General features: G+C 42.2%; 4 protein-coding genes and 1 long non-coding RNA gene across 7 annotated transcripts; 3 read left to right on the top strand and 2 right to left on the bottom strand.

The window, feature by feature from the left end:
- The first annotated feature begins 92,627 nt into the window (after window positions 1-92,627).
- On the top strand, window positions 92,628-218,610 carry LOC125715611 (H(+)/Cl(-) exchange transporter 7-like). Its single transcript, XM_048987377.1, has 16 exons — window positions 92,628-92,683; window positions 211,429-211,493; window positions 211,586-211,702; window positions 213,236-213,290; window positions 213,412-213,472; window positions 213,802-213,943; window positions 214,047-214,140; window positions 214,871-215,049; window positions 215,829-215,880; window positions 215,985-216,112; window positions 216,538-216,623; window positions 216,746-216,878; window positions 216,973-217,032; window positions 217,309-217,485; window positions 217,589-217,669; window positions 217,898-218,610. Exons 2-16 carry the CDS (start codon window positions 211,476-211,478, stop codon window positions 217,982-217,984), a joined length of 1,470 nt encoding a protein of 489 aa, XP_048843334.1. The 5' UTR covers window positions 92,628-92,683; window positions 211,429-211,475; the 3' UTR covers window positions 217,985-218,610.
- LOC125715751 (uncharacterized) lies at window positions 152,451-163,895 on the bottom strand. The gene is made up of 4 exons (XR_007384167.1): window positions 163,554-163,895; window positions 153,648-153,998; window positions 152,983-153,102; window positions 152,451-152,495 (listed from the first exon to the last, which is right to left on the bottom strand). It is a non-coding gene; the product is annotated as an uncharacterized LOC125715751 (long non-coding RNA).
- A 15,345-nt stretch (window positions 218,611-233,955) lies between the features above and the next one.
- On the top strand, window positions 233,956-243,405 carry LOC125715622 (splicing factor U2AF 65 kDa subunit-like). 3 transcript variants are annotated; one of them, XM_048987386.1, is made up of 11 exons: window positions 233,956-234,113; window positions 234,305-234,337; window positions 236,079-236,253; window positions 236,601-236,704; window positions 236,953-237,104; window positions 237,455-237,571; window positions 237,659-237,797; window positions 239,027-239,106; window positions 242,041-242,163; window positions 242,255-242,341; window positions 242,528-243,405. In XM_048987386.1, exons 1-11 carry the CDS (start codon window positions 234,065-234,067, stop codon window positions 242,903-242,905), a joined length of 1,437 nt encoding a protein of 478 aa, XP_048843343.1. In that variant the 5' UTR covers window positions 233,956-234,064; the 3' UTR covers window positions 242,906-243,405. The 3 variants fall into 3 exon arrangements, with proteins under 3 accessions (XP_048843343.1, XP_048843351.1, XP_048843359.1); XM_048987394.1 differs by lacking the exon at window positions 234,305-234,337; XM_048987402.1 differs by lacking the exons at window positions 234,305-234,337; window positions 236,079-236,253; window positions 236,601-236,704.
- An 11,391-nt stretch (window positions 243,406-254,796) lies between these two features.
- On the bottom strand, window positions 254,797-257,474 carry LOC125715682 (uncharacterized). The gene is made up of 4 exons (XM_048987505.1): window positions 257,281-257,474; window positions 256,020-256,133; window positions 255,683-255,890; window positions 254,797-255,307 (listed from the first exon to the last, which is right to left on the bottom strand). Exons 1-4 carry the CDS (start codon window positions 257,454-257,456, stop codon window positions 254,843-254,845), a joined length of 963 nt encoding a protein of 320 aa, XP_048843462.1. The 5' UTR covers window positions 257,457-257,474; the 3' UTR covers window positions 254,797-254,842.
- On the top strand, window positions 257,448-261,915 carry LOC125715675 (coiled-coil domain-containing protein 106-like). Its single transcript, XM_048987491.1, has 6 exons — window positions 257,448-257,890; window positions 258,620-258,673; window positions 259,410-259,448; window positions 259,697-259,834; window positions 260,007-260,228; window positions 261,458-261,915. The coding sequence occupies exons 1-6, from the start codon at window positions 257,563-257,565 to the stop codon at window positions 261,766-261,768; spliced, it is 1,092 nt and encodes a 363-aa protein (XP_048843448.1). The 5' UTR covers window positions 257,448-257,562; the 3' UTR covers window positions 261,769-261,915.
- The last annotated feature ends 26,443 nt before the right edge of the window (window positions 261,916-288,358 follow it).

Raw genomic sequence — 288,358 nt, 5'->3', positions numbered from 1 at the left:
AAGTGTCACACAACCGGGGTGACATGCCTTGCCTGCTTGTGGGATGAGGAAGACTCAGGGACTGGAAATGGGATTAAAACTGAAGATGTGCTCATTCCTTTGTGTATTTACAAATTTTCCTTCCGTCAGACATGAGGAGTTTGCTGCTATATTTGGCACTAATAGAGATTCTGATGCTGCTATTTTTATTGTCTATTAGTTTGTTATTATTTACAAGTTCTGTTGTGTTTTTGCATTTTTCTCTTCTGGTTAATTAACTGCTGTCTGTTTGCTGTGAAGTATGAGTGTGGTGAGTAAGACTCAGGGACTGGAAGTGGGATTACAACTAAAGATAACATGCTTATTCCTTTTTGTATTGTTTACAAATTTCCTTCCGTCAAACATGAGGAGTTTGCTGCTATATTGTGCACTAACAGAGATTCTGATGCTGCTATTTTTATTGTTTATAAATGTGTTATTGTTTCCAAGTTGAGTATTCAATAAATGCTAAATTGAGAAATTTTGTGTATCGTTTGTTATTATTAGTGTGATATTTTACCATGCAAATAGAGGGGAAAACGTCCAATTATCGGCCAAAAAAAATCAGCAGCATATATCGGCCATCGCCTGACCCTTGACTTGAAAAACCCATATCGGTCGACCTCTAGTAACAGTACATTCTGTCCAATTCATCCATCGAGTTAAGTCACACACCCACTTGAGGGGGCACTCCGGCAGACGTGAGGATGGGGATGTTCTTTCCGCTATAACATCCACTGCAGAAGTACATCTCGCTCCTGTTCACAGGGCTTACTTCAATGATGAAGCAGGGCTGGTTGTCTGGACAAGAAGTTGTCCTGCTGCTGGGTCTCGGTGCCGTTTTTCCACCTAAGCTTGAAGGTGGAAATGTGTTCCAACTTGGTCCCTGGGACTGCAGCATAGCCAAACATCGCGAGCAGCGTCGGCCACACCCACCACCAGAACCATCACACCGTCCTATACACATAAAGAAGAACTAAAACATAGAGTGTTGTGACAATCTATGCGTTAATGTTTGGCAGCATAGGTGATTCATTAAAATTATACCGAAGAATGGAAAATGTGATATTTAGAATATTTTTTGCCATTTAGTAGCTAATTTAAGCACTTACCCAATGCCTCAATTTGTTTTAGGTCAGTAATGTCTGAGCCAAAAGAATGAATGTATGAATTTAATACAATTCACCCACTCCCACCCACACACAAATCTGAAATTCAATTTAAGACACTTCTTAAACATTAGTGCATTAACAAAAAAGGAAAATCTTAAGAGATTCAGTAGGATTTTCTATGTTAGACTTAAGCTAATAGTTCAATAGTTTTTACATATTTCAATATACCAATTTGACTTTAATGTTGAAACAGATGCTAAAACATGGAATAATTTCATAACTAGAGAAACATGTTATTCACAAACACTAGCAAAGGTAGCTTATAGTTAAGCTTACTTAAGTCAGCAAGTCAGGCTACAGTGTGTAAGAATAGTCGTAAACGATAATTTGTCTCAGTCTTACATGACAGAATAAGTAAACAGAAAATATAAAATGGCTGAAACAGCGTCATTAACGCCAGCTACAGTAGAGGCGCAGAAAAGGTGTCATGACTGAAGTATTCCCAAACTCTGGAAGACCGTATGCGAGCCTTTTTTGCCGCGTGTTTCTCCAGAGGCTCCGGAGCTCCGCTGGTTGACACAGCCATGTTGGTTCATGTGCAGGGGGACGAGCGGCAAATTTCTTTTTTGCAGGGTGGTAGGTGATGTCTCATTAATATTTATGAGAGAAGTGCTACATGATTGGCCAGTGCATGCCTTACAAAATGGTGCGGCACTGCATCCAAGCCTGCGGCACTCAGAGTCACAAATACAGTGGAAACCATTTGTAGTAATTACGTCTGTCTGGCTGATTTCCAACTAATTGATATTTGTATATTTATTACATGAATATAAGGTAATATAAGGTAATAGAAGAGGTATTTAATGGTTTTCCATCTGAGGAATTTGCAAAAAACTGCAGTGCATGATGGGTCGGACCTAAAGGCTGCCTTAACGTCCTCATCTGTATGACGACATACATCAAGACTAGGAAGGTGCATAATGTTCATGTCTGGTTGCGTTTGTTGGTCCAGAAAGTAATTCAATTTCGCCATGTAGGTTACGTTCTTAAAAACTGCTTGGATATAGCCCGATTATATGCTGTGGGCCTTTTAATTTCTTTGTTTACCAGGTAGGCTACCTTCTTTAAACTGCGTTTTGTTAGACTACATATTTAGGGAGGTCTTTATAAATTTATAGTAGTCTTCATAAATATGTACATAGTTTAGCCTAACCCAGCCACTTAAGGGAGAAAGCCAGCTCAACTAGGTGTCGGTCCCAAGCCCGGATTAATGGGGAGGGTTGGCGTCAAGAAATAAAGAGACTGTATCTTCACTGCATGACTGATGTCAAAATGTGTGAAATATGTGGTTGTATTAATAAATGCATTAAAGTAGGTTAATGATTCTGTGCTGTCTAAATTGTATAGAAAATTTCTACGTATAGCCAAACAAATCTCCTCCTGTTTGAAAAGGCATAGAAAAAGCAATTTAGCCACTAAAACTTTACAGTTTTTGTGAGGGACAGTCGAATTCTCTCGTTTCTCTCGTCAAGTTTTTTTGTGATCCTGCACCTACACTTTGCCGGCCCCAGGAGGATGGGCTCCCCCTTTGAGTTTGGTCCCTCCCAAGGTTTCTTCCTTCTTGGGAGTTTTTCCATGCTATCGGCGCCTATGGCTTACTCACTGGGGGCTTTGGGTGGGCATGATATAAAGCAAAGCATTTTCCCTCCCAGTTTCCTCCTCTGGTCCACATTGCAGGACCATCAGCCATCAGAAACAGCCAGACGGTCTCCTTCAGCTTCTTTAGTGTCCTTGGAAGCCAAGGCAGTTTTAGGTCTGAGAAGAGGTTTATCAGAAGGACACATATTACGTCGTTTGTCCTGAAATGTAACATGGGGAGGAAAAGTTAAGCGGTTTAGTCAGATTGGAGTCGTTTATTCAGCAGTGGCAGCGCCAGTGACTTAATGCTACAGGTGCTATAGGGGAGTGAGATTATTTAGACCGGGTGCTTTAGCTTTTCAGCTTATGTAGATGGTGTATAGAAGCACACAGCACGATAAGCTACAGCATGGATAAAATAGGATAAAATATGAAATTCTAACGTCTAGCTCACAGAGCCTCTATGTGTACTTTGAAGAAAAAATACACTACAAGTATGCTGTAAAAACCGCAAAAATGTCTTACACAATATACAGATTTTACAGATAGTTAAAGAAAAAATGAAACCAATATTTTGGGGGTGCTGTGGGGGTACTATGGTCATTGGAGGAGGAGCTAGAGCCCCCCCCCCCAAGCTTTTCCTTGGTGCTGCCACTGTTGTTCAGATTAAAAGTAACATTGTCATTAATAAACAGTACTCTGATCAAATTTTTGCATGTACAAACACAATCAAAGTTTAACCACATGTTTAGACACAATTCACACACCTGTTACATTTCCATAATGCTAAGACTCTCTACACTTACTTCATCCACTTTCTTGTTTGGTACACAGTCATTTGATGGATGTGTAAGATCATTACCAGACCGTCTGCTGCAAACTCTACAGTTAATGAATGGCTGCAAAAACACACAGACACACAAAAACAGTATTTAAAGAGTGGTGGGCAATAAATACAGTGAGAGAAGGTGTAGTAAAGATATATCTAATGATTTAAGGCAGAGCTGCTGGAGTGCAGGGTTTAATGACACAGAACAATTTTAGAGGAAAGAGCTTCCAAAGCAGGGTCACCATAAGGCTATATTATACAAAGCAAGTTCATCTAAAAGTATGAACAACAAATCCCGTTTAACTGAACACTGCTCTGTATTAAAATACTGTCCTCCGATCAAGCTAAGTGGTCCTGTAGTTCACTATTTAAAGAGGTAAATTTAAAGGGTAATTCACACTGCACATCTACCCTGCTCTGACCAGGTTTAATTACTGGCTTTCTAATTAAAACAAGAGTTAAGTCCTGCCCTTTCACCACAAAACACCACACTGCCATTTAAGGCTGATTTCAACAATGAGTTTTAGTTAACCTGGCTCGATTGAGTTAACTCTGGGTATGTAAAACCCGCTTTGTAGTACAGCCCACAGGTCTTTAAATAAGGCCAGCTAGGGTTCATAGCTCGAAGCATAATCTACAGGTCACCCCTCAGATGATTAGCATTTGCTTCTGCCTGGTAATCCAGCCTTTAAGCCTGTAAACCTACTAAAATTTGAGAATAAGGTGAAGGAACTGGCTCTTTGAGGCCACCTATGTATTTGTTACTTTATTGTTGGCTAACTTTCCCCCGCAGGGCATCAAAAAAGTTAACATGAACCTAAATTAATTTGCTAACTGATATGTCCAATGCTCACAGTCACAGTGACTCTTTACTTACCCTCTTGTCCATGAAAATACAGTCAGCCCGATGGTCTGTTGCAGTTGACTTTGGACATTTTGTTGCTCTCAAGAGAATCTCAATGTCAATGTATTCACTGCTGATCTAAATCACATAAACACGTTATATACAAAATTGCCTACAACTGTTTTAAAGGCAATATAACAAACAATAATCACCCAAAAAATGGCAAACTGTCACAGACTTGACTGCAGCAGATTCAGAGAGAAACTGTGAGAAGGTAAAATTGACCAGGGCTGAGATATACAACCATCACTTTCATTGTGAAGAGACATTAAGCATCATATGCATTGAAATTAAAACATCAAAATCAATGTGATACTCATTAGTTCAGCTTGCAGATGATGAAAGTTTCACACTTTTGTAAACACTTTCTCAGCAGTTACCTTCGGACGGCCCTGGATGTTATAGAAATTCATGTGCTGACGGGTTCCTTGATGAGCATTTTCGACTGCGAGTTTAATGGCCGTCTTGTGAGTGCAGGGAGACTGTGGTAATCTTGCTGGGCCTCTGTGGAGATAAGCAGAGCTCCATAAGCCAAAACCAGAAGCAGCAGGCGGGTCATCTTCCTCTCAGCTTTGAAGGGAGAAGCAGGACTGAGGACACTGATCTGTGGTCCCCTTATCCAGCACGTCCAGGGGCGTGTCCTTCACTCGAAACAAACAGACCTTTGAACAACATTGGAAAACTCTTCAGGATGAATTGAGGCAGGTGGTCAAGTGGGTTTATTGTTATTTCAGCAATATACACAGTACACAGTGAAAGGAAACATTGTTCCTCCTGGACCACGGTGCAACACAAAGAAGAAAAACAGAAACAACACAAGATGACACAAGTGCGGGCAAGATAGAACTATACAGAGTGAAAGGAGCACAAACAGAGGGAGAAAGTGCAAGATAAACACAAGAGCAACAATACAATACTACAGGACAAGACAGCGCAGTCAAGAACACAGAGTGCAGCCAGAGCTAACCTGAATAGGGGCATCAAGGTTGCCAGGCAGGCAGAGAAACAGAAAATAGAGGTCTACTTCACATACAACAACCCACAGTGGGTGTGGCAGGGAATACAACACATTACAAACTTCAAAGGCAACAACACCGTCACTGTTAACAGCAACGCCCTTTTAGCAAAGGAGCTAAACAGCTTCTTTGCTCGTCTGGAGGAACACAGAGCAGACATAGCCACACTGCCCCCTCCCCCAATCTCCAGCACTCACAGACTCCCTCTGCAGGAACACCACGCGAGAAGGCACATTGCATCTCTAGGTGTGTGGAGTTTAAGACAAGGCAAGTGATGCTACGATAATATAATTCCTTGGTAAGACCCCACCTAGAATATTGTGTGCGGGTTTGGTTACCATACCTTAAGAAGGACATTGCTGCCTTGGAAAAGGTGCAACGTAGGGCAACGAGAATGATTCCTGGTCTTAGAGGAATGTCTAATGAGGAGAGGTTAGCTGAGCTGAATCTGTTTAGCCTCGAGCAAAGGAGACTAAGGGGGGACATAATCCAGGTGTTTAAGATTCTAACAGGTCTGGATGCTGTTCAGCCAAATGGCTATTTCAATGTTAGTTTAAATACCAGAACTCGTGGCCATAAGTGGAAATTAGCTGGAGAACATTTTAAAACGAATTTGATGAAGCATTTCTGTACACAGCGTGTAGTTAGAGTATGGAATAGTCTTCCTGTTATTGTAACACAAGCTAAAACCCTGGGTTCTTTTAAATCAGAGCTAGATAAGATTTTTGAGCTATTAGCTAAGTTCTCCTCAAAGGAGCTTGATGGGCCGAATGGCCTCCTCTCATTTGTAAATCTCTTTGGTTCTTATGAGTCAGCTTACAGAGATGAGGTCCAGAAACTGATAGGTTGGAGTTCAGCAAACAATTTGGCACTAAACAGCACAAAGACAAAGGAATCACTGACTTCAGGAAGGATGGAGGCGACACTGGCCTGCCTAGATGGATGGATGGATGTTTTTATTGACATTGTAAGTACAATGAGATTTAGTTTGGAACGCGCCAGCAGCTACACAGGATATTTACAATTATATAGATTGTGAGGCATAAAATAAGGTGTGAGTAATATAACATAACGACATAATATAAGTAATCATTAATTAATCATTACAGATGGTATGAGGTGTGAACCGCTAGGCTGCTATGGCATGTTTGGTATCAAACCGATGGAAAATCACTCCAGTTTCCAAATCTGGTCAGTGGTTACCACGAAAGTGAATATATCAAAAGTTACACCAGCCTAACGAAAATCATCAATACAAGGGAAATCACTCTGGTCATAAATCTCAAAAGGACTGATACAGACCCCCTTCCGAAAGCCCGCCAAATGGATGGTCAGCCATTGGTCCAGGAGTCGAATTCCTGGTCACTCCTATTCACGAACTTTACACTATAAAACCTGGCACCTCAGAACAAAGCCAGGAGAGGAGAAACAGAAGGGAGGAGAAAACAAAAGACCATCAGCACGAAGAGAGGCAGAGAACATCAGCCCAAGAGAAGAGAAGCCCACAAGAAGCCCTCCTGAAGCCTATCAGTGAAGACCCAGCTGGACAGAGAACTGCAACCAAGCCCAAGCTTCACCAGGAGAGGGAATCAGAGGGGCTCCACTCCAACAACCGCTGCAAACACCGCGCCTCCCTGAGTGCCATCACCCATCAGCTCATCAGCCTCCGCAACCAACTGCCAAGACCCCCCCCCCCCCCACTCTGCAACCAAGTAAACAAACTTCCTTTCATTTATAACAACCTAAACTCCTATTCACCTGCTATATTACTTTAGGACAGTATTTCCACAAATTGCTTGCTTTGCAGAACAGTATTTTCCCTTTTAAGGTTACTCATTTGAAATCTGGTCATTGCATTTTCATGATTACATTGTTTGTGTCCACTCCGTTATTTCGTGTTTATTGTTTGTTAGGTGTAATGTCTGTCTTATGTTAGTTATAGGAATAAATGCATGTCTTTTACACAACTTCAGCCTCCGTTCATTGAGTGCTCACAAGAATCCCTGCCTGTGCGATCTACGCTCTGAAACCTCAAATTCGCCTGAAATATCGCGAGACTCTCTCTCATTGGCCGTGAGGGGAGCTTCGCTACCGATCGTTTACATTACCTGGTGACGCAGCTCGTTGGACAAGCCTTCTATTCTAACCCAGGTTATTACGTGATACTGGTTATTAATGAGTTCCATTTAAGTCACACATTAACAGACTCACGGTGTTTCGCAATTGAGTTTGAGCCGACCATTCAGCATAAAAATTGGTTAATAATCACAAGGCACAAGGTTTAAACTTATTCTGAGCACACAATTTAAACTTTTTATGACCGAACGTGCAGTGAAGAAGCGCTACTGTCAACTGGTTGCAAAAGTCGCACTCATGGCAATCTGAAGGCATTTAAGCGGGATCATATGGGCTTATTATAGTTATTTTTATTTCTATTATTAGTAGTTATATTATTTTGTTTTATTTTCGGTGATTTCATTGTAGTTCTTTCGTATTAAACTGCAGTAAACTTTAACCCTATGTCTGACGAGATTCTCAGATGTAGCGCTTTGTTTCCAGGTTCAATTCGGACGAGTGTCTCCGTTTCTATATATCCTGGGAGAGATCTCTCTATTAGCGAACGGGAATACTTGTTATGAGGTTCTAACCTAAATTATGTTGCGCTTGGACATAAGACCGATAGCTTAGTTACCTATCAGGATCATACTCGTATGTGTGTGCCTGCTTTAGACAAAGCAAGTTTAACACAACTTTGCGCTGTGAGCCAAGTGTGTGTCATTTAGAAATTGGGAGTCTCCTGTGCTTGAGACCCGCCGTGGTTAAGCACCATTTGCGACGAGATATAGTGCACTCACAATTTAAATCTGTCGCCGTAACGCGTGCGCCGTCTCGCTTCAGTAATTGTTTTAAGGGGTGATGACGAAGATGACGAATTTACTTTCCTGAAGAGGAGCAGGATGGGTCACGCGTTCTGTAAGATTTGTCTCCCACGGGGAAGGAACGATGTCAGTCGGCATGAAAAATCCAAGTCATTAGTGAATGACAGAGCCGCATGAGTGAACATGAAAAATTAATAGAAAATAAATGACAAATGGTTATTTTATATTTTATATATTTTATATATTTATATTTATATTTATATTATATTTTATATAATTTATATTATTTTATATTTCCTGTCTTAAAATGTAAGGGATACACGTGGTCATTTCCGTTGTTTCCTGTTTCCTGCGAGAGTGATACTGACTGCTAGCGCGCGAACTTTGAAACCATAGATATCACCTAAATAATAATTCGAGTTAAGTCATTGGGAAAAAGCTTCGCAAGATTAATAATCCTCCAAAATAAATAAATAAAATTTCCCAGACCCCGACGGATTAATCACCTACGCAAGTACCGACCCACGATCTTCGTTCAATTAAGAAGGTGCTTCCAGCCTTACAGCCTCAGTTTACGTAAGTACAACGCCATGTCTACTGTTCCGTGTTCTGAGTGTAATATGTTTAGCTATTCTTCTCCAGTCATTAGCGGTATTTATACATGTGAGAAGTGTCAGTTAGTCGCTAGACTGACGGAGAAGATTGTAGTGTTAGAGGGACGTATCCGGACGTTACATAACATTCAGGAGAATGAGAGTTTTATTGACTCAGTATTAGCGGCTCCGGATATGTCCGCGATAGCCAGTAAGTCTCCCCCTGCTCCGGCAGCAGAGCCTTCGCAGCAAGGCGAGTGGGTGACGACCCGGCGGCATAGTCGCAAATCCAAACCAAACTTACACCGGCACCATTCGCCTATCCGCGTTTCCAACAGGTTCTCCCCACTCAGTGAAACTCCCACTGAGACGCCTGTTGAAAGTGCTCTAATAATTGGTGATTCTATTCTAAGAAACGTGAGAGTAGCGACTCCAGCGACCATTGTAAATTGTCTCCCGGGTGCCAGAGCGACCGACATCTCGGCAAATTTAAAAGTGCTGGCTAAAAGTAAACGTAAATACTCTCAGATAGTTATCCACGTCGGCACTAATGATGTCCGATTGAGGCAATCGGAGATCACAAAGGCAAATTTTAAAGAGGTGTGCAACATTGCGAAGAAGATGTGTGTGTCAGTAACGTGCTCTGTCCAGACTAAAAACTCAAGTCCAGACTAAAAACACACCTGTTTAGTTTAGCGTATAGGGACACTAGTTCTAGCCCTAGCTAACTCTTCACTCCCAGGCAGACCTGTAGTGTGAGGTGTAGAGCTGGGTGGGGATCGGTGCCATTGGCTTTGGATGAACTGGATTGTCAGTGCTGTCACTCTAGCTTTGCAATCTCTTGTGGAACTGGAGTGCTGACATTTCAGGGACTCCCCATGCCGGCATTCCCACTTGCCTCTCCCTCCTACTGATGCTGCCATAGCCATATCTGCCGGAGCTTGCAGATTGCACTTCATATTGTACTCACCTAGCTTTTAGCACTGCCAATAGCCTCCTCTACTATGCCTAATTGTACATTTTATTTCCCCTACTCCTCCTGGGGGTGATGCCTGGAGACCTCAATCTATCAAGATATCCAGCACACCCGACCACCACCAGTGACGTCCCTGCATCCAGCTCGCCGTTCTGATCTTCCATGTATGACCCGCTGCCTTACCTCTGGTTGCCTGGCAATTGGAAGAAGACTCGGCTTCGGCATTGGCTTATCTTCCTTGCTCTCCTCTCTCTATTTGACTATCCCTGCCGGCCCCTGGAGGATGGGCTTCCCCTTTGAGTCTGGTCCCTCTCAAGGTTTCTTCCTTCTAGGGAGTTTTTCCTTGCCACTGTCGCCTATGGCTTACTCACTGGGGGCTTTGGGTGAGGATACTGTAAAGCGCTTTGAGACAATGTAATGTTGTGATAATGCGCTATATAAAAATAAATTTGTTTGTTTGTTGTTGTTGATACTGGAGCCTGGTTGCGGTGGTGGGATGGCTCACGGCGGGTGCCGGAAAATTTCCTTTATTTTCAAATCCAAACCTTGACAGGTATGCTGCTGTTCCAAATCATGGGTGCATGTTACAAGTGCGGAACATATTTTAACTTAGTACTAACTTAGCATCATATTTGATCTGATTCGACTTAATATCCCAGGTTTCCATCTCTCATGCATCTGGTGTGACGTGTTTTCAGACTCTCAGGCTGGCGCAAAGAAATCTTACGGGAATTGAACGTCTCACTCCGGCCAGCTGACCAAAGTTCGGTAACCTTGGTATTGTGTGTAGGAGATTCGCTATAACTATAATTTCGTTCTCCATTTACATGCCCGTAGTGTCTTTAAGTGTTATGTAGTTTTGCCTGAAACGCAAAAATAAAACAAAGCAATTAAAGCCGATCAGTGGCTCAAATTGTGCTGTAGCGATTGAAGAACTTTTGTCGGAAGTTGGATTCGAACCCACGCCTTACTTGGGAGAACAGACTACCAGAATAGAGTAGGTTAAGTCCAGCCTTGGCTTCCAAGCTGACGTTTTTCTACATATGTGCTTGTGTATCATGGACAGTAAGAGGGGGCAGGCAAGGAGAGAATTTCTCTCTTTGGGGATCAATAGAGTGTTGTTATTATAACGTCTAAAAAGTATGATGGTCTGTCGATAAATCAATAACAATATCAATGAAGTCAATGTTTATCTAAAGGAATCAGAATTCAGGAAAAGCCAGGGGCCGGACCGAGTGTAGGGGGCGTGGCCAGAGACAGCCTGCTGACTGTTCCAAATCATGGGTGCATGTTACAAGTCCGGAACATATTTTAACTTAGTACTAACTTAGCATCATATTTGATCTGATTCGACTGAATATCCCAGGTTTCCATCTCTCATGCATCTGGTGTGACGTGTTTTCAGACTCTCAGGCTGGCGCAAAGAAATCTTACGGGAATTGAACGTCTCACTCCGGTCAGCTGACCAAAGTTGGTAACCTTGGTATTGTGTGTAGGAGATTCGGTATAACTATAATTTCGTTCTCCATTTACATGCCCGTAGTGTCTTTAACCGGCTGCACAAACTGGATCCGCCTCCATTACGACACAACTTTGCCCTTATTGGCTTAAGAATTTAGTCACATACATGACGTATATCTGCTATTTCTCCCGAGAAGCAGGTAAAGCAGTGGTAACTGCTTTGTAGTTAATTTACCTGGTAAAATTAAGTTTAAATAAATGATATAAATACTGTAATAGTACTCGTGAGCTTTGTTTATTTGTTATTAGTTATTGTAATGTTGCGCTGCTTTATTTGTTTAATCGTCTAGTCTGTGGAGACATTCAAGTTAATCAAATAAGAATTGCACTGTACACTGTACATGACCATAAAAACTTTGTATCCTTGAAATAAATGTTTTTGATCTTTTCCTTGGCAGTTATCTTTTTACACAGGGCCTCTATGTACACGATAGTTTTTTTTTTCACGACTAACAGTATGGATCAGGAGTTGGTTATTGTAAAAGAAGTAATGTGCATGCAGGTGATATTTGTATAGATTTATCCACACCCTTGTAGCAGTGCTGCCATTGCAGTCAGATCTCGCAAACTAGGAGTATTAGTTGTCTTTATTTCTCTTTATTTCTTGACGCCAACCCTCTCCATTAATCCGGGCTTGGGACTGGCACCTACCTGAGCTGGCTTGCTCCCTTAAGTGGCTGGGTTAGGCTAAACTATATATATATATTTACCAAGACTACAATAAAACATCTCGAAATGTGTAGTCTAGCAAAACGCAGTTTAAAGAAGGTAGCCTACCTGGCGAAATTGCAAACAAATTAAGGGCGTTAGGCAGCCTTTATATCCTACCCATCATGCACTGCAGTTTTTTGCTAATTCCTCAAATGGAAAACTGTCCATCCATCCATCCATCCATTTTCCAAACCGCTTATCCTACTGGATCGCGGGGGGTCTGGAGCCTATCCCGGAAGCAATGGGCACGAGACAGGGAACAACTCAGGATGGCGGGCCAGCCCATCGCAGGGCACACTCACACACTATTCACTCACGCATACACTCCTATGGGCAATTTAGCAACTCCAATTAGCCTCAGCATGTTTTTTGACTGTGGGGGAAACCAGAGTACCCGGAGGAAACCCCACGATGACATGGGTAGAACATGCAAACTCCACACACATGTGACCCAGGTGGAGACTCGAACCCGGGCCCTAGAGGTGTGAGGCAACAGTGCTAACCACTGCACCACCATGCTGCCCCCTAAATGGAAAACCATTAAATACAAAAGGAAAACAAAAGTGCTGTAAGACTGTATACTTATGTGTATGTTAGTAAAGGCTGTAGCTGACACAACGGACCCCACTAATTAGAAAGGGGTAATTGTACACATGTGGCATCCAGTATGTTCTTCTATAACAGTTTTAAAAAAAAAAAAAAAACTCACATTACACAAATTGGCACTATCAAAACGAGGATTATGGGGAAAATGGGGACTGTGATGGAGATTACATACACGTAGGCATGGTATTTAGTTTTTTTAATCTGGTCACCTTCCAGAGTAATTGTAAACTAAAACCATCTTCACCCTATTTGATTCTTTATAAATGGACAATCAGTCGTGCAGTAAATGGGGGTATAGAGAGACACAGAGCTTGTCTAACAAGAAACCCTGGGAAGCTAACATTAATAGGGTGGGTATGGATAGCAAAACCATTGATACAGATTACAGATTTATATCTCACCTGAACCCTGGCGGGCTCCGTGCCAATAGGGGTTGGGATTAGGGTTAGTTAACTTAAGTAGTAATATTGATGTGTATATTCTCCTATTCTCCAGTCAGTGAATCGTGAAACGTAATGTTAATATGTTTCTATACCTATATGTTCTGCTTAAAAACCCATAAAGGCAAGCACAGTGTTTAGACATTCTGTTACTTAGACTAGTAAACACTAAGATCCTTCAGCTTTCAATTAACCTGACACAACAGTCTAAACAACAAATGTGTGCCATGTCATTTGTCATCTTTACATCTTGTATCCTTTATATGGTAATTGGATTTTCAAGGTGGAATTGCAGGTCGATCATTTTAAGGATCTAGATGTAAACCTCCCTGGTGTTGCTTTAATATTTTTTTTGCACAATTTGCTTCACACACTTCCTCCAGCAGAGAAGCTTACAATACTACACCCCACCAAATGACTGGATGATGCCTTTTTATTTAAGGTCTGGCTGTGAGCCTCGATTACCGATACACTATCTTCAGGCTCCTGCCGGGATCAGTCAGTATGGTGGACCTTTGGAGGAATGGGTACAAAACCATCAGGAAAGTTTGCAGGTGCTTCAAGAGTATGTGAAGGCTTAGTTGGAGGAACAAGCCACACCACGAAATCGGAAACACAATGAGTTGGTTAATGATTAGGGGTTTGATGAAGGTCAGCTGGTGTGTTTGCGGAACCATGTTCGAGGTAAAATACAGGATCATTGGGATGCCTGTTTGTATATGGTAGTTCGGTGTCCCCAAGATCAGGGTGCAGTTTACTCTGCAACTCCAATGGAGGGGGACGGGGTTGTCCGTCAAGTTCACCGAACAGAGTTGCGTCCAGTACCACAGGGGGTTGTTATGTCAGGGGAAGATGTTCTGGTAATGTCTCCTGAGTCTGGGTTGCCCACAGGGGCAACAGAAATGGAATCGGATGAGGACTCTGTGATTTTACGGGGACAGGGCTGGTGGGAGGGGTCGCAATAGAGCATCCACAAGTAGGCCTCGTATAATGGAGGAGGTTATGTCCCCCCCGAGGTGTAGAGACCAGTTAAACGTTCGGTGAGGTCCACCACTGGTCATCATACCAACCCTTATAAGTTACCACGGTCAGTGAATGATCGTTCGGTTGGGGAGGAAGACCAGTGGTTTGGGGATAGAATTCTTAGCTGTGATCGTTGGGTCATCAATTTCATTTTGGGGGATGGATTGTAGCCAGGCAATTATAGGCAGGTATAGGAACTGCAGTTCGGACTGGAGGCATAGCCGGGGCGAGATGGCTGTGCATGTTCCGATGGTAGGGCATATTGGCAAAGGAGCAGGCACGGGAAAGACAGGCAGGGTCCTGATAGATTTGGTGGAGCATCGGCGGGCATATTGAATTTGCAGTGTAGCAGCCTTTCTGTTTGCTTGTTTCAGGGGTGAACAATCTTATCCGCAAAGGGCCGGTGTGTATGCAGGTTTTCGCTGCAACTCCCTAATTAGATTTCTAATTAGAGGACTGATTAGCTGAAGAGTCCTCATACCTGGTTTTGAAGAGCTGACCTAAAGGTTACCCCAAAAACCTGTTTTTTTTTTGTTTGAATGGGGCAGTGAGTCATGGGGTAAACTACTGTTCTTTAGGGGTTTTCAAGGTGGAATTACGGGTCGATAATTTTAAGGATCAGGTTGTAAACCTCCCTGGTGTTGCTTTAATATGTTTTATCTGAGGTTGTATCGTGTATTATCAAGCCAGCCGGCTTAGTGGCCTCGGGAGCGGGGTTTAGTGGGAGCAGCTGGCTAGTTTTATTTTCTTTTTTGTTTGTGTCTTTTTCTTTGTTGTATGTATATTTTGGGTTCATTATTAGGCAGGCTGGGCCTTTTGGCACCTGTAGTCTGGGTGCTGGATTGCCCATAGGGGTCTTTTTTATTGCTGTGATTTGCTGTGTCATTCACTAGTGTGATTTGTGCTGGATGTGTTTTTAAGGTTGTGCTGTGGCGTGTACCTGAGCAAACTTTGGGCAACCTGTTCTCTTGTTGGCTTTATTGACAAAGGGTGGATTAGTCTAATTACGGCCTGCTACAAATAGCTGCATATAACGTATAAAAAAAATCACCTTATGGGTGCTCCGTAGGGTAGCAAGATCTTGAGTTTTTTTTACAGTACTCGGGTACGTTTTAAAATTTTCGACCAATCAGCAAACATTATTCTGACAGCATAGCTGGGAAACCAATGAAAAGTGAGTGCAACGTTCTAGAACTTGACTTCGGGTTGACGCTCCCTATAAAAGAGCTGGGTACTGCTTCAAGGCGTTCAGTTGGCGCTACCTCCTGATAGAGTAGCACTGTACGGCTCTTGTTCCGTAAAACAACATCAAAAGGATGAAAAAAAAAAACAATATTTAAAGAAGACGAAAAAAATCAATTTTTAAAGAAGACGAAAAAAACATCGTCTAAAAAAATAAGCCAAAAAAATAATATCCGAAGAAGGAAAAACATGCAAAGTAAAAAAAAACAAACAAAAATAAAAAACAATATCCAACGAAGAAGGAAAAAAACATCCAAAGGGAGAAAAGAAGAACTGAAGGGCCAACGAGGTAGGAGGAAATACAAATTTCGTTTCAGCACCGTTGGAGTGCCAAGCCGTGAAAAGCATTTGGCCAGAAGACAAGGTAAGTGTTGTATCTGTTATTTTAAAACAGCGCTTTTCAAAATGCTGCTTTATAATCGTTTGAGATCGTTAGCCAGTGTGACAGCTGAAGGCTTTTTGAGTTTACCAACATAAAGTTTTATTTCTGTATTAGGACATTGTCAGGAACAATGATGTGTTCATCGCTATGATGTGGTCAAAAAGCGATGCATTGAATCTTAGAAACATTTGTGATTTTTCAAACGATGCTTTTCCTTTTATTTAATCAGTAAAATTTCCATCGGTTTTATATAGTGCCCCTTGAAATATGTCTTTAGCTCATTTTCCGGGCATTTTACTAGAATGCATCCTGAGAAATACACAAGCTCTGCTGCATTTCCGTGCCTCGATGTTTAGTGCCGAGTATAATTGTTGCAGTTGCCTTTTATATATTCCATGAGACCTGTTGGTACCAAGAGAAGTGTGAGACTGTCAGGGTGAATTTATCATACAATCGCACGCATAAATACCTGAGGGTTGCCAGTCCTTTTGCGTTGTTACAGGAGGACTAGAGCTGACGAGTGTGTTTCTACACACTATCAAGGGCATTGTAGTACAGTTTTCTCAGGTGGGAGAATGCTGCCGATCTCCTATTTGACAATACAGCCCTTGATATATTAGAATATTACAGAACTAGAAGCCTTTTGCAAGGAAGAATGTGAGAAAATCCCAAGTACAAGAACTGAAAGCCTTTCAGCTGGCTATAAGAAGCGCTTGTAAGCTGTGATATCTGGCAGAGGAGGTGTTACTAAGTACTGATTACGTAGGGTGCCCAAACTTTTGCAGAGTGCCATAATAATGTTTTTATTTTGTAATTTTGTTCAATTTATGGCATAAAAAGTAACTATTCATCAATGTTTGCTGAAAATATTGTGTATTTTCCCCCCAGTTCCTAAAGAGACTGTATTAACTGATATTGTTGCTTTTGTAATTGAAAAGATGTTATTTGTCAAGGGGTGCCAAACCTTTGCATAAGACTGTACACAGTGTGTGTATGTGTTTATGTGAGTGTGTGTCTGTGTGTGTGTGTGTATATATATATATGTGTGTGTGTGTATATATTTCTGTATATGCATGTGTATATATATATTTATATATAGTTCACACACATTCAAACTTATTTGAATACACATTCAAAATTATTTTTATTATTATTATTTTCGTTTTTTTTTTTTTTGTGTGTTTTAAAATTTTTTATTTTTGCAATGGAAATAAAAATAAAGCAGTCCTCCGTAGAGGAGGGGTGGTGGAGGGAATATATATATATATATACATATATATAAAATAATTGTCACACAACTGGGGTGACATGCCTTTCCTGCTCACCCAATTTTAGTGCACTTTAGTTATGCATAATGACCTTCTAGTCTCGATACACCCATATATATATATGTATATATATATATAGTTTTTTTTGTTTTTTTTTTTGCAATAGACAATAAAAATAACGCAGTTCTCCATAAAGGAGGGATGGTGGATGGAATATATATATACATATATATAAAATAATTGTCACACAACCTGGGTGACATGCCTTGCCTGCTCACCCAGTTTTAGTGCACCTTAGTTATTCATAATGACCATCTAGTCTCGATACACCCATAAATATATATGTATATATATATAGTTTTTTTTGTATTTTTTTTTGCAATAGAAAATAAAAATAACGCAGTTCTCCATAAAGGAGGGATGGTGGATGGAATATATATATACATATATATAAAATAATTGTCACACAACTTGGGTGACATGCCTTGCCTGCTCACCCAATTTTAGTGCAACTTAGTTATCCATAATGACCAACTAGTCTCGATACACCCATATATATATATATATGTACATATATATATATAGTTTTTTTATTAGCAATAGAAAAGAAAAATAACGCAGTTCTCCGTAAAGGAGGGATGGTGGATGGAATATATATATATATATATATATATATATACATTTATATAAAATAATTGTCACACAACCTGGGTGACATGCCTTGCCTGCTCACCCAATTTTAGTGCACCTTAGTTATCCATACTGACCATCTAGTCTCGACACACCCATATATATATATATATATATATATATATATATATATATATATGTATATATATAGATATTTTTTCTTTTTCTTGTGTTTTTTTTTCGCAATGGATATTAAAAATAAAGCAGTCCTCCGTAAAGGAGGGGTGGTGGAGGGAATATATATATACATATATATATAAAATAATTGTCACACAACCTGGGTGACATGCCTTGCCTGCTCACCCAATTTTAGTGCAACTTAGTTATCCATAATGACCAACTAGTCTCGATACACCCATATATATATATATATATATGTACATATATATAGTTTTTTTATTAGCAATAGAAAAGAAAAATAACGCAGTTCTCCGTAAAGGAGGGATGGTGGATGGAATATATATATATATATATATATATATATATACATTTATATAAAATAATTGTCACACAACCTGGGTGACATGCCTTGCCTGCTCACCCAATTTTAGTGCACTTTAGTTATCCATACTGACCATCTAGTCTCGACACACCCATATATATATATATATATATATATATATATATATATATATATGTATATATATATAGATATTTTTTCTTTTTCTTGTGTTTTTTTTTCGCAATGGATATTAAAAATAAAGCAGTCCTCCGTAAAGGAGGGGTGGTGGAGGGAATATATATATACATATATATATAAAATAATTGTCACACAACCTGGGTGACATGCCTTGCCTGCTCACCCAATTTTAGTGCAACTTAGTTATCCATAATGACCAACTAGTCTCGATACACCCATATATATATATATATATATGTACATATATATAGTTTTTTTATTAGCAATAGAAAAGAAAAATAACGCAGTTCTCCGTAAAGGAGGGATGGTGGATGGAATATATATATATATATATATATATATATATATATATACATTTATATAAAATAATTGTCACACAACCTGGGTGACATGCCTTGCCTGCTCACCCAATTTTAGTGCACTTTAGTTATCCATACTGACCATCTAGTCTCGACACACCCATATATATATATATATATATATATATATATATATATATATATATATATATATATATATATATATATATGTATATATATATAGATATTTTTTCTTTTTCTTGTGTTTTTTTTTCGCAATGGATATTAAAAATAAAGCAGTCCTCCGTAAAGGAGGGATGGTGGATGGAATATATATATAAAATAATTGTCACACAACCGGGGTGACATGCCTTGCCTGCTCACCCAATTTTAGTGCACCTTAGTTATTCATAATGACCATCTAGTCTCGATACACCCATAAATATATATGTATATATATATAGTTTTTTTATTAGCAATAGAAAAGAAAAATAACGCAGTTCTCCGTAAAGGAGGGATGGTGGATGGAATATATATATATATATATATACATTTATATAAAATAATTGTCACACAACCTGGGTGACATGCCTTGCCTGCTCACCCAATTTTAGTGCACTTTAGTTATCCATACTGACCATCTAGTCTCGACACACCCATATATATATATATATATATATATATATATATATATATATATATATGTATATATATATAGATATTTTTTCTTTTTCTTGTGTTTTTTTTTCGCAATGGATATTAAAAATAAAGCAGTCCTCCGTAAAGGAGGGATGGTGGATGGAATATATATATAAAATAATTGTCACACAACCGGGGTGACATGCCTTGCCTGCTCACCCAATTTTAGTGCACCTTAGTTATTCATAATGACCATCTAGTCTCGATACACCCATAAATATATATGTATATATATAGTTTTTTTATTAGCAATAGACAATAAAAATAACGCAGTTCTCCGTAAAGGAGGGATGGTGGATGGAATATGTATATGCATATATATAAAATAATTGTCACACAACCTGGGTGACATGCCTTGCCTGCTCACCCAATTTTAGTGCACCTCAGTTATCCATACTGACCATCTAGTCTCGACACACCCATATATATATATATATATATATATATATATATGTATATATATAGATATTTTTTCTTTTTCTTGTGTTTTTTTTTCGCAATGGATATTAAAAATAAAGCAGTCCTCCGTAAAGGAGGGGTGGTGGAGGGAATATATATATACATTTATATAAAATAATTGTCACACAACTGGGGTGACATGCCTTGCCTGCTCACCCAATTTTAGTGCACCTTAGTTATCCATAATGACCAACTAGTCTCGATACACCCATAAATATATATGTGTGTATATATATATATATATATAGTTTTTTTGTGTTTTTTTTTTGCAATAGACAATAAAAATAACGCAGTTCTCCATAAAGGAGGGATAGTGGATGGAATATATATATACATATATATAAAATAATTGTCACACAACCTGGGTGACATGCCTTGCCTGCTCACCCAATTTTAGTGCACCTTAGTTATCCATACTGACCATCTAGTCTCGATACACCCATATATATATATATATATATATGTACATATATATAGTTTTTTTATTAGCAATAGAAAAGAAAAATAACGCAGTTCTCCGTAAAGGAGGGATGGTGGATGGAATATATACATACATATATATAAAATAATTGTCACACAACCTGGGTGACATGCCTTGCCTGCTCACCCAATTTTAGTGCAACTTAGTTATCCATAATGACCAACTAGTCTCGATACACCCATAAATATATATGTATATATATAGTTTTTTTTTTTTCGCAATGGACAATAAAAATAACGCAGTTCTCCGTAAAGGAGGGATGGTGGATGGAATATATATATAAAATAATTGTCACACAACCGGGGTGACATGCCTTGCCTGCTCACCCAATTTTAGTGCACCTTAGTTATTCATAATGACCATCTAGTCTCGATACACCCATAAATATATATGTATATATATGTATTGTTTTTTTTTTTTTTTTTTTTTGCAATAGACAATAAAAATAGCGCGGTTCTCCATAAAGGAGGGATGGTGGATGGAATATATATATACATATATATAAAATAATTGTCACACAACCTGGGTGACATGCCTTGCCTGCTCACCCAATTTTAGTGCAACTTAGTTATCCATAATGACCAACTAGTCTCGATACACCCATATATATATATATGTACATATATATAGTTTTTTTATTAGCAATAGAAAAGAAAAATAACACAGTTCTCCGTAAAGGAGGGATGGTGGATGGAATATATATATATATATATATATATATATATATATATATATATATATATATATATATATATATATATATATATACATTTATATAAAATAATTGTCACACAACCTGGGTGACATGCCTTGCCTGCTCACCCAATTTTATCGCACTTTAGTTATCCATACTGACCATCTAGTCTCGACACACCCATATATATATATATATATATATATATATGTATATATATAGATATTTTTTCTTTTTCTTGTGTTTTTTTTTCGCAATGGATATTAAAAATAAAGCAGTCCTCCGTAAAGGAGGGATGGTGGATGGAATATATATATAAAATAATTGTCACACAACCGGTGTCACGATCCGGAAATACTGGAGACGGCGATCGTGCGGGAAACAGGCAAGGGAAACCAGGTACGGGGAATAACGGGGTTTTATTGGAGTAACGGGGACTAGGGAACATCGGACAGGGACTAGCAAACATCCACAATGACGGACAAGGGTAACAGGCAAGACCAGGACTTAAAACAGGACAAGACTAAGCAAAGTAATCAGACAAGGCTGGAGACAATCAGGGACGCACACGCGGGTAATCAGGGGGCGTGGCACACACGAGGAGCCGACGAGCCGGGTCATGACAGAACCCCCCCCCAAAGGCGCGCTTCACCGGGCGCGCCAGGGAGGAGGCGACGAACGGGACACAGGAACCGGGACCGAGAAAAGAACAAAACTAACGAGAGACCGGAAACAGGACAGAGGCACAAAACATAGCGAGAGACAGAACGTAAGACACGACTCGACACAGGACCGGGAAAGCGGAGAGACAGACCAGGAAGGGAGAGATAGGAGGGACAGGCGGGACACTAGGAGCGGGAGTGCAAGGAGGGAACATCGGGAAACGAGGAGCAGGAAAGGGCGGAACAGACGGGCGAGGAACAAAAGCAGACGGGGCAAAGACATGAGGTACGAAGGCAGAGGCATAGGGCGAGAAGGAGGGGGTACCAAGGGGAGCCCGAGGGAGCCCCAGCGGGCGACGGGAGGCAGCCGGAGGGGCCGCAGGCGGCCGGGAGGCCGGAGCCGGAGGGGACCCCGGAGGGGCCGAGGAGACAGGGCGAGGGACCCGCGGAGGGGCCAGGGAGGGAGCAGGAGGGAGCACCAGGGAAGGGGACGAGGGAGTAGGAAGGGGCCAGGGCGAAGGCCCGGAGGAGGGGGGAGCCGCAGCAGGCGGCGACGTCCGGGAAAGGGCCGGAGGTAAGGGCCCCGCAGGCGACCGAGGAGCCGCCGTCGGGGAACCCCCAGGCGACCGACCAGGACCCAGAGAGGGGAGCGAGGCAGGGCGACGAGGCACCGGAGAGGGACCTGCAGGCGACAGCCGACCCGGAGGGCCAGGACCCGCAGGCGCCAACCGAGCCCCAGCGCAGGCGAGGGAGGGCGAGCCAGGGGGCAGGGCGGGCGGGACCCCAGCCCTGCGTCTGTGTCCCCTTCCCCTGCGGGACACAGACAAGCCGACCCTGGTTCGGGGTCGATCTCGCCGGGGCGAGGGACTAGGGGTTACGAGTTCTGTCCCCGAGGGGTCCCATTCCAGCTCCTCCACCTCCGAAGAGGGAGGAGCCAAGATGGAGTTGTCCAGGACCACCTCGGGGACTAGGACAGGGACTGGAGCTGCTGCAGGCGGAGGGGGCGCCTCTGGAGCTGCTGCAGGCGGAGGGGGCGCCTCTGGAGCTGCTGCAGGCGGAGGGGGCGCCTCTGGAGCTGCTGCATGCCGCCGGGGCGCCGGGACAGGAACACGGTCAGGTCGCCGGGGCGCCGGGACAGGAACACGGTCAGGCCGCGGGGGGGGCGCCTGCCCGGGAACTGGAGCGCGGTCAGGAACTGGAGCGCGGTCAGGAACTGGAGCGCGGTCAGGAACTGGAGCGCGGTCAGGAACTGGAGCGCGGTCAGGAACTGGAGCGCGGTCAGGAACTGGAGGTGGCTGCAGTGGGGGCGCCGGCCCGGGAGCTGCAGCAGGCGGCTGCAGAGGGGGCGCCTGCCCTGGAGCTGCAGGTGGCTGCAGTGGGGGCACCTGCCCTGGAGCTGCAGCAGGTGGCTGCAGTGGGGGCGCCTGCCCGGGAGCTGCAGCAGGCGGCTGCAGAGGGGGTGCCTCTGCAGGAACTGGAGCGCGGTCAGGAACTGGAGCGCGGTCAGGAACTGGAGCGCGGTCAGGAACTGGAGCGCGGTCAGGAACTGGAGCGCGGTCAGGAACTGGAGGTAGCTGCAGTGGGGGCGCCGGCCCGGGAGCTGCAGCAGGCGGCTGCAGAGGGGGCGCCTGCCCTGGAGCTGCAGGTGGCTGCAGTGGGGGCACCTGCCCTGGAGCTGCAGCAGGTGGCTGCAGTGGGGGTGCCTGCCCGGGAGCTGCAGCAGGCGGCTGCAGAGGGGGTGCCTCTGCAGGAACTGGAGCACGGTCAGGAACTGGAGGTGGCTGCAGTGGGGGCGCCGGCCCGGGAGCTGCAGCAGGCGGCTGCAGAGGGGGCGCCTGCCCTGGAGCTGCAGGTGGCTGCAGAGGGGGCACCTGCCCTGGAGCTGCAGCAGGTGGCTGCAGTGGGGGCGCCTGCCCGGGAGCTGCAGCAGGCGGCTGCAGAGGGGGTGCCTCTGCAGGAACTGGAGCACGGTCAGGAACTGGAGGCAGTGGGGGCGCCTGCTCTGGAGCTGCAGGCTGCTGCAGTGGGGGCGCCTGCCCTGGAGCTGCAGGCGGAGGGGGCGCTTCCGGAGCTCTCCGGAGCTTGATCAGCCTCCGGAGGTCTTCAGCCATCCTCTCCAGATCCGAATACGGGGATTCTGGAGTGAAAGAGGCGAAATCCTGCCCCAGTTGCACTGCGAGCTTTTCCCCCTCCGGAGGGCCCTGTGGGGCCGGTTCTCCCATCACCCTCCAATACAGTCCTTGGAGGGTGAAGTACCTGTCAGCGAGGATCATGGGTGGCGGCGGCAGCGAAGACGGCTGCGCAGGCGGCGGCGGCCGCACGGGAACGGGGTCCGCCGGCAATGGCGGCCGCACGGGAGCGGTGTCCGCCGGCAATGGAGGCCGCACGGGAGCGGTGTCCGCCGGCAATGGCGGCCGCACGGGAGCGGGGTCCGCCGGCAATGACGGAGGGAGGTCCTCCGTACGGGCGATCGCCGTTCTCCTCCGTCTCCCTCGCAGGCGCCTGGCGGTTGCGGGAGGCGGCGCGATGTCCGTAAAAACGGACGGTGGAAAAAAGGCTTCTGGCTCCGGGTAGTGGAAGGGCTCCTCGTCCTCGTCCTCACTTGAGAGCCAGTACTTCCACGCAGGATCGGGGACGCGTGTGGTCGGCCCCCGGGCTGGAGGTAGGGCAGGTACCTCCCTCTCGTCCTCCGCCGGAAGCCAAAGCCTGGAGAGCGAGCAGGCGCCGAGAGAGATCGGCTCTTGAGGGAGCCTCTTCCTTCCTCTCTGCTTCTTCTTTAGGTCCGTCATTCTGTCACGATCCGGAAATACTGGAGACGGCGATCGTGCGGGAAACAGGCAAGGGAAACCAGGTACGGGGAATAACGGGGTTTTATTGGAGTAACGGGGACTAGGGAACATCGGACAGGGACTAGCAAACATCCACAATGACGGACAAGGGTAACAGGCAAGACCAGGACTTAAAACAGGACAAGACTAAGCAAAGTAATCAGACAAGGCTGGAGACAATCAGGGACGCACACGCGGGTAATCAGGGGGCGTGGCACACACGAGGAGCCGACGAGCCGGGTCATGACAACCGGGGTGACATGCCTTGCCTGCTCACCCAATTTTAGTGCACCTTAGTTATTCATAATGACCATCTAGTCTCGATACACCCATAAATATATATGTATATATATATAGTTTTTTTATTAGCAATAGAAAAGAAAAATAACGCAGTTCTCCGTAAAGGAGGGATGGTGGATGGAATATATATATATATATATATATATATATATATATATATATATATATATACATTTATATAAAATAATTGTCACACAACCTGGGTGACATGCCTTGCCTGCTCACCCAATTTTAGTGCACTTTAGTTATCCAGAATGACCATCTAGTCTCGATACACCCATGAATATATATGTATATATATATATATATATATATATATATATATAGTTTTTCTGTTTTTTTTTTGCAATAGACAATAAAAATAACGCAGTTCTCCATAAAGGAGGGATGGTGGATGGAATATGTATATGCATATATATAAAATAATTGTCACACAACCTGGGTGACATGCCTTGCCTGCTCACCCAATTTTAGTGCACCTTAGTTATCCATACTGACCATCTAGTCTCGATACACCCATATATATATATATATATATATATGTGTATATATATATATATATATATATATATATATATATATAGTTTTTTTATTTTTTTCGTAATGGACAATAAAAATAACGCAGTTCTCCGTAAAGGAGGGATGGTGGATGGAATATGTATATATATATATACATTTATATAAAATAATTGTCACACAACCTGGGTGACATGCCTTGCCTGCTCACCCAGTTTTAGTGCACCTTAGTTATCCATACTGACCATCTAGTCTCGATACACCCATAAATATATATACTGAACAAAAATATAAACGCAACACTCTTGTTTCTGCTCCCATTTTTCATGAGATGGACTTAAAGACCTACAATTCATTCCAGATACACAATATTACCATTTCTCTCAAACATTTCTCACAAATCAGTCTAAATGTGTGATAGTGAGCACTTCTGCTTTGCTGAGATAATCCATCCCACCTCACAGGTGTGCCACATCAAGATGCTGATCTGACATCATGGGTAGTGCACAGGTGTACCTTATACTGCCCACAATAAATGGCCACCCTGGAATGTGCAGTTTTTTGCTTTATTGGGGGTCTGGGGACTCAGAACCGGTCAGTATCTGGTGTGACCACCATTTGCCTCATACAATGCAACACATCTTCTTCGCATAGAGTTTATCAGATTGTCAATTGTGGCCTGTGGAATGTTGGTCCACTCCTCTTCAATGGCTGTGCGAAGTTGTTGGATATTAGTGGGAACTGGTACACGCTGTCGTATACGCCGGTCAAGCACATCCCAAACATGCTCAACGGGTGACATGTCCGGTGAGTATGCTGGCCATGCAAGAACTGGGACATTTTCAGCTTCCAAGAACTGTGTACAGATCCTTGCAACATGGGGCCGTGCATCATCTGTCTGAGTGGCTGGTCTCAGACGATCTTGGAGGTGAACCTGCTGGATGTGGAGGTCCTGGGCTGGTGTGGTTACACGTGGTCTGCGGTTGTGAGGCCGGTTGGATGTACTGCCATATTCTCTGAAACGCCTTTGGAGACGGCTTATGGTTGAGAAATGAACATTCAATGCACGAGCAACAGATCTGGTTGACATTCCTGCTGTCAGCATGCCAATTGCACGCTCCCTCAATGCTTGTGGCATCTGTGGCATTTTGCTGTGAGACAAAACTGCACATTCCAGGGTGGCCTTTTATTGTGGGCAGTATAAGGTACACCTGTGCACTACCCATGATGTCAGATCAGCATCTTGATGTGGCACACCTGTGAGGTGGGATGGATTATCTCAGCAAAGCAGAAGTGCTCACTATCACACATTTAGACTGATTTGTGAGAAATGTTTGAGAGAAATGGTAATATTGTGTATCTGGAATGAATTGTAGATCTTTAAGTCCATCTCATGAAAAATGGGAGCAAAAACAAAAGTGTTGCGTTTATATTTTTGTTCAGTGTATGTATATGTATACATATAGTTTTTTTTGTGTTTGTGAAAACGGGTCTTTAATCGGGGAAACGGAGCGGGTAGAGCAGGACGGAACGCAGGCATTGACAAACTACAATGACGGACAGGGCAAACAGGTAAGACCAGGACTTAAAATAGGTCATGACTAATCAAAGTAATCGGGCAAAGCAGGAGACGATCAGGGAAGCACACGTGGGTAATCAGGGGGCGTGGCACACACGAGGAGCGGACAAGCCGGGCATATATGTATATCTATATAAAACCTCATTAATGAGGGACAGGGAACAGAACGGACAGACAGAACTGGCACAGGGGAAGGAGCCAGGACAAGACTTGACATAAGACAGGAAAGGCAGAGAAACAGATCAGAAAGGGGGACACGGAGGGAACAGGCAGGACAAAAGGACCGGGAGTGAACGAAGGGAACATTGGGGAAAGAGGAGCAGAAGCCAGAGGGACGAGGGACAAAGAGAGGAGGGACAGAGACAGGAGGAACAAAGCGAGGGGGAGCAGAGGCAGGAGGGACAAAGACGGGAGGCCAGGGAGAGAAGGAGGGGGAACCAAGAGGAGCCCGAGGGAGACCCAGCGGGCGACGGGAGGCAGCCGGAAGGGCTGCAGGCGGCCGGGAGGCCGGAGCCGGAGGGGCCGAGGAGACGGGGTGAGGGACAGACGCAGGGACGAAGGAGGGAGTCGGAGGGGAGACCAGGGAAGGGGACGAAGGAGCTGGAAGGGACCCTGGCGAGGGCAAGGAGAGAGGGGGAGCCGCAGCAGACGGCGACGTCCTCCGACACGCCAGAGCGGGAGGACCAGCAGGCGAATGAGGAGCCGCCGTCGGGGGGCCCGCAGGCAACCGATAAGACGCCGGAGGAGGGACCGAGGCAGGGCGACGAGGCCGCGGAGGGGGACCCGCAGACGACAGCCGACCCGGAGGGCCAGGACCCGCAGGTGCCGACCAAGCCCTAGCGCCGGCGAGGGAGGGCGAGCCAGGGGGCTGGGCGGGTGGGACCCCAGCCGTGCGTCTGTGTCCTCTCCCCTTATGGGACACAGACATAAGGACCTGCGGCCGGGGTCGGGCTCGTCGGGGTGAGGGTACCAGAGTCACAGGGGGAGAAGGGACTGGAGTGGGGCCAGGGACTGGAGCTGCAGGCTGCAGAGGGGGCGCCTGCCCGGGAGCTGCAGGCAGGGAAAGCGCCTCGGACGTGGGCGCGGTAGCTGCAGGCAGCGGAGACGGCTGCTCGGGCTCTGGGGCCGCAGGGGGCACTTATTTTATTATATAAAATAAGTGTCACACAACCGGGGTGACATGCCTTGCCTGCTTGTGGGATGAGGAAGACTCAGGGACTGGAAATGGGATTAAAACTGAAGATGTGCTCATTCCTTTGTGTATTTACAAATTTTCCTTCCGTCAGACATGAGGAGTTTGCTGCTATATTTGGCACTAATAGAGATTCTGATGCTGCTATTTTTATTGTCTATTAGTTTGTTATTATTTACAAGTTCTGTTGTGTTTTTGCATTTTTCTCTTCTGGTTAATTAACTGCTGTCTGTTTGCTGTGAAGTATGAGTGTGGTGAGTAAGACTCAGGGACTGGAAGTGGGATTACAACTAAAGATAACATGCTTATTCCTTTTTGTATTGTTTACAAATTTCCTTCCGTCAAACATGAGGAGTTTGCTGCTATATTGTGCACTAACAGAGATTCTGATGCTGCTATTTTTATTGTTTATAAATGTGTTATTGTTTCCAAGTTGAGTATTCAATAAATGCTAAATTGAGAAATTTTGTGTATCGTTTGTTATTATTAGTGTGATATTTTACCATGCAAATAGAGGGGAAAACGTCCAATTATCGGCCAAAAAAAATCAGCAGCATATATCGGCCATCGCCTGACCCTTGACTTGAAAAACCCATATCGGTCGACCTCTAGTAACAGTACATTCTGTCCAATTCATCCATCGAGTTAAGTCACACACCCACTTGAGGGGGCACTCCGGCAGACGTGAGGATGGGGATGTTCTTTCCGCTATAACATCCACTGCAGAAGTACATCTCGCTCCTGTTCACAGGGCTTACTTCAATGATGAAGCAGGGCTGGTTGTCTGGACAAGAAGTTGTCCTGCTGCTGGGTCTCGGTGCCGTTTTTCCACCTAAGCTTGAAGGTGGAAATGTGTTCCAACTTGGTCCCTGGGACTGCAGCATAGCCAAACATCGCGAGCAGCGTCGGCCACACCCACCACCAGAACCATCACACCGTCCTATACACATAAAGAAGAACTAAAACATAGAGTGTTGTGACAATCTATGCGTTAATGTTTGGCAGCATAGGTGATTCATTAAAATTATACCGAAGAATGGAAAATGTGATATTTAGAATATTTTTTGCCATTTAGTAGCTAATTTAAGCACTTACCCAATGCCTCAATTTGTTTTAGGTCAGTAATGTCTGAGCCAAAAGAATGAATGTATGAATTTAATACAATTCACCCACTCCCACCCACACACAAATCTGAAATTCAATTTAAGACACTTCTTAAACATTAGTGCATTAACAAAAAAGGAAAATCTTAAGAGATTCAGTAGGATTTTCTATGTTAGACTTAAGCTAATAGTTCAATAGTTTTTACATATTTCAATATACCAATTTGACTTTAATGTTGAAACAGATGCTAAAACATGGAATAATTTCATAACTAGAGAAACATGTTATTCACAAACACTAGCAAAGGTAGCTTATAGTTAAGCTTACTTAAGTCAGCAAGTCAGGCTACAGTGTGTAAGAATAGTCGTAAACGATAATTTGTCTCAGTCTTACATGACAGAATAAGTAAACAGAAAATATAAAATGGCTGAAACAGCGTCATTAACGCCAGCTACAGTAGAGGCGCAGAAAAGGTGTCATGACTGAAGTATTCCCAAACTCTGGAAGACCGTATGCGAGCCTTTTTTGCCGCGTGTTTCTCCAGAGGCTCCGGAGCTCCGCTGGTTGACACAGCCATGTTGGTTCATGTGCAGGGGGACGAGCGGCAAATTTCTTTTTTGCAGGGTGGTAGGTGATGTCTCATTAATATTTATTAATTTACTTACAAAATGGTGCGGCACTGCATCCAAGCCTGCGGCACTCAGAGTCACAAATACAGTGGAAACCATTTGTAGTAATTACGTCTGTCTGGCTGATTTCCAACTAATTGATATTTGTATATTTATTACATGAATATAAGGTAATATAAGGTAATAGAAGAGGTATTTAATGGTTTTCCATCTGAGGAATTTGCAAAAAACTGCAGTGCATGATGGGTCGGACCTAAAGGCTGCCTTAACGTCCTCATCTGTATGACGACATACATCAAGACTAGGAAGGTGCATAATGTTCATGTCTGGTTGCGTTTGTTGGTCCAGAAAGTAATTCAATTTCGCCATGTAGGTTACGTTCTTAAAAACTGCTTGGATATAGCCCGATTATATGCTGTGGGCCTTTTAATTTCTTTGTTTACCAGGTAGGCTACCTTCTTTAAACTGCGTTTTGTTAGACTACATATTTAGGGAGGTCTTTATAAATTTATAGTAGTCTTCATAAATATGTACATAGTTTAGCCTAACCCAGCCACTTAAGGGAGAAAGCCAGCTCAACTAGGTGTCGGTCCCAAGCCCGGATTAATGGGGAGGGTTGGCGTCAAGAAATAAAGAGACTGTATCTTCACTGCATGACTGATGTCAAAATGTGTGAAATATGTGGTTGTATTAATAAATGCATTAAAGTAGGTTAATGATTCTGTGCTGTCTAAATTGTATAGAAAATTTCTACGTATAGCCAAACAAATCTCCTCCTGTTTGAAAAGGCATAGAAAAAGCAATTTAGCCACTAAAACTTTACAGTTTTTGTGAGGGACAGTCGAATTCTCTCGTTTCTCTCGTCAAGTTTTTTTGTGATCCTGCACCTACACTTTGCCGGCCCCAGGAGGATGGGCTCCCCCTTTGAGTTTGGTCCCTCCCAAGGTTTCTTCCTTCTTGGGAGTTTTTCCATGCTATCGGCGCCTATGGCTTACTCACTGGGGGCTTTGGGTGGGCATGATATAAAGCAAAGCATTTTCCCTCCCAGTTTCCTCCTCTGGTCCACATTGCAGGACCATCAGCCATCAGAAACAGCCAGACGGTCTCCTTCAGCTTCTTTAGTGTCCTTGGAAGCCAAGGCAGTTTTAGGTCTGAGAAGAGGTTTATCAGAAGGACACATATTACGTCGTTTGTCCTGAAATGTAACATGGGGAGGAAAAGTTAAGCGGTTTAGTCAGATTGGAGTCGTTTATTCAGCAGTGGCAGCGCCAGTGACTTAATGCTACAGGTGCTATAGGGGAGTGAGATTATTTAGACCGGGTGCTTTAGCTTTTCAGCTTATGTAGATGGTGTATAGAAGCACACAGCACGATAAGCTACAGCATGGATAAAATAGGATAAAATATGAAATTCTAACGTCTAGCTCACAGAGCCTCTATGTGTACTTTGAAGAAAAAATACACTACAAGTATGCTGTAAAAACCGCAAAAATGTCTTACACAATATACAGATTTTACAGATAGTTAAAGAAAAAATGAAACCAATATTTTGGGGGTGCTGTGGGGGTACTATGGTCATTGGAGGAGGAGCTAGAGCCCCCCCCCCAAGCTTTTCCTTGGTGCTGCCACTGTTGTTCAGATTAAAAGTAACATTGTCATTAATAAACAGTACTCTGATCAAATTTTTGCATGTACAAACACAATCAAAGTTTAACCACATGTTTAGACACAATTCACACACCTGTTACATTTCCATAATGCTAAGACTCTCTACACTTACTTCATCCACTTTCTTGTTTGGTACACAGTCATTTGATGGATGTGTAAGATCATTACCAGACCGTCTGCTGCAAACTCTACAGTTAATGAATGGCTGCAAAAACACACAGACACACAAAAACAGTATTTAAAGAGTGGTGGGCAATAAATACAGTGAGAGAAGGTGTAGTAAAGATATATCTAATGATTTAAGGCAGAGCTGCTGGAGTGCAGGGTTTAATGACACAGAACAATTTTAGAGGAAAGAGCTTCCAAAGCAGGGTCACCATAAGGCTATATTATACAAAGCAAGTTCATCTAAAAGTATGAACAACAAATCCCGTTTAACTGAACACTGCTCTGTATTAAAATACTGTCCTCCGATCAAGCTAAGTGGTCCTGTAGTTCACTATTTAAAGAGGTAAATTTAAAGGGTAATTCACACTGCACATCTACCCTGCTCTGACCAGGTTTAATTACTGGCTTTCTAATTAAAACAAGAGTTAAGTCCTGCCCTTTCACCACAAAACACCACACTGCCATTTAAGGCTGATTTCAACAATGAGTTTTAGTTAACCTGGCTCGATTGAGTTAACTCTGGGTATGTAAAACCCGCTTTGTAGTACAGCCCACAGGTCTTTAAATAAGGCCAGCTAGGGTTCATAGCTCGAAGCATAATCTACAGGTCACCCCTCAGATGATTAGCATTTGCTTCTGCCTGGTAATCCAGCCTTTAAGCCTGTAAACCTACTAAAATTTGAGAATAAGGTGAAGGAACTGGCTCTTTGAGGCCACCTATGTATTTGTTACTTTATTGTTGGCTAACTTTCCCCCGCAGGGCATCAAAAAAGTTAACATGAACCTAAATTAATTTGCTAACTGATATGTCCAATGCTCACAGTCACAGTGACTCTTTACTTACCCTCTTGTCCATGAAAATACAGTCAGCCCGATGGTCTGTTGCAGTTGACTTTGGACATTTTGTTGCTCTCAAGAGAATCTCAATGTCAATGTATTCACTGCTGATCTAAATCACATAAACACGTTATATACAAAATTGCCTACAACTGTTTTAAAGGCAATATAACAAACAATAATCACCCAAAAAATGGCAAACTGTCACAGACTTGACTGCAGCAGATTCAGAGAGAAACTGTGAGAAGGTAAAATTGACCAGGGCTGAGATATACAACCATCACTTTCATTGTGAAGAGACATTAAGCATCATATGCATTGAAATTAAAACATCAAAATCAATGTGATACTCATTAGTTCAGCTTGCAGATGATGAAAGTTTCACACTTTTGTAAACACTTTCTCAGCAGTTACCTTCGGACGGCCCTGGATGTTATAGAAATTCATGTGCTGACGGGTTCCTTGATGAGCATTTTCGACTGCGAGTTTAATGGCCGTCTTGTGAGTGCAGGGAGACTGTGGTAATCTTGCTGGGCCTCTGTGGAGATAAGCAGAGCTCCATAAGCCAAAACCAGAAGCAGCAGGCGGGTCATCTTCCTCTCAGCTTTGAAGGGAGAAGCAGGACTGAGGACACTGATCTGTGGTCCCCTTATCCAGCACGTCCAGGGGCGTGTCCTTCACTCGAAACAAACAGACCTTTGAACAACATTGGAAAACTCTTCAGGATGAATTGAGGCAGGTGGTCAAGTGGGTTTATTGTTATTTCAGCAATATACACAGTACACAGTGAAAGGAAACATTGTTCCTCCTGGACCACGGTGCAACACAAAGAAGAAAAACAGAAACAACACAAGATGACACAAGTGCGGGCAAGATAGAACTATACAGAGTGAAAGGAGCACAAACAGAGGGAGAAAGTGCAAGATAAACACAAGAGCAACAATACAATACTACAGGACAAGACAGCGCAGTCAAGAACACAGAGTGCAGCCAGAGCTAACCTGAATAGGGGCATCAAGGTTGCCAGGCAGGCAGAGAAACAGAAAATAGAGGTCTACTTCACATACAACAACCCACAGTGGGTGTGGCAGGGAATACAACACATTACAAACTTCAAAGGCAACAACACCGTCACTGTTAACAGCAACGCCCTTTTAGCAAAGGAGCTAAACAGCTTCTTTGCTCGTCTGGAGGAACACAGAGCAGACATAGCCACACTGCCCCCTCCCCCAATCTCCAGCACTCACAGACTCCCTCTGCAGGAACACCACGCGAGAAGGCACATTGCATCTCTAGGTGTGTGGAGTTTAAGACAAGGCAAGTGATGCTACGATAATATAATTCCTTGGTAAGACCCCACCTAGAATATTGTGTGCGGGTTTGGTTACCATACCTTAAGAAGGACATTGCTGCCTTGGAAAAGGTGCAACGTAGGGCAACGAGAATGATTCCTGGTCTTAGAGGAATGTCTAATGAGGAGAGGTTAGCTGAGCTGAATCTGTTTAGCCTCGAGCAAAGGAGACTAAGGGGGGACATAATCCAGGTGTTTAAGATTCTAACAGGTCTGGATGCTGTTCAGCCAAATGGCTATTTCAATGTTAGTTTAAATACCAGAACTCGTGGCCATAAGTGGAAATTAGCTGGAGAACATTTTAAAACGAATTTGATGAAGCATTTCTGTACACAGCGTGTAGTTAGAGTATGGAATAGTCTTCCTGTTATTGTAACACAAGCTAAAACCCTGGGTTCTTTTAAATCAGAGCTAGATAAGATTTTTGAGCTATTAGCTAAGTTCTCCTCAAAGGAGCTTGATGGGCCGAATGGCCTCCTCTCATTTGTAAATCTCTTTGGTTCTTATGAGTCAGCTTACAGAGATGAGGTCCAGAAACTGATAGGTTGGAGTTCAGCAAACAATTTGGCACTAAACAGCACAAAGACAAAGGAATCACTGACTTCAGGAAGGATGGAGGCGACACTGGCCTGCCTAGATGGATGGATGGATGTTTTTATTGACATTGTAAGTACAATGAGATTTAGTTTGGAACGCGCCAGCAGCTACACAGTATATTTACAATTATATAGATTGTGAGGCATAAAATAAGGTGTGAGTAATATAACATAACGACATAATATAAGTAATCATTAATTAATCATTACAGATGGTATGAGGTGTGAACCGCTAGGCTGCTATGGCATGTTTGGTATCAAACCGATGGAAAATCACTCCAGTTTCCAAATCTGGTCAGTGGTTACCACGAAAGTGAATATATCAAAAGTTACACCAGCCTAACGAAAATCATCAATACAAGGGAAATCACTCTGGTCATAAATCTCAAAAGGACTGATACAGACCCCCTTCCGAAAGCCCGCCAAATGGATGGTCAGCCATTGGTCCAGGAGTCGAATTCCTGGTCACTCCTATTCACGAACTTTACACTATAAAACCTGGCACCTCAGAACAAAGCCAGGAGAGGAGAAACAGAAGGGAGGAGAAAACAAAAGACCATCAGCACGAAGAGAGGCAGAGAACATCAGCCCAAGAGAAGAGAAGCCCACAAGAAGCCCTCCTGAAGCCTATCAGTGAAGACCCAGCTGGACAGAGAACTGCAACCAAGCCCAAGCTTCACCAGGAGAGGGAATCAGAGGGGCTCCACTCCAACAACCGCTGCAAACACCGCGCCTCCCTGAGTGCCATCACCCATCAGCTCATCAGCCTCCGCAACCAACTGCCAAGACCCCCCCCCCCCCCACTCTGCAACCAAGTAAACAAACTTCCTTTCATTTATAACAACCTAAACTCCTATTCACCTGCTATATTACTTTAGGACAGTATTTCCACAAATTGCTTGCTTTGCAGAACAGTATTTTCCCTTTTAAGGTTACTCATTTTAAATCTGGTCATTGCATTTTCATGATTACATTGTTTGTGTCCACTCCGTTATTTCGTGTTTATTGTTTGTTAGGTGTAATGTCTGTCTTATGTTAGTTATAGGAATAAATGCATGTCTTTTACACAACTTCAGCCTCCGTTCATTGAGTGCTCACAAGAATCCCTGCCTGTGCGATCTACGCTCTGAAACCTCAAATTCGCCTGAAATATCGCGAGACTCTCTCTCATTGGCCGTGAGGGGAGCTTCGCTACCGATCGTTTACATTACCTGGTGACGCAGCTCGTTGGACAAGCCTTCTATTCTAACCCAGGTTATTACGTGATACTGGTTATTAATGAGTTCCATTTAAGTCACACATTAACAGACTCACGGTGTTTCGCAATTGAGTTTGAGCCGACCATTCAGCATAAAAATTGGTTAATAATCACAAGGCACAAGGTTTAAACTTATTCTGAGCACACAATTTAAACTTTTTATGACCGAACGTGCAGTGAAGAAGCGCTACTGTCAACTGGTTGCAAAAGTCGCACTCATGGCAATCTGAAGGCATTTAAGCGGGATCATATGGGCTTATTATAGTTATTTTTATTTCTATTATTAGTAGTTATATTATTTTGTTTTATTTTCGGTGATTTCATTGTAGTTCTTTCGTATTAAACTGCAGTAAACTTTAACCCTATGTCTGACGAGATTCTCAGATGTAGCGCTTTGTTTCCAGGTTCAATTCGGACGAGTGTCTCCGTTTCTATATATCCTGGGAGAGATCTCTCTATTAGCGAACGGGAATACTTGTTATGAGGTTCTAACCTAAATTATGTTGCGCTTGGACATAAGACCGATAGCTTAGTTACCTATCAGGATCATACTCGTATGTGTGTGCCTGCTTTAGACAAAGCAAGTTTAACACAACTTTGCGCTGTGAGCCAAGTGTGTGTCATTTAGAAATTGGGAGTCTCCTGTGCTTGAGACCCGCCGTGGTTAAGCACCATTTGCGACGAGATATAGTGCACTCACAATTTAAATCTGTCGCCGTAACGCGTGCGCCGTCTCGCTTCAGTAATTGTTTTAAGGGGTGATGACGAAGATGACGAATTTACTTTCCTGAAGAGGAGCAGGATGGGTCACGCGTTCTGTAAGATTTGTCTCCCACGGGGAAGGAACGATGTCAGTCGGCATGAAAAATCCAAGTCATTAGTGAATGACAGAGCCGCATGAGTGAACATGAAAAATTAATAGAAAATAAATGACAAATGGTTATTTTATATTTTATATATTTTATATATTTATATTTATATTATATTTTATATAATTTATATTATTTTATATTTCCTGTCTTAAAATGTAAGGGATACACGTGGTCATTTCCGTTGTTTCCTGTTTCCTGCGAGAGTGATACTGACTGCTAGCGCGCGAACTTTGAAACCATAGATATCACCTAAATAATAATTCGAGTTAAGTCATTGGGAAAAAGCTTCGCAAGATTAATAATCCTCCAAAATAAATAAATAAAATTTCCCAGACCCCGACGGATTAATCACCTACGCAAGTACCGACCCACGATCTTCGTTCAATTAAGAAGGTGCTTCCAGCCTTACAGCCTCAGTTTACGTAAGTACAACGCCATGTCTACTGTTCCGTGTTCTGAGTGTAATATGTTTAGCTATTCTTCTCCAGTCATTAGCGGTATTTATACATGTGAGAAGTGTCAGTTAGTCGCTAGACTGACGGAGAAGATTGTAGTGTTAGAGGGACGTATCCGGACGTTACATAACATTCAGGAGAATGAGAGTTTTATTGACTCAGTATTAGCGGCTCCGGATATGTCCGCGATAGCCAGTAAGTCTCCCCCTGCTCCGGCAGCAGAGCCTTCGCAGCAAGGCGAGTGGGTGACGACCCGGCGGCATAGTCGCAAATCCAAACCAAACTTACACCGGCACCATTCGCCTATCCGCGTTTCCAACAGGTTCTCCCCACTCAGTGAAACTCCCACTGAGACGCCTGTTGAAAGTGCTCTAATAATTGGTGATTCTATTCTAAGAAACGTGAGAGTAGCGACTCCAGCGACCATTGTAAATTGTCTCCCGGGTGCCAGAGCGACCGACATCTCGGCAAATTTAAAAGTGCTGGCTAAAAGTAAACGTAAATACTCTCAGATAGTTATCCACGTCGGCACTAATGATGTCCGATTGAGGCAATCGGAGATCACAAAGGCAAATTTTAAAGAGGTGTGCAACATTGCGAAGAAGATGTGTGTGTCAGTAACGTGCTCTGTCCAGACTAAAAACTCAAGTCCAGACTAAAAACACACCTGTTTAGTTTAGCGTATAGGGACACTAGTTCTAGCCCTAGCTAACTCTTCACTCCCAGGCAGACCTGTAGTGTGAGGTGTAGAGCTGGGTGGGGATCGGTGCCATTGGCTTTGGATGAACTGGATTGTCAGTGCTGTCACTCTAGCTTTGCAATCTCTTGTGGAACTGGAGTGCTGACATTTCAGGGACTCCCCATGCCGGCATTCCCACTTGCCTCTCCCTCCTACTGATGCTGCCATAGCCATATCTGCCGGAGCTTGCAGATTGCACTTCATATTGTACTCACCTAGCTTTTAGCACTGCCAATAGCCTCCTCTACTATGCCTAATTGTACATTTTATTTCCCCTACTCCTCCTGGGGGTGATGCCTGGAGACCTCAATCTATCAAGATATCCAGCACACCCGACCACCACCAGTGACGTCCCTGCATCCAGCTCGCCGTTCTGATCTTCCATGTATGACCCGCTGCCTTACCTCTGGTTGCCTGGCAATTGGAAGAAGACTCGGCTTCGGCATTGGCTTATCTTCCTTGCTCTCCTCTCTCTATTTGACTATCCCTGCCGGCCCCTGGAGGATGGGCTTCCCCTTTGAGTCTGGTCCCTCTCAAGGTTTCTTCCTTCTAGGGAGTTTTTCCTTGCCACTGTCGCCTATGGCTTACTCACTGGGGGCTTTGGGTGAGGATACTGTAAAGCGCTTTGAGACAATGTAATGTTGTGATAATGCGCTATATAAAAATAAATTTGTTTGTTTGTTGTTGTTGATACTGGAGCCTGGTTGCGGTGGTGGGATGGCTCACGGCGGGTGCCGGAAAATTTCCTTTATTTTCAAATCCAAACCTTGACAGGTATGCTGCTGTTCCAAATCATGGGTGCATGTTACAAGTGCGGAACATATTTTAACTTAGTACTAACTTAGCATCATATTTGATCTGATTCGACTGAATATCCCAGGTTTCCATCTCTCATGCATCTGGTGTGACGTGTTTTCAGACTCTCAGGCTGGCGCAAAGAAATCTTACGGGAATTGAACGTCTCACTCCGGCCAGCTGACCAAAGTTCGGTAACCTTGGTATTGTGTGTAGGAGATTCGCTATAACTATAATTTCGTTCTCCATTTACATGCCCGTAGTGTCTTTAAGTGTTATGTAGTTTTGCCTGAAACGCAAAAATAAAACAAAGCAATTAAAGCCGTAAGTGGCTCAAATTGTGCTGTAGCGATTGAAGAACTTTTGTCGGAAGTTGGATTCGAACCCACGCCTTACTTGGGAGAACAGAATACCAGAATAGAGTAGGTTAAGTCCAGCCTTGGCTTCCAAGCTGACGTTTTTCTACATATGTGCTTGTGTATCATGGACAGTAAGAGGGGGCAGGCAAGGAGAGAATTTCTCTCTTTGGGGATCAATAGAGTGTTGTTATTATAACGTCTAAAAAGTATGATGGTCTGTCGATAAATCAATAAGAAAATAAATGAAGTCGTTTTCGCGAACACGCTGGAAAAGCCAGGGGCCGGACCGACTGTAGGGGGCGTGGCCAGAGACAGCCTGCTGACCATAGCTGTCAAGTCTCCCGTTTTGGCCGGGAAACTACCGTATTTTACTTCTCTTTCCCGCCGTCCTCCCGTATTAGTATTTTCCCGTAAATCTCCCTTATATTATATAGTTGCTGGATAGTGTAGTGGTAAGATCGCCGCCTTTCACACGGGAGACCGGGGTTCGAATCCCGGTTGTGGCCAAAAATATATTTTATATATTTTATATATTTTATATATTTTATATATTTATATTTATATTTATATTATATTTTATATAATATATATATCATCATCCCCACATTCCGAGATTGGGTACCAAGCCCCATATATATTAGTAGGCTGAATACAAGAGCAGCTGACCTGAGAAATAAGAAATAAGCTAAGCTGGAAACCTGGACCCTCCGACCAAGAATGCGTGAAGTACCCTCAGAAGGTCTACTAGAAGATGTACGTAGAAGACTACTACAGATCAGCTGATCTACACCACAGCAACAGTGATCCTTGAGCTGGAGCCGGACCGTCTTTGAAGACTCCGTAAATCTCCGTATAATAATATATATCTACGGTAACGAGAAAGGAGAAAGCAGAGAACAAGAACAAGATTTGTAAATGTAAGATTTGAAGGACCCGGCATGAAAAATAGAATAGTTCTCGTCATTAGTGAACATGTGTCTCGTCATTGTGTATCATGGACAGTAAGAGGGGGATCAATAGAGTGTTGTTATTATAACGTCTAAAAAGTATGATGGTCTGTCGATAAATCAATCAGATAAATAATGAAGTCGTTTTCGCGAACACGCTGGAAAAGCCAGGGGCCGGACCGACTGTAGGGGGCGTGGCCAGAGACAGCCATCTCAGGCTGTCAAGTCTCCCGTTTTGGCCGGGAAACTACCGTATTTTACTTCTCTTTCCCGCCGTCCTCCCGTATTAGTATTTTCCCGTAAATCTCCCTTATATTATATAGTTGCTGGATAGTGTAGTGGTAAGATCGCCGCCTTTCACACGGTAGACCGGGGTTCGAATCCCGGTTGTGGCCAAAAATATATTTTATATATTTTATATATTTATATTTATATTTATATTATATTTTACATAATTTATATTATTTTATATTTCCTGTCTTAAAATGTAAGGGATACTGGAGCCTGGTTGCGGTGGTGGGATGGCTCACAGCGGGTGCCGGAAAATTTAGAATAGTTCTCGTCATTAGTGAATGACAGAGTGAACATGAAAAACATGAAAAATTAATAGAACTTAATTACTGATTCGACTGATTCGACTAATCGATTAATATATATATATTATTATTATTTATTTATTTATATATATTTTATATATTTAAATTTATATTCATATTATATTTTATATAATTTATATTCCTGTCTTAAAATGTAAGGGATACTGGAGCCTGGTTGCGGAAAATTTCCTTTATTTTCAAATCCAAACCTTGACAGGTATGCTGCTGTTCCAAATCATGGGTGCATGTTACAAGTGCGGAACATATTTTAACTTAGTACTAACTTAGCATCATATTTGATCTGATTCGACTGAATATCCCAGGTTTCCATCTCTCATGCATCTGGTGTGACGTGTTTTCAGACTCTCAGGCTGGCGCAAAGAAATCTTACGGGAATTGAACGTCTCACTCCGGCCAGCTGACCAAAGTTGGTAACCTTGGTATTGTGTGTAGGAGATTCGCTATAACTATAATTTCGTTCTCCATTTACATGCCCGTAGTGTCTTTAAGTGTTATGTAGTTTTGCCTGAAACGCAAAAATAAAACAAAGCAATTAAAGCCGATCAGTGGCTCAAATTGTGCTGTAGCGATTGAAGAACTTTTGTCGGAAGTTGGATTCGAACCCACGCCTTACTTGGGAGAACAGAATACCAGAATAGAGTAGGTTAAGTCCAGCCTTGGCTTCCAAGCTGACGTTTTTCTACATATGTGCTTGTGTATCATGGACAGTAAGAGGGGGCAGGCAAGGAGAGAATTTCTCTCTTTGGGGATCAATAGAGTGTTGTTATTATAACGTCTAAAAAGTATGATGGTCTGTCGATAAATCAATAACAATATCAATGAAGTCAATGTTTATCTAAAGGAATCAGAATTCAGGAAAAGCCAGGGGCCGGACCGAGTGTAGGGGGCGTGGCCAGAGACAGCCTGCTGACTGTTCCAAATCATGGGTGCATGTTACAAGTCCGGAACATATTTTAACTTAGTACTAACTTAGCATCATATTTGATCTGATTCGACTGAATATCCCAGGTTTCCATCTCTCATGCATCTGGTGTGACGTGTTTTCAGACTCTCAGGCTGGCGCAAAGAAATCTTACGGGAATTGAACGTCTCACTCCGGTCAGCTGACCAAAGTTGGTAACCTTGGTATTGTGTGTAGGAGATTCGGTATAACTATAATTTCGTTCTCCATTTACATGCCCGTAGTGTCTTTAACCGGCTGCACAAACTGGATCCGCCTCCATTACGACACAACTTTGCCCTTATTGGCTTAAGAATTTAGTCACATACATGACGTATATCTGCTATTTCTCCCGAGAAGCAGGTAAAGCAGTGGTAACTGCTTTGTAGTTAATTTACCTGGTAAAATTAAGTTTAAATAAATGATATAAATACTGTAATAGTACTCGTGAGCTTTGTTTATTTGTTATTAGTTATTGTAATGTTGCGCTGCTTTATTTGTTTAATCGTCTAGTCTGTGGAGACATTCAAGTTAATCAAATAAGAATTGCACTGTACACTGTACATGACCATAAAAACTTTGTATCCTTGAAATAAATGTTTTTGATCTTTTCCTTGGCAGTTATCTTTTTACACAGGGCCTCTATGTACACGATAGTTTTTTTTTTCACGACTAACAGTATGGATCAGGAGTTGGTTATTGTAAAAGAAGTAATGTGCATGCAGGTGATATTTGTATAGATTTATCCACACCCTTGTAGCAGTGCTGCCATTGCAGTCAGATCTCGCAAACTAGGAGTATTAGTTGTCTTTATTTCTCTTTATTTCTTGACGCCAACCCTCTCCATTAATCCGGGCTTGGGACTGGCACCTACCTGAGCTGGCTTGCTCCCTTAAGTGGCTGGGTTAGGCTAAACTATATATATATATTTACCAAGACTACAATAAAACATCTCGAAATGTGTAGTCTAGCAAAACGCAGTTTAAAGAAGGTAGCCTACCTGGCGAAATTGCAAACAAATTAAGGGCGTTAGGCAGCCTTTATATCCTACCCATCATGCACTGCAGTTTTTTGCTAATTCCTCAAATGGAAAACTGTCCATCCATCCATCCATTTTCCAAACCGCTTATCCTACTGGATCGCGGGGGGTCTGGAGCCTATCCCGGAAGCAATGGGCACGAGACAGGGAACAACTCAGGATGGCGGGCCAGCCCATCGCAGGGCACACTCACACACTATTCACTCACGCATACACTCCTATGGGCAATTTAGCAACTCCAATTAGCCTCAGCATGTTTTTGGACTGTGGGGGAAACCAGAGTACCCGGAGGAAACCCCACGATGACATGGGTAGAACATGCAAACTCCACACACATGTGACCCAGGTGGAGACTCGAACCCGGGCCCTAGAGGTGTGAGGCAACAGTGCTAACCACTGCACCACCATGCTGCCCCCTAAATGGAAAACCATTAAATACAAAAGGAAAACAAAAGTGCTGTAAGACTGTATACTTATGTGTATGTTAGTAAAGGCTGTAGCTGACACAACGGACCCCACTAATTAGAAAGGGGTAATTGTACACATGTGGCATCCAGTATGTTCTTCTATAACAGTTTTTAAAAAAAAAAAAAAACTCACATTACACAAATTGGCACTATCAAAACGAGGATTATGGGGAAAATGGGGACTGTGATGGAGATTACATACACGTAGGCATGGTATTTAGTTTTTTTTAATCTGGTCACCTTCCAGAGTAATTGTAAACTAAAACCATCTTCACCCTATTTGATTCTTTATAAATGGACAATCAGTCGTGCAGTAAATGGGGGTATAGAGAGACACAGAGCTTGTCTAACAAGAAACCCTGGGAAGCTAACATTAATAGGGTGGGTATGGATAGCAAAACCATTGATACAGATTACAGATTTATATCTCACCTGAACCCTGGCGGGCTCCGTGCCAATAGGGGTTGGGATTAGGGTTAGTTAACTTAAGTAGTAATATTGATGTGTATATTCTCCTATTCTCCAGTCAGTGAATCGTGAAACGTAATGTTAATATGTTTCTATACCTATATGTTCTGCTTAAAAACCCATAAAGGCAAGCACAGTGTTTAGACATTCTGTTACTTAGACTAGTAAACACTAAGATCCTTCAGCTTTCAATTAACCTGACACAACAGTCTAAACAACAAATGTGTGCCATGTCATTTGTCATCTTTACATCTTGTATCCTTTATATGGTAATTGGATTTTCAAGGTGGAATTGCAGGTCGATCATTTTAAGGATCTAGATGTAAACCTCCCTGGTGTTGCTTTAATATTTTTTTTGCACAATTTGCTTCACACACTTCCTCCAGCAGAGAAGCTTACAATACTACACCCCACCAAATGACTGGATGATGCCTTTTTATTTAAGGTCTGGCTGTGAGCCTCGATTACCGATACACTATCTTCAGGCTCCTGCCGGGATCAGTCAGTATGGTGGACCTTTGGAGGAATGGGTACAAAACCATCAGGAAAGTTTGCAGGTGCTTCAAGAGTATGTGAAGGCTTAGTTGGAGGAACAAGCCACACCACGAAATCGGAAACACAATGAGTTGGTTAATGATTAGGGGTTTGATGAAGGTCAGCTGGTGTGTTTGCGGAACCATGTTCGAGGTAAAATACAGGATCATTGGGATGCCTGTTTGTATATGGTAGTTCGGTGTCCCCAAGATCAGGGTGCAGTTTACTCTGCAACTCCAATGGAGGGGGACGGGGTTGTCCGTCAAGTTCACCGAACAGAGTTGCGTCCAGTACCACAGGGGGTTGTTATGTCAGGGGAAGATGTTCTGGTAATGTCTCCTGAGTCTGGGTTGCCCACAGGGGCAACAGAAATGGAATCGGATGAGGACTCTGTGATTTTACGGGGACAGGGCTGGTGGGAGGGGTCGCAATAGAGCATCCACAAGTAGGCCTCGTATAATGGAGGAGGTTATGTCCCCCCCGAGGTGTAGAGACCAGTTAAACGTTCGGTGAGGTCCACCACTGGTCATCATACCAACCCTTATAAGTTACCACGGTCAGTGAATGATCGTTCGGTTGGGGAGGAAGACCAGTGGTTTGGGGATAGAATTCTTAGCTGTGATCGTTGGGTCATCAATTTCATTTTGGGGGATGGATTGTAGCCAGGCAATTATAGGCAGGTATAGGAACTGCAGTTCGGACTGGAGGCATAGCCGGGGCGAGATGGCTGTGCATGTTCCGATGGTAGGGCATATTGGCAAAGGAGCAGGCACGGGAAAGACAGGCAGGGTCCTGATAGATTTGGTGGAGCATCGGCGGGCATATTGAATTTGCAGTGTAGCAGCCTTTCTGTTTGCTTGTTTCAGGGGTGAACAATCTTATCCGCAAAGGGCCGGTGTGTATGCAGGTTTTCGCTGCAACTCCCTAATTAGATTTCTAATTAGAGGACTGATTAGCTGAAGAGTCCTCATACCTGGTTTTGAAGAGCTGACCTAAAGGTTACCCCAAAAACCTGTTTTTTTTTGTTTGAATGGGGCAGTGAGTCATGGGGTAAACTACTGTTCTTTAGGGGTTTTCAAGGTGGAATTACGGGTCGATAATTTTAAGGATCAGGTTGTAAACCTCCCTGGTGTTGCTTTAATATGTTTTATCTGAGGTTGTATCGTGTATTATCAAGCCAGCCGGCTTAGTGGCCTCGGGAGCGGGGTTTAGTGGGAGCAGCTGGCTAGTTTTATTTTCTTTTTTGTTTGTGTCTTTTTCTTTGTTGTATGTATATTTTGGGTTCATTATTAGGCAGGCTGGGCCTTTTGGCACCTGTAGTCTGGGTGCTGGATTGCCCATAGGGGTCTTTTTTATTGCTGTGATTTGCTGTGTCATTCACTAGTGTGATTTGTGCTGGATGTGTTTTTAAGGTTGTGCTGTGGCGTGTACCTGAGCAAACTTTGGGCAACCTGTTCTCTTGTTGGCTTTATTGACAAAGGGTGGATTAGTCTAATTACGGCCTGCTACAAATAGCTGCATATAACGTATAAAAAAAATCACCTTATGGGTGCAAGATAGGGTAGCAAGATCTTGAGTTTTTTTTACAGTACTCGGGTACGTTTTAAAATTTTCGACCAATCAGCAAACATTATTCTGACAGCATAGCTGGGAAACCAATGAAAAGTGAGTGCAACGTTCTAGAACTTGACTTCGGGTTGACGCTCCCTATAAAAGAGCTGGGTACTGCTTCAAGGCGTTCAGTTGGCGCTACCTCCTGATAGAGTAGCACTGTACGGCTCTTGTTCCGTAAAACAACATCAAAAGGATGAAAAAAAAACAATATTTAAAGAAGACGAAAAAAATCAATTTTTAAAGAAGACGAAAAAAACATCGTCTAAAAAAATAAGCCAAAAAAATAATATCCGAAGAAGGAAAAACATGCAAAGTAAAAAAAAACAAACAAAAATAAAAAACAATATCCAACGAAGAAGGAAAAAAACATCCAAAGGGAGAAAAGAAGAACTGAAGGGCCAACGAGGTAGGAGGAAATACAAATTTCGTTTCAGCACCGTTGGAGTGCCAAGCCGTGAAAAGCATTTGGCCAGAAGACAAGGTAAGTGTTGTATCTGTTATTTTAAAACAGCGCTTTTCAAAATGCTGCTTTATAATCGTTTGAGATCGTTAGCCAGTGTGACAGCTGAAGGCTTTTTGAGTTTACCAACATAAAGTTTTATTTCTGTATTAGGACATTGTCAGGAACAATGATGTGTTCATCGCTATGATGTGGTCAAAAAGCGATGCATTGAATCTTAGAAACATTTGTGATTTTTCAAACGATGCTTTTCCTTTTATTTAATCAGTAAAATTTCCATCGGTTTTATATAGTGCCCCTTGAAATATGTCTTTAGCTCATTTTCCGGGCATTTTACTAGAATGCATCCTGAGAAATACACAAGCTCTGCTGCATTTCCGTGCCTCGATGTTTAGTGCCGAGTATAATTGTTGCAGTTGCCTTTTATATATTCCATGAGACCTGTTGGTACCAAGAGAAGTGTGAGACTGTCAGGGTGAATTTATCATACAATCGCACGCATAAATACCTGAGGGTTGCCAGTCCTTTTGCGTTGTTACAGGAGGACTAGAGCTGACGAGTGTGTTTCTACACACTATCAAGGGCATTGTAGTACAGTTTTCTCAGGTGGGAGAATGCTGCCGATCTCCTATTTGACAATACAGCCCTTGATATATTAGAATATTACAGAACTAGAAGCCTTTTGCAAGGAAGAATGTGAGAAAATCCCAAGTACAAGAACTGAAAGCCTTTCAGCTGGCTATAAGAAGCGCTTGTAAGCTGTGATATCTGGCAGAGGAGGTGTTACTAAGTACTGATTACGTAGGGTGCCCAAACTTTTGCAGAGTGCCATAATAATGTTTTTATTTTGTAATTTTGTTCAATTTATGGCATAAAAAGTAACTATTCATCAATGTTTGCTGAAAATATTGTGTATTTTTCCCCCAGTTCCTAAAGAGACTGTATTAACTGATATTGTTGCTTTTGTAATTGAAAAGATGTTATTTGTCAAGGGGTGCCAAACCTTTGCATAAGACTGTACACAGTGTGTGTATGTGTTTATGTGAGTGTGTGTCTGTGTGTGTGTGTGTATATATATATATGTGTGTGTGTGTATATATTTCTGTATATGCATGTGTATATATATATTTATATATAGTTCACACACATTCAAACTTATTTGAATACACATTCAAAATTATTTTTATTATTATTATTTTCGTTTTTTTTTTTTTTGTGTTTTAAAATTTTTTATTTTTGCAATGGAAATAAAAATAAAGCAGTCCTCCGTAGAGGAGGGGTGGTGGAGGGAATATATATATATATATACATATATATAAAATAATTGTCACACAACTGGGGTGACATGCCTTTCCTGCTCACCCAATTTTAGTGCACTTTAGTTATGCATATTGACCTTCTAGTCTCGATACACCCATAAATATATATGTATATATATATATAGTTTTTTTTGTTTTTTTTTTTGCAATAGACAATAAAAATAACGCAGTTCTCCATAAAGGAGGGATGGTGGATGGAATATATATATACATATATATAAAATAATTGTCACACAACCTGGGTGACATGCCTTGCCTGCTCACCCAGTTTTAGTGCACCTTAGTTATTCATAATGACCATCTAGTCTCGATACACCCATAAATATATATGTATATATATATAGTTTTTTTTGTTTTTTTTTTTGCAATAGACAATAAAAATAACGCAGTTCTCCATAAAGGAGGGATGGTGGATGGAATATATATATACATATATATAAAATAATTGTCACACAACTTGGGTGACATGCCTTGCCTGCTCACCCAATTTTAGTGCAACTTAGTTATCCATAATGACCAACTAGTCTCGATACACCCATATATATATATATATGTACATATATATATAGTTTTTTTATTAGCAATAGAAAAGAAAAATAACGCAGTTCTCCGTAAAGGAGGGATGGTGGATGGAATATATATATATATATATATATATATATATATATATACATTTATATAAAATAATTGTCACACAACCTGGGTGACATGCCTTGCCTGCTCACCCAATTTTAGTGCACCTTAGTTATCCATACTGACCATCTAGTCTCGACACACCCATATATATATATATATATATATATATATATATATATATATATATATATATATATATATATATATGTATATATATAGATATTTTTTCTTTTTCTTGTGTTTTTTTTTCGCAATGGATATTAAAAATAAAGCAGTCCTCCGTAAAGGAGGGGTGGTGGAGGGAATATATATATACATATATATATAAAATAATTGTCACACAACCTGGGTGACATGCCTTGCCTGCTCACCCAATTTTAGTGCAACTTAGTTATCCATAATGACCAACTAGTCTCGATACACCCATATATATATATATATATATGTACATATATATAGTTTTTTTATTAGCAATAGAAAAGAAAAATAACGCAGTTCTCCGTAAAGGAGGGATGGTGGATGGAACATATATATATATATATATATATATATATATATATATATACATTTATATAAAATAATTGTCACACAACCTGGGTGACATGCCTTGCCTGCTCACCCAATTTTAGTGCACTTTAGTTATCCATACTGACCATCTAGTCTCGACACACCCATATATATATATATATATATATATATATATATATATATATATATATATATATATATATATATATGTATATATATATAGATATTTTTTCTTTTTCTTGTGTTTTTTTTTCGCAATGGATATTAAAAATAAAGCAGTCCTCCGTAAAGGAGGGGTGGTGGAGGGAATATATATATACATATATATATAAAATAATTGTCACACAACCTGGGTGACATGCCTTGCCTGCTCACCCAATTTTAGTGCAACTTAGTTATCCATAATGACCAACTAGTCTCGATACACCCATATATATATATATATATATATATATGTACATATATATAGTTTTTTTATTAGCAATAGAAAAGAAAAATAACGCAGTTCTCCGTAAAGGAGGGATGGTGGATGGAATATATATATATAAATATATATATATATATATATATATATATATATATATATATATACATTTATATAAAATAATTGTCACACAACCTGGGTGACATGCCTTGCCTGCTCACCCAATTTTAGTGCACTTTAGTTATCCATACTGACCATCTAGTCTCGACACAATCATATATATATATATATATATATATATATATATATATATATATATATATATATATGTATATATATATAGATATTTTTTCTTTTTCTTGTGTTTTTTTTTCGCAATGGATATTAAAAATAAAGCAGTCCTCCGTAAAGGAGGGATGGTGGATGGAATATATATATAAAATAATTGTCACACAACCGGGGTGACATGCCTTGCCTGCTCACCCAATTTTAGTGCACCTTAGTTATTCATAATGACCATCTAGTCTCGATACACCCATAAATATATATGTATATATATATAGTTTTTTTATTAGCAATAGAAAAGAAAAATAACGCAGTTCTCCGTAAAGGAGGGATGGTGGATGGAATATATATATATATATATATATACATTTATATAAAATAATTGTCACACAACCTGGGTGACATGCCTTGCCTGCTCACCCAATTTTAGTGCACTTTAGTTATCCATAATGACCATCTAGTCTCGATACACCCATGAATATATATGTATATATATATATATATATATATATATATATATATATATATATATATATATATATAGTTTTTCTGTTTTTTTTTTGCAATAGACAATAAAAATAACGCAGTTCTCCGTAAAGGAGGGATGGTGGATGGAATATGTATATGCATATATATAAAATAATTGTCACACAACCTGGGTGACATGCCTTGCCTGCTCACCCAATTTTAGTGCACCTCAGTTATCCATACTGACCATCTAGTCTCGACACACCCATGTATATATATAGATATTTTTTCTTTTTCTTGTGTTTTTTTTTCGCAATGGATATTAAAAATAAAGCAGTCCTCCGTAAAGGAGGGGTGGTGGAGGGAATATATATATACATTTATATAAAATAATTGTCACACAACTGGGGTGACATGCCTTGCCTGCTCACCCAATTTTAGTGCACCTTAGTTATCCATAATGACCAACTAGTCTCGATACACCCATAAATATATATGTGTATATATATATATATATATATAGTTTTTTTGTGTTTTTTTTTTGCAATAGACAATAAAAATAACGCAGTTCTCCATAAAGGAGGGATAGTGGATGGAATATATATATACATATATATAAAATAATTGTCACACAACCTGGGTGACATGCCTTGCCTGCTCACCCAATTTTAGTGCACCTTAGTTATCCATACTGACCATCTAGTCTCGATACACCCATATATATATATATATATATGTACATATATATAGTTTTTTTATTAGCAATAGAAAAGAAAAATAACGCAGTTCTCCGTAAAGGAGGGATGGTGGATGGAATATATATATAAAATAATTGTCACACAACCGGGGTGACATGCCTTGCCTGCTCACCCAATTTTAGTGCACCTTAGTTATTCATAATGACCATCTAGTCTCGATACACCCATAAATATATATGTATATATATGTATTGTTTTTTTTTTTTTTTTTTTTTGCAATAGACAATAAAAATAGCGCAGTTCTCCATAAAGGAGGGATGGTGGATGGAATATATATATACATATATATAAAATAATTGTCACACAACCTGGGTGACATGCCTTGCCTGCTCACCCAATTTTAGTGCACTTTAGTTATCCAGAATGACCATCTAGTCTCGATACACCCATGAATATATATGTATATATATATATATATATATATATATATATATATATATATATAGTTTTTCTGTTTTTTTTTTGCAATAGACAATAAAAATAACGCAGTTCTCCATAAAGGAGGGATGGTGGATGGAATATGTATATGCATATATATAAAATAATTGTCACACAACCTGGGTGACATGCCTTGCCTGCTCACCCAATTTTAGTGCACCTTAGTTATCCATACTGACCATCTAGTCTCGATACACCCATATATATATATATATATATATATATATATATATATATATATATATGTACATATATATAGTTTTTTTATTAGCAATAGAAAAGAAAAATAACGCAGTTCTCCGTAAAGGAGGGATGGTGGATGGAATATATATATATATATATATACATTTATATAAAATAATTGTCACACAACCTGGGTGACATGCCTTGCCTGCTCACCCAGTTTTAGTGCACCTTAGTTATCCATAATGACCATCTAGTCTCGATACACCCATAAATATATATGTATATATATATATATATATATATATATTTTTTTTTTTTTTTTTTTCGTAATGGACAATAAAAATAACGCAGTTCTCCGTAAAGGAGGGATGGTGGATGGAATATATATATACATATATACATTTATATAAAATAATTGTCACACAACCTGGGTGACATGCCTTGCCTGCTCACCCAGTTTTAGTGCACCTTAGTTATCCATACTGACCATCTAGTCTCGATACACCCATAAATATATATACTGAACAAAAATATAAACGCAACACTCTTGTTTCTGCTCCCATTTTTCATGAGATGGACTTAAAGACCTACAATTCATTCCAGATACACAATATTACCATTTCTCTCAAACATTTCTCACAAATCAGTCTAAATGTGTGATAGTGAGCACTTCTGCTTTGCTGAGATAATCCATCCCACCTCACAGGTGTGCCACATCAAGATGCTGATCTGACATCATGGGTAGTGCACAGGTGTACCTTATACTGCCCACAATAAAAGGCCACCCTGGAATGTGCAGTTTTTTGCTTTATTGGGGGTCTGGGGACTCAGAACCGGTCAGTATCTGGTGTGACCACCATTTGCCTCATACAATGCAACACATCTTCTTCGCATAGAGTTTATCAGATTGTCAATTGTGGCCTGTGGAATGTTGGTCCACTCCTCTTCAATGGCTGTGCGAAGTTGTTGGATATTAGTGGGAACTGGTACACGCTGTCGTATACGCCGGTCAAGCACATCCCAAACATGCTCAACGGGTGACATGTCCGGTGAGTATGCTGGCCATGCAAGAACTGGGACATTTTCAGCTTCCAAGAACTGTGTACAGATCCTTGCAACATGGGGCCGTGCATCATCTGTCTGAGTGGCTGGTCTCAGACGATCTTGGAGGTGAACCTGCTGGATGTGGAGGTCCTGGGCTGGTGTGGTTACACGTGGTCTGCGGTTGTGAGGCCGGTTGGATGTACTGCCATATTCTCTGAAACGCCTTTGGAGACGGCTTATGGTTGAGAAATGAACATTCAATGCACGAGCAACAGATCTGGTTGACATTCCTGCTGTCAGCATGCCAATTGCACGCTCCCTCAATGCTTGTGGCATCTGTGGCATTTTGCTGTGAGACAAAACTGCACATTCCAGGGTGGCCTTTTATTGTGGGCAGTATAAGGTACACCTGTGCACTACCCATGATGTCAGATCAGCATCTTGATGTGGCACACCTGTGAGGTGGGATGGATTATCTCAGCAAAGCAGAAGTGCTCACTATCACACATTTAGACTGATTTGTGAGAAATGTTTGAGAGAAATGGTAATATTGTGTATCTGGAATGAATTGTAGATCTTTAAGTCCATCTCATGAAAAATGGGAGCAAAAACAAAAGTGTTGCGTTTATATTTTTGTTCAGTGTATGTATATGTATACATATAGTTTTTTTTGTGTTTGTGAAAACGGGTCTTTAATCGGGGAAACGGAGCGGGTAGAGCAGGACGGAACGCAGGCATTGACAAACTACAATGACGGACAGGGCAAACAGGTAAGACCAGGACTTAAAATAGGTCATGACTAATCAAAGTAATCGGGCAAAGCAGGAGACGATCAGGGAAGCACACGTGGGTAATCAGGGGGCGTGGCACACACGAGGAGCGGACAAGCCGGGCATATATGTATATCTATATAAAACCTCATTAATGAGGGACAGGGAACAGAACGGACAGACAGAACTGGCACAGGGGAAGGAGCCAGGACAAGACTTGACATAAGACAGGAAAGGCAGAGAAACAGATCAGAAAGGGGGACACGGAGGGAACAGGCAGGACAAAAGGACCGGGAGTGAACGAAGGGAACATCGGGGAAAGAGGAGCAGAAGCCAGAGGGACGAGGGACAAAGAGAGGAGGGACAGAGACAGGAGGAACAAAGCGAGGGGGAGCAGAGGCAGGAGGGACAAAGACGGGAGGCCAGGGAGAGAAGGAGGGGGAACCAAGAGGAGCCCGAGGGAGACCCAGCGGGCGACGGGAGGCAGCCGGAAGGGCTGCAGGCGGCCGGGAGGCCGGAGCCGGAGGGGCCGAGGAGACGGGGTGAGGGACAGACGCAGGGACGAAGGAGGGAGTCGGAGGGGAGACCAGGGAAGGGGACGAAGGAGCTGGAAGGGACCCTGGCGAGGGCAAGGAGAGAGGGGGAGCCGCAGCAGACGGCGACGTCCTCCGACACGCCAGAGCGGGAGGACCAGCAGGCGAATGAGGAGCCGCCGTCGGGGGGCCCGCAGGCAACCGATAAGACGCCGGAGGAGGGACCGAGGCAGGGCGACGAGGCCGCGGAGGGGGACCCGCAGACGACAGCCGACCCGGAGGGCCAGGACCCGCAGGTGCCGACCAAGCCCTAGCGCCGGCGAGGGAGGGCGAGCCAGGGGGCTGGGCGGGTGGGACCCCAGCCGTGCGTCTGTGTCCTCTCCCCTTATGGGACACAGACATAAGGACCTGCGGCCGGGGTCGGGCTCGTCGGGGTGAGGGTACCAGAGTCACAGGGGGAGAAGGGACTGGAGTGGGGCCAGGGACTGGAGCTGCAGGCTGCAGAGGGGGCGCCTGCCCGGGAGCTGCAGGCAGGGAAAGCGCCTCGGACGTGGGCGCGGTAGCTGCAGGCAGCGGAGACGGCTGCTCGGGCTCTGGGGCCGCAGGGGGCACTTATTTTATTATATAAAATAAGTGTCACACAACCGGGGTGACATGCCTTGCCTGCTTGTGGGATGAGGAAGACTCAGGGACTGGAAATGGGATTAAAACTGAAGATGTGCTCATTCCTTTGTGTATTTACAAATTTTCCTTCCGTCAGACATGAGGAGTTTGCTGCTATATTTGGCACTAATAGAGATTCTGATGCTGCTATTTTTATTGTCTATTAGTTTGTTATTATTTACAAGTTCTGTTGTGTTTTTGCATTTTTCTCTTCTGGTTAATTAACTGCTGTCTGTTTGCTGTGAAGTATGAGTGTGGTGAGTAAGACTCAGGGACTGGAAGTGGGATTACAACTAAAGATAACATGCTTATTCCTTTTTGTATTGTTTACAAATTTCCTTCCGTCAAACATGAGGAGTTTGCTGCTATATTGTGCACTAACAGAGATTCTGATGCTGCTATTTTTATTGTTTATAAATGTGTTATTGTTTCCAGTATTCAAGTATTCGAGTATTCAATAAATGCTAAATTGAGAAATTTTGTGTATCGTTTGTTATTATTAGTGTGATATTTTACCATGCAAATAGAGGGGAAAACGTCCAATTATCGGCCAAAAAAAATCAGCAGCATATATCGGCCATCGCCTGACCCTTGACTTGAAAAACCCATATCGGTCGACCTCTAGTAACAGTACATTCTGTCCAATTCATCCATCGAGTTAAGTCACACACCCACTTGAGGGGGCACTCCGGCAGACGTGAGGATGGGGATGTTCTTTCCGCTATAACATCCACTGCAGAAGTACATCTCGCTCCTGTTCACAGGGCTTACTTCAATGATGAAGCAGGGCTGGTTGTCTGGACAAGAAGTTGTCCTGCTGCTGGGTCTCGGTGCCGTTTTTCCACCTAAGCTTGAAGGTGGAAATGTGTTCCAACTTGGTCCCTGGGACTGCAGCATAGCCAAACATCGCGAGCAGCGTCGGCCACACCCACCACCAGAACCATCACACCGTCCTATACACATAAAGAAGAACTAAAACATAGAGTGTTGTGACAATCTATGCGTTAATGTTTGGCAGCATAGGTGATTCATTAAAATTATACCGAAGAATGGAAAATGTGATATTTAGAATATTTTTTGCCATTTAGTAGCTAATTTAAGCACTTACCCAATGCCTCAATTTGTTTTAGGTCAGTAATGTCTGAGCCAAAAGAATGAATGTATGAATTTAATACAATTCACCCACTCCCACCCACACACAAATCTGAAATTCAATTTAAGACACTTCTTAAACATTAGTGCATTAACAAAAAAGGAAAATCTTAAGAGATTCAGTAGGATTTTCTATGTTAGACTTAAGCTAATAGTTCAATAGTTTTTACATATTTCAATATACCAATTTGACTTTAATGTTGAAACAGATGCTAAAACATGGAATAATTTCATAACTAGAGAAACATGTTATTCACAAACACTAGCAAAGGTAGCTTATAGTTAAGCTTACTTAAGTCAGCAAGTCAGGCTACAGTGTGTAAGAATAGTCGTAAACGATAATTTGTCTCAGTCTTACATGACAGAATAAGTAAACAGAAAATATAAAATGGCTGAAACAGCGTCATTAACGCCAGCTACAGTAGAGGCGCAGAAAAGGTGTCATGACTGAAGTATTCCCAAACTCTGGAAGACCGTATGCGAGCCTTTTTTGCCGCGTGTTTCTCCAGAGGCTCCGGAGCTCCGCTGGTTGACACAGCCATGTTGGTTCATGTGCAGGGGGACGAGCGGCAAATTTCTTTTTTGCAGGGTGGTAGGTGATGTCTCATTAATATTTATGAGAGAAGTGCTACATGATTGGCCAGTGCATGCCTTACAAAATGGTGCGGCACTGCATCCAAGCCTGCGGCACTCAGAGTCACAAATACAGTGGAAACCATTTGTAGTAATTACGTCTGTCTGGCTGATTTCCAACTAATTGATATTTGTATATTTATTACATGAATATAAGGTAATATAAGGTAATAGAAGAGGTATTTAATGGTTTTCCATCTGAGGAATTTGCAAAAAACTGCAGTGCATGATGGGTCGGACCTAAAGGCTGCCTTAACGTCCTCATCTGTATGACGACATACATCAAGACTAGGAAGGTGCATAATGTTCATGTCTGGTTGCGTTTGTTGGTCCAGAAAGTAATTCAATTTCGCCATGTAGGTTACGTTCTTAAAAACTGCTTGGATATAGCCCGATTATATGCTGTGGGCCTTTTAATTTCTTTGTTTACCAGGTAGGCTACCTTCTTTAAACTGCGTTTTGTTAGACTACATATTTAGGGAGGTCTTTATAAATTTATAGTAGTCTTCATAAATATGTACATAGTTTAGCCTAACCCAGCCACTTAAGGGAGAAAGCCAGCTCAACTAGGTGTCGGTCCCAAGCCCGGATTAATGGGGAGGGTTGGCGTCAAGAAATAAAGAGACTGTATCTTCACTGCATGACTGATGTCAAAATGTGTGAAATATGTGGTTGTATTAATAAATGCATTAAAGTAGGTTAATGATTCTGTGCTGTCTAAATTGTATAGAAAATTTCTACGTATAGCCAAACAAATCTCCTCCTGTTTGAAAAGGCATAGAAAAAGCAATTTAGCCACTAAAACTTTACAGTTTTTGTGAGGGACAGTCGAATTCTCTCGTTTCTCTCGTCAAGTTTTTTTGTGATCCTGCACCTACACTTTGCCGGCCCCAGGAGGATGGGCTCCCCCTTTGAGTTTGGTCCCTCCCAAGGTTTCTTCCTTCTTGGGAGTTTTTCCATGCTATCGGCGCCTATGGCTTACTCACTGGGGGCTTTGGGTGGGCATGATATAAAGCAAAGCATTTTCCCTCCCAGTTTCCTCCTCTGGTCCACATTGCAGGACCATCAGCCATCAGAAACAGCCAGACGGTCTCCTTCAGCTTCTTTAGTGTCCTTGGAAGCCAAGGCAGTTTTAGGTCTGAGAAGAGGTTTATCAGAAGGACACATATTACGTCGTTTGTCCTGAAATGTAACATGGGGAGGAAAAGTTAAGCGGTTTAGTCAGATTGGAGTCGTTTATTCAGCAGTGGCAGCGCCAGTGACTTAATGCTACAGGTGCTATAGGGGAGTGAGATTATTTAGACCGGGTGCTTTAGCTTTTCAGCTTATGTAGATGGTGTATAGAAGCACACAGCACGATAAGCTACAGCATGGATAAAATAGGATAAAATATGAAATTCTAACGTCTAGCTCACAGAGCCTCTATGTGTACTTTGAAGAAAAAATACACTACAAGTATGCTGTAAAAACCGCAAAAATGTCTTACACAATATACAGATTTTACAGATAGTTAAAGAAAAAATGAAACCAATATTTTGGGGGTGCTGTGGGGGTACTATGGTCATTGGAGGAGGAGCTAGAGCCCCCCCCCCAAGCTTTTCCTTGGTGCTGCCACTGTTGTTCAGATTAAAAGTAACATTGTCATTAATAAACAGTACTCTGATCAAATTTTTGCATGTACAAACACAATCAAAGTTTAACCACATGTTTAGACACAATTCACACACCTGTTACATTTCCATAATGCTAAGACTCTCTACACTTACTTCATCCACTTTCTTGTTTGGTACACAGTCATTTGATGGATGTGTAAGATCATTACCAGACCGTCTGCTGCAAACTCTACAGTTAATGAATGGCTGCAAAAACACACAGACACACAAAAACAGTATTTAAAGAGTGGTGGGCAATAAATACAGTGAGAGAAGGTGTAGTAAAGATATATCTAATGATTTAAGGCAGAGCTGCTGGAGTGCAGGGTTTAATGACACAGAACAATTTTAGAGGAAAGAGCTTCCAAAGCAGGGTCACCATAAGGCTATATTATACAAAGCAAGTTCATCTAAAAGTATGAACAACAAATCCCGTTTAACTGAACACTGCTCTGTATTAAAATACTGTCCTCCGATCAAGCTAAGTGGTCCTGTAGTTCACTATTTAAAGAGGTAAATTTAAAGGGTAATTCACACTGCACATCTACCCTGCTCTGACCAGGTTTAATTACTGGCTTTCTAATTAAAACAAGAGTTAAGTCCTGCCCTTTCACCACAAAACACCACACTGCCATTTAAGGCTGATTTCAACAATGAGTTTTAGTTAACCTGGCTCGATTGAGTTAACTCTGGGTATGTAAAACCCGCTTTGTAGTACAGCCCACAGGTCTTTAAATAAGGCCAGCTAGGGTTCATAGCTCGAAGCATAATCTACAGGTCACCCCTCAGATGATTAGCATTTGCTTCTGCCTGGTAATCCAGCCTTTAAGCCTGTAAACCTACTAAAATTTGAGAATAAGGTGAAGGAACTGGCTCTTTGAGGCCACCTATGTATTTGTTACTTTATTGTTGGCTAACTTTCCCCCGCAGGGCATCAAAAAAGTTAACATGAACCTAAATTAATTTGCTAACTGATATGTCCAATGCTCACAGTCACAGTGACTCTTTACTTACCCTCTTGTCCATGAAAATACAGTCAGCCCGATGGTCTGTTGCAGTTGACTTTGGACATTTTGTTGCTCTCAAGAGAATCTCAATGTCAATGTATTCACTGCTGATCTAAATCACATAAACACGTTATATACAAAATTGCCTACAACTGTTTTAAAGGCAATATAACAAACAATAATCACCCAAAAAATGGCAAACTGTCACAGACTTGACTGCAGCAGATTCAGAGAGAAACTGTGAGAAGGTAAAATTGACCAGGGCTGAGATATACAACCATCACTTTCATTGTGAAGAGACATTAAGCATCATATGCATTGAAATTAAAACATCAAAATCAATGTGATACTCATTAGTTCAGCTTGCAGATGATGAAAGTTTCACACTTTTGTAAACACTTTCTCAGCAGTTACCTTCGGACGGCCCTGGATGTTATAGAAATTCATGTGCTGACGGGTTCCTTGATGAGCATTTTCGACTGCGAGTTTAATGGCCGTCTTGTGAGTGCAGGGAGACTGTGGTAATCTTGCTGGGCCTCTGTGGAGATAAGCAGAGCTCCATAAGCCAAAACCAGAAGCAGCAGGCGGGTCATCTTCCTCTCAGCTTTGAAGGGAGAAGCAGGACTGAGGACACTGATCTGTGGTCCCCTTATCCAGCACGTCCAGGGGCGTGTCCTTCACTCGAAACAAACAGACCTTTGAACAACATTGGAAAACTCTTCAGGATGAATTGAGGCAGGTGGTCAAGTGGGTTTATTGTTATTTCAGCAATATACACAGTACACAGTGAAAGGAAACATTGTTCCTCCTGGACCACGGTGCAACACAAAGAAGAAAAACAGAAACAACACAAGATGACACAAGTGCGGGCAAGATAGAACTATACAGAGTGAAAGGAGCACAAACAGAGGGAGAAAGTGCAAGATAAACACAAGAGCAACAATACAATACTACAGGACAAGACAGCGCAGTCAAGAACACAGAGTGCAGCCAGAGCTAACCTGAATAGGGGCATCAAGGTTGCCAGGCAGGCAGAGAAACAGAAAATAGAGGTCTACTTCACATACAACAACCCACAGTGGGTGTGGCAGGGAATACAACACATTACAAACTTCAAAGGCAACAACACCGTCACTGTTAACAGCAACGCCCTTTTAGCAAAGGAGCTAAACAGCTTCTTTGCTCGTCTGGAGGAACACAGAGCAGACATAGCCACACTGCCCCCTCCCCCAATCTCCAGCACTCACAGACTCCCTCTGCAGGAACACCACGCGAGAAGGCACATTGCATCTCTAGGTGTGTGGAGTTTAAGACAAGGCAAGTGATGCTACGATAATATAATTCCTTGGTAAGACCCCACCTAGAATATTGTGTGCGGGTTTGGTTACCATACCTTAAGAAGGACATTGCTGCCTTGGAAAAGGTGCAACGTAGGGCAACGAGAATGATTCCTGGTCTTAGAGGAATGTCTAATGAGGAGAGGTTAGCTGAGCTGAATCTGTTTAGCCTCGAGCAAAGGAGACTAAGGGGGGACATAATCCAGGTGTTTAAGATTCTAACAGGTCTGGATGCTGTTCAGCCAAATGGCTATTTCAATGTTAGTTTAAATACCAGAACTCGTGGCCATAAGTGGAAATTAGCTGGAGAACATTTTAAAACGAATTTGATGAAGCATTTCTGTACACAGCGTGTAGTTAGAGTATGGAATAGTCTTCCTGTTATTGTAACACAAGCTAAAACCCTGGGTTCTTTTAAATCAGAGCTAGATAAGATTTTTGAGCTATTAGCTAAGTTCTCCTCAAAGGAGCTTGATGGGCCGAATGGCCTCCTCTCATTTGTAAATCTCTTTGGTTCTTATGAGTCAGCTTACAGAGATGAGGTCCAGAAACTGATAGGTTGGAGTTCAGCAAACAATTTGGCACTAAACAGCACAAAGACAAAGGAATCACTGACTTCAGGAAGGATGGAGGCGACACTGGCCTGCCTAGATGGATGGATGGATGTTTTTATTGACATTGTAAGTACAATGAGATTTAGTTTGGAACGCGCCAGCAGCTACACAGTATATTTACAATTATATAGATTGTGAGGCATAAAATAAGGTGTGAGTAATATAACATAACGACATAATATAAGTAATCATTAATTAATCATTACAGATGGTATGAGGTGTGAACCGCTAGGCTGCTATGGCATGTTTGGTATCAAACCGATGGAAAATCACTCCAGTTTCCAAATCTGGTCAGTGGTTACCACGAAAGTGAATATATCAAAAGTTACACCAGCCTAACGAAAATCATCAATACAAGGGAAATCACTCTGGTCATAAATCTCAAAAGGACTGATACAGACCCCCTTCCGAAAGCCCGCCAAATGGATGGTCAGCCATTGGTCCAGGAGTCGAATTCCTGGTCACTCCTATTCACGAACTTTACACTATAAAACCTGGCACCTCAGAACAAAGCCAGGAGAGGAGAAACAGAAGGGAGGAGAAAACAAAAGACCATCAGCACGAAGAGAGGCAGAGAACATCAGCCCAAGAGAAGAGAAGCCCACAAGAAGCCCTCCTGAAGCCTATCAGTGAAGACCCAGCTGGACAGAGAACTGCAACCAAGCCCAAGCTTCACCAGGAGAGGGAATCAGAGGGGCTCCACTCCAACAACCGCTGCAAACACCGCGCCTCCCTGAGTGCCATCACCCATCAGCTCATCAGCCTCCGCAACCAACTGCCAAGACCCCCCCCCCCCCACTCTGCAACCAAGTAAACAAACTTCCTTTCATTTATAACAACCTAAACTCCTATTCACCTGCTATATTACTTTAGGACAGTATTTCCACAAATTGCTTGCTTTGCAGAACAGTATTTTCCCTTTTAAGGTTACTCATTTTAAATCTGGTCATTGCATTTTCATGATTACATTGTTTGTGTCCACTCCGTTATTTCGTGTTTATTGTTTGTTAGGTGTAATGTCTGTCTTATGTTAGTTATAGGAATAAATGCATGTCTTTTACACAACTTCAGCCTCCGTTCATTGAGTGCTCACAAGAATCCCTGCCTGTGCGATCTACGCTCTGAAACCTCAAATTCGCCTGAAATATCGCGAGACTCTCTCTCATTGGCCGTGAGGGGAGCTTCGCTACCGATCGTTTACATTACCTGGTGACGCAGCTCGTTGGACAAGCCTTCTATTCTAACCCAGGTTATTACGTGATACTGGTTATTAATGAGTTCCATTTAAGTCACACATTAACAGACTCACGGTGTTTCGCAATTGAGTTTGAGCCGACCATTCAGCATAAAAATTGGTTAATAATCACAAGGCACAAGGTTTAAACTTATTCTGAGCACACAATTTAAACTTTTTATGACCGAACGTGCAGTGAAGAAGCGCTACTGTCAACTGGTTGCAAAAGTCGCACTCATGGCAATCTGAAGGCATTTAAGCGGGATCATATGGGCTTATTATAGTTATTTTTATTTCTATTATTAGTAGTTATATTATTTTGTTTTATTTTCGGTGATTTCATTGTAGTTCTTTCGTATTAAACTGCAGTAAACTTTAACCCTATGTCTGACGAGATTCTCAGATGTAGCGCTTTGTTTCCAGGTTCAATTCGGACGAGTGTCTCCGTTTCTATATATCCTGGGAGAGATCTCTCTATTAGCGAACGGGAATACTTGTTATGAGGTTCTAACCTAAATTATGTTGCGCTTGGACATAAGACCGATAGCTTAGTTACCTATCAGGATCATACTCGTATGTGTGTGCCTGCTTTAGACAAAGCAAGTTTAACACAACTTTGCGCTGTGAGCCAAGTGTGTGTCATTTAGAAATTGGGAGTCTCCTGTGCTTGAGACCCGCCGTGGTTAAGCACCATTTGCGACGAGATATAGTGCACTCACAATTTAAATCTGTCGCCGTAACGCGTGCGCCGTCTCGCTTCAGTAATTGTTTTAAGGGGTGATGACGAAGATGACGAATTTACTTTCCTGAAGAGGAGCAGGATGGGTCACGCGTTCTGTAAGATTTGTCTCCCACGGGGAAGGAACGATGTCAGTCGGCATGAAAAATCCAAGTCATTAGTGAATGACAGAGCCGCATGAGTGAACATGAAAAATTAATAGAAAATAAATGACAAATGGTTATTTTATATTTTATATATTTTATATATTTATATTTATATTATATTTTATATAATTTATATTATTTTATATTTCCTGTCTTAAAATGTAAGGGATACACGTGGTCATTTCCGTTGTTTCCTGTTTCCTGCGAGAGTGATACTGACTGCTAGCGCGCGAACTTTGAAACCATAGATATCACCTAAATAATAATTCGAGTTAAGTCATTGGGAAAAAGCTTCGCAAGATTAATAATCCTCCAAAATAAATAAATAAAATTTCCCAGACCCCGACGGATTAATCACCTACGCAAGTACCGACCCACGATCTTCGTTCAATTAAGAAGGTGCTTCCAGCCTTACAGCCTCAGTTTACGTAAGTACAACGCCATGTCTACTGTTCCGTGTTCTGAGTGTAATATGTTTAGCTATTCTTCTCCAGTCATTAGCGGTATTTATACATGTGAGAAGTGTCAGTTAGTCGCTAGACTGACGGAGAAGATTGTAGTGTTAGAGGGACGTATCCGGACGTTACATAACATTCAGGAGAATGAGAGTTTTATTGACTCAGTATTAGCGGCTCCGGATATGTCCGCGATAGCCAGTAAGTCTCCCCCTGCTCCGGCAGCAGAGCCTTCGCAGCAAGGCGAGTGGGTGACGACCCGGCGGCATAGTCGCAAATCCAAACCAAACTTACACCGGCACCATTCGCCTATCCGCGTTTCCAACAGGTTCTCCCCACTCAGTGAAACTCCCACTGAGACGCCTGTTGAAAGTGCTCTAATAATTGGTGATTCTATTCTAAGAAACGTGAGAGTAGCGACTCCAGCGACCATTGTAAATTGTCTCCCGGGTGCCAGAGCGACCGACATCTCGGCAAATTTAAAAGTGCTGGCTAAAAGTAAACGTAAATACTCTCAGATAGTTATCCACGTCGGCACTAATGATGTCCGATTGAGGCAATCGGAGATCACAAAGGCAAATTTTAAAGAGGTGTGCAACATTGCGAAGAAGATGTGTGTGTCAGTAACGTGCTCTGTCCAGACTAAAAACTCAAGTCCAGACTAAAAACACACCTGTTTAGTTTAGCGTATAGGGACACTAGTTCTAGCCCTAGCTAACTCTTCACTCCCAGGCAGACCTGTAGTGTGAGGTGTAGAGCTGGGTGGGGATCGGTGCCATTGGCTTTGGATGAACTGGATTGTCAGTGCTGTCACTCTAGCTTTGCAATCTCTTGTGGAACTGGAGTGCTGACATTTCAGGGACTCCCCATGCCGGCATTCCCACTTGCCTCTCCCTCCTACTGATGCTGCCATAGCCATATCTGCCGGAGCTTGCAGATTGCACTTCATATTGTACTCACCTAGCTTTTAGCACTGCCAATAGCCTCCTCTACTATGCCTAATTGTACATTTTATTTCCCCTACTCCTCCTGGGGGTGATGCCTGGAGACCTCAATCTATCAAGATATCCAGCACACCCGACCACCACCAGTGACGTCCCTGCATCCAGCTCGCCGTTCTGATCTTCCATGTATGACCCGCTGCCTTACCTCTGGTTGCCTGGCAATTGGAAGAAGACTCGGCTTCGGCATTGGCTTATCTTCCTTGCTCTCCTCTCTCTATTTGACTATCCCTGCCGGCCCCTGGAGGATGGGCTTCCCCTTTGAGTCTGGTCCCTCTCAAGGTTTCTTCCTTCTAGGGAGTTTTTCCTTGCCACTGTCGCCTATGGCTTACTCACTGGGGGCTTTGGGTGAGGATACTGTAAAGCGCTTTGAGACAATGTAATGTTGTGATAATGCGCTATATAAAAATAAATTTGTTTGTTTGTTGTTGTTGATACTGGAGCCTGGTTGCGGTGGTGGGATGGCTCACGGCGGGTGCCGGAAAATTTCCTTTATTTTCAAATCCAAACCTTGACAGGTATGCTGCTGTTCCAAATCATGGGTGCATGTTACAAGTGCGGAACATATTTTAACTTAGTACTAACTTAGCATCATATTTGATCTGATTCGACTGAATATCCCAGGTTTCCATCTCTCATGCATCTGGTGTGACGTGTTTTCAAGACTCTCAGGCTGGCGCAAAGAAATCTTACGGGAATTGAACGTCTCACTCCGGCCAGCTGACCAAAGTTGGTAACCTTGGTATTGTGTGTAGGAGATTCGGTATAACTATAATTTCGTTCTCCATTTACATGCCCGTAGTGTCTTTAAGTGTTATGTAGTTTTGCCTGAAACGCAAAAATAAAACAAAGCAATTAAAGCCGTAAGTGGCTCAAATTGTGCTGTAGCGATTGAAGAACTTTTGTCGGAAGTTGGATTCGAACCCACGCCTTACTTGGGAGAACAGAATACCAGAATAGAGTAGGTTAAGTCCAGCCTTGGCTTCCAAGCTGACGTTTTTCTACATATGTGCTTGTGTATCATGGACAGTAAGAGGGGGCAGGCAAGGAGAGAATTTCTCTCTTTGGGGATCAATAGAGTGTTGTTATTATAACGTCTAAAAAGTATGATGGTCTGTCGATAAATCAATAACAATATCAATGAAGTCAATGTTTATCTAAAGGAATCAGAATTCAGGAAAAGCCAGGGGCCGGACCGAGTGTAGGGGGCGTGGCCAGAGACAGCCTGCTGACTGTTCCAAATCATGGGTGCATGTTACAAGTCCGGAACATATTTTAACTTAGTACTAACTTAGCATCATATTTGATCTGATTCGACTGAATATCCCAGGTTTCCATCTCTCATGCATCTGGTGTGACGTGTTTTCAGACTCTCAGGCTGGCGCAAAGAAATCTTACGGGAATTGAACGTCTCACTCCGGTCAGCTGACCAAAGTTGGTAACCTTGGTATTGTGTGTAGGAGATTCGGTATAACTATAATTTCGTTCTCCATTTACATGCCCGTAGTGTCTTTAACCGGCTGCACAAACTGGATCCGCCTCCATTACGACACAACTTTGCCCTTATTGGCTTAAGAATTTAGTCACATACATGACGTATATCTGCTATTTCTCCCGAGAAGCAGGTAAAGCAGTGGTAACTGCTTTGTAGTTAATTTACCTGGTAAAATTAAGTTTAAATAAATGATATAAATACTGTAATAGTACTCGTGAGCTTTGTTTATTTGTTATTAGTTATTGTAATGTTGCGCTGCTTTATTTGTTTAATCGTCTAGTCTGTGGAGACATTCAAGTTAATCAAATAAGAATTGCACTGTACACTGTACATGACCATAAAAACTTTGTATCCTTGAAATAAATGTTTTTGATCTTTTCCTTGGCAGTTATCTTTTTACACAGGGCCTCTATGTACACGATAGTTTTTTTTTTCACGACTAACAGTATGGATCAGGAGTTGGTTATTGTAAAAGAAGTAATGTGCATGCAGGTGATATTTGTATAGATTTATCCACACCCTTGTAGCAGTGCTGCCATTGCAGTCAGATCTCGCAAACTAGGAGTATTAGTTGTCTTTATTTCTCTTTATTTCTTGACGCCAACCCTCTCCATTAATCCGGGCTTGGGACTGGCACCTACCTGAGCTGGCTTGCTCCCTTAAGTGGCTGGGTTAGGCTAAACTATATATATATATTTACCAAGACTACAATAAAACATCTCGAAATGTGTAGTCTAGCAAAACGCAGTTTAAAGAAGGTAGCCTACCTGGCGAAATTGCAAACAAATTAAGGGCGTTAGGCAGCCTTTAGATCCTACCCATCATGCACTGCAGTTTTTTGCTAATTCCTCAAATGGAAAACTGTCCATCCATCCATCCATCCATTTTCCAAACCGCTTATCCTACTGGATCGCGGGGGGTCTGGAGCCTATCCCGGAAGCAATGGGCACGAGACAGGGAACAACTCAGGATGGCGGGCCAGCCCATCGCAGGGCACACTCACACACTATTCACTCACGCATACACTCCTATGGGCAATTTAGCAACTCCAATTAGCCTCAGCATGTTTTTGGACTGTGGGGGAAACCAGAGTACCCGGAGGAAACCCCACGATGACATGGGTAGAACATGCAAACTCCACACACATGTGACCCAGGTGGAGACTCGAACCCGGGCCCTAGAGGTGTGAGGCAACAGTGCTAACCACTGCACCACCATGCTGCCCCCTAAATGGAAAACCATTAAATACAAAAGGAAAACAAAAGTGCTGTAAGACTGTATACTTATGTGTATGTTAGTAAAGGCTGTAGCTGACACAACGGACCCCACTAATTAGAAAGGGGTAATTGTACACATGTGGCATCCAGTATGTTCTTCTATAACAGTTTTTAAAAAAAAAAAAAAACTCACATTACACAAATTGGCACTATCAAAACGAGGATTATGGGGAAAATGGGGACTGTGATGGAGATTACATACACGTAGGCATGGTATTTAGTTTTTTTTAATCTGGTCACCTTCCAGAGTAATTGTAAACTAAAACCATCTTCACCCTATTTGATTCTTTATAAATGGACAATCAGTCGTGCAGTAAATGGGGGTATAGAGAGACACAGAGCTTGTCTAACAAGAAACCCTGGGAAGCTAACATTAATAGGGTGGGTATGGATAGCAAAACCATTGATACAGATTACAGATTTATATCTCACCTGAACCCTGGCGGGCTCCGTGCCAATAGGGGTTGGGATTAGGGTTAGTTAACTTAAGTAGTAATATTGATGTGTATATTCTCCTATTCTCCAGTCAGTGAATCGTGAAACGTAATGTTAATATGTTTCTATACCTATATGTTCTGCTTAAAAACCCATAAAGGCAAGCACAGTGTTTAGACATTCTGTTACTTAGACTAGTAAACACTAAGATCCTTCAGCTTTCAATTAACCTGACACAACAGTCTAAACAACAAATGTGTGCCATGTCATTTGTCATCTTTACATCTTGTATCCTTTATATGATAATTGGATTTTCAAGGTGGAATTGCAGGTCGATCATTTTAAGGATCTAGATGTAAACCTCCCTGGTGTTGCTTTAATATTTTTTTTGCACAATTTGCTTCACACACTTCCTCCAGCAGAGAAGCTTACAATACTACACCCCACCAAATGACTGGATGATGCCTTTTTATTTAAGGTCTGGCTGTGAGCCTCGATTACCGATACACTATCTTCAGGCTCCTGCCGGGATCAGTCAGTATGGTGGACCTTTGGAGGAATGGGTACAAAACCATCAGGAAAGTTTGCAGGTGCTTCAAGAGTATGTGAAGGCTTAGTTGGAGGAACAAGCCACACCACGAAATCGGAAACACAATGAGTTGGTTAATGATTAGGGGTTTGATGAAGGTCAGCTGGTGTGTTTGCGGAACCATGTTCGAGGTAAAATACAGGATCATTGGGATGCCTGTTTGTATATGGTAGTTCGGTGTCCCCAAGATCAGGGTGCAGTTTACTCTGCAACTCCAATGGAGGGGGACGGGGTTGTCCGTCAAGTTCACCGAACAGAGTTGCGTCCAGTACCACAGGGGGTTGTTATGTCAGGGGAAGATGTTCTGGTAATGTCTCCTGAGTCTGGGTTGCCCACAGGGGCAACAGAAATGGAATCGGATGAGGACTCTGTGATTTTACGGGGACAGGGCTGGTGGGAGGGGTCGCAATAGAGCATCCACAAGTAGGCCTCGTATAATGGAGGAGGTTATGTCCCCCCCGAGGTGTAGAGACCAGTTAAACGTTCGGTGAGGTCCACCACTGGTCATCATACCAACCCTTATAAGTTACCACGGTCAGTGAATGATCGTTCGGTTGGGGAGGAAGACCAGTGGTTTGGGGATAGAATTCTTAGCTGTGATCGTTGGGTCATCAATTTCATTTTGGGGGATGGATTGTAGCCAGGCAATTATAGGCAGGTATAGGAACTGCAGTTCGGACTGGAGGCATAGCCGGGGCGAGATGGCTGTGCATGTTCCGATGGTAGGGCATATTGGCAAAGGAGCAGGCACGGGAAAGACAGGCAGGGTCCTGATAGATTTGGTGGAGCATCGGCGGGCATATTGAATTTGCAGTGTAGCAGCCTTTCTGTTTGCTTGTTTCAGGGGTGAACAATCTTATCCGCAAAGGGCCGGTGTGTATGCAGGTTTTCGCTGCAACTCCCTAATTAGATTTCTAATTAGAGGACTGATTAGCTGAAGAGTCCTCATACCTGGTTTTGAAGAGCTGACCTAAAGGTTACCCCAAAAACCTGTTTTTTTTTTGTTTGAATGGGGCAGTGAGTCATGGGGTAAACTACTGTTCTTTAGGGGTTTTCAAGGTGGAATTACGGGTCGATAATTTTAAGGATCAGGTTGTAAACCTCCCTGGTGTTGCTTTAATATGTTTTATCTGAGGTTGTATCGTGTATTATCAAGCCAGCCGGCTTAGTGGCCTCGGGAGCGGGGTTTAGTGGGAGCAGCTGGCTAGTTTTATTTTCTTTTTTGTTTGTGTCTTTTTCTTTGTTGTATGTATATTTTGGGTTCATTATTAGGCAGGCTGGGCCTTTTGGCACCTGTAGTCTGGGTGCTGGATTGCCCATAGGGGTCTTTTTTATTGCTGTGATTTGCTGTGTCATTCACTAGTGTGATTTGTGCTGGATGTGTTTTTAAGGTTGTGCTGTGGCGTGTACCTGAGCAAACTTTGGGCAACCTGTTCTCTTGTTGGCTTTATTGACAAAGGGTGGATTAGTCTAATTACGGCCTGCTACAAATAGCTGCATATAACGTATAAAAAAAATCACCTTATGGGTGCAAGATAGGGTAGCAAGATCTTGAGTTTTTTTTACAGTACTCGGGTACGTTTTAAAATTTTCGACCAATCAGCAAACATTATTCTGACAGCATAGCTGGGAAACCAATGAAAAGTGAGTGCAACGTTCTAGAACTTGACTTCGGGTTGACGCTCCCTATAAAAGAGCTGGGTACTGCTTCAAGGCGTTCAGTTGGCGCTACCTCCTGATAGAGTAGCACTGTACGGCTCTTGTTCCGTAAAACAACATCAAAAGGATGAAAAAAAAAACAATATTTAAAGAAGACGAAAAAAATCAATTTTTAAAGAAGACGAAAAAAACATCGTCTAAAAAAATAAGCCAAAAAAATAATATCCGAAGAAGGAAAAACATGCAAAGTAAAAAAAAACAAACAAAAATAAAAAACAATATCCAACGAAGAAGGAAAAAAACATCCAAAGGGAGAAAAGAAGAACTGAAGGGCCAACGAGGTAGGAGGAAATACAAATTTCGTTTCAGCACCGTTGGAGTGCCAAGCCGTGAAAAGCATTTGGCCAGAAGACAAGGTAAGTGTTGTATCTGTTATTTTAAAACAGCGCTTTTCAAAATGCTGCTTTATAATCGTTTGAGATCGTTAGCCAGTGTGACAGCTGAAGGCTTTTTGAGTTTACCAACATAAAGTTTTATTTCTGTATTAGGACATTGTCAGGAACAATGATGTGTTCATCGCTATGATGTGGTCAAAAAGCGATGCATTGAATCTTAGAAACATTTGTGATTTTTCAAACGATGCTTTTCCTTTTATTTAATCAGTAAAATTTCCATCGGTTTTATATAGTGCCCCTTGAAATATGTCTTTAGCTCATTTTCCGGGCATTTTACTAGAATGCATCCTGAGAAATACACAAGCTCTGCTGCATTTCCGTGCCTCGATGTTTAGTGCCGAGTATAATTGTTGCAGTTGCCTTTTATATATTCCATGAGACCTGTTGGTACCAAGAGAAGTGTGAGACTGTCAGGGTGAATTTATCATACAATCGCACGCATAAATACCTGAGGGTTGCCAGTCCTTTTGCGTTGTTACAGGAGGACTAGAGCTGACGAGTGTGTTTCTACACACTATCAAGGGCATTGTAGTACAGTTTTCTCAGGTGGGAGAATGCTGCCGATCTCCTATTTGACAATACAGCCCTTGATATATTAGAATATTACAGAACTAGAAGCCTTTTGCAAGGAAGAATGTGAGAAAATCCCAAGTACAAGAACTGAAAGCCTTTCAGCTGGCTATAAGAAGCGCTTGTAAGCTGTGATATCTGGCAGAGGAGGTGTTACTAAGTACTGATTACGTAGGGTGCCCAAACTTTTGCAGAGTGCCATAATAATGTTTTTATTTTGTAATTTTATTCAATTTATGGCATAAAAAGTAACTATTCATCAATGTTTGCTGAAAATATTGTGTATTTTTCCCCCAGTTCCTAAAGAGACTGTATTAACTGATATTGTTCCTTTTGTAATTGAAAAGATGTTATTTGTCAAGGGGTGCCAAACCTTTGCATAAGACTGTACACAGTGTGTGTATGTGTTTATGTGAGTGTGTGTCTGTGTGTGTGTGTGTATATATATATGTGTGTGTGTGTATATATTTCTGTATATGCATGTGTATATATATATTTATATATAGTTCACACACATTCAAACTTATTTGAATACACATTCAAAATTATTTTTATTATTATTATTTTCGTTTTTTTTTTTTTTTGTGTTTTAAAATTTTTTATTTTTGCAATGGAAATAAAAATAAAGCAGTCCTCCGTAGAGGAGGGGTGGTGGAGGGAATATATATATATATATACATATATATAAAATAATTGTCACACAACTGGGGTGACATGCCTTTCCTGCTCACCCAATTTTAGTGCACTTTAGTTATGCATAATGACCTTCTAGTCTCGATACACCCATATATATATATGTATATATATATATAGTTTTTTTTGTTTTTTTTTTTGCAATAGACAATAAAAATAACGCAGTTCTCCGTAAAGGAGGGATGGTGGATGGAATATGTATATGCATATATATAAAATAATTGTCACACAACCTGGGTGACATGCCTTGCCTGCTCACCCAATTTTAGTGCACCTCAGTTATCCATACTGACCATCTAGTCTCGACACACCCATATATATATATATATATATATATATATATATATATATATATATATGTATATATATAGATATTTTTTCTTTTTCTTGTGTTTTTTTTTCGCAATGGATATTAAAAATAAAGCAGTCCTCCGTAAAGGAGGGGTGGTGGAGGGAATATATATAGTTTTTTTATTAGCAATAGAAAAGAAAAATAACGCAGTTCTCCGTAAAGGAGGGATGGTGGATGGAATATATATATATAAATATATATATATATATATATATATATATATATATATATATATATATATATATATACATTTATATAAAATAATTGTCACACAACCTGGGTGACATGCCTTGCCTGCTCACCCAATTTTAGTGCACTTTAGTTATCCATACTGACCATCTAGTCTCGACACAATCATATATATATATATATATATATATATATATATATATATATATATATATATATATATGTATATATATATAGATATTTTTTCTTTTTCTTGTGTTTTTTTTTCGCAATGGATATTAAAAATAAAGCAGTCCTCCGTAAAGGAGGGATGGTGGATGGAATATATATATAAAATAATTGTTACACAACCGGGGTGACATGCCTTGCCTGCTCACCCAATTTTAGTGCACCTTAGTTATTCATAATGACCATCTAGTCTCGATACACCCATAAATATATATGTATATATATATATAGTTTTTTTATTAGCAATAGAAAAGAAAAATAACGCAGTTCTCCGTAAAGGAGGGATGGTGGATGGAATATATATATATATATATATACATTTATATAAAATAATTGTCACACAACCTGGGTGACATGCCTTGCCTGCTCACCCAATTTTAGTGCACTTTAGTTATCCATAATGACCATCTAGTCTCGATACACCCATGAATATATATGTATATATATATATATATATATATATATATATATATATATAAATATATATATATAGTTTTTCTGTTTTTTTTTTGCAATAGACAATAAAAATAACGCAGTTCTCCGTAAAGGAGGGATGGTGGATGGAATATGTATATGCATATATATAAAATAATTGTCACACAACCTGGGTGACATGCCTTGCCTGCTCACCCAATTTTAGTGCACCTCAGTTATCCATACTGACCATCTAGTCTCGACACACCCATATATATATATATATATATATATATATATATATATGTATATATATAGATATTTTTTCTTTTTCTTGTGTTTTTTTTTCGCAATGGATATTAAAAATAAAGCAGTCCTCCGTAAAGGAGGGGTGGTGGAGGGAATATATATATACATTTATATAAAATAATTGTCACACAACTGGGGTGACATGCCTTGCCTGCTCACCCAATTTTAGTGCACCTTAGTTATCCATAATGACCAACTAGTCTCGATACACCCATAAATATATATGTGTATATATATATATATATATATATAGTTTTTTTGTGTTTTTTTTTTGCAATAGACAATAAAAATAACGCAGTTCTCCATAAAGGAGGGATAGTGGATGGAATATATATATACATATATATAAAATAATTGTCACACAACCTGGGTGACATGCCTTGCCTGCTCACCCAATTTTAGTGCACCTTAGTTATCCATACTGACCATCTAGTCTCGATACACCCATATATATATATATATATATGTACATATATATAGTTTTTTTATTAGCAATAGAAAAGAAAAATAACGCAGTTCTCCGTAAAGGAGGGATGGTGGATGGAATATATACATACATATATATAAAATAATTGTCACACAACCTGGGTGACATGCCTTGCCTGCTCACCCAATTTTAGTGCAACTTAGTTATCCATAATGACCAACTAGTCTCGATACACCCATAAATATATATGTATATATATAGTTTTTTTTTTTTCGCAATGGACAATAAAAATAACGCAGTTCTCCGTAAAGGAGGGATGGTGGATGGAATATATATATAAAATAATTGTCACACAACCGGGGTGACATGCCTTGCCTGCTCACCCAATTTTAGTGCACCTTAGTTATTCATAATGACCATCTAGTCTCGATACACCCATAAATATATATGTATATATATGTATTGTTTTTTTTTTTTTTTTTTTTTGCAATAGACAATAAAAATAGCGCAGTTCTCCATAAAGGAGGGATGGTGGATGGAATATATATATACATATATATAAAATAATTGTCACACAACCTGGGTGACATGCCTTGCCTGCTCACCCAATTTTAGTGCACTTTAGTTATCCAGAATGACCATCTAGTCTCGATACACCCATGAATATATATGTATATATATATATATATATATATATATATATATATATAGTTTTTCTGTTTTTTTTTTGCAATAGACAATAAAAATAACGCAGTTCTCCGTAAAGGAGGGATGGTGGATGGAATATATATATATATATATATATACATTTATATAAAATAATTGTCACACAACCTGGGTGACATGCCTTGCCTGCTCACCCAGTTTTAGTGCACCTTAGTTATCCATAATGACCATCTAGTCTCGATACACCCATAAATATATATGTATATATATATATATATATATATATATATAGTTTTTTATTTTTTTCGTAATGGACAATAAAAATAACGCAGTTCTCTGTAAAGGAGGGATGGTGGATGGAATATATATATACATATATACATTTATATAAAATAATTGTCACACAACCTGGGTGACATGCCTTGCCTGCTCACCCAGTTTTAGTGCACCTTAGTTATCCATACTGACCATCTAGTCTCGATACACCCATAAATATATATACTGAACAAAAATATAAACGCAACACTCTTGTTTCTGCTCCCATTTTTCATGAGATGGACTTAAAGACCTACAATTCATTCCAGATACACAATATTACCATTTCTCTCAAACATTTCTCACAAATCAGTCTAAATGTGTGATAGTGAGCACTTCTGCTTTGCTGAGATAATCCATCCCACCTCACAGGTGTGCCACATCAAGATGCTGATCTGACATCATGGGTAGTGCACAGGTGTACCTTATACTGCCCACAATAAAAGGCCACCCTGGAATGTGCAGTTTTTTGCTTTATTGGGGGTCTGGGGACTCAGAACCGGTCAGTATCTGGTGTGACCACCATTTGCCTCATACAATGCAACACTTCTTCTTCGCATAGAGTTTATCAGATTGTCAATTGTGGCCTGTGGAATGTTGGTCCACTCCTCTTCAATGGCTGTGCGAAGTTGTTGGATATTAGTGGGAACTGGTACACGCTGTCGTATACGCCGGTCAAGCACATCCCAAACATGCTCAACGGGTGACATGTCCGGTGAGTATGCTGGCCATGCAAGAACTGGGACATTTTCAGCTTCCAAGAACTGTGTACAGATCCTTGCAACATGGGGCCGTGCATCATCTGTCTGAGTGGCTGGTCTCAGACGATCTTGGAGGTGAACCTGCTGGATGTGGAGGTCCTGGGCTGGTGTGGTTACACGTGGTCTGCGGTTGTGAGGCCGGTTGGATGTACTGCCATATTCTCTGAAACGCCTTTGGAGACGGCTTATGGTTGAGAAATGAACATTCAATGCACGAGCAACAGATCTGGTTGACATTCCTGCTGTCAGCATGCCAATTGCACGCTCCCTCAATGCTTGTGGCATCTGTGGCATTTTGCTGTGAGACAAAACTGCACATTCCAGGGTGGCCTTTTATTGTGGGCAGTATAAGGTACACCTGTGCACTACCCATGATGTCAGATCAGCATCTTGATGTGGCACACCTGTGAGGTGGGATGGATTATCTCAGCAAAGCAGAAGTGCTCACTATCACACATTTAGACTGATTTGTGAGAAATGTTTGAGAGAAATGGTAATATTGTGTATCTGGAATGAATTGTAGATCTTTAAGTCCATCTCATGAAAAATGGGAGCAAAAACAAAAGTGTTGCGTTTATATTTTTGTTCAGTGTATGTATATGTATACATATAGTTTTTTTTGTGTTTGTGAAAACGGGTCTTTAATCGGGGAAACGGAGCGGGTAGAGCAGGACGGAACGCAGGCATTGACAAACTACAATGACGGACAGGGCAAACAGGTAAGACCAGGACTTAAAATAGGTCATGACTAATCAAAGTAATCGGGCAAAGCAGGAGACGATCAGGGAAGCACACGTGGGTAATCAGGGGGCGTGGCACACACGAGGAGCGGACAAGCCGGGCATATATGTATATCTATATAAAACCTCATTAATGAGGGACAGGGAACAGAACGGACAGACAGAATTGGCACAGGGGAAGGAGCCAGGACAAGACTTGACATAAGACAGGAAAGGCAGAGAAACAGATCAGAAAGGGGGACACGGAGGGAACAGGCAGGACAAAAGGACCGGGAGTGAACGAAGGGAACATCGGGGAAAGAGGAGCAGAAGCCAGAGGGACGAGGGACAAAGAGAGGAGGGACAGAGACAGGAGGAACAAAGCGAGGGGGAGCAGAGGCAGGAGGGACAAAGACGGGAGGCCAGGGAGAGAAGGAGGGGGAACCAAGAGGAGCCCGAGGGAGACCCAGCGGGCGACGGGAGGCAGCCGGAAGGGCTGCAGGCGGCCGGGAGGCCGGAGCCGGAGGGGCCGAGGAGACGGGGTGAGGGACAGACGCAGGGACGAAGGAGGGAGTCGGAGGGGAGACCAGGGAAGGGGACGAAGGAGCTGGAAGGGACCCTGGCGAGGGCAAGGAGAGAGGGGGAGCCGCAGCAGACGGCGACGTCCTCCGACACGCCAGAGCGGGAGGACCAGCAGGCGAATGAGGAGCCGCCGTCGGGGGGCCCGCAGGCAACCGATAAGACGCCGGAGGAGGGACCGAGGCAGGGCGACGAGGCCGCGGAGGGGGACCCGCAGACGACAGCCGACCCGGAGGGCCAGGACCCGCAGGTGCCGACCAAGCCCTAGCGCCGGCGAGGGAGGGCGAGCCAGGGGGCTGGGCGGGTGGGACCCCAGCCGTGCGTCTGTGTCCTCTCCCCTTATGGGACACAGACATAAGGACCTGCGGCCGGGGTCGGGCTCGTCGGGGTGAGGGTACCAGAGTCACAGGGGGAGAAGGGACTGGAGTGGGGCCAGGGACTGGAGCTGCAGGCTGCAGAGGGGGCGCCTGCCCGGGAGCTGCAGGCAGGGAAAGCGCCTCGGACGTGGGCGCGGTAGCTGCAGGCAGCGGAGACGGCTGCTCGGGCTCTGGGGCCGCAGGGGGCACTTATTTTATTATATAAAATAAGTGTCACACAACCGGGGTGACATGCCTTGCCTGCTTGTGGGATGAGGAAGACTCAGGGACTGGAAATGGGATTAAAACTGAAGATGTGCTCATTCCTTTGTGTATTTACAAATTTTCCTTCCGTCAGACATGAGGAGTTTGCTGCTATATTTGGCACTAATAGAGATTCTTGATGCTGCTATTTTTATTGTCTATTAGTTTGTTATTATTTACAAGTTCTGTTGTGTTTTTGCATTTTTCTCTTCTGGTTAATTAACTGCTGTCTGTTTGCTGTGAAGTATGAGTGTGGTGAGTAAGACTCAGGGACTGGAAGTGGGATTACAACTAAAGATAACATGCTTATTCCTTTTTGTATTGTTTACAAATTTCCTTCCGTCAAACATGAGGAGTTTGCTGCTATATTGTGCACTAACAGAGATTCTGATGCTGCTATTTTTATTGTTTATAAATGTGTTATTGTTTCCAAGTTGAGTATTCAATAAATGCTAAATTGAGAAATTTTGTGTATCGTTTGTTATTATTAGTGTGATATTTTACCATGCAAATAGAGGGGAAAACGTCCAATTATCGGCCAAAAAAAATCAGCAGCATATATCGGCCATCGCCTGACCCTTGACTTGAAAAACCCATATCGGTCGACCTCTAGTAACAGTACATTCTGTCCAATTCATCCATCGAGTTAAGTCACACACCCACTTGAGGGGGCACTCCGGCAGACGTGAGGATGGGGATGTTCTTTCCGCTATAACATCCACTGCAGAAGTACATCTCGCTCCTGTTCACAGGGCTTACTTCAATGATGAAGCAGGGCTGGTTGTCTGGACAAGAAGTTGTCCTGCTGCTGGGTCTCGGTGCCGTTTTTCCACCTAAGCTTGAAGGTGGAAATGTGTTCCAACTTGGTCCCTGGGACTGCAGCATAGCCAAACATCGCGAGCAGCGTCGGCCACACCCACCACCAGAACCATCACACCGTCCTATACACATAAAGAAGAACTAAAACATAGAGTGTTGTGACAATCTATGCGTTAATGTTTGGCAGCATAGGTGATTCATTAAAATTATACCGAAGAATGGAAAATGTGATATTTAGAATATTTTTTGCCATTTAGTAGCTAATTTAAGCACTTACCCAATGCCTCAATTTGTTTTAGGTCAGTAATGTCTGAGCCAAAAGAATGAATGTATGAATTTAATACAATTCACCCACTCCCACCCACACACAAATCTGAAATTCAATTTAAGACACTTCTTAAACATTAGTGCATTAACAAAAAAGGAAAATCTTAAGAGATTCAGTAGGATTTTCTATGTTAGACTTAAGCTAATAGTTCAATAGTTTTTACATATTTCAATATACCAATTTGACTTTAATGTTGAAACAGATGCTAAAACATGGAATAATTTCATAACTAGAGAAACATGTTATTCACAAACACTAGCAAAGGTAGCTTATAGTTAAGCTTACTTAAGTCAGCAAGTCAGGCTACAGTGTGTAAGAATAGTCGTAAACGATAATTTGTCTCAGTCTTACATGACAGAATAAGTAAACAGAAAATATAAAATGGCTGAAACAGCGTCATTAACGCCAGCTACAGTAGAGGCGCAGAAAAGGTGTCATGACTGAAGTATTCCCAAACTCTGGAAGACCGTATGCGAGCCTTTTTTGCCGCGTGTTTCTCCAGAGGCTCCGGAGCTCCGCTGGTTGACACAGCCATGTTGGTTCATGTGCAGGGGGACGAGCGGCAAATTTCTTTTTTGCAGGGTGGTAGGTGATGTCTCATTAATATTTATTAATTTACTTACAAAATGGTGCGGCACTGCATCCAAGCCTGCGGCACTCAGAGTCACAAATACAGTGGAAACCATTTGTAGTAATTACGTCTGTCTGGCTGATTTCCAACTAATTGATATTTGTATATTTATTACATGAATATAAGGTAATATAAGGTAATAGAAGAGGTATTTAATGGTTTTCCATCTGAGGAATTTGCAAAAAACTGCAGTGCATGATGGGTCGGACCTAAAGGCTGCCTTAACGTCCTCATCTGTATGACGACATACATCAAGACTAGGAAGGTGCATAATGTTCATGTCTGGTTGCGTTTGTTGGTCCAGAAAGTAATTCAATTTCGCCATGTAGGTTACGTTCTTAAAAACTGCTTGGATATAGCCCGATTATATGCTGTGGGCCTTTTAATTTCTTTGTTTACCAGGTAGGCTACCTTCTTTAAACTGCGTTTTGTTAGACTACATATTTAGGGAGGTCTTTATAAATTTATAGTAGTCTTCATAAATATGTACATAGTTTAGCCTAACCCAGCCACTTAAGGGAGAAAGCCAGCTCAACTAGGTGTCGGTCCCAAGCCCGGATTAATGGGGAGGGTTGGCGTCAAGAAATAAAGAGACTGTATCTTCACTGCATGACTGATGTCAAAATGTGTGAAATATGTGGTTGTATTAATAAATGCATTAAAGTAGGTTAATGATTCTGTGCTGTCTAAATTGTATAGAAAATTTCTACGTATAGCCAAACAAATCTCCTCCTGTTTGAAAAGGCATAGAAAAAGCAATTTAGCCACTAAAACTTTACAGTTTTTGTGAGGGACAGTCGAATTCTCTCGTTTCTCTCGTCAAGTTTTTTTGTGATCCTGCACCTACACTTTGCCGGCCCCAGGAGGATGGGCTCCCCCTTTGAGTTTGGTCCCTCCCAAGGTTTCTTCCTTCTTGGGAGTTTTTCCATGCTATCGGCGCCTATGGCTTACTCACTGGGGGCTTTGGGTGGGCATGATATAAAGCAAAGCATTTTCCCTCCCAGTTTCCTCCTCTGGTCCACATTGCAGGACCATCAGCCATCAGAAACAGCCAGACGGTCTCCTTCAGCTTCTTTAGTGTCCTTGGAAGCCAAGGCAGTTTTAGGTCTGAGAAGAGGTTTATCAGAAGGACACATATTACGTCGTTTGTCCTGAAATGTAACATGGGGAGGAAAAGTTAAGCGGTTTAGTCAGATTGGAGTCGTTTATTCAGCAGTGGCAGCGCCAGTGACTTAATGCTACAGGTGCTATAGGGGAGTGAGATTATTTAGACCGGGTGCTTTAGCTTTTCAGCTTATGTAGATGGTGTATAGAAGCACACAGCACGATAAGCTACAGCATGGATAAAATAGGATAAAATATGAAATTCTAACGTCTAGCTCACAGAGCCTCTATGTGTACTTTGAAGAAAAAATACACTACAAGTATGCTGTAAAAACCGCAAAAATGTCTTACACAATATACAGATTTTACAGATAGTTAAAGAAAAAATGAAACCAATATTTTGGGGGTGCTGTGGGGGTACTATGGTCATTGGAGGAGGAGCTAGAGCCCCCCCCCCCAAGCTTTTCCTTGGTGCTGCCACTGTTGTTCAGATTAAAAGTAACATTGTCATTAATAAACAGTACTCTGATCAAATTTTTGCATGTACAAACACAATCAAAGTTTAACCACATGTTTAGACACAATTCACACACCTGTTACATTTCCATAATGCTAAGACTCTCTACACTTACTTCATCCACTTTCTTGTTTGGTACACAGTCATTTGATGGATGTGTAAGATCATTACCAGACCGTCTGCTGCAAACTCTACAGTTAATGAATGGCTGCAAAAACACACAGACACACAAAAACAGTATTTAAAGAGTGGTGGGCAATAAATACAGTGAGAGAAGGTGTAGTAAAGATATATCTAATGATTTAAGGCAGAGCTGCTGGAGTGCAGGGTTTAATGACACAGAACAATTTTAGAGGAAAGAGCTTCCAAAGCAGGGTCACCATAAGGCTATATTATACAAAGCAAGTTCATCTAAAAGTATGAACAACAAATCCCGTTTAACTGAACACTGCTCTGTATTAAAATACTGTCCTCCGATCAAGCTAAGTGGTCCTGTAGTTCACTATTTAAAGAGGTAAATTTAAAGGGTAATTCACACTGCACATCTACCCTGCTCTGACCAGGTTTAATTACTGGCTTTCTAATTAAAACAAGAGTTAAGTCCTGCCCTTTCACCACAAAACACCACACTGCCATTTAAGGCTGATTTCAACAATGAGTTTTAGTTAACCTGGCTCGATTGAGTTAACTCTGGGTATGTAAAACCCGCTTTGTAGTACAGCCCACAGGTCTTTAAATAAGGCCAGCTAGGGTTCATAGCTCGAAGCATAATCTACAGGTCACCCCTCAGATGATTAGCATTTGCTTCTGCCTGGTAATCCAGCCTTTAAGCCTGTAAACCTACTAAAATTTGAGAATAAGGTGAAGGAACTGGCTCTTTGAGGCCACCTATGTATTTGTTACTTTATTGTTGGCTAACTTTCCCCCGCAGGGCATCAAAAAAGTTAACATGAACCTAAATTAATTTGCTAACTGATATGTCCAATGCTCACAGTCACAGTGACTCTTTACTTACCCTCTTGTCCATGAAAATACAGTCAGCCCGATGGTCTGTTGCAGTTGACTTTGGACATTTTGTTGCTCTCAAGAGAATCTCAATGTCAATGTATTCACTGCTGATCTAAATCACATAAACACGTTATATACAAAATTGCCTACAACTGTTTTAAAGGCAATATAACAAACAATAATCACCCAAAAAATGGCAAACTGTCACAGACTTGACTGCAGCAGATTCAGAGAGAAACTGTGAGAAGGTAAAATTGACCAGGGCTGAGATATACAACCATCACTTTCATTGTGAAGAGACATTAAGCATCATATGCATTGAAATTAAAACATCAAAATCAATGTGATACTCATTAGTTCAGCTTGCAGATGATGAAAGTTTCACACTTTTGTAAACACTTTCTCAGCAGTTACCTTCGGACGGCCCTGGATGTTATAGAAATTCATGTGCTGACGGGTTCCTTGATGAGCATTTTCGACTGCGAGTTTAATGGCCGTCTTGTGAGTGCAGGGAGACTGTGGTAATCTTGCTGGGCCTCTGTGGAGATAAGCAGAGCTCCATAAGCCAAAACCAGAAGCAGCAGGCGGGTCATCTTCCTCTCAGCTTTGAAGGGAGAAGCAGGACTGAGGACACTGATCTGTGGTCCCCTTATCCAGCACGTCCAGGGGCGTGTCCTTCACTCGAAACAAACAGACCTTTGAACAACATTGGAAAACTCTTCAGGATGAATTGAGGCAGGTGGTCAAGTGGGTTTATTGTTATTTCAGCAATATACACAGTACACAGTGAAAGGAAACATTGTTCCTCCTGGACCACGGTGCAAGACAAAGAAGAAAAACAGAAACAACACAAGATGACACAAGTGCGGGCAAGATAGAACTATACAGAGTGAAAGGAGCACAAACAGAGGGAGAAAGTGCAAGATAAACACAAGAGCAACAATACAATACTACAGGACAAGACAGCGCAGTCAAGAACACAGAGTGCAGCCAGAGCTAACCTGAATAGGGGCATCAAGGTTGCCAGGCAGGCAGAGAAACAGAAAATAGAGGTCTACTTCACATACAACAACCCACAGTGGGTGTGGCAGGGAATACAACACATTACAAACTTCAAAGGCAACAACACCGTCACTGTTAACAGCAACGCCCTTTTAGCAAAGGAGCTAAACAGCTTCTTTGCTCGTCTGGAGGAACACAGAGCAGACATAGCCACACTGCCCCCTCCCCCAATCTCCAGCACTCACAGACTCCCTCTGCAGGAACACCACGCGAGAAGGCACATTGCATCTCTAGGTGTGTGGAGTTTAAGACAAGGCAAGTGATGCTACGATAATATAATTCCTTGGTAAGACCCCACCTAGAATATTGTGTGCGGGTTTGGTTACCATACCTTAAGAAGGACATTGCTGCCTTGGAAAAGGTGCAACGTAGGGCAACGAGAATGATTCCTGGTCTTAGAGGAATGTCTAATGAGGAGAGGTTAGCTGAGCTGAATCTGTTTAGCCTCGAGCAAAGGAGACTAAGGGGGGACATAATCCAGGTGTTTAAGATTCTAACAGGTCTGGATGCTGTTCAGCCAAATGGCTATTTCAATGTTAGTTTAAATACCAGAACTCGTGGCCATAAGTGGAAATTAGCTGGAGAACATTTTAAAACGAATTTGATGAAGCATTTCTGTACACAGCGTGTAGTTAGAGTATGGAATAGTCTTCCTGTTATTGTAACACAAGCTAAAACCCTGGGTTCTTTTAAATCAGAGCTAGATAAGATTTTTGAGCTATTAGCTAAGTTCTCCTCAAAGGAGCTTGATGGGCCGAATGGCCTCCTCTCATTTGTAAATCTCTTTGGTTCTTATGAGTCAGCTTACAGAGATGAGGTCCAGAAACTGATAGGTTGGAGTTCAGCAAACAATTTGGCACTAAACAGCACAAAGACAAAGGAATCACTGACTTCAGGAAGGATGGAGGCGACACTGGCCTGCCTAGATGGATGGATGGATGTTTTTATTGACATTGTAAGTACAATGAGATTTAGTTTGGAACGCGCCAGCAGCTACACAGGATATTTACAATTATATAGATTGTGAGGCATAAAATAAGGTGTGAGTAATATAACATAACGACATAATATAAGTAATCATTAATTAATCATTACAGATGGTATGAGGTGTGAACCGCTAGGCTGCTATGGCATGTTTGGTATCAAACCGATGGAAAATCACTCCAGTTTCCAAATCTGGTCAGTGGTTACCACGAAAGTGAATATATCAAAAGTTACACCAGCCTAACGAAAATCATCAATACAAGGGAAATCACTCTGGTCATGAATCTCAAAAGGACTGATACAGACCCCCTTCCGAAAACCCGCCAAATGGATGGTCAGCCATTGGTCCAGGAGTCGAATTCCTGGTCACTCCTATTCACGAACTTTACACTATAAAACCTGGCACCTCAGAACAAAGCCAGGAGAGGAGAAACAGAAGGGAGGAGAAAACAAAATACCATCAGCACGAAGAGAGGCAGAGAACATCAGCCCAAGAGAAGAGAAGCCCACAAGAAGCCCTCCTGAAGCCTATCAGTGAAGACCCAGCTGGACAGAGAACTGCAACCAAGCCCAAGCTTCACCAGGAGAGGGAATCAGAGGGGCTCCACTCCAACAACCGCTGCAAACACCGCGCCTCCCTGAGTGCCATCACCCATCAGCTCATCAGCCTCCGCAACCAACTGCCAAGACCCCCCCCCCCCACTCTGCAACCAAGTAAACAAACTTCCTTTCATTTATAACAACCTAAACTCCTATTCACCTGCTATATTACTTTAGGACAGTATTTCCACAAATTGCTTGCTTTGCAGAACAGTATTTTCCCTTTTAAGGTTACTCATTTTAAATCTGGTCATTGCATTTTCATGATTACATTGTTTGTGTCCACTCCGTTATTTCGTGTTTATTGTTTGTTAGGTGTAATGTCTGTCTTATGTTAGTTATAGGAATAAATGCATGTCTTTTACACAACTTCAGCCTCCGTTCATTGAGTGCTCACAAGAATCCCTGCCTGTGCGATCTACGCTCTGAAACCTCAAATTCGCCTGAAATATCGCGAGACTCTCTCTCATTGGCCGTGAGGGGAGCTTCGCTACCGATCGTTTACATTACCTGGTGACGCAGCTCGTTGGACAAGCCTTCTATTCTAACCCAGGTTATTACGTGATACTGGTTATTAATGAGTTCCATTTAAGTCACACATTAACAGACTCACGGTGTTTCGCAATTGAGTTTGAGCCGACCATTCAGCATAAAAATTGGTTAATAATCACAAGGCACAAGGTTTAAACTTATTCTGAGCACACAATTTAAACTTTTTATGACCGAACGTGCAGTGAAGAAGCGCTACTGTCAACTGGTTGCAAAAGTCGCACTCATGGCAATCTGAAGGCATTTAAGCGGGATCATATGGGCTTATTATAGTTATTTTTATTTCTATTATTAGTAGTTATATTATTTTGTTTTATTTTCGGTGATTTCATTGTAGTTCTTTCGTATTAAACTGCAGTAAACTTTAACCCTATGTCTGACGAGATTCTCAGATGTAGCGCTTTGTTTCCAGGTTCAATTCGGACGAGTGTCTCCGTTTCTATATATCCTGGGAGAGATCTCTCTATTAGCGAACGGGAATACTTGTTATGAGGTTCTAACCTAAATTATGTTGCGCTTGGACATAAGACCGATAGCTTAGTTACCTATCAGGATCATACTCGTATGTGTGTGCCTGCTTTAGACAAAGCAAGTTTAACACAACTTTGCGCTGTGAGCCAAGTGTGTGTCATTTAGAAATTGGGAGTCTCCTGTGCTTGAGACCCGCCGTGGTTAAGCACCATTTGCGACGAGATATAGTGCACTCACAATTTAAATCTGTCGCCGTAACGCGTGCGCCGTCTCGCTTCAGTAATTGTTTTAAGGGGTGATGACGAAGATGACGAATTTACTTTCCTGAAGAGGAGCAGGATGGGTCACGCGTTCTGTAAGATTTGTCTCCCACGGGGAAGGAACGATGTCAGTCGGCATGAAAAATCCAAGTCATTAGTGAATGACAGAGCCGCATGAGTGAACATGAAAAATTAATAGAAAATAAATGACAAATGGTTATTTTATATTTTATATATTTTATATATTTATATTTATATTTATATTATATTTTATATAATTTATATTATTTTATATTTCCTGTCTTAAAATGTAAGGGATACACGTGGTCATTTCCGTTGTTTCCTGTTTCCTGCGAGAGTGATACTGACTGCTAGCGCGCGAACTTTGAAACCATAGATATCACCTAAATAATAATTCGAGTTAAGTCATTGGGAAAAAGCTTCGCAAGATTAATAATCCTCCAAAATAAATAAATAAAATTTCCCAGACCCCGACGGATTAATCACCTACGCAAGTACCGACCCACGATCTTCGTTCAATTAAGAAGGTGCTTCCAGCCTTACAGCCTCAGTTTACGTAAGTACAACGCCATGTCTACTGTTCCGTGTTCTGAGTGTAATATGTTTAGCTATTCTTCTCCAGTCATTAGCGGTATTTATACATGTGAGAAGTGTCAGTTAGTCGCTAGACTGACGGAGAAGATTGTAGTGTTAGAGGGACGTATCCGGACGTTACATAACATTCAGGAGAATGAGAGTTTTATTGACTCAGTATTAGCGGCTCCGGATATGTCCGCGATAGCCAGTAAGTCTCCCCCTGCTCCGGCAGCAGAGCCTTCGCAGCAAGGCGAGTGGGTGACGACCCGGCGGCATAGTCGCAAATCCAAACCAAACTTACACCGGCACCATTCGCCTATCCGCGTTTCCAACAGGTTCTCCCCACTCAGTGAAACTCCCACTGAGACGCCTGTTGAAAGTGCTCTAATAATTGGTGATTCTATTCTAAGAAACGTGAGAGTAGCGACTCCAGCGACCATTGTAAATTGTCTCCCGGGTGCCAGAGCGACCGACATCTCGGCAAATTTAAAAGTGCTGGCTAAAAGTAAACGTAAATACTCTCAGATAGTTATCCACGTCGGCACTAATGATGTCCGATTGAGGCAATCGGAGATCACAAAGGCAAATTTTAAAGAGGTGTGCAACATTGCGAAGAAGATGTGTGTGTCAGTAACGTGCTCTGTCCAGACTAAAAACTCAAGTCCAGACTAAAAACACACCTGTTTAGTTTAGCGTATAGGGACACTAGTTCTAGCCCTAGCTAACTCTTCACTCCCAGGCAGACCTGTAGTGTGAGGTGTAGAGCTGGGTGGGGATCGGTGCCATTGGCTTTGGATGAACTGGATTGTCAGTGCTGTCACTCTAGCTTTGCAATCTCTTGTGGAACTGGAGTGCTGACATTTCAGGGACTCCCCATGCCGGCATTCCCACTTGCCTCTCCCTCCTACTGATGCTGCCATAGCCATATCTGCCGGAGCTTGCAGATTGCACTTCATATTGTACTCACCTAGCTTTTAGCACTGCCAATAGCCTCCTCTACTATGCCTAATTGTACATTTTATTTCCCCTACTCCTCCTGGGGGTGATGCCTGGAGACCTCAATCTATCAAGATATCCAGCACACCCGACCACCACCAGTGACGTCCCTGCATCCAGCTCGCCGTTCTGATCTTCCATGTATGACCCGCTGCCTTACCTCTGGTTGCCTGGCAATTGGAAGAAGACTCGGCTTCGGCATTGGCTTATCTTCCTTGCTCTCCTCTCTCTATTTGACTATCCCTGCCGGCCCCTGGAGGATGGGCTTCCCCTTTGAGTCTGGTCCCTCTCAAGGTTTCTTCCTTCTAGGGAGTTTTTCCTTGCCACTGTCGCCTATGGCTTACTCACTGGGGGCTTTGGGTGAGGATACTGTAAAGCGCTTTGAGACAATGTAATGTTGTGATAATGCGCTATATAAAAATAAATTTGTTTGTTTGTTGTTGTTGATACTGGAGCCTGGTTGCGGTGGTGGGATGGCTCACGGCGGGTGCCGGAAAATTTCCTTTATTTTCAAATCCAAACCTTGACAGGTATGCTGCTGTTCCAAATCATGGGTGCATGTTACAAGTGCGGAACATATTTTAACTTAGTACTAACTTAGCATCATATTTGATCTGATTCGACTGAATATCCCAGGTTTCCATCTCTCATGCATCTGGTGTGACGTGTTTTCAGACTCTCAGGCTGGCGCCTGAGAAACGTCTCACTCCGGCCAGCTGACCAAAGTTGGTAACCTTGGTATTGTGTGTAGGAGATTCGGTATAACTATAATTTCGTTCTCCATTTGCATGCCCGAAGTGTCTTTAAGTGTTATGTAGTTTTGCCTGAAACGCAAAAATAAAACAAAGCAATTAAAGCCGATCAGTGGCTCAAATTGTGCTGTAGCGATTGAAGAACTTTTGTCGGAAGTTGGATTCGAACTTGGGATGCCTTACTTGGGAGAACAGAATACCAGAATAGAGTAGGTTAAGTCCAGCCTTGGCTTCCAAGCTGACGTTTTTCTACATATGTGCTTGTGTATCATGGACAGTAAGAGGGGGCAGGCAAGGAGAGAATTTCTCTCTTTGGGGATCAATAGAGTGTTGTTATTATAACGTCTAAAAAGTATGATGGTCTGTCGATAAATCAATAACAATATCAATGAAGTCAATGTTTATCTAAAGGAATCAGAATTCAGGAAAAGCCAGGGGCCGGACCGAGTGTAGGGGGCGTGGCCAGAGACAGCCTGCTGACTGTTCCAAATCATGGGTGCATGTTACAAGTCCGGAACATATTTTAACTTAGTACTAACTTAGCATCATATTTGATCTGATTCGACTGAATATCCCAGGTTTCCATCTCTCATGCATCTGGTGTGACGTGTTTTCAGACTCTCAGGCTGGCGCAAAGAAATCTTACGGGAATTGAACGTCTCACTCCGGTCAGCTGACCAAAGTTGGTAACCTTGGTATTGTGTGTAGGAGATTCGGTATAACTATAATTTCGTTCTCCATTTACATGCCCGTAGTGTCTTTAACCGGCTGCACAAACTGGATCCGCCTCCATTACGACACAACTTTGCCCTTATTGGCTTAAGAATTTAGTCACATACATGACGTATATCTGCTATTTCTCCCGAGAAGCAGGTAAAGCAGTGGTAACTGCTTTGTAGTTAATTTACCTGGTAAAATTAAGTTTAAATAAATGATATAAATACTGTAATAGTACTCGTGAGCTTTGTTTATTTGTTATTAGTTATTGTAATGTTGCGCTGCTTTATTTGTTTAATCGTCTAGTCTGTGGAGACATTCAAGTTAATCAAATAAGAATTGCACTGTACACTGTACATGACCATAAAAACTTTGTATCCTTGAAATAAATGTTTTTGATCTTTTCCTTGGCAGTTATCTTTTTACACAGGGCCTCTATGTACACGATAGTTTTTTTTTTCACGACTAACAGTATGGATCAGGAGTTGGTTATTGTAAAAGAAGTAATGTGCATGCAGGTGATATTTGTATAGATTTATCCACACCCTTGTAGCAGTGCTGCCATTGCAGTCAGATCTCGCAAACTAGGAGTATTAGTTGTCTTTATTTCTCTTTATTTCTTGACGCCAACCCTCTCCATTAATCCGGGCTTGGGACTGGCACCTACCTGAGCTGGCTTGCTCCCTTAAGTGGCTGGGTTAGGCTAAACTATATATATATATTTACCAAGACTACAATAAAACATCTCGAAATGTGTAGTCTAGCAAAACGCAGTTTAAAGAAGGTAGCCTACCTGGCGAAATTGCAAACAAATTAAGGGCGTTAGGCAGCCTTTAGATCCTACCCATCATGCACTGCAGTTTTTTGCTAATTCCTCAAATGGAAAACTGTCCATCCATCCATCCATCCATTTTCCAAACCGCTTATCCTACTGGATCGCGGGGGGTCTGGAGCCTATCCCGGAAGCAATGGGCACGAGACAGGGAACAACTCAGGATGGCGGGCCAGCCCATCGCAGGGCACACTCACACACTATTCACTCACGCATACACTCCTATGGGCAATTTAGCAACTCCAATTAGCCTCAGCATGTTTTTGGACTGTGGGGGAAACCAGAGTACCCGGAGGAAACCCCACGATGACATGGGTAGAACATGCAAACTCCACACACATGTGACCCAGGTGGAGACTCGAACCCGGGCCCTAGAGGTGTGAGGCAACAGTGCTAACCACTGCACCACCATGCTGCCCCCTAAATGGAAAACCATTAAATACAAAAGGAAAACAAAAGTGCTGTAAGACTGTATACTTATGTGTATGTTAGTAAAGGCTGTAGCTGACACAACGGACCCCACTAATTAGAAAGGGGTAATTGTACACATGTGGCATCCAGTATGTTCTTCTATAACAGTTTTTAAAAAAAAAAAAAAACTCACATTACACAAATTGGCACTATCAAAACGAGGATTATGGGGAAAATGGGGACTGTGATGGAGATTACATACACGTAGGCATGGTATTTAGTTTTTTTTAATCTGGTCACCTTCCAGAGTAATTGTAAACTAAAACCATCTTCACCCTATTTGATTCTTTATAAATGGACAATCAGTCGTGCAGTAAATGGGGGTATAGAGAGACACAGAGCTTGTCTAACAAGAAACCCTGGGAAGCTAACATTAATAGGGTGGGTATGGATAGCAAAACCATTGATACAGATTACAGATTTATATCTCACCTGAACCCTGGCGGGCTCCGTGCCAATAGGGGTTGGGATTAGGGTTAGTTAACTTAAGTAGTAATATTGATGTGTATATTCTCCTATTCTCCAGTCAGTGAATCGTGAAACGTAATGTTAATATGTTTCTATACCTATATGTTCTGCTTAAAAACCCATAAAGGCAAGCACAGTGTTTAGACATTCTGTTACTTAGACTAGTAAACACTAAGATCCTTCAGCTTTCAATTAACCTGACACAACAGTCTAAACAACAAATGTGTGCCATGTCATTTGTCATCTTTACATCTTGTATCCTTTATATGATAATTGGATTTTCAAGGTGGAATTGCAGGTCGATCATTTTAAGGATCTAGATGTAAACCTCCCTGGTGTTGCTTTAATATTTTTTTTGCACAATTTGCTTCACACACTTCCTCCAGCAGAGAAGCTTACAATACTACACCCCACCAAATGACTGGATGATGCCTTTTTATTTAAGGTCTGGCTGTGAGCCTCGATTACCGATACACTATCTTCAGGCTCCTGCCGGGATCAGTCAGTATGGTGGACCTTTGGAGGAATGGGTACAAAACCATCAGGAAAGTTTGCAGGTGCTTCAAGAGTATGTGAAGGCTTAGTTGGAGGAACAAGCCACACCACGAAATCGGAAACACAATGAGTTGGTTAATGATTAGGGGTTTGATGAAGGTCAGCTGGTGTGTTTGCGGAACCATGTTCGAGGTAAAATACAGGATCATTGGGATGCCTGTTTGTATATGGTAGTTCGGTGTCCCCAAGATCAGGGTGCAGTTTACTCTGCAACTCCAATGGAGGGGGACGGGGTTGTCCGTCAAGTTCACCGAACAGAGTTGCGTCCAGTACCACAGGGGGTTGTTATGTCAGGGGAAGATGTTCTGGTAATGTCTCCTGAGTCTGGGTTGCCCACAGGGGCAACAGAAATGGAATCGGATGAGGACTCTGTGATTTTACGGGGACAGGGCTGGTGGGAGGGGTCGCAATAGAGCATCCACAAGTAGGCCTCGTATAATGGAGGAGGTTATGTCCCCCCCGAGGTGTAGAGACCAGTTAAACGTTCGGTGAGGTCCACCACTGGTCATCATACCAACCCTTATAAGTTACCACGGTCAGTGAATGATCGTTCGGTTGGGGAGGAAGACCAGTGGTTTGGGGATAGAATTCTTAGCTGTGATCGTTGGGTCATCAATTTCATTTTGGGGGATGGATTGTAGCCAGGCAATTATAGGCAGGTATAGGAACTGCAGTTCGGACTGGAGGCATAGCCGGGGCGAGATGGCTGTGCATGTTCCGATGGTAGGGCATATTGGCAAAGGAGCAGGCACGGGAAAGACAGGCAGGGTCCTGATAGATTTGGTGGAGCATCGGCGGGCATATTGAATTTGCAGTGTAGCAGCCTTTCTGTTTGCTTGTTTCAGGGGTGAACAATCTTATCCGCAAAGGGCCGGTGTGTATGCAGGTTTTCGCTGCAACTCCCTAATTAGATTTCTAATTAGAGGACTGATTAGCTGAAGAGTCCTCATACCTGGTTTTGAAGAGCTGACCTAAAGGTTACCCCAAAAACCTGTTTTTTTTTGTTTGAATGGGGCAGTGAGTCATGGGGTAAACTACTGTTCTTTAGGGGTTTTCAAGGTGGAATTACGGGTCGATAATTTTAAGGATCAGGTTGTAAACCTCCCTGGTGTTGCTTTAATATGTTTTATCTGAGGTTGTATCGTGTATTATCAAGCCAGCCGGCTTAGTGGCCTCGGGAGCGGGGTTTAGTGGGAGCAGCTGGCTAGTTTTATTTTCTTTTTTGTTTGTGTCTTTTTCTTTGTTGTATGTATATTTTGGGTTCATTATTAGGCAGGCTGGGCCTTTTGGCACCTGTAGTCTGGGTGCTGGATTGCCCATAGGGGTCTTTTTTATTGCTGTGATTTGCTGTGTCATTCACTAGTGTGATTTGTGCTGGATGTGTTTTTAAGGTTGTGCTGTGGCGTGTACCTGAGCAAACTTTGGGCAACCTGTTCTCTTGTTGGCTTTATTGACAAAGGGTGGATTAGTCTAATTACGGCCTGCTACAAATAGCTGCATATAACGTATAAAAAAAATCACCTTATGGGTGCAAGATAGGGTAGCAAGATCTTGAGTTTTTTTTACAGTACTCGGGTACGTTTTAAAATTTTCGACCAATCAGCAAACATTATTCTGACAGCATAGCTGGGAAACCAATGAAAAGTGAGTGCAACGTTCTAGAACTTGACTTCGGGTTGACGCTCCCTATAAAAGAGCTGGGTACTGCTTCAAGGCGTTCAGTTGGCGCTACCTCCTGATAGAGTAGCACTGTACGGCTCTTGTTCCGTAAAACAACATCAAAAGGATGAAAAAAAAAACAATATTTAAAGAAGACGAAAAAAATCAATTTTTAAAGAAGACGAAAAAAACATCGTCTAAAAAAATAAGCCAAAAAAATAATATCCGAAGAAGGAAAAACATGCAAAGTAAAAAAAAACAAACAAAAATAAAAAACAATATCCAACGAAGAAGGAAAAAAACATCCAAAGGGAGAAAAGAAGAACTGAAGGGCCAACGAGGTAGGAGGAAATACAAATTTTGTTTCAGCACCGTTGGAGTGCCAAGCCGTGAAAAGCATTTGGCCAGAAGACAAGGTAAGTGTTGTATCTGTTATTTTAAAACAGCGCTTTTCAAAATGCTGCTTTATAATCGTTTGAGATCGTTAGCCAGTGTGACAGCTGAAGGCTTTTTGAGTTTACCAACATAAAGTTTTATTTCTGTATTAGGACATTGTCAGGAACAATGATGTGTTCATCGCTATGATGTGGTCAAAAAGCGATGCATTGAATCTTAGAAACATTTGTGATTTTTCAAACGATGCTTTTCCTTTTATTTAATCAGTAAAATTTCCATCGGTTTTATATAGTGCCCCTTGAAATATGTCTTTAGCTCATTTTCCGGGCATTTTACTAGAATGCATCCTGAGAAATACACAAGCTCTGCTGCATTTCCGTGCCTCGATGTTTAGTGCCGAGTATAATTGTTGCAGTTGCCTTTTATATATTCCATGAGACCTGTTGGTACCAAGAGAAGTGTGAGACTGTCAGGGTGAATTTATCATACAATCGCACGCATAAATACCTGAGGGTTGCCAGTCCTTTTGCGTTGTTACAGGAGGACTAGAGCTGACGAGTGTGTTTCTACACACTATCAAGGGCATTGTAGTACAGTTTTCTCAGGTGGGAGAATGCTGCCGATCTCCTATTTGACAATACAGCCCTTGATATATTAGAATATTACAGAACTAGAAGCCTTTTGCAAGGAAGAATGTGAGAAAATCCCAAGTACAAGAACTGAAAGCCTTTCAGCTGGCTATAAGAAGCGCTTGTAAGCTGTGATATCTGGCAGAGGAGGTGTTACTAAGTACTGATTACGTAGGGTGCCCAAACTTTTGCAGAGTGCCATAATAATGTTTTTATTTTGTAATTTTGTTCAATTTATGGCATAAAAAGTAACTATTCATCAATGTTTGCTGAAAATATTGTGTATTTTTCCCCCAGTTCCTAAAGAGACTGTATTAACTGATATTGTTGCTTTTGTAATTGAAAAGATGTTATTTGTCAAGGGGTGCCAAACCTTTGCATAAGACTGTACACAGTGTGTGTATGTGTTTATGTGAGTGTGTGTCTGTGTGTGTGTGTGTATATATATATATGTGTGTGTGTGTATATATTTCTGTATATGCATGTGTATATATATATTTATATATAGTTCACACACATTCAAACTTATTTGAATACACATTCAAAATTATTTTTATTATTATTATTTTCGTCTTTTTTTTTTTTTGTGTTTTAAAATTTTTTATTTTTGCAATGGAAATAAAAATAAAGCAGTCCTCCGTAGAGGAGGGGTGGTGGAGGGAATATATATATATATATACATATATATAAAATAATTGTCACACAACTGGGGTGACATGCCTTTCCTGCTCACCCAATTTTAGTGCACTTTAGTTATGCATAATGACCTTCTAGTCTCGATACACCCATATATATATATGTATATATATATATAGTTTTTTTTGTTTTTTTTTTTGCAATAGACAATAAAAATAACGCAGTTCTCCATAAAGGAGGGATGGTGGATGGAATATATATATACATATATATAAAATAATTGTCACACAACCTGGGTGACATGCCTTGCCTGCTCACCCAGTTTTAGTGCACCTTAGTTATTCATAATGACCATCTAGTCTCGATACACCCATAAATATATATGTATATATATATAGTTTTTTTTGTTTTTTTTTTTGCAATAGACAATAAAAATAACGCAGTTCTCCATAAAGGAGGGATGGTGGATGGAATATATATATACATATATATAAAATAATTGTCACACAACTTGGGTGACATGCCTTGCCTGCTCACCCAATTTTAGTGCAACTTAGTTATCCATAATGACCAACTAGTCTCGATACACCCATATATATATATATATGTACATATATATATAGTTTTTTTATTAGCAATAGAAAAGAAAAATAATGCAGTTCTCCGTAAAGGAGGGATGGTGGATGGAATATATATATATATATATATATATATATATATACATTTATATAAAATAATTGTCACACAACCTGGGTGACATGCCTTGCCTGCTCACCCAATTTTAGTGCACCTTAGTTATCCATACTGACCATCTAGTCTCGACACACCCATATATATATATATATATATATATATATATATATATATATATATATGTATATATATAGATATTTTTTCTTTTTCTTGTGTTTTTTTTTCGCAATGGATATTAAAAATAAAGCAGTCCTCCGTAAAGGAGGGGTGGTGGAGGGAATATATATATACATATATATATAAAATAATTGTCACACAACCTGGGTGACATGCCTTGCCTGCTCACCCAATTTTAGTGCAACTTAGTTATCCATAATGACCAACTAGTCTCGATACACCCATATATATATATATATATGTACATATATATAGTTTTTTTATTAGCAATAGAAAAGAAAAATAACGCAGTTCTCCGTAAAGGAGGGATGGTGGATGGAATATATATATATATATATATATATATATATATATATATACATTTATATAAAATAATTGTCACACAACCTGGGTGACATGCCTTGCCAGCTCACCCAATTTTAGTGCACTTTAGTTATCCATACTGACCATCTAGTCTCGACACACCCATATATATATATATATATATATATATATATATATATATATATATATATATATATATATATATATATATGTATATATATATAGATATTTTTTCTTTTTCTTGTGTTTTTTTTTCGCAATGGATATTAAAAATAAAGCAGTCCTCCGTAAAGGAGGGGTGGTGGAGGGAATATATATATACATATATATATAAAATAATTGTCACACAACCTGGGTGACATGCCTTGCCTGCTCACCCAATTTTAGTGCAACTTAGTTATCCATAATGACCAACTAGTCTCGATACACCCATATATATATATATATATATATATATGTACATATATATAGTTTTTTTATTAGCAATAGAAAAGAAAAATAACGCAGTTCTCCGTAAAGGAGGGATGGTGGATGGAATATATATATATAAATATATATATATATATATATATATATATATATATATATATATATATATATATATATATATACATTTATATAAAATAATTGTCACACAACCTGGGTGACATGCCTTGCCTGCTCACCCAATTTTAGTGCACTTTAGTTATCCATACTGACCATCTAGTCTCGACACAATCATATATATATATATATATATATATATAATATATATATATATATATATGTATATATATATAGATATTTTTTCTTTTTCTTGTGTTTTTTTTTCGCAATGGATATTAAAAATAAAGCAGTCCTCCGTAAAGGAGGGATGGTGGATGGAATATATATATAAAATAATTGTTACACAACCGGGGTGACATGCCTTGCCTGCTCACCCAATTTTAGTGCACCTTAGTTATTCATAATGACCATCTAGTCTCGATACACCCATAAATATATATGTATATATATATAGTTTTTTTATTAGCAATAGAAAAGAAAAATAACGCAGTTCTCCGTAAAGGAGGGATGGTGGATGGAATATATATATATATATATATACATTTATATAAAATAATTGTCACACAACCTGGGTGACATGCCTTGCCTGCTCACCCAATTTTAGTGCACTTTAGTTATCCATAATGACCATCTAGTCTCGATACACCCATGAATATATATGTATATATATATATATATATATATATATATATATATATATATATATATAGTTTTTCTGTTTTTGTTTTGCAATAGACAATAAAAATAACGCAGTTCTCCGTAAAGGAGGGATGGTGGATGGAATATGTATATGCATATATATAAAATAATTGTCACACAACCTGGGTGACATGCCTTGCCTGCTCACCCAATTTTAGTGCACCTCAGTTATCCATACTGACCATCTAGTCTCGACACACCCATATATATATATATATATATATATATATATATATATGTATATATATAGATATTTTTTCTTTTTCTTGTGTTTTTTTTTCGCAATGGATATTAAAAATAAAGCAGTCCTCCGTAAAGGAGGGGTGGTGGAGGGAATATATATATACATTTATATAAAATAATTGTCACACAACTGGGGTGACATGCCTTGCCTGCTCACCCAATTTTAGTGCACCTTAGTTATCCATAATGACCAACTAGTCTCGATACACCCATAAATATATATGTGTATATATATATATATATATATAGTTTTTTTGTGTTTTTTTTTTGCAATAGACAATAAAAATAACGCAGTTCTCCATAAAGGAGGGATAGTGGATGGAATATATATATACATATATATAAAATAATTGTCACACAACCTGGGTGACATGCCTTGCCTGCTCACCCAATTTTAGTGCACCTTAGTTATCCATACTGACCATCTAGTCTCGATACACCCATATATATATATATATATATGTACATATATATAGTTTTTTTATTAGCAATAGAAAAGAAAAATAACGCAGTTCTCCGTAAAGGAGGGATGGTGGATGGAATATATACATACATATATATAAAATTATTGTCACACAACCTGGGTGACATGCCTTGCCTGCTCACCCAATTTTAGTGCAACTTAGTTATCCATAATGACCAACTAGTCTCGATACACCCATAAATATATATGTATATATATAGTTTTTTTTTTTTCGCAATGGACAATAAAAATAACGCAGTTCTCCGTAAAGGAGGGATGGTGGATGGAATATATATATAAAATAATTGTCACACAACCGGGGTGACATGCCTTGCCTGCTCACCCAATTTTAGTGCACCTTAGTTATTCATAATGACCATCTAGTCTCGATACACCCATAAATATATATGTATATATATGTATTGTTTTTTTTTTTTTTTTTTTTTTGCAATAGACAATAAAAATAGCGCAGTTCTCCATAAAGGAGGGATGGTGGATGGAATATATATATACATATATATAAAATAATTGTCACACAACCTGGGTGACATGCCTTGCCTGCTCACCCAATTTTAGTGCACTTTAGTTATCCAGAATGACCATCTAGTCTCGATACACCCATGAATATATATGTATATATATATATATATATTATATATATATATAGTTTTTCTGTTTTTTTTTTGCAATAGACAATAAAAATAACGCAGTTCTCCATAAAGGAGGGATGGTGGATGGAATATGTATATGCATATATATAAAATAATTGTCACACAACCTGGGTGACATGCCTTGCCTGCTCACCCAATTTTAGTGCACCTTAGTTATCCATACTGACCATCTAGTCTCGATACACCCATATATATATATATATATATATATATATATATATATATATATATATATATATATATATATGTACATATATATAGTTTTTTTATTAGCAATAGAAAAGAAAAATAACGCAGTTCTCCGTAAAGGAGGGATGGTGGATGGAATATATATATATATATATATACATTTATATAAAATAATTGTCACACAACCTGGGTGACATGCCTTGCCTGCTCACCCAGTTTTAGTGCACCTTAGTTATCCATAATGACCATCTAGTCTCGATACACCCATAAATATATATGTATATATATATATATATATATATATATATAGTTTTTTTATTTTTTTCGTAATGGACAATAAAAATAACGCAGTTCTCCGTAAAGGAGGGATGGTGGATGGAATATATATATACATATATACATTTATATAAAATAATTGTCACACAACCTGGGTGACATGCCTTGCCTGCTCACCCAGTTTTAGTGCACCTTAGTTATCCATACTGACCATCTAGTCTCGATACACCCATAAATATATATACTGAACAAAAATATAAACGCAACACTCTTGTTTCTGCTCCCATTTTTCATGAGATGGACTTAAAGACCTACAATTTATTCCAGATACACAATATTACCATTTCTCTCAAACATTTCTCACAAATCAGTCTAAATGTGTGATAGTGAGCACTTCTGCTTTGCTGAGATAATCCATCCCACCTCACAGGTGTGCCACATCAAGATGCTGATCTGACATCATGGGTAGTGCACAGGTGTACCTTATACTGCCCACAATAAAAGGCCACCCTGGAATGTGCAGTTTTTTGCTTTATTGGGGGTCTGGGGACTCAGAACCGGTCAGTATCTGGTGTGACCACCATTTGCCTCATACAATGCAACACATCTTCTTCGCATAGAGTTTATCAGATTGTCAATTGTGGCCTGTGGAATGTTGGTCCACTCCTCTTCAATGGCTGTGCGAAGTTGTTGGATATTAGTGGGAACTGGTACACGCTGTCGTATACGCCGGTCAAGCACATCCCAAACATGCTCAACGGGTGACATGTCCGGTGAGTATGCTGGCCATGCAAGAACTGGGACATTTTCAGCTTCCAAGAACTGTGTACAGATCCTTGCAACATGGGGCCGTGCATCATCTGTCTGAGTGGCTGGTCTCAGACGATCTTGGAGGTGAACCTGCTGGATGTGTAGGTCCTGGGCTGGTGTGGTTACACGTGGTCTGCGGTTGTGAGGCCGGTTGGATGTACTGCCATATTCTCTGAAACGCCTTTGGAGACGGCTTATGGTTGAGAAATGAACATTCAATGCACGAGCAACAGATCTGGTTGACATTCCTGCTGTCAGCATGCCAATTGCACGCTCCCTCAATGCTTGTGGCATCTGTGGCATTTTGCTGTGAGACAAAACTGCACATTCCAGGGTGGCCTTTTATTGTGGGCAGTATAAGGTACACCTGTGCACTACCCATGATGTCAGATCAGCATCTTGATGTGGCACACCTGTGAGGTGGGATGGATTATCTCAGCAAAGCAGAAGTGCTCACTATCACACATTTAGACTGATTTGTGAGAAATGTTTGAGAGAAATGGTAATATTGTGTATCTGGAATGAATTGTAGATCTTTAAGTCCATCTCATGAAAAATGGGAGCAAAAACAAAAGTGTTGCGTTTATATTTTTGTTCAGTGTATGTATATGTATACATATAGTTTTTTTTGTGTTTGTGAAAACGGGTCTTTAATCGGGGAAACGGAGCGGGTAGAGCAGGACGGAACGCAGGCATTGACAAACTACAATGACGGACAGGGCAAACAGGTAAGACCAGGACTTAAAATAGGTCATGACTAATCAAAGTAATCGGGCAAAGCAGGAGACGATCAGGGAAGCACACGTGGGTAATCAGGGGGCGTGGCACACACGAGGAGCGGACAAGCCGGGCATATATGTATATCTATATAAAACCTCATTAATGAGGGACAGGGAACAGAACGGACAGACAGAACTGGCACAGGGGAAGGAGCCAGGACAAGACTTGACATAAGACAGGAAAGGCAGAGAAACAGATCAGAAAGGGGGACACGGAGGGAACAGGCAGGACAAAAGGACCGGGAGTGAACGAAGGGAACATCGGGGAAAGAGGAGCAGAAGCCAGAGGGACGAGGGACAAAGAGAGGAGGGACAGAGACAGGAGGAACAAAGCGAGGGGGAGCAGAGGCAGGAGGGACAAAGACGGGAGGCCAGGGAGAGAAGGAGGGGGAACCAAGAGGAGCCCGAGGGAGACCCAGCGGGCGACGGGAGGCAGCCGGAAGGGCTGCAGGCGGCCGGGAGGCCGGAGCCGGAGGGGCCGAGGAGACGGGGTGAGGGACAGACGCAGGGACGAAGGAGGGAGTCGGAGGGGAGACCAGGGAAGGGGACGAAGGAGCTGGAAGGGACCCTGGCGAGGGCAAGGAGAGAGGGGGAGCCGCAGCAGACGGCGACGTCCTCCGACACGCCAGAGCGGGAGGACCAGCAGGCGAATGAGGAGCCGCCGTCGGGGGGCCCGCAGGCAACCGATAAGACGCCGGAGGAGGGACCGAGGCAGGGCGACGAGGCCGCGGAGGGGGACCCGCAGACGACAGCCGACCCGGAGGGCCAGGACCCGCAGGTGCCGACCAAGCCCTAGCGCCGGCGAGGGAGGGCGAGCCAGGGGGCTGGGCGGGTGGGACCCCAGCCGTGCGTCTGTGTCCTCTCCCCTTATGGGACACAGACATAAGGACCTGCGGCCGGGGTCGGGCTCGTCGGGGTGAGGGTACCAGAGTCACAGGGGGAGAAGGGACTGGAGTGGGGCCAGGGACTGGAGCTGCAGGCTGCAGAGGGGGCGCCTGCCCGGGAGCTGCAGGCAGGGAAAGCGCCTCGGACGTGGGCGCGGTAGCTGCAGGCAGCGGAGACGGCTGCTCGGGCTCTGGGGCCGCAGGGGGCACTTATTTTATTATATAAAATAAGTGTCACACAACCGGGGTGACATGCCTTGCCTGCTTGTGGGATGAGGAAGACTCAGGGACTGGAAATGGGATTAAAACTGAAGATGTGCTCATTCCTTTGTGTATTTACAAATTTTCCTTCCGTCAGACATGAGGAGTTTGCTGCTATATTTGGCACTAATAGAGATTCTGATGCTGCTATTTTTATTGTCTATTAGTTTGTTATTATTTACAAGTTCTGTTGTGTTTTTGCATTTTTCTCTTCTGGTTAATTAACTGCTGTCTGTTTGCTGTGAAGTATGAGTGTGGTGAGTAAGACTCAGGGACTGGAAGTGGGATTACAACTAAAGATAACATGCTTATTCCTTTTTGTATTGTTTACAAATTTCCTTCCGTCAAACATGAGGAGTTTGCTGCTATATTGTGCACTAACAGAGATTCTGATGCTGCTATTTTTATTGTTTATAAATGTGTTATTGTTTCCAAGTTGAGTATTCAATAAATGCTAAATTGAGAAATTTTGTGTATCGTTTGTTATTATTAGTGTGATATTTTACCATGCAAATAGAGGGGAAAACGTCCAATTATCGGCCAAAAAAAATCAGCAGCATATATCGGCCATCGCCTGACCCTTGACTTGAAAAACCCATATCGGTCGACCTCTAGTAACAGTACATTCTGTCCAATTCATCCATCGAGTTAAGTCACACACCCACTTGAGGGGGCACTCCGGCAGACGTGAGGATGGGGATGTTCTTTCCGCTATAACATCCACTGCAGAAGTACATCTCGCTCCTGTTCACAGGGCTTACTTCAATGATGAAGCAGGGCTGGTTGTCTGGACAAGAAGTTGTCCTGCTGCTGGGTCTCGGTGCCGTTTTTCCACCTAAGCTTGAAGGTGGAAATGTGTTCCAACTTGGTCCCTGGGACTGCAGCATAGCCAAACATCGCGAGCAGCGTCGGCCACACCCACCACCAGAACCATCACACCGTCCTATACACATAAAGAAGAACTAAAACATAGAGTGTTGTGACAATCTATGCGTTAATGTTTGGCAGCATAGGTGATTCATTAAAATTATACCGAAGAATGGAAAATGTGATATTTAGAATATTTTTTGCCATTTAGTAGCTAATTTAAGCACTTACCCAATGCCTCAATTTGTTTTAGGTCAGTAATGTCTGAGCCAAAAGAATGAATGTATGAATTTAATACAATTCACCCACTCCCACCCACACACAAATCTGAAATTCAATTTAAGACACTTCTTAAACATTAGTGCATTAACAAAAAAGGAAAATCTTAAGAGATTCAGTAGGATTTTCTATGTTAGACTTAAGCTAATAGTTCAATAGTTTTTACATATTTCAATATACCAATTTGACTTTAATGTTGAAACAGATGCTAAAACATGGAATAATTTCATAACTAGAGAAACATGTTATTCACAAACACTAGCAAAGGTAGCTTATAGTTAAGCTTACTTAAGTCAGCAAGTCAGGCTACAGTGTGTAAGAATAGTCGTAAACGATAATTTGTCTCAGTCTTACATGACAGAATAAGTAAACAGAAAATATAAAATGGCTGAAACAGCGTCATTAACGCCAGCTACAGTAGAGGCGCAGAAAAGGTGTCATGACTGAAGTATTCCCAAACTCTGGAAGACCGTATGCGAGCCTTTTTTGCCGCGTGTTTCTCCAGAGGCTCCGGAGCTCCGCTGGTTGACACAGCCATGTTGGTTCATGTGCAGGGGGACGAGCGGCAAATTTCTTTTTTGCAGGGTGGTAGGTGATGTCTCATTAATATTTATTAATTTACTTACAAAATGGTGCGGCACTGCATCCAAGCCTGCGGCACTCAGAGTCACAAATACAGTGGAAACCATTTGTAGTAATTACGTCTGTCTGGCTGATTTCCAACTAATTGATATTTGTATATTTATTACATGAATATAAGGTAATATAAGGTAATAGAAGAGGTATTTAATGGTTTTCCATCTGAGGAATTTGCAAAAAACTGCAGTGCATGATGGGTCGGACCTAAAGGCTGCCTTAACGTCCTCATCTGTATGACGACATACATCAAGACTAGGAAGGTGCATAATGTTCATGTCTGGTTGCGTTTGTTGGTCCAGAAAGTAATTCAATTTCGCCATGTAGGTTACGTTCTTAAAAACTGCTTGGATATAGCCCGATTATATGCTGTGGGCCTTTTAATTTCTTTGTTTACCAGGTAGGCTACCTTCTTTAAACTGCGTTTTGTTAGACTACATATTTAGGGAGGTCTTTATAAATTTATAGTAGTCTTCATAAATATGTACATAGTTTAGCCTAACCCAGCCACTTAAGGGAGAAAGCCAGCTCAACTAGGTGTCGGTCCCAAGCCCGGATTAATGGGGAGGGTTGGCGTCAAGAAATAAAGAGACTGTATCTTCACTGCATGACTGATGTCAAAATGTGTGAAATATGTGGTTGTATTAATAAATGCATTAAAGTAGGTTAATGATTCTGTGCTGTCTAAATTGTATAGAAAATTTCTACGTATAGCCAAACAAATCTCCTCCTGTTTGAAAAGGCATAGAAAAAGCAATTTAGCCACTAAAACTTTACAGTTTTTGTGAGGGACAGTCGAATTCTCTCGTTTCTCTCGTCAAGTTTTTTTGTGATCCTGCACCTACACTTTGCCGGCCCCAGGAGGATGGGCTCCCCCTTTGAGTTTGGTCCCTCCCAAGGTTTCTTCCTTCTTGGGAGTTTTTCCATGCTATCGGCGCCTATGGCTTACTCACTGGGGGCTTTGGGTGGGCATGATATAAAGCAAAGCATTTTCCCTCCCAGTTTCCTCCTCTGGTCCACATTGCAGGACCATCAGCCATCAGAAACAGCCAGACGGTCTCCTTCAGCTTCTTTAGTGTCCTTGGAAGCCAAGGCAGTTTTAGGTCTGAGAAGAGGTTTATCAGAAGGACACATATTACGTCGTTTGTCCTGAAATGTAACATGGGGAGGAAAAGTTAAGCGGTTTAGTCAGATTGGAGTCGTTTATTCAGCAGTGGCAGCGCCAGTGACTTAATGCTACAGGTGCTATAGGGGAGTGAGATTATTTAGACCGGGTGCTTTAGCTTTTCAGCTTATGTAGATGGTGTATAGAAGCACACAGCACGATAAGCTACAGCATGGATAAAATAGGATAAAATATGAAATTCTAACGTCTAGCTCACAGAGCCTCTATGTGTACTTTGAAGAAAAAATACACTACAAGTATGCTGTAAAAACCGCAAAAATGTCTTACACAATATACAGATTTTACAGATAGTTAAAGAAAAAATGAAACCAATATTTTGGGGGTGCTGTGGGGGTACTATGGTCATTGGAGGAGGAGCTAGAGCCCCCCCCCCCAAGCTTTTCCTTGGTGCTGCCACTGTTGTTCAGATTAAAAGTAACATTGTCATTAATAAACAGTACTCTGATCAAATTTTTGCATGTACAAACACAATCAAAGTTTAACCACATGTTTAGACACAATTCACACACCTGTTACATTTCCATAATGCTAAGACTCTCTACACTTACTTCATCCACTTTCTTGTTTGGTACACAGTCATTTGATGGATGTGTAAGATCATTACCAGACCGTCTGCTGCAAACTCTACAGTTAATGAATGGCTGCAAAAACACACAGACACACAAAAACAGTATTTAAAGAGTGGTGGGCAATAAATACAGTGAGAGAAGGTGTAGTAAAGATATATCTAATGATTTAAGGCAGAGCTGCTGGAGTGCAGGGTTTAATGACACAGAACAATTTTAGAGGAAAGAGCTTCCAAAGCAGGGTCACCATAAGGCTATATTATACAAAGCAAGTTCATCTAAAAGTATGAACAACAAATCCCGTTTAACTGAACACTGCTCTGTATTAAAATACTGTCCTCCGATCAAGCTAAGTGGTCCTGTAGTTCACTATTTAAAGAGGTAAATTTAAAGGGTAATTCACACTGCACATCTACCCTGCTCTGACCAGGTTTAATTACTGGCTTTCTAATTAAAACAAGAGTTAAGTCCTGCCCTTTCACCACAAAACACCACACTGCCATTTAAGGCTGATTTCAACAATGAGTTTTAGTTAACCTGGCTCGATTGAGTTAACTCTGGGTATGTAAAACCCGCTTTGTAGTACAGCCCACAGGTCTTTAAATAAGGCCAGCTAGGGTTCATAGCTCGAAGCATAATCTACAGGTCACCCCTCAGATGATTAGCATTTGCTTCTGCCTGGTAATCCAGCCTTTAAGCCTGTAAACCTACTAAAATTTGAGAATAAGGTGAAGGAACTGGCTCTTTGAGGCCACCTATGTATTTGTTACTTTATTGTTGGCTAACTTTCCCCCGCAGGGCATCAAAAAAGTTAACATGAACCTAAATTAATTTGCTAACTGATATGTCCAATGCTCACAGTCACAGTGACTCTTTACTTACCCTCTTGTCCATGAAAATACAGTCAGCCCGATGGTCTGTTGCAGTTGACTTTGGACATTTTGTTGCTCTCAAGAGAATCTCAATGTCAATGTATTCACTGCTGATCTAAATCACATAAACACGTTATATACAAAATTGCCTACAACTGTTTTAAAGGCAATATAACAAACAATAATCACCCAAAAAATGGCAAACTGTCACAGACTTGACTGCAGCAGATTCAGAGAGAAACTGTGAGAAGGTAAAATTGACCAGGGCTGAGATATACAACCATCACTTTCATTGTGAAGAGACATTAAGCATCATATGCATTGAAATTAAAACATCAAAATCAATGTGATACTCATTAGTTCAGCTTGCAGATGATGAAAGTTTCACACTTTTGTAAACACTTTCTCAGCAGTTACCTTCGGACGGCCCTGGATGTTATAGAAATTCATGTGCTGACGGGTTCCTTGATGAGCATTTTCGACTGCGAGTTTAATGGCCGTCTTGTGAGTGCAGGGAGACTGTGGTAATCTTGCTGGGCCTCTGTGGAGATAAGCAGAGCTCCATAAGCCAAAACCAGAAGCAGCAGGCGGGTCATCTTCCTCTCAGCTTTGAAGGGAGAAGCAGGACTGAGGACACTGATCTGTGGTCCCCTTATCCAGCACGTCCAGGGGCGTGTCCTTCACTCGAAACAAACAGACCTTTGAACAACATTGGAAAACTCTTCAGGATGAATTGAGGCAGGTGGTCAAGTGGGTTTATTGTTATTTCAGCAATATACACAGTACACAGTGAAAGGAAACATTGTTCCTCCTGGACCACGGTGCAACACAAAGAAGAAAAACAGAAACAACACAAGATGACACAAGTGCGGGCAAGATAGAACTATACAGAGTGAAAGGAGCACAAACAGAGGGAGAAAGTGCAAGATAAACACAAGAGCAACAATACAATACTACAGGACAAGACAGCGCAGTCAAGAACACAGAGTGCAGCCAGAGCTAACCTGAATAGGGGCATCAAGGTTGCCAGGCAGGCAGAGAAACAGAAAATAGAGGTCTACTTCACATACAACAACCCACAGTGGGTGTGGCAGGGAATACAACACATTACAAACTTCAAAGGCAACAACACCGTCACTGTTAACAGCAACGCCCTTTTAGCAAAGGAGCTAAACAGCTTCTTTGCTCGTCTGGAGGAACACAGAGCAGACATAGCCACACTGCCCCCTCCCCCAATCTCCAGCACTCACAGACTCCCTCTGCAGGAACACCACGCGAGAAGGCACATTGCATCTCTAGGTGTGTGGAGTTTAAGACAAGGCAAGTGATGCTACGATAATATAATTCCTTGGTAAGACCCCACCTAGAATATTGTGTGCGGGTTTGGTTACCATACCTTAAGAAGGACATTGCTGCCTTGGAAAAGGTGCAACGTAGGGCAACGAGAATGATTCCTGGTCTTAGAGGAATGTCTAATGAGGAGAGGTTAGCTGAGCTGAATCTGTTTAGCCTCGAGCAAAGGAGACTAAGGGGGGACATAATCCAGGTGTTTAAGATTCTAACAGGTCTGGATGCTGTTCAGCCAAATGGCTATTTCAATGTTAGTTTAAATACCAGAACTCGTGGCCATAAGTGGAAATTAGCTGGAGAACATTTTAAAACGAATTTGATGAAGCATTTCTGTACACAGCGTGTAGTTAGAGTATGGAATAGTCTTCCTGTTATTGTAACACAAGCTAAAACCCTGGGTTCTTTTAAATCAGAGCTAGATAAGATTTTTGAGCTATTAGCTAAGTTCTCCTCAAAGGAGCTTGATGGGCCGAATGGCCTCCTCTCATTTGTAAATCTCTTTGGTTCTTATGAGTCAGCTTACAGAGATGAGGTCCAGAAACTGATAGGTTGGAATTCAGCAAACAATTTGGCACTAAACAGCACAAAGACAAAGGAATCACTGACTTCAGGAAGGATGGAGGCGACACTGGCCTGCCTAGATGGATGGATGGATGTTTTTATTGACATTGTAAGTACAATGAGATTTAGTTTGGAACGCGCCAGCAGCTACACAGTATATTTACAATTATATAGATTGTGAGGCATAAAATAAGGTGTGAGTAATATAACATAACGACATAATATAAGTAATCATTAATTAATCATTACAGATGGTATGAGGTGTGAACCGCTAGGCTGCTATGGCATGTTTGGTATCAAACCGATGGAAAATCACTCCAGTTTCCAAATCTGGTCAGTGGTTACCACGAAAGTGAATATATCAAAAGTTACACCAGCCTAACGAAAATCATCAATACAAGGGAAATCACTCTGGTCATGAATCTCAAAAGGACTGATACAGACCCCCTTCCGAAAACCCGCCAAATGGATGGTCAGCCATTGGTCCAGGAGTCGAATTCCTGGTCACTCCTATTCACGAACTTTACACTATAAAACCTGGCACCTCAGAACAAAGCCAGGAGAGGAGAAACAGAAGGGAGGAGAAAACAAAATACCATCAGCACGAAGAGAGGCAGAGAACATCAGCCCAAGAGAAGAGAAGCCCACAAGAAGCCCTCCTGAAGCCTATCAGTGAAGACCCAGCTGGACAGAGAACTGCAACCAAGCCCAAGCTTCACCAGGAGAGGGAATCAGAGGGGCTCCACTCCAACAACCGCTGCAAACACCGCGCCTCCCTGAGTGCCATCACCCATCAGCTCATCAGCCTCCGCAACCAACTGCCAAGACCCCCCCCCCCCACTCTGCAACCAAGTAAACAAACTTCCTTTCATTTATAACAACCTAAACTCCTATTCACCTGCTATATTACTTTAGGACAGTATTTCCACAAATTGCTTGCTTTGCAGAACAGTATTTTCCCTTTTAAGGTTACTCATTTTAAATCTGGTCATTGCATTTTCATGATTACATTGTTTGTGTCCACTCCGTTATTTCGTGTTTATTGTTTGTTAGGTGTAATGTCTGTCTTATGTTAGTTATAGGAATAAATGCATGTCTTTTACACAACTTCAGCCTCCGTTCATTGAGTGCTCACAAGAATCCCTGCCTGTGCGATCTACGCTCTGAAACCTCAAATTCGCCTGAAATATCGCGAGACTCTCTCTCATTGGCCGTGAGGGGAGCTTCGCTACCGATCGTTTACATTACCTGGTGACGCAGCTCGTTGGACAAGCCTTCTATTCTAACCCAGGTTATTACGTGATACTGGTTATTAATGAGTTCCATTTAAGTCACACATTAACAGACTCACGGTGTTTCGCAATTGAGTTTGAGCCGACCATTCAGCATAAAAATTGGTTAATAATCACAAGGCACAAGGTTTAAACTTATTCTGAGCACACAATTTAAACTTTTTATGACCGAACGTGCAGTGAAGAAGCGCTACTGTCAACTGGTTGCAAAAGTCGCACTCATGGCAATCTGAAGGCATTTAAGCGGGATCATATGGGCTTATTATAGTTATTTTTATTTCTATTATTAGTAGTTATATTATTTTGTTTTATTTTCGGTGATTTCATTGTAGTTCTTTCGTATTAAACTGCAGTAAACTTTAACCCTATGTCTGACGAGATTCTCAGATGTAGCGCTTTGTTTCCAGGTTCAATTCGGACGAGTGTCTCCGTTTCTATATATCCTGGGAGAGATCTCTCTATTAGCGAACGGGAATACTTGTTATGAGGTTCTAACCTAAATTATGTTGCGCTTGGACATAAGACCGATAGCTTAGTTACCTATCAGGATCATACTCGTATGTGTGTGCCTGCTTTAGACAAAGCAAGTTTAACACAACTTTGCGCTGTGAGCCAAGTGTGTGTCATTTAGAAATTGGGAGTCTCCTGTGCTTGAGACCCGCCGTGGTTAAGCACCATTTGCGACGAGATATAGTGCACTCACAATTTAAATCTGTCGCCGTAACGCGTGCGCCGTCTCGCTTCAGTAATTGTTTTAAGGGGTGATGACGAAGATGACGAATTTACTTTCCTGAAGAGGAGCAGGATGGGTCACGCGTTCTGTAAGATTTGTCTCCCACGGGGAAGGAACGATGTCAGTCGGCATGAAAAATCCAAGTCATTAGTGAATGACAGAGCCGCATGAGTGAACATGAAAAATTAATAGAAAATAAATGACAAATGGTTATTTTATATTTTATATATTTTATATATTTATATTTATATTTATATTATATTTTATATAATTTATATTATTTTATATTTCCTGTCTTAAAATGTAAGGGATACTGGAGCCTGGTTGCGGTGGTGGGATGGCTCACGGCGGGTGCCGGAAAATTTCCTTTATTTTCAAATCCAAACCTTGACAGGTATGCTGCTGTTCCAAATCATGGGTGCATGTTACAAGTGCGGAACATATTTTAACTTAGTACTAACTTAGCATCATATTTGATCTGATTCGACTGAATATCCCAGGTTTCCATCTCAAAGTTGGTAACCTTGGTATTGTGTGTAGGAGATTCGGTATAACTATAATTTCGTTCTCCATTTGCATGCCCGAAGTGTCTTTAAGTGTTATGTAGTTTTGCCTGAAACGCAAAAATAAAACAAAGCAATTAAAGCCGTAAGTGGCTCAAATTGTGCTGTAGCGATTGAAGAACTTTTGTCGGAAGTTGGATTCGAACTTGGGATGCCTTACTTGGGAGAACAGAATACCAGAATAGAGTAGGTTAAGTCCAGCCTTGGCTTCCAAGCTGACGTTTTTCTACATATGTGCTTGTGTATCATGGACAGTAAGAGGGGGCAGGCAAGGAGAGAATTTCTCTCTTTGGGGATCAATAGAGTGTTGTTATTATAACGTCTAAAAAGTATGATGGTCTGTCGATAAATCAATAAGAAAATAAATGAAGTCGTTTTCGCGAACACGCTGGAAAAGCCAGGGGCCGGACCGACTGTAGGGGGCGTGGCCAGAGACAGCCTGCTGACCATAGCTGTCAAGTCTCCCGTTTTGGCCGGGAAACTACCGTATTTTACTTCTCTTTCCCGCCGTCCTCCCGTATTAGTATTTTCCCGTAAATCTCCCTTATAATAATATATATATATATATATATATATTATATTATATAGTTGCTGGATAGTGTAGTGGTAAGTTCGCCGCCTTTCACACGGGAGACCGGGGTTCGAATCCCGGTTGTGGCCAAAAATTTATTTTATATATTTTATATATTTTATATATTTATATTTATATTTATATTATATTTTATATAATTTATATTATTTTATATTTCCTGTCTTAAAATGTAAGGGATACTGGAGCCTGGTTGCGGTGGTGGGATGGCTCACGGCGGGTGCCGGAAAATTTCCTTTATTTTCAAATCCAAACCTTGACAGGTATGCTGCTGTTCCAAATCATGGGTGCATGTTACAAGTGCGGAACATATTTTAACTTAGTACTAACTTAGCATCATATTTGATCTGATTCGACTGAATATCCCAGGTTTCCATCTCTCATGCATCTGGTGTGACGTGTTTTCAGACTCTCAGGCTGGCGCAAAGAAATCTTACGGGAATTGAACGTCTCACTCCGGCCAGCTGACCAAAGTTGGTAACCTTGGTATTGTGTGTAGGAGATTCGGTATAACTATAATTTCGTTCTCCATTTGCATGCCCGAAGTGTCTTTAAGTGTTATGTAGTTTTGCCTGAAACGCAAAAATAAAACAAAGCAATTAAAGCCGATCAGTGGCTCAAATTGTGCTGTAGCGATTGAAGAACTTTTGTCGGAAGTTGGATTCGAACTTGGGATGCCTTACTTGGGAGAACAGAATACCAGAATAGAGTAGGTTAAGTCCAGCCTTGGCTTCCAAGCTGACGTTTTTCTACATATGTGCTTGTGTATCATGGACAGTAAGAGGGGGCAGGCAAGGAGAGAATTTCTCTCTTTGGGGATCAATAGAGTGTTGTTATTATAACGTCTAAAAAGTATGATGGTCTGTCGATAAATCAATAACAATATCAATGAAGTCAATGTTTATCTAAAGGAATCAGAATTCAGGAAAAGCCAGGGGCCGGACCGAGTGTAGGGGGCGTGGCCAGAGACAGCCTGCTGACTGTTCCAAATCATGGGTGCATGTTACAAGTCCGGAACATATTTTAACTTAGTACTAACTTAGCATCATATTTGATCTGATTCGACTGAATATCCCAGGTTTCCATCTCTCATGCATCTGGTGTGACGTGTTTTCAGACTCTCAGGCTGGCGCAAAGAAATCTTACGGGAATTGAACGTCTCACTCCGGCCAGCTGACCAAAGTTGGTAACCTTGGTATTGTGTGTAGGAGATTCGGTATAACTATAATTTCGTTCTCCATTTGCATGCCCGAAGTGTCTTTAAGTGTTATGTAGTTTTGCCTGAAACGCAAAAATAAAACAAAGCAATTAAAGCCGATCAGTGGCTCAAATTGTGCTGTAGCGATTGAAGAACTTTTGTCGGAAGTTGGATTCGAACTTGGGATGCCTTACTTGGGAGAACAGAATACCAGAATAGAGTAGGTTAAGTCCAGCCTTGGCTTCCAAGCTGACGTTTTTCTACATATGTGCTTGTGTATCATGGACAGTAAGAGGGGGCAGGCAAGGAGAGAATTTCTCTCTTTGGGGATCAATAGAGTGTTGTTATTATAACGTCTAAAAAGTATGATGGTCTGTCGATAAATCAATAACAATATCAATGAAGTCAATGTTTATCTAAAGGAATCAGAATTCAGGAAAAGCCAGGGGCCGGACCGAGTGTAGGGGGCGTGGCCAGAGACAGCCTGCTGACTGTTCCAAATCATGGGTGCATGTTACAAGTCCGGAACATATTTTAACTTAGTACTAACTTAGCATCATATTTGATCTGATTCGACTGAATATCCCAGGTTTCCATCTCTCATGCATCTGGTGTGACGTGTTTTCAGACTCTCAGGCTGGCGCAAAGAAATCTTACGGGAATTGAACGTCTCACTCCGGTCAGCTGACCAAAGTTGGTAACCTTGGTATTGTGTGTAGGAGATTCGGTATAACTATAATTTCGTTCTCCATTTACATGCCCGTAGTGTCTTTAACCGGCTGCACAAACTGGATCCGCCTCCATTACGACACAACTTTGCCCTTATTGGCTTAAGAATTTAGTCACATACATGACGTATATCTGCTATTTCTCCCGAGAAGCAGGTAAAGCAGTGGTAACTGCTTTGTAGTTAATTTACCTGGTAAAATTAAGTTTAAATAAATGATATAAATACTGTAATAGTACTCGTGAGCTTTGTTTATTTGTTATTAGTTATTGTAATGTTGCGCTGCTTTATTTGTTTAATCGTCTAGTCTGTGGAGACATTCAAGTTAATCAAATAAGAATTGCACTGTACACTGTACATGACCATAAAAACTTTGTATCCTTGAAATAAATGTTTTTGATCTTTTCCTTGGCAGTTATCTTTTTACACAGGGCCTCTATGTACACGATAGTTTTTTTTTTCACGACTAACAGTATGGATCAGGAGTTGGTTATTGTAAAAGAAGTAATGTGCATGCAGGTGATATTTGTATAGATTTATCCACACCCTTGTAGCAGTGCTGCCATTGCAGTCAGATCTCGCAAACTAGGAGTATTAGTTGTCTTTATTTCTCTTTATTTCTTGACGCCAACCCTCTCCATTAATCCGGGCTTGGGACTGGCACCTACCTGAGCTGGCTTGCTCCCTTAAGTGGCTGGGTTAGGCTAAACTATATATATATATTTACCAAGACTACAATAAAACATCTCGAAATGTGTAGTCTAGCAAAACGCAGTTTAAAGAAGGTAGCCTACCTGGCGAAATTGCAAACAAATTAAGGGCGTTAGGCAGCCTTTAGATCCTACCCATCATGCACTGCAGTTTTTTGCTAATTCCTCAAATGGAAAACTGTCCATCCATCCATCCATTTTCCAAACCGCTTATCCTACTGGATCGCGGGGGGTCTGGAGCCTATCCCGGAAGCAATGGGCACGAGACAGGGAACAACTCAGGATGGCGGGCCAGCCCATCGCAGGGCACACTCACACACTATTCACTCACGCATACACTCCTATGGGCAATTTAGCAACTCCAATTAGCCTCAGCATGTTTTTGGACTGTGGGGGAAACCAGAGTACCCAGAGGAAACCCCACGATGACATGGGTAGAACATGCAAACTCCACACACATGTGACCCAGGTGGAGACTCGAACCCGGGCCCTAGAGGTGTGAGGCAACAGTGCTAACCACTGCACCACCATGCTGCCCCCTAAATGGAAAACCATTAAATACAAAAGGAAAACAAAAGTGCTGTAAGACTGTATACTTATGTGTATGTTAGTAAAGGCTGTAGCTGACACAACGGACCCCACTAATTAGAAAGGGGTAATTGTACACATGTGGCATCCAGTATGTTCTTCTATAACAGTTTTTAAAAAAAAAAAAAAACTCACATTACACAAATTGGCACTATCAAAACGAGGATTATGGGGAAAATGGGGACTGTGATGGAGATTACATACACGTAGGCATGGTATTTAGTTTTTTTTAATCTGGTCACCTTCCAGAGTAATTGTAAACTAAAACCATCTTCACCCTATTTGATTCTTTATAAATGGACAATCAGTCGTGCAGTAAATGGGGGTATAGAGAGACACAGAGCTTGTCTAACAAGAAACCCTGGGAAGCTAACATTAATAGGGTGGGTATGGATAGCAAAACCATTGATACAGATTACAGATTTATATCTCACCTGAACCCTGGCGGGCTCCGTGCCAATAGGGGTTGGGATTAGGGTTAGTTAACTTAAGTAGTAATATTGATGTGTATATTCTCCTATTCTCCAGTCAGTGAATCGTGAAACGTAATGTTAATATGTTTCTATACCTATATGTTCTGCTTAAAAACCCATAAAGGCAAGCACAGTGTTTAGACATTCTGTTACTTAGACTAGTAAACACTAAGATCCTTCAGCTTTCAATTAACCTGACACAACAGTCTAAACAACAAATGTGTGCCATGTCATTTGTCATCTTTACATCTTGTATCCTTTATATGGTAATTGGATTTTCAAGGTGGAATTGCAGGTCGATCATTTTAAGGATCTAGATGTAAACCTCCCTGGTGTTGCTTTAATATTTTTTTTGCACAATTTGCTTCACACACTTCCTCCAGCAGAGAAGCTTACAATACTACACCCCACCAAATGACTGGATGATGCCTTTTTATTTAAGGTCTGGCTGTGAGCCTCGATTACCGATACACTATCTTCAGGCTCCTGCCGGGATCAGTCAGTATGGTGGACCTTTGGAGGAATGGGTACAAAACCATCAGGAAAGTTTGCAGGTGCTTCAAGAGTATGTGAAGGCTTAGTTGGAGGAACAAGCCACACCACGAAATCGGAAACACAATGAGTTGGTTAATGATTAGGGGTTTGATGAAGGTCAGCTGGTGTGTTTGCGGAACCATGTTCGAGGTAAAATACAGGATCATTGGGATGCCTGTTTGTATATGGTAGTTCGGTGTCCCCAAGATCAGGGTGCAGTTTACTCTGCAACTCCAATGGAGGGGGACGGGGTTGTCCGTCAAGTTCACCGAACAGAGTTGCGTCCAGTACCACAGGGGGTTGTTATGTCAGGGGAAGATGTTCTGGTAATGTCTCCTGAGTCTGGGTTGCCCACAGGGGCAACAGAAATGGAATCGGATGAGGACTCTGTGATTTTACGGGGACAGGGCTGGTGGGAGGGGTCGCAATAGAGCATCCACAAGTAGGCCTCGTATAATGGAGGAGGTTATGTCCCCCCCGAGGTGTAGAGACCAGTTAAACGTTCGGTGAGGTCCACCACTGGTCATCATACCAACCCTTATAAGTTACCACGGTCAGTGAATGATCGTTCGGTTGGGGAGGAAGACCAGTGGTTTGGGGATAGAATTCTTAGCTGTGATCGTTGGGTCATCAATTTCATTTTGGGGGATGGATTGTAGCCAGGCAATTATAGGCAGGTATAGGAACTGCAGTTCGGACTGGAGGCATAGCCGGGGCGAGATGGCTGTGCATGTTCCGATGGTAGGGCATATTGGCAAAGGAGCAGGCACGGGAAAGACAGGCAGGGTCCTGATAGATTTGGTGGAGCATCGGCGGGCATATTGAATTTGCAGTGTAGCAGCCTTTCTGTTTGCTTGTTTCAGGGGTGAACAATCTTATCCGCAAAGGGCCGGTGTGTATGCAGGTTTTCGCTGCAACTCCCTAATTAGATTTCTAATTAGAGGACTGATTAGCTGAAGAGTCCTCATACCTGGTTTTGAAGAGCTGACCTAAAGGTTACCCCAAAAACCTGTTTTTTTTTTGTTTGAATGGGGCAGTGAGTCATGGGGTAAACTACTGTTCTTTAGGGGTTTTCAAGGTGGAATTACGGGTCGATAATTTTAAGGATCAGGTTGTAAACCTCCCTGGTGTTGCTTTAATATGTTTTATCTGAGGTTGTATCGTGTATTATCAAGCCAGCCGGCTTAGTGGCCTCGGGAGCGGGGTTTAGTGGGAGCAGCTGGCTAGTTTTATTTTCTTTTTTGTTTGTGTCTTTTTCTTTGTTGTATGTATATTTTGGGTTCATTATTAGGCAGGCTGGGCCTTTTGGCACCTGTAGTCTGGGTGCTGGATTGCCCATAGGGGTCTTTTTTATTGCTGTGATTTGCTGTGTCATTCACTAGTGTGATTTGTGCTGGATGTGTTTTTAAGGTTGTGCTGTGGCGTGTACCTGAGCAAACTTTGGGCAACCTGTTCTCTTGTTGGCTTTATTGACAAAGGGTGGATTAGTCTAATTACGGCCTGCTACAAATAGCTGCATATAACGTATAAAAAAAATCACCTTATGGGTGCTCCGTAGGGTAGCAAGATCTTGAGTTTTTTTTACAGTACTCGGGTACGTTTTAAAATTTTCGACCAATCAGCAAACATTATTCTGACAGCATAGCTGGGAAACCAATGAAAAGTGAGTGCAACGTTCTAGAACTTGACTTCGGGTTGACGCTCCCTATAAAAGAGCTGGGTACTGCTTCAAGGCGTTCAGTTGGCGCTACCTCCTGATAGAGTAGCACTGTACGGCTCTTGTTCCGTAAAACAACATCAAAAGGATGAAAAAAAAAACAATATTTAAAGAAGACGAAAAAAATCAATTTTTAAAGAAGACGAAAAAAACATCGTCTAAAAAAATAAGCCAAAAAAATAATATCCGAAGAAGGAAAAACATGCAAAGTAAAAAAAAACAAACAAAAATAAAAAACAATATCCAAAGAAGAAGGAAAAAAACATCCAAAGGGAGAAAAGAAGAACTGAAGGGCCAACGAGGTAGGAGGAAATACAAATTTCGTTTCAGCACCGTTGGAGTGCCAAGCCGTGAAAAGCATTTGGCCAGAAGACAAGGTAAGTGTTGTATCTGTTATTTTAAAACAGCGCTTTTCAAAATGCTGCTTTATAATCGTTTGAGATCGTTAGCCAGTGTGACAGCTGAAGGCTTTTTGAGTTTACCAACATAAAGTTTTATTTCTGTATTAGGACATTGTCAGGAACAATGATGTGTTCATCGCTATGATGTGGTCAAAAAGCGATGCATTGAATCTTAGAAACATTTGTGATTTTTCAAACGATGCTTTTCCTTTTATTTAATCAGTAAAATTTCCATCGGTTTTATATAGTGCCCCTTGAAATATGTCTTTAGCTCATTTTCCGGGCATTTTACTAGAATGCATCCTGAGAAATACACAAGCTCTGCTGCATTTCCGTGCCTCGATGTTTAGTGCCGAGTATAATTGTTGCAGTTGCCTTTTATATATTCCATGAGACCTGTTGGTACCAAGAGAAGTGTGAGACTGTCAGGGTGAATTTATCATACAATCGCACGCATAAATACCTGAGGGTTGCCAGTCCTTTTGCGTTGTTACAGGAGGACTAGAGCTGACGAGTGTGTTTCTACACACTATCAAGGGCATTGTAGTACAGTTTTCTCAGGTGGGAGAATGCTGCCGATCTCCTATTTGACAATACAGCCCTTGATATATTAGAATATTACAGAACTAGAAGCCTTTTGCAAGGAAGAATGTGAGAAAATCCCAAGTACAAGAACTGAAAGCCTTTCAGCTGGCTATAAGAAGCGCTTGTAAGCTGTGATATCTGGCAGAGGAGGTGTTACTAAGTACTGATTACGTAGGGTGCCCAAACTTTTGCAGAGTGCCATAATAATGTTTTTATTTTGTAATTTTGTTCAATTTATGGCATAAAAAGTAACTATTCATCAATGTTTGCTGAAAATATTGTGTATTTTTCCCCCAGTTCCTAAAGAGACTGTATTAACTGATATTGTTGCTTTTGTAATTGAAAAGATGTTATTTGTCAAGGGGTGCCAAACCTTTGCATAAGACTGTACACAGTGTGTGTATGTGTTTATGTGAGTGTGTGTCTGTGTGTGTGTGTGTGTATATATATATATGTGTGTGTGTGTATATATTTCTGTATATGCATGTGTATATATATATTTATATATAGTTCACACACATTCAAACTTATTTGAATACACATTCAAAATTATTTTTATTATTATTATTTTCGTTTTTTTTTTTTTTTGTGTTTTAAAATTTTTTATTTTTGCAATGGAAATAAAAATAAAGCAGTCCTCCGTAGAGGAGGGGTGGTGGAGGGAATATATATATATATATACATATATATAAAATAATTGTCACACAACTGGGGTGACATGCCTTTCCTGCTCACCCAATTTTAGTGCACTTTAGTTATGCATAATGACCTTCTAGTCTCGATACACCCATATATATATATGTATATATATATATAGTTTTTTTTGTTTTTTTTTTGCAATAGACAATAAAAATAACGCAGTTCTCCGTAAAGGAGGGATGGTGGATGGAATATATATATACATATATATAAAATAATTGTCACACAACCTGGGTGACATGCCTTGCCTGCTCACCCAGTTTTAGTGCACCTTAGTTATTCATAATGACCATCTAGTCTCGATACACCCATAAATATATATGTATATATATATAGTTTTTTTTGTTTTTTTTTTTGCAATAGACAATAAAAATAACGCAGTTCTCCATAAAGGAGGGATGGTGGATGGAATATATATATACATATATATAAAATAATTGTCACACAACTTGGGTGACATGCCTTGCCTGCTCACCCAATTTTAGTGCAACTTAGTTATCCATAATGACCAACTAGTCTCGATACACCCATATATATATATATATGTACATATATATATAGTTTTTTTATTAGCAATAGAAAAGAAAAATAACGCAGTTCTCCGTAAAGGAGGGATGGTGGATGGAATATATATATATATATATACATTTATATAAAATAATTGTCACGCAACCTGGGTGACATGCCTTGCCTGCTCACCCAATTTTAGTGCACCTTAGTTATCCATACTGACCATCTAGTCTCGACACACCCATATATATATATATATATATATATATATATATATATATATATGTATATATATAGATATTTTTTCTTTTTCTTGTGTTTTTTTTTCGCAATGGATATTAAAAATAAAGCAGTCCTCCGTAAAGGAGGGGTGGTGGAGGGAATATATATATACATATATATATAAAATAATTGTCACACAACCTGGGTGACATGCCTTGCCTGCTCACCCAATTTTAGTGCAACTTAGTTATCCATAATGACCAACTAGTCTCGATACACCCATATATATATATATATATGTACATATATATAGTTTTTTTATTAGCAATAGAAAAGAAAAATAACGCAGTTCTCCGTAAAGGAGGGATGGTGGATGGAATATATACATACATATATATAAAATAATTGTCACACAACCTGGGTGACATGCCTTGCCTGCTCACCCAATTTTAGTGCAACTTAGTTATCCATAATGACCAACTAGTCTCGATACACCCATAAATATATATGTATATATATAGTTTTTTTTTTTTCGCAATGGACAATAAAAATAACGCAGTTCTCCGTAAAGGAGGGATGGTGGATGGAATATATATATAAAATAATTGTCACACAACCGGGGTGACATGCCTTGCCTGCTCACCCAATTTTAGTGCACCTTAGTTATTCATAATGACCATCTAGTCTCGATACACCCATAAATATATATGTATATATATGTATTGTTTTTTTTTTTTTTTTTTTTGCAATAGACAATAAAAATAGCGCAGTTCTCCATAAAGGAGGGATGGTGGATGGAATATATATATACATATATATATAAAATAATTGTCACACAACCTGGGTGACATGCCTTGCCTGCTCACCCAATTTTAGTGCAACTTAGTTATCCATAATGACCAACTAGTCTCGATACACCCATATATATATATATATATATATGTACATATATATAGTTTTTTTATTAGCAATAGAAAAGAAAAATAACACAGTTCTCCGTAAAGGAGGGATGGTGGATGGAATATATATATATATATATATATATATATATATATATATATATATATATATATATACATTTATATAAAATAATTGTCACACAACCTGGGTGACATGCCTTGCCTGCTCACCCAATTTTAGTGCACTTTAGTTATCCATACTGACCATCTAGTCTCGACACACCCATATATATATATATATATATATATATGTATATATATAGATATTTTTTCTTTTTCTTGTGTTTTTTTTTCGCAATGGATATTAAAAATAAAGCAGTCCTCCGTAAAGGAGGGATGGTGGATGGAATATATATATAAAATAATTGTCACACAACCGGGGTGACATGCCTTGCCTGCTCACCCAATTTTAGTGCACCTTAGTTATTCATAATGACCATCTAGTCTCGATACACCCATAAATATATATGTATATATATATAGTTTTTTTATTAGCAATAAAAAAGAAAAATAACGCAGTTCTCCGTAAAGGAGGGATGGTGGATGGAATATATATATATATATATATATATATATATATATATATATACATTTATATAAAATAATTGTCACACAACCTGGGTGACATGCCTTGCCTGCTCACCCAATTTTAGTGCACTTTAGTTATCCAGAATGACCATCTAGTCTCGATACACCCATGAATATATATGTATATATATATATATATATATATATATATATATATATATATATATATATATATATATATAGTTTTTCTGTTTTTTTTTGCAATAGACAATAAAAATAACGCAGTTCTCCATAAAGGAGGGATGGTGGATGGAATATGTATATGCATATATATAAAATAATTGTCACACAACCTGGGTGACATGCCTTGCCTGCTCACCCAATTTTAGTGCACCTTAGTTATCCATACTGACCATCTAGTCTCGATACACCCATATATATATATATATATATATATATATATATATATATATATATGTACATATATATAGTTTTTTTATTAGCAATAGAAAAGAAAAATAACGCAGTTCTCCGTAAAGGAGGGATGGTGGATGGAATATATATATATATATATACATTTATATAAAATAATTGTCACACAACCTGGGTGACATGCCTTGCCTGCTCACCCAGTTTTAGTGCACCTTAGTTATCCATAATGACCATCTAGTCTCGATACACCCATAAATATATATGTATATATATATATATATATATATATATATATATAGTTTTTTTATTTTTTTCGTAATGGACATTAAAAATAACGCAGTTCTCCGTAAAGGAGGGATGGTGGATGGAATATATATATACATATATACATTTATATAAAATAATTGTCACACAACCTGGGTGACATGCCTTGCCTGCTCACCCAGTTTTAGTGCACCTAAACACCCATAAATATATATACTGAACAAAAATATGAACGCAACACTCTTGTTTCTGCTCCCATTTTTCATGAGATGGACTTAAAGACCTACAATTCATTCCAGATACACAATATTACCATTTCTCTCAAACATTTCTCACAAATCAGTCTAAATGTGTGATAGTGAGCACTTCTGCTTTGCTGAGATAATCCATCCCACCTCACAGGTGTGCCACATCAAGATGCTGATCTGACATCATGGGTAGTGCACAGGTGTACCTTATACTGCCCACAATAAAAGGCCACCCTGGAATGTGCAGTTTTTTGCTTTATTGGGGGTCTGGGGACTCAGAACCGGTCAGTATCTGGTGTGACCACCATTTGCCTCATACAATGCAACACATCTTCTTCGCATAGAGTTTATCAGATTGTCAATTGTGGCCTGTGGAATGTTGGTCCACTCCTCTTCAATGGCTGTGCGAAGTTGTTGGATATTAGTGGGAACTGGTACACGCTGTCGTATACGCCGGTCAAGCACATCCCAAACATGCTCAACGGGTGACATGTCCGGTGAGTATGCTGGCCATGCAAGAACTGGGACATTTTCAGCTTCCAAGAACTGTGTACAGATCCTTGCAACATGGGGCCGTGCATCATCTGTCTGAGTGGCTGGTCTCAGACGATCTTGGAGGTGAACCTGCTGGATGTGGAGGTCCTGGGCTGGTGTGGTTACACGTGGTCTGCGGTTGTGAGGCCGGTTGGATGTACTGCCATATTCTCTGAAACGCCTTTGGAGACGGCTTATGGTTGAGAAATGAACATTCAATGCACGAGCAACAGATCTGGTTGACATTCCTGCTGTCAGCATGCCAATTGCACGCTCCCTCAATGCTTGTGGCATCTGTGGCATTTTGCTGTGAGACAAAACTGCACATTCCAGGGTGGCCTTTTATTGTGGGCAGTATAAGGTACACCTGTGCACTACCCATGATGTCAGATCAGCATCTTGATGTGGCACACCTGTGAGGTGGGATGGATTATCTCAGCAAAGCAGAAGTGCTCACTATCACACATTTAGACTGATTTGTGAGAAATGTTTGAGAGAAATGGTAATATTGTGTATCTGGAATGAATTGTAGATCTTTAAGTCCATCTCATGAAAAATGGGAGCAAAAACAAAAGTGTTGCGTTTATATTTTTGTTCAGTGTATGTATATGTATACATATAGTTTTTTTTGTGTTTGTGAAAACGGGTCTTTAATCGGGGAAACGGAGCGGGTAGAGCAGGACGGAACGCAGGCATTGACAAACTACAATGACGGACAGGGCAAACAGGTAAGACCAGGACTTAAAATAGGTCATGACTAATCAAAGTAATCGGGCAAAGCAGGAGACGATCAGGGAAGCACACGTGGGTAATCAGGGGGCGTGGCACACACGAGGAGCGGACAAGCCGGGCATATATGTATATCTATATAAAACCTCATTAATGAGGGACAGGGAACAGAACGGACAGACAGAACTGGCACAGGGGAAGGAGCCAGGACAAGACTTGACATAAGACAGGAAAGGCAGAGAAACAGATCAGAAAGGGGGACACGGAGGGAACAGGCAGGACAAAAGGACCGGGAGTGAACGAAGGGAACATCGGGGAAAGAGGAGCAGAAGCCAGAGGGACGAGGGACAAAGAGAGGAGGGACAGAGACAGGAGGAACAAAGCGAGGGGGAGCAGAGGCAGGAGGGACAAAGACGGGAGGCCAGGGAGAGAAGGAGGGGGAACCAAGAGGAGCCCGAGGGAGACCCAGCGGGCGACGGGAGGCAGCCGGAAGGGCTGCAGGCGGCCGGGAGGCCGGAGCCGGAGGGGCCGAGGAGACGGGGTGAGGGACAGACGCAGGGACGAAGGAGGGAGTCGGAGGGGAGACCAGGGAAGGGGACGAAGGAGCTGGAAGGGACCCTGGCGAGGGCAAGGAGAGAGGGGGAGCCGCAGCAGACGGCGACGTCCTCCGACACGCCAGAGCGGGAGGACCAGCAGGCGAATGAGGAGCCGCCGTCGGGGGGCCCGCAGGCAACCGATAAGACGCCGGAGGAGGGACCGAGGCAGGGCGACGAGGCCGCGGAGGGGGACCCGCAGACGACAGCCGACCCGGAGGGCCAGGACCCGCAGGTGCCGACCAAGCCCTAGCGCCGGCGAGGGAGGGCGAGCCAGGGGGCTGGGCGGGTGGGACCCCAGCCGTGCGTCTGTGTCCTCTCCCCTTATGGGACACAGACATAAGGACCTGCGGCCGGGGTCGGGCTCGTCGGGGTGAGGGTACCAGAGTCACAGGGGGAGAAGGGACTGGAGTGGGGCCAGGGACTGGAGCTGCAGGCTGCAGAGGGGGCGCCTGCCCGGGAGCTGCAGGCAGGGAAAGCGCCTCGGACGTGGGCGCGGTAGCTGCAGGCAGCGGAGACGGCTGCTCGGGCTCTGGGGCCGCAGGGGGCACTTATTTATTTTATAAAATAAGTGTTACACAACCGGGGTGACATGCCTTGCCTGCTTGTGGGATGAGGAAGACTCAGGGACTGGAAATGGGATTAAAACTGAAGATGTGCTCATTCCTTTGTGTATTTACAAATTTTCCTTCCGTCAGACATGAGGAGTTTGCTGCTATATTTGGCACTAATAGAGATTCTGATGCTGCTATTTTTATTGTCTATTAGTTTGTTATTATTTACAAGTTCTGTTGTGTTTTTGCATTTTTCTCTTCTGGTTAATTAACTGCTGTCTGTTTGCTGTGAAGTATGAGTGTGGTGAGTAAGACTCAGGGACTGGAAGTGGGATTACAACTAAAGATAACATGCTTATTCCTTTTTGTATTGTTTACAAATTTCCTTCCGTCAAACATGAGGAGTTTGCTGCTATATTGTGCACTAACAGAGATTCTGATGCTGCTATTTTTATTGTTTATAAATGTGTTATTGTTTCCAGTATTCAAGTATTCGAGTATTCAATAAATGCTAAATTGAGAAATTTTGTGTATCGTTTGTTATTATTAGTGTGATATTTTACCATGCAAATAGAGGGGAAAACGTCCAATTATCGGCCAAAAAAAATCAGCAGCATATATCGGCCATCGCCTGACCCTTGACTTGAAAAACCCATATCGGTCGACCTCTAGTAACAGTACATTCTGTCCAATTCATCCATCGAGTTAAGTCACACACCCACTTGAGGGGGCACTCCGGCAGACGTGAGGATGGGGATGTTCTTTCCGCTATAACATCCACTGCAGAAGTACATCTCGCTCCTGTTCACAGGGCTTACTTCAATGATGAAGCAGGGCTGGTTGTCTGGACAAGAAGTTGTCCTGCTGCTGGGTCTCGGTGCCGTTTTTCCACCTAAGCTTGAAGGTGGAAATGTGTTCCAACTTGGTCCCTGGGACTGCAGCATAGCCAAACATCGCGAGCAGCGTCGGCCACACCCACCACCAGAACCATCACACCGTCCTATACACATAAAGAAGAACTAAAACATAGAGTGTTGTGACAATCTATGCGTTAATGTTTGGCAGCATAGGTGATTCATTAAAATTATACCGAAGAATGGAAAATGTGATATTTAGAATATTTTTTGCCATTTAGTAGCTAATTTAAGCACTTACCCAATGCCTCAATTTGTTTTAGGTCAGTAATGTCTGAGCCAAAAGAATGAATGTATGAATTTAATACAATTCACCCACTCCCACCCACACACAAATCTGAAATTCAATTTAAGACACTTCTTAAACATTAGTGCATTAACAAAAAAGGAAAATCTTAAGAGATTCAGTAGGATTTTCTATGTTAGACTTAAGCTAATAGTTCAATAGTTTTTACATATTTCAATATACCAATTTGACTTTAATGTTGAAACAGATGCTAAAACATGGAATAATTTCATAACTAGAGAAACATGTTATTCACAAACACTAGCAAAGGTAGCTTATAGTTAAGCTTACTTAAGTCAGCAAGTCAGGCTACAGTGTGTAAGAATAGTCGTAAACGATAATTTGTCTCAGTCTTACATGACAGAATAAGTAAACAGAAAATATAAAATGGCTGAAACAGCGTCATTAACGCCAGCTACAGTAGAGGCGCAGAAAAGGTGTCATGACTGAAGTATTCCCAAACTCTGGAAGACCGTATGCGAGCCTTTTTTGCCGCGTGTTTCTCCAGAGGCTCCGGAGCTCCGCTGGTTGACACAGCCATGTTGGTTCATGTGCAGGGGGACGAGCGGCAAATTTCTTTTTTGCAGGGTGGTAGGTGATGTCTCATTAATATTTATGAGAGAAGTGCTACATGATTGGCCAGTGCATGCCTTACAAAATGGTGCGGCACTGCATCCAAGCCTGCGGCACTCAGAGTCACAAATACAGTGGAAACCATTTGTAGTAATTACGTCTGTCTGGCTGATTTCCAACTAATTGATATTTGTATATTTATTACATGAATATAAGGTAATATAAGGTAATAGAAGAGGTATTTAATGGTTTTCCATCTGAGGAATTTGCAAAAAACTGCAGTGCATGATGGGTCGGACCTAAAGGCTGCCTTAACGTCCTCATCTGTATGACGACATACATCAAGACTAGGAAGGTGCATAATGTTCATGTCTGGTTGCGTTTGTTGGTCCAGAAAGTAATTCAATTTCGCCATGTAGGTTACGTTCTTAAAAACTGCTTGGATATAGCCCGATTATATGCTGTGGGCCTTTTAATTTCTTTGTTTACCAGGTAGGCTACCTTCTTTAAACTGCGTTTTGTTAGACTACATATTTAGGGAGGTCTTTATAAATTTATAGTAGTCTTCATAAATATGTACATAGTTTAGCCTAACCCAGCCACTTAAGGGAGAAAGCCAGCTCAACTAGGTGTCGGTCCCAAGCCCGGATTAATGGGGAGGGTTGGCGTCAAGAAATAAAGAGACTGTATCTTCACTGCATGACTGATGTCAAAATGTGTGAAATATGTGGTTGTATTAATAAATGCATTAAAGTAGGTTAATGATTCTGTGCTGTCTAAATTGTATAGAAAATTTCTACGTATAGCCAAACAAATCTCCTCCTGTTTGAAAAGGCATAGAAAAAGCAATTTAGCCACTAAAACTTTACAGTTTTTGTGAGGGACAGTCGAATTCTCTCGTTTCTCTCGTCAAGTTTTTTTGTGATCCTGCACCTACACTTTGCCGGCCCCAGGAGGATGGGCTCCCCCTTTGAGTTTGGTCCCTCCCAAGGTTTCTTCCTTCTTGGGAGTTTTTCCATGCTATCGGCGCCTATGGCTTACTCACTGGGGGCTTTGGGTGGGCATGATATAAAGCAAAGCATTTTCCCTCCCAGTTTCCTCCTCTGGTCCACATTGCAGGACCATCAGCCATCAGAAACAGCCAGACGGTCTCCTTCAGCTTCTTTAGTGTCCTTGGAAGCCAAGGCAGTTTTAGGTCTGAGAAGAGGTTTATCAGAAGGACACATATTACGTCGTTTGTCCTGAAATGTAACATGGGGAGGAAAAGTTAAGCGGTTTAGTCAGATTGGAGTCGTTTATTCAGCAGTGGCAGCGCCAGTGACTTAATGCTACAGGTGCTATAGGGGAGTGAGATTATTTAGACCGGGTGCTTTAGCTTTTCAGCTTATGTAGATGGTGTATAGAAGCACACAGCACGATAAGCTACAGCATGGATAAAATAGGATAAAATATGAAATTCTAACGTCTAGCTCACAGAGCCTCTATGTGTACTTTGAAGAAAAAATACACTACAAGTATGCTGTAAAAACCGCAAAAATGTCTTACACAATATACAGATTTTACAGATAGTTAAAGAAAAAATGAAACCAATATTTTGGGGGTGCTGTGGGGGTACTATGGTCATTGGAGGAGGAGCTAGAGCCCCCCCCCCCAAGCTTTTCCTTGGTGCTGCCACTGTTGTTCAGATTAAAAGTTACATTGTCATTAATAAACAGTACTCTGATCAAATTTTTGCATGTACAAACACAATCAAAGTTTAACCACATGTTTAGACACAATTCACACACCTGTTACATTTCCATAATGCTAAGACTCTCTACACTTACTTCATCCACTTTCTTGTTTGGTACACAGTCATTTGATGGATGTGTAAGATCATTACCAGACCGTCTGCTGCAAACTCTACAGTTAATGAATGGCTGCAAAAACACACAGACACACAAAAACAGTATTTAAAGAGTGGTGGGCAATAAATACAGTGAGAGAAGGTGTAGTAAAGATATATCTAATGATTTAAGGCAGAGCTGCTGGAGTGCAGGGTTTAATGACACAGAACAATTTTAGAGGAAAGAGCTTCCAAAGCAGGGTCACCATAAGGCTATATTATACAAAGCAAGTTCATCTAAAAGTATGAACAACAAATCCCGTTTAACTGAACACTGCTCTGTATTAAAATACTGTCCTCCGATCAAGCTAAGTGGTCCTGTAGTTCACTATTTAAAGAGGTAAATTTAAAGGGTAATTCACACTGCACATCTACCCTGCTCTGACCAGGTTTAATTACTGGCTTTCTAATTAAAACAAGAGTTAAGTCCTGCCCTTTCACCACAAAACACCACACTGCCATTTAAGGCTGATTTCAACAATGAGTTTTAGTTAACCTGGCTCGATTGAGTTAACTCTGGGTATGTAAAACCCGCTTTGTAGTACAGCCCACAGGTCTTTAAATAAGGCCAGCTAGGGTTCATAGCTCGAAGCATAATCTACAGGTCACCCCTCAGATGATTAGCATTTGCTTCTGCCTGGTAATCCAGCCTTTAAGCCTGTAAACCTACTAAAATTTGAGAATAAGGTGAAGGAACTGGCTCTTTGAGGCCACCTATGTATTTGTTACTTTATTGTTGGCTAACTTTCCCCCGCAGGGCATCAAAAAAGTTAACATGAACCTAAATTAATTTGCTAACTGATATGTCCAATGCTCACAGTCACAGTGACTCTTTACTTACCCTCTTGTCCATGAAAATACAGTCAGCCCGATGGTCTGTTGCAGTTGACTTTGGACATTTTGTTGCTCTCAAGAGAATCTCAATGTCAATGTATTCACTGCTGATCTAAATCACATAAACACGTTATATACAAAATTGCCTACAACTGTTTTAAAGGCAATATAACAAACAATAATCACCCAAAAAATGGCAAACTGTCACAGACTTGACTGCAGCAGATTCAGAGAGAAACTGTGAGAAGGTAAAATTGACCAGGGCTGAGATATACAACCATCACTTTCATTGTGAAGAGACATTAAGCATCATATGCATTGAAATTAAAACATCAAAATCAATGTGATACTCATTAGTTCAGCTTGCAGATGATGAAAGTTTCACACTTTTGTAAACACTTTCTCAGCAGTTACCTTCGGACGGCCCTGGATGTTATAGAAATTCATGTGCTGACGGGTTCCTTGATGAGCATTTTCGACTGCGAGTTTAATGGCCGTCTTGTGAGTGCAGGGAGACTGTGGTAATCTTGCTGGGCCTCTGTGGAGATAAGCAGAGCTCCATAAGCCAAAACCAGAAGCAGCAGGCGGGTCATCTTCCTCTCAGCTTTGAAGGGAGAAGCAGGACTGAGGACACTGATCTGTGGTCCCCTTATCCAGCACGTCCAGGGGCGTGTCCTTCACTCGAAACAAACAGACCTTTGAACAACATTGGAAAACTCTTCAGGATGAATTGAGGCAGGTGGTCAAGTGGGTTTATTGTTATTTCAGCAATATACACAGTACACAGTGAAAGGAAACATTGTTCCTCCTGGACCACGGTGCAACACAAAGAAGAAAAACAGAAACAACACAAGATGACACAAGTGCGGGCAAGATAGAACTATACAGAGTGAAAGGAGCACAAACAGAGGGAGAAAGTGCAAGATAAACACAAGAGCAACAATACAATACTACAGGACAAGACAGCGCAGTCAAGAACACAGAGTGCAGCCAGAGCTAACCTGAATAGGGGCATCAAGGTTGCCAGGCAGGCAGAGAAACAGAAAATAGAGGTCTACTTCACATACAACAACCCACAGTGGGTGTGGCAGGGAATACAACACATTACAAACTTCAAAGGCAACAACACCGTCACTGTTAACAGCAACGCCCTTTTAGCAAAGGAGCTAAACAGCTTCTTTGCTCGTCTGGAGGAACACAGAGCAGACATAGCCACACTGCCCCCTCCCCCAATCTCCAGCACTCACAGACTCCCTCTGCAGGAACACCACGCGAGAAGGCACATTGCATCTCTAGGTGTGTGGAGTTTAAGACAAGGCAAGTGATGCTACGATAATATAATTCCTTGGTAAGACCCCACCTAGAATATTGTGTGCGGGTTTGGTTACCATACCTTAAGAAGGACATTGCTGCCTTGGAAAAGGTGCAACGTAGGGCAACGAGAATGATTCCTGGTCTTAGAGGAATGTCTAATGAGGAGAGGTTAGCTGAGCTGAATCTGTTTAGCCTCGAGCAAAGGAGACTAAGGGGGGACATAATCCAGGTGTTTAAGATTCTAACAGGTCTGGATGCTGTTCAGCCAAATGGCTATTTCAATGTTAGTTTAAATACCAGAACTCGTGGCCATAAGTGGAAATTAGCTGGAGAACATTTTAAAACGAATTTGATGAAGCATTTCTGTACACAGCGTGTAGTTAGAGTATGGAATAGTCTTCCTGTTATTGTAACACAAGCTAAAACCCTGGGTTCTTTTAAATCAGAGCTAGATAAGATTTTTGAGCTATTAGCTAAGTTCTCCTCAAAGGAGCTTGATGGGCCGAATGGCCTCCTCTCATTTGTAAATCTCTTTGGTTCTTATGAGTCAGCTTACAGAGATGAGGTCCAGAAACTGATAGGTTGGAGTTCAGCAAACAATTTGGCACTAAACAGCACAAAGACAAAGGAATCACTGACTTCAGGAAGGATGGAGGCGACACTGGCCTGCCTAGATGGATGGATGGATGTTTTTATTGACATTGTAAGTACAATGAGATTTAGTTTGGAACGCGCCAGCAGCTACACAGTATATTTACAATTATATAGATTGTGAGGCATAAAATAAGGTGTGAGTAATATAACATAACGACATAATATAAGTAATCATTAATTAATCATTACAGATGGTATGAGGTGTGAACCGCTAGGCTGCTATGGCATGTTTGGTATCAAACCGATGGAAAATCACTCCAGTTTCCAAATCTGGTCAGTGGTTACCACGAAAGTGAATATATCAAAAGTTACACCAGCCTAACGAAAATCATCAATACAAGGGAAATCACTCTGGTCATAAATCTCAAAAGGACTGATACAGACCCCCTTCCGAAAGCCCGCCAAATGGATGGTCAGCCATTGGTCCAGGAGTCGAATTCCTGGTCACTCCTATTCACGAACTTTACACTATAAAACCTGGCACCTCAGAACAAAGCCAGGAGAGGAGAAACAGAAGGGAGGAGAAAACAAAAGACCATCAGCACGAAGAGAGGCAGAGAACATCAGCCCAAGAGAAGAGAAGCCCACAAGAAGCCCTCCTGAAGCCTATCAGTGAAGACCCAGCTGGACAGAGAACTGCAACCAAGCCCAAGCTTCACCAGGAGAGGGAATCAGAGGGGCTCCACTCCAACAACCGCTGCAAACACCGCGCCTCCCTGAGTGCCATCACCCATCAGCTCATCAGCCTCCGCAACCAACTGCCAAGACCCCCCCCCCCCCACTCTGCAACCAAGTAAACAAACTTCCTTTCATTTATAACAACCTAAACTCCTATTCACCTGCTATATTACTTTAGGACAGTATTTCCACAAATTGCTTGCTTTGCAGAACAGTATTTTCCCTTTTAAGGTTACTCATTTTAAATCTGGTCATTGCATTTTCATGATTACATTGTTTGTGTCCACTCCGTTATTTCGTGTTTATTGTTTGTTAGGTGTAATGTCTGTCTTATGTTAGTTATAGGAATAAATGCATGTCTTTTACACAACTTCAGCCTCCGTTCATTGAGTGCTCACAAGAATCCCTGCCTGTGCGATCTACGCTCTGAAACCTCAAATTCGCCTGAAATATCGCGAGACTCTCTCTCATTGGCCGTGAGGGGAGCTTCGCTACCGATCGTTTACATTACCTGGTGACGCAGCTCGTTGGACAAGCCTTCTATTCTAACCCAGGTTATTACGTGATACTGGTTATTAATGAGTTCCATTTAAGTCACACATTAACAGACTCACGGTGTTTCGCAATTGAGTTTGAGCCGACCATTCAGCATAAAAATTGGTTAATAATCACAAGGCACAAGGTTTAAACTTATTCTGAGCACACAATTTAAACTTTTTATGACCGAACGTGCAGTGAAGAAGCGCTACTGTCAACTGGTTGCAAAAGTCGCACTCATGGCAATCTGAAGGCATTTAAGCGGGATCATATGGGCTTATTATAGTTATTTTTATTTCTATTATTAGTAGTTATATTATTTTGTTTTATTTTCGGTGATTTCATTGTAGTTCTTTCGTATTAAACTGCAGTAAACTTTAACCCTATGTCTGACGAGATTCTCAGATGTAGCGCTTTGTTTCCAGGTTCAATTCGGACGAGTGTCTCCGTTTCTATATATCCTGGGAGAGATCTCTCTATTAGCGAACGGGAATACTTGTTATGAGGTTCTAACCTAAATTATGTTGCGCTTGGACATAAGACCGATAGCTTAGTTACCTATCAGGATCATACTCGTATGTGTGTGCCTGCTTTAGACAAAGCAAGTTTAACACAACTTTGCGCTGTGAGCCAAGTGTGTGTCATTTAGAAATTGGGAGTCTCCTGTGCTTGAGACCCGCCGTGGTTAAGCACCATTTGCGACGAGATATAGTGCACTCACAATTTAAATCTGTCGCCGTAACGCGTGCGCCGTCTCGCTTCAGTAATTGTTTTAAGGGGTTTTATACTGTGCAAGGCAAAGAAGAAGGCCACAAGCAGCATGCGCATGCATTAAATGTGTGTGTCACTCATCTAGCGTCGGCAACCGCCTAGCTATATCTTTGGTTACCTCTAGTGGTCAGGCATAGAACTACCACTCCATTTCGAAATTGCGCCTCTAGTGGCCAGGCATAGAACTACCACTCAATTTCGATATTGCGCCTCTAGTGGCCAGGCATAGAACTACCACTCTATTTTGATATTGCGCCCCCGGTGGTCAGGCATAGAACTACCACTCCATTTCGATATTGCGCCCCCGGTGGTCAGGCATAGAACTACCACTCCAGTTCGAAATTGCGCCTCTAGTGGTCAGGCATAGAACTACCACTCCATTTCGAAATCGCGCTTCTAGTGGTCAGGCATAGAACTACCACTCCATTTCGATATTGCGCCCCCGGTGGTCAGGCATAGAACTACCACTCCATTTCGAAATTGGGCTTCTAGTGGTCAGGCATAGAACTACCACTCAATTTTGAAATTGCGCTTCTAGTGGCAAGCCATAGAAGTACTACTCCATTTCGAAATCGCGCCTCTAGTGGTCAGGCATAGAACTACCACTCCATTTCGATATTGCGCCCCCGGTGGTCAGGCATAGAACTACCACTCCATTTCGAAATTGCGCTTCTAGTGGTCAGGCATAGAACTACCACTCAATTTTGAAATTGCGCTTCTAGTGACAAGCCATAGAACTACTACTCCATTTCGAAATTGCGCCTCTAGTGGTCAGGCATAGAACTACTATTCCATTTCGAAATCGTGCCTCTAGTGGTCAGGCATAGAACTACCACTCCATTTCGAAATTGCGCCTCTAGTGGCCCGGCATAGAACTACCACTCAATTTCGAAATCGCGCCTCTAGTGGTCAGGCATAGAACTACCACTCCATTTCGATATTGCGCCCCCGGTGGTCAGGCATAGAACTACCACTCCATTTCGAAATTGGGCTTCTAGTGGTCAGGCATAGAACTACCACTCAATTTTGAAATTGCGCTTCTAGTGGCAAGCCATAGAAGTACTACTCCATTTCGAAATCGCGCCTCTAGTGGTCAGGCATAGAACTACCACTCCATTTCGATATTGCGCCCCCGGTGGTCAGGCATAGAACTAGAACTACCACTCCATTTCGAAATTGCGCTTCTAGTGGTCAGGCATAGAACTACCACTCAATTTTGAAATTGCGCTTCTAGTGACAAGCCATAGAACTACTACTCCATTTCGAAATCGCGCCTCTAGTGGTCAGGCATAGAACTACTATTCCATTTCGTAATCGTGCCTCTAGTGGTCAGGCATAGAACTACCACTCCATTTCGAAATTGCGCTCCCGGTGGTCAGGCATAGAACTACCACTCCATTTCGATATTGCGCCCCCGGTGGTCAGGCATAGAAGTACCACTCCATTTCGATATTGCGCCCCCGGTGGTCAGGCATAGAACTACCACTCCAGTTCGAAATTGCGCCTCCAGTGGTCAGGCATAGAACTACCACTCCATTTCAAAATCGCGCCTCCATTGGTCAGGCATAGAACTACAACTCCATTTCGATATTGCGCCCCCGGTGGTCAGGCATAGAACTACCACTCCATTTCGAAATTGCGCTTCTAGTGGTCAGGCATAGAACTACCACTCAATTTTGAAATTGCGCTTCTAGTGGCAAGCCATAGCAGTGCCACTCCATTGAAATTGCACCTCTAGTGGTCCGCCATAGTAGGTTAACAACATCTGAGTTGGGTCTCTGGTGGTCAACTGCGGTGATACAACACGCATAATTGGACACACAGGTTCTTGCCTGAAAGCAGGAATCAACTTCACGGACTAAATCAGTTTGATCACAATACATTAACATCCAATTAGGTTATTGTTGCATAACTAATTGATGTTTACAATTGAATAAGAAACACAATTCATTTGGTTTGATTCCCGTTTAACCTTTTTGATTTATTTTAGGTTTTATTTCACCTTATGCTTTCATTCATTCCCTCTCCCCCAACAAGGGGACTTGCATAGAAGTTCAACCACTATTAACAACAGTAAACCAGTTACGTACACAATCCCATCAGGAAGTCGTTTGGATGTGATCAGTTGAGCCCTTCGGGTGCTGGGTGCTTACCATTCGCTCTCTGTTGGTTGAGCTTGTCTGTGGCTCTGCTGTCACTGCTTGTGATCGTACAGTTTGTCAGAACCGAAGGGGAGTTCTCAGCAATTGGATGCCCAAAAGCGTGTCAGCCCGGCTACACCCACTGACTCATTACGGGCAAGGCTGACAGGTACCTCAGGCGGTCATTACAACTTTTGAGCAGGACTTCGTTTAGGGTGAGTTCTGAGAACGGCCCTAGCTTGGACTCTCACTAGGGTGGGTGATACCTGAAGGCAATTTTGCCAGCCAATAAGCTGAGCTCCACCTGGGTTGTCTCAGTTGTGCATACAGAATACGCCCTTCCAAGTTAACATTGCTGGGGATCGGGGGAGTGGAAGCCGGACTCAGGCTTGCTTGGCTGGGAGAATGATTCCTGGTCTTAGAGGAATGTTTAATGAGGAGAGGTTAGCTGAGCTGAATCTGTTTAGCCTCGAGCAAAGGAGACTAAGGGGGGACATAATCCAGGTGTTAAATCTGGTCATTGCATTACATTTTTTTTGTATCCACTCCTTTATTTCGTGTTTATTGTTTGTTAGGTGTAATGTCTGTCTTATGTTAGTTATATCCATCCATCCATTTTCCAAACTGCTTATCCTACTGGGTCGCGGGTGGTCCGGAACCTATCCCGGAATGTGGAATGGGCACGAGGCAGGGAACAATCCAGGATGGGGGGCAGCCCATCACAGGGCACACTCACACACAAATCGTGATTATATTATTGCACTATACTATATAAATAAAAAGTAAACTTAATACCAGTTGTGGTAATAAAGTGCACAGAGAGTAAGAGAGAGTAGGGTTTCACATAAACGTATGTTCATTAGCATTTAGTATTCTGATGGCTTTGGGGTTAGAAGCTCTTATTAAATCTGGTTGTTCTGCAATGCATACTGCGGTAACGTTTACCAGAGGGCAGAAGTTCAAACATCTCATGTGCTGGGTGCGTGGGATCTTTTTTAAATATAATTATGCATATGTAGAACTAGGGATATGATCCTGTTAAGTATGATAGTTCTGTCTCATTATTGCAGGATCGACATCCATAGTAACTGTGGTGATCTATCCATTTGTGTGCATGTCTGTGTGTGTGTGTGCGAGCGGGTATACCTATCCTACCCCATAGCGTGATAAATACCTGTTTTTTTTTTCCCTTATGGGGACCACGAAACTGAAAACCAGGAAAACTCTATTTTATAAAAATCTGTGACTGCTGTGGAAAAACTAAAAATGCAAAACCTCTTTTATTTTGCTTGGTTACTTATGGTTATGGTTAGGGCAGGGTGGGGGTTAAGATTGTCATAGTTAGCGTTAGCATTTATCCAATAGAAGTCAATGAGCGGGCCCCATAAGGATAGGTATACCCTATGTGTGTGCATGTGTGTGTTTGTCCCATATTGCCTGGGCTTCAGGATACCTCATAACCCGGAACTTCATCAGAAGTAGTTAGAAAATGGATGAATGGATGGATGGATGGATGGATGGATGGATGGATGGACAGATCAATAAAAGTACAGAACATCCATTTTACAAAGAACCATCAACACTAAATGTATGCACTGGTCATGCTCCTGGAAATTAAACTTTTCTGAAAAGCAGCATGTTCATAAATTAGCTGCTGTTATACCTTGGGGGAACAAATGCAGATGAAATTGTAAAACAAACTGCAGTGGCAAAACAGTTCTGGCTGCCTGTGCTGCCCTGCCTGCCCGCCCTCCTGCCCATTACGTCCTGCCTGTGCCACCCTCCTGCCTGCCCTCCTGCCTGTTTACGTCTTTCCTGTGTGCCCTGCTGCCAGTTATTCTGTATTTACATCCGGACTTAACTAATTGAACCATATAAACCATATAAATCAGGACTTTGTTAACCTGACTTCTGCCCTGTGGAGGATGGGCTCCCCCTTTCACTCTGGTTCCTCCAAAGGTTTCTTACTATGACTGAGTTTATCCTTGCCAATGTCGCTTTCTAATTTTTCAGGCTAGATCTTGCTCACTGGGACAATTGGGCAGGGACAAAGTAAAGTGCTTTGAGACAATGTAAGGCTATGAAAATGTACTATACAAAATAAAGTGAATTGACTTGAGTAATGTGGCACAAAGCAACCCTTCTTTGCCACAGGAAATGTCTGGTGCAATTTCTTTTTTAATTGTACATGTCAATTGCATAATACCCTAAACTAATTCATTATTATTTCTATTATTATCATCATCATCAGTATTTCATTAGTATTCCATGGTATTTAGATTTTTCAGGAATCAGTGTGTGTACTGTATACTTTTTAATTTATTTGCACTATGTGTAGTGTCTCTGCAGCTGTATATACTTGCTGCATTATGCACAAGAACTTCCCTCAGGCATCAGTATAGTTAATCAAATGTAATATTTCTTGCTTGTTTATTAAGTTGTTTTAGGTATTTTGTGTGTTCCACTTAATTTAGTGTAATTAGTCCTAGTTGACTCAGGTTTAGTTAGATTTTTCCTTCTGTTGTTCCTCTGCATCATGCTACTGTCATAAAATTTCAATGTCTTACCTAACTTAAGAGTTTTGTGCATTGTGTTTTGGAGAGAAAGAAATCATTACTTTTTTTCTTTAGATTCATCCACTGATTCTATCACCTATGACACATTCCCCCTGAATATTTGTTTGTTTATTTATGTATTTGCTTGGGGGATGGAATTAACAAACAGAAATAACTGAATGAATCAGGGTAGTGAAAAACATTTATAAACTTATCATTTTGGTATTGGTACGATCCTGTTCTGGTTAGTTAGCCGAGGGAGTAAATCATCCGGAGTTTCATCTCTCAATCTCCTCCTACACCCACTCAGCATCACAGTATGGACTCCCCAATGCAACTGATCTGCACGTATTTGTACTCTGGGAGGAAATTGAAGCCCCCATAGGAAAAACTCAAAGCCTACAGACATATGCACAAAACCAGGGGACATGCTCAGTTCTGCAGGCCTGGAAGTGTGAGAGAAGGCTATTTATTGAGTTTCCCCTCTGCCCCTGGTAAAGATGAAACATGCACAAGTCATTAAACACACATATACTTACATGAAAGTCTGACTGATACTGGAGCTTCCAGTGCCCGTAAACCAGGTACTGGGGTACTCCATTTCCTTCTTGATAATTAGCGCCATTGAAAAAAAAAACGGTGCTTTTCCTAATATTAACTGACTCTCAGACAAATGTACTGCTTGAAGACCCTGCCACTATTCGCATTTTCCAGCAGGAGTCACAAATCTTCATTGCATTCAGTTTATTCTCAGATGAGCTCATGCATGTTTCTATGTGCATCTTTACACTTAAACAAATACAGCTAACCTCTGTTGTTATATTCCATATATATTTGTCGTGACTGGCCTTTTTTCTCAAATGATGGATTTCTGAAACTAAAACTGACAGTATTCTAAAATATTTATATTGCCACATCATCGACACATGTTCTAATATGACATAGCATTCCCCTGGACCATAGTGCGACTTAGAGACAAGATATAACATGCCCTTCACGGTAAAACACTAGATAGGTGCAACACTTAATGTCAACGTTGTCAATGTCAATGTTGACTTAATGTCAACGTTAAATTCATGGATTCGCAAATTAAGTAACACGGTTACAGTACAAAAACGAGCAGAGCTGTGTATGGCATGACTATCTCGCGGCGGCGACAAAATATGCTTATCCTTCTAATTATTCAGAAGAAAATATATTTGCAAGCACAGCCGTTCACGGCTTCCGTACAAAAAGCTGTCACTACGCTACAGGAAGAATACACGACCAATATAGGATTTACACAAGTCTGCTTCTTTTGTTTTATTTAGTAACAACTTTCACAAAAATTGACAGCAATACTGCTAAAAGTGCAGATCTGTTGCCAAATTAAATAAACAAAGAAATTAATCATAAAAATATTCAAAGTATATACAGCCAGGGGCGCCACTAGCAATTTTGGGCCCTATGACAAAATATGAGGTTGGGCCCCCCTACCACACCCATTCAGATCTCTGGGGGCCCCTAAAGGGCGTGGGCCCTTAGAATTGTCCCAACTTTCCCCCCCTTAGCGGCGCCCCTGTATACAGCTAACCATTTCCAATCGAAAAGTACATACAAGTCTCCAATATAAGTTATACAATGGAGCGCAGATAAAACTTTTAAATAGTAATTAACCAAACTATATAAAGAATACAAGTTTGAATACAGGTAATTTGTATAAATTTTACTGTGTTCAGACTGAAAAATCAGCACCAGCCTTACACACATTGCAGTTCTGCTTTTTTCTTCTTTTAGCATAATTACCCGTTTCACGTTCACGAGGCAGAAGATCCCTGCAAATGTGAAAATTCACAAGTAACAGGCACCATTAACCTCAAGCCATAACAGTCTGCTAGCCTGAACAATAGCAAACTCTATGTATTACCAATTATTACGCAGGTTGTCACTTTATCAAATCATGACTGTTACTAAGAAGTGGGAGTGAAACGCGTGTCACGAGATCTCGCGATATTACAACATGACGAGATTTCTCGTTGGAGCGAAAAGCCGTTTCACGAATGCGCTGCAAATGAGCTGCTGTAAATATGTCGGCATCTGACTAAATTACTATAGTAGATACCCCAGACACTTTTGAATCTTTTGTGTGTCAGCATTTCGGGTGCCCGGCGGAAAATATAAATGGCGAAAGGGAGACAGACAAAACACGAACCATCTGTAAGGACTGTAGAAAGCTAATGCCGCACACAGCGGCTAATGCTACTACTAACTACTATGCAAAGCCATTTGCAGCACCATCATAGCTCTTTATTTAAATTCACTGCACCGGTGAAGAAAACATTTTTTAAAAACTGTTATGTTTATTATTGGGTGCTTTCCACTTCATGCACCCACATACAGCGCTAGCTTAAAGCAATGCATTCTGGTCCTGACGCAATGCATCATGGTTATATTTTTTATCGCCCGTTGCATTACGTCACCATGTCACATGGTACCAAAACTCCGCGAGAGCAAGACACATCAGGCAGCACCTCTTAGCAGGCTGCACAGGCTGGATCCGCCTCCATTACGACACAACTTTGCCCTTATTGGCTTAAGATTTTAGTTACATACATGACGTTTGTATATCTGCTATTTCTCCCGAGAAGCAGGTAAAGCGGTAACTGCTTTTCAATTAATTTACTTGGTAAAATTAAATTTAAATAAATGATATGAATATTGTAATAGTACTCATGAGCTTTGTTTGTTGTTAGTTACTATAATGTTGCGCTGCTTTATTTGTTTAATCGTCTTGTCTGTGAAGACATTCAAGTTAATCAAATAAGAACTGCACTGTACACTGTACATGACCATAAAAACTTTGAATCCTTGAAATAAATGTTTTTGATCTTTTCCTTGGCAGTTATCTTTTTACACAGGGCCTCTATGTACACAATAGTTATTTTTTTCACGACTAACAGTATGGATCAGGAGTTGGTTATTGTAAAAGAAGTAATGTGCATGCAGGTGATATTTGTATAGATTTATATTTACCCCTAGGTGATAAGTTTGACAGTCATTTCTTTTACCGTTTGGCCTCTCGGTTGAACATAATAGTGGCGCGAGCAGCTCCACTTGGTTTTTTAAAAATACTCAGCCATGAACTTTTGGTGAACTCAGGTGAATCCCTTCCTTCAGTAGTAAACCTTGGTAGTTTCAGCCGTTTACACATTGTCTCACTAAAAGGTTGATAATATATTTGTCCTTTTACATAGTGATAAAATATACGCGATAAAAATGTGAATATTCATAGATTCAGGACTAACAAAGTAGCTAACAGAAACTCAGACTAACAAAAGGTGCAAATACATACTCAGTTGGTTCCATTGTGTTGATTACATTATAATGTTTACATTGTAATGATTATATCATGGATATTTGGCATACTTTTTATAAAATCGTAATTCTTATATTCTGCGTTATATAGTGCTAAATAATATTCCATAGATGGATGGACTTTATTAATCCCCGTGGGGAAATTGTGTTTTTTATGTCTCCCTCAACTTACTCTTTGTGGAGTAAGTTGTCCGCGAAGTGCAGCTACCTGTTGGGGCGCCCAGGGAGCTGGGGGTTAAGGGCCTTGCTCAAGGACCCACAGACGTGCTGAGGCTGGGTTAGTTTCAACTGGTGACCTCATTACAGGCACAAGGACTGACCCCTGCCCCCCAACTGTGTATGAGTAGCATTTATGCTGTTTCTTGAGTGTGAGCTAGTACATAAACCAGCTAGTGCTCACCATTGCAAAAATACTCTAGCTTTCTGTCATACACATTTTTTTATTTTCTTACATTGTCCGTTTTTGTTCATAGTCTGTAATATTCTGAATAACGACAATGTAGAGGAAAAACAGATTAAATTCTCCTTGTTTGTAATTTCCCCATGTAATCCACTGCCTTGTGGTAAGAGGTGCAAAAGTCAGACGCGTTGAATGATGAGGATACGATATTGAGTTTAGTTCTTGAGAGGATTTATTCATATGATATTTTAACACACAGTACTTTGAACTGGTTTGTTTGGCGCAAAAGGGCCGATATGCAGACACCATCACACATGGCAAATACGGTCAATGACTGTTTCACTTTGCACCTTCAGCCCTGAGCCGCGTAATCTCAGCACCTTTAATAACAACCATTGCTGCCTCCTACAGGTGGGAATACACTTAGACAATAGTAAATATCACTAAGGCAGGCAAGTACCTCTCGTTTCAAGTGTTGCAATACTATATAACATTATATTATAAACAATAAATACGAATAAATAAAAACATTAAACAAATAAACATAATCAATAATATTCATGAATAATTATGCTTAATATACAAATAAAAGAATAGCTCCTGCAGATGATTTCAGATAACTACTGGAACAATGAGTTCTGGAGGGGAGCAAGCTCTGTTACATGCTATAGAAATGTTGATCTGATTCCTTTCATTATCAGATTGTTACCACTGTTAAAAACCACAGATATTGTATTCTGATTGTATGCATTTCCTTATTAGGGCATGTCAGTTACTTCTGTTAAAAAATCCGTTTATTCTGACGTCGTAAATTTCCTGATCAGAGTTTACCCTCTTTAAAGTGATGGAGGTCCACTTGTGCCAAAGATACATCGATATGCATATGAGATTTCGTTTGTGCCAAAAATATGTAAATAGCACACAGTCCATGTCGACTGAGCATGTGACAAAGAATTTTTCTGTGACAATTCTATTTTGTCAATGAGTTTGTCTGTGGAGCCCCTGAAGGGACCTAATGGTGTCCGCTAATTAGATACCCAGAAATAAACTGTGTGGCTCCTGCCCAAGCATTGCTGCCCAAACAGCAGCTTCCTCCTTATGCCACCGAGGGAGGAGTAGCCAGTGGTTCCCCTGCCCCTTCCCCTCTCCCCCCTGCAGACGAGGATCATAACCATTCAGCACCCGACTCTACCTCCTTCTCGGTGAAGAAGTGCCGTGGCGAAACGCTCAGGCAGCAGGACGAGGTAGCAGAAATTCTTGCCCCTATGTTGGTATGTCCAAATCCTCAAGGGGGAGATAAGGTTTGCTCATCTGACACTGTAGATGAAGGAGTTGAACATAAGAACATAAGAACTATACAAACGAGACGAGGCCATTCGGCCCATCAAGCTCGCTTGGGGAGAACTAAACTAATAGCTCAGAGTCGTTAAAATCTTATCTAGCTCTGATTTAAAGGAACCCAAGGATTCAGCTTGCACTACATTATCAGGAAGACTATTCCATACTCTACACGCTGCGTAAAGAAGTGCTTCCTTAAATCCAGCTTGAAATGTTCTCCCGCTAATTTCCACCTATGGCCACGAGTTCGTGTATTTAAACTAATGCTGAAGTAACTATTTGGTTGAACAGCATCCAAACCTGTTAGAATCTTATATACCTGGATCATGTCCCCCCTCAATCTCCTTTGCTTGAGACTGAACAGATTTAGCTCAAGTAACCGTTCCTCGTATGACATTCCTCTAAGACCAGGAATCATTTTTGTGGCCCTACGCTGCACCTTTTCTAAGGCCACAATGTCCTTTTTAAGATATGGTGACCAAACCTGCACACAATATTCTAGGTGAGGTCTCACCAAGGAATTGTATAATCTTAGCATTACCTCCCTTGACTTAAACTCCACACACCTGGAGATATACCCCAACATCCTATTGGCCTTTTTTATTGCTTCCCCACACTGGCGAGAATGGGACATGGAAGCATCAACATACACACCAAGGTCTTTCTCATGATCAGCTACCTTTATTTCAGTGACACCCATGAAATACCTGTACTTTATATTTCTGCTCCCTAGATGGAGTACCTTATATTTATCGACGTTAAATTTCATCTGCCAGGTATCGGCCCAGTCACTAATTAAATCAAGATCCCGCTGTAGCTGCTGAGCCACTAATTCAGTATCTGCTACACCACCCACCTTGGTGTCATCTGCAAATTTCACCAGTTTACTGTATATATTGGTATCCATATCATTTATGTAAATTAGGAACAATAGTGGTCCTAAAATCGAACCCTGCGGTACCCCACTATGAACGCAAGCCCACTGTGAGTTGAAGGACATTGCCAGTGACCTGCTGGACCCCAGGCAGAACAGGCCTCACCATGCGACAGCCCTTCAGAGACTGGTCCTCCTGCGCATGGACTGGGGCATGATGCATCAGTTTAAACAGGAGCCTGGTAAATCCTGCGAGTGCTACACCAAGCGACTGATGGCAGCATTCTCCAACTACAGTGGGATGGACTCCACAACGGACCGAGAGTGTATGTGATGTAAAATACACTAAGATAGGTAAAAACTCTTTTGTGGACTAAGTAAAACAAACATTTTATGTTCTAGTTTTCTTAAAACTACTGAAACAAATAATTGGCTACACTGCAGTTCCGCTGTTTTGTTTGGCACCCCTGCATGTCGTGCATTGTGTGGAAAAAACCTGAAGGCTGAGGAATGTTACGTAACACAGCTAGAATGTAAAAACTCTCTCTGGTGTAATTCACTGCATAAAACCAATGGTGTTAAGTGTGATGTCTTCTTCATAACACTCCCTGATGTTTGTGTCCGTGACCATGAGATAGGGTGGGCTGCTTTTCTTCCTTCCTTTGACTAGTATTCCTCCTAAATTGTTCATCTGTATTTGCTGCATTGGTACTTGATGTGCGTGTGCCTTGTGTCACGATCGCCATTTAACGGGAGCGGCGGACGGGCAGGAAACAGGCAAGGCAGGCAGGATACGGGGATTTATTAGGAACACGGGGTGCAGGAAACATCTCACGCAGACGGACTTCAATGACGGACACTGAACTCTAGTAAGACATGAACTCAAATAGACAGGACTGATTGAAAATAATCGGACACAGCTGGGTACGATCAGGGAAGCACACGTGGATAATCAGGGGGCGTGGCACACACGGTGGTCAGACTGTCCGGGACCTCCTCGGGGACTAGGGCAGGAAAGTCTGGAGCTGGGTCAGGGACAGGAGTGGGGCCAGGAACAAGAGCCCCAGGGGGCACAGTCATTTGAGGCGGAGGGAGCGCCTCGGGCGTGGGCTCTGGGGCCGCAGGGGGCAGCGGAGGCGGCTGCTCAGGAGCTACGGGCAAAGCAGGCGGCGGCTGCTCGGGCTCTGGGGCCGCAGGGGGCAGCGGAGGCGGCTGCTCGGGCTGCGCAGGAGCTATGGGCGACGAAGGCAACTGCTCAGACGCTGTAGCAGGAACCCAGGACTTTATGCTCAGCCCACTGCTGTTAACTCCGATGACTCACAACTGAGCAGCAATGCACATTTCGAATTCCATCATCAACATCAGGCAGATGACAAGACTGTTGTGGGTCTCATCAATAAAAACGGTGACTCAGCATACAAAGAGGAAGTGTGATGACTATCGGACTGCTGCAGAGCCAACAACCTGTCTCTGAATGTTGACCAAAGAGATGGTTGTTGACGTTAGAAGAACACAAAACACAGAGTGACCACTCTCTGCTGCACATCGATGGCTCATCTGTGGAGATCGTAGAGAGTACCAGATTCCTTGTTGTCCATCTGGCGGAGAATCTCACCAGGTCCTTCAACATCAGCTCCATAGTAAGGAAAGCACAGCAGCACCTCTACTCTCCACGGAAGCTCAGAAAAGCCCATCTCCCATTCTCACACTCTATTGGGGAACTGTTGAAAGCACCCTGAGCAGCTGCATCACGGTCTGCTTTGAGAACTGTGTCGCCTCAGATCACAAGTCCCTACAACAGATAGTGATGACAGGTGAGAAAATCATTGGGAGTATCGTGTTAGAGAAATATGTACTTTTTTTATCATCATTTTGCTAGACGCTTAGAAACAACACCCTGCCGCAGCTTGATCTTAATTGAGCAATAACACGTCTCAAGAACTGTCGCTTGAATATTTCCACCCCATATATGGTGACAAACAATGTTCAATGTCAGTTGCATATCCTGTTTGTGTACCTCAATAAAAGACACTGCGAGGGGAGTTACTCTTTCGAAGTTGGCTGAGTTCGACTGAGAGGCTGACACCTCGAGGTCAGGACCGGGCTTCCCTTTGTAAGGAAAAGTGGTAAAAATGTCCCAAGGTTCTTGGTTGATCATTTGAATGCAGACAATGTTAGGAATTTATGATCATGGGGGAAGCCAGGGAGAGAATGGGGGTTCCAGTTGGCACCACTATGGTGATAAGGATAAGATAAGGTGATAAGAATTGAATTACAATGATCATAAAAGTCTCCACCCTGTCCTGTCCCGTCCCTGTCTCAGGATCCTCACACTCCAGGGGGTCACTCTTTATATGTAAATTCACTCACAACACCTACACACAACACCTTGGTGGGGAGGGCCTTTTTGGGTATAAAGGGGGGTGAAGAACTGTCTTCAATTTGTATCTGAGCTGCCTTTCAGTACCCGGTGTGTCTCTACACTGTATTACATTGTATTATTTTTGCTGTTCAATAAACCATCATTTTGCTGAAACTGCGGAGACTCTGCAAGTGGATTCCCTACACCTTGCAGCAAGTAAAACGTCATCACAGCTGTCTGTGTTGTTCTGTGTTCAGAGACTGGTTTGTTTCCAGCGCATCTTCAGAAGAAGATAACCCTAACATATCTCTCCCCTCCATCACAGATATTCACACCACACACTGCATCCGCAAAGCCACCACCATTGTGGATGACCCCACCCACCCCTCACATTATCGTTTCACCCTCCTGCCTTCTGGAAATAGGTCCCGGAGCATTCGGGCCTTCACAGCCAGACTCAAACAGCTTTATCCCCCATGCCGTCAGACTACTGAACTCTCAGGGACTAATCTGATACCACACACACATACACTCATTAACACACTTTATTATTTAACTACTATTTTTTATCTTATTGTCGCCATGTTTACAGTTACTTTTATTTATTTTTATTGCTACCTCATTGGACAACCAAACTGCGCCTTCTCAGTACTGGGTTTACTGTGCTGTTTGTGCTCGTTGGTGTCAGTTGTCCTCTCTTTTTGCACTGTCCTGCAATGTTTGCACAGTTTTTGCTCATTATGCACCATACAGTATGTTGCTAGGTTGGTATGTGTTAGTCTTCTGTTAATTTAAGTAGCACCTTGGTCCGAGGGAAACAGTTTCTTTTGTAACTGTACTATACTCAACTGTGTAAAGTTAAAAATAACATTAAAGACCTACTTGACTTTTACTGAACAGGTGCTAAAGTGAAATTACTTGCTTCTGGGAAAGAACTCCAGCTGAAATTCTGTACAACAATTATGGGAGACATATGGGAAGGACGCGGTGTCAGACCTGCCCCAGTGGGACGAATGTGGTTTTCCTAGTAACAGCAGCTTCAGTCCCAATCAGATAAGCCAGATGCATCTGAAATTAGAGGAACGGGATCAGACTGGTTGCTCAGGGACTAATGTGGTAGAACTAAAACAGAGACAAATTGGACGGTGTTTCAATTGTGGGAAAATGAGACAAAGCAGGCAGAGGAGATGCGGGTGGCAAAGAAGCATGAGATAAGGAATGCAGAGAATGTGGATGAGGGTGAGACTCCTGTGAAAACTGTGTATTGAAAATTAGGGCCATAGTATTGTCATCCATCCTGTCAGGGTATGGAAATACACTGAGGGTAAATGGCCTAATGCAGGAAGTGTCTTAATCCTATAACATCCAGCTGATTCAGGCTGTGGGGGACAGTGTAGTACTGCACTCTTCTGGCTGGGACCTTGAATAAATGAATGAATGTTACAGCACTGGGGAGCCACTTCAACCCAAACGTGAGGCAGCAGGAGAGGGGGCCCAGGCAGAGAGAACAGCCAACAAGACGGGTGCTTCCACAGACAGGACGGGGGCCCCGGCAGACCAACGCTGACGACTCCTGGGACCAAGTCAACAGAGCAGCTGTCGTCATTGTGACTCACCCTCATACATCCATCCATTGTCTAAACCGCTTATGCTACTGGGTCGCGGGGGGTCCAGAGCCTATCCTGGAAGGATCTGTGCACGAGGCAGGGAACAACCCAGGACGGGGGGGCAGCTCATTGCAAGGCACATTCACACACCATTCACACACACATGCACTCCTACGGCCAATTTAGCAAGAGAGAACATGCAAACTCCCCACACATGTGACCCAGGCGGAGACTCGAACCTGAGTCCCAGTGGTGGGAGGTAACAGTGCTAATCACTGCACCACCAAGCAGCCCCACCCTCATACATGATTTCTGATTCTTGATTTTAATCCCCTTTTCTGTTTTTGGCAACATATAAAGTGCTGTGAATGTCACTGTCAGATTGTCATATCATCCTCCAGTTGTCCCTTGTCACCCTGGATGCACATTGAGTGTTTGCTAAATATTTTATCTTGTAGTGTTCCTGATTTTTTCCTGTGTTTTAATTTGCAATTCTCAAATTTCATGACTGGCATCCGTGGGGACGATTAATTAAACCTGTTAACTCTGCACTTCAATTTCAAACTGTTGGTAACATGTGTACATATTTTTGTCTGATCTTTTCACCACCAGGTGGCGATATAGCAACTCCAGAGTTATTGATGGCTAGAACAAAAAAAACACAGTAACACAGAGGTGTAGCTAAAAATTCTGGGCCCCTGACAGAATGTCACCTTGCGCCCTCTGTCGAATTTTACATTCTGTGAAAGAGATTTGTTGAGCCATCTTCCAATGTAATCCAATCCAGCTCTTTATTTGAAAAGCACTTTAAACAACCTTATGGACCAAAGTGCTGCACAAAGGAATAAATAAAAACATTCACACACTTAAAAACGAAGTAAAAGAAATTTAATAAAAACCAAAACATTCAATGTGAGTAAAAGGCCATTAATAAAAATTTAAAAAAATCAATTAATTAATAAAGAAAAGGCTAAGATTAAAATAAGATTTACTATTAAAATTAACATCTCACAATGTGTCAAAGGTGAAGGAGAAGAGATTAGAAGAGATTTAAAAACGGACAGAGGGGATTCCTCTCTAATGTGAAAAGGCAAGTCATTCCACATTTTAGGAGCTGCGACTGCAAAGGCTCGATCCCCTCTAAGCTCACGCTGAGTCTTAGGAACCGTCAGGAACAGCTGATCAGCTGACCTGAGAGAGCGGGTGGGGGTGTAAGGGTGAAGCAGCTCATAGAGGTCAGATGGAGCAAGACCACTGAGGGCTTTAAAAGCAAATAACAGAATTTTAAAATGAATCCTAAAATGTACGGGCAGCCAGTGGAGTGAGGCTAAAATGGGGGAGACATGCTCATATTTCCATGTGCGGCAGCATTTTGAACCTTCTGGAGGTGAACAATAGTGGAGCCTCTAACCCCAACATAGAGGGCGTTACAGTGGTCCAAACTAGTAGTGACAAAAGAGTGGATTACTGTCTCAAAGTGCTGCCTAGAAAGAATTGGCTTTATTTTGGCCAACTGCCTCAATTGTAAAAAGCTTGACTTGACAACTAACCTTATCTGAGTGTCAAACTTAAGGTTGGTGTCGACTTTAACCCCTAGGTGTGTGATGACTGGTTTACAATATTGTTCCAAGGAACCTAAAATTACAGTGGAGGTCAGAGGAGTGGAGTTACCAAAAACCAACACTTCTGTCCATTACCTCCCCACTTCCTTGTTAGTTACAATATTTGTTCTGCATTACTGTACTGCTTTGGAGCCTTTTGATATTAAGGTGAATAACACAGGTGAAAAATTAAGGTGAAAAAAGAGACAGATGCATTGACAGCAGTCGTGGCCACACTTTGGACTGGGAGTGTAAGAGCAAAGGAAACTGAATCCACTATGTTCTGTCCTGTAAATTTTTATTAAACACCACATGACACACATACGAGTCCTGTTTTAACTTTCAGGGCTGATGGTCTGCAGCCTGGCTTGTGTTCTACAGTGCAGCGCAGGTGCAGTCACTGTGCTGAGCCCGGCGTTATATTAATGACGCAGCCTTTCACACTGACCAGTGAGAAATAACCTTGAAAATGACTGTGCTCTTTGTGGTTCTCCTTTTTTCTTACCACCAAGCAAGAGACTAAACATATTTTCTACTTATCAGTTATCAGAAATCAGAAATGTCATGCAGTAATCAGAGGTTAGACAGCAAGAATGACTTTTGTATTTTTATCTTTTGTCAATCTTTTATCCAGCGACTACTAATTCTCATCGGGGTCTGGAGAGGGTGGGACCTGTCCCAGGAAGCACAGAGCACAGGCCTGCATGGGATGCCATTCCACACAAGCAAAAACAATTAAGATGGTCAGATTTGCCTCACTGTGTGATTTTGACTGAAAGATGAACTAAGCACAGTCTTGTGTGTATAAAAATGCGTAGATTCATTTAACTTTAACAATGAGATTCAGCAACATGACCTTATAGTGTTAATGATCGGTATCTTACTGGTATTAACTGAATTATGCAAAATTCTACATTATTCTATATTATTGCACCCAAATTGTTCATACTGACTAAATGTAATTACTGACATCCTGGACATACTGCTTTTTAGGTTTGAATTTAAAATGTTAGTAGACAAATTCATGCTGTCAATAACATCTCACTTGCTCACCCACTTTTAGATAAAAATACCCTTTGTGGTTTTTCTAGTGAAGCAGTGGGCCTGAGCTGAGGACCTGATGGTTGTGTGGTTTTCGCTCACTGAGAAGAGAGACACAAACACCCTGCTCTCAGTCGGTCAGTCTTCCTGTAAAATGCAGAGGTGAGACTGCTAGTGGAAAATTACTGACTGCAGCGTCAACAACACATATAAACAGCAGCACAAACAAAATGTTCCACAAATGCAGGACATCTGTATGCTTACAGCACACATCAGACACGCTGACCCTCAGCACTGAGCTCCTCCAGGCTCTGTGCTCTCCCTCTTCTCTTCAATTTCTACACACAAATCACTGCTGCTCCAGTGAAGATCCTGAATTTTGCAGGTGATACTACTGTGTTTGCCATCATAACTGAAGGTGATGAGTCTGCCTACAGACTGGAAGTCGTACAGCTGACCATCCAGTTCTGAACTCACATTATCCCAAATGTCCACATGCTTAGACTCCTCTCATCATCAGGGAGGAGCGTCCCTTGGCACTGTAGAGTAGATGGATGAGAGCAGGCTGATAACAAGGCTGTCATCAATTTTATGTGACACCTCTCACCCCCCCAGCAGACTATGGAGGCCCGTAAGGGCAGCTCCTTCAGTAAGAGACTCAGACACCCGGCGTGTGACAGAACGGTACCGCAGGGTCATTGGGCCCCACAGCAGTCAGGCTTTATAATCTGCACTCTGCTCATTGAACTTTTCCCCTGTTCACTGTCTTCTGATACAGTTTCTATCTGCTGCTGATCTGCAATATTGTTCCTCCTTATTCACTGATGTGCAGTGTTGCATTGAGCCAGTGCATTATGCCCTGTGTGGCAGCTTCCTTTGGGAGGCTAATATCTGGCACATGAGCAATAATGTTACATGCAATAGGATTGTGTATAAGTTAAGGATTGTGTATAAGTTAATTTTAATATTCCTATAATATTCCTCTGTATGTAATATATTCTTATTTTTTGTTTCTATTATTACCCTATATTTATATATACATCCATTTCTTTTACATTCATAATGATGTTGTTTGTTGTTTTGTGCCCCACTGCTCTTGTAACAAGCCTCAGTCTTGACTCTCCCTTTTAAGGTCTTGGCCTTAAATCACACTCGATATAGGTGGTGTCGTCCCCATCACCCTGACCAGGATACATGCTGTAAGATTAATGGATGGTGTTTATCTGTGTGATGAAAAAAATGGATGGTGTTTATCTGTGTGATGAAAAAGAATGTGAATAAAACAAAAATGTACCATTATAAATGGGAGCCCTAGGATGTGTGGTGGTTAGAGATGTGGACTGATGAGAATTTTGCTTTTCTAAAGTTCTGTTGTGAAAACTGTACATTCCGTTCCATGTACAGTAGTGATATGTAGCAATCATGTGCTCCAGTCAAATGTCCAGCTGCATGAATAATAATGGTGGCTTGTTTGGATAAAATAACTTAGGCTGAATACTTGAAAGCGTGACCTGGGTGAGGTAGAGAGGAAACAGGGTCTTACAAGAAGCAGATATTGTTCTGTCTGTGTGGTTTTTACTCTTTGCAAAGTGAGTCCAGCACAGTGCAGTCAGTGGGTCAGTCTTCCTGAGCTGCATCTAACCAGTGGAAACATCTGCAGCACTGCAGAGAAGCACTCAGCAGACAAACAAACCCAAACAGCTTACAGCTGTATGTCACTTTTGGACAGAGGTGGACAAAGTACACAACTTCACTACTTGAGTTAAGTATAGATACTCCTCGTCAAATAATACTCAAAGTTTTTCAGTTAATTTTTTACTTCAGTTAAAGTACTGGAGTATTTGCATCTAAAAATACTTAAGTATTCAAAAGTACATTATGTTTTAAATGCAAGACATTTTTCAGAACCTAATGACTCCTGAACACCCCACTGAATACACTGACTGGCTTGTACATCTTGTAGAATAAAAAGCTTGTGGAATATGATACAATGACTATAGAAACACAACTGACATAACAAAAGTACAGCCATTGTCATTTTCATCTTATTTAACACCCCCCACCCCACTCACACAAAAGAGCATGGTAGTGTTCTTACAGAGCCGTAGCAGTGTGTGTGTGTGCATGTGTGCATGTGTGTTTGTGTGTGTGTGTGTCTATGTGTGTGTGTGTTTGTGTGTCTGTGTATGTTTGTGTGTGTGTCTATGTGTGTGTATGTTTGTGAGCCAAGTAACAAGACAGGGAGCAAGAAACAAAACTCCTCTTTCTTAATTATCCACATCGTTATTAACGACACAGGTATATATACAGGTACATATACAGGTACATGTATATACTCAAAAATACATCCAGAACACACAATTAAATGAAAAACGTAATTTAAGAACACTTGAAATTTTCATTCAGTTTCTTTCATCTGTTTAATATAATCGATCAGTCCCTGTGCGTTTGCCCCAAACCATTCAGCATGGTACACAAGGGAGACAAGTAAGCATGTGTGACATCAAAGAACTGATTGCAGCAACTCAGCCTTTCCACAACATTAAAGCCGCTTATTCCCCCCCATGCCATGAAGAAATAATCTCTGTGGCTCCCCTCTCCCCCTCCCTCAGCCCCCAGTCTGGCTTGAACATTTGCACTTCCAGTAAAAATGCGCCCCAAACACACTGACACCAAACTCAGCACCGGTGCTCCGTAAAATCCCGTGATTCAGTCTCAGAAGCACTGGCTCCCCTGCCCTCCTCTGAACATTATTAAAGCTACACCCTGAACACTCTGTGTGACTGACATGAATGAGAAGCATCTTTATTCATAATCTCTGTAGCGGAGGTCAGAATACAGAGTGTCATTATTCCCGTCTTTCTTCTGTCTCCTGGGTTTTGGCTTCTTAAGGTTCAGGGCAGCGTAATTCAGTGTGTCCTCGTCATGGCACTGTGGAGACAAAGATGGCAGAATTGGATGGATCAAATCGGTTTGCTATTACCTATTTTCACAAATAGCACTTAAAATGCTGATCCCAGGATGGAAATCAGTCTGAGGTTCATTTGTTTTACTGACGATTTGTAATTTGAAATATTTATTACATACTTGCTTGCGTGACCATTCCACTTTTGATATATCACTGTTCTTTTCATCTGTTTAAAATATATAACACATCAATATATTATTTAATTTCGCACGGTATCATACCGTGGTCAGATAACATTCCGAATTTTCAAGCAATCAACATCCTTTTTGTCTCAAAAATGAAAGTAAAAATGACTTCTGTCAATTTAAGTGTGCATGTTTGGATACGTGTCATTTGTTCTCATATATCATATATAATAAAATTGCTATAAAGGAGATCTTGGTAATAAAAGTTATTGATATGCAACTTATTGCAACATGTATATTTCAATAGATTTTGCTAAATATGAAAGATATAATACAAAAATGTAAATCTTACAGTACAAAAAGGTTTATATAAATAAGGTGAGATTTAATAATGGATTTTAAAACTGTATTACCTGCAAGAGTGGTTTTAATATGAAAATGTTATCTATCATAAAACAATTTTATATTTCTATAATTTGTTAAAATCTACATTTTGTCCTTCTGAGTGCATAAAGCCGGGCAGCGTACCTGCACAGTGTGTACAGGTCAGTTTACATCTTATACAAATGAGAGCAACGTTCAGAATAATGCTGCAAGATAAAACTATCAGCAAGCCAGAGTGAAGAGGATCCAGCAGCTTCTGAAAGCCTGTAACAAAGAGATAGATTTCAGCATAATGATATAGAGACACATTTCCCATTTGCTTACATTACATTAGTTAAAGATCAAATCGATAACACATTACAGCAGTTGTTTTGTAAATAGTCCATTTTTAACATGAACTTCTAGTATTTTGCATTTTAACAATTTATATTAATATTTGAAATAATTATTAAATTAGGCTCCGGACCCCCCGCGACCCAATAGGATAAGCGGTTTGGAAAATGGATGGATGGATGGATATTAATATTTGAAATAATTATTAAATTAGGCTCCGGACCCCCCGCGACCCAATAGGATAAGCGGTTTGGAAAATGGATGGATGGATGGATAATTATTAAATTAACATCTGTGTAATTTAATTTAAGCACTTAAATTAGAAAATTCATTACATTAAAAAAAGAAATAAATGTCTTAATAGCAGAATAAGCTAAATAAAACTTTGAAGCAGATATACTCTCCACACTGGGTGCTACCATCTATATCCAGCTGTGTGCCGTTCCCAAACAGCATCTCCCCACACTGGGTGTTACCATCTATATCCAGCTATGTGCCGTTCCCAAACAGCATCTCCCCACACATGGCCACAGCGCAGTAGTAAGTCCCAGCATCGGAGAGGCTGAGGTTCCCCTTGGGGAGGCTGTAGACGCAGCTCCGTGTAGGAGATCCAGCCTCAGGGCTCTTCTCACACTCATCACTGCTGTTTCCATGGCTGTAAATGACTCCAGGAAGGGATTCTCCTGATCCATGTCTGAACCAGTAAACACTGTGTTCTCCTGCACAGCTCCCAGTCTCTATCGTACACTGCAGGCTCACAGAGTCTCCTGGCTGCAATGTGTCAGACACAGGCTGCTGTACCACAGTCCTGCTGTTGGAGTCTTTACCTGAAAAGCAAAATAGTCATGATGACAGCCCTTTGAGAATAACAATGGAAAATACAGATCCTCAAAAATTGTTCTTACAGATTTTTGGGGACTGAATCGATGTTCTTCTAGCCATCCAAGAAATCAGTAACTTCTTGGAGAACAGCTGACATTCTTCTCTCTTTTTATTGTATTACTGCTTATTAGTATATATCAGGTAACACTATACATTAACTGCACCTACATAATACCTAAATAAAAATTATATGATAATAACAAACATTATAATCATATAATGTCTTGTATTAATGTATGAAGGTAGATGAATATAATTAATTTCAATTCAAAGAAATGAAGTGTGTAAAGTGTACTTTATATTTTCATGATTTTCGTGACTTTACATTTGGTTTATGTTGCCCCTTTTCCACAGGAAGGTATTTATTGTTTTTGCATATTTAGCTCTTGATGTGTTTTGGTATTTTTGAGCATTTTGCTGTAGTACCTGCATAATTTAATTCAAGAGCCGAAGAGCTGTTTGCCCATTACTAGTTTGTCTATCTTTTAACATTAAAGAAAAAGTATACATAGTAAAAGGAATTACTTGGTTTCGTAGTTCCTCCTATTTATTTTCTTATGCACACAAAAGTAAGTTTTTCCGTTCAACCATAGCACTACAGCGAAAAGCAAAACGTCATGGCAAATACAATTATGCTTTATTCCAATACACATTGCTAATTTTTCATTATTATTACATTTATTCAGCATAATATCTTCAAAGGTTTCATGATTTAATTTGCAATCTTCTGGCCTGAAATCTTTTCCTGCTACACTGAAGACTCTCTCAGCGTGTGCAGAGAAAGCTGCAGCCAAAGGGTTGGCATCCTCTGATAAACATGGTTGGTTCAGGTATCGGTGACATTATGTGAACCTTTCATGGCAGGAATAGGGACTAGTTTGACTTTTGATGCAGGAAAAGTGTTTGGGACTGTTAGGTTGAAGAAACAGTTGTTAATCATTTCTGTATGATCAGCAATGAGTGTAAATATATATGTATACGTTATTTCTTATCTTCTAGCCACATACTCTTAGCTATTGTACTCTAAGTAGGTGGTTAACAGCTGCCTACTTAGATAAGAATCTCACTTCCCTCTCTTGCGCCCCCCATTGACTATAAATAAAGAAGACAAGGGGAACCACCCTTTGTAACACATTCTGCTGTAGTTTGCATTGCAGAGAGTGTGGGTACCCTTGCAAGTAAAACTGTAACCTGTGTGTGTCTCATAAATGTGGAGTTGGGGTGGAAACGCCGGGCGCTTTCCCCAACATAGAATTTGGTCCTTCGAGCCGGATCCGAGGAACCCCGAAGACGTCTCCAGTACGCCGAGAGAAGCGACACCGAAGTCTGTCGACAGCCACTCGAAGTCGGGTGCAAGAAAGACCTGTGATGTGAATTCGTCATCAGGCCGGTGGTTAGAACTGCGCTCGACGTCTGGTGATGTCTGAAGGACCTCGGTGACGGATCAGAGAGCACACTATACAGGTGAGAGATATGGCACCTAAGTGAGTAGGTGGCCAAGTGAGAGATACGGCACCTAAATAAGTAGGTGGCCAAGACATGCATGTGGTTGAGGTTAGCCGAAATTAACCGGGAGAGAAAGTAGGCGTTGTTGGAAATATATACAGTGTTGTATGTGGATGTGTTTTTATAGGTTTTAGATTAACCTACACGATCCACCCTAAAAGCAACAACATACTGGTGACTGAAGGATCAAGGACGGGTTTCATCCCTGAAAACTAACACCGCTGCTCTAATAGGGAGCAGTAGAAGGCCGTGTTAGTGTCCTCCTGAGGTCTCATGCCAGAGACTTGCTTTTAGGATTTTTTATTTTTTGTAGTGTATCCATTAAAAGGTAACAATGGGGAAGAATCAAAGTAAACAAATGGAACTAGAGGGAGATGAGAAGTTTATGGAAGGATATAAGCCAGGATCAGGACAAATAAGTAGTCAGAGATGGAGGAAAAAAACATGGGTTTGAAGGAAAACTCCACACTCCAGATATATTAAAATTACAGGGAAACTTAAAACTGGAGATGTTACAGACTACCAATAAGAAAGAAGGTAAAGACAGAAAAAAAGAATATGTTTTTTCTGATGCATGGTTAGAACAGAGTAAATTAAGAGATAATAAAAGACAGCAAAAAAAGGGAAATAAGGAGAAAAAATTACAGGCGACTTTAATTACACTAGATGAGGAGACGGCAACAAAATCTTCTGCCGCTCCAGTTCCCTTACTGCCCCCACAAATTCCAATGATTGCGCCTGCACCAGTTCCAGCTGTAAATAGACGACAAATAGGAGGAGGGGAATCATCTCGAATGATGACCCGAGGGTCTAACCCTTCTCTGTATCCGTTAAAGGATCTGGAGACAAGTAAAGTACGCTGGCATCCAAAAAATGACACAGAACAGGAAGACTGGGAGAATGATTTGGTGTGTCCACTCGTAGAAGTGGCAAATCCAAATCGAGGCCCAAATAATGCAGGACCCGAAACTATGTTAGTATATAGACCCTGGACCGCTGAGGATAGAACAGCGGCTTTAAAAGGAATACCCCCGGTTGAAGAAGGGGTACCCGAGTTTTGGACTGCCATCCTAGAATTACAAAGTAGTTTTCATTTGAACGGCAGGGAAATGTATAGATGTCTCAGACAGTTGTTTACCCATAAATGGGGACGTGTAGCGGGAGACTTCACAGGACATGGTAATAATGATGAAGTCTTAGCACATGACTCGCAGGAACTCATACAAGCATTACGAGACTTGCGAAACAGGGTAGAGACAGCCTTCGTAAGACGCGCAGACTATGGACGAATAGCGCAATGTAAACAAAAAGATGGAGAGGAACCTGAGGATTTTATGGATAGAATGAGAGTTGTATTTAGAGGAAACTCAGGGATCCCATTTGATGAAGAGGCAGTAGGAGTGTACCAACAACAGCTAAAACGAGCTTTTGTCGCAGGCCTAAAGCCCGAATTGCGAAAATATCTTGACAAACATTGGGTACATCAGAATACTGGTTCAGTCCAACAAGCACTATAATATGCTCAACACGCGCAGAAAGCGCAGAAACAGGAAAAGACAGACACAATATTCAGCGCCTCAGAAGTAGTAGCGCTAGTGCAAATGAATCCTCCGGGGAGGGGAGGATTCAGAGGAAGGTCAAGAGGCCGAGGAAGGGGGAGAGGTGTTTTCAGAAACAATTACAGGAATTCGTCTCAGCAAGATAACATTTGCTGGACATGCAGGAAACCTGGACACTTAGCTAGGAATTGTAGAGTAGGGAAACAACCATATAACCCAAACTCCATTGAAAACAATGATCAATGACCCCCCTCGGAGGCCCCTGTTACCGACACCATCCGAGGCAAAACAGAGGTGATTTTAAGAAAGGAAACGGAGGTCACTTTACAAGACCTTTTAGATAAGGAAATAGATTTACAAGCAGTGTGTCAGTTATTAGCAGAAAGGCAGTGGGAAACCTTGCCAAGTCGGAAGTTAGTCATAAACGGCAAAGTATATGAATGTCTGTGTGACACTGGAGCATGTAGGACTGTCCTAACCTCCAGTCCTCCCGGAGTCACATATTCTTCATCAGTCATAAATATAAAAACGGCAGGAGGTCAGACAGACAGACATCAGTTAACAAACCCAGTTGCAGTAAAAGATAAGGAAACTGGACTTGAATGTCAAGCACAGGTGTTAATAAGCCCTTCTTGTCCTGTTAACTTGTTAGGCCGAGACCTTATGGTACAAATGGGCATTAGCGTGGTTGCCACAGCCACTGGCATGAAAGCAATCGTAAATGAAGAAGCTTATGTTGTGCAAGGAACCACAACACCACAATATTACTGGTCTCTGGACCTAGGGGGAACTGCACAGACACGAGAATTATTGCGGAAAACTAGAGAAAAGCAGTCCCCTAGACAGGCCCAGTTCATGCCTGACGATGCCTTACACGTCACTATGTGGTACAAAGACACCCTTGGACCAGATTATGTCTATGACAAAACGTTTCATGCCCTCCAAGACACTTGTATTACCTTACAACATATGTATGTTAACCCCACCACTGGGTTTTCAGCAGCCTCAGTCATTTTATCTAACAAGCAACAGGCTGTATTTAGAGAGAGAACACCACACGTATCTCTTTCAAAACCACCCCAGATGCAGTGGAGAGATGTAGAGATGTTCTTACGAGATTCTATGCACAGTTACAATGACTACCAACCCGTATCTGGCTCCTGTTGGAGCTATGATGAGAAACACAATGTGTGGCGGTTTCCTTTGGGATGGAGAGTTCAAACCACTCCCACCACACACTTAAAGGACCCAACCTGACAAATTTTTTCAACCCTGGAGGAGGGATCATGTCCAGATCTAGATCGCCTCCCAGAAGGGTTGTGGTCGTCCTCCCCCACTGATGTAGGGCTGGTAAAGGGGTTTCCACCTTACAAAGTAATTGTGAAATCAGAACACCGTCCGGTAGTTAGGCAATACCCATTAAAACCTGAAGCAGAAAAAGGTATAGCCCCTGTAGTGCAAGACATGTTAGCATCAGGAATATTGCGAGAGGCTCCTGAAGCCACTTGCAACACTCCTATCTTTCCAGTCCAGAAGGGACATACAGGGAAATGGCGCATGGTGCAGGATTTAAGACCGGTTAATAACATAGTGCAACATGCAGCACCAGACGTGCCTAACCCACACTTATTGCTCAACTCATTGACTCCTGATAAAAGCTACTTCTCAGTAGTGGATCTTAGTAATGCATTTTTCTCAGTACCATTGCACCCTGATTCTCAACATTTATTTGGATTTACCTATAAAGGGAAAAAATATACATATACTAGACTCCCTCAGGGATTTTCTGAAAGTCCACATGTATATACCATGGCCCTTAGATACTCTATGAGTACCTGTGAAATACCATCACATAGTCAGGTATTACTATACGTGGATGATATCTTAATAGCAGCAGATTCAGAACAACATTGCAAAGAAACTACCCTAACTGTGCTTCAGCATTTATACAATACTGGACATAAAGCTTCTAAACAGAAGTTGCAGTATTGCAAAAAGACAGTTGTCTATTTAGGGCATAACCTTTCACAAAAAGGTCGCTCGCTGCTAGAGATAAGGAAACAAGCTATACAGGAAGCACCTAAACCACAGACTAAACAACAGATGATGTCCTTTTTAGGGCTCTGCAATTATTGTAGAGAATGGTTACCAGATTATGCTTTTCTAGTTCAACCTTTGCAAAATTTAATATACGGGAAGGAGATGACTCTAAAGGACAAAATACAATGGACTGAGGACGGAGAAAATGCTTTTACAAATTTAAAAAGAATGTTGCAAACCAATGTGACCCTTGCTCTACCAGATTATCAACAACCATTCACCCTATGTGTAGATGCTAATCAAGGTTATATGAAAGCAGTATTAACACAGCCATTCGGAGCAAAAGAGAGACCGTTAGCATTCTATTCAAAACGATTAGATGCAGTAGCAGCTGGCTTTCCACAGTGTTTACAGGCATGTGCAGCTGCTGCAGAAGCAGTAAAGGTATCAGCAGAATTGGTACTTTGTCACCCCCTCATACTTAAAGTTCCTCATTCTGTGTCTCTAATCTTGTTGCAGACACCGCTTCCATTCTTAACACATACAAGACATCTTACCTTAGTGTCACTTTTGCTCTCACAACCTAACATTGAACTTCAGCGGTGTGGCCTATTGAACCCTAGCACGCTCCTCCCCACCGCAGAGGATGGGGAGCCACATTCTTGCAAAGCAACAATAGAAGAACAAACAAAACCAAGAGCAGATATTCTGCAAACTTTTATACCAGGATCAGAAGTTGTTTATGTAGATGGCTCAGCATCAAAAAATGATATGGGAAAAAATAAAGTTGGGTATGCTGTAGTTACATCTACTGAAGTGTTAGAAGCCAATGCACTCCCTTCTACTTGTTCAGCACAAGCGGCTGAACTCTATGCTGTGATCAGGGCATGTGAACTGTTCAAGAACAAGTCACTTACTATCTACACTGATAGTCAATATGTGTTTGCAGCTGTCCATCACCATGCAAGAGTCTGGAAAAATAGAGGTTTTAGAACATCACAGGGCACATCTCTTACTCATACAAATTTGCTACTTAGATTATTAGACGTTGTGCATTTACCGACTCACTTTGCACTGTGCAAATGCAAAGCACACCAGACTGATGACTCTGCAGAAACCGCAGGAAATAGTTTTGCAGATAAAACCGCCAAAGAAGCGGCACTGAAACAACCTACCTTATCAGTGGCAGACATTCTTTTTATAGATAGCGATGTGCTATGTGATGCACAGATTCATGCTCCTAAAATAGAAGTACAAAGTTGGATCAAAAGAGGAGCAATACAACGAGAGAAAGTTTACTATATGAATGACAAGCCCATCCTACCAAAAAATTTATACAAAACAGCTGCTTTGGTGAGCCATGGAAATACTCATGTCTCAACAGGAGGGATGGTACATATCATACAACAATATTTCTATGCTATAAATTTTTCTGATTATGCAAAACAATTTTGTAGGACATGCTTAATTTGTTGTAAACACAATGCACAAGGAAACATCAGACCAAAACGTGGCCAGTTCCCCACAGCTGAGTATCCGTTTCAAGTTGTACATATGGATTTTATTGAATTATCTTGGTCACAAGGAAAGAAATACTGTCTAGTTATTATAGACACCTTTTCTAAGTGGGTAGAAATATACCCTGTAAAGCATTGTGATGCAATGACCGTTGCAAAATGTTTGGTAAGCCATTATTTCCCTACCTATGGCATACCTCATATTATAAGATCAGACAATGGGACTCATTTTGTAAATCAGACTATGTCCCTTTGCTCACAAGCATTAGGTTTTACGCTTAAGAATCATTGTGCGTATCACCCTCAGAGCGCAGGCTTAGTGGAAAGGACCAACGGCACTATTAAAACAAGGCTAAGAAAGACAGTGGAAGAGACAAAAAGGCCGTGGCCAGAATGTTTGTCTCTAGTAAAATTATGGATGAGAATAACTCCCACTCCTGCAGGATTAACACCTTTTGAAATAGTGTATGGTAGACCATTTCCCCTAGCAACTGAAATGAATGACATAGAAAAAGCAGACCGAGAAAATACGCTGGCCGATTGGATGCGTAAACTACTAACATCACAACAAAAACATAGCCCCAGTAGTCTGCCGGTAAATTCTGTTTCTACTCAACAGGATAACTTGCAGCCGGGAGATTGGGTCCTGGTCAAGGTCCTGTTGCGGAAAGATTGGAGCACACCTCGGTGGGACGGTCCTTATCAAGTCCTCCTTACAACACCAACAGCAGTAAAGATCGCAGAACGACCTTCCTGGATACACAAAAGTCACTGTAAACCCATCAAGCCCTTATCAGAGGCCTCAGCAACAGAGTAGCAGTGGAAGTCCGCTACAAAGGCACAGTAACCAATAGGGTGCTGTTGTCTCAACCCGGTGAAGAAAACAACTGAGCTGCACTCTATTTAGGATGGCCCTGATAGGGTGGGGATGTGGTAAAGTGACTCTAGGGGTCATTCTTGTTGTAGGACTTGTATGGTTGTCCTGGCTCTCACCAGCTCCATTACAGCACCTACGGCGATGGACCCATGATGACTTCCATCTACGCCCGTTGCCCGCTGACCACTCACATCCATTTATGCAAAACTACTGGTACCGATATGTACATGATACTGTAACAGCGAAAAATGTGACAAATTGCTATGTTTGTTCAGTAATGCTCACTCATAGTGAAGGACCTACGGTGTATGGCAGAGCTATGAATATCTTCTGCAGGTATAGGATATCAAAGTAATGTTTCACTTATATTTTCTTTTGTTTTTCATTTTATTTTTCTGTTGTTTTATTACTGTTATACCATGTTTGAAAATGTTTATTAATCAAGCTCTTAACGCTGCTTTTCGGACACGCAGTACAATGTTTCTCTCCCTTACCCAAACTATAGAGACAGAGCCTGTTTCCAGCGATGGCGATGAAGAAGACATATAATTCATAATGACGGCCGAGCCGAAAGCACCCGTGCAGGGCTCGGACCTGAAGAACCGGAATTAAATGTTTTCCAGGATAATGATAATGTGGTCTAAATGAAGGTTGTACCTAAAGTGCTTTTGCAACTTGTACAATGTTGATGCTTCTGATCATACTGTCATGATAAACAGGAGGGACTGTTAGGTTGAAGAAACAGTTGTTAATCATTTCTGTATGATCAGCAATGAGTGTAAATATATATGTATACGTTATTTCTTATCTTCTAGCCACATACTCTTAGCTATTGTACTCTAAGTAGGTGGTTAACAGCTGCCTACTTAGATAAGAATCTCACTTCCCTCTCTTGCGCCCCCCATTGACTATAAATAAAGAAGACAAGGGGAACCACCCTTTGTAACACATTCTGCTGTAGTTTGCATTGCAGAGAGTGTGGGTACCCTTGCAAGTAAAACTGTAACCTGTGTGTGTCTCATAAATGTGGAGTTGGGGTGGAAACGCCGGGCGCTTTCCCCAACAGGGACGTTTCTTAGGTTAGAAACTGCCGTCACTGCAGCCAACACTGACTTTTAAGGAGAGACACTCAGCTCTTCCTATGAGCAGATCCACCATGGTGCACAAAATGACAGTATAATTATTATTTTAGGTGACACTTCAAATGTTGCATTATTTCATTCTTTACAAAACGACATTTTTATAACAATGATGTATAACAATGTTAATGTGTTTATGTATAATTCATATTTAAATTAAAGTTCATATTTTAGTTAAAAGCTACACCTACAGTACGTATATGAACTTGAATTTGAATCCAAACCCTTTTTCGTTCTTCTTCTTTAAATTCAAATATAAATTTCAATGCCACAACCTGTTTTCAACCACAATTCAAATGTAATTCAGATTAACAAAATGAACTGAAATTCAAGTTCATATATGTATTCAAAATCCTGAATTTTAGGATACGTATTTGAGAATTTCATTCTCAAATCAGTTCTGAATGGTGCACATCCCTAGTTCATATGTTAAATCATGCATTTTTTTTTTCAGAGTGAATACACACTGACTGCTCAGATAAATAACGTCAAAAATAATTTTCTTTTGTTGCTTAAGATTTTTGCACAGTCCTATACTGTATATAACAACTCAAACATTTTTTTATGTTATTTGTTTTAAAGAGGCTGCAATGTGTAACATTAACATCTGTATAAAGAGAAGGTTAGGCTTTTGGCTGACAGCAAGCAAAATGCAACAAATTGTATAATAATAATAATAATAATAATAATGAATGATTTTTGTTTGATGTTTAGAAAAACATTTATGGAACAAAGCAGACAATAAGGTATCTTTGCTAATTTTATATTGACAAACAACTAAACTGTCAAAATTATTTTGCAGGGAATAATCTTACTGACATTATAATAAAGCAAATATGAAAATAGTTGGAATCTCATTTACCTGTGATTATGACAAAGGTTCCATTCCCGAAGGTGACCTCATGAAGAAACACAGCAGCACAATAATACACTGCAGAATCTGACGGCTCCACGTTAGAAATAGTGAGGTTAAAACTCCCCTCTGCATTCAGTAAGGAGTAACGTTTTATGCTTTTATATTCCTTGTAAAATTCACCAGGTACGTAGAGAAGTGCTTTCGCCATGGGCTGGGGCTTCCGACCAACAGCTTGCTTAAACAAAGTAACAAAAGTTGTTTCTCCTTGACAGAAGCATGTCAGGGTCACACTGTCTCCAAGCTGAACCCTCATCAGGTGACTGGGCTGAACAACATCTGTAGTCAGTGCAGTGTCTGCAAAAACAGAAAAACAAAAAAAATCATAATCAAATAAGACATATAATAGTAATCTAAATAACTATTAACTATGATGCAGATTAAATGGCCAAATTCCACTGATCACATCATACAGATAAATGAAAATATTAAAATCCCAAAATAATTTATATTATAGGGCCTTACTAATGAAAATGAGAAGACCAAAGAGTCTGAACATTTTTGTGCTTCCACTGTTTAGAATAAACTGCTCTGCTGCTAAGTGAGAGATCATGGTCGTGGTCGGGATGAAAGGGCAGGAAACAGAGAGGAAACAGAGAGACACACATCAGGCTGATCTGATTGGCTGTTCACATGGGAACTTAAGTAACAGTGAAAAAGCATTTTAATGTGCACTTACATGACGTTTATTAATTTACTCCTTAACATCCAGTTAAAATGAGAACAATTAGATAAACAGGAGCAGATACTGAGCATATAAAGTTCTTTGTACAGAGTGCTGAGATACTGTGGGAGAGCATTTGCTAATCATCTCTCTCAGACAAGCTCAGCACAGTATGAGTCTGTTATCTATCTGATATTAGACAGTCTCTCATACAGTAATAATAATTGATACTTTATTGGTCCCTGTGGAGAAATTGTCTTAACTTCTCTCTCAACTTGCTCTCTTTTTTTTAGAGTAAACAGAGTAAGTTGTCTGCGAAGGGCAGCCACCCATAGTGATGCCCAGTGAGCTGGGGGTTAAGGGCCTCGCTCAAGGACGCAGAGATGTGCTGTGGCTGGGTTTGAACCAGCGACCATCTTATTACAAGCACACAGGCATTAGATCTTCTAATCACACTTAAAAGGCAGATTAAATGTTCTTTCCACCATGCAAACAGAATGTAAATTGTAGCTTTACTGCTTAGATTTACATTCACACATTTGCATTTAAAACAAGCATTTTAAGTGATGTACATGAGAGTAAATGGTGAATCAGTTTATTTGCCACTCTACACATTACATTGGCGCCCATTATAAGTAACTGTACAGTGACATTGCAGTTCCTCAGTTGCTTTGATGCATTTCTGGAATCACCCTTAACATCTGCAAAACTGTAAGTGCATTTCCCAAAACAATTCGTGCAAACAGCACCACACAGATGGACTGTCTACAAAAAAAGTCATAGAGGCCACCAGCAGCCCGAATACCACACCGTAAGGCCGTATGTTAGGATGCTCTCTATGGCAGAGCGGTAGGAGGCCACCAGCAGCCCGCATACCAGACCGTAAGGCAGCATGTTAGGATGCTCTCTATGGCAGAGCAGTTGAAGGTCCCGATCAAGAAATCCGACAAGTTTCCCCAATAAGCCAGTAACCCCGCTTCATAGAACAGGCCACAGGACTGGTTTTGGTGAGATAGTCCGAGTAGTAGGTAGAAATCAGGATGGAGACTGAGTGTGGGTCTAACAGGTGAGCAGATGTAGGACAGAATGTAGAGCCCTCTGGTGGAGTGCCTGTGCATGACTGAATGTATGGTTTGGGTCTGATGGTCTGAATAGTTGGTAGAAATAGGCACCTTCCTACCTGATGTGGTAGGTCTAGATAAGGGGTCACCAACATGGTGCCCCAAGGATGCCCCCAATGACCACATGAGTTGCCCGTGGACCTGTTCTATAAAATAGCACAACTCACCAGCGAACATCATCTAAAATTTAATTTTGTCCTGTTTCTAATCTATCACATTTGCATTTATATAGATTTGAAATTGAATATAAAAAAGCATTTAAAACATGTTTATCATGCATGAAGTTTAGACATGTTTAGGAGGGCGTTTAAAACTGATATCAAACTTCGTATGGCTCAGTACCCGTGAAGTAGCTCTCCGTTTTAAAAAGGTTGGTGACCCCTGGTCTAGATCTTGCAAGTTTGTTTGTACTGGCTGTGTGAACATACTGTAGCACTGTTAAGAATATGCAACACAGCCTGAGTTGGGGATCTGCTGTATGCATCAGTAATATAATGCTTTGTCCTTTTCTAGGCTGTTCATTAAGACATAAAGCCTGAAAGTTTTCTGAATGGCATTAATGAAATTGAGCACTGCCCCCACCTGCTGGCCAATTTATTAAAACATTGAAATCGCTGTCTGCACAGGCTGACGTGTCATTTAAGTCTGATAATTTTCTATGAGTCAAACGGCAAGAAAATGACAAGAAGTTAAAAACATGGAGTTAGATGAAGGAGAAAAGATTACAAATTTGAAGATTATGAAATCAGGACATGTCAGCTAAGTCAGCCAAGGTGGGTCTTAAACATATGGACGGAAGTATGAGCGCTAAACTTAAACGGGTTCACTTGTAACCGCTGCCACCAAATTTCGTTAAATTGCTGGGGAGGTCCAGATACATGAGACAGGAATAGAAGGATTATTCTTTATTAATATACAGACGAGGGTTACAACCCTCCCTAGGGCAATAGAAGGGGATACCTGCCACGGGACATTCTAAAACGCTTAATGTGAAAATGCGTAACGCAACTTAATGTATTAAAACAGTCACCACAAATCACCAAATTTCTCGCGAATGTATCTGGCCATAAAAACTTACCTGACAAGAAATCAAAACCGAAATGCTAGGAATATGGACTTTAAGCCTTTTCTTTATGGGCGTCAATGGAGGGGAAAACGCTTGACGTAAGATGAAGTCCATATTCCTAGCATTTCGGTTTTGATTTCTTCCCTGGCATGGGTGACGGGTGCACCACGTTCCCAAAGCCACGTTAGCCTCGAGCGAACTGCCCGGAGAAACCGCTCACACCAGCGCTGCAACCCGATCTCCTCCCCTTTTAAACACACATTTCTATGGCGTTAAATTAGTGCCAAAAGTCGTGCGCATAAAAACAGAAAATCCATGCTCTCTACGCGCTCGCGATTGCACAGCACTCACTCACTCGCTCGCCGTTAAATTAGGGCCAAAAGTCGAACCACGCGCGTGCGTGTGCTCGAGTGCTGAAAACCCATCCCCTCTACGCGCTCGCGTCTGCACAGCACTCGCTCGCTCGAATTTCCCGCTTCGTCTTACCGTATATAAAAGAATGGGCCAATGTACGGTAAATTGCATTGTGAATAAAATTTCTTAATACAACATCACAAAACCAATTTAATAAATTCAAATCCTGGGAAGAACGCTCCTCAGATATTAGTTCTCGGGTTAGTGTTAGCAGACTATAGGCGAAACCACCTTAAGTGCTATCTGTTAATGTTTATTAAATTAGCATTAAAATGGAGAGGTTTATAATATCTTTTGTCCTTGTAGCTGCTAAATACACTCATTATTAAAGCCATAAAGTTGTCTGCCTACTACATTGGAATCTCCACTGAGTAAGTGTTTTTGATGGATTTTATTTAACTTTATTATACTCTGGTCCTTAGATCTAATGTCATACTTCTTCACTTATATTGTTTGTGAAAAGGTTTACCACGGTCAAACAGAGCAGCCACTACATCATCATACATGAACAAGCACCTCACAAAACAAAAACATTTCATTTTCATAATTAAAACTTTTGAATGGTAGGCCTAGTGTGTGGATCAGAGACAAGATCTTGACACCTCATTAACTATAATTTGTTCTGTGAACAGCTCAGATACCACCTTCTCGAAAGTCTTCTGCATAAAATAGAAATAGGATTCAGCGCGACTCCACTAAATTTGGATTACCTGGAGTTCCTTTGTCATCAGGAGCTGTATCTTCTGCAGGCCCTGTCTAATCACATTGAAGTACCTCCTGCTATCACCCTGGCTTTGCAAGAGCTCTTTGACCTTGTGAGGGCACATCTGGAACGTCCAGCCCCATGTGTCACACAGGAAGTCGCTGCCACCAATAGACGACCCAAGATTTTGATTGAAGAACAATGTTTGAAAGAAATGCTCCATACTCAACTTCCTGTGCCTTGCATAGCCACACTGATGGGTGTTTCAAGAAGAACAATCTTAAGAAGAATAAAAGAGTATGAGCTCTGTGTTAGGGAACTTGACAATTTGGTTTCTTCTGTCAAGAATGATCTACCAAATGCAGGCTACAGGATAGTCAATGCAGGCTGCAGTCAATGGGCTACAGGGTTCGGTGGAGAAGAGTTGCAGCCTCCATGCATAGGGTTGATTCCATGCGCATCATATAAAGGTTGTCAAGTCTTGGCTGTGTTGTACGCAGAATGTACCAGGGCCTTTGTCTCTAGTACACGTGGACACAAACCACAAGTTGATCCGGTTTGTATTACCAGCAAATTTATTTGGAGTAAACCCTGGGTGGATTGGTGTGAGGTGGTGGTGGGGCTTTGGAGAAGATTTCCTGCCGATCAACACTAGCAACTTATATCTATCTGTCATGGAGGTCTCGGGACTCACAGATATTCAGAGACATGTGGATAGTTTACCAGTGGTTTTCAGCAGGAAATAGTTATTACTACAAATTGTCACCCCCCCCCCGCCCCCCACAGAAACTGGATCTGGCTATAGTGGGAAAATCTTTTTTTTTTTTTTATTTGTGAGAACTTGAAAGCAAAACAAAACTTGGAAAAAATATATGCTCATTCACCAATTTTCTAATCTGGGGTCTAAAGTGGTCAGGCTTGCAAGTGTATTTGGTTATTTGTCTATCCTAGCCTGTTGCAGTGTATATTTCCTGTATATTTTGCATGTAAAAATGTTGTTTGTTATGTCAGTGCTTAATATTATCATGTAGTCTTCATGAACTTTCTTCATCTTGGCCAGGGACTGCATTTGAAAAGTAGCCACTTGACTAAAATTGGCACATTTTCAGAAATGCCAGCAACAATACTGATAATGAACACCCCTCTAACTGACTCTCAGTTGGTTTAGAAAAAAGACTTTTAAGAGAAAAGAAAGCCTTCCTTTGGTTTTGCATTTTTCTCTTTTTTGTTGGCTGTGCACAATATATTAGAAGAATACCTTACAATTATATTAGTTAAGAAATAACAGATTGCGTATATACAATATTAAGGTGATAACAACAACCCTCACTGTCTCTAGGTGCTGCTTCAGACAGGGCATTCTGCAGCAGGGACACCACCCGTCGTGCAGCATCCAGCAAATCTCCCTATCACAACAGCCCACATAACAGAATAACATTAGTGTATGATTCAGTAGGGCTAGTCCAGGTCTGGAAAGTAGTTGGGCCAGATTTTTAAACCAAGAAATTTAGCTGGGCCAGACATTTTCAGCGGCCCAGTAAGCAACAGGTAATGGCATTTTAAACAAACACAAATCAAGGTACATTATTTTAAAAAACTACAACTGAACAGAATCTGAGAGCAATATTTTTTTTCACTTCTGAAATGAGAAAAATATTTTGGTCGTATCTGACCTAGACGCATCCCAAAGAAAAAAAATGCCTATTAGATGGTAAACAGACATAAAGAAAAAGGGAAAAATCGTCTATAATCATCATCCGCTTATACTGTGGTGATCCATTTCACCCACACAGGCATGATCACCATTAGCGGTTTTCACATTATTGTCGAGGTGACTATTCACTTTACCTCTGCTTTCTCCGACATCTTCCTGATTCTGCCGCCAACAAGGGGCTCATAGGGTGGAGACTGAGGGTGTTAAACAGACCAATCTTTTGTCACTGAATGCAACAAATAATGTATTTATCTGTCAAAAGTCCAGCACCAGGAAAAGCAACAGAGTGACAGTAGAAACTGTAATAATAATGGAAGTGCGCCGCCCTACAGGGAAGGAGGAGTGATGGGAGTCCCGGTGGTGGCTAAGCGCGCGTGGGGAGAGGCGTCGTACTGTGAGGCTTCATGAACTTCCGATGGGGCAGTGCTGTCATACAGCGGGGAGCCTGAGAGGGGCACTGTGGCCGGGTGCGAGAGCCCTGGGTAATGAGTTGTAGAGCTGCGCAGTGTCACGATCGGGTACAAGCAGGCAGGCGATCGTGCGGGCAAGGCGTGCAAGGAGCAAGCGGACAGGCAAAAACGGGAGTTTAATTAGGAAGCGCGGACGGGGAAACATCTCACGCATACAAACATCAATGACAGACACTGGACTCAGGTAAGACACGGACTGAAATACACAGGACTGAGCAAATTAACTAGATACAGCTGGGTACAAATCGGGAGAAAACACGTGGGTAATCAGGGGGCGTGGCACACAGGAGGAGCGGACGAGCCGGGCATGACACGCAGGAACTGAGAGCCCAAGCTGTTGGACATTCCACTGGACTAGGAGACTGGGGTGAGTGAGGAGGAGCTCATTGACCACAAACTGGGATACTGGCTGTGTGTGAGCAATGGGGTGGAGATTAAGGAAAGACGTTAAATCAGCATGCAGTGTTGCCTGGAAACAACAACAAATATACTAGTGTCACTGTACTAAAACAATATCAAAATAATGCCTATTTTTTATTCATTTTACTTGTAGAGTGCAAAGTACAAAGGAAAACAAAGAGTAACTATGGCGAAATAAATCAAAGCATGTCCCAGAATGATGGGCCTGAATGGATCAGGACAGAAGAAGGCGAAAGTCCTGTTAACGAGGTGAGACGATGCAGACACAGGCCAGGATGTGGGTATAGGCGAGAACAAGAGGGAAGACGGGGGCCCGAGACTCAGCATGGGGACAGGTGGGGGAGGGGAGGCACGGGCTCACCTGGAGCTGCTCCCGGAGGTGCCGCTATGACTCATGGGTAACATGCCGGAATGGGACGGCACCTGTAGGCTGGACCAGTTGTCATGGGAGGGCAACATGGACAGACAGGTAGACGAGCTGTCTGAATAAGCAGCTGCAAGTATAAAACAATAAATGAAGCAGGTATGTGGTGGGCAGTGTTACAGCGTCCTTAATATGGTCAATACAGAAAAGGCATGTTATCATGTTATGTATATACTGCCTCCAGTTACTTAATGCCTAACTTTAATACATTGATTGATTTGTTCACTGCTGCAGCCTGTGTCAACTTTCCTTTCAGACAGATGTAAAGTCCATTCTGTTTTTGTTCTGTGTAGTTTTTTTTGAACAGCATATGGCTGAATTCTGTTAAACCTCAGACTGAAGAAAATTGTGTTAATTGAAAAGCAAATATCAAAAACTCAGTCTGCAGGAATGTTTTTCTAAATATTTCTGTGGACTTTTGGAAATTTCACGAAATTCCATTGCTCCATTACATAAACACTGAGTGAGATTTCATTCCCATTACTGCAACGTATGAAGAGGATTATGACTTATTACTTTAGGTTATCGGACTGAGTGAGTTTTGGAAATTTGCTCTTCGATAACTGAAGCAGTGCTGTGAATGCAGAGGTTATATGCGTCGCATATCAACAGAACTGTATGTTTATGTCTTGTCTTAATTATTTTGATTAAATGTCTAACTATTCCCAATATGTGTGAACATACTTGGCCAAATAAAGCTGATTCTGATTCAGTCAGAGGGTAATCGTCGGTGTGCTGTACTATCGTGGTGACCCACACAGAGAGCTTAGGACCATGATTTCAGTGTGTGCTTGTGTGAGGGGACAGGCAGGGCGGCGGCTCACTGGGTGATGCACTCCTGTGGGTATAGGGGCTGGGATAGGGGGCGGAGCAGTTACTCCTCAAGGAGGAGTAACAGTCACAGCCGTGGGGGGAGGAGAGGGAGAGGGTGCTCCCAAACTGGGGGTGTGGGTTTGATGAAGAGCAGAGAGACCCTGAGCCTGGGATGAACCAGCTGCCTACTGAAACGAAAGCGGATAAAGACAGAAACTAGAACCTCAAACTAAACAACACAAACAACAATATCAAGTTATATTCAATCATTAAACTGTTATATATTTAATCTAAACAATAGTAATAAATATCGTTCCGATTCAAAATATCATTTACGGGTGAATCTTATGACTTGCATTGGGAAACAGGAAACGGGCCAAGCTGCAGGGCCAGTTCAAAGGCATAGTGCGAGGCGCCCAGAAAGGGGGCGAGGTCTGGGCGGAGTCAGCTAAAGAAGAAAAAGGCCTGACCTTTTTCTGGATGCTGTGGACTGTGTTTGTGTGTGAGCTGCAGCTGCATGTTCCTTACATTTTTTTTATTAACACCAGCACCGTGAGGTTTGGCCTGGACTGGGTCCTGTCCTGCACGGTTGAAGACATGTTGACTGATGGTCAGCCCGTGTTCTGTTGGATCCCACAGAAAGGAAATGGGAATCCCGTTTGGATCGGATGCTGACAGTTGAAAAAAAACTCATGTCTGTGTGTTATGAAAGAATATCAATAAATGTTTCCGAAAGGGGATGACTCATTTGGTAATTATTTACGGCTTATGTTATGGCTGAGAAATTTACAGTCTTTACTAAAGTCTGACTTCTTTCGAGTCACCTTTAATATAGATTGGACACTCTCTATGCTATGTACAATACTTATATAGATGGTACATGTTTACTTGCTTGCACAGATGGTTGATTAGGTAATTAGTGTAAGTGTGTGTGTGTGTGTGTGTCCAATCGCATGTATGTCCAAGGTCCATAGTAAGTAATATACACTGATCAAGAGATGCCTGAAAGTGGATGAAAGAGGACATTAGTGGGTGTATCACTTAGTGTAACGGGTGCAGGAAAATGAGCAGGACTGCAAGCCATATAATGACCCACTGTCCTTATCTAGCTCTTAATACAGTATGCATACAGTGATGTATCTACAATGGACAGCTACTATAAGCAGATAGCACAGTACAGGTGCTTAATCTGTATGCTATTTCCATCCATTCATTGTCCAAACCGCTTATCCTACTGGGTCACAGGGGGTCCGGAGTCTATCCCGGAATCAATGGGCACGAGGCAGGGAAGAACCCAGGATGGGGGGCCAGCCCATCACAGCTCACACTCACACACCATTCACTCACACATGCACACCTACGGGCAATTTAGCTACTCCAATTAGCCTCAGCATGTTTTTGGACTGTGGGGGGAAACCGGAGGAAACTAGCAGCTTTGTGTGGTAATTGTTTGTATTAAAAATACATTGGATCAAGTCAAATTATTTTTATGAAGAATTAACATCTAAAAGCTGCTAGTAGACCGTGGGAAAATAATTTTTCTATTTTCTTGCTGCCATCTCGTGGCCAAAAGTAGGTATTGCAATTTCCATCATATGTAAGAGGGCCTGCCCATCAGAGTAATGTACATCCTGTGACATGTATTGACTATCAAGACAAACTGAAACACGGTGTATTAGGCTGTCAATGAGTACTGGACTAGGGTGAAAAACTGCCTGATAATCTACCTATTAACTAGAAGAGTACAAACTGGAGACGGATCCCCTAATACAGAGGGATTAACGTCTGTGCCACATCCAGAACCATTCAGTGTAGGAGTCTGGTGGTTCTACTGGATACTGACAAGTACCCAGCCCCTTTGTTCCCTCTGATAATCATCAGTCCTCCTCTGAATGCCTTCACCACTCTATTCCTGAATAGGTACACATTTAAATATGCTAGCAAGATCAAGGTATTGGGATAACTGTTAGGTTCGCTGTTAAGAGAGTTGCAGTGAAAACCATCATACACAGTGGCCCTTTCTGGATAAGATTACCTCCCTCTGATCTAACAGGTCAAGATCAAAGCAAGGTGCATTGCAATGTCTGACACCCAGCACACTACAGCATATAAAATACAGGTATCCATCGCCTTCCGCATTTGGAACCAGGACCACTTGTTGCAAGTCAATTTGGGCGTATCTCAAGTTATACGAGAGAGGCAAGACATTAAGGACAGTATACACAGTACTGAAATAATAATGTACATATTAAACCACAGCACTTAATAAACAGATACTGCACTTACATTTCACAAAAAAAAAATAAAGCACAGATTGCACTAAGAAATCAAAAGATGCATGTGCTAGCAAACAGTGGGAGCTGAGGAAGAAGCAGTGGTGAAATACTTTATTGTACAGTACAGTAAGTTTCTTTTTATAGAATGAAATAGCATACAGGGGGCGGCATGGTGGTGCAGTGGTTAGCACTGTTGCCTCACACCTCTGGGACCCGGGTTCGAGTCTCTGCCTGGGTCACATGGGTGTGGAGTTTGCATGTTCTCCCCATGTCGTCGTGGGGTTTCCTCCCGCAGTCCAAGAATATGCTGAGAATATGCTGAGGCTAACTGGAGTTACTAAATTGCCCGTAGGTATGCATGTATGAGTGAATAGTGTGTGAGTGTGCCCTGTGATGGGCTGGCTCCCCATCCTGGGTTGTTCCCTGCCTCGTGCCCATTGCTTCCGGGATAGGCTCCAGACCCCCCACGACCCAGTAGGATAAGCGGTTTGGACAATGGATGGATGGATGGAAATAGCATACAGATCTTATAAGCACCTGTACTGTGCTATCTGCTCATAGTAGCTGTCCATTGTAGATACATCACTGTATGCATACTGTATTAAGAGCTAGACAAGGGTCATTATATGGCTTGCAGTCCTGCTCATTTTCCTGCACGCGTTACACTAAGTGATACACCCACTAATGTCCTCTTTTATCCACTTTCGGGCATCTCTTGATCAGTGTATATTATTTACTATGGACCTTGGACATACATGCGATTGAACACACACACACACTTACACTAATTACCTAATCATCCATCTGTGCAAGCAGGTAAACATTTACCATCTATGTAAGTATTGCACATTGCATAGAGAGTGTCCAATCTATATTAAAGGTGACTCAAAAGAAGTCAGACTTCAGTAAAGACTGTAAATTGGCAGCCATAACATAAGCCGTAAATAATTACCAAATGAGTCATCCCCTTTCGGAAACATTTATTGATATTCTTTCATAACACACAGACATGAGTTTTTTTTCAACTGTCAGCATCCTTCTCGATTGTCAGAAGCTCTGCGCTAGAGGGAGGTTTACTGGTCTTATACTCTTCTGGCACCTTGTGTGATTCCTGACTTGGGACATCAGTTTGGCTCCTTCTGTATGTGGTTTACATTGTATTTGTTCTTTAAAGTTGCCCCTTCAGAATTAGACAGTGTAACCAGCTTGCCACATATTGCCTGGATGACATAAGGTCCGGTAAAATCCGGTTCCGTTCTTCCTCCTTTCCGTCCCCGCTTCCTCATGTTGAACAGAAGCGCCTCATCTCCAACATGATAAACTGTGTTTTGGTACCTCTTTTGTATTCGTTTACCACATGCCTGCTTCTGTTTTTCCTGTGACTAGGAGATGTTTTCAGCTGTTGTTGCTTATTGTCTCAACTACTTTATTTTTTTCATCAAAAAACGTGCCGTAGCTTTTCTCATCGGGAAGAATAATTGTGGAAAGCTGAAGTGGAAAAACATTCATAGCAAATTATTATTATTCACAGATCATTATAAAGAGTCATTTTCTAAAAGCATTAAGAACAATGTAATTTGCTGTTTCAAGATATGTTTTTAAATAACTACTTGTCAGTCATAAGAAACTCTTCAACACACATGATCCGATCTTGCCACAAATCATTTTTAATCTCACTTTTGTTGCCAGCAGTTCAGACATTAATGGCTGTGTGTTGAGTTATTTTGAGGGGACATCAAATTTACACCATTATACAAGCTGTACACTGATTACTTTACATTCTATCAGAGTTTCATATCTTTAACGTTGTCCCTTGAAAAGATATAATAAAATATTTACAAAAATGTGTGGGGTGTACTCACTTTTGTGAGATACTGTATATTAAGGGATTGATTGTCAATAATATCAGTAATTCCTGATGTAATGTTAAAAGAATAGAGCCTGTCTCACACAGTTCTAAAACAACCTCAAAAACAGACTTACCATTTTATGTCATCATTCGTTTTCTCATCCAGGCCATTGGTTTGGGGATGATATGCAGCAGTGATCAACGGCAGAACAGGGGCTCTGAACGCAGTATGGATTAAAAAGGAATTAACCATCTCTCTCAATATAAAATTAGGATCATTTATTCTCTACAGAGGCCCCCATAGAATAGTGCATCCATCCCCTCACTCATGTTTAGACAGACGTAAGGCAACAGGCCAATGACATTCAGAACAGCAACAACATCAACAATTGTACAGCTAGTTTTAAAATTTAATAAAAAAGACAAACCAATTAGGTAATATTAATGAAATTATTAAAATGTGCAGATTAATAGTCAGAAATAATTTGCGATTTTAAGAGCGGAAAGGATACATTAAAACTCAATTACATTTATCCCTTAATAATAAAAAAAAGGTTTTTGAATTTTACATCATGATAAATGAGAACTATATGTGATTACTAATTACTGTTGACTAATTTCCTGTCTGGACGTTTCCCTCCTCATTGTTAAAAGTCATTATATGTCTGGGTGCCAGTCAGTGGAAGCACACAGACATGTTGGCCAGCTGTCATATTCATTCAGCACCAGCCCATCAAGTAGAGAATTCAGCACCACGGACAGTGACCTGTGTTACAATGACATCAGGTCATTGGCTCTAAATATTTTTCTAGAAATAACTAAATGGCTCTATTGTAGAAATTTCCAGCCAGAGTCTTGTGGTGCGTTCGTTTTTCTCTCGGAACTTGGAAATTCCAAATTGGGTGACATCACATCCAACAATCTCCCGTTCAAGCTAGCACAACTCGGAACAAACATGGCTGCCTCCATGAATACGCTGCTGTGTTGTTGCTTTATATTTTAGCAGTTATGGAGTAAGATTATTATTTCAGACAAATAAACAAGAAACAGGAACTAGTCAAACCACATTAAAAGCTTTATAAAGTATTTTAGTACATTCATAGCGATATTCTTTTTTCGAGAGGCAAACAAACTACAAACAAACCAAAAACACTAACAAGTCTGGTAAAAATCTGATATTGCATGTTAGGATACTGTTTACGGTCACAATATGGTATTCTCTAAATCGAACACGTGCAATTACATTAATAATTACTAATAATTATAAATAATAATAATAATAATAAATGGGCGGTATGGTCGTGCACTGGTTAGCACTGTTGCCTCACACCTCTGGGACCCAGGTTCAAATCTCCGCCTGGGTCACATGTGTGTGGAGTTTGCATGTTCTCCCCATGTCGTCGTGGGGTTTCCTCCGGGTACTCCGGTTCCCCCCACAGTCCAAAAACATGCTGAGGCTAATTGGACTTGCTAAATTGCCCGTAGGAATGCATGTGAGAGTGCATGGTGTGTGTGAGTGTGCCCTGCGATGGGCTGGCCCCCCATCCTGGGTTGTTCCCAGCCTCGTGCCCATTGCTTCCGGGATAGGCTCCGGACCCCCCGTGACCCAGTAGGATAAGCAGTTTGGAAAATGGATGGATGGGATAATAATAAATTTAACAAAATAAACATTTTTAAGGATTTGTAAAATAGAATTAATGTTGAGTGTGTAAGCCGCCATGTTGAAATTACGTCACAGGGGCAACTCGGACAAGAAGATTCTGTCAGACATTAACGTCATAAAAGAGGCGTTTCTAATGGGAAGTGATGTTTTTCGTGACGTTTTTGTCCGAGTTGGAGTGAAATAATCAAACGCAGCATGTGTTCCTATTTGAAGAGAATATTCTATTTTTATTCTAAGGAACTACAGAAAATCAGCTCTGCATGTGATCTCCCCTTTACTGCTCGAGCAGGGCACACGCACATCAACAAGTGTCAAGGCAGCAAGTGCATGCAAACAACTTCTCAGGACGGTTACAGTATAGGACCTTCAGAAAGAGCCAGACTGCGGCGTCATTCAGAGATTCCATTGTCTAAGGCTTGCACTAAAACATTACAGCATATTTAAACAAAGTAGCATGGCACCTGTGTCAGAATCCCTCCCTGCCTTGTTCTGTTCTCTCTTTGTTGTCCCCATTTAGCCAGCACATGTCACTGACCATCCTGACTCCTCTTTTGATTGTGGGTTTTAAGGATATCAGTGGGTCTGTGTTTTCATAATTGTCCCCCAGGCCACCATGCTGCTCAGCCCTTGATTCCAACTACAGTTGCAATCAGGTGGTTCTCAATCTACTAGGACTGTATAACAGGATTGGCCACCTGTTCTACCTTTACTCGTTCAGCCGCATTCATGAGTCTGGCCTATAGGTTATTCAAATTTTGTCCTGCCAAATTTACCGGACAGGAGGTGGACACTGCAAATGAATGTGTGAATACTCCAATACCTACATCTTTACAAGTTACCTGAAGTGGTTTGGTAAATGATTGTGAGGTTGGAAGTCCTTCTTGATGTCTGTTTGCAGCTCATCCACCAGCAACTGCACGAGTTGTCGCTCCCAGAGGGAATCCCACTCTCGGTCCGCTGGAGGGTCCATCTCACTGTAGCTGGAGTATGTTTCCATCAGTCACTTGGCGTGGGGCTCACAGAATTTACCAGGCTCCTGTTTAATCTGACGCACCTTAGTCCAGTCCATGCATCTGGGGAACTTCTCTGAAAATCTCTGGCAGATTCTTTGCAGCTATACTTGATATTGGGTACTTGCCGCAACTAAGTAATGGGTTGTTGAATCAAAGTCCCGTTCCATGTCAAAAATAACCCCATTTTAGGGTTTTGTTAAACAACTGGTCTAATTTGGATGCAGAGGTTCTGCACGGAAGGCCCAGTCTCTGAAGGGCTGTGGCATAGCGAGGCCTGTTCTGCCTGGAATCCGGCAGGTCACTGGCAACATCCCCCAACTCCTTCATCTATAAGGTCGGGAAACCAGAACGTTTACTCCCCCTTATGGATAAGGACATACCAACGTTGGGGCAACTCCTGCTGCCTGAGTCTTCAACCAAGTCCAAAACAAAAGTATACAATGTTAGGAAGGGTAATTCAATGGTATGAGACTGAAACTAGAAACTGTAAATCGGATGGAGTTAAATAGCAATACTGTGGAAGAGGCATGGGAATTTTTTAAAAGCACATTGTTGCAAGTGCAAAAGAACTTCATACCCGTTTCCAGAAAAACTAAATCTAGGAAACTGCAACCAAGCTGGTGTCATGACCTGCTTGTACGATCCTCGTGTGTGCCACGCCCCCTCATTAACCATGTGTGCTGCCCCGATTGTAACCAGCTGTTTTCTGTCAGTTTGAGTAGTCCTGTGTATTTAGTCCACATTCAAGTCTGTTTCCCCAGTCCTGTCATTGAAATCTCTCGCTGTTGGTACCTGTTTTCATCAATAAACCCTCATTCCCGACTCTCCGTTTCCCGGATCCTTGATTCCTCGCTTCCTGCCTGTTCGTCCAGCACGCGATGTCACAGGTGGTTTACTACGAAAATTAAGAATAAAGTCAGGAGCAAAAGGGCTTTCTTCCACAAATGGAAATTAACTAATGATTTCAAAATAAAGCAGGAGTATCTAAGTCTACAGGTTTAGTTAATAACAGTTATAAGGATGACGTTAAAAGTTTCTTCCAATATTTTAACTCCGAAAGAGCTCTAAAAGCTGAAAATCACTCATTTGCAGGATAGTAAGGGCCTTATAATTGAAAATGAAATTGATATAAATGAGTTTAATGATTATTTTACAATGGCTGTTCACAGTAGAATAGCTTACCACCATTTAGTACAAATACAACGATGTCTATGACCAATATATGTATAACTGAGGCTGATGTGGTACAAAGCCTAGCTAAGCTCAAAATAAATAAATCGCAAGGCCCTGATGGCATCTTATCTATAGTTTTAAAAGAGATGAGGGGTATTATTAGCCAACCTTTAACTTTACTATTCCAGAAATCATTATCTGCTGGTGTGGTATCTTCTGATTGATGTTAGATCATGTCTCATGTCCAGAGAGGCTACAACAGGATCTGGATTTAATTAGCGACTGGGCTCATACGTGGCAGATGAAATTTAACATAGATAAATATAAGGTAATCCATGCAGGGAGCAGAAATATAGTAAATATAGTAAAGTACAGATATTTTATGGGTTCCACTGAAATAAAGGTAGCTGATTACGAGAAAGATCTCGGTGTGTATGTTGATACTTCCATGTCCCACTCTTGCCAGTGTGGGGAAGCATTAAAAAAAGGCAAAAGGATGTTGGATTAAACTCCACACACCTAGAGATGTAAGTCAAGAGAAGTGATGCTACGATTATATAATTCCTTGGTAAGATCCCACCTAGAATACTGTGTGCAGGTTTGGTCACCATACCTTCAGAAGGACATTGCTGCCTTGGAAAAGGTGCAACGTAGGATGACTAGAATGATTCCTGCACTTAGAGGAATGTCTTATGAGGAGAGGTTCGCTGAGCTGAATCTGTTTAGCCTCAAGCAAAGGAGACTATGGGGGGACATGATCCAGGTATATAAGATTCTAACAGGTCGGGATGCTGTTCAGCCAAATGACCATTTCAATATTAATTTAAAATACTAGAACTCGTGGCCATAGTGGAAATTAGCTGGAGAACATTTAAAAATGAATCTGAGGAAGCACTTCAATTCAATTCAATTTTATTTATATAGCGCTTTTAACGACATGCATTGTCACAAAGCACTTTACATTTAACCGGCCAGAACCCCACCAAGCAAGCCTGAGGCGACAGTGGCAAGGAAACTCCCTCTAGCAGGAAGAAACCTTGAGTGGAACCTAGACTCAGAAGGGGACCCCATCCTCCTCTGGGCGACCAAGGAGCATGAAACTGCATTTACATTGACATTCATTAGAGTTCATATAGTTATAAAGTCCCAGTTGGTTTCATGTAGTTATATCCAGGAGTCCAGGTGCGGGTTCACACGGTGTAGTCGGCTCGGTATCAGCTCGAAAAAGAGAAGATGGAGAAGAGTTATTGCCCTACACCTAACCGGCAGGACTAAAGCAACTATGACAGCCTGCCTAAAAGAGTGACCTGGAAGGAAGCACAGGCATGAGGGTTTACAGAGGTTTTGGCGTCAAGCCACCTCCCATCCACAGCTTAAGTGATCGGCGAGAGTGGCAGGACGACAGCACCAATCCCCCCTTTCCCCTTCAATCTCAAATAACTATGAACCTCCAGATTTCCCATTCACCTTAGAAAAGAAGATTTAACTATCCAAAAGACTGGCGAAAGAGGTACATCTTAAGCCTTGACTTAAAAGCAGAGATTGTGTCTGAGTTCCGAACACTAATAGGAAGTTTATTCCATAGCTGTGGTGCTTTATGAGCAAATGCTCTTCCCCCAAAGGTAATGTTCTTTATTCTGGGTACGGATAGAATACCTCCATCTCGTCATCTAAGTGTATGATTCGGAACGCAAATGAGGTCACTCACATACTGCGGTGCAAGACCATTTACAGCTTTATAGGTTAAGAGCAGTGTTTTGTAGTCAACACGAAATCTAACTGGCAGCCAGTGCAGTGAAGATAAAATTGGGGTAATATGATTATATGTTTTAGTTTAACTATTGCTAGTAGCGGTTCAATCAATGCTGGGAGCATCGCTGAATAATTTTGATGGAACAGGGTCTAGCATACAAGTAGATGAATTTGAAGATAAAATTAAGTACATCAGTTCTGACTGGTTAACCAATATTCAATATTCAAAATGTTCTGTTTAATTGAGCATATTTTTGGTCAAAAAGTTTCATAAAGTCGTCACTGGAAAATAACCAGTGGTCTGGTTATTAGTCAGCTTGGACACCATAGTAAATAGGAATCTAGGATTATTTTTGTTTATTTCAATTAGTTCTGATAGATACTAGATGATTTGGCGGCACTAAGAGCCTTTTTGTAGCTACCCATAGCCTCTTTCCATGCTAGTTCGAACACCACTAGTTTAGTATGATGCCACTTACATTCTGTAAGGACATAAAACTTATAGGTCCTGCAGGCCCCAACTCTGATCAGCCTGCATCAGTCTATTTCAGAGCTCCGCTGGCCCAGGCAAGACTGGACTCAACTCGTCAAACCACCCCTTTTAAGGAAGGCAAAGGCCTGCCGGCTCCTGAGAGACTGGATAGGAATAACTGGAGCAGCACAGAAAAAGCAAGACCTTTCACCCCCGGAGTGACCAGAGTTCCACAATCAATCCACAGCAACAACAGCTGTCAGCCTCCAGACACAGACACCTTTTCCACTATAAACAGGATAACTCAGCACACATAGATGTTAGGGACAAATACACGCATGTTTGGTCTCGTTTGAATAGGCATGAGACGAGGAGTATTATACTCTCAGATTTAAGGCAGTATAGCTTTTCCTAAGAGAAATACAGAAACTTCGGCTCAACCCACCAAACTGAGAGAGATTCTCTCATGGTAGAACAAGGGAATTACAACCACCCCCTAAAGTGATCTGATTGGCTGGGGACTTGAGAACCAAGGTCAGCAATGCCCCTAAAATTAACCATTGACCGAAATTAGTCAGTCTTCAGAAACATGCCATCACCTGGTCTGGATACTTAAAGAAGGGCTTCAGAAGTAGTCGGGGAGTCACTCTGTAATCAGAGCTCCCGCAGAGAACTGGGTGAAAGTCTATCTGTAGTCAGATACTTTCCACAGAACTTTGTTCACTCTCAGCTGAGGAATGTGATTGTTTAATATTGTATTTGTCCAAATGTATTTACAAGTATGTGTCCACATGTCAATAATTGTATATTGTAGTATTTTTAATAAATGTTGTTTCGATTACTTTATGACTGTCTGATTTGCTAACTTCTTCATAAACTTTCCAGATTGGACTTCTATCCTTATTAGGACTATGGTGGTAAATACTATCTTGCAGCCTCTGGGTTAAATCCCATTTATTTATCCGGGTCCCAAACTTGACTGCCCAAGTTAAGTTAGGTGGATACCAAAACTACACCTCTGGAGTTCGCACACGCTGATGACAGGTACCGGTCTACCCTCTGAGGGGCGTACACACTATGTTCCTAGGCACCGGGCATAGTCCCTGAGACGCTCACATGGTAAGACAATGGGTGGCATCGGCGGAGGCCCAAAGTAAACCTCGTACAACCTTTTTTATTTTTAACTGAGCAATTTTCTCTAGTGGAATTAAGCATAGATGCTAAATAATCCGTAATGCTATCAAGTTCAGCAGAATTCGACATTAGTTTGGTTGAAAACGATAGCTCAGGGAGGTTATCGATAAAGTTACTTGCTGTATTTGACGTGATTGTACGTTTGGCATATAGAAGCGAGTCGGGGGGCTAATATTTTGAGCAAGGGAAATATTGAACGCAATAAGATGATGGTCAGAGATAATACTGGACTGAGGCAGTAGAGTTGAATACATGATATGAAGACAACTGGATCACAACTGGATCACGGGGGAATCATAAGCAGGGAAGAACACACAGGCAAACAGCAGCAGCAACATTAAAGGCAGGACTGAGAAGCACATTTATACAAGGCTAAGCAGGGAGCAAACTAGAGGCACCTGAAATGAGTAACACAAGGGCAGGAAGGAGAGGTAAAACAAACGCGGAACAGGCATGGCACGTTATACCACACTAGGGAGGAAACGGGAGGTTCAGGAGGGCAGGGTGTGGCAGGGATCCGTTTCAAAATTTAATTTTGGCTTGTACAAACCTTGGTAAAAGCTGCAAAAGATCGATCAACCACTTTCTGAGCTATTGTCTTAACAAACAAAGCATCTGTTGGGGTGGCGGTGTCTGGGGAATACCATGTGTAATACACCTTGTGAAGATTTATATGTAAAACAAAATATTTTTTGATTCTATCACACATATAGAAATTATCCATCCATCCATTTTCCAAACCGCTTATCCTATTGGGTCGCGGGGGGTCCGGAGCCTATCCCAGAATCAATGGGCACGAGGCAGGGAACAACCCAGGATGGGGGGCCAGCCCATCGCAGGGCACACTCACACACCATCCACTCACACACACACACACCTACGGGCAATTCAGCAAGTCCAATTAGCCCCAGCATGTTTTTGGACTGTGGGGGGAAACCGGAGTACCCAGAGGAAACCCCACAACGACATGGGGAGAACATGCAAACTCCACACACATGTGACCCAGGCGGAGACACGAACCCGGGTCCCAGAGGTGTGAGGCGACAGTGCTAACCACTGCACCACCATGCCGCCCCTTATAGAAATTATTCTAGGTTTAAATAGTAATTTAGCTGAGTAACTAGGCTGAAATTCTAGATAGTTGCAATTTTAAGAATTATTACTATTATTCACAGCTTTTAAGCATGCAGTTGGATGACGGATGGATGGATATTCAGCCACCAGAAATGCCAATTGTTGTTAAGAGGATCAAAGTCTGCAAAGTAGTATGCAGGGTTTAAGGCCAGAACACAGCATACTCTCCGACAGAAAGCATAAAGTTCACTGGGGGAATTTCTGTGGCCACTGCCTGAACAGCATGTGTGGAGAATGTTTATGAGGGTCGAGCCATGCAGAGCTGCTGGCCCTGGCATGTAATGATGAATCACAAATCAGTTAAAAATCGGTGCAAATGCATGAAGATTTAAACCGGCTGATGTGGAAAATGAATCACTATTGTAGGAGTACTTCACAGTACTTTAACAGAAAAACTGGTGTAATATTACATTTGATTTCACAATGTGAGTTTGACGTCAGATGTCACTGCGTATCACGTCGACATCGTACGTCAGTTTTTGGTTTTGAGCGAACGCGAGATGATGAATGAATTTGAAACTGAGGACGGCACAGTGGTTAGTGCTGGCTTCGGTCCAGGGCCCTTTCTGTGTGGAGTTCGCATGCTCTCCCCGTTTTCGCCGGGGACTCCAGGTTCCTCCCACGGTCCAAAAGCATGCAGGATAGGTTGACTGGTGAGTCTAAATTGGCCCTGTAGTTGTGTGAGTGTGTGCGACCTGCGGTGTGTAGGTGACTGCCTGGGCTTGGTTCCTGTCTGCGCCCCTTGTTCCCGGGATAGGCTCCGGTCTCCCCCGCGATCCCAGTTGGGATTAAGTGGTTTCAGAAAATGGATGGATGGACGCACCGCCCGATCTTCAATTGGCGGTGTGGCAGCATATTAGCTTTCCGGTAATCACAAACGAGGAGGAAACAGCGAGAAAAGCACAGACAAGACATAAACTGCATGCAAACATTGTAATAGACTGATAACATACACAAACAGGTCCACTGGCACCACCGTGAGCTGAGTGAAGATTATTAAAAGGGCAAAGCACGCTAAAAAGCTGCACATGCAAACCTTAGCTTATTTATTTGATTTATTTTTTTTATTTACTTATTTTGATTTGGGATTTTTTTCAACAGTATTTTATTCAAATTCAGTTGCACTGTTCACAACAGTGTCAACAGTTCAGAAAGATAAATATAAGAATATTTTTGAATATATTTGTCTGCAGCTCATTCTGCAAAAAATGAGAAAATTGTATCGTGAACTCAGAATCGTGAATCGTATCAAATGGTGAGTTGAATGTATCGTTACATCCCTAGTTCTTACAGTAGTACTATGGTATGGTGGAGCCACATGACAGGAAGGCAGTACATTGCGAAGTCTGTTAAGAACATCATTCGCACTGAACTGCCCTCCATTGACCAGCTGTACTTTAACTGCCACAGTAACAAGGTTCAGTCTATAATCCAGGACTCTGACCACCATCCACAAACACTGACTAGCAGATTCATGAACAGCTTCATTCGCCAAACAATTCAAACCTGCAGCTTTTGCATCCCCTGTAACAGTCATTTCCACGGCAGCTGCACTGTACAGCTGTTACTGCACTTTATCCACCACTGACCACGTATCATCCAGTTTTGTCCTGCTTTGTATCGCACTGTTTCTGCACCATGTTGTCTTGTACTCCCTTGTGTTGTTATGCACCATCTGTGTTGTTCTGAGCAGTGCCATGATGCAATATTACAAAAAGATCTTGAGGAAATGCAGAGTTCTGGAGGAGATTCTCACAGATCATGGCATGTGTTTATACTGAAGAAACTGTACAAATTGCTAGACATAAAACACAGGACTGGCAACTGTGGTACGTTTTAACACCTTGATAAAAAACTTAAAATCCATAGTAAGTAGGACAACCTCATAGAACCTTTACTAGTCATTGTTCAGAAGATTAACACGGATTAAAAACCATTACTATGAAAGCACGCTAATCAGTTAAGTTGATTATGTGGAGAGAGAGAAAAAAAACTGTCTTTGAAAAAGATCAACCATAGAACAAAGCTGCAGCATTGACACCCCCTAGTGGTGATTTGAAGATAGTTCTGTCTGTAGCAGCTAAGCAGTAGATTTGGCGTCAGGTGCCATGACAAACTCAGTGCTGCTCGGTTTGAACGGCAGAAGCACAAAAATAAAGGGGGCATCTACTGCACGCCCCCCACCCTTGAAAATGGTACAAATTATCATGCAACAGTTTTCTTAAGTAAGTCTTTTTGGGCGTCTGCAGAAACCTCCACGATGCGATTGCCCTGAAGTGCGCAGCGGATACAATTTGGGATGCATCGTTCATCCGATTTATTAATATATAATTATTAGTATGTCTATATTATTTTAGAAACGTTACTTGACGAATATTTTTCATTGAGATTGATTCCCCGTTTAAAATTTTGGTGACACTTCATATTTTTTAAGAGAGACAGACAATTTGACGCATGCAATTTGCAGAAATATGTTGTGCCGCTATAAAGTACACAGGCAGCATGACAAACATAAGTACTCACTGAAGCCACGACATACGCCCGGCTGGCCCCAGCGGTACCCCTAAGAAGAAGGCTTTTTTCACAACCCACGACCATCACGAGGGCAAAAAAAACTGAATAGCCTAGAATTTAGTTAATTACAAGGCACATATTTATTGGAGCAAGAGCTCTAACATAAAACTACCTTGTAATTATAAAATATTATGGCTGTGAACAATGTACAAACAGGCACAGAAAGTAAAATACTCCAAAAATGCAAAGAACCTAAATATTTTTGTTTCCACCGATTCACTCTTGATGTGTTAGGAGTCACAGTTCAGTAGCCTATTCTTCAGTATCTGCATTTAAGACCACCAACTGCTCTTTCTCCTCCTTCGCTCGTCGGCTCAGAGTATTGGACTTGGTAAGTAATGTTGCCCTTTTGGTTCCAGCAGCACTCTCTGCTTCCTCTGCCATGTGCTCAGCATCCTTTTGTAAACTCTCACATACACTTTCCAGTGAGACTCTCTTCCTCTTGAGTTCCTCAAGTTTTCTTTTTTGCTTTTCGCTCATCTTTCACCTTTGGTCAGAGGCGCTTTGGTTGCTCCCCCACACACTCTGACATGGTCGCATATAAGCCTCTGTGCAACAACTGTTTCCTCTGATAAGTTGCAGGTCTCCACCTCTATTCGTTCCACTTCGGCTTGCCCATAGGACAGCAGCAGCAAGTTCTTGCAGAACATCCAGAGGTCAGGATAAGGCCCACTAACTTTTTGATGTAAAAAGACATCAACTTTGGATGGTGCTGAAGGAATGAAGGATATAAAATCCAAGCCTTTTGCCTCATTGTGCAGGTGATTATCAGACTGCTGGGATATTGCATCACCTGTAATTACATTAATTACAGTAGATTAGATGCAGATCAACAATGTCAATACACAGAATCACATGTAGAATAGGAAAGTGATTTATAACCCAATTTTCCTATGATACCATAAATGTGCAATCATTTTAATTTAATCTTGAGATATCTCTAGGCTCATCAAAGAAAATATAACTGGGCTGATGCTTCTTTTCAAACACCAAGAGTCGGTCTTCTAAATACTGCTAAAATCTACGTGTTAACACTATTCAGTTCAGGGACGGATTATGGGTTGTGTGGGCCCCTGGGTAAAACGTTCGCGAGGCCCCCCCCCACCACCACCACCTGCACCACCACCACAACCACCACAAGTCAAGGGCCCTTGGCAGCCAAACACCCTCCCTATAGGGTCAGGGGACCTTGTAGGCAGAGGATCAAAGAATGTAGGCCCTCTAAAATAGACAAACGAAAATACATTGCTGATAAGCGTTGCAAATTGTTTTGGGCTTGGGGCCCACGGGCCCCCTGCACCCCAAGGGCCCCTGGGCAGCGGCCCCGCTAACCCGGTTTGTAATCCGTCCCTGATTCAGTTAGATGTGAAAAAAGAAAAGCATAATTTAAAAATAATATTCTGAACTATCCTATTCTTATCCTATGATTTACCAGCAGATATCCTGCCTGCCAACCGATTCTCCTGCGCAAACTTCTGCATGAGATTTCTCCTTTTCTGCTGGCAGTTATCTGGCTGGTGTGCATTTTGTTTGGGTCCAAGCACGTCATCTCATGTACAATCGAGTACTTCAGAGGGCATTTATCCAAGGCCTTTTTGCACATTTTTGAGAGCACAATCTGGCAATTTTTTTTAATCTGAAGGACACCAAGGTCACTTCCACTGCCTTTGGCTCCTGACTGTCTCTGACAAAAAGATGGTTTGTCAAATTTCCAGAATCTTTCTGCACACTCAGCCCAAGGTTAACACTACCTCAGCTGTACATATCAAACCAGCTCAAACTCCATGTTATTCACATATTTTTTACTTCACAATTGTTTGATACATTTGTATGTAAAGATACCAGTGAATTCACAGAAGTCCCACCTTGATGACAGCCATTCCTATATCCACCTCCTTTGGACTGAGCCAGAGTTTTTGCCTGTACAACAGCTGTACATGTTGCTACACAACACTTAAACATTCTATTTCCTCAATGAACTATTTTTTTTGCAGCAAAAGCCATGAAGCAGCAATAAAATCTTTAAAATATGCTTACCAATAAATATGGTTCTCCCATTTAAACACATGTAAAGATAAACCATGGATATTTAAAAATCATGGGTTCGTTAATGAGTTTAAATGTTATTGAATGGCTTACCTTAAACTTCTCCAGTAAGTCTTCAGCGGTGGAGTGGCTCATGTACTGTGATCCCAGAACCAGGACTGCACTCGAGAGCCATTCTCATAATTCACCCAATACCTGACATGCACATCCAGTTGTTTTCTTTTGATGGTCCTGTTCATACTTACGTCAAACATGACAACGAAGCTCCCTTTTAATATATGGAGCGAGTCCAAATCGCGCAAGAAAAGCGGTTTTATCTTTACCACAAGTGACCCTGCGAGTCAGGGAACATCACCCTGGAGACGGTGTGAATGTCATCATTGGACGTATAGGAGTGATGTCGGCAAACCGTTTGCAAAGCCCATAGCACTTCTGCTTTCAGTGTGGGTTGAGGAGGATGTACTGAAGGCATTATTTGTCATGGGATCCGGAGACACTGCCAAAACGGGTGTAGGCCTATCTTTAGAGGTTGTACTTATCTCCACTGAATAAACATTTGAGGAAAATTTTTAGGTTAAAATCTGGGCTTATTCTATACTGAACAAAAATATAAACGCAACACTCTTGTTTCTGCTCCCATTTTTCATGAGATGGACTTAAAGACCTACAATTCATTCCAGATACACAATATTACCATTTCTCTCAAACATTTCTCACAAATCAGTCTAAATGTGTGATAGTGAGCACTTCTGCTTTGCTGAGATAATCCATCCCACCTCACAGGTGTGCCACATCAAGATGCTGATCTGACATCATGGGTAGTGCACAGGTGTACCTTATACTGCCCACAATAAAAGGCCACCCTGGAATGTGCAGTTTTTTGCTTTATTGGGGGTCTGGGGACTCAGAACCGGTCAGTATCTGGTGTGACCACCATTTGCCTCATGCAATGCAACACATCTTCTTCGCATAGAGTTTATCAGATTGTCAATTGTGGCCTGTGGAATGTTGGTCCACTCCTCTTCAATGGCTGTGCGAAGTTGTTGGATATTAGTGGGAACTGGTACACGCTGTCGTATACGCCGGTCAAGCACATCCCAAACATGCTCAACGGGTGACATGTCCGGTGAGTATGCTGGCCATGCAAGAACTGGGACATTTTCAGCTTCCAAGAACTGTGTACAGATCCTTGCAACATGGGGCCGTGCATTATCTGTCTGAGTGGCTGGTCTCAGACGATCTTGGAGGTGAACCTGCTGGATGTGGAGGTCCTGGGCTGGTGTGGTTACACGTGGTCTGCGGTTGTGAGGCCGGTTGGATGTACTGCCATATTCTCTGAAACGCCTTTGGAGACGGCTTATGGTTGAGAAATGAACATTCAATGCACGAGCAACAGATCTGGTTGACATTCCTGCTGTCAGCATGCCAATTGCACGCTCCCTCAATGCTTGTGGCATCTGTGGCATTTTGCTGTGAGACAAAACTGCACATTCCAGGGTGGCCTTTTATTGTGGGCAGTATAAGGTACACCTGTGCACTACCCATGATGTCAGATCAGCATCTTGATGTGGCACACCTGTGAGGTGGGATGGATTATCTCAGCAAAGCAGAAGTGCTCACTATCACACATTTAGACTGATTTGTGAGAAATGTTTGAGAGAAATGGTAATATTGTGTATCTGGAATGAATTGTAGATCTTTAAGTCCATCTCATGAAAAATGGGAGCAAAAACAAAAGTGTTGCGTTTATATTTTTGTTCAGTGTACATTGATTTACAGAATCAAATTTAAAAAACAAAGATACACTGATTTTATACAGATTACTAACTTTTGGGGATCACAATACAAATCTAAATATTTTAGACAAGTTACTTATCTGCTTATTGAATGGTGGGCGAAAAAAATATCTGTATAGTGTCCATTATCTAAAACCCCGCAATGACGTAGTTTGTGTTGTTCTTAAAATAATATTAACTTAAACGGTCAATCTGATTTTCTGGAGGAAAAATAATAGTTTTGATGAATCAACAGCTTGGGAAAATAGTCGCTAGATTAATTCAAAGAAAAATTGTCTGTAGTTGCACCTCAACAGTATAACCAGTGATAATACTATATAAATAAAATTAAAGTAATGGCACCAGCATAGACAGACACAGTAACAGTACAGAATGAGGTAACAGTGGCAGTGTGAGGAAATGTCAGCGTCACTGGCTGGTTAACAGCAATGGGGAGGAAACTTGTCTCTAAATCTGGAAATGCTTGTGCAGATGGATGGATGGAAGGTGAAAAGTGACAGTGCTGGGTGGCTAGAGTCTCTCAAGGTGCTGCTTGCTTTTCTGAGGCAGCACCTGAAGACGATGCCTTTGACCGCCAGAAGCTGTGTGCCCGAGGAACTGGAAGCTGTTGAAGCCTCTACAGCATCCTCTGCGATGTAGATAGGACTTTGGGGAGTCATCCGTTTGCGAAAGTCCAGGATCAGCTCCTTGGTTTCTCTAGCGTTGAGGGTGATGTTGTTATACATGGTGAAGAGCTGGGCCTACAAATCCCAGCATTCAAGAGGTGAAAATACAGACTTAGAGGGAATTTGGGAAAAGTGAAAAAATCCTCTTTACTCGTGTCTGTATAAATCTCACCAAGCGTAACTTTGCAGATTAAAGACTGGCTGAGAGTGTAAATGTAAACGCTGATAAGGAGTCAGGAACAAAGTGCTCATGTAGTGCACACCTGGGTCCAGAGGGCCCTTGTTCAGATGGAAAACTGAACAGGCATCTTTTGTGCTAAATGACAGCCGGTGCTGCTCAAGATGATGGACACTATGGGGAAATAAAAAAAAAAAGAGTTTTGAATGAAAAGACACACAAGAGTAACAGTGCAGCCTTGGTCACGTCTCCCCAGCTCATGACTGGACCAGGCTCCACATTGACCCCAAAACTGGCTTTACACACAGGAAACTCACTGAAACTCAACACAACATTGTCCTGATCTTGCCTGGGGAGTTTCACCTGGTTACTGAGATGACCGGCAGCACAGACAGTCTTACCAGCAACAGATATGCTATTAAGGGGTGCGAAGCGTCTGCTGCCAGCACATGGCTTTATATCTGTCGGCTGCATTTGCGCTGCTCCTCCCTCCTATAAAGAGGATAGTTGAACAGCAGTGTGAAGAAAGGGCACAGAAGCAGAAGTCAGTGGAAAAAGCCCCATTACTAACCCTAAGCCCAACTTACTGCAAACAGCCCACTGTATTTCATATGTCTGCTTCATATTTTCCATTTAATTGCCATAATCTCTGGCAGTCAGTGACAAAAGTTATTTACCCTTAAACAGTACTGAGATTGAGTAGAGTGAGGTACTTAAGCGGTATTATGGAAGAATAAAAGCTGAGTCCCATGTCCAGGCGAGATGCGTAGCTGACAGGCTGATGAATGTTTCAAACTCTTACCTCCACCGTACTGACAGGAACGGCGAGCTGCTGTGGCATCATGGCATTAAACTTCTGTTTCTCCAGGGAAGAAAACAACCAAGACCAACCTTAATAATCCACACACTTTGAAGACTGACATAAATGGTAAATATGAGACGTAAATATCATCCAACACTACCATGTACTCAGTGAATACTCAGTCATGCAGAAATATAATCTAAAGTTATAATTATGGGGACACGTGGCCGTCCACTGCAGGTGACAATGTCCTAAACTCTTTCATACTTAAAGAACACATACAGTTATTACTTTGTAAGGATGCATAAAACTCCAGTTCAGTAAATTTATGGAATATATACTGCAGCAACTACTTTATAGTCATTTATTAAGTAACTGACTTATTTCTTCCCTGCGGGAACTTGTAATTATGCTGAAATAAAAATGTAACTTAACAGCGTTAAAAAGAACTCAGGAATCCAGTCCAAAATGCTTTAGTTTGACATGTGATCAAAATTCAAACTAAATTTCATAGAGTAAACTAATACATGATAGCATCCATGCAAAAGATCAACGGCAGAACAGGGGCTCTTAAGGCAGACTGCATTAAAAAGGAATTAATCATCTCTCTCAATTTAAATTTGGGATAATAATTCTCTTCAGAAGCCTCCATAGAATAGTGCATCCATCCCCTCACTTATGTGTAGAGACGTATCCTAAGGCTCTGGCAACAACATTCAGGTCAACAGCATCAAAAATTTCACAGCTAGTTTTAAAACTTGTTTTTCACTTTACGTTACAGCAAGTTAGTTAATATTAAATTATTGCAACGTGCAGATTAATAGTCAGAAAAGGTTTTTGAAATTTACATAATGATAAATGAGAACTATATTTGATTACTAATTACTGTTGACTAATTTCCTGTCTGGACTTTTCCCCCTTCATTGTTAAAAGTCATTATATGTCTGGGTGCCAGTCAGTGGAAGCACACAGACACCTGGCCTATTCATTCAGCACCAGCCCATCAAGTAGAGAATTCAGCACCACGGACAGTGACCTGTGTTACTATGACATCAGGTCATTGGCTCTAAATATTTTTCTAGAAATAACTAAATGGCTCTATTGTAGAAATTTCCAGCCAGAGACTGGGTTCCTATATGAAGAGAATATTATTATTCAGACAAAGAAAATAAACTACAGAAAACTAGCTCTGCATGTCATCTCCCCTTTACTCCTTAAGCAGGGCACACGCACATCAACAAGTACCAATGCAGCAAATACAGATGAACAATTTCACAGCTTCAGAAGAAGTCAGATTTCTGTGTAATTCAGAGATTGTCAAAGACTTCTGATAGAACATTTTCTGCACTTGAGTCTAATTTCAAGATAAATTGCACCTGGGTCTATTAAAACAAGGTGATGCTGCCTGACCTACCAACCAAGGCTGGGGAGGAAACGTAGGAATACAAGGAAAGCAAGGAAGAAAAGCAGCCACCCTATCTCATGGTCACGGACACAAACATCAGGGAGTGTTATGAAGAAGACACCACACTTAGGACCATTGGTTTTACGCAGTGAATTACACCAGAGAGAGTTTTTACATTCTAGCTGTGTTATGTAACATTCCTCAGCCTTCAGCTTTTTTCCCCACACAATGCAGGACATGCAGGGGTGCCAAACAAAACAGTGGAGCTGCAGTGTAGCCAATTATTTCTTTCAGTAGTTTTAAGATGGTTTGTGAGGTTGTGTGTTAGAGATGGCGGTGAGCAACACTGAGGCATCTCAGGGAACCATGTTGCCCATATTAAAAAACATGCACGCATGCAACTCAGGCAATCCAGCATTTCTTATTTCAGTTACGTATGACACTGCATGTTGCGGTTTTACATGTTCACTACAAGTCAGTGGTTTTTTCCTTGTATGATTATGGCCACATTCACACCAAAAACACACTAGACATACTGTACAAGGCACTCAAGGGAAAAATTCTCAGAACACAAAGTGAATGTATCAACCGAAGAAGGATTTTTCCTTTTCGGAATATTCATTTTTTTCCATGTGGAACCACTGTCCATGATTCAATTGAGTGCATTCAAAGAATGATACATCAAAACTAATAGTGACAAAATATTCATTTAATATGCATTGTACATGAATGTAGGACTTAGATGTTGATGAATTTCTCATCAGTGAAGGGCATATACACTTAAGGGGTATTATGAAAAAAAAAGTTGAGAACCCAGAAGTAACTATCCGATTAAAGATGTAATCTGGTACATGTGCAGACCAGTGATGGATATGTAAATGATTCAAATTGCAAGGAGTTGGCATGTTTAATCACCAGACACAGGATGCCTCGTAGTCACATTAGACAGTGTTAACGGCACTTGACGGAGTTTGATAGGGTTGCATTGCGGGTTTACATGAAGCCAGGTGGTCATGTGCTGCAATTGCATGTGGGCCATGCGGATATCACAGTGGCCTGATATTGAAACCAATGGGCACGTGAGGCATCCACACACGTCGTGAAGTTTCTGGTCATCCAAGACAGACCACGCCAAGGAAGGATCGTCGGATTGTGCTCCAAGCATCACAGATCCCCATGACACCTGCGCCTGATATATGGACACAGCTACTGGACTCTCTACAACACCCTATATCATCGTGTCGCGATGACTGGCATCAGCTGGACTACGGGTTCACCGTCCCATGCATAGGCTGCCGTTCACAATAGCACAGAAACGGTTGCGTTTGGAGTGGTGTAGTCACTGGGAGGCATGGACTGATGGACTGATGACGACTGGCGTCCTACCATGTTCAGCGATACATCTCAGTTCTGCAGTACCACAGATGACCGTCATGTGCGTATGGTGGCGCTGCAGGGAGAGGAGCAATCCTGCCAATGCGGTGGAGTGACACACCACACTCTGACGGCACAGTGGTACACCAGTGACATCCTAGTAGTATCCGGGCCCAGGGGTGTGCTATACCCTACTGACATGGGACCAGCAGTGTGACCATACCGCCAACTCCGTGGTCCGTTTGATCTGATGATTATAATCATCGCGATACAGTCACATGCCCTTTCATCACATGCAGATTTCATTTTCACAACTTAGTCTGTTGCCCTTCACTTTTTTGCCACTGAGTTTGTGTTTTGACACTAAGTTGATGGGAATTGATTATTTAAGCGTCATCTAAAGAGCTTATATTAATTGGGTAAATTGCATAAGACTCACATGGTATTTTGAAAAGATTCCCATATGCGCTGATTAGCTGGGGTTGATCCAAGCAGCTGTGCACTTTTCTCCTGTAACATAAAAGTTTGCTTTTAGGACAGAAAACAAGGTTAAGACCATATTATGTAGTTTACATCTATCAAAATAAAACCAAAGTCACTGTTACCAAAAGAGTAACCATGTGTTATCAAATTTCCTAACATTTTGCTTCATCTTACTTTGGATGCCCATGGTTAGGAGAGAAGCAGAAATCTGCTCAATCATAAGAAAGACTTTTATTGCTACAGGGAGTGAGATCTTGTTGCAGGTGACAAGGCAGGATAGAGTGTGTTTAGAAAAATAATGAAGAGGGAATGTGAGTGTGAGCTATCGTGGCATCTGTGTATAACCCAATATGGCGGCATCCTTCTGAATGTAAATAACATAGCCGGCTTAATTAGCTTAATCAAGCGTAATTGAACTAAGGAAAATTTAGCAATATACTTTCCCTGCTTGGTGTGATAAATACAGCAGCAGCTGCTGGTGGACGGGCTACAAACAGACATCAAGAAGAAATCCCACCTCACAGCCATTTACTGTACCAAACCCCTTAATGTAACTTGTAAAGATGTAGGTATTGGCGTATTCACACATTCATTTGCAGTGTCCACTTCCTGTCCAGTAAATTTGGCAGGACGGAATTTGAATAACCTATAGGTCTGACTCATGTATGCGGCTGAAGGAGTAAAGATAGAATGGGTGAAGAATCCTGTTATACAGTCCTAGTAGACCGAGAACCACCTGATTGCTACTGTAGTTGGAATCAAGGGCTGAGCTGCATGGTGGCCTGGGGGACAATCATGAAAACACAGACCCACTGATATCCTCAAAACCCACAATCAAAAGGGGAGTCAGGCACGGTGGCCAACCACTTGGCCCGTTAAGCCACATGGTGGCCCGATGAGCAGGCAAACACACTATGGGCTAAGGGGTACAAGACAGAGGAGAGAATAGGATGGCCAGTGACATGTGAACAGGACAAGGCAGGGATGGATTCTGACATAGGTACCATACTACTTTGTTTAAATATGCCCAAGTGCATAGAATGTTTTAGTGCAAGTCTTAGACAATGGTATCTCTGAATGACACCGCAGTCTGACTCTTCCTGAAGGCCCTGAGAAGTTGTTTGTATGCACTTGCTGCCTTGACACTTGCTGATGTGCGTGTGCTCTGCTTGAGCAGTAAAGGGGAGATCACATGCAGAGATGATTTTCTGTAGCTTCTCAGTCCGAGTAAAAATAAAATCTTCTCGTTATATAGGAACCAAGTCTCTGGCTGGAAATTTCTACAACAGAGCCATTTAGTCATTTATAGAAATATACAGAGCCAATGAAGGAACCAGATGTCACAGCACAGTAACACAGGTCACTGTCCGTGGAACTGAATGAATAGGATAACCGGCCAATGTGTTTGTGTGCTTACACTGATTATATGTCAGGGGGGAAAATATTTATATCATTGAGGGGAAAAATGTAAAAATATATACAGTAAGGACAATATAATCGTAATTTAATGTATCCCTTCTGCTCTTTAAAAAGCACAATGTCTGACTGACAAATATGTCTATTATTAGCACATTTTAATAATTTAATTAATATTAAGCAGTACACCTATTTCCTGTAATCACTCTGCGTTAAAGCAATTTTTAAAACTAGCTGTGAACTGGATGCTGTTCTGACTGTTGTTGCCATGGTGCCTTATTTACTTTCAAATCGCATTGTCCACAACCTGATCAAAGGACCAAACTTTAAAATCAGTGCAGGGTAGTGTCGCAAGTAGTGATGCTTAGGCTTTAACCTATGTCCTGGAAAGAAAGAAAATCTACAAGCAAGATATTCTTGGATAAGAACGTCAAGGTATGCAACCTCTGGCAATAAAATTTTCTGTGCACAAATCAGCTCCACAATGTCTTTTAGCTGAAGGGTCAACTGCCAATCATCATCTGTGGGCTCTTTCACCTTGTCACACATGATCACAGGAAGAAGTCTTAGAAAATTCCAGTTCTGAACAGCCTGACCATAAAGCTTTACTCCATTGGAGTTTACTGCACATGGCTTACTCAACACATCAGAGCCACTGTACTTAAATTTCTTAATGCGTCTATTCAGAATTGAATAAGTGAACCACTTTTTCTGCTTGATGAAGTACTTCAGGTAAAGGGCTAAATCATAGGAAAGGATACCCTCAAAAATGTCATGGCCTAAACAAGGTGGCAGGCCAGGCATACAAACATCGAAGTAATTCAATGAATTAAAACTCAGATATTATACCTTCAACGTTTTGTTGTTCCTCAGACTGTAAAATGCATTTGGATCTGTTTGAAAATCTGTTCGGGTTGTCCGGCAATACCTGCAGAAATATTCAGAAAAACTAAAATTTTCTGTAAATCCACCGATATTATGAGACCCCAAATTGTCCCCTGCAATGCACAAAACAGTCCCTTTAACTTTTTCCTCTGCCACCGTTATTCCATTGTCTTCCAGGTCTTTTAAGTCTGCAATGAGCCTTGAGAAAACTTTGTCATGGCCAAAGTGTTTGAAGTCTTTTTCCTGACACAGCATTACAAGTGACATGTGGTCTGTACTTGATGAGGTGGTAAATTAGCCAGAGACAAATATACAGCTACTACTTTGTGCTGCTTTTTGCTGAACCTAATGGGTTCACCGCCTCAAAAGAATCTTGATATAGAATTAGTTTTAGACATGATGGGTTTTGAGAAAAGAACTCATTGTTTTTATATACCTGACCATCACTGACATCACAAAGCACATCAGTGTATGGTACGTATGTACCCTGTGCAGCACAATTCTGCCATAAGTCTGACTCCAGTAAATGTCTCAAAGTGTCTTTCAATGGAACATAGTAGGCAAACCTCTGTGACCTTGTTTCATCCCTTCCTAAGTACAACTTTACAGGTTCTGTGTATCTAAACATCTGTTTAAAAGCCCTAGTTCTTGAAAAATTGGTTCTCATTGGTCCTTCATGACTAATGGTGAAAAGGTCAGATTCCTTCACAACATCACATATACTACCAATAACCTCATCTGTTAATTCAGTTAAGTCACTTTTCAGGAATGCACTTAATTTATTCAAAGTATATGTCTGTCCTAGTTCATGTATGCTTAGCATCTCTTCAATAATATTTTGTATAGTTGATGCTGGCAGAAGAAACTGCCCATGTAATTTCAAGTAGAAAAGAGAAATATTTCTAAGAAAAAGGTCACTGAAATTTTCTGTAAGATGGACTTCACCTTCATCAGTCTCACTAAATCTCTCTGTAGGGCCTGTAACTAACGGTTCAGTTTCAAGAAACTGAGAAACTGTCTCCTTATAAAGATCTCTTATACTGTCCACAGAACATTGTCTGTGTTTCCTGGACATGTAGGCTGTAAACGACGATCTCACAGTGAACGTATGGTCGCATCCTGTCACCGGACATGTCACAACACGTCCTTCGGCTATATGTTCCTTTAAGTGAGCTGTTAGTGATCTGACATCGCGACATTGGCGCTGGCACATAGACATATTACACGTAAACACCGTAAGGGCATTTGTAGTATCAATATATGAATCTGTGTTATGTTTACGGTAAAAATGAGCCTTAAATTCCCCATATGAACGAAACGTATTGTGGCAATCTGTAGCGCCACACTTGAACACGCATCGTGGTTCATGACGGTGAAGTTTGACATGTAAAACATGTTCCCTAAGGGTTTGCACTGATGTTCCACAGAAATAACAACTAAACATTGTAACTGCGTGAACAAACACGCACTCTATTGCTGTTTTAAACACCTAAATGCTGTTTCACATCCCGCTTGCAAATCTAAGTTTTACATGTGCTGCCAAGATACGTTCATGCGCCGTCAACACGGTACATGCTACTCGTGTTTAAAACCACACACTGCTTAACACTGCTTAAAACGATTTAATTTAACTTACCAATTTGCCCAGACACATTTATTTTATTTTATATTCCCACTAGTTTGTAGATTTTTTTTAAATGTTATGTTTGTTATTGGGTGCTTTCCACTTCATGTACCCACATACAGCGCTGGCTTAAAGCAATACATTCTGGTCCTGACGCAATGCATTGTGGTTAGATTTTTATCGTCCGCTGCATTATGTCACCATGTCACGTCGTACAAAAACCTCGCGAGAGCAAGACAGATCATCCTGCACCTCTTAAGTGTTATGTAGTTTTGCCTGAAACGCAAAAATAAAACAAAGCAATTAAAGCCGATCAGTGGCTCAAATTCTGCTGTAGCGATTGAAGAACTTTTGTCGGAAGTTGGATTCGAACCCACGCCTTACTTCGGAGAACAGAATACCCCTTACTTTGAAAGGCCATTTTCGCTGCGCAGGAGGCTTTAGACCGCTCGGCCATGGGGCAGTTTCCAGTTGAACCCTAAGGAGTAGGTTAAGTCCAGCCTTGGCTTCCAAGCTGACGTTTTTCTACATATGTGCTTGTGTATCATGGACAGTAAGAGGGGGCAGGCAAGGAGAGAATTTCTCTCTTTGGGGATCAATAGAGTGTTGTTATTATAACGTCTAAAACGTATGATGGTCTGTCGATAAATCAATAACAATATCAATGAAGTCAATGTTTATCTAAAGGAATCAGAATTCAGGAAAAGCCAGGGGCCGGACCGAGTGTAGGGGGCGTGGCCAGAGACAGCCTGCTGACTGTTCCAAATCATGGGTGCATGTTACAAGTCCGGAACATATTTTAACTTAGTACTAACTTAGCATCATATTTGATCTGATTCGACTGAATATCCCAGGTTTCCATCTCTCATGCATCTGGTGTGACGTGTTTTCAGACTCTCAGGCTGGCGCAAAGAAATCTTACGGGAATTGAACGTCTCACTCCGGTCAGCTGACCAAAGTTGGTAACCTTGGTATTGTGTGTAGGAGATTCGGTATAACTATAATTTCGTTCTCCATTTACATGCCCGTAGTGTCTTTAACCGGCTGCACAAACTGGATCCGCCTCCATTACGACACAACTTTGCCCTTATTGGCTTAAGAATTTAGTCACATACATGACGTATATCTGCTATTTCTCCCGAGAAGCAGGTAAAGCAGTGGTAACTGCTTTGTAATTAATTTACCTGGTAAAATTAAGTTTAAATAAATGATATAAATACTGTAATAGTACTCGTGAGCTTTGTTTATTTGTTATTAGTTATTGTAATGTTGCGCTGCTTTATTTGTTTAATCGTCTAGTCTGTGGAGACATTCAAGTTAATCAAATAAGAATTGCACTGTACACTGTACATGACCATAAAAACTTTGTATCCTTGAAATAAATGTTTTTGATCTTTTCCTTGGCAGTTATCTTTTTACACAGGGCCTCTATGTACACGATAGTTTTTTTTTTCACGACTAACAGTATGGATCAGGAGTTGGTTATTGTAAAAGAAGTAATGTGCATGCAGGTGATATTTGTATAGATTTATCCACACCCTTGTAGCAGTGCTGCCATTGCAGTCAGATCTCGCAAACTAGGAGTATTAGTTGTCTTTATTTCTCTTTATTTCTTGACGCCAACCCTCTCCATTAATCCGGGCTTGGGACTGGCACCTACCTGAGCTGGCTTGCTCCCTTAAGTGGCTGGGTTAGGCTAAACTATATATATATATTTACCAAGACTACAATAAAACATCTCGAAATGTGTAGTCTAGCAAAACGCAGTTTAAAGAAGGTAGCCTACCTGGCGAAATTGCAAACAAATTAAGGGCGTTAGGCAGCCTTTCCAAACCGCTTATCCTACTGGATCGCGGGGGGTCTGGAGCCTATCCCGGAAGCAATGGGCACGAGACAGGGAACAACCCAGGATGGCGGGCCAGCCCATCGCAGGGCACACTCACACACTATTCACTCACGCATACACTCCTATGGGCAATTTAGCAACTCCAATTAGCCTCAGCATGTTTTTGGACTGTGGGGGAAACCAGAGTACCCGGAGGAAACCCCACGATGACATGGGTAGAACATGCAAACTCCACACACATGTGACCCAGGTGGAGACTCGAACCCGGGCCCTAGAGGTGTGAGGCAACAGTGCTAACCACTGCACCACCATGCTGCCCCCTAAATGGAAAACCATTAAATACAAAAGGAAAACAAAAGTGCTGTAAGACTGTATACTTATGTGTATGTTAGTAAAGGCTGTAGCTGACACAACGGACCCCACTAATTAGAAAGGGGTAATTGTACACATGTGGCATCCAGTATGTTCTTCTATAACAGTTTTTAAAAAAAAAAAAAAACTCACATTACACAAATTGGCACTATCAAAACGAGGATTATGGGGAAAATGGGGACTGTGATGGAGATTACATACACGTAGGCATGGTATTTAGTTTTTTTTAATCTGGTCACCTTCCAGAGTAATTGTAAACTAAAACCATCTTCACCCTATTTGATTCTTTATAAATGGACAATCAGTCGTGCAGTAAATGGGGGTATAGAGAGACACAGAGCTTGTCTAACAAGAAACCCTGGGAAGCTAACATTAATAGGGTGGGTATGGATAGCAAAACCATTGATACAGATTACAGATTTATATCTCACCTGAACCCTGGCGGGCTCCGTGCCAATAGGGGTTGGGATTAGGGTTAGTTAACTTAAGTAGTAATATTGATGTGTATATTCTCCTATTCTCCAGTCAGTGAATCGTGAAACGTAATGTTAATATGTTTCTATACCTATATGTTCTGCTTAAAAACCCATAAAGGCAAGCACAGTGTTTAGACATTCTGTTACTTAGACTAGTAAACACTAAGATCCTTCAGCTTTCAATTAACCTGACACAACAGTCTAAACAACAAATGTGTGCCATGTCATTTGTCATCTTTACATCTTGTATCCTTTATATGGTAATTGGATTTTCAAGGTGGAATTGCAGGTCGATCATTTTAAGGATCTAGATGTAAACCTCCCTGGTGTTGCTTTAATATTTTTTTTGCACAATTTGCTTCACACACTTCCTCCAGCAGAGAAGCTTACAATACTACACCCCACCAAATGACTGGATGATGCCTTTTTATTTAAGGTCTGGCTGTGAGCCTCGATTACCGATACACTATCTTCAGGCTCCTGCCGGGATCAGTCAGTATGGTGGACCTTTGAGGAATGGGTACAAAACCATCAGGAAAGTTTGCAGGTGCTTCAAGAGTATGTGAAGGCTTAGTTGGAGGAACAAGCCACACCACGAAATCGGAAACACAATGAGTTGGTTAATGATTAGGGGTTTGATGAAGGTCAGCTGGTGTGTTTGCGGAACCATGTTCGAGGTAAAATACAGGATCATTGGGATGCCTGTTTGTATATGGTAGTTCGGTGTCCCCAAGATCAGGGTGCAGTTTACTCTGCAACTCCAATGGAGGGGGACGGGGTTGTCCGTCAAGTTCACCGAACAGAGTTGCGTCCAGTACCACAGGGGGTTGTTATGTCAGGGGAAGATGTTCTGGTAATGTCTCCTGAGTCTGGGTTGCCCACAGGGGCAACAGAAATGGAATCGGATGAGGACTCTGTGATTTTACGGGGACAGGGCTGGTGGGAGGGGTCGCAATAGAGCATCCACAAGTAGGCCTCGTATAATGGAGGAGGTTATGTCCCCCCCGAGGTGTAGAGACCAGTTAAACGTTCGGTGAGGTCCACCACTGGTCATCATACCAACCCTTATAAGTTACCACGGTCAGTGAATGATCGTTCGGTTGGGGAGGAAGACCAGTGGTTTGGGGATAGAATTCTTAGCTGTGATCGTTGGGTCATCAATTTCATTTTGGGGGATGGATTGTAGCCAGGCAATTATAGGCAGGTATAGGAACTGCAGTTCGGACTGGAGGCATAGCCGGGGCGAGATGGCTGTGCATGTTCCGATGGTAGGGCATATTGGCAAAGGAGCAGGCACGGGAAAGACAGGCAGGGTCCTGATAGATTTGGTGGAGCATCGGCGGGCATATTGAATTTGCAGTGTAGCAGCCTTTCTGTTTGCTTGTTTCAGGGGTGAACAATCTTATCCGCAAAGGGCCGGTGTGTATGCAGGTTTTCGCTGCAACTCCCTAATTAGATTTCTAATTAGAGGACTGATTAGCTGAAGAGTCCTCATACCTGGTTTTGAAGAGCTGACCTAAAGGTTACCCCAAAAACCTGTTTTTTTTTTGTTTGAATGGGGCAGTGAGTCATGGGGTAAACTACTGTTCTTTAGGGGTTTTCAAGGTGGAATTACGGGTCGATAATTTTAAGGATCAGGTTGTAAACCTCCCTGGTGTTGCTTTAATATGTTTTATCTGAGGTTGTATCGTGTATTATCAAGCCAGCCGGCTTAGTGGCCTCGGGAGCGGGGTTTAGTGGGAGCAGCTGGCTAGTTTTATTTTCTTTTTTGTTTGTGTCTTTTTCTTTGTTGTATGTATATTTTGGGTTCATTATTAGGCAGGCTGGGCCTTTTGGCACCTGTAGTCTGGGTGCTGGATTGCCCATAGGGGTCTTTTTTATTGCTGTGATTTGCTGTGTCATTCACTAGTGTGATTTGTGCTGGATGTGTTTTTAAGGTTGTGCTGTGGCGTGTACCTGAGCAAACTTTGGGCAACCTGTTCTCTTGTTGGCTTTATTGACAAAGGGTGGATTAGTCTAATTACGGTCTGCTACAAATAGCTGCATATAACGTATAAAAAAAATCACCTTATGGGTGCTCCGTAGGGTAGCAAGATCTTGAGTTTTTTTACAGTACTCGGGTACGTTTTAAAATTTTCGACCAATCAGCAAACATTATTCTGACAGCATAGCTGGGAAACCAATGAAAAGTGAGTGCAACGTTCTAGAACTTGACTTCGGGTTGACGCTCCCTATAAAAGAGCTGGGTACTGCTTCAAGGCGTTCAGTTGGCGCTACCTCCTGATAGAGTAGCACTGTACGGCTCTTGTTCCGTAAAACAACATCAAAAGGATGAAAAAAAAAACAATATTTAAAGAAGACGAAAAAAATCAATTTTTAAAGAAGACGAAAAAAACATCGTCTAAAAAAATAAGCCAAAAAAATTATATCCGAAGAAGGAAAAACATGCAAAGTAAAAAAAACAAACAAAAATAAAAAACAATATCCAAAGAAGAAGGAAAAAAACATCCAAAGGGAGAAAAGAAGAACTGAAGGGCAAACGAGGTAGGAGGAAATACAAATTTCGTTTCAGCACCGTTGGAGTGCCAAGCCGTGAAAAGCATTTGGCCAGAAGACAAGGTAAGTGTTGTACCTGTTATTTTAAAACAGCGCTTTTCAAAATGCTGCTTTATAATCGTTTGAGATCGTTAGCCAGTGTGACAGCTGAAGGCTTTTTGAGTTTACCAACATAAAGTTTTATTTCTGTATTAGGACATTGTCAGGAACAATGATGTGTTCATCGCTATGATGTGGTCAAAAAGCGATGCATTGAATCTTAGAAACATTTGTGATTTTTCAAACGATGCTTTTCCTTTTATTTAATCAGTAAAATTTCCATCGGTTTTATATAGTGCCCCTTGAAATATGTCTTTAGCTCATTTTCCGGGCATTTTACTAGAATGCATCCTGAGAAATACACAAGCTCTGCTGCATTTCCGTGCCTCGATGTTTAGTGCCGAGTATAATTGTTGCAGTTGCCTTTTATATATTCCATGAGACCTGTTGGTACCAAGAGAAGTGTGAGACTGTCAGGGTGAATTTATCATACAATCGCACGCATAAATACCTGAGGGTTGCCAGTCCTTTTGCGTTGTTACAGGAGGACTAGAGCTGACGAGTGTGTTTCTACACACTATCAAGGGCATTGTAGTACAGTTTTCTCAGGTGGGAGAATGCTGCCGATCTCCTATTTGACAATACAGCCCTTGATATATTAGAATATTACAGAACTAGAAGCCTTTTGCAAGGAAGAATGTGAGAAAATCCCAAGTACAAGAACTGAAAGCCTTTCAGCTGGCTATAAGAAGCGCTTGTAAGCTGTGATATCTGGCAGAGGAGGTGTTACTAAGTACTGATTACGTAGGGTGCCCAAACTTTTGCAGAGTGCCATAATAATGTTTTTATTTTGTAATTTTGTTCAATTTATGGCATAAAAAGTAACTATTCATCAATGTTTGCTGAAAATATTGTGTATTTTCCCCCCAGTTCCTAAAGAGACTGTATTAACTGATATTGTTGCTTTTGTAATTGAAAAGATGTTATTTGTCAAGGGGTGCCAAACCTTTGCATAAGACTGTACACAGTGTGTGTATGTGTTTATGTGAGTGTGTGTCTGTGTGTGTGTTTATATATATATATGTGTGTGTGTGTGTATATATTTCTGTATATGCATGTGTATATATATATTTATATATAGTTCACACACATTCAAACTTATTTGAATACACATTCAAAATAATTTTTATTATTATTATTTTCGTTTTTTTTTTTTTTTGTGTTTTAAAATGTTTTATTTTTGCAATGGAAATAAAAATAAAGCAGTCCTCCGTAGAGGAGGGGTGGTGGAGGGAATATATATATATATATACATATATATAAAATAATTGTCACACAACTGGGGTGACATGCCTTGCCTGCTCACCCAATTTTAGTGCACTTTAGTTATGCATAATGACCTTCTAGTCTCGATACACCCATATATATATATATATATATATATATATATATATATATGTGTGTGTGTATATATATATATATATATATGTGTGTGTGTATATATATATATATATATATATGTGTGTGTGTATATATATATATATATATATATGTGTGTGTGTATATATATATATATATATATATGTGTGTGTGTATATATATATATATATATGTGTGTGTGTATATATATATATATATATATGTGTGTGTGTATATATATATATATATATATGTGTGTGTGTATATATATATATATATATGTGTGTATATATATATATATATATGTGTGTATATATATATATATATATGTATGTGTGTATATATATATATGTGTGTATATATGTATATATATAGTTTTTTTGTGTTATTTTTTTGCAATAGACAATAAAAATAACGCAGTTGTCATGGCCCGGCTCGTCGGCTCCTCGTGTGTGCCACGCCCCCTGATTACCCGCGTGTGCGTCCCTGATTGTCTCCAGCCTTGTCTGATTACTTTGCTTAGTCTTGTCCTGTTTTAAGTCCTGGTCTTGCCTGTTACCCTTGTCCGTCATTGTGGATGTTTGCTAGTCCCTGTCCGATGTTCCCTAGTCCCCGTTACTCCAATAAAACCCCGTTATTCCCCGTACCTGGTTTCCCTTGCCTGTTTCCCGCACGATCGCCGTCTCCAGTATTTCCGGATCGTGACAGAATGACGGACCCAAAGAAGAAGCAGAGAGGAAGGAAGAGGCTCCCTCAAGAGCCGATCTCTCTCGGCGCCTGCTCGCTCTCCAGGCTTTGGCTTCCGACGGAGGACGAGAGGGAGGTACCTGCCCTACCTCCAGCCCGGGGGCCGACCACACGCGTCCCCGATCCTGCGTGGAAGTACTGGCTCTCAAGTGAGGACGAGGACGAGGAGCCCTTCCACTACCCGGAGCCAGAAGCCTTTTTTCCACCGTCCGTTTTTACGGACATCGCGCCGCCTCCCGCAACCGCCAGGCGCCTGCGAGGGAGACGGAGGAGAACGGCGATCGCCCGTACGGAGGACCTCCCTCCGTCATTGCCGGCGGACCCCGCTCCCGTGCGGCCGCCATTGCCGGCGGACACCGCTCCCGTGCGGCCGCCATTGCCGGCGGACACCGCTCCCGTGCGGCCTCCATTGCCGGCGGACACCGCTCCCGTGCGGCCGCCATTGCCGGCGGACCCCGTTCCCGTGCGGCCGCCGCCGCCTGCGCAGCCGTCTTCGCTGCCGCCGCCACCCATGATCCTCGCTGACAGGTACTTCACCCTCCAAGGACTGTATTGGAGGGTGATGGGAGAACCGGCCCCACAGGGCCCTCCGGAGGGGGAAAAGCTCGCAGTGCAACTAGGGCAGGATTTCGCCTCTTTCACTCCAGAATCCCCGTATTCAGATCTGGAGAGGATGGCTGAAGACCTCCGGAGGCTGATCAAGCTCCGGAGAGCTCCGGAAGCGCCCCCTCCGCCTGCAGCTCCAGGGCAGGCGCCCCCACTGCAGCAGCCTGCAGCTCCAGGGCAGGCGCCCCCACTGCCTCCAGTTCCTGACCGTGCTCCAGTTCCTGCAGAGGCACCCCCTCTGCAGCCGCCTGCTGCAGCTCCCGGGCAGGCGCCCCCACTGCAGCCACTTGCTGCAGCTCCCGGGCAGGCGCCCCCACTGCAGCCACTTGCTGCAGCTCCAGGGCAGGTGCCCCCACTGCAGCCACCTGCAGCTCCAGGGCAGGCGCCCCCACTGCAGCCACCTGCAGCTCCAGGGCAGGCGCCCCCTCTGCAGCCGCCTGCTGCAGCTCCCGGGCCGGCGCCCCCACTGCAGCCACCTCCAGTTCCTGACCGTGCTCCAGTTCCTGCAGAGGCACCCCCTCTGCAGCCGCCTGCTGCAGCTCCCGGGCAGGCGCCCCCACTGCAGCCACCTGCTGCAGCTCCAGGGCAGGTGCCCCCACTGCAGCCACCTGCAGCTGCAGGGCAGGCGCCCCCTCTGCAGCCGCCTGCTGCAGCTCCCGGGCCGGCGCCCCCACTGCAGCCACCTCCAGTTCCTGACCGCGCTCCAGTTCCTGACCGCGCTCCAGTTCCTGACCGCGCTCCAGTTCCTGACCGTGCTCCAGTTCCTGCAGAGGCACCCCCTCTGCAGCCGCCTGCTGCAGCTCCCGGGCAGGCGCCCCCACTGCAGCCACTTGCTGCAGCTCCAGGGCAGGTGCCCCCACTGCAGCCACCTGCAGCTGCAGGGCAGGCGCCCCCTCTGCAGCCGCCTGCTGCAGCTCCCGGGCCGGCGCCCCCACTGCAGCCACCTCCAGTTCCTGACCGCGCTCCAGTTCCTGACCGCGCTCCAGTTCCTGACCGCGCTCCAGTTCCTGACCGTGCTCCAGTTCCTGCAGAGGCACCCCCTCTGCAGCCGCCTGCTGCAGCTCCCGGGCAGGCGCCCCCACTGCAGCCACTTGCTGCAGCTCCAGGGCAGGTGCCCCCACTGCAGCCACCTGCAGCTCCAGGGCAGGCGCCCCCTCTGCAGCCGCCTGCTGCAGCTCCCGGGCCGGCGCCCCCACTGCAGCCACCTCCAGTTCCTGACCGCGCTCCAGTTCCTGACCGCGCTCCAGTTCCTGACCGCGCTCCAGTTCCTGACCGCGCTCCAGTTCCTGACCGCGCTCCAGTTCCCGGGCAGGCGCCCCCCCCGCGGCCTGACCGTGTTCCTGTCCCGGCGCCCCGGCGACCTGACCGTGTTCCTGTCCCGGCGCCCCGGCGGCATGCAGCAGCTCCAGAGGCGCCCCCTCCGCCTGCAGCAGCTCCAGAGGCGCCCCCTCCGCCTGCAGCAGCTCCAGAGGCGCCCCCTCCGCCTGCAGCAGCTCCAGAGGCGCCCCCTCCGCCTGCAGCAGCTCCAGAGGCGCCCCCTCCGCCTGCAGCAGCTCCAGAGGCGCCCCCTCCGCCTGCAGCAGCTCCAGAGGCGCCCCCTCCGCCTGCAGCAGCTCCAGAGGCGCCCCCTCCGCCTGCAGCAGCTCCAGTCCCTGTCCTAGTCCCCGAGGTGGTCCTGGACAACTCCATCTTGGCTCCTCCCTCTTCGGAGGTGGAGGAGCTGGAATGGGACCCCTCGGGGACAGAACTCGTAACCCCTAGTCCCTCGCCCCGGCGAGATCGACCCCAAACTAGGGTCGGCTTGTCTGTGTCCCGCAGGGGAAGGGGACACAGACGCAGGGCTGGGGTCCCGCCCGCCCTGCCCCCTGGCTCGCCCTCCCTCGCCTGCGCTGGGGCTCGGTTGGCGCCTGCGGGTCCTGGCCCTCCGGGTCGGCTGTCGCCTGCAGGTCCCTCTCCGGTGCCTCGTCGCCCTGCCTCGCTCCCCTCTCTGGGTCCTGGTCGGTCGCCTGGGGGTTCCCCGACGGCGGCTCCTCGGTCGCCTGCGGGGCCCTTACCTCCGGCCCTTTCCCGGACGTCGCCGCCTGCTGCGGCTCCCCCCTCCTCCGGGCCTTCGCCGTGGGCCCCTCCTACTCCCTCGTCCCCTTCCCCGGTGCTCCCTCCTGCTCCCTCCCTGGCCCCTCCGCGGGTCCCTCGCCCTGTCTCCTCGGCCCCTCCGGGGTCCCCTCCGGCTCCGGCCTCCCGGCCGCCTGCGGCCCCTCCGGCTGCCTCCCGTCGCCCGCTGGGGCTCCCTCGGGCTCCCCTTGGTACCCCCTCCTTCTCGCCCTATGCCTCTGCCTTCGTACCTCATGTCTTTGCCCCGTCTGCTTTTGTTGCTCGCCCGTCTGTTCCGCCCTTTCCTGCTCCTCGTTTCCCGATGTTCCCTCCTTGCACTCCCGCTCCTAGTGTCCCGCCTGTCCCTCCTGTCTCTCCCTTCCTGGTCTGTCTCTCCGCTTTCCCGGTCCTGTGTCGAGTCGTGTCTTACGTTCTGTCTCTCGCTGTGTTTTGTGCCTCTGTCCTGTTTCCGGTCTCTCGTTAGTTTTGTTCTTTTCTCGGTCCCGGTTCCTGTGTCCCGTTCGTCGCCTCCTCCCTGGCGCGCCCGGTGAAGCGCGCCTTTGGGGGGGGGTTCTGTCATGGCCCGGCTCGTCGGCTCCTCGTGTGTGCCACGCCCCCTGATTACCCGCGTGTGCGTCCCTGATTGTCTCCAGCCTTGTCTGATTACTTTGCTTAGTCTTGTCCTGTTTTAAGTCCTGGTCTTGCCTGTTACCCTTGTCCGTCATTGTGGATGTTTGCTAGTCCCTGTCCGATGTTCCCTAGTCCCCGTTACTCCAATAAAACCCCGTTATTCCCCGTACCTGGTTTCCCTTGCCTGTTTCCCGCACGATCGCCGTCTCCAGTATTTCCGGATCGTGACAGCAGTTCTCCATAAAGGAGGGATGGTGGATGGAATATATATATACATATATATAAAATAATTGTCACACAACCTGGGTGACATGCCTTGCCTGCTCACCCAATTTTAGTGCACCTTAGTTATCCATACTGACCATCTAGTCTCGACACACCCATATATATATATATATATATATATATATATATATATATATATATGTATATATGTATATATATGTATATATATAGATATTTTTTCTTTTTCTTGTGTTTTTTTTTCGCAATGGATATTAATAATAAAGCAGTCCTCCGTAAAGGAGGGGTGGTGGAGGGAATATATATATACATTTATATAAAATAATTGTCACACAACCTGGGTGACATGCCTTGCCTGCTCACCCAATTTTAGTGCAACTTAGTTATCCATAATGACCAACTAGTCTCGATACACCCATAAATATATATGTGTGTATATATATATATAGTTTTTTTGTGTTATTTTTTTGCAATAGACAATAAAAATAACGCAGTTCTCCATAAAGGAGGGATGGTGGATGGAATATATATATACATATATATAAAATAATTAATGTCACACAACCTGGGTGACATGCCTTGCCTGCTCACCCAATTTGAATGCACCTTAGTTATCCATAATGACCATCTAGTCTCGATACACCCATAAATATATATGTATATATATAGTTTTTTTTTTTCGCAATGGACAATAAAAATAACGCAGTTCTCCGTAAAGGAGGGATGGTGGATGGAATATATATATACATACATATAAAATAATTGTCACACAACCGGGGTGACATGCCTTGCCTGCTCACCCAATTTTAGTGCACCTTAGTTATCCATACTGACCATCTAGTCTCGACACACCCATATACACACCCGAAGCTCTGATCTCAGATCAGTTCCATGCCTCCAGAATCTAATGTTACCCTCAAGGAAGAAGGGAAGCTATGATGAGTAAAAAAAAGGTTATTAGAGTGTCCTGTCAGCGTTGGGCTTCTTCGGCCTCCGCCATTGATTTTTCGGTTTCAGGATGGAAAGTACAAGGTGGCTCTGTGTTGATGAATAATCCAGGAAAAAAATGCCACAAAGGCATGGAGTCACACCAGTGGAGTCTTATCCTTGCAATAAAGACCCCTGTATGACCTTTGCTGAATATTTCCAGTTTAGTGGAGCTGATCTGTGAGTAATGCAGTTATGCAGCAGTTTCTGATGGTTTCCGGTTTTGCAGGTGGTGTCCTTTTCAGCTTGGAGGAGGGAGCCTCCTTCTGGAACCAGATGTTGACCTGGAGAATCGTGAGTGACGTTTCCGATTAGCATACCTGATCTCCTTGCCCCGCCACGGGGCTCTGGTGAAATGTAACTATTCAGTGACCCGTATCTTTCAGTTCTTCGCTTCCATGATCTCGACCTTCACCTTGAACTTCTTCATGAGTATCTACCACAACAAGCCGGGAGATTTTAGTAACCCAGGTCTCATCAACTTTGGACGCTTTGACAACGATGTAAGTTTCCCATTTCTGTCGGTGTTGTGATGTAGATTGTCCTTTTTAAAAGTCTGTAGATGGAATCTTGAAAATCAAAATATTGGGCATCGGTAATTGATCTGGTTGTCTTGGCCAATGGTATGCTGTCCGCAAGTCAAGTAGCTCTTGGGAGATGTCGGCCGTTACCCTCTGACATTGGTTTCCTGCCTCCCGTTAGTCAGTGGGGAAAATGTGATGTTTATGGATGTCTGGACAACTTAGAGTGGAGAGCATTTTATAATCATTACCTCGTTTGGGAAAGGCGAAAGAAGACGGTATAATTTTGACCAAAATCCAGAATGAGACCAAGTTCACACTGTTCCCGAACATGTTTTGGTCTTTCCTGTCCGTGCCGTTCAAGAAGGGGCTGATCTGTGAACTTTATGGGGAAACAAGGGTGAGAGAGAAAAGGATGAGCTGTTATTTCCAGAAAGGGCTCGACTCGGTACCCTGTCACATGAGCAGTGATGTATTTTTACCTGCCTTCTGGTCACATGGGTTGGAAAGGAAACCATGAAACGTTTGTTGGGGGACTTGGACACAGCCCCCACCCCGCAGCGCATGACTTTCCTGGGAGGCCCCCTGGGCTGGAAATATAGTCATCACCTCGGTGGACATGAGTACCGCGCTGTTTTAGTTGGGCCTCCTGGTTTAGGTAGGCATGTTAGCCATGGTTGTGGATGTTTCTCGTTACAAGAGAGGCACCTGTAGCAGTTTACATGGTATGCAGATACGGTTGTTTATTTTATTTTTTTTAAACGCAGCAGAATTTTTCCCGCCTTCGGTGCCTGAAGTTTTTGGGAAACGTTTGCCCCGGATGCCCACTGTATGCTTCCTGTAGGATCACAACACGTTCACCATTTTTTTTTTAATTATACACTACTGTGCAAAAGTCTTAGGCAGGCAAAGAAAATGATATTTAGATTATCCTCGTGTTGGTGTAAAACTATGATATTATGCCTGTGAAAGTGTGTCAACTTCGCCATTTCAGAACCTCTGCTAAAATCATCCTAGTATTTGCAGCGACCGTCCAATGCAGCCATGTGTTTTTTTTGACTTGGCCACCAGTACACCTCATACAGATAGTCAGTCTCTCACTGACTTTTTAAGCCAGTATATTTAATTTTTTTTAATTCAGCTGTTGGTGAAATTTAACAAAATCATGGAACGGCTGAGGTGCCCCTGAGGAGAAGTTTGGGAACTGAAGCGGTGTTCATCTAGCCATCCAACTAGATATCAGTAACTTTTTAGAAAATAGAAGAAATTACTCTATATATATATATATATATATATATATATATATATATATATATATATATATATATATATATATATATATATATATATATATATATATATATATATAAAATAAAATTAAATAAAAAAAAAGAGGCAAACAAGAGGTGCCCCCATGTGTGTAGTCCTGTAGGGTGTGATGTTGTCATTTGCATGTTTGACTGGAGGATTCTGGGTATTGATTTTTTTTTCTTTTTTTTTACCCCCCCCCCTCAGAGCACGGAGTACTACCTGTATGAGATTCCTCTGTTTATCGTCATGGGAGCCTTCGGTGAGAGAGAGAGAGGGAGCGTCTTATTGTGGAAACCCAAACCTTGCTCTTTTACATCTTAACGGACTGGTTCTGTTTCTGGTTTTCTCATGCCGGGCCCATGTCTCTTTCCCCCCCGCAGGTGGATTGCTGGGAGCACTGTTCAACGTCCTGAACTACTGGCTCACCATCCTCAGGATCAGGTGTGCCTGTGTGCGTGTGCCTGTGTGCGTGTGTGTGCCTGTGTGTGTGTGTGTGTGCGTACTTCTGTGCGCATGTGTGCCTGTGTGTGTGTGTGTGTGTGCGTACCTCTGCCTGTGTGTGTGCACGTAAGTGAGGCCTGTTTGGTTTTTACTGTGTCACGCCTGTCTGAAACTTAGGCATCTTAACACTTGAAATTAAATAATTAAATAAATATATCCCGAGACTGTGGGGCTGACCTTGAAACTGCCCCACACTGGTTTGATGCAAATGAAAGTTGTCCCACAACAAAATCATTAGCTGAGCCACCATGCCCCCCCCCCATCCCCAGGTATATCCACCGGCCCTGCCTGCAGGTGATCGAGGCCATACTGGTTGCTGCCGTGACGGCCACTGTGTTCTTCACTATGATCTACTTCTCCAACGACTGCCAGCCCCTGGGGGAGGATCAGCTGGAGGAATACCCCTTGCAGGTAAGGCAGCTGGAGGTGGGCTCTCTGTGATTTCATTGGCTGAACAGCTGAGAGGGTGTGTATCCTGTCCTCAGGCCTGAACCTCCACTTATCCCTCTCACAGCTGTTCTGTGCTGATGGCGAGTACAATTCCATGGCCACGATCGTCTTCAACACCCCGGAGAGGAGTGTCCGCAGCCTGTTCCACAGCCCCGCAGGTCCGTGGAGTTTCCAGCACGTGTTTCAGGGCAGGATGGGTCGTGACCTGAAGCCGGATTGGTCGCCCCTGTTGTGCCCTTCTTCTGGAAGAGATTATAATTACAGTCCGTTGTCCATCTTTAGAATGAACACCTGTGTTTGATATTGGTGACAGGCTGGCTAGGTCCGGGGCAGCTGTTTGAACAGTCAGACTCGTCTGCCACCTCTGTCGTGTCGTAGGTTTGTTTACGGGCCGCTTCTGGCTGATTGTTTTCCCAGACAGACAGCTAAACCCATACACACAATCCTCCTCAATTATTCAAGGCTTCCCTCATTTGGGATGGGGGGACTGTCACCCTGCCTGGGGAGAACAGGAGCGCTTCTCAAGTGCCCTGACGAATGCCACCGTAGGCAAGTTCGAACGGCACTAAACTGTGTTCATCCATGCCCTCTAGTGGATGAAAGACATACCAAAGTAACATGGCTTGGTCTTGATCGGCTCCAAATTGCACTTTACACCAGGTAGAAAAATGGAAATGATCATATGAAAAATGCCATTCATCATGAAATAATTTCTGTACACCTGTATCCTCATTACAAGGGTGAATCAAGTAAAACTAGCTGGTTTCGCTAGATTAGCGTTCTTGGGGATCAACTACATGATCAACATTTTAGCAAAAACGTGGGAAACACTGACTTAGGTGATGAATTCCACCACCACCACCCCCCCCCCCCCCCCCCCCCCGGCAGGTTCCTACAATCCCGTGACCCTGGGAATCTTCACCATCACCTACTTCTTCCTGGCCTGCTGGACATACGGCCTGACTGTGTCCGCCGGGGTCTTCATCCCCTCGCTGCTCATCGGCGCCGCCTGGGGGCGGCTCTTTGGCATTTTGCTGGCCTCCATTACGCCGCACAATTCCATACAGGTACATCAGGACGGGTCGCCGTTCCTGGGGAAGCGCCGTATAGCCGGTGAGGCGGCGTGGTCCGCTGGCGGAGGAGGGGCCGTCACGATAGCAGAACTCTTCCCTCAGCAGAGAGAAACCTCACAGTGGCGACGTTTTCCACTGACCTTGATTTTTTTGCACATTTTGAAGAAGCAAAACTGAAAATCCGTTAATGGGTACGATTATATTTCAGGAGGACAAGCCCTCAAACGCTTTCAGTTTGATTGAAGTGGTTTTTGTGGCGATTCGCAAAACTGAAATGGAAGCCGATTTTGCGAACTTGTTGCTGTGTAGGACACGATGACTTGGTTCTAGAGCTCGTATCTCATGAAAAGCTCAATCCATGTTGAGGCACGGAATCATAAATTGCAGGTGTTGTTTCCATGATGTTACTTAATGGAAACACCCTTTATGCAATTTCACTTTGTCAACAAATTTGCTTGTTTGTGCAGAACTTTAATGGAAACGCTGCAGGTTTTGATATATTAAGGAAATTGAACGGGGTCTTTAGAAGTCAGAGGGCCTCCTTCAACACCCGCTTTAGATTGATTTCCTCTTTGTTGTCCAATCAGATTTACTCTTTAAGCAGTCACGTGACTCTTTGAAGGTGCCCTATTGGTTAGTGCTGTATCGATTTCCTGGGCCGCCCAGCGTCATGTCGGCATAGATGTAGTTTAACATAATGTTTGTTGGAAGTAAAGCCCCCTCGAAGTTTTTGAATGAGCATGTTTTATGATTTGTGGCGTTTCGTTTGACAGACCTTGGCCGACCCTGGGAAGTACGCTCTGATTGGAGCCGCCGCCCAGCTTGGTGAGTGTCCGTCCGCGGTCAGCCTGCTTTTCAGAGCTCGTCTAGAGGTGCATGGAGGCACATGAGGCTTCGGGTTTGCGTCTGTTTACGAAGGTCTTTGCCAGGTGGGATCGTGAGGATGACCCTCAGCCTGACTGTCATCATGGTGGAAGCCACCGGAAATGTCACCTACGGCCTACCCATAATGCTGGTTCTGATGACGGCGAAGATCGTGGGCGATTATTTCGTGGAGGTCAGTGTTGACGTTTCGGGTTGGAGCGGGTTGGTCCATTTGGCATTATGTGTGAGCCTGTCAGTGAGTGATGAGCTCATCGCCTTTCAGACCGTGCAGAACTTGGAATCGGGCCAGTCGTGTTTCGTTAACTGCTCCGGTCTCATGTTTGCTTTTGGTGTGGGTGGTGCAGCTAGCCACCAGTCTGACGCCATCTTTTTTTCATCTGTCCTTCCAGTGACTGATTTTGAGAACCCTTCCGTTGTTTTTGCACAGCTGTCTAACTTAAGGTGGCACATCATGCTGTGACAGCTCGTTTCGCTTCTCTGTTCCTCAATGTGCCAGCAAATCTGCTTAGAGGAAGTAAAACTTCAAGGGGTGGCAGCTTATGAATGTTGTGCAGATGTGATCCTAAGCTCTTCTGAGTGACTCGAATTTTCCCACAGGGGCTATACGACATCCACATCAAGCTGCAGAGTGTGCCCTTCCTGCACTGGGATGCCCCAGCCACCTCCCACTCCCTGACTGCCAGGTATATTGCCCCCTACAGGATTTTCCCTGCTAATGCTTCAATGAGCCCAGTACACGCCTTTAGCAAGACATTGGTGCTTCATTCTCACTGTATATTCAGGTTTGGTGTGTCTGTCCATTCAGGGAGGTTATGAGCTCTCCAGTAACCTGCTTCAACCTGGTGGAGAAAGTGGGCACTATTGTGGATGTGCTCAGCAACACCTCGACCAATCACAACGGGTTCCCTGTAGTCTCCGGGTTGAGTGATGGCTGTGAGGTATGTCCCTCCCACTAGGGGTGATTTTGTTTTCCTGGAGATTTGTCACATGATGTACTTTGGGGCTTTGCTAATCTGAATTTTGTGCTCTTAGCCAGGGAAAATCTGTGGCTTAATCCTGCGTTCCCAGCTTATCGTGCTCCTGAAACACAAGGTGAGTGTGACCTAAGGTTCCTGCAGAGGTCAGCTGAATAAGGAGCATGTCTGTCCACACTAACACCTATCAGGGTGCTTGGTGTATATGCATGCCTGTGAATGACAGTGCAGCTGACCAATGAGGGGTTTGATTATTGAATACCTGGATGTGACTGGCAGTGCGATTGACCAATGAGGGGTCTGTTTACTGCGTACACGGTTGCGAATGTCAGTGCAGCAAGCCAATGAGAAGTGTGCTCATCCACGTTGTGACCGGTGTACTCTTTTCAACCAGGTGTTTGTGGAACGGGCTCGTTCTCGTCTCAATCTGCGCAAACTGCAGCTGAAGGACTTCCGGGATGCCTACCCTCGCTTCCCTCCGATCCAGTCCATCCATGTGTCCCAAGACGAGAGGGAGTGCATGATGGACCTGACGGAGTTCATGAATCCCACCCCCTACACTGTCACGCAGGTACTAGTCTCAGTCTCAGCCTTGGTCTTGGTCCTTGAGAACCAGAGACACATTTGACTAAACAGTCATGTTCTGCGACTGTGTTCTTCTGCCTCTTTTTCAGGAGACGTCGCTTCCTCGTGTCTTCAAGCTGTTCAGGGCCCTTGGTCTGCGGCACCTCATTGTGGTGGACAGTGACAACCAGGTGCGTCTGCCTTGCGAGGTCCTCAGGCCTTCGTCATCTCCAGCACATATCTCCATTCTCATTGTAAAATTCGAAAATTACTGCATCGGTTTTCAGCCAGTGGCCGTTGGGCATCCATCTAGATCAAGGTTATCACCCTGGTTTCCTGTGCTACTCCCACCCCTCCCTCATAACATAACCAGCTATCTATGCCCTGTTCTACGTACCAATCATGTTCCCGGTGCCCAGGTGGTGGGACTGGTGACGCGGAAGGACCTGGCCCGTTACCACCTGGGCAAAGACGGCCTGGAGGAGCTGCAGCTGGCACAGACGTGATGCGTGGAAGGCGACTGCCGCGCTGCTCACCAGGCCAACCCCCCCTGCCCCCAGTCAGCCCCCGCCAGAACCCGCACCGGTCGTGCATTTCAGCAAAGTCCGGAACCCGGGATGCCAATGACTGACTTTCTGGTTTCGTTCACCGAGGGTTGGTTGTGATGGGGGAGGGGATCGATTCCATGTGTGTTTTGCGACTTTTTGTTGCCCCCTCCCAGTTTGCACATAAAATAATTTATCCGTTATGTTTTTAAAGCACTTCAGAGAGAGAGAGTGTGTGTGTGTGTGTGTGTGTGTGTGGTTCTACACACACTTGGGTGTCAGTCCCGCTCTGTGGTCATTTGCAAAGCTTTGGTAGCATTGTGATATACATTAGTGTAAATGTGTAAAAAGCATTTCAAGCTGTGTGTGTGAGAGAGAGAGAGAGAGAGAGAGAGAGAGATTAGCCAGGCCAATAACGTTCCTCTTTTACTCAGAGTTTTTTGAGTGTGGTCTATTGACAGAGGGTACCACAGTTTTCTTGTGACTTTAGTTTTACTTTAGGGGAAGTTAATTTTCCTCTCCCAGATAATTGTCTTGCACATTGTACCATTAACCAATGCCTCCCACCCCTCCCATGCCAGTGTAGGTAAGACCAACCCTGCCCCCCCCCCCCCCCCCGGAAAAACCCTGACTCGCTTTGACCTTTTTCTCTCATGCTGGATGCTAGCGGTTTTTAACATACAGTGTTTTTTCTCGTGAATTCGCCCATTGGCTGACTGCCACACTGCCTGCGTCCTCCCCCACCCACGCCAGTACGTGACAGTATGTATCCCCCCCACCCCGGGTGATTCTCCAGGTCCTGTGTTTTTGATGGCGATTTGTCTCTTGTTGCGCCGTACAGCCTCTAGGTGGCAGAAACCCTGGTTTCTGATATATACCTGAATAAATTATGCAAATCGGGGTCAGGTTTACATGGGTCGGGTGCCAAACAATGCCAGTAGTGTGTGTGTGTGTGTGTGGGGGGGTGACTTCACAGGTGCTCTCCTGAAAATGTGTGTATATCATTGTTTTTAAATGGCACTTACTGAAAGCAGAGTGGGGTTCAGGGCAGCTTAATGATTTGCAAGGTGACCATGGGTCGTGTTTGGCCAAGGGGGCGCTAGTGTGTTGAGGAAAGGAACTTATTCTGGTCTTTGCAGGCTGTGCTAGAAACCCAAACCCACCCCCATGGCTGTATGTGGCTCCGCACTTTAAATGCTTCTTACCCCACCTCGTTTCCCATCTGCGCCCTACAACTTACAAATCCTTGCAATGTCACGTGCAAGGGGGCCCCCTACTGGCCAAGCAAGGCCCTACAGTCGCTGGTGCCCTTGGGGGTCCAGCCGTACAGTTTTTGCCAACAGCAGAGTTTACACTTTGACTAGTTATGTGCTGTTTAGTTATTTTGTTTTTAATTAAGGTGAACTTGCCTAAGTGACCCTGATCAGTTAAATAGGGTTTTTACCCACCCAACAAGCCTATCGAAAATGGACATACCAGTTAAACGGTAAACGATGTGAATCCCTTATCAGATTTTGATTTTATTCTGAATATTAAATGTCGTGTTTTAACTCAACCTTAAATAAATTAAAGTATCTCCATTTTAAAGAGCACTGTGACTGGATGAGAGAATTGTTTCGGCGTTGGCAAGTACCACCTTAGCGTACATTTATAGAAACGGCTGAAATATACTGGATAATTTTGCATAATTTTTATTTTGCCAAGCTTGATTTTCTTCTGTGATTTCTGAAATCTAATAAAGGTTTTGATGCATATGCCTATTTGTATTGCACGAGTCAGTCATGCTGTTTAATAAGAATCATTTGTATTTATACAAACAATGATAAAAAAATTATTGTATTAAATGGCGTGTTTGATGATACTGCTGGTGACTCCGTGGCACTCTTTGAGCAACGTGTCCGTATCCTAATTTTCTACCTTCTGACACACAAATTCTCAGACTAAATGAGATTACTGCAGTCCCGTTGCCGGGGTAATGCAATTGTTTAGGTGGATGTCGCTGAATGCATTTCAGTGGGAGGTCCAGAAAGCCTGGGACGCGATTTGACGGGGTAGAAATGAGATGAACGGTTCTGTTGTACCTTGCAGATTTGTACCTTGCAGATTTCCCTCGATTTGCTTATTAGTTGCTGGAAATCAATATTTTAAAAAAAATGTGCGTTGAACATGCCTTTCCATCCCGATCCATGAACCCAGTTTTCCCAGATATCAGCAAAACAATGAGAAATTCTATATATAAAAAAAAAAAAATCAACATTTGATTAAGTTTTATTAATGCTTGCTTTCATGTTAAAAAATTTTGGTGCACAATTTAATTTTTTTTTTAACACACAACATTTGGTTGAAATTGTAACGTGGAACATCAAGTCTGGGGCGCAGTTAAGGGGGGGAGATTAGGACAGTAAAAAACTTGGAACATAACTGCATTGGTGTGGGTTTGTGGCCCAATATGATATGCATTCATGGGGCCCAAATTCTCTAGCAGAATCACAGCATAGATTTCTTTGTATATTTTTTAGGTTTAAAGGACTCCGGAGATTGAGATATTGTGTTTTTAAAGTTTCCTTGGACTCCCACAGTAAATTTTACAGAGCTGGGGTCTCCATAACTTTTGCTGTGCAATAAATTTTGCTGACTGGGAAAGGGGGGGGGGGTTCCCCAAGATTTTTGCTGGCTCGCCTACCCATCGGCTCACCTTGAAAATGCCCAAAATGCCACCTGGCTGTTCAGCCCTGCTATAAAGTTGCAGAAAGACACGACGTTGTACTGTGACCTTACGATGTTACAGATCCGAGAAATAGCGTACTAAGCAGCACGTGTTTCCCTGCTGTGTTAAGGTGGGCCTTAGAAACCCATAACGCACTAATGCAGCTCTGGATGGCGGGCTATGCGTCAGTAATGCTGTCAGAGAAGATTCACTCATTAGTCTGATGTGAACTTAATCAGATTATGGGTCCTTTTTAGTCGCAGAATACAACATAATCCATGGCAAATGGACATCGGTGCCGTCTTTATGATGTTATGCTGACAGTGCCTTTAATCCCACCCCCCACCCCCCACCAATCCCTTTCCCAACTTCATGTTGTCTCTTAATCCTGTATGTTTCAGTAATATGAAGACGGAATTTCAGTATTCTCTGTTGCGGTTGTTTTATTTTTATCTCGCGAGTTTCATGCATTTTTAAGAACCGCGCAGAACATCAGTTAACTCTGTGCTGCTGGAATCCTGAGGATTGCCTTGATGGGTAGTGTAGGAGTTGAAGGATTTGCGTAGTCAGATTAAATTTTTTAAAAAGGAAATCTATTAAAAAGTAACATGCAAAGTAGTTTATTATTATTATTTTTTTTTTTTTTACATAAGAATTTCAAGAGAAACTGAGAGCCTCGTTTTAATGGGCTTGTCTGGTAAAGTTAGTTTGACACTTGTACTGCATGTATTATTAAACATTTATCTATCCATCCATCCATCCATCCCGGCTCCGTCAACATGCAAACTTCAGTAATTCAAAACACTTAGTATTGAGCTTCCATTGTGAGCCTTAGCAGCCAATAAACAAACCGCCAATAATGAATATCACAGGCTTTGGTGATGGACACAGACTTCCAGACACGCCCCATATTCCTGACGCATTCCTCACCATGACCCTGTCTACTTCACATTCGCAGCCCAATATTTCATTCAAACTGGAGTTCGAAAGCTTGTTGGAGCCGAATGGACAATTTTAAAGACCAACATGGCAGAAAATTCAGTTCTGAAAGAAAGGAAGTTTCGATTTTTAATGAACTTATGAGATGCAGCAGAGATTCATCTTACCCTCAGTAATCTTTAGTTATAGCTTTCAGGGACTGGGATATAGATAATTTAGAAATGTGCTGCTTTTTAAAACACTAAGTAGGATTCCAATACTTTTCCAAGACACGGTATAATAGTATAATGTATTGTTGGTGCGCTGTGGGAGGGAGGTGCTGTCCTGGCAGGGGAGACAGGTGACTGAAACCTTTTGTAGCGATTTGTTCCGCCTGTCTGTTGGGCAGAATTTAGTTTGCTCTCTTTGTGCTTCCAGTAAATCTAGGTCCCGTTCCCATCATACCAGCAAGTCCGTGCAGGGTGGATCTCTGGCTAATCTCTTTTGTTGTTTGATTCCCTCCACGGAGGAAAAAAAAAAGAACTCGAGGTCACCTGCGGTTCCGAACCACATCTCCAGCAGGTCAGTGATCTCAGAGTAGCACATGCCGTTTATAAGCCAAAAGAAAAATGGTTGAAAAGTACGACACCTGTGTTATTCTATTTTGGTATTTAAGTGACAGAATTCCACTAAAGGTGAATTAAAAACTTGCTTAATTTATTGAGAAATGCTGAAGAAGTAAATGAACAAAGGATGAGAGAAGCTGCTGGAATCTGAAGCAGACATGATGCAGGTTCGAAACTGCACAGTTTTGATCTGGAATATGGGACACAATCCACATTATAAGCACTGAGCTAAATGCCAAGTTTTAAATGGCTATTTATCTATTACAACCATTGTTTCAGTGAAAGTTGTATGCAGATGTTTATTACTTAGTAATAAGGCAATATTTGGCTCAACTATGGTTTGTCTGTTACTAATGAAATAAACTTTTCCTATATATAGAGACACAGGACTTTTCTCACTTCTGATCTAAACCATAATTTAGTCTGTTCTTATTTAACATGACACTATAATAAAAATACATCCGAAGTTAAAAATCCTGGAAGACTGCGTCAAATAGAGCAGCAGAGCACCGCCCCCAAACAGCCTCTGTGGGGCAGCAGTGAGCTCAGAGTGCATCCCCCCCCCAGGAGGCAGTGTTAGGAAGAGCAGGCTGCTGTGGGACTTGCTGGTGACCCCAGGGACTTGGTCTTGCCGTTGTCCTCTAAGGCCTGGGCGAAAAGGGCAGGGTTACGGCTGGAGTGCCGCTGGCGTCTCACAAAGGGAAAGACACTGGGGCATGATGGGAAGGAGAACATGTTAGCGTTCCGCTAACACTTGTGGCACTGCCTTTTCTAAGTCAGCCATGTTGGAAAATCCTTGACTACCGTGGAATTACAAACAGAAACTGGAGAGCATCACAGGGGACGCAAAAGCAATTAACATTACAGAACTCTGTGTAGTCTTAGTGACGAAGCTAAGCTGAAGCCAGCAGTTCACACTAAGCCCAAAAATCCCTGGAATTAATCGTTAACAACCCCAGAAACAGAACCTGTGTGTATCCCACACCAATATGAGTCTTATCCCCTTATATAAAATACATGGAATATATTACAGAAAGACCCCTTTTATAGAAGATAATAGTTTTACCTTTTTTTGGTCTCTTGTGGTTCTATGGCTCTAGCCAGCATGTTTTTGTAGAGATCGGACTTTAAATAGCGGGCGTAGGAGTCCTGAGGGTGAGAGGAGAGGCCGAGAGCCCGTTTTAATGAAGCTGTCATCCACTTTCATGGCTGTGCACAGTTAATGCTCCTACCTTCTTCATCAGGAAATAGATGTGCATCTGGGCGTCATCCAGGACAAAACGATGTGGGCTTTTCATGCCCTGCAGGGTCTTCTCCATGGTCTTGCTGTCCACGTTTACCCACTTGCTGGCTCCCGGGGCCAGGAACTGCCTGGGGGGAAGGAAGTGATGAGCCTGAGCTTTGCAGTCCCACTGGGAGTAAGCAAGTGCCACATCAGGGACTGCTCTAAACTCAACTGGGATGCAAACTGTCCCACTGGGCCACAAGGTCGCACTCACTTGTAGACCTCTTCCACCTTCTGCGGGATCGTAGCGCTCTCGCCGTGCCGGATGTCCTCACAGGCCTCCCAGAAACAGAGGTTCTCCACTGTGAATGAAACAGCGCATGCATCAGCTACCTGCAGGAGGCGCTCATCACGATGCCAATATGGAGGAGAATTGCCTTTCATAGAGGGATCATGATTATTAATTTAGCAGATGCTAGATCCTATTTTTTTTTTTTTTGAGAGGGCAGGGTCAGTCAGTCCCTGGAGTAACTGATCGACGGCCCAATAGTGAGGTCACTCAGCTGACTCTGGGATTTGAGCTGATGACCTCCTGCAATGAATCCCAATCTGCTGAGTCACACACTGCCCAAATAGGCCCGCAGTGATCAAATAATGAATATGATTCTTACTTGCTGACGATGCCTCCATGAAGCTGATCTACTTGGGCGGGGGGGTCTACATGCTGCTCACCACTGAACTCCTTCTCCAGGTACTCCCTGAACTTGCACCGTCCCAGAGGGTCCCTAAGGAGCTCCGTGAAGCCGAACCCCCATCGTTCCACCCGCAGCTTGGTGGGTGTCTCCACCCTGCACCAGGAGGCGTGGAAGTGAAGAGACGACAGTCACCTCTGGGGGTGTGGCCCTGAAGAGGCAGGATGGGGCGCGGTAACGCACACTCACATGTCGGCATTCAGCGTCCAGAGTGCCGTGTCATCTGTTATCCAGGGGTTGCTGGGGGGGCAGCCTTGCATCATGGGGTCATGGTTCAGGTACTGCTCGCTGAACTTAAGGAAGCTGAACACAGAAGACCAGCCATTCCCAGTTTTAGTCCTACTTTCTATAATCCTTGCAAGTCATCAAATATTCAGGTTCAATGCTGGCATATTCCAGCAAACTGGAGCTCGAAATGGTGACGAAATGATTATACGTCATTGAACCCTATAAGGAAATTCTCTTTTCATCTCCTCCATCTTGCTCTCCATAGGTGAGAGAAAGCTTGGTAGCAAAGGGCAGCTGCCCGTAGAGGCTCCCAGGAACCTGGGGGTTAAGGGCCTTGTTCAAGGACCCACAAGTGTGCTGAAGCCAGGCTTGAACCGGCGACCTTCTGATCAATATTAAGTAATTATTTGCAGTTAAATACAGTTCAATTCAGTTTAATAGTCAACCGGTTTCAATATTAGTTAGGCATCATTAATCCAGGATATGTGTGACTCTGAGATTTATGGTGAAAGATGGATGGGCAGATGGACGAAAGAACGAAATAACGAGGTTAGATTTTCACAAAGAGCAGTCCCCAGCATTTTTGTCAGAATTAACATGAAATAGATCCCCCCCCCACCAATCAGAGGCACAGTATACAGAATACCCAGAGATATCCCCCAGTTAGGGACTAATGTGGACTGGTGTCGAACCAGTGGTCCCCCAGCTATGCTGGGACTGAGGCTGAATCACAGGTGTTGGGGGGGGGTAGGTGGGGGAGGCTGTTATCCAACCTTTCCAGGCAGATGGAGGACTTGACCCTCGAGCGGCCCAGGGATTTCCTGATGTGTTCAATCTGGTGTCGGGAGCCATGAAAAATCACACGGGGAATATAAGAGTCAGAAAAAAGGCACAGCATGGTACACATCCAAGCCCTGATAAGAGCCATGCTGTTGTACCTTTAAACAGAATTTGTCAATATCTGAGAGCCAACAAAAGAAAACGACAACACAGATGTAGATCCTTCCGAAGCAATTTTCTTATGACAGCATTCTTAAGAGCCCACTTAATCACCCTCTTTGGTTGTTCTTGGCAACCATCCCATCAGCTGAAATAGGTTCACTCTAAATTCTTTCAGGCTTACCTCTCTTTTGTAGTAGTCCGCGTTCTGTTCTGTAAAGAAGGAAGAAACAAAACCGTCTCTAAACATGATATAAGCCACATGTTTATGGGAGTTTTACTTGCGCAAAAATGTTCTGAGGGCACAAGGTTCATTGGTTCAGAGAGATAACCAATCAGACTGTAGAAGTGGTGGATACAGGCAACTAGAGGAGGGGGGGGGGTCAACCAATCAGATGTCTTGTTCCTGCCTCCTCTAGTTCCTTAGACCCACCTCCTCTACAATCTAATTGGTTATCTCTCTGAACCAATCATTTTTCCTTCTGCCCTCAGAACATTTTTGTGAGGGTAAAACTCCCACGAGCGAATCACATGCAAGGAATCAGACAGTAGGAATTCTGCTCACACTCAGCTCCTGGCTTTACTAAGCAGACATCCAGTCTAGAAACCATGAATAATATAGCACTATTACGAGTATGTATTGTGGGACTGCTGACGTACTTACGTTAGCATGGAAAACGAGAGCAGGAAGTGAGGAAGAAGTGAGACAGAAAGATGAGCACAACGAAGTGCTGTCACACTCACACACGAGCTTCCCTCGGATGCCCTCCCACCAAAAACACTGATTATCACTTCACTTCCTTGGGTAATTTGGGGGCCCAAGGCAACAGCCTATTCTGCCTATAGCTGCCATATATATATAGATATTAATATACATATTTTTTCTTCATGACTTTGATCTTATCTAGGCCCCGAGCGGCTCTCTTGTTTGCCCGGATCCGGTCCTGTGACTGACAGAGGCGATAAACAGCAGGTACTGGCATTACGGAAAAAATGTATATGCTTAATAAAAAGCTCAGACCAGCTGGACTCGGGAGTTGTGCCGGTTCCTTCGCTCAGGGCCTTGTTCTTGAACGCTGAATGTTCCCGGCTGCAGAAAATCAGAGGGTGAGAAATCCTTAGCTGAACTTCAGATGAAGAGTGAGCTCGTTTCTCTCAAGCAGACTGACGCCGGTCTAACGCTGCATTAATACCCCTTAGCACTACTGGTCACATTTCCCATGATGCCACTGGGTACAGCCCATGGCGACACTGCCCAGTAGGGGACAGTGTGACAGCTTTCCAAAAGGACCATTCGGTCCTGGAGGGCCAGTCGGTGACACAGTATCCATGATCAGGACTGGGGTACCCTGCTTTACAGAATAAACTAACCAAATGTCGATACTGAATGCAATCTGATTTAACATGGTTTCCTTAAATCCCAATTAAAGTGCTTCAGATCAGCTCAGGACTTAACAGCAGAGAGACTATTTGGCAAATTATTACGCTGCTATTTGCAATTACATCCATTATCTCTCCGCTAACATGCAGCATTAAGCCTGAGCCGCAGGAATAGAGGTCAGATAATGGATCCGGTATTCCGGAGGTGGGATCCTCTTCCAGCTCGTTTAAAAGGCCCAACAAGTGGGGGGGTGGTGGGGGGGGAGACGCAAACACAGCATGTCTGCATTTTAGCTTCAGGCCGTCTCCCAGTCCCTTCGCACTCCTCTCTCCCAGATCCAAGCATCACCAGTCTTAGCGATGCGTCTCGTGTTTCTCGGGCAAAGAGAAAGGAGGCAGGAAGCGGCCATTTTGTCATTTGCTGGTTTTAATCCCCCCCCCCCCCCCAGCTTCCCCCGTCCACCTGGCCGTACCAGAGTGCAGAGCGTCCCTGCCTTTTAAACACGAGCAGCACCTGACTGGGGGGCCCTACGCTGCGTGGTTTTTGGCTCAACTGTGTTTCCGTCTAATTGGCGTCAAAACGGTGGGTTTCATCAATGAGGGTGGTGTGTGGCTGAGCGGGTTGGCAGTCGCCGCCTATGACTGGAAGGTTGCCGGTTTAAATCCCACAGTCAGCAGAGTGACATCACCACTGGACCCCTGAGAGAAGTCCCTAAACCCCCAACTGCTCTAGTCTCAATAAAAGGTACATCTGCAAAATAAGCTGAATTTAGGATGTGATCCGCAGCTGCGTGGCTGCCATTCCCACCTCCTGATGCCGCCCCGGATGGGGATAATGGCCCACATAAACGCTGATGCTTATTAGCCCTGAGAGATGCTGCGCACCCAGCAGAAAGGGGCCCTAGTGACGGCCGGGATTAAGCCAGATACACACCACACTCTGCTCCTGTCCCACACTTTCATTCTCCACTCTCCTGTGTTATTCATGAACTCCAAATTACACTCAGCGAGGGTGCAGTTGCTCATTCCCGCAGCCTGCTGTCCTGTCTGTCTTCTGAAAGCTCTCGTCCCACAGAACATAGGCTTCTTCCCAGCTAAGTAAATATTTCATGATCACACTGAAGCAGTAGTGGGTTATCAGGCCTGAAGTGATATATTCCTCCCCCACAAAGTATGCATGGAGACACTCTGTGTGTCTTACTTAACGAAGATAAAACTCCCCCCCCCCCCCCCCCCCCCGTGAATTTTGCTGAGCTCAATGCTCTGGAGATGACGGAGATCGAAAATTATACCGGAAATGTTCCATATGTCCTTACAGATGTTTCCTTTGCCTTCCTTCATTGAACAAACCCGTTGTCGTGGGAGAGAACTGCACAACCCCCCAGCTCTCTGTGGGGGAATGGGACCCTGCCTATGCCTTCCTGCCAATCCTGCCAAGTTTCCCCTGTAAGTTGAAGGATCTCCTAACAGGCCTGCATGTAGATTAATGTCATACCCAGGACAAAGCAATTGCAGGTTAAGGCCCTTGCTGAAAGGCCCAACGGAGTAGAATCACTCTGGGCATTCACAGGATTTGAACCAACAACCTTCCACTTGCTTGCACAGATCCCTAGGCCCAGAGCCACCACTCTGCCCCACAACCTCAAAAAAATCCTAGAATCGCCCCCAGCCTGAGGCGATATTCGAGCTGCCAAGGTGCATTGAGTTCAGGTTTACCCAGTGTGTGCTTTACTCTAATCACAGCATACTGGGTTTTCGCCGGGGCAGATGTAGGGAGTCAGGGGTTTCGGGGGAGGTGCTTACTGGCGGTCTGTTGACGAGCCAGTAGGCCTGTTCCTGACATTCCAGCACGATGCGGTCCGCCTTGCGCCTCTGTTTGGCTGCCCTGGTAGGAGCAGAGCAGTCGATGGAGAGTCAGAAAGCATACTGGGTAATTAGCATATAGCGGTAATCACTGAACTGCAAGGTAGGGTTTTCATTTTTCTGTTTCCTTTTTCACTTAGAAATGGATTTCCGACTCTAGTGTTTAGGCTGAGGTCTGATTTAACAGATAGGAGGGAAATTATGACCACACACCATGTTACTTTTTAATTTAGGTAACATCATCATCCTCTTAATACGAGATTTATTCATCCATTCTCATCTGTCCCCTTGTGTGCATTTATGAAATTGATTTCATAGCTCGATGCGACAGTATTCCCGGGCTGGGGTGGGGTTTACCTGAGCTGCTCCTTCGCCTGCATCACCACGAAGTCCCAGGTGTGGTTGATCCGTTTGTGCAACATGTTGTAGCTGTCCTGCGGAGACGATGTTTAAATGCGACATTGCCAGGTCGCACGGCTGGCTGCGTTGCTGCATGGGTTCACGTTATGACTCACAGGCCGAACCCCTCCCAGGATATCAGCTGGCAGTGTCGGATTCACAAACCCTCTTACTGATGAGAACCTAAAATGCGTTGACCCTGACGCAACATGGCGGCAAGTTGGTGGATGTCTATGTGCGATCCTACTATGTGCATAATTGGTGGGAGGTTTTCTTACACAAAAATGTTCTGAGGGCAGAAGGAAAATGATTGGTTCGGATAGATAACCAATCAGATTGCAGAGGAGGCAGGACCAAGACATCTGATTGGTTGCTCCTGCCTCCTCTAGTTGCTCGGATCCACCTCATGTACAATCTAATTGGTTATCTCTCTGAACCAATCATTTTTCCTTCTACCCTCATAATATTTTGTGTAAGTAAAACTCCCATGAGCATTCAGCTATCACATGATCTCATCAAGCAATGCTTCAGACCAGCGAATAAGAATAGCATTGAAATGTACATAAATAAAAATTTTCTCTTACCTTTTCATAGTCTATCAGCTGCCCTTGCTTTCTGATATTCTTCTTAGTCAAATAAATCGCTTTAGAAGAGCAAAAGAAAGACATGGCAAGAAACTGTGTTTTTCTATTATTCTAGTAAAGGGAAGTAATGATGTAATAGGCGAGCACATGATTAATAATTGGTAATCACCGTAATCTAGCTCGGAGGCTGGCCACTGCTGAGAGCTCCAGAAGTACGGAGTCTAGCAAAAAGGAGATGCTGTCATTTGAAACTATTCAGAAGCAGCGTGACAAAGGTGCTTTGTGATTTAACATGTCAGGGACAAGGCGGGTGGAAGGCATTTTGCTACTTTAACTGGCATTGGTTCTCATACATCAGTGTTTCCCAATCCGGTCCTCGGCGACACACAGATGATCCACGTTTTTGCTCCCTCCCAGCTCCCTACCAGACAGTCTACGTTTTTGCACCCTCTCAGCTCTGGAGCCCGGACCAGATTGAGAAATACTGTCCTACACGGTAATTCCGCAGTCTCTCCAACGAATAGTTTCGATATGCGTGCCCCCCCACATGGCCACCACCCTCTCGCGCTGCCCTCCATCTGAAGAAACCGTGGTTTTAGGTTACCTGGAAGCGATACGGCGTCTCGTCGGGCCGCAGGACGAGCGTCCTGGGGTCCTTTAGGGGGTAAATGTAGCCGTGCTTCACGATCAGATTCCCCACATGAAGTGCCTCTGAAAACACACAAAGTGGTCACTCATTTCCACGTAAACTACTCAAAGCTCAAACAAATCCACTACTCGTAGCCCAGATTTAGGCATAGTAATTCTCTAAATTTTTGTCAGTGGAATACAGTAGAACACACGATAACTAGAAACTGAGTAGGCATATTATATTTTATTTTACGGTATAGCAAGTAACTGGAAAAAACGTTGACATGGTGCACAGAATAAGCCGCGGGGATGGTGCATTCCTCATCGGAACTATAATTAATTACGAGTAATTGGGACTTTCCACTTTCCGGCTGCCTCCGCGGCCATTGGCAGTCAGGCGCTCCCGGGGGTTTCAGACCGGCGCAGCAACAGCGCTGCTAGGGGGAAGCCTAGTGTTTACAGGGAGGGGTAACTGCTTACCGGGGCAACAGGTTTTTTGCCCATTCAAGTCTGTTAATGCATCTGCCATCTACTGCCTAAAAGTCCCCTCCTTTCCATTCCGACTTCTTTTCCAATCTGGGCTGTAAATCAGGGAAATCTGCTCCCTTGCTATTTAAAACCTCATCTGCATCGCCCGGGAATTCAGGACAACAGCGTCTTGCAGAAGTGCATAATGAGGGAGACGGATAGCGATATTTCTCCAGGCATGACTGACTGCCTCTGGCTATCAGCGAAGTTTGCATCGGGACTATCAAACCGTACAGCTCAGCATGCGTAGCGGCGCGACTCGGGACTGGCCTACAGATTATTTGTACTAATAGCCTCTCAGCAGAAAGATAAATAATTCAGCAGATAAATTGACGCCAGGGGAAGAAAATCCCAAAAGCTTCAGGCGAATGGGGTGTCTATGTTATGGACAAGCTCAATTCTGACATTTATTAATTCACAGGCTCAGCAATATCAATGGAACAGAACATGCTTCTGTCAGACACGTGAATTGCATATGCTTACACATAAATGCAGCTAGGCTAATCTGTTGTATGGATGACAAATTCTATTACTTCATTTGTATTTATTATTCAAAAGACTCGTTTATTTCTGTTATTTTATTACAAAAAAAAAAAAACCTGATGACGTCTTTCGCCAGCAGGGGCGCCATCGTCGTCACGAAGGGAAAAAAACAATCGATTAACCTCACATAAGAGCACCAGGTAACGCTTCCCTACATACTTCTCGGCCCTACCTTCTTCCATGATGGAGTACTTCTGAATTAGCCACTCCACGATATCATTTCCTGGGAAGGCATAGCGAGGAAGGCATCTAGTTAGAGTCGAGAAATGCATTAAGCCGTCATAAATCAAAAACGCTGAACTCGATAAATAAATTACATAAATAAATATGAGCGCAAGGAGATCGATGACAGTCTTAATGCACAGGATTCCCGAAGACCGCCGATGTATGGGCTTTCCTGTGAAGGGCTTAAATGACCATTAGGACCCGGCCCCCGGGACACTGCACGGCCGGGTGTAAGACAACCCGGGCGGCACGAAAAATTATTTTTAAAAAGTAAAATATGTATCGTGCACCTGTCATCGCATGTGGAATCACTGTGATTAACAGTCTTTGATTCTTCATCTTTATCCCCATGTCGGGATCTTGCATCGCCACAATGACTTGTTCAATCTGGGATAAGAAGAATAGTCAAAATCGTGAAATCAAGGTGACGACAGACATAGTGAAAACGTTCAACCTAGTAATATAATAATTGCTTAATGTGTGATTTGATATGTAATCGTTATATTCATCATTAAATCACCGGAGAGACACACTCATATATTTAGGCATATATATAAGTAAACTACAAGGTTTTTCCTCTGACTATCTTAACTGCACGTCAAAGACGTTATCGGATATTCCCGACTACAGACTTTCGGTTTGATCATTTATTCGCGTTATTAATTCGGCTCCTGATTACATTAAACTAAACATGCTCAGATTGTTACAACCTTTGCTTGTCGGTTATTTTTGGGATCTTTCTGGATGGGCTCAAGGCGGGGTCTGTAAGCACAAGCAAACTGCCAGCACTTTTGTTTTACATGAAAATAGTTTGATGTCGGCCTATTGCGTTATTGTCTGGCTATAATTTGGAGGCAATATTAAACAATAGGCCCATATATTGTAAATATACATGTTGTGTTGTTTTGTTGTTATCACAAACGTATAGCCTGATCATAAATTTCATGGATACCTGGATGTTGTATGTTCCATTATATTTATGAATGAATGATTTATGTGAAGTCTGGCTTAGATTCGAGAATTAATCATATAGATTAAAAAAAGTTTTCATTTAAAACTTATCTCATATAATAAAATCCTCGTCCGAACGAACATATGTCAGAATGAAAAAACATTTAAATTATTTTTGTGATGCATCAGTATCAATAGCTACAACGTCATAACAGATATAGATATAATGCGGTTCATACTTTTGAAGTTGATGCGTATCTCCCGAAAAAAATCAACTCCAGAAGAGTCCGCGTCTGTAAATGCCTGAACTTCGGAATCGATCCTACCTTTGTTAGGCGCGGCATCTGTGTCTTGCAGCTGTTCCCTTGGATAAAGATGTTAATTGTCATGCTTACAGCATCTCGATCTCCGGCGTTTGTGAAGTTGGGATTGATGCTGTCCTGTGTTTTTTTTTTCCTTCCACACTTAAGCTCTGCTTGTTACTGCCCCATAGCGGAGCGCAAGTGAAACGGACTACCGGAGATTTGCACTGTTTTTCTGTTAGTGTGTATAATCAAAATATGACTCAGTTTGGCCAGTTAGAAAAATATGATAATAGAAAAGTATTCTTTTCCTCTCACTTTTTTTTCTTGATTTAATTACCGACTTCACGTACTTACACTGTGTCCCGTTGCACGATGTAATATTGCGAAACTATGATTTTGTGGCAGTGTTTTGTAAAGGAATTTTCCGTTTAATCATCGTCTTAGTATAAAGCTATATGGTTGTTCTGGTATCAGTGGACGTACATTATGTATTTTTTCTTCTCTTGAGCACCATGGTCATGACATGAAGCTCAGTCATTGATTACTCGCAAATGTTAGTAGTCATCCGCTGTTTATCTTGAAGATGTAAAAGTAGTGCGCGTACATCTCCTCGTTAGTATAGTGGTGAGTATCCCCGCCTGTCACGCGGGAGACCGGGGTTCGATTCCCCGACGGGGAGAGTCTGCATCTTTTTGCCTCGGTCTCAAAAGGCACCAAGCTAGAACCGGCCCCGTGTTAGTGGAAACGGGGCTTGTGACTTGTACTCATGCATAATATTCTGCGGGTCGCTCAGCAGCGCAGCATATGAAACTAGACTCGGATTGTAAGTGTGTGGTTTTGATAATTGATGTATGGATGGATGGATCCTTAATAAGAGATATAAACAATAAGGTCCAGTCGCCAACTAATCATGTAAAATACGTCATAAACTCATGGTTGTTAAACCCAGAATAAAAATGAAGACGTATAACTAGGAAAGTCAACTTGCACATTTCAATTTTGGTTCGATATAATCACGTTGTCCTTAACCCTCCAGTGCAGGAGGGGACGGTAATGCGCATCGAATGTTTCCGAACCTGTGTGTGATACAACCGAGGAAGAGCCGATGACTTCGGGGGAGGAGGGGCAGGCGACTCGGAAGAAAAAGCAGCAGAACCCAATGCAGCCTGTAGCCCATTCAAAGGCCTACTGTTGGACCTCTGCTTATTTTGCAATACGTCTTTAGTACGGACTGAAAAATGTCCGATTTCGATGAGTTTGAGAAGCAGTTAAGCGAAAATCGGCAAGGTAAGTTTGGCTTTGAAGATCGGTGTATGCTCCCTGTTTTAGGGTAATAAAGTGGCCGGCGTGTCCTAGCGCCGAGGATGGTGCGGAGGGCACTTCTGCTGGTTCCGAAAAGAAAAGCGCGGCTGGGAAATCGGTGCCTTTTATCCGAGCGCTCGCCGATTCTGAAACCTGCCCGATTCTTCTTCTCCCAGCTGCCGCAGGATCCCCGAAAACTGACCGCTTTGGTAAATCAGTGACATTCTTTGCTTGGCATTGTTATAGAGATCGCTAGGCCTGCATCCATCAGTGCCCGGCGTACATAACATGGACATTTCAATGAAACGTTATTGGGGTGCACTCGATGTGAAAGCCTGCGGTTTTATTTATTTAATTATTTACCATTATACACTTGGATCATAAATTGCGACCCGCGTATTTTCATTCGCAGTAACACACTATGCATGGATGTTTGTTGCAAGCGTTATATTTTCAAGATCACGTTTAAAGTTTTATGCAAATAAAAACGACCGCGACCACTTGATTTAAAGTCCGCACTTAATAACAGTGTTAGTTACTTGGTTTTTAAATACTACGACGAGTTTTCTATATAATGATATGATTTTGTCTCTTTCCGATGCACAATAGCCTTTCCCTTGGGTCCGAAATGCTGGCCCTGTCATCCGTACAGAATAAGTCTTTCTCACACGATCGCCGTTTCTTCATGATGTATAGACTCTAAAAATCAGCCGCGTTCCCTGGAATCATAACAACTGCTTTTAGGTCGTTATTGCAAAGTCTTGCACCTGTATCTACCTTTACAGCGGATAGCAGTAACTAACAATGATGTACAGTTATATAACAATACACATATAACTTCATTAAAGTGCAGAGAATCCAGTAAACTGAATAAACTTAAGCCATACTAACGCAACTGAAATATACAACATGCGTTACAACGGAGTCGAAAGTAGGATTGATTTATGTACCTATCAAATGGCAATCTTGTCATATCAGCTCCTTATCACTAAATCACTAAAATGTCATTCGAAACGACCTGATTCGGCTAGACGAGCACTAAGTGCCGCCGTGTTTGATAAACTAGCAGTTCCAGTCATTCATATCTGCGCTCTGACTATGCCTGCGATTGCGGTAATTGGTTATTACCGATTTACGTAAGATGCATTGGCCGCTCCGTGTCTGTACTTTTGCAGCGGTGCATTACCGTAACGCTGTTATAACTGATGCATGAAGCTGATTCCTCGAGCAGCACCTGCGTTTAAATGCTTCACTGAAAACTGCACCTTCAGGGATTTATTTAAGCTTCTATATGAAGGACCTGCTGGGATAGAAAGGTGATATTTTATTGCTAGTTTAATAAAGTGCTGTCTGTCAGATTGAAACGATATTAATTACCCATCCATCGTCCAACCAGTTATCTTAGTCAGGCTCCCCTGGAGCCTATTCCAGGCAAATTCCCCATACAGAGAGCAGAGGCAAAATTCAGGCCTCCAGACTCGGAGGCGTGAGGCAACTGTACTCACCACTGTGCTCCTATATCATTAATTAGTCTGGTTATGTTTTTATTGTTTCACAACAGACTGACATTCAAGGGGATGTCCTTGTGCCCTTGAAATTATTAGCCATTGAGAGATGGGTGTGTTTGTTTCAGGAGGGTGTGATTGAATATGTGAATTGAATGGAGGTGCTTCATTCTGGTGAGGAAACTGGGGAGTTAGACCCCGTACCACATCTTGGTCTCCGTAAGTGACTTTTAAGGCATAGCGCTGGGTCAGTCAGCATCCAGCACCCCAGGGAAGTTGGTAATATGATTACTCTGTGACTCATGGGCTTCAAACCCACAACCATCCGGACACACATTCATAATCCCTCTGAGTTACACATCTTGGATTTATCGAAATGGATGGTAGGGGGGCAGTCATGTCGCTCCGCCCACCGTCTCACTGGTACCACGGTGTCGTCCCCCAGAGCGGGAGAAGGAGCGACACAAGAAGCGTAGCCGCAGCCGGTCTCTGAGCCGTGGCGAGAAGCACCGCCGCTGGAGCAAGGACTCCAGGGGGCGGAGTCACGAGAAGCGCAGCAGCAGCCGCGACCGCAAGGGTCGTGACCGACGGAGCAGCTCACGCGAGCACAAGAAGCACAGGTACCCCCCCTCACGGTCCCGGTTACAGGCACTGAAGCTGATATCTAGCATGGTTTGAGGCCTCTTAACAAGTTTCTTTCACAATCAACCAATTGGTTTCTTCGTGGTGGGAAGGGGGACTGTACCCATATTAAATTTTAACTGGCGTTTATAAGTAGCCCCCGCCATAGCGATGGGACCTCAAAGCCAGCCTAAAAAGTGGCGCATGGTCACACCCTCATGACCTTAAACTGCCTGCGATCCAAAGTTAAATGTAAACATTCTGCCATCTGTTTGTTTTTGCCAGATTCTGAGTGTTTACACTGTATTGTTTGGGGAAAACAACCTTCTGTTTTGTGTTTGGGCAGCTACTCTCCTCGGAGAAGCCGTAAGAAAAGGACATACAAGTACTGGGATGTTCCCCCTCCGGGATTCGAGCACATCACCCCCATGCAGTACAAGGCAATGCAAGGTTTGGATGCGACGCTTCCATGTGTGCTAGTTCAGTATTGCAAGGTTATGGTATATTGGTTGCAATGAAAGCATTTATTCTGGAGTGCCCTCCTCCCCCCTGCTGGTCAAAGAGGGAATAACACTTGGGATGATTTCAGACAGTGTGAAGAGAGCTTAAACCTAGGGGTTAGAAGCAAATGAAGGCGACGATCCGGATGTTCTGGCCGTCCCTGGTTGGGGTCTTGAAGCCCTTTCTCCTCCCCACAGCTGCAGGGCAGATCCCCACGATAGCTTTACTGGCAACATCCACCACCAGCGGCGTGGCAGTGACGCCCACCCAGGTGCCGATGGTCGGCAGCCAGATGACCCGGCAGGCCAGGCGGCTTTATGTCGGCAACATCCCCTTCGGCCTGACGGAGGTGAGTCCAGGCAAAGTCCCGCGTTGCCTTCTGTCATGCATACTGGTGTCATGTGTAGCTCAGTGAGTTAGGACACTGAGCCGGTCACAAGAAGGTTGTTGGTTCAAATCCCTTGGGCAGCAGAGTGATTTCACCATTGGGCCCCCGAGCGCAGCCCTTAAGCACTATTTGCTCTAGGAACTGTCTGGTCCTGCTTCTTCAATGAAATGTATGTTGCTTTGGATGAAAGTGTCCGCAAAATAAATAGATAAATGTACTAGACTTGTCAGTCATTTTTTTTCTCGTTTGCCTGTTTTGATGTCTTCAGACGTCTGCCTGTCTTCATTCAGTGTGTCTGCCTGTCTTTTTAGGAGGCCATGGCGGATTTCTTCAATACCCAGATGCGATTGGCTGGCTTATGTCAAGGTCCCACCAATCCCGTCCTCGCTGTTCAGATAAACCAGGACAAGAACTTTGCCTTCCTTGAAGTAAGAGTCTTTCCTGCCTAATGGCTGCTGTGTCCAGGCGGAGACCGCAGCCTTCCCTGATTAACGACGTTCTTCGTTCTGCCCTAGTTTCGGTCCGTGGATGAGACCACGCAGGCAATGGCCTTCGACGGCATCATTTTCCAGGGTCAGTCGTTAAAAATCAGGCGGCCCCACGACTATCGCCCCCTGCCTGGCATCTCAGAGCAGCCCGCCTTCCACGTACCAGGTCCGTTTTGCTTGTCGCCGTCATAACCTTAATCTTTATTTACCTTTGAAGAGCCGATCGGCAAGGCCAGTTTTTTGTACTCGTTACGGACTGACTGTCCTTCGCAAGCTGCGGATGTCTTGTCATATAAAGAGGGAGACTTTCACTTTTATTTACTTAATGTTGTAAATATTTAGCAGACAGTTTTATCCAAAGTGAAGAATGTTTTTTTTTTTTTTTTTTTTTTTGAGAAATCAGGGTCAGCCTGTCCCTAGAGCAAACTCGCCGGCCCAGTGGTGTGATCACCAGTGATGTGAACCAGTGATCTTCTGATGATAACGCTGGCATCCTAACCAGCTGAGCCACACACACACACACACAGCTCAGTCACTCACTTCTTACTGTTAACATAGGGGTGTTGTGTGGCTCTGTGATGTTTGCCCATGAAAAGAAGGTTGCTGGTTGGCAGGGTTGGCAGAGTGATTTCACCACTGGGCCCTTGAGCAAGGACCCTAACCCCCAAATTGTTCTAGGGTTGCTGGCTCCTATTCTAGTTAAAAATTCTGGACACACCTACTGAAAATGACTTGTTTTTCAGCAAGATAATGACCCAAAGCCCACCTTGAAGGTTATGCAAGTAGCTTATTACCTTGTGAACTAGGAAAGAGATGGTCCCCACAGCCCCCCAACCTAAACTCTATAGAGCTGGTTTGGGATCAGTTGGATGAGAGTAAGAGTAAGGTAGCCAGCTTGCGCGCAGAACTTGTGGAAACTCGAGGACTGTTGGAGAAACGGTCCAGGTGGGTACATATGTTAGCTGGTTGAGTCCGCAATGCTGTCATCGAAGCCAATGGCTCCTATTTTGAAGAGACAAAAATTTTGTCTTTGCAGTACTTCATATGCATAACTTCCATGCCCAAAGGCCTTTTACTATAAGGTGAATAACAGCTAAAATAGAGACAAATGCATTAAGAGCAGGTGTGTCCATACTTTTGACTGGTGCTGCATGTGTCAGCATCTCCCATGGAGAGCAAGATGGGAGAGACAAAAAACAGTCGTCAAACTGCCCCAGTATTTAGGTATTTTTTTGCTGGAGTTACATTTATCTGATATTATATAGGAGATAACGACGTCATACTGATTTGAAGTTGGCTTATTTCACTCGCGCCGTTTGCTCGTGGTCATTATCCGGCATGTTGACGGTTTGCTGTGATCGGCCGGCTTTGGGCGCCGTGCCGCTCTGTCTGCAGGGGTCGTCTCCACCGTGGTTCCAGACTCGCCACACAAGCTCTTTGTCGGAGGCCTGCCCAACTATCTCAGTGACGATCAGGTACCCCGCCCTCAGTCTCTGTCGCCGGGGAGCCGACCCACAACCCTCCTGTGTTTCTGTCCCACTGCTGCACGTGGAACTCAAGCAGGCATGCACACACACGCACGCACGCACGCACGCGCACGCACATACATACATAAAATAAACACTCGTCTCTGTGTAACTGATTAGTAGGAAAAGAAAGCCTGTCAAAGTTACCTCACCGCTTAAAATTCATTACAAGATACTGGGGGGTCAAATGTCAGCATCATGTTTAAAGCTAGCTGCTGAAAATAGCCGCACATTTGAGGTTTTTTTTTTTTTTTTTTAAAGATATTCATGGGATTTATTAAACATTTATTAGACATGTAGGTAATGAGTTGACAGTTACATTACGCTCATTGTTTATCCAGCTGTAAATTATGAAGATATTGAGACCCCGCTAATGTAAAAGGTACGTTTCCCAAAACCTCATGTTATCGACTTGCATAGTTGGAACCATTCAGTTGTTATCTAATGTTGTTAGCAAATAACCTTATTAGCAACAAAGGCTTTGGGAAACGTGCCTTACAGCTGGCGGCTTGCCAAACCAGTCACGTAGCCAGTCCCTGTGCTGCCTGTTGCTGGGTACCCTGGAATATTTGTATATCGGGTTAATTGCTGAGTGTTAGTCGGATGAATCAGCCGCGTCGTTTTGCTGCATGAAAATTTAAAATCGAGTCATCTGCGCGTCACCTAACTGACGAATACCTCCACATTGCCGTACACCTGTGTTTGCCCAATCCCAGTCCTCGGGGAACCGCCGACTGTCCACATTTTCGCTCCCTCCTAGCTCCCAGCCAATCAGGAACACCGAATACCTGGTACAGGTGTGCTGAGAGGAAGCAAAAACGTGGACTGACCGGGGGGGTACCCCCGAGGACTGGGCTGGGAAACACTACCATAGACTGTGCTTGAAATGTGGGGGAGATCGACCAAGTCCCCAAACGCTTCAGTATTCGCAGACGTGCCGTGTCTCACGTCCATGTCCGCACACTGAGAACGATGACTTCACATCCCGTTAACAGCGATGGGGAGCTGCGGAAGAATCGTTCCCTACATTGCTGTGTCGCTCGAAAGGCAGAAAATACTTCGGACCTTTTTCCCGGTGAACGATTATCAGCTTCACTGGAGTTTTCACATCGTGCCCCATGCCCTATTCTGTTATGACGTCAGTGATGGATAATATTACCATAACAACATGCACAGATGAGGTCGTCTTACTCTGAAAGTGTTGAAAGGGTCACATTTTAGACATTTTCTACTTCTCATTAGCATCTTTTATGATTTTTTTTTTTTCTTCCTATATCGCCACCCCACTGAAATCGGCCCATTATAGACATAATCCATACAGGCATTTAATAGTTTACCTATTTATTTTGCAAAAGTTAATCGCAAAACGTTTTGCGTCCACCCCTGCATTGTAACATTTTGAGCTCCGGTGTCCCACTCACTTTAACCTAAACTGTTAAAAATGGCAAGACTCAGCCCACAAGATAGTGATCGCGGTTTCAGTGAAAGGTAAGTGAGAAGTGCAGTCAGTTTGTTTTTCTTTGATTTTTTTCCTCCTTTTCGGATTGTCATCGTAATCTTTCTTATCCAGTGTGAGTCACATGTAATCCAAGTCAAGAGGAAGGCTGTACCAAAGCAGCACTGGGGGGAGAGAGTTTGAATCCAGCAGAACTGTTAATGTATTTCACGTCAAAGCCAGTAAATGTGCCATAGACAGGTGAAATGGAAACCGCTGCTTGTATCCTGGTGTTTACATTTTTTTTGCAGTCCCTGCTACCGCTTTGATACTTACAGCTCTTTCATTTTTGTTCCCCACTTTGTCCCCAGCTAGGGGCCTGTAAGATCGTTAAGTCTTCGCTCATAATTTGTTCAGTAGTACTGACCTACTGCTGCCATGCCAACATGTAACACAAGGCAAGTAAGACATTCCGTCCCTCGCACGGATATCCTCCCTGTCGACGGCCTGCCCCTGTGGGGGGGCTCTGTCCTGGAGTGCTCTTAAGCATATGGGGTCCTTTTTTTGGGGGTTGAAGGCTGGGGAGAGACTTATTATGCTGATCACAGGGTATAAATTTGATTTTTTTTTTTTTTGCCCCTAAGAGAAGGTAGGAGGTAGCGCCCTCTTGTGGCTGCCAGTGTCCCAGGTGACTCCTTTCTGAAGTCAGTGGTTAATGCGGCTTTACAGTAGATTCCTGTAGAATAAGTGAGGAATGATGTTAGCAGAGCTATTTCGTCCTGTTTGGCTTCAAGCCGTGGCCCCTTTAGCAGGACCCTGTGGCGGCTCTTAGCTTTACCTGTGAGTTTATCTCCTGTAGGCTTTGTCCCTCTAATTAACTGCACCAATGTGGTTCTTGGTTTTAAGAACAGGAAGTCAGTGATTCGGCTGGGTTTGTGTTCTGCCGAGTCGCCCCCCCCCCTCCACATTGTATACATGGAACACTTAACATATAATTAGCTGTTTTTATTTAGTTTTTTTTTTATATACCATCTAGCTTAATTATTGTGGCCCTTAAAATCAGATGCAACTCGGTCCATATTTCAAAATTCGTAGTTGGAATTATCAGAGAACTTGATTAGGAATTCAGTTGTGTTGTATATGCTGTAGGATGGGGGGGGGGAATCTGTGTTATCATTCATTGACAAGAATCAAAATAGTTACTTTTGTACGCTCCCAGTAAGTAAGTCATGCAGAAAGGGCACAGGGGGCTTTGAGCTCTAGTGTTGCACCGTAATGTCGAGCCACTTGTCATAAAGCCATTTTCCTGATGTCTTCACTGTTTCCTCATGTCGTTTTGCAAAGTTTAACATGCTGCTTCTCCCACAGTTAAGATTAGCATTTCTAGCGAGGCGCCGTGCCTGGACTGTCGGGCTAATCGCCCCCCCGCGTCTCCTCCTCTTGCCCAGGTGAAGGAACTCTTGACGTCGTTCGGACCTCTTAAGGCCTTCAACCTTGTGAAGGACAGTGCCACGTCACTGTCTAAGGGTTATGCTTTCTGTGAATACGTGGACATCAGTGCCACTGACCAGGTGCGTGAGGTGGGGCAGCAGCTGGAAGGTCTGGGGTGACTCGGGGCTTCCGGATGGAATTGCTGACGCTTGTGTGGGATGCATCCCGCAGGCCGTGGCTGGACTCAATGGCATGCAGCTCGGAGACAAGAAGCTCATCGTCCAGCGGGCAAGCGTGGGGGCTAAGAATGCCAACGCTGTGAGTATTTGCCCTCGGCTGCCGCCTTTCTGATGTCCTAAACCCAACTTGGTTCCTGGGTGCCTCCCAGGAAGCTTAATGCCCCTATTTCTTGGGTTTATTTGGGTCCATGTAAATTTCTCGCTGTTACTCGAGACGATTGGACGATCAGGGGGTATCTGACACTCTTGTCGCCCCCCGGGACAGACGGCCATCATCGAGACGCCGGTGACGCTGCAGGTTCCAGGGCTGCAGCGGCTGCAGAGCTCCGGCATGCCCACGGAGGTGCTGTGCCTCCTCAACATGGTCATGCCCGAGGAGCTGGTGGACGACGAGGACTACGAGGAGATCCTGGAGGACATCCGGGAGGAGTGTTGCAAGTACGGCAACGTGCGCTCCATCGAGATTCCGCGGCCCGTCGATGGCGTGGAGGTGCCTGGCTGTGGCAAGGTGGGACCCGTACTCTCCTGTACCAGTGGCAAAAAGAAGACCTCTGTAGGCACTAAACACAGGCTCATGGGAGCATTTCTTGCACAAAAGTGTTTTGAAAACGGAATAATTTTTTGTGTAAGAAAAACAATCTGATTGGTTCAGATAGGCGACGGACAATCTGATTGGTTCAGATAGGCGACGGACAATCTGATTGGTTCAGATAGGCGACGGACAATCTGATTGGTTCAGATAGGCGACGGACAATCTGATTGGTTCAGATAGGCGACGGACAATCTGATTGGTTCAGATAGGCGACGGACAATCTGATTGGTTCAGATAGGCGACGGACAATCTGATTGGTTCAGATAGGCGACGGACAATCTGATTGGTTCAGATAGGCGACGGACAATCTGATTGGTTCAGATAGGCGACGGACAATCTGATTGGTTCAGATAGGCGACGGACAATCTGATTGGTTCAGATAGGCGACGGACAATCTGATTGGTTCAGATAGGCGACGGACAATCTGATTGGTTCAGATAGGCGACGGACAATCTGATTGGTTCAGATAGGCGACGGACAATCTGATTGGTTCAGATAGGCGACGGACAATCTGATTGGTTCAGATAGGCGACGGACAATCTGATTGGTTCAGATAGGCGACGGACAATCTGATTGGTTCAGATAGGCGACGGACAATCATTGGTTCAGATTGTCCGTCGCCTATCTGAACCAATCAGATTGTCCGTCGCCTATCTGAACCAATCAGATTGTCCGTCGCCTATCTGAACCAATCAGATTGTCCGTCGCCTATCTGAACCAATCAGATTGTCCGTCGCCTATCTGAACCAATCAGATTGTCCGTCGCCTATCTGAACCAATCAGATTGTCCGTCGCCTATCTGAACCAATCAGATTGTCCGTCGCCTATCTGAACCAATCAGATTGTCCGTCGCCTATCTGAACCAATCAGATTGTCCGTCGCCTATCTGAACCAATCAGATTGTCCGTCGCCTATCTGAACCAATCAGATTGTCCGTCGCCTATCTGAACCAATCAGATTGTCCGTCGCCTATCTGAACCAATCAGATTGTCCGTCGCCTATCTGAACCAATCAGATTGTCCGTCGCCTATCTGAACCAATCAGATTGTCCGTCGCCTATCTGAACCAATCAGATTGTCCGTCGCCTATCTGAACCAATCAGATTGTCCGTCGCCTATCTGAACCAATCAGATTGTCCGTCGCCTATCTGAACCAATCAGATTGTCCGTCGCCTATCTGAACCAATCAGATTGTCCGTCGCCTATCTGAACCAATCAGATTGTCCGTCGCCTATCTGAACCAATCAGATTGTCCGTCGCCTATCTGAACCAATCAGATTGTCCGTCGCCTATCTGAACCAATCAGATTGTCCGTCGCCTATCTGAACCAATCAGATTGTCCGTCGCCTATCTGAACCAATCAGATTGTCCGTCGCCTATCTGAACCAATTTTTTGTGTTTGTGAAAACGGGTCTTTAATCGGGGAAACGGAGCGGGTAGAGCAGGACGGAACGCAGGCATTGACAAACTACAATGACGGACAGGACAAACAGGTAAGACCAGAACTTAAAATAGGTCATGACTAATCAAAGTAATCGGGCAAAGCAGGAGACGATCAGGGAAGCACACGTGGGTAATCAGGGGGCGTGGCACACACGAGGAGCGGACAAGCCGGGCATATATGTATATCTATATAAAACCTCATTAATGAGGGACAGGGAACAGAACGGACAGACAGAACTGGCACAGGGGAAGGAGCCAGGACAAGACTTGACATAAGACAGGAAAGGCAGAGAAACAGATCAGAAAGGGGGACACGGAGGGAACAGGCAGGACAAAAGGACCGGGAGTGAACGAAGGGAACATCGGGGAAAGAGGAGCAGAAGCCAGAGGGACGAGGGACAAAGAGAGGAGGGACAGAGACAGGAGGAACAAAGCGAGGGGGAGCAGAGGCAGGAGGGACAAAGACGGGAGGCCAGGGAGAGAAGGAGGGGGAACCAAGAGGAGCCCGAGGGAGACCCAGCGGGCGACGGGAGGCAGCCGGAAGGGCTGCAGGCGGCCGGGAGGCCGGAGCCGGAGGGGCCGAGGAGACGGGGTGAGGGACAGACGCAGGGACGAAGGAGGGAGTCGGAGGGGAGACCAGGGAAGGGGACGAAGGAGCTGGAAGGGACCCTGGCGAGGGCAAGGAGAGAGGGGGAGCCGCAGCAGACGGCGACGTCCTCCGACACGCCAGAGCGGGAGGACCAGCAGGCGAATGAGGAGCCGCCGTCGGGGGGCCCGCAGGCAACCGATAAGACGCCGGAGGAGGGACCGAGGCAGGGCGACGAGGCCGCGGAGGGGGACCCGCAGACGACAGCCGACCCGGAGGGCCAGGACCCGCAGGCGCCGACCAAGCCCTAGCGCCGGCGAGGGAGGGCGAGCCAGGGGGCTGGGCGGGTGGGACCCCAGCCGTGCGTCTGTGTCCTCTCCCCTTATGGGACACAGACATAAGGACCCGTGGCCGGGGTCGGGCTCGTCGGGGTGAGGGTACCAGAGTCACAGGGGGAGAAGGGACTGGAGTGGGGCCAGGGACTGGAGCTGCAGGCTGCAGAGGGGGCGCCTGCCCGGGAGCTGCAGGCAGGGAAAGCGCCTCGGACGGCTGCTCGGGCTCTGGGGCCGCAGGGGGCACTTATTTTATTATATAAAATAAGTGTCACACAACCGGGGTGACATGCCTTGCCTGCTTGTGGGATGAGGAAGACTCAGGGACTGGAAATGGGATTAAAACTGAAGATGTGCTCATTCCTTTGTGTATTTACAAATTTTCCTTCCGTCAGACATGAGGAGTTTGCTGCTATATTTGGCACTAATAGAGATTCTGATGCTGCTATTTTTATTGTCTATTAGTTTGTTATTATTTACAAGTTCTGTTGTGTTTTTGCATTTTTCTCTTCTGGTTAATTAACTGCTGTCTGATTGCTGTGAAGTATGAGTGTGGTGAGTAAGACTCAGGGACTGGAAGTGGGATTACAACTGAAGATAACATGCTTATTCCTTTTTGTATTGTTTACAAATTTCCTTCCGTCAAACATGAGGAGTTTGCTGCTATATTGTGCACTAACAGAGATTCTGATGCTGCTATTTTTATTGTTTATAAATGTGTTATTGTTTCCAAGTTGAGTATTCAATAAATGCTAAATTGAGAAATTTTGTGTATCGTTTGTTATTATTAGTGTGATATTTTACCATGCAAATAGAGGGGAAAACGTCCAATTATCGGCCAAAAAAAATCAGCAGCATATATCGGCCATCGCCTGACCCTGACTCCTAAATATCGGCATCGGCTATTGAAAAACCCATATCGGTCGACCTCTAGTAACAGTACATTCTGTCCAATTCATCCATCGAGTTAAGTCACACACCCACTTGAGGGGGCACTCCGGCAGACGTGAGGATGGGGATGTTCTTTCCGCTATAACATCCACTGCAGAAGTACATCTCGCTCCTGTTCACAGGGCTTACTTCAATGATGAAGCAGGGCTGGTTGTCTGGACAAGAAGTTGTCCTGCTGCTGGGTCTCGGTGCCGTTTTTCCACCTAAGCTTGAAGGTGGAAATGTGTTCCAACTTGGTCCCTGGGACTGCAGCATAGCCAAACATCGCGAGCAGCGTCGGCCACACCCACCACCAGAACCATCACACCGTCCTATACACATAAAGAAGAACTAAAACATAGAGTGTTGTGACAATCTATGCGTTAATGTTTGGCAGCATAGGTGATTCATTAAAATTATACCGAAGAATGGAAAATGTGATATTTAGAATATTTTTTGCCATTTAGTAGCTAATTTAAGCACTTACCCAATGCCTCAATTTGTTTTAGGTCAGTAATGTCTGAGCCAAAAGAATGAATGTATGAATTTAATACAATTCACCCACTCCCACCCACACACAAATCTGAAATTCAATTTAAGACACTTCTTAAACATTAGTGCATTAACAAAAAAGGAAAATCTTAAGAGATTCAGTAGGATTTTCTATGTTAGACTTAAGCTAATAGTTCAATAGTTTTTACATATTTCAATATACCAATTTGACTTTAATGTTGAAACAGATGCTAAAACATGGAATAATTTCATAACTAGAGAAACATGTTATTCACAAACACTAGCAAAGGTAGCTTATAGTTAAGCTTACTTAAGTCAGCAAGTCAGGCTACAGTGTGTAAGAATAGTCGTAAACGATAATTTGTCTCAGTCTTACATGACAGAATAAGTAAACAGAAAATATAAAATGGCTGAAACAGCGTCATTAACGCCAGCTACAGTAGAGGCGCAGAAAAGGTGTCATGACTGAAGTATTCCCAAACTCTGGAAGACCGTATGCGAGCCTTTTTTGCCGCGTGTTTCTCCAGAGGCTCCGGAGCTCCGCTGGTTGACACAGCCATGTTGGTTCATGTGCAGGGGGACGAGCGGCAAATTTCTTTTTTGCAGGGTGGTAGGTGATGTCTCATTAATATTTATGAGAGAAGTGCTACATGATTGGCCAGTGCATGCCTTACAAAATGGTGCGGCACTGCATCCAAGCCTGCGGCACTCAGAGTCACAAATACAGTGGAAACCATTTGTAGTAATTACGTCTGTCTGGCTGATTTCCAACTAATTGATATTTGTATATTTATTACATGAATATAAGGTAATATAAGGTAATAGAAGAGGTATTTAATGGTTTTCCATCTGAGGAATTTGCAAAAAACTGCAGTGCATGATGGGTCGGACCTAAAGGCTGCCTTAACGTCCTCATCTGTATGACGACATACATCAAGACTAGGAAGGTGCATAATGTTCATGTCTGGTTGCGTTTGTTGGTCCAGAAAGTAATTCAATTTCGCCATGTAGGTTACGTTCTTAAAAACTGCTTGGATATAGCCCGATTATATGCTGTGGGCCTTTTAATTTCTTTGTTTACCAGGTAGGCTACCTTCTTTAAACTGCGTTTTGTTAGACTACATATTTAGGGAGGTCTTTATAAATTTATAGTAGTCTTCATAAATATGTACATAGTTTAGCCTAACCCAGCCACTTAAGGGAGAAAGCCAGCTCAACTAGGTGTCGGTCCCAAGCCCGGATTAATGGGGAGGGTTGGCGTCAAGAAATAAAGAGACTGTATCTTCACTGCATGACTGATGTCAAAATGTGTGAAATATGTGGTTGTATTAATAAATGCATTAAAGTAGGTTAATGATTCTGTGCTGTCTAAATTGTATAGAAAATTTCTACGTATAGCCAAACAAATCTCCTCCTGTTTGAAAAGGCATAGAAAAAGCAATTTAGCCACTAAAACTTTACAGTTTTTGTGAGGGACAGTCGAATTCTCTCGTTTCTCTCGTCAAGTTTTTTTGTGATCCTGCACCTACACTTTGCCGGCCCCAGGAGGATGGGCTCCCCCTTTGAGTTTGGTCCCTCCCAAGGTTTCTTCCTTCTTGGGAGTTTTTCCATGCTATCGGCGCCTATGGCTTACTCACTGGGGGCTTTGGGTGGGCATGATATAAAGCAAAGCATTTTCCCTCCCAGTTTCCTCCTCTGGTCCACATTGCAGGACCATCAGCCATCAGAAACAGCCAGACGGTCTCCTTCAGCTTCTTTAGTGTCCTTGGAAGCCAAGGCAGTTTTAGGTCTGAGAAGAGGTTTATCAGAAGGACACATATTACGTCGTTTGTCCTGAAATGTAACATGGGGAGGAAAAGTTAAGCGGTTTAGTCAGATTGGAGTCGTTTATTCAGCAGTGGCAGCGCCAGTGACTTAATGCTACAGGTGCTATAGGGGAGTGAGATTATTTAGACCGGGTGCTTTAGCTTTTCAGCTTATGTAGATGGTGTATAGAAGCACACAGCACGATAAGCTACAGCATGGATAAAATAGGATAAAATATGAAATTCTAACGTCTAGCTCACAGAGCCTCTATGTGTACTTTGAAGAAAAAATACACTACAAGTATGCTGTAAAAACCGCAAAAATGTCTTACACAATATACAGATTTTACAGATAGTTAAAGAAAAAATGAAACCAATATTTTGGGGGTGCTGTGGGGGTACTATGGTCATTGGAGGAGGAGCTAGAGCCCCCCCCCCCAAGCTTTTCCTTGGTGCTGCCACTGTTGTTCAGATTAAAAGTAACATTGTCATTAATAAACAGTACTCTGATCAAATTTTTGCATGTACAAACACAATCAAAGTTTAACCACATGTTTAGACACAATTCACACACCTGTTACATTTCCATAATGCTAAGACTCTCTACACTTACTTCATCCACTTTCTTGTTTGGTACACAGTCATTTGATGGATGTGTAAGATCATTACCAGACCGTCTGCTGCAAACTCTACAGTTAATGAATGGCTGCAAAAACACACAGACACACAAAAACAGTATTTAAAGAGTGGTGGGCAATAAATACAGTGAGAGAAGGTGTAGTAAAGATATATCTAATGATTTAAGGCAGAGCTGCTGGAGTGCAGGGTTTAATGACACAGAACAATTTTAGAGGAAAGAGCTTCCAAAGCAGGGTCACCATAAGGCTATATTATACAAAGCAAGTTCATCTAAAAGTATGAACAACAAATCCCGTTTAACTGAACACTGCTCTGTATTAAAATACTGTCCTCCGATCAAGCTAAGTGGTCCTGTAGTTCACTATTTAAAGAGGTAAATTTAAAGGGTAATTCACACTGCACATCTACCCTGCTCTGACCAGGTTTAATTACTGGCTTTCTAATTAAAACAAGAGTTAAGTCCTGCCCTTTCACCACAAAACACCACACTGCCATTTAAGGCTGATTTCAACAATGAGTTTTAGTTAACCTGGCTCGATTGAGTTAACTCTGGGTATGTAAAACCCGCTTTGTAGTACAGCCCACAGGTCTTTAAATAAGGCCAGCTAGGGTTCATAGCTCGAAGCATAATCTACAGGTCACCCCTCAGATGATTAGCATTTGCTTCTGCCTGGTAATCCAGCCTTTAAGCCTGTAAACCTACTAAAATTTGAGAATAAGGTGAAGGAACTGGCTCTTTGAGGCCACCTATGTATTTGTTACTTTATTGTTGGCTAACTTTCCCCCGCAGGGCATCAAAAAAGTTAACATGAACCTAAATTAATTTGCTAACTGATATGTCCAATGCTCACAGTCACAGTGACTCTTTACTTACCCTCTTGTCCATGAAAATACAGTCAGCCCGATGGTCTGTTGCAGTTGACTTTGGACATTTTGTTGCTCTCAAGAGAATCTCAATGTCAATGTATTCACTGCTGATCTAAATCACATAAACACGTTATATACAAAATTGCCTACAACTGTTTTAAAGGCAATATAACAAACAATAATCACCCAAAAAATGGCAAACTGTCACAGACTTGACTGCAGCAGATTCAGAGAGAAACTGTGAGAAGGTAAAATTGACCAGGGCTGAGATATACAACCATCACTTTCATTGTGAAGAGACATTAAGCATCATATGCATTGAAATTAAAACATCAAAATCAATGTGATACTCATTAGTTCAGCTTGCAGATGATGAAAGTTTCACACTTTTGTAAACACTTTCTCAGCAGTTACCTTCGGACGGCCCTGGATGTTATAGAAATTCATGTGCTGACGGGTTCCTTGATGAGCATTTTCGACTGCGAGTTTAATGGCCGTCTTGTGAGTGCAGGGAGACTGTGGTAATCTTGCTGGGCCTCTGTGGAGATAAGCAGAGCTCCATAAGCCAAAACCAGAAGCAGCAGGCGGGTCATCTTCCTCTCAGCTTTGAAGGGAGAAGCAGGACTGAGGACACTGATCTGTGGTCCCCTTATCCAGCACGTCCAGGGGCGTGTCCTTCACTCGAAACAAACAGACCTTTGAACAACATTGGAAAACTCTTCAGGATGAATTGAGGCAGGTGGTCAAGTGGGTTTATTGTTATTTCAGCAATATACACAGTACACAGTGAAAGGAAACATTGTTCCTCCTGGACATGGACAGTAAGAGGGGGCAGGCAAGGAGAGAATTTCTCTCTTTGGGGATCAATAGAGTGTTGTTATTATAACGTCTAAAAAGTATGATGGTCTGTCGATAAATCAATAACAATATCAATGAAGTCAATGTTTATCTAAAGGAATCAGAATTCAGGAAAAGCCAGGGGCCGGACCGAGTGTAGGGGGCGTGGCCAGAGACAGCCTGCTGACTGTTCCAAATCATGGGTGCATGTTACAAGTCCGGAACATATTTTAACTTAGTACTAACTTAGCATCATATTTGATCTGATTCGACTGAATATCCCAGGTTTCCATCTCTCATGCATCTGGTGTGACGTGTTTTCAGACTCTCAGGCTGGCGCAAAGAAATCTTACGGGAATTGAACGTCTCACTCCGGCCAGCTGACCAAAGTTGGTAACCTTGGTATTGTGTGTAGGAGATTCGGTATAACTATAATTTCGTTCTCCATTTGCATGCCCGAAGTGTCTTTAAGTGTTATGTAGTTTTGCCTGAAACGCAAAAATAAAACAAAGCAATTAAAGCCGATCAGTGGCTCAAATTGTGCTGTAGCGATTGAAGAACTTTTGTCGGAAGTTGGATTCGAACTTGGGATGCCTTACTTGGGAGAACAGAATACCAGAATAGAGTAGGTTAAGTCCAGCCTTGGCTTCCAAGCTGACGTTTTTCTACATATGTGCTTGTGTATCATGGACAGTAAGAGGGGGCAGGCAAGGAGAGAATTTCTCTCTTTGGGGATCAATAGAGTGTTGTTATTATAACGTCTAAAAAGTATGATGGTCTGTCGATAAATCAATAAGAAAATAAATGAAGTCGTTTTCGCGAACACGCTGGAAAAGCCAGGGGCCGGACCGACTGTAGGGGGCGTGGCCAGAGACAGCCTGCTGACCATAGCTGTCAAGTCTCCCGTTTTGGCCGGGAAACTACCGTATTTTACTTCTCTTTCCCGCCGTCCTCCCGTATTAGTATTTTCCCGTAAATCTCCCTTATAATAATATATATATATATATATATATATATATATATATATATATATATATATATATATATATATATATATATATATATATATATATATATATATATATATATATATATATATATATATATATATATATATATATATATATATATATATATATATATATATATATATATATATATATATATATATATATATATATATATATTATATTATATAGTTGCTGGATAGTGTAGTGGTAAGATCGCCGCCTTTCACACGGGAGACCGGGGTTTGAATCCCGGTTGTGGCCAAAAATATATTTTATATATTTATATTTATATTTATATAATATTTTATATAATTTATATTATTTTATATTTCCTGTCTTAAAATGTAAGGGATACTGGAGCCTGGTTGCGGTGGTGGGATGGCTCACGGCGGGTGCCGGAAAATTTCCTTTATTTTCAAATCCAAACCTTGACAGGTATGCTGCTGTTCCAAATCATGGGTGCATGTTACAAGTGCGGAACATATTTTAACTTAGTATTTTTACTTCTCTTTCCCGCCGTCCTCCCGTATTAGTATTTTCCCGTAAATCTCCCTTATAATAATATATATATATATATATATATATATATATTATATTATATAGTTGCTGGATAGTGTAGTGGTAAGATCGCCGCCTTTCACACGGGAGACCGGGGTTCGAATCCCGGTTGTTGCCAAAAATATATTTTATATATTTATATTTATATTTATATAATATTTTATATAATTTATATTATTTTATATTTCCTGTCTTAAAATGTAAGGGATACTGGAGCCTGGTTGCGGTGGTGGGATGGCTCACGGCGGGTGCCGGAAAATTTCCTTTATTTTCAAATCCAAACCTTGACAGGTATGCTGCTGTTCCAAATCATGGGTGCATGTTACAAGTCCGGAACATATTTTAACTTAGTACTAACTTAGCATCATATTTGATCTGATTCGACTGAATATCCCAGGTTTCCATCTCTCATGCATCTGGTGTGACGTGTTTTCAGACTCTCAGGCTGGCGCAAAGAAATCTTACGGGAATTGAACGTCTCACTCCGGTCAGCTGACCAAAGTTGGTAACCTTGGTATTGTGTGTAGGAGATTCGGTATAACTATAATTTCGTTCTCCATTTACATGCCCGTAGTGTCTTTAACCGGCTGCACAAACTGGATCCGCCTCCATTACGACACAACTTTGCCCTTATTGGCTTAAGAATTTAGTCACATACATGACGTATATCTGCTATTTCTCCCGAGAAGCAGGTAAAGCAGTGGTAACTGCTTTGTAGTTAATTTACCTGGTAAAATTAAGTTTAAATAAATGATATAAATACTGTAATAGTACTCGTGAGCTTTGTTTATTTGTTATTAGTTATTGTAATGTTGCGCTGCTTTATTTGTTTAATCGTCTAGTCTGTGGAGACATTCAAGTTAATCAAATAAGAATTGCACTGTACACTGTACATGACCATAAAAACTTTGTATCCTTGAAATAAATGTTTTTGATCTTTTCCTTGGCAGTTATCTTTTTACACAGGGCCTCTATGTACACGATAGTTTTTTTTTTCACGACTAACAGTATGGATCAGGAGTTGGTTATTGTAAAAGAAGTAATGTGCATGCAGGTGATATTTGTATAGATTTATCCACACCCTTGTAGCAGTGCTGCCATTGCAGTCAGATCTCGCAAACTAGGAGTATTAGTTGTCTTTATTTCTCTTTATTTCTTGACGCCAACCCTCTCCATTAATCCGGGCTTGGGACTGGCACCTACCTGAGCTGGCTTGCTCCCTTAAGTGGCTGGGTTAGGCTAAACTATATATATATATTTACCAAGACTACAATAAAACATCTCGAAATGGGTAACACTTTATAATAACAGTACATGAATTAGCATGTACTAATACATGAATTAGTAATTTCTTGACTATGAACTAATGATGAGCTAAGACATGTATTAATCAAGAACTAATGAAGAACTAACGTAACTACGACATGAGTCATATGAATTAAGGCATGAATAGCACCGCCTTAATTCATGTTAGTTCCTGCATGTTAGTTAATGTATTAATTAACACTTTGTGGTAAACTAAATCAAACATGTTGTAAAAGAAAGATGGCACAATGCAAAATCATTTAGAAATTTGTCACCTGCAGCTGTCACAAACATCAGTGAATGATTTCACCTAACTCATCCAACATACAGTGATGCATTCACAATTAAGAACAATTGTCTCATCCAATTTTGAGTGATTCTACTGCTGCCGTCCTACAATAATGCATTCATTAAGCAGATGCAATTTTTCAATTTAAAATCAGTATTAGCATAGAGATGCTGGTTATCGCTTTGGTTATGTTATGGATCGGTTTACTGTCATATCATCATAATGCACTGAAGTCAGATGTTTGTCTTGTGTTCTTACTCTTCTTTTGACCCACAATTGCCCCTTCAAAAAGTCAACTTTCCTCCTACCATTCAGTTCCTTCTCCATCCAAATGCAGCCACAGGACCTCTGCTCTTCTACTTCTTTACAAACCACCAAAAGGCACAAAAAATCTTATTTACATGTTTATAAAACATGTATAATTGATAATTTTTTAAAAATGTCAGTTAGGTTAGGGTTGGTCATTAACTCATGACTTAACGATGCATTAAAAAGTCATGAATTCATATTACTTTATAAGTAATTAATATTGAGTAAACAATTATGTGCCCCCCCAAGTAAAGTCATGACATAATGATACACTAACAAGTCATGAATTCATGTTACTTTATACGTAATTAATAATGAATTAGCAATAATGTGCCTTATTTTGCACCAGTATATCCAAGATGATTAGTTTAAATTACATACTCATCAGCATGTAACCCCCCACCCCCCAAAAAAAAAACACAGAAATGAAAAGGTAAAACACACCTTTTATTTTACAAAGGTTTAAATGTCAGTACATCTTAAATCAAGAGGTTAAGGTAATTTGTATTTTAACCTTTATTTTACTTATGTTTTACACAAAATACAAATGTTCAGCTTGTTGTCCTCTAAACAAGAAATTGATGGCATATGTCTTTTATTATGCGCCCAAGTGGTCCCTGCTTATGTTTTTCCCCAAGCCAGTGAGTCCACTCTATGAGTGAGAGGTGTTCTTTTAGCATCTTCTCTGTCCTATTTCCTCTTAGTCTCCATACGTTCGTTTTGTATGTCAGCCACGCTCTTTCAATGTGTTGTGAGTGAGCTCCACTGTGTGGGTCTACAAACCACTGGGAATGGTTTACTGTGAAATGTCTGTAGCCCATGCTGGCCAAAGCACCCCGGTAGGCTCTCCACTCATCTGAAATAATGGTAGTGCCTGGACGCACATGTTTCACAACTATGGGGACGAGGTGTGTTCTTGATCTTCTTTTCACAAGCCGCAAGATTGGGTGTCTGTGTTTATTCCTCACACCTAGAATGCCAAACACCCATTTCTTTCGCCTCCATGTTGTTGATGCTCTCCCTCGTCCATACTGTAAAAGTTAAATATGTAATTAAAAAAAAGAAATACTACATTATCATTATATTCATTTAACATGTTTACACATACAGATGGGTAACAAATTAAAGGAAAGTCTGGGGGAGCTATATACAAGTGTGGCTGATTTTTATTTCAAAACACACAAGGTTTACATATACACTCAGTTGCTTATTTCTAGAATAAAAGAAAACAGAAGAGAGAAAAACAGATGTGTACCTGTACATTATTTATATGTTACTAGAAATCGTAAGCAAGTAGACATCACAGACATTCCAAAACCAAATAAATGCCAATTAGAAATGTTCAAATGACAACAATAGTGGTCAGCAAATGCAGTGTGAATTTGCCTTATAGGTTCTAAATTTACCTTTCTTTTATGACGAAAGTTACTTTCATCAAGAACGGCAAATTCCAGAGCACTTCCAATCATCTGTCCATGTCTTCTTCTGAATCGTTTCATAGCACAGTGGCAAACATTCCTCATGATACGAGCCATCTTAGAGAGTGTTTTGGAGCTTTTTGCAATGCCATCTTGCATCATATCAATTTGTCTGATCCGTAACCCCTGAGTGAACCTGTGAAGTACACAATAATGACTCAATGATGATGGAAAGCTGAGTTGTCAAAATTAAAACAATCAAAGAACTTTGAAATGGATTGTAATATTATACTATACCTTCTCAGCTGTCCAATAACAGACTCACCTGTAAATGAACATTAGCCAAGATGACAAGCTGAGTTTTGATTTCTCAAAGAGAGACCCGACTCGCACTGATCGGCTGGTTTTCTTGCCTCGATGACTTTTATGTCTGCACATCCTGTGATGATGATAAATAACAAACAATATTGTTTTGTTAACAATAACAAAACACGGTTATGTAGACAAAAGTATTTTTAACACACATTGATAACATTTTTTCTTTTCCCTAACTCTCAGAACTATCATTATTTCTGTAACATAAAATACAAACATGATAACATGTAAAATATAAACTTTTAACAAGATATAAAGCCTGTTTTATTATAAGAACCTATTAAAGTCTTTGTGGCAAAGCTGCCTGAAACACTGCAGCGTGGAGAGAATGTATTCATGGTGTCAGATATGAACACGTTAAATTAAAGACTTAAGACCTTTTTAATACCACTTTACATGAAATTTAAGACCAAACCTGCAATGGAAATACACGCACACTTAGCTATCTTAATGAAGGCATTAAACTTATGTTTTATTATGACTCTATTGTTTTCATATGCAGATAATTATCGATTTTATAAGCTTGAAACCTACCCCCCAAGCAATATTCTGATTGTTGGATGCATCTTTTTTTATATAGTAATGTAGGAAACTCATAGGTTCTGCAGGCAACAAATATAAATTAATATTAATAAAATCATTAACATTGTTGACAGCTTATCATTACACGAATGACAACACATTTAACTTAGGGGGAAACTGTTCAAACTTAGATGAATAGAATCGCGCGTAGAGTACATGTCACGCGCCAGCATTAGTGGTGCGCTCGGTTATTAATGGAATAGATTTGCCGCCGTATTATTCAAACACACACAATATCTCATAGGCCAGGGTGGCGAATCCCGGTCCTGGAGAGCTGCAACCCTGCAGAGTTCAGCTCCAACCCTAATAAAAACTCACCTGAATGGGGAGGTGGGGCGGCGTGATATTAGGCAACGCAAGTTTTTCATCTGCGGCCAGATTCAAATTTATATATAGAAGACGTTTATCGATATCGACAGATATTTGTGGAAATTTTTTCGTGGTAATATCACCCAAATAAGACCTATCGAATCTAGATTTAAGTCGTTTTAAGACGCTAATTAGGAAAACCGTATTTACGACATTTAAAACTTTTAAGGACTTTTTTAGGTTGTAGACCTATAATATCCATGGGAAAAAAATCAATAGTGTATCATGTAAACATCAAATCTGTAATTTGTTTAACTTACCAATGAAAACCGTCGACATGTCTTCTATTTCTCTCCATTGTCATATTATGGCCACATCTTGAACACTTTACTCTCCTTGCTAGTAACTTTTTACGTTGAAGCCATTTAATGAGCTTGCGTTTCCTGTTAGTCGTGGGTTTCTGAATCGCAAAAAGCAGCAATTTTGAATGCAACATAACCAGAGAGCTATTGGCGCTAACTAATTAAACTCAGGTAAGGTGGCGCTAAAAACAACAGCGATTGCCCCGCCTATTTCCGGTGCGATGAGAACCTGCTTCAATCATGCGCAAGGGCTTAAACGTAATACAAACATTAACCCAAGTAAAACTTTATGGTATTGCACCATCTTTGGATGTGTATACAAACTGGGATAACTGTAAAGATATCCAAGACCCACCAGAGCTTCACGTAGGGTTTAGAAGTGGAATTACAGTAATAAAAATCCAAGCTATGTCATTAGACCACGAAGACGATGGGGTGGCGCCAACCGCACCATTAAGCATAGCTTCGCGCCAATCAACAAATTTGAGCAAGATGGATGAGAAGAGAAAGGCAACGCGTTGTGGGAGGAAAATTACCACACAGAGCAAGTACAGCTCAGGTGAATATGGTAAGTATTTGTGACATGCATGTTGTTTAATGTAATTTTGCCAGGCTTGCAAACTTGAGTAGCCTGGCTTGAGTGAGATTTTGGTAACTCATTGTCCCGTTTTCACAGACAAGGCCTAGTCTCACTTAAATGCATGTTTGAGCTGTTTTAGCTGAAAACTGATTGCACTGACATATCGTAAAACGTTGTTTTGCACACCAGTAACGTTAATGTTTTATTCTAAGGGATGTTTATAAAAGATAGGCTACTTGAAAATCTTAATTTAAATAAGGCCTAATCAATTCAAGCTTTACCTGTAAAACAATGCCATTTTTTATGTATTTAAATTAATCATAATGCTTTATTATATGCTTTTTTATTCTTTACACAGTGAAAAAATAATATAGTATTCATTACAATAAACAATGCACGTCGTTTGTCTACAGTTTCTAATACAGACAGGCATTTTTAACTGTCAGCTCTACATGAAAAGTCAAGGGCACTGATCAGGGGATTGGTCATTTTAAGGTATCAATGTTCTCAATCAAAAAAACATTTCACAGCATGGAAATGTTTACTCCCCAATACAGTGTGAAAACATAGGGATTATTGATGTAAAATAGTTGTGAAGTTTAGTTGGGCAGCCTATTAATGTCAGACAAAGCCATATGTGTGAGTTGGCAACCCTGCTTATGTACATATTTTCAGGTGTTTTTTTAATACTGAACTATGCTTGCTTCCCCCCTGTAGTTGTATCTGCACGCAAGAATGTTCAGACTGAAAGTACAGCTAATTCGTTAAAAAGTAAGTCATTTAATATAATTACTGATACATCCATAAAGTTTCATTCATTGGTATTTGTCTTTCCTGAGATATTAAACAGTGTTTTGTCACTTAGCTTGTAAGCGCCGGGGTATAAAAAGTATTAAAGTCGACGTTTAACATATTTTAGGGTCACTTAACTAGTTGCTTATTGGCATGCACTTGAATATTAGCCATTTATTCGACTAATTAAGCACATATTGTTGTCTTATCTACATAATCTTATGCTACATCCCTAATCCTACCCAATACCTAAACTTAACTAATACCTTAACTACTAACTATTGATAAGGAGCCAATTAGGAATTTGAGGGAAAAATTGTAATTAAGTTATAAAGTGTACTCAATTATTATAAACTGTTGCCATATTAAAGTGTACTCAAGTATACGTACTGTGTGTACACATTTTCTAAATTAATTACATTTTGATTATATATTTTGGTTTTGCAAAAAAAAAAAAACTCGATGTGCTCTAATAACTGTGGTATTTGTAGCTGTTTTCCATTACAAATATCAACATGAATAATATAAATATTATGTAAATACGCAGGTCAGTTTGCATAAAAACAAAGCAAAATTTAGGACTTATCTTTACAATGAATGAATAAATAAATTAAATAACTGGTTATGAGGATTGAAAACTTTAAAACTCTTTTTAAACTCTGCCTGTTTCTTTGTTCAAATGCTGTATTATAAGTTTTGTTGTTGTTGGTTTCAGGACTTCAGCCTGCAATACAGCAAACCAGTGAAACAGGAGGTTTGTTTGTACCCTCTAGGTTGCTATGCAAGAAACATGTAAACATTACAGACAAAATGGGAAAAGAGAATTGCTGGATTGAAATTTTAATTTAGATATTTCATTTGTGTAATTTGGTTCACAGAAATGTGGCTGTTTATGTGTAGGGTGTAAATTATGTATTTTGACTTAGGCCTAATTCAAGTAGGCCACATTTTTCTTATTCTGCTTTCAGCCAAGCTGCATGTTTCTGATTTCTCTTTTATTAGGTGCGCCCACTTTGCAGATTGCTCTTGACAAAGCAAAACTAACAATAGAGATGCAAAAGCAGAAGATTCTTCATCTTCAGGAAAAAGTTGACTCCCTGACAGATGACAAACATTTTCTCAGAGCAAGATTGGAAGATGGTGAGTATTAGGGTCATGAACTTTAAGAACAATTCTGGCAGTCCGTAAGTTACAACTTGTAATTAGAAGTAATTTTATTTAAATTAAGTAACTTATTCCTAAATTAAATGTGGTAAAAAGTCTTTACCTGTAGTTTTGTTCTACACTTATTTCTAATTGTTCTTTGTCATAGCACTTCTGAGGCATGAAGCCGTAATGTCTCCTGCACAGACACTGTCTGCATCTTCATCCAATACTGCTGCATCCAAGGAGAAGGTGTCCAGTGATGAATCTTCTGATTCCTCAGAATCTTCAGATTCATCAGATTCCGAACCAAGAACAAAGAAGAAGAAAAAGGATAAAAAACAAAGAAACAAGAAAAAATCCAAGAAACTGAGGGTTGATTTTAGGAGAGGTATGTTTATTCAATCAAAAATATTAAAAGGTATAGTTCAACCAGAAGTGAAAATTAAGGTTTTAAAGTCACAGTAAGAAAGATTTAAAAAATAAATAAATAAAAATATCACAAAAACACTAGAGCAGTGTTATATATTTTGTTCAGATGACTACTTACTATCTCAAATGTTTCCAAGTATTTTATGTATGTAACAGAAGTTATGTAAATAACAAGACAATAGAGTTGTCAGTGGCGTCATATCCGCCTTAGTCGGTTTACGGCTTTTACGACTATAGAAACCATGACAACACTGGTAACTGTGTTGCTCCAAGACTGCCGCTGCCTCCACTGTACAAAATGCTTACACTGCGAGAGAAAGCGGTAGCTATGCAGCAATTTTACAGCTTGCTACCTCCCTTATGAAAGGGTTTTAATCTTTAACTCTTGGATTCTTTACAAGTAAAGTTTATGTAAGTACAGGGTTAGGGTTTTTTTTAAAGTTTATTGACACTTAACATGTCTGAAGTCTGGCTATGTAAATTAACACAGTATATGTTATAGATAATTATTAAACAGTTTTGCAAATTATGTGGGTACGTTCAAATATACTTTTACTATTATTGCTTTGAAAACATAAACCTGCACAGCATTATCACACCATTGAATAAGACAAATTTGATAAGATCTATGACCCATTTATTATTCAACCTCACATTACTTCCAGCTAATTCATTATAATGAGAGAAAACCATGCTCCTTCTCAGCATCATCACTCTCCGCCATTGTTGTTGTTTTCAATGTGCCTCCTCTAGCAGTGAAAATGACTTGCTGTACCTTAGGTTAGCAGATTACCCTTATCTAGTTATTAGGGGTCAGCAGCGAAGCTGTGTAGGCACATATTGTTTTTATTGTTGGCCTTTTATTCAAGTTTAATATCCAAATGTTAGTGAGAAAAAAAAATAAAACTTTTAGATATCATAATGCATATGTGATAAACATTGTTTATGCTCAGTTTGTATTGGCTCATTGGACAATATTTAATAAAGAACATACAAATTACCTTAACTGGAAGCGATGCAACCTGTTTTACAACAGAATCACGTTTGTTGTCATAACCACATTTTGGTTTTATAGTCTGTTCTTAAAGCAATAACACACATCAAAATTCTAATTCTCATTATTAAAATAATTCTCACCTTTGTTATATCGGACTTGTACAACATTCTTCTTCCTTCTTTCCCCTCCAGTAAAAAACCCTGAAGACTCCATCAAACGCTACCACAAAGTGTTACACCTGGTAAATGGTGGCTTCACTAAAGCTGAAGCGTACAACAAAATGAATGTTGACAGAAACACAATTGTCATGCAAGCCCCCATTGCTGAGTTGGCAGTTGCAAATCCTGAAGAATACAAAGCACTGAGAGCCACTTTTAAAATGGGAGAAAGCATCCAAAAATTTTCTGATGTCTGTCTTGCAAGGTGCCTGGATCAGCCTAATGTAGACATGATAAAAAAATTGAAAGAGAGCAGTGCCCTTCTTGATATATCAAAGAAGTGAGGTATACTTGTTGCTTAAAGGGATAGTACACCCAAAAATGAAAATTGTCATTTACTCACCCTCAAGTAGTTCCAAATCTGTATGAGATTTTTCTTCTGCTGAACACAAGGGAAGCTATTTGGATGAATGTTTGCTACCAAACAGATCTTGGGCACCACTGACTGCCATAGTAGGAAAAAATGCTATGGTAATCAATGGGGGCCAGAGATCGGCTTGGTTACAAACATTCTTCCAAATAGCTTCATTTGTGTTCAGCAGAAGGAAAAAAAATCATTCAGGTTTGGAACTACTTGAGGGTGAGTAAATGAAAATTTTCATTTTTGGGTGAACTATTCCCTCAATAGTCAATGTTTTGTTAATACAAATCGTAAAAAAAAAAAAAATGTTATGTGTAATGTTATTGTTAAAAGTGATCATTCTTGAAACAGTTTTAAATATTGATTTTAGTTTTGCATATCTTAGGTTGAGTTTTATGTAAATAATATACAACTTGCCAGTTGATTAAAGGTGTGCTGATATTTAAACCTTTGTAAAATAAAAGGTGTGTTTTACCTTTTCATTTCTGTGTTTTTTTTTGGGGGGGGGGTTACACGCTGATGAGTATGTAATTTAAACTAATCATCTTGGATATACTGGTGCAAAATAAGGCACATTATTGCTAATTCATTATTAATTACGTATAAAGTAACATGAATTCATGACTTGTTAGTGTATCATTATGTCATGACTTTACTTGGGGGGGCACATAATTGTTTACTCAATATTAATTACTTATAAAGTAATATGAATTCATGACTTTTTAATGCATCGTTAAGTCATGAGTTAATGACCAACCCTAACCTAACTGACATTTTTAAAAAATTATCAATTATACATGTTTTATAAACATGTAAATAAGATTTTTTGTGCCTTTTGGTGGTTTGTAAAGAAGTAGAAGAGCAGAGGTCCTGTGGCTGCATTTGGATGGAGAAGGAACTGAATGGTAGGAGGAAAGTTGACTTTTTGAAGGGGCAATTGTGGGTCAAAAGAAGAGTAAGAACACAAGACAAACATCTGACTTCAGTGCATTATGATGATATGACAGTAAACCGATCCATAACATAACCAAAGCGATAACCAGCATCTCTATGCTAATACTGATTTTAAATTGAAAAATTGCATCTGCTTAATGAATGCATTATTGTAGGACGGCAGCAGTAGAATCACTCAAAATTGGATGAGACAATTGTTCTTAATTGTGAATGCATCACTGTATGTTGGATGAGTTAGGTGAAATCATTCACTGATGTTTGTGACAGCTGCAGGTGACAAATTTCTAAATGATTTTGCATTGTGCCATCTTTCTTTTACAACATGTTTGATTTAGTTTACCACAAAGTGTTAATTAATACATTAACTAACATGCAGGAACTAACATGAATTAAGGCGGTGCTATTCATGCCTTAATTCATATGACTCATGTCGTAGTTACGTTAGTTCTTCATTAGTTCTTGATTAATACATGTCTTAGCTCATCATTAGTTCATAGTCAAGAAATTACTAATTCACGTATTAGTACATGCTAATTCATGTACTGTTATTATAAAGTGTTACCTCGAAATGTGTAGTCTAGCAAAACGCAGTTTAAAGAAGGTAGCCTACCTGGCGAAATTGCAAACAAATTAAGGGCGTTAGGCAGCCTTTAGATCCTACCCATCATGCACTGCAGTTTTTTGCTAATTCCTCAAATGGAAAACTGTCCATCCATCCATCCATTTTCCAAACCGCTTATCCTACTGGATCGCGGGGGGTCTGGAGCCTATCCCGGAAGCAATGGGCACGAGACAGGGAACAACTCAGGATGGCGGGCCAGCCCATCGCAGGGCACACTCACACACTATTCACTCACGCATACACTCCTATGGGCAATTTAGCAACTCCAATTAGCCTCAGCATGTTTTTGGACTGTGGGGGAAACCAGAGTACCCGGAGGAAACCCCACGATGACATGGGTAGAACATGCAAACTCCACACACATGTGACCCAGGTGGAGACTCGAACCCGGGCCCTAGAGGTGTGAGGCAACAGTGCTAACCACTGCACCACCATGCTGCCCCCTAAATGGAAAACCATTAAATACAAAAGGAAAACAAAAGTGCTGTAAGACTGTATACTTATGTGTATGTTAGTAAAGGCTGTAGCTGACACAACGGACCCCACTAATTAGAAAGGGGTAATTGTACACATGTGGCATCCAGTATGTTCTTCTATAACAGTTTTTAAAAAAAAAAAAAAACTCACATTACACAAATTGGCACTATCAAAACGAGGATTATGGGGAAAATGGGGACTGTGATGGAGATTACATACACGTAGGCATGGTATTTAGTTTTTTTTAATCTGGTCACCTTCCAGAGTAATTGTAAACTAAAACCATCTTCACCCTATTTGATTCTTTATAAATGGACAATCAGTCGTGCAGTAAATGGGGGTATAGAGAGACACAGAGCTTGTCTAACAAGAAACCCTGGGAAGCTAACATTAATAGGGTGGGTATGGATAGCAAAACCATTGATACAGATTACAGATTTATATCTCACCTGAACCCTGGCGGGCTCCGTGCCAATAGGGGTTGGGATTAGGGTTAGTTAACTTAAGTAGTAATATTGATGTGTATATTCTCCTATTCTCCAGTCAGTGAATCGTGAAACGTAATGTTAATATGTTTCTATACCTATATGTTCTGCTTAAAAACCCATAAAGGCAAGCACAGTGTTTAGACATTCTGTTACTTAGACTAGTAAACACTAAGATCCTTCAGCTTTCAATTAACCTGACACAACAGTCTAAACAACAAATGTGTGCCATGTCATTTGTCATCTTTACATCTTGTATCCTTTATATGGTAATTGGATTTTCAAGGTGGAATTGCAGGTCGATCATTTTAAGGATCTAGATGTAAACCTCCCTGGTGTTGCTTTAATATTTTTTTTTGCACAATTTGCTTCACACACTTCCTCCAGCAGAGAAGCTTACAATACTACACCCCACCAAATGACTGGATGATGCCTTTTTATTTAAGGTCTGGCTGTGAGCCTCGATTACCGATACACTATCTTCAGGCTCCTGCCGGGATCAGTCAGTATGGTGGACCTTTGGAGGAATGGGTACAAAACCATCAGGAAAGTTTGCAGGTGCTTCAAGAGTATGTGAAGGCTTAGTTGGAGGAACAAGCCACACCACGAAATCGGAAACACAATGAGTTGGTTAATGATTAGGGGTTTGATGAAGGTCAGCTGGTGTGTTTGCGGAACCATGTTCGAGGTAAAATACAGGATCATTGGGATGCCTGTTTGTATATGGTAGTTCGGTGTCCCCAAGATCAGGGTGCAGTTTACTCTGCAACTCCAATGGAGGGGGACGGGGTTGTCCGTCAAGTTCACCGAACAGAGTTGCGTCCAGTACCACAGGGGGTTGTTATGTCAGGGGAAGATGTTCTGGTAATGTCTCCTGAGTCTGGGTTGCCCACAGGGGCAACAGAAATGGAATCGGATGAGGACTCTGTGATTTTACGGGGACAGGGCTGGTGGGAGGGGTCGCAATAGAGCATCCACAAGTAGGCCTCGTATAATGGAGGAGGTTATGTTCCCCCCGAGGTGTAGAGACCAGTTAAACGTTCGGTGAGGTCCACCACTGGTCATCATACCAACCCTTATAAGTTACCACGGTCAGTGAATGATCGTTCGGTTGGGGAGGAAGACCAGTGGTTTGGGGATAGAATTCTTAGCTGTGATCGTTGGGTCATCAATTTCATTTTGGGGGATGGATTGTAGCCAGGCAATTATAGGCAGGTATAGGAACTGCAGTTCGGACTGGAGGCATAGCCGGGGCGAGATGGCTGTGCATGTTCCGATGGTAGGGCATATTGGCAAAGGAGCAGGCACGGGAAAGACAGGCAGGGTCCTGATAGATTTGGTGGAGCATCGGCGGGCATATTGAATTTGCAGTGTAGCAGCCTTTCTGTTTGCTTGTTTCAGGGGTGAACAATCTTATCCGCAAAGGGCCGGTGTGTATGCAGGTTTTCGCTGCAACTCCCTAATTAGATTTCTAATTAGAGGACTGATTAGCTGAAGAGTCCTCATACCTGGTTTTGAAGAGCTGACCTAAAGGTTACCCCAAAAACCTGTTTTTTTTTTGTTTGAATGGGGCAGTGAGTCATGGGGTAAACTACTGTTCTTTAGGGGTTTTCAAGGTGGAATTACGGGTCGATAATTTTAAGGATCAGGTTGTAAACCTCCCTGGTGTTGCTTTAATATGTTTTATCTGAGGTTGTATCGTGTATTATCAAGTCAGCCGGCTTAGTGGCCTCGGGAGCGGGGTTTAGTGGGAGCAGCTGGCTAGTTTTATTTTCTTTTTTGTTTGTGTCTTTTTCTTTGTTGTATGTATATTTTGGGTTCATTATTAGGCAGGCTGGGCCTTTTGGCACCTGTAGTCTGGGTGCTGGATTGCCCATAGGGGTCTTTTTTATTGCTGTGATTTGCTGTGTCATTCACTAGTGTGATTTGTGCTGGATGTGTTTTTAAGGTTGTGCTGTGGCGTGTACCTGAGCAAACTTTGGGCAACCTGTTCTCTTGTTGGCTTTATTGACAAAGGGTGGATTAGTCTAATTACGGCCTGCTACAAATAGCTGCATATAACGTATAAAAAAAATCACCTTATGGGTGCTCCGTAGGGTAGCAAGATCTTGAGTTTTTTTTACAGTACTCGGGTACGTTTTAAAATTTTCGACCAATCAGCAAACATTATTCTGACAGCATAGCTGGGAAACCAATGAAAAGTGAGTGCAACGTTCTAGAACTTGACTTCGGGTTGACGCTCCCTATAAAAGAGCTGGGTACTGCTTCAAGGCGTTCAGTTGGCGCTACCTCCTGATAGAGTAGCACTGTACGGCTCTTGTTCCGTAAAACAACATCAAAAGGATGAAAAAAAAAACAATATTTAAAGAAGACGAAAAAAATCAATTTTTAAAGAAGACGAAAAAAACATCGTCTAAAAAAATAAGCCAAAAAAATAATATCCGAAGAAGGAAAAACATGCAAAGTAAAAAAAAACAAACAAAAATAAAAAACAATATCCAAAGAAGAAGGAAAAAAACATCCAAAGGGAGAAAAGAAGAACTGAAGGGCCAACGAGGTAGGAGGAAATACAAATTTCGTTTCAGCACCGTTGGAGTGCCAAGCCGTGAAAAGCATTTGGCCAGAAGACAAGGTAAGTGTTGTATCTGTTATTTTAAAACAGCGCTTTTCAAAATGCTGCTTTATAATCGTTTGAGATCGTTAGCCAGTGTGACAGCTGAAGGCTTTTTGAGTTTACCAACATAAAGTTTTATTTCTGTATTAGGACATTGTCAGGAACAATGATGTGTTCATCGCTATGATGTGGTCAAAAAGCGATGCATTGAATCTTAGAAACATTTGTGATTTTTCAAACGATGCTTTTCCTTTTATTTAATCAGTAAAATTTCCATCGGTTTTATATAGTGCCCCTTGAAATATGTCTTTAGCTCATTTTCCGGGCATTTTACTAGAATGCATCCTGAGAAATACACAAGCTCTGCTGCATTTCCGTGCCTCGATGTTTAGTGCCGAGTATAATTGTTGCAGTTGCCTTTTATATATTCCATGAGACCTGTTGGTACCAAGAGAAGTGTGAGACTGTCAGGGTGAATTTATCATACAATCGCACGCATAAATACCTGAGGGTTGCCAGTCCTTTTGCGTTGTTACAGGAGGACTAGAGCTGACGAGTGTGTTTCTACACACTATCAAGGGCATTGTAGTACAGTTTTCTCAGGTGGGAGAATGCTGCCGATCTCCTATTTGACAATACAGCCCTTGATATATTAGAATATTACAGAACTAGAAGCCTTTTGCAAGGAAGAATGTGAGAAAATCCCAAGTACAAGAACTGAAAGCCTTTCAGCTGGCTATAAGAAGCGCTTGTAAGCTGTGATATCTGGCAGAGGAGGTGTTACTAAGTACTGATTACGTAGGGTGCCCAAACTTTTGCAGAGTGCCATAATAATGTTTTTATTTTGTAATTTTGTTCAATTTATGGCATAAAAAGTAACTATTCATCAATGTTTGCTGAAAATATTGTGTATTTTTCCCCCAGTTCCTAAAGAGACTGTATTAACTGATATTGTTGCTTTTGTAATTGAAAAGATGTTATTTGTCAAGGGGTGCCAAACCTTTGCATAAGACTGTACACAGTGTGTGTATGTGTTTATGTGAGTGTGTGTCTGTGTGTGTGTGTGTATATATATATATGTGTGTGTGTGTATATATTTCTGTATATGCATGTGTATATATATATTTATATATAGTTCACACACATTCAAACTTATTTGAATACACATTCAAAATTATTTTTATTATTATTATTTTCGTTTTTTTTTTTTTTGTGTTTTAAAATTTTTTATTTTTGCAATGGAAATAAAAATAAAGCAGTCCTCCGTAGAGGAGGGGTGGTGGAGGGAATATATATATATATATACATATATATAAAATAATTGTCACACAACTGGGGTGACATGCCTTTCCTGCTCACCCAATTTTAGTGCACTTTAGTTATGCATAATGACCTTCTAGTCTCGATACACCCATATATATATATGTATATATATATATAGTTTTTTTTGTTTTTTTTTTGCAATAGACAATAAAAATAACGCAGTTCTCCATAAAGGAGGGATGGTGGATGGAATATATATATACATATATATAAAATAATTGTCACACAACCTGGGTGACATGCCTTGCCTGCTCACCCAGTTTTAGTGCACCTTAGTTATTCATAATGACCATCTAGTCTCGATACACCCATAAATATATATGTATATATATATAGTTTTTTTTGTTTTTTTTTTTGCAATAGACAATAAAAATAACGCAGTTCTCCATAAAGGAGGGATGGTGGATGGAATATATATATACATATATATAAAATAATTGTCACACAACTTGGGTGACATGCCTTGCCTGCTCACCCAATTTTAGTGCAACTTAGTTATCCATAATGACCAACTAGTCTCGATACACCCATATATATATATATATGTACATATATATATAGTTTTTTTATTAGCAATAGAAAAGAAAAATAACGCAGTTCTCCGTAAAGGAGGGATGGTGGATGGAATATATATATATATATATACATTTATATAAAATAATTGTCACACAACCTGGGTGACATGCCTTGCCTGCTCACCCAATTTTAGTGCACCTTAGTTATCCATACTGACCATCTAGTCTCGACACACCCATATATATATATATATATATATATATATATATATATATATATATGTATATATATAGATATTTTTTCTTTTTCTTGTGTTTTTTTTTCGCAATGGATATTAAAAATAAAGCAGTCCTCCGTAAAGGAGGGGTGGTGGAGGGAATATATATATACATATATATATAAAATAATTGTCACACAACCTGGGTGACATGCCTTGCCTGCTCACCCAATTTTAGTGCAACTTAGTTATCCATAATGACCAACTAGTCTCGATACACCCATATATATATATATATATGTACATATATATAGTTTTTTTATTAGCAATAGAAAAGAAAAATAACGCAGTTCTCCGTAAAGGAGGGATGGTGGATGGAATATATATATACATATATATAAAATAATTGTCACACAACCTGGGTGACATGCCTTGCCTGCTCACCCAATTTTAGTGCAACTTAGTTATCCATAATGACCAACTAGTCTCGATACACCCATAAATATATATGTATATATATATATATATATATAGTTTTTTTATTTTTTTCGTAATGGACAATAAAAATAACGCAGTTCTCCGTAAAGGAGGGATGGTGGATGGAATATATATATACATATATACATTTATATAAAATAATTGTCACACAACCTGGGTGACATGCCTTGCCTGCTCACCCAGTTTTAGTGCACCTTAGTTATCCATACTGACCATCTAGTCTCGATACACCCATAAATATATATACTGAACAAAAATATAAACGCAACACTCTTGTTTCTGCTCCCATTTTTCATGAGATGGACTTAAAGACCTACAATTCATTCCAGATACACAATATTACCATTTCTCTCAAACATTTCTCACAAATCAGTCTAAATGTGTGATAGTGAGCACTTCTGCTTTGCTGAGATAATCCATCCCACCTCACAGGTGTGCCACATCAAGATGCACATTCCAGGGTGGCCTTTTATTGTGGGCAGTATAAGGTACACCTGTGCACTACCCATGATGTCAGATCAGCATCTTGATGTGGCACACCTGTGAGGTGGGATGGATTATCTCAGCAAAGCAGAAGTGCTCACTATCACACATTTAGACTGATTTGTGAGAAATGTTTGAGAGAAATGGTAATATTGTGTATCTGGAATGAATTGTAGATCTTTAAGTCCATCTCATGAAAAATGGGAGCAAAAACAAAAGTGTTGCGTTTATATTTTTGTTCAGTGTATGTATATGTATACATATAGTTTTTTTTGTGTTTGTGAAAACGGGTCTTTAATCGGGGAAACGGAGCGGGTAGAGCAGGACGGAACGCAGGCATTGACAAACTACAATGACGGACAGGGCAAACAGGTAAGACCAGGACTTAAAATAGGTCATGACTAATCAAAGTAATCGGGCAAAGCAGGAGACGATCAGGGAAGCACACGTGGGTAATCAGGGGGCGTGGCACACACGAGGAGCGGACAAGCCGGGCATATATGTATATCTATATAAAACCTCATTAATGAGGGACAGGGAACAGAACGGACAGACAGAACTGGCACAGGGGAAGGAGCCAGGACAAGACTTGACATAAGACAGGAAAGGCAGAGAAACAGATCAGAAAGGGGGACACGGAGGGAACAGGCAGGACAAAAGGACCGGGAGTGAACGAAGGGAACATCGGGGAAAGAGGAGCAGAAGCCAGAGGGACGAGGGACAAAGAGAGGAGGGACAGAGACAGGAGGAACAAAGCGAGGGGGAGCAGAGGCAGGAGGGACAAAGATGGGAGGCCAGGGAGAGAAGGAGGGGGAACCAAAAGGAGCCCGAGGGAGACCCAGCGGGCGACGGGAGGCAGCCGGAAGGGCTGCAGGCGGCCGGGAGGCCGGAGCCGGAGGGGCCGAGGAGACGGGGTGAGGGACAGACGCAGGGACGAAGGAGGGAGTCGGAGGGGAGACCAGGGAAGGGGACGAAGGAGCTGGAAGGGACCCTGGCGAGGGCAAGGAGAGAGGGGGAGCCGCAGCAGACGGCGACGTCCTCCGACACGCCAGAGCGGGAGGACCAGCAGGCGAATGAGGAGCCGCCGTCGGGGGGCCCGCAGGCAACCGATAAGACGCCGGAGGAGGGACCGAGGCAGGGCGACGAGGCCGCGGAGGGGGACCCGCAGACGACAGCCGACCCGGAGGGCCAGGACCCGCAGGTGCCGACCAAGCCCTAGCGCCGGCGAGGGAGGGCGAGCCAGGGGGCTGGGCGGGTGGGACCCCAGCCGTGCGTCTGTGTCCTCTCCCCTTATGGGACACAGACATAAGGACCTGCGGCCGGGGTCGGGCTCGTCGGGGTGAGGGTACCAGAGTCACAGGGGGAGAAGGGACTGGAGTGGGGCCAGGGACTGGAGCTGCAGGCTGCAGAGGGGGCGCCTGCCCGGGAGCTGCAGGCAGGGAAAGCGCCTCGGACGTGGGCGCGGTAGCTGCAGGCAGCGGAGACGGCTGCTCGGGCTCTGGGGCCGCAGGGGGCACTTATTTTATTATATAAAATAAGTGTCACACAACCGGGGTGACATGCCTTGCCTGCTTGTGGGATGAGGAAGACTCAGGGACTGGAAATGGGATTAAAACTGAAGATGTGCTCATTCCTTTGTGTATTTACAAATTTTCCTTCCGTCAGACATGAGGAGTTTGCTGCTATATTTGGCACTAATAGAGATTCTGATGCTGCTATTTTTATTGTCTATTAGTTTGTTATTATTTACAAGTTCTGTTGTGTTTTTGCATTTTTCTCTTCTGGTTAATTAACTGCTGTCTGTTTGCTGTGAAGTATGAGTGTGGTGAGTAAGACTCAGGGACTGGAAGTGGGATTACAACTAAAGATAACATGCTTATTCCTTTTTGTATTGTTTACAAATTTCCTTCCGTCAAACATGAGGAGTTTGCTGCTATATTGTGCACTAACAGAGATTCTGATGCTGCTATTTTTATTGTTTATAAATGTGTTATTGTTTCCAAGTTGAGTATTCAATAAATGCTAAATTGAGAAATTTTGTGTATCGTTTGTTATTATTAGTGTGATATTTTACCATGCAAATAGAGGGGAAAACGTCCAATTATCGGCCAAAAAAAATCAGCAGCATATATCGGCCATCGCCTGACCCTTGACTTGAAAAACCCATATCGGTCGACCTCTAGTAACAGTACATTCTGTCCAATTCATCCATCGAGTTAAGTCACACACCCACTTGAGGGGGCACTCCGGCAGACGTGAGGATGGGGATGTTCTTTCCGCTATAACATCCACTGCAGAAGTACATCTCGCTCCTGTTCACAGGGCTTACGTCAATGATGAAGCAGGGCTGGTTGTCTGGACAAGAAGTTGTCCTGCTGCTGGGTCTCGGTGCCGTTTTTCCACCTAAGCTTGAAGGTGGAAATGTGTTCCAACTTGGTCCCTGGGACTGCAGCATAGCCAAACATCGCGAGCAGCGTCGGCCACACCCACCACCAGAACCATCACACCGTCCTATACACATAAAGAAGAACTAAAACATAGAGTGTTGTGACAATCTATGCGTTAATGTTTGGCAGCATAGGTGATTCATTAAAATTATACCGAAGAATGGAAAATGTGATATTTAGAATATTTTTTGCCATTTAGTAGCTAATTTAAGCACTTACCCAATGCCTCAATTTGTTTTAGGTCAGTAATGTCTGAGCCAAAAGAATGAATGTATGAATTTAATACAATTCACCCACTCCCACCCACACACAAATCTGAAATTCAATTTAAGACACTTCTTAAACATTAGTGCATTAACAAAAAAGGAAAATCTTAAGAGATTCAGTAGGATTTTCTATGTTAGACTTAAGCTAATAGTTCAATAGTTTTTACATATTTCAATATACCAATTTGACTTTAATGTTGAAACAGATGCTAAAACATGGAATAATTTCATAACTAGAGAAACATGTTATTCACAAACACTAGCAAAGGTAGCTTATAGTTAAGCTTACTTAAGTCAGCAAGTCAGGCTACAGTGTGTAAGAATAGTCGTAAACGATAATTTGTCTCAGTCTTACATGACAGAATAAGTAAACAGAAAATATAAAATGGCTGAAACAGCGTCATTAACGCCAGCTACAGTAGAGGCGCAGAAAAGGTGTCATGACTGAAGTATTCCCAAACTCTGGAAGACCGTATGCGAGCCTTTTTTGCCGCGTGTTTCTCCAGAGGCTCCGGAGCTCCGCTGGTTGACACAGCCATGTTGGTTCATGTGCAGGGGGACGAGCGGCAAATTTCTTTTTTGCAGGGTGGTAGGTGATGTCTCATTAATATTTATGAGAGAAGTGCTACATGATTGGCCAGTGCATGCCTTACAAAATGGTGCGGCACTGCATCCAAGCCTGCGGCACTCAGAGTCACAAATACAGTGGAAACCATTTGTAGTAATTACGTCTGTCTGGCTGATTTCCAACTAATTGATATTTGTATATTTATTACATGAATATAAGGTAATATAAGGTAATAGAAGAGGTATTTAATGGTTTTCCATCTGAGGAATTTGCAAAAAACTGCAGTGCATGATGGGTCGGACCTAAAGGCTGCCTTAACGTCCTCATCTGTATGACGACATACATCAAGACTAGGAAGGTGCATAATGTTCATGTCTGGTTGCGTTTGTTGGTCCAGAAAGTAATTCAATTTCGCCATGTAGGTTACGTTCTTAAAAACTGCTTGGATATAGCCCGATTATATGCTGTGGGCCTTTTAATTTCTTTGTTTACCAGGTAGGCTACCTTCTTTAAACTGCGTTTTGTTAGACTACATATTTAGGGAGGTCTTTATAAATTTATAGTAGTCTTCATAAATATGTACATAGTTTAGCCTAACCCAGCCACTTAAGGGAGAAAGCCAGCTCAACTAGGTGTCGGTCCCAAGCCCGGATTAATGGGGAGGGTTGGCGTCAAGAAATAAAGAGACTGTATCTTCACTGCATGACTGATGTCAAAATGTGTGAAATATGTGGTTGTATTAATAAATGCATTAAAGTAGGTTAATGATTCTGTGCTGTCTAAATTGTATAGAAAATTTCTACGTATAGCCAAACAAATCTCCTCCTGTTTGAAAAGGCATAGAAAAAGCAATTTAGCCACTAAAACTTTACAGTTTTTGTGAGGGACAGTCGAATTCTCTCGTTTCTCTCGTCAAGTTTTTTTGTGATCCTGCACCTACACTTTGCCGGCCCCAGGAGGATGGGCTCCCCCTTTGAGTTTGGTCCCTCCCAAGGTTTCTTCCTTCTTGGGAGTTTTTCCATGCTATCGGCGCCTATGGCTTACTCACTGGGGGCTTTGGGTGGGCATGATATAAAGCAAAGCATTTTCCCTCCCAGTTTCCTCCTCTGGTCCACATTGCAGGACCATCAGCCATCAGAAACAGCCAGACGGTCTCCTTCAGCTTCTTTAGTGTCCTTGGAAGCCAAGGCAGTTTTAGGTCTGAGAAGAGGTTTATCAGAAGGACACATATTACGTCGTTTGTCCTGAAATGTAACATGGGGAGGAAAAGTTAAGCGGTTTAGTCAGATTGGAGTCGTTTATTCAGCAGTGGCAGCGCCAGTGACTTAATGCTACAGGTGCTATAGGGGAGTGAGATTATTTAGACCGGGTGCTTTAGCTTTTCAGCTTATGTAGATGGTGTATAGAAGCACACAGCACGATAAGCTACAGCATGGATAAAATAGGATAAAATATGAAATTCTAACGTCTAGCTCACAGAGCCTCTATGTGTACTTTGAAGAAAAAATACACTACAAGTATGCTGTAAAAACCGCAAAAATGTCTTACACAATATACAGATTTTACAGATAGTTAAAGAAAAAATGAAACCAATATTTTGGGGGTGCTGTGGGGGTACTATGGTCATTGGAGGAGGAGCTAGAGCCCCCCCCCCCAAGCTTTTCCTTGGTGCTGCCACTGTTGTTCAGATTAAAAGTAACATTGTCATTAATAAACAGTACTCTGATCAAATTTTTGCATGTACAAACACAATCAAAGTTTAACCACATGTTTAGACACAATTCACACACCTGTTACATTTCCATAATGCTAAGACTCTCTACACTTACTTCATCCACTTTCTTGTTTGGTACACAGTCATTTGATGGATGTGTAAGATCATTACCAGACCGTCTGCTGCAAACTCTACAGTTAATGAATGGCTGCAAAAACACACAGACACACAAAAACAGTATTTAAAGAGTGGTGGGCAATAAATACAGTGAGAGAAGGTGTAGTAAAGATATATCTAATGATTTAAGGCAGAGCTGCTGGAGTGCAGGGTTTAATGACACAGAACAATTTTAGAGGAAAGAGCTTCCAAAGCAGGGTCACCATAAGGCTATATTATACAAAGCAAGTTCATCTAAAAGTATGAACAACAAATCCCGTTTAACTGAACACTGCTCTGTATTAAAATACTGTCCTCCGATCAAGCTAAGTGGTCCTGTAGTTCACTATTTAAAGAGGTAAATTTAAAGGGTAATTCACACTGCACATCTACCCTGCTCTGACCAGGTTTAATTACTGGCTTTCTAATTAAAACAAGAGTTAAGTCCTGCCCTTTCACCACAAAACACCACACTGCCATTTAAGGCTGATTTCAACAATGAGTTTTAGTTAACCTGGCTCGATTGAGTTAACTCTGGGTATGTAAAACCCGCTTTGTAGTACAGCCCACAGGTCTTTAAATAAGGCCAGCTAGGGTTCATAGCTCGAAGCATAATCTACAGGTCACCCCTCAGATGATTAGCATTTGCTTCTGCCTGGTAATCCAGCCTTTAAGCCTGTAAACCTACTAAAATTTGAAAATAAGGTGAAGGAACTGGCTCTTTGAGGCCACCTATGTATTTGTTACTTTATTGTTGGCTAACTTTCCCCCGCAGGGCATCAAAAAAGTTAACATGAACCTAAATTAATTTGCTAACTGATATGTCCAATGCTCACAGTCACAGTGACTCTTTACTTACCCTCTTGTCCATGAAAATACAGTCAGCCCGATGGTCTGTTGCAGTTGACTTTGGACATTTTGTTGCTCTCAAGAGAATCTCAATGTCAATGTATTCACTGCTGATCTAAATCACATAAACACGTTATATACAAAATTGCCTACAACTGTTTTAAAGGCAATATAACAAACAATAATCACCCAAAAAATGGCAAACTGTCACAGACTTGACTGCAGCAGATTCAGAGAGAAACTGTGAGAAGGTAAAATTGACCAGGGCTGAGATATACAACCATCACTTTCATTGTGAAGAGACATTAAGCATCATATGCATTGAAATTAAAACATCAAAATCAATGTGATACTCATTAGTTCAGCTTGCAGATGATGAAAGTTTCACACTTTTGTAAACACTTTCTCAGCAGTTACCTTCGGACGGCCCTGGATGTTATAGAAATTCATGTGCTGACGGGTTCCTTGATGAGCATTTTCGACTGCGAGTTTAATGGCCGTCTTGTGAGTGCAGGGAGACTGTGGTAATCTTGCTGGGCCTCTGTGGAGATAAGCAGAGCTCCATAAGCCAAAACCAGAAGCAGCAGGCGGGTCATCTTCCTCTCAGCTTTGAAGGTAGAAGCAGGACTGAGGACACTGATCTGTGGTCCCCTTATCCAGCACGTCCAGGGGCGTGTCCTTCACTCGAAACAAACAGACCTTTGAACAACATTGGAAAACTCTTCAGGATGAATTGAGGCAGGTGGTCAAGTGGGTTTATTGTTATTTCAGCAATATACACAGTACACAGTGAAAGGAAACATTGTTCCTCCTGGACATGGACAGTAAGAGGGGGCAGGCAAGGAGAGAATTTCTCTCTTTGGGGATCAATAGAGTGTTGTTATTATAACGTCTAAAAAGTATGATGGTCTGTCGATAAATCAATAACAATATCAATGAAGTCAATGTTTATCTAAAGGAATCAGAATTCAGGAAAAGCCAGGGGCCGGACCGAGTGTAGGGGGCGTGGCCAGAGACAGCCTGCTGACTGTTCCAAATCATGGGTGCATGTTACAAGTGCGGAACATATTTTAACTTAGTACTAACTTAGCATCATATTTGATCTGATTCGACTGAATATCCCAGGTTTCCATCTCTCATGCATCTGGTGTGACGTGTTTTCAGACTCTCAGGCTGGCGCAAAGAAATCTTACGGGAATTGAACGTCTCACTCCGGCCAGCTGACCAAAGTTGGTAACCTTGGTATTGTGTGTAGGAGATTCGGTATAACTATAATTTCGTTCTCCATTTGCATGCCCGAAGTGTCTTTAAGTGTTATGTAGTTTTGCCTGAAACGCAAAAATAAAACAAAGCAATTAAAGCCGATCAGTGGCTCAAATTGTGCTGTAGCGATTGAAGAACTTTTGTCGGAAGTTGGATTCGAACTTGGGATGCCTTACTTGGGAGAACAGAATACCAGAATAGAGTAGGTTAAGTCCAGCCTTGGCTTCCAAGCTGACGTTTTTCTACATATGTGCTTGTGTATCATGGACAGTAAGAGGGGGCAGGCAAGGAGAGAATTTCTCTCTTTGGGGATCAATAGAGTGTTGTTATTATAACGTCTAAAAAGTATGATGGTCTGTCGATAAATCAATAAGAAAATAAATGAAGTCGTTTTCGCGAACACGCTGGAAAAGCCAGGGGCCGGACCGACTGTAGGGGGCGTGGCCAGAGACAGCCTGCTGACCATAGCTGTCAAGTCTACCGTTTTGGCCGGGAAACTACCGTATTTTACTTCTCTTTCCCGCCGTCCTCCCGTATTAGTATTTTCCCGTAAATCTCCCTTATAATAATATATATATATATATATATATATATATATATATTATATTATATAGTTGCTGGATAGTGTAGTGGTAAGATCGCCGCCTTTCACACGGGAGACCGGGGTTCGAATCCCGGTTGTGGCCAGAAACAACTGCTATCACAACTAGAGATTGATGAGGTACAACACGATTGCTACGACAAGGGGGAGCCAGGACGACAGGTCAGGGGGGAGATATCATCATTCCGAGATTGGGTACCAAGCCCCATATATATTAGTAGGCTGAATACAAGAGCAGCTGACCTGAGAAATAAGAAATAAGCTAAGCTGGAAACCCCCCCCATATATATTAGTAGGCTGAATACAAGAGCAGCTGACCTGAGAAATAAGAACCTGGACCCAAGAATGCGTGAAGTACCCTCAGAAGAACCTGGACCCAAGAATGCGTGAAGTACCCTCAGAAGAAGTAACCCTAACCCTAACCCTAAATTTATATTATAAGGGAGATTTACGGGAAAATACTAATACGGGAGGACGGCGGGAAAGAGAAGTAAAAATACTAAGTTAAAATATGTTCCGCACTTGTAACATGCACCCATGATTTGGAACAGCAGCATACCTGTCAAGGTTTGGATTTGAAAATAAAGGAAATTTTCCGGCACCCGCCGAATACAAGAGCAGCTGACCTGAGCAGCTGGGAGATGGAGAAAGGAGATGCCTGCCAAAAAACAAAGAAGATGAGCAGCAGATTTGTAAGATTTGTAAATGTAAGATTTCTGTAAGACCCCCGGCATGAAAAACAGAATAGTTCTCGTCATTAGTGAATGACAGAGTGTCTTAAAATGTAAGGGATACTGGATAAATATATAAAATATTTGGGATGCCTTTTTTATATATATTTTATATATTTATATTTATATTTATATTATATTTTATATAATTTATATTATTTGTCTTAAAATGTAAGGGATACTGGAGCCTGGTGGCGGTGGCGGGTGCCGGAAAATTTCCTTTATTTTCAAATCCAAACCTTGACAGGTATGCTGCTGTTCCAAATCATGGGTGCATGTTACAAGTGCGGAACATATTTTAACTTAGTACTAACTTAGCATCATATTTGATCTGATTCGACTGAATATCCCAGGTTTCCATCTCTCATGCATCTGGTGTGACGTGTTTTCAGACTCTCAGGCTGGCGCAAAGAAATCTTACGGGAATTGAACGTCTCACTCCGGCCAGCTGACCAAAGTTGGTAACCTTGGTATTGTGTGTAGGAGATTCGGTATAACTATAATTTCGTTCTCCATTTGCATGCCCGAAGTGTCTTTAAGTGTTATGTAGTTTTGCCTGAAACGCAAAAATAAAACAAAGCAATTAAAGCCGATCAGTGGCTCAAATTGTGCTGTAGCGATTGAAGAACTTTTGTCGGAAGTTGGATTCGAACTTGGGATGCCTTACTTGGGAGAACAGAATACCAGAATAGAGTAGGTTAAGTCCAGCCTTGGCTTCCAAGCTGACGTTTTTCTACATATGTGCTTGTGTATCATGGACAGTAAGAGGGGGCAGGCAAGGAGAGAATTTCTCTCTTTGGGGATCAATAGAGTGTTGTTATTATAACGTCTAAAAAGTATGATGGTCTGTCGATAAATCAATAAGAAAATAAATGAAGTCGTTTTCGCGAACACGCTGGAAAAGCCAGGAGCCGGACCGACTGTAGGGGGCGTGGCCAGAGACAGCCTGCTGACCATAGCTGTCAAGTCTCCCGTTTTGGCCGGGAAACTACCGTATTTTACTTCTCTTTCCCGCCGTCCTCCCGTATTAGTATTTTCCCGTAAATCTCCCTTATAATAATATATATATATATATATATATATATATTATATTATATAGTTGCTGGATAGTGTAGTGGTAAGATCGCCGCCTTTCACACGGGAGACCGGGGTTCGAATCCCTGTTGTGGCCAAAAATATATTTTATATATTTTATATATTTATATTTATATTTATATAATATTTTATATAATTTATATTATTTTATATTTCCTGTCTTAAAATGTAAGGGATACTGGAGCCTGGTTGCGGTGGTGGGATGGCTCACGGCGGGTGCCGGAAAATTTCCTTTATTTTCAAATCCAAACCTTGACAGGTATGCTGCTGTTCCAAATCATGGGTGCATGTTACAAGTGCGGAACATATTTTAACTTAGTACTAACTTAGCATCATATTTGATCTGATTCGACTGAATATCCCAGGTTTCCATCTCTCATGCATCTGGTGTGACGTGTTTTCAGACTCTCAGGCTGGCGCAAAGAAATCTTACGGGAATTGAACCACTCCGGCCAGCTGACCAAAGTTGGTAACCTTGGTATTGTGTGTAGGAGATTCGGTATAACTATAATTTCGTTCTCCATTTACATGCCCGTAGTGTCTTTAACCGGCTGCACAAACTGGATCCGCCTCCATTACGACACAACTTTGCCCTTATTGGCTTAAGAATTTAGTCACATACATGACGTATATCTGCTATTTCTCCCGAGAAGCAGGTAAAGCAGTGGTAACTGCTTTGTAGTTAATTTACCTGGTAAAATTAAGTTTAAATAAATGATATAAATACTGTAATAGTACTCGTGAGCTTTGTTTATTTGTTATTAGTTATTGTAATGTTGCGCTGCTTTATTTGTTTAATCGTCTAGTCTGTGGAGACATTCAAGTTAATCAAATAAGAATTGCACTGTACACTGTACATGACCATAAAAACTTTGTATCCTTGAAATAAATGTTTTTGATCTTTTCCTTGGCAGTTATCTTTTTACACAGGGCCTCTATGTACACGATAGTTTTTTTTTTCACGACTAACAGTATGGATCAGGAGTTGGTTATTGTAAAAGAAGTAATGTGCATGCAGGTGATATTTGTATAGATTTATCCACACCCTTGTAGCAGTGCTGCCATTGCAGTCAGATCTCGCAAACTAGGAGTATTAGTTGTCTTTATTTCTCTTTATTTCTTGACGCCAACCCTCTCCATTAATCCGGGCTTGGGACTGGCACCTACCTGAGCTGGCTTGCTCCCTTAAGTGGCTGGGTTAGGCTAAACTATATATATATATTTACCAAGACTACAATAAAACATCTCGAAATGTGTAGTCTAGCAAAACGCAGTTTAAAGAAGGTAGCCTACCTGGCGAAATTGCAAACAAATTAAGGGCGTTAGGCAGCCTTTAGATCCTACCCATCATGCACTGCAGTTTTTTGCTAATTCCTCAAATGGAAAACTGTCCATCCATCCATCCATTTTCCAAACCGCTTATCCTACTGGATCGCGGGGGGTCTGGAGCCTATCCCGGAAGCAATGGGCACGAGACAGGGAACAACTCAGGATGGCGGGCCAGCCCATCGCAGGGCACACTCACACACTATTCACTCACGCATACACTCCTATGGGCAATTTAGCAACTCCAATTAGCCTCAGCATGTTTTTGGACTGTGGGGGAAACCAGAGTACCCGGAGGAAACCCCACGATGACATGGGTAGAACATGCAAACTCCACACACATGTGACCCAGGTGGAGACTCGAACCCGGGCCCTAGAGGTGTGAGGCAACAGTGCTAACCACTGCACCACCATGCTGCCCCCTAAATGGAAAACCATTAAATACAAAAGGAAAACAAAAGTGCTGTAAGACTGTATACTTATGTGTATGTTAGTAAAGGCTGTAGCTGACACAACGGACCCCACTAATTAGAAAGGGGTAATTGTACACATGTGGCATCCAGTATGTTCTTCTATAACAGTTTTTAAAAAAAAAAAAAAACTCACATTACACAAATTGGCACTATCAAAACGAGGATTATGGGGAAAATGGGGACTGTGATGGAGATTACATACACGTAGGCATGGTATTTAGTTTTTTTTAATCTGGTCACCTTCCAGAGTAATTGTAAACTAAAACCATCTTCACCCTATTTGATTCTTTATAAATGGACAATCAGTCGTGCAGTAAATGGGGGTATAGAGAGACACAGAGCTTGTCTAACAAGAAACCCTGGGAAGCTAACATTAATAGGGTGGGTATGGATAGCAAAACCATTGATACAGATTACAGATTTATATCTCACCTGAACCCTGGCGGGCTCCGTGCCAATAGGGGTTGGGATTAGGGTTAGTTAACTTAAGTAGTAATATTGATGTGTATATTCTCCTATTCTCCAGTCAGTGAATCGTGAAACGTAATGTTAATATGTTTCTATACCTATATGTTCTGCTTAAAAACCCATAAAGGCAAGCACAGTGTTTAGACATTCTGTTACTTAGACTAGTAAACACTAAGATCCTTCAGCTTTCAATTAACCTGACACAACAGTCTAAACAACAAATGTGTGCCATGTCATTTGTCATCTTTACATCTTGTATCCTTTATATGGTAATTGGATTTTCAAGGTGGAATTGCAGGTCGATCATTTTAAGGATCTAGATGTAAACCTCCCTGGTGTTGCTTTAATATTTTTTTTGCACAATTTGCTTCACACACTTCCTCCAGCAGAGAAGCTTACAATACTACACCCCACCAAATGACTGGATGATGCCTTTTTATTTAAGGTCTGGCTGTGAGCCTCGATTACCGATACACTATCTTCAGGCTCCTGCCGGGATCAGTCAGTATGGTGGACCTTTGGAGGAATGGGTACAAAACCATCAGGAAAGTTTGCAGGTGCTTCAAGAGTATGTGAAGGCTTAGTTGGAGGAACAAGCCACACCACGAAATCGGAAACACAATGAGTTGGTTAATGATTAGGGGTTTGATGAAGGTCAGCTGGTGTGTTTGCGGAACCATGTTCGAGGTAAAATACAGGATCATTGGGATGCCTGTTTGTATATGGTAGTTCGGTGTCCCCAAGATCAGGGTGCAGTTTACTCTGCAACTCCAATGGAGGGGGACGGGGTTGTCCGTCAAGTTCACCGAACAGAGTTGCGTCCAGTACCACAGGGGGTTGTTATGTCAGGGGAAGATGTTCTGGTAATGTCTCCTGAGTCTGGGTTGCCCACAGGGGCAACAGAAATGGAATCGGATGAGGACTCTGTGATTTTACGGGGACAGGGCTGGTGGGAGGGGTCGCAATAGAGCATCCACAAGTAGGCCTCGTATAATGGAGGAGGTTATGTCCCCCCCGAGGTGTAGAGACCAGTTAAACGTTCGGTGAGGTCCACCACTGGTCATCATACCAACCCTTATAAGTTACCACGGTCAGTGAATGATCGTTCGGTTGGGGAGGAAGACCAGTGGTTTGGGGATAGAATTCTTAGCTGTGATCGTTGGGTCATCAATTTCATTTTGGGGGATGGATTGTAGCCAGGCAATTATAGGCAGGTATAGGAACTGCAGTTCGGACTGGAGGCATAGCCGGGGCGAGATGGCTGTGCATGTTCCGATGGTAGGGCATATTGGCAAAGGAGCAGGCACGGGAAAGACAGGCAGGGTCCTGATAGATTTGGTGGAGCATCGGCGGGCATATTGAATTTGCAGTGTAGCAGCCTTTCTGTTTGCTTGTTTCAGGGGTGAACAATCTTATCCGCAAAGGGCCGGTGTGTATGCAGGTTTTCGCTGCAACTCCCTAATTAGATTTCTAATTAGAGGACTGATTAGCTGAAGAGTCCTCATACCTGGTTTTGAAGAGCTGACCTAAAGGTTACCCCAAAAACCTGTTTTTTTTTTGTTTGAATGGGGCAGTGAGTCATGGGGTAAACTACTGTTCTTTAGGGGTTTTCAAGGTGGAATTACGGGTCGATAATTTTAAGGATCAGGTTGTAAACCTCCCTGGTGTTGCTTTAATATGTTTTATCTGAGGTTGTATCGTGTATTATCAAGTCAGCCGGCTTAGTGGCCTCGGGAGCGGGGTTTAGTGGGAGCAGCTGGCTAGTTTTATTTTCTTTTTTGTTTGTGTCTTTTTCTTTGTTGTATGTATATTTTGGGTTCATTATTAGGCAGGCTGGGCCTTTTGGCACCTGTAGTCTGGGTGCTGGATTGCCCATAGGGGTCTTTTTTATTGCTGTGATTTGCTGTGTCATTCACTAGTGTGATTTGTGCTGGATGTGTTTTTAAGGTTGTGCTGTGGCGTGTACCTGAGCAAACTTTGGGCAACCTGTTCTCTTGTTGGCTTTATTGACAAAGGGTGGATTAGTCTAATTACGGCCTGCTACAAATAGCTGCATATAACGTATAAAAAAAATCACCTTATGGGTACTCCGTAGGGTAGCAAGATCTTGAGTTTTTTTTACAGTACTCGGGTACGTTTTAAAATTTTCGACCAATCAGCAAACATTATTCTGACAGCATAGCTGGGAAACCAATGAAAAGTGAGTGCAACGTTCTAGAACTTGACTTCGGGTTGACGCTCCCTATAAAAGAGCTGGGTACTGCTTCAAGGCGTTCAGTTGGCGCTACCTCCTGATAGAGTAGCACTGTACGGCTCTTGTTCCGTAAAACAACATCAAAAGGATGAAAAAAAAAACAATATTTAAAGAAGACGAAAAAAATCAATTTTTAAAGAAGACGAAAAAAACATCGTCTAAAAAAATAAGCCAAAAAAATAATATCCGAAGAAGGAAAAACATGCAAAGTAAAAAAAAACAAACAAAAATAAAAAACAATATCCAAAGAAGAAGGAAAAAAACATCCAAAGGGAGAAAAGAAGAACTGAAGGGCCAACGAGGTAGGAGGAAATACAAATTTCGTTTCAGCACCGTTGGAGTGCCAAGCCGTGAAAAGCATTTGGCCAGAAGACAAGGTAAGTGTTGTATCTGTTATTTTAAAACAGCGCTTTTCAAAATGCTGCTTTATAATCGTTTGAGATCGTTAGCCAGTGTGACAGCTGAAGGCTTTTTGAGTTTACCAACATAAAGTTTTATTTCTGTATTAGGACATTGTCAGGAACAATGATGTGTTCATCGCTATGATGTGGTCAAAAAGCGATGCATTGAATCTTAGAAACATTTGTGATTTTTCAAACGATGCTTTTCCTTTTATTTAATCAGTAAAATTTCCATCGGTTTTATATAGTGCCCCTTGAAATATGTCTTTAGCTCATTTTCCGGGCATTTTACTAGAATGCATCCTGAGAAATACACAAGCTCTGCTGCATTTCCGTGCCTCGATGTTTAGTGCCGAGTATAATTGTTGCAGTTGCCTTTTATATATTCCATGAGACCTGTTGGTACCAAGAGAAGTGTGAGACTGTCAGGGTGAATTTATCATACAATCGCACGCATAAATACCTGAGGGTTGCCAGTCCTTTTGCGTTGTTACAGGAGGACTAGAGCTGACGAGTGTGTTTCTACACACTATCAAGGGCATTGTAGTACAGTTTTCTCAGGTGGGAGAATGCTGCCGATCTCCTATTTGACAATACAGCCCTTGATATATTAGAATATTACAGAACTAGAAGCCTTTTGCAAGGAAGAATGTGAGAAAATCCCAAGTACAAGAACTGAAAGCCTTTCAGCTGGCTATAAGAAGCGCTTGTAAGCTGTGATATCTGGCAGAGGAGGTGTTACTAAGTACTGATTACGTAGGGTGCCCAAACTTTTGCAGAGTGCCATAATAATGTTTTTATTTTGTAATTTTGTTCAATTTATGGCATAAAAAGTAACTATTCATCAATGTTTGCTGAAAATATTGTGTATTTTTCCCCCAGTTCCTAAAGAGACTGTATTAACTGATATTGTTGCTTTTGTAATTGAAAAGATGTTATTTGTCAAGGGGTGCCAAACCTTTGCATAAGACTGTACACAGTGTGTGTATGTGTTTATGTGAGTGTGTGTCTGTGTGTGTGTGTGTATATATATATATGTGTGTGTGTGTATATATTTCTGTATATGCATGTGTATATATATATTTATATATAGTTCACACACATTCAAACTTATTTGAATACACATTCAAAATTATTTTTATTATTATTATTTTCGTTTTTTTTTTTTTTTTGTGTTTTAAATTTTTTTATTTTTGCAATGGAAATAAAAATAAAGCAGTCCTCCGTAGAGGAGGGGTGGTGGAGGGAATATATATATATATATATAAATATATATAAAATAATTGTCACACAACTGGGGTGACATGCCTTTCCTGCTCACCCAATTTTAGTGCACTTTAGTTATGCATAATGACCTTCTAGTCTCGATACACCCATATATATATATGTATATATATATATATATAGTTTTTTTTGTTTTTTTTTTTGCAATAGACAATAAAAATAACGCAGTTCTCCATAAAGGAGGGATGGTGGATGGAATATATATATACATATATATAAAATAATTGTCACACAACCTGGGTGACATGCCTTGCCTGCTCACCCAGTTTTAGTGCACCTTAGTTATTCATAATGACCATCTAGTCTCGATACACCCATAAATATATATGTATATATATATAGTTTTTTTTGTTTTTTTTTTTGCAATAGACAATAAAAATAACGCAGTTCTCCATAAAGGAGGGATGGTGGATGGAATATATATATACATATATATAAAATAATTGTCACACAACTTGGGTGACATGCCTTGCCTGCTCACCCAATTTTAGTGCACTTTAGTTATCCATACTGACCATCTAGTCTCGACACACCCATATATATATATATATATATATATATATGTATATATATATAGATATTTTTTCTTTTTCTTGTGTTTTTTTTTCGCAATGGATATTAAAAATAAAGCAGTCCTCCGTAAAGGAGGGATGGTGGATGGAATATATATATAAAATAATTGTCACACAACCGGGGTGACATGCCTTGCCTGCTCACCCAATTTTAGTGCACCTTAGTTATTCATAATGACCATCTAGTCTCGATACACCCATAAATATATATGTATATATATATAGTTTTTTTATTAGCAATAGAAAAGAAAAATAACGCAGTTCTCCGTAAAGGAGGGATGGTGGATGGAATATATATATATATATATATATACATTTATATAAAATAATTGTCACACAACCTGGGTGACATGCCTTGCCTGCTCACCCAATTTTAGTGCACCTTAGTTATCCATACTGACCATCTAGTCTCGATACACCCATATATATATATATATATATATATATATATATATATATAAAAATATATATATATATATGTACATATATATAGTTTTTTTATTAGCAATAGAAAAGAAAAATAACGCAGTTCTCCGTAAAGGAGGGATGGTGGATGGAATATATATATATATATATACATTTATATAAAATAATTGTCACACAACCTGGGTGACATGCCTTGCCTGCTCACCCAGTTTTAGTGCACCTTAGTTATCCATAATGACCATCTAGTCTCGATACACCCATAAATATATATGTATATATATATATATATATATATAGTTTTTTTATTTTTTTCGTAATGGACAATAAAAATAACGCAGTTCTCCGTAAAGGAGGGATGGTGGATGGAATATATATATACATATATACATTTATATAAAATAATTGTCACACAACCTGGGTGACATGCCTTGCCTGCTCACCCAGTTTTAGTGCACCTTAGTTATCCATACTGACCATCTAGTCTCGATACACCCATAAATATATATACTGAACAAAAATATAAACGCAACACTCTTGTTTCTGCTCCCATTTTTCATGAGATGGACTTAAAGACCTACAATTCATTCCAGATACACAATATTACCATTTCTCTTGTATGTATGTATATGTATACATATAGTTTTTTTTGTGTTTGTGAAAACGGGTCTTTAATCGGGGAAACGGAGCGGGTAGAGCAGGACGGAACGCAGGCATTGACAAACTACAATGACGGACAGGGCAAACAGGTAAGACCAGGACTTAAAATAGGTCATGACTAATCAAAGTAATCGGGCAAAGCAGGAGACGATCAGGGAAGCACACGTGGGTAATCAGGGGGCGTGGCACACACGAGGAGCGGACAAGCCGGGCATATATGTATATCTATATAAAACCTCATTAATGAGGGACAGGGAACAGAACGGACAGACAGAACTGGCACAGGGGAAGGAGCCAGGACAAGACTTGACATAAGACAGGAAAGGCAGAGAAACAGATCAGAAAGGGGGACACGGAGGGAACAGGCAGGACAAAAGGACCGGGAGTGAACGAAGGGAACATCGGGGAAAGAGGAGCAGAAGCCAGAGGGACGAGGGACAAAGAGAGGAGGGACAGAGACAGGAGGAACAAAGCGAGGGGGAGCAGAGGCAGGAGGGACAAAGACGGGAGGCCAGGGAGAGAAGGAGGGGGAACCAAGAGGAGCCCGAGGGAGACCCAGCGGGCGACGGGAGGCAGCCGGAAGGGCTGCAGGCGGCCGGGAGGCCGGAGCCGGAGGGGCCGAGGAGACGGGGTGAGGGACAGACGCAGGGACGAAGGAGGGAGTCGGAGGGGAGACCAGGGAAGGGGACGAAGGAGCTGGAAGGGACCCTGGCGAGGGCAAGGAGAGAGGGGGAGCCGCAGCAGACGGCGACGTCCTCCGACACGCCAGAGCG

The sequence above is a fragment of the Brienomyrus brachyistius genome, chromosome 2 (assembly GCF_023856365.1).
Source record: "Brienomyrus brachyistius isolate T26 chromosome 2, BBRACH_0.4, whole genome shotgun sequence".
NCBI lineage: Eukaryota > Metazoa > Chordata > Actinopteri > Osteoglossiformes > Mormyridae > Brienomyrus > Brienomyrus brachyistius.
The sequence above is the reverse complement of the archived record's forward strand: the minus strand, read 5'-3'. Positions and strand labels throughout refer to the sequence as shown.

Coding starts and splice junctions, on each gene's coding strand:
- LOC125715682 (XM_048987505.1), bottom strand. CDS start 257,456: ATGTTGCATTCAAAATTGCTGCTTTTTGCGATTCAGAAACCCACGACT. Junction 255,891..256,019: donor TGGCTAATGTTCATTTACAG/GTGAGTCTGTTA, acceptor TGTACTTCACAG/GTTCACTCAGGGGTTACGGA. Junction 255,308..255,682: donor ACTTTCGTCATAAAAGAAAG/GTAAATTTAGAA, acceptor TAACTTTTACAG/TATGGACGAGGGAGAGCATC.
- LOC125715675 (XM_048987491.1), top strand. CDS start 257,563: ATGCGCAAGGGCTTAAACGTAATACAAACATTAACCCAAGTAAAACTT. Junction 257,891..258,619: donor GTACAGCTCAGGTGAATATG/GTAAGTATTTGT, acceptor TCCCCCCTGTAG/TTGTATCTGCACGCAAGAAT. Junction 260,229..261,457: donor GAGGGTTGATTTTAGGAGAG/GTATGTTTATTC, acceptor TTTCCCCTCCAG/TAAAAAACCCTGAAGACTCC.
- LOC125715622 (XM_048987386.1), top strand. CDS start 234,065: ATGTCCGATTTCGATGAGTTTGAGAAGCAGTTAAGCGAAAATCGGCAA. Junction 239,107..242,040: donor ACTATCTCAGTGACGATCAG/GTACCCCGCCCT, acceptor CCTCTTGCCCAG/GTGAAGGAACTCTTGACGTC. Junction 242,164..242,254: donor ACATCAGTGCCACTGACCAG/GTGCGTGAGGTG, acceptor TGCATCCCGCAG/GCCGTGGCTGGACTCAATGG.
- LOC125715611 (XM_048987377.1), top strand. Junction 216,113..216,537: donor TGGGCGATTATTTCGTGGAG/GTCAGTGTTGAC, acceptor ATTTTCCCACAG/GGGCTATACGACATCCACAT. Junction 217,033..217,308: donor TCGTGCTCCTGAAACACAAG/GTGAGTGTGACC, acceptor CTTTTCAACCAG/GTGTTTGTGGAACGGGCTCG.